Below are 222,775 nucleotides of genomic sequence, written 5' to 3'. Positions count from 1 at the left end.
TCCCGTTTTTATTTTAAAATATATGTTCCTATGTGATACACAACCAATCGGCAAAGTTTGACAAAAATCTTAGTGCAGGTTCTATTCTAGAGGAATGACCTTACATGGGGATTCCGTTTTTAGGCGAGGACGTAGTCTCGAGCCTTATGCTGTCGACCGAGTTTCGTGTGAGAATTACCCTCGACCCCAGGGCCTTCTCGGCGACGAGTTTTCGAGGGTGAGGATTGGCAACTAATCACATGCGACAGGTCACGCGAAGTATCTGTTTGTGCCGTCCGCCATCTTGGTCGTGCGATTGTGAACTTGTGAGGATTTTTTTCGAGAAGCCTTGAGTTGAGGATTGTATCTGTTATTTTCGCGCTCACCTACAAACACATAAAGAGCTCGTAGTGCACGCATACTAAATCGACATACTCGCACACGAGATAGGTCGAGGGTCTACATTTTAATGTTTAATCTGAACTACTGGCGACATTGTCAGCATTGTAACCTGAACTTTAACTGAAGACGAGAAGTGCAGAAGAATATATTGCCACAACTGCTGAGGTGAGCTATCTAAAGTTTATATTTGCTTGTACTTTATTGAATACCGTAATGATGAATAACATAATGGTCAAAGTATTTATGGAATCAAAATAACGATTTTAAAAGGTTAAATATCTGCTAGATGTTGTTATATTTAATTTGCTGGAATTTATAGATCACTAAGCATTGAGAGAGCTTCAAACGCGATCCCTTCTGTCAACAGAACGTTTCATATAATCAGATACTAGGTGATTTTAACATTGATTTTAAAAATAGTGTACAAAGCAGCAATAAATATTAACAAATGATTGTAAAATATGGATACAAACAAACTTATTCCAGGCTTTACCACTGATAACAGAACTACAATTGATCACATTTTATATACAAATCTAAATAAATTAAGTCTCCAAACTGGTGTTCTCGAGACACACTAAAGTGACCTTAAAGCTGTGTGGTTTAATATCAACCATAAAAGAGTATATACATTTTTGTAGGCTATAATAACTAGTAAATGATTTAAGAAGCATAGTGTACATGTAGAAAGATGTGTTAATCAGAAAAAAGAAAAATTTAAGTGAATTCAGTAACTACTTCAGTTGCATTTAATTGTTGTAGTTAATTAGTCTTGGTGTCTAAACAAATATGTGTAAAACAATTATTAAATTTTTAACAATTGATTCTTTCTTTTTTTATGTTTACAGAACAGAATTTAAAAAAACAACAACAGAAAACAACCAAGATACAGTACAGTTTTCAAAGAATCCACTGACAGCTGTGTTTTGTCCTAATTGCTTCAATCTGTTTAATCTGCACTTTGTCAAGAAGCAGCATGAATGTGTGAATGTGGCTATTGCATTGGAACTGGTTACTCTGGAACTGGTTATTGGCCTCTATTAAGCCTCTATGCAATATATAGAAAGCCCAATCCTCACTATGAATGGCAGATATATTTAAACAAAACACAGCGAAAACCATGTAGCAATAACAAGTTAAAACAAAAAACTGTGTAAAACATCTCTGGATTTGCTACTGAAAGACCCTTCAATTCAAATTCATCACTGGCAAACCACTGTATCAACTCTACTTCCTAGACTCCACATGTACTGTATCAAGAAGCTGGACTTATTGGACTTACTTGCATCACAAATTGTACAGATAGTGCAAACGTGCAAACAACTTTCAGCCCCATTTAAATCAAGATACTATATCAACTTTACTTCCTGGAAACTTGTACTTCCTTGCGCTGCATATTTTACCTTTAAATGATATTAAGATTTTGGACTTACTGGACAAAGCTTACATTACAGATTGTACAGTCAGTGCAGACAACTTTAAGCCACATTTAAACAAGAGGCAATCTAGATACATATTTCAAGACATTTTATTCATGCCGAAGTTGTGGAAGTTTCCTTGCTGTCTAGTAAAGTTACAAAATATGTTGCATTCCATTGTCAGAAGTTGTGATAAAAGACATCTTATTAGAATTGTATGAATTTAATTGCCAATTTTGTGATCAAAGCAGCTTATAATTTGCCTTTTATTAACTACAGTAACATTGGTTAGAAACTAACCATACCTTAGAATACACAACTTAAAAACCACCGGAAACAACGTACTACATTTTAACATTTTATTTACCTGACAAACCCATTTTCCCCCCTTTATAGCAAATGACTCAGTGTCTTAACTTTTGACTAACAGTGAGGAGCCCAAAATCGTGACCACTTTTTATGTATTCACATTCTTCCTTGCAGATTTTATCCAATCAGAAGCTTTTCACAGCTTCTGATTGGAAAACGACTGTGTGAAAGAATGTGAATTAATTAAAAGTGGTCACACATTTGGGCTCCTTGCTGTAAATCACACTGAAATCGACGATATCAATTTCGGCGTTCAATTACTTAGATATCTTTTGGACTCACATTTTCACACAATAGACATTTTTGGCTTTGTCAGTGTAAATTGCCCATTTCAAAATCACATGATGCTCCCCAGAGAACGTGTTTTTAACTATCTGAATACCAAGACAATTTTTCTGAATTTGAAAGAAGTAATTCTCAAGAGTGATGTCACAGTCTCAAAAACGAAGCCCGAAAGGTCTCTTCTCAGTTCTTTGTTTGGAATTTTTAGCATAATGACTTGCTTTACTGGAACGTCCTCGCCTTAGTATGCATTGCATACCGGTTATTCGATTTCCGACGATCACGAGAGAGGACTGTACATGTGTAAAACCTGTTTCTGATGGTGATAATGTTGATGATGACGATGATGATGATGATGTAGAAGAAGAAGAAGAAGAAGAAGAAGAAGAAGAAGAAGAAGAAGAAGAAGAAGAAGATGATGATGATGATGATGATGATAACGGCTTAATTAACAGATCCGCAATGTGGCTCTTCCCTGTTAAATTACAAAATATCAAAAAGTTAAAAATTAAAAATAGCTAGTTAATATTCTATTTACAAAATAAAACTGAATTAAAAATTAAAAAGTAGCAAGATATGTATGTGGTTGTTCACATTCATTGGCATCAGTATATTCTTCGATTTTCTTCTACAAGAATGGCAAACACGACAGTTTCCAAGGATCTCTAAGATATCGACAGGCACTATATACACCCACCTCAATCTCAATTTGTTTTTATCTGTGTGACCAGGTTAAGTTTGTTTTTGTTCTGTAAACAACAGCGGACAAATGTAATTCAAACACAAAACGATTTCAGTTTTTGAAGCAAGGACAAAGGGAGAAAGCAACAGGGTCCTATAGTTGACTCGGGCTTTGCCAAAAAGCAAGAGGGCTAATTATAACTCTTGAGTAGTGCTCTTCACAAGAGCTTTAATGCAGCTGACGTACTAATGGATATCTAGCGCCAGGAGGTGGTGGTGGGGCACCATATATATTTTTGGATGGGGGTGTGTCGCTGCAACTCTATACTAGTTTAGACACCGAAAATCCCTACCCTATCCCAGAATTGCTTCTATCAGTCTCGGCAAATAATACCCTATTATAGACTAAAACTGTCTGATTTCTTTACCCTATCCCAGACTAAACTGCTTGAAAATCATACTTTCATAGCGGCACATACCTTTATAGCTCATACATTCAAAGGCAAATTGAGGTTGTGACCTTACTGAAAGCAGCTATGAACTACACATAGTTACGCTTAAATTTTTATATAAAAAATATTACGCTCGGCATGTGACGTGTTCAGTTTAGTTAACGCCACATCAACAGCACGTTTTTATTTCGCGTCACGTCACCTCGTGTCACGTCATCCGTTTTTCATCTTTATGAGTCGAGCAGAGACACGAAGTGTTCGGGCGATCTTTTCTCTCAAATTTTATCCGCTTCTCAAAAATACAGTAGAAACCCGGTAACTCGAACTCTGAAGGGAAACGAGAAACCGTTCGAGTTAGCGGGGTTTCGAGTTATCGGGGTGGATTGAATATTTAATTTGCCAAGTTAATAATTGATAGCTTACTGTTTTTTCAGCACCTCAGTATACAGCACAGTGCAAATTAAACTTATCTCGTCAGAAACTCTAATACGATCATAAATTCTTAGGATAAGAGTGGAAAAAGGCTGTCAAATAGGTGATCTGTTTTGTTGCTCTAATCAATGGGCAACCGTGGCGAGTTGACGCAACTCACGTGGAAAAATAAAGCAAAGTGAGATTGCTTTACTTTATTGGACACTTCATTCATCGAATTACCATGAGGTTGCTCGAAGATCAAGAATCCGGATTTGGATTTTTCCCAATGAAACGCACCCTTAGAGACGCACGCACGTATTAATCGTACGTAAATAATTACGCGTCAGTGAAAATCCACTTTTAGACTACCCCATTCACTTCCCCCTATAATACGTGCTTTTAAGCACGCTAGGTGTGTTTTTTGTTGTACTTCTCATTCGTGCAATTTGTAAATTGATTATCGAAACCATGGGTAAAGTTGATTACTTTATGGTCGAATTCTATGGAGGGAAGAGGACATTTTATCCTGGAGAAGCAATAAATGGCACGCTTCGTCTGAAGGTGAACAAGGAGTTGAAATTGCGAGGCATTCGGTTAGAGTTTCATGGCAAAGCTTCCATACATTGGTCAGAATCGGAAGGATCTGGCGAACACAGGAGGACACGGCATTACAGTAACAGCGAAACTTATATCGATACCTTGGCGACATTGTTTGGCAAAGGTTAGTTTTCATGTTGTTTAATTACTGACATAGACTTGCCTACAAGTCGAGCTCACAGCAGCGCGAAGCGCGAAACCACCAAACCGGAAACGACAAGCGAACGATTTATTGAAAGTCTATTAGTATTACTGGCGATATGGTAGAGCAAGGTCTCTGGAAATTTCAAATTTTCTTTGCTGCCTAGGCATTTCATCTGCCGAATTGTCTTTATGCCTGGCAGCAATTGGTCTAGATCTAGTTCGACAAATTCTCGTTCGACAAATGGAAATTTGCTTTTTGAGTTTCATGAAAGTGCAGATTTTTTTTTCGGCCTGTACTGCTTCAATGACTATTGATCTGGAACAAATGGGTGCCTTGGCAACCTGATAAAATGGTGCAGGGGTGGGGAGGAGGGATTTGCGGTGAGGTGAAACGCTGGCAGCCTCCCCTCCCTTGAACTCCGCTCTACACTGTACTGGGAGTTTGTTACCCGGCGTTGCGTTACGCATCCCCGTGCAAGTAAAAGCGATGTATAAGACTTAAGTATTGATCGTAGAAAGCATGGGTAAAGTTGATTACTTTGTCGTCGAATTCTATGGAGGGAAGAGAACATTTTATCCTGGAGAAGCGATAAACGGCACGCTTCGTTTGAAGGTGAACAAGGAGCTGAAATTGCGAGGCATTCGGTTAGAGTTTCATGGCCTAGCTTCCATACATTGGTCAGAATCGGAAGGATCAGGCGAAAATAGTACGACAAGACATTACAGTAACAGCGAAACTTATATCGACACTTTGGCGACATTGTTTGGCAAAGGTTAGTTTTCATTCTGTTTAATTACTGACGTAGACTTGCCTACAAGTCGAGTTCACAGCAGCGCGAACTGTAAATTTTAAATTATCTTTGTTGCCTAGACATTTCATCTGCCGAATTCTTTTTGTGCCTAGCAGCGATTGGCCTAGTTCGACAAATTCTCGCTCGACAACTGGAAATTCGCTTTTGAGTTTCATGAAACAGCTCAGGATGAAAGTGCAGATTTTTTCGCATGCATCAATACTAATTGGTTGCCTAGGCAACTTGATAAAATTTTGCGGGGGCTGGGAGGGGGGTTGTGGTGGGGGTGGGAAACTTGTAATGGGCTGGCAGCCTCCCCTCCCTTGAAGTCCGTTCCACACTGAGAGTTTGTTAGCCGGCGCTTTTGTCGTGTTTCGCATCCGTGCAAGTAAGCGATGTATAAGACGTAAGTATTGATCATCAAAAGGATGGGTAAAGTTGATTACTTTGTCGTCGAATTCTATGGAGGGAAGAGAACATTTTATCCTGGAGAAGCGATAAACGGCACGCTTCGTTTGAAGGTGAATAAGGAGTTGAAATTGCGAGGCATTCGGTTAGAGTTTCATGGCAAAGCTTCCATTCATTGGTCAGAATCGACAGGATCAGGCGAAAATAGGAGAACACGGCATTACAGTAACAGCGAAACTTATATCGACACTTTGGCGACATTGTTTGGCAAAGGTTAGTTTTCATGCTGTTTAACGTCTGGCAAAATGTCGTATTCTGCAACATGCAGGTGCAAGAGTTCAAAACGCCATTATCTTCATAAGTGTACTGACAGATATTTAATAGCTAGAATTGTGTGTGATAATCTTCAATTATTTCTCTCATTCATGTTTTTAAGCTTTTTGCATATCTGTTATCTATTTCAGCTGTCGAACTCCGTGAATTTTAGACTAAATACATAAGCCTAATTCTTTATGCAGTACGTGTTTGCCGTGGAGCAGTTTCTACAGCCTCAGTATACGAATTTTAAAATATCTTTGTTGCCTAGACATGACATATGCTGTGTTTTTCTGTGCCTAGCAGATATTTATCTATTTCGACCTTTCAGTGGAACTTGTCTTTTGAGTTTACTAGTGCAGATTTTTGGCGTGCTTTTATGTTGTTTGGCGACTGCATTTTGATCAAACAACCTAAGCTGTTAATATAATGGTTCATGTTTTGTTTTGTTTTTTTGTTTTTTTTTTTGGGGGGGGGGGGGTGGGGTGGGGGAGGATGGGAGTGGTGTAGGGGAACTTTTAATGGGCTGACAACCTCTCTAGGGATAGCTTTAAGGAATGCACTCTTGGTCAATTTTTTTGCCAAAAAATGAACATTGCCAAAACAACTTAAAATTTTGCATGTAGGTTTGATAACATCCATGAAACCATGTCCTGGTTTTGTCGCTCGCTTTTGCATGATCTTTAGAAGTTTCTTTGTTGTACTGAAACAAAAAAACTCCATGTAAGACGCCAACGAGAAAAAACAATTTTTTTTGCACACGTTATTTCTTGGAAACAAAGCAAAAGGCCAGCAAAAATAAAAACAATACACCGTTTCACTTATCATGTAAACAAACCCGCATGTAAAATTGGAGTTTTTTTGGCAGAGTTCACAGAAAAATCAAAAATGCCCTTTTTCCACTGAGTCATTCAATTATTGTTTTATAACATAATTGCTGGTGGGTTCGTGCGAGAAAAAATTCTGGCGAAGCATTTGCTCACACTATCAGATCAGCGTGCACTAATGGATTATGGTGCACGCTTAGGACTATACTGAATTTGATTGCATGGCTTTGCTAGCTATGTTACATGAAATAATTCTTGTCTCCACCACAATGATAGGTCCTGGTCAGAGTGGCGATGATCCCGTTCTCCAACCCGGAGATTATTCTTATCCATTCCAGTTTCTTATCCCAAATCAAAATATGCCGACATCTGTTGAAGGAAGTCATGGCTACGTCCGCTACTGGTTGAAGGGCATTATTGATCGGCCATGGAGGTTTGACATCACTACTACAGCAGTGTTTACCATGTTAGAATATGTCGACATCAATACACTTCAGCTCTTGGTAAGTCTGTTATGAAAGTTGGGTCATGATATTGGTGTTGGATAATACTGTATTTTTTGGGTTATAAGGCACACTCGTTTATAAGGGCACCCCAAACTTGGCAACTTAATCATGCAATGTTCCCAAACTGAAAATTCTCTTAAAGGAGTAGGTGAAGAGTTTTAAGGAAGTTAAGGAAAGTTCTCCTTAAACGCAATTTACAAGCATATACTTTGTTTGTAATATATATACCAACTGGTCTGTTTTATTTATTTATTTAAAAAAAAGTAAAAAAAAGTAGCTTTGATCGATCCATGCCAGGCACCTCACATATTATAGTAGATAAATTACAGAATTTGCCTTCCAAGGGGTTTTGGCGACAGGCAACATTGCTCCAAAATAGCTAGAAAATATAGCAACAATCTTGTTCCAGAGCACCGTCACGGCCGACAGAAACTAGCACTGAAAGGGTGTATATGCCAATTAAAGAATGGTTGCGTGAAAGGGCAAAGAGAATCACTGCATTAGCATTATTTGTTTACATTCTTAAAGATGATTTCCAGTCCGTACTGCGCAATCTCCGCCTGCAATGTTTGTGAGTCTCACAAACAGAAGAATGTTTACTAGCAAAAATAAAAATTCCGGGACAAAACTTACCTTTTTCTTCATTATAAACGCCAGATATCCTTGCAAAACAATAATAACGAGTAAAAAGAAGCTCGACGGTATTTCAAACGGACGTTTTAGCTCATCGTGAATTCTTGAACGAAACGATCCGTAATGGCGAACTAAAAAACTTCATGTACGCTATCACCGAAGTGTAACGTTTCAACGAATTCAAAACAAAAATGAAAACAAACCCTGAGTCTGCGCAGTACGGACTGGAAATCATCTTTAATCATCTTAATTGTGCTGTGAAATCATCATGTGCGCAGGACTGCTGGTATATTGTTGGGGTGTCAGCAGCCACTGCTAAAAAGCATGACTTATGGACAATCCACCATGTGTACATGTATGTACATTAATTTGAAAAAAATAACTTTCTATAAGATTATTATGTACTGCAGACTACATTAATTGCAATAATTATAATTAACTTACAGACGAATCAAAGGCCATAATGCTTTTTGCAAGTGAATGGTGTATTAAATACAAATTATAATCAACACTTGACCACTGCATTTATTTACAAGTCATAAAATTTTATAATTATATTTAAACTGTATTCCACATTATACAAATGATTACGTGTTGTAGAATGTATGGTCGGGTTGCTCTAAACAGAAGACAAAATTAAAATTTATCAATAAAGGTACATAAATTTTATCTTGCTTGCATGCAGTTGACTTAAAAGGTCAGTAAGCTTGGGGTCTGACAGACTGCATTGGGAATAAGAAACATGTACACATGCTGTAAGAATTGTATTGAATAATTTTGAGTAAATTATAAGATAAGGTGGGTAGAAGATCCCACTATAATGAAAGGTCCGAGAAAGCTTTAGCCATTAGGGGAGTAATGCTGGCAGGAGGAACAGTCACGTGTCTTTACTTATGAAAACCATTTATGTGACGGTGTGACATATTTACTAAACATCATCTTGATTTGGAAAAATCTAATTTACATTTACTTTCTACACACTAATTTACATATGCGATTTCTAAAACCGGTTTCGTCTAAGACCTCGTCAGTTGTTCGCCATACAAAATTGTATGGCGAACAACTGACGAGGTCTTAGACGAAACCGGTTTTAGAAATCGCATATGTAAATTAGTGTGTAGAAAGTAAATGTAAATTAGATTTTTCCAAATCAAGATGATGTTTAGTAATACTTTCTTGGCTTCGACAAGCAAAATCGCTCAGAAATGACATATTTACTATATCGTAGTTTTCAAGAGAATGTCAATGCTAACAAATGAGATTTAGATTTTTCTAGAATGTGGCTTTCAGAAACAAATTTGTCAGAGTGATTCATTGCTCCCTTTTACATTTTTTAAAATAGGAAATGTTAATCTTTACTTGCCATTAGTTGAAGAAAAAAAAAACTTAGAAAATAAATATGGTAACTAATTAATATTTTTGCATTTGATTCCTGAGTAGCAACCCTGTCAGATGTCAGAGGATCGTGATGTTGGATGTCTTTGCTGTAAGTCTGGTCCACTCAGTGTCACTGTATATACTGACAGAGGTGGCTACTGTCCCGGCGAGGCAATCGGTGTCTCTGCAGTCATCAATAATCATTCAAAGAATGAAATTATTGGTCTGGAGATTCAACTTATTCAAGTTACCATATATATTGCCTCTTGTGGTAAGACTTCAACTTTATATAGCGGAGCATCATCATCATTAATATTATTTTTAATTTATTAATTATTATCCAAATATTATTGCGGTTTTCAGTGAATTGCGAACTCTGAAATTTAAAATCCAACTAACGATTGCGTTTTTCGCTGCCCTCAATCATAATTTTGATGAGTGACTGCCAACGAACAATGACAATCAGAAACAAACAAAATGGATCAAAATCTACCAATCACAACTGACAGGTGTGACCTTTTGACACGGGTGAAGTGAACTTTTGTTTCCCGAGAGGTCCGCTAAGATGATTGACGGCAGCAAAAAACGTAAACCAGTGGTCGAGGATTGAAGTGCAGAGTTCGCATTTCACTGAAAACCGCAATTTTTTAAATGCAAAATGTTTTATCTTTAGGAAAGCAGAAACATTGTGAGGACAGAGTGGCAACCATGCTTCAGGAAGGAGTGAAGCCTGGGGAAGAGAGTCGTATGCCAATGGTGGGATTTCCAGTCCCCTCTCTACCCCCCTCTATGTTGAGCTGCAGATGCATGAGGATGTCATACATGTTAAGGGTAATTCTTTTTTCGCTGATAATCAGGGCTGGCCAGGGTTTTGGGGTATATGGTATACAGGGGGATTTTAAAATGGGTATACAGCAATTTATGCTAAAATCAGGCCTTTAATGGGTATAAAGTATGCATGCTGGGTTTTTCCAAAATTTTGGTATTTTGCATGATTTTGAGGGGAAATTTTGGGTATTCTGTGTATGTGATTTTCAGGTCAGTATATTGGTATACCACTTACCCCCCAGTTGAACCTTGATAATTGCAATCAAGTAGCAGAAATGCTACTCCTAATTAGCGGCAAAAAGCATATACTGTATGGGAAAACTTTTAATTGTGTTGGGGGTAGTGCATTACCTAACACAAAGTGATTAAAACCAGAGTATAACAAATGTGTATTTGTTAAAAAAAGGGGGGGGGGGGTCACTTGTCTAAATTTAAAAATGCGCAGTGTTGCTGTTTTACCAAACAGTGCATCGCTGTCGGCAGTAAAATTGAAGGAAAACTACCTGTCCTTGTCAGAATTTAATTTTTTTCGTTTTTCGCGATTTTATGGCAGGGCAGTAGTAGTCCAGTCCTTGAACTTTTTCTTTCACACGTCCTTTATAGGGGTTGAATTCAAACCCAGACACAAGAAGGGAGAGGCCAGGGAGATGCCAGGGTTCAACCCCTATAAAGGGCATGTGGAAGAGAAAGTTCAGGGACTGGAATAGGGCAAAAGCAATTTGCTTTTATGATCTTACAGGTACATACAGAGCATGTGACTACAGCCAACTCTAACTATTTATCTATACTTTTTTCATTAGCTGAAAGTGCGTGTGAAGGGCGCATTTAATTCAAATTTAAACATCCCAATCACTATTGGTTCAGTGCCGTACAGGCCACCTATGCAGCCACAGTACCCCCAGCCAGCGGCAGCTTCTTTTACTGGTCCACCTCCACCCCTAGCAGGATTTAGCGGACCACCTGGCTATCCGGGACCTTCTGCACAGTACGGCACTGATGGGGCACAGGCCTATCCCAACATGGGTGAGTAATCTTTGCCTAATTAAATATTTTTTTTTCCTATGGAGAGGGAGTTGAAAGGGTAATGGAGTTCCCAGTGTTGTGGTCTGGTCTTGTTGTGAAATTATATTTGGGGTATCTGCAAAATTTCCTCATTCCTTGTAAACTACTTAATGCAGTCTGGTCGTCGTCCCCCACAAAGTGTTGTAAATTAAGTGCATGAAGCACTCACATTGCCCCACATGCATGGAAATGCGCTATATAAAAGCCGTTATTATTTATTATTAAAATAAAAACTGGAATTTGGGCAAACTTTCACTGGGAAAATGGGACTGGGAATCGTAAACAAGAAACAATGGAACTGGGAGTGGGAATGAGATTTGAGAAAATTTGGAAAACAATAGGCTGGGAAAATGTGATTGATACTCCCATCCATGGGGTAGTAGAAATACTCCTAGTAGCTTTATGCTATGAAAACTGGGATAATCTCAGTCTGTAGGGACACTTTTGGCCAGTCGTTCTTGTGTAACAGAGCTTGTTTGTCTATTTTTGTCTGTAGCTCCGCCATCTTATGCCGAGTGTGTTAGAGGAGGCGCCACCATAACTAATGAAGGTGATTCTGGAAAAGCCTTGGGCGACAGTTCATTTACACCAATGTACCCGTTTGTTAATAACTACCAGTTTCCTTCTGCTCCACCGGCCGCATTTCAACAGGATCCAGCATATAAATAAACTTTTAAGATGTACTTTGCTAAGTGCCCAGGAGTGACGCCTTTTGCACAGTAACGCGAGTCTACATCATAATAATAATATTAATAATAATAATAATAATAATAATAATAATAATAATAATAATAATAATAATAATAATAGTTAATTCAAACTCTTTTGCTGTTAAAAACATGTAGAAACAAATGTAGAAACAAATGCTGTACTTTATATAAGTGTGGTTTTAGATGTGGCTAGGCCATCTTATTTGTGATGAAACTTGGCCATCGTTTCACGCTCTCAACCTAATCCTGAAGAGAGACTCTCGCCCGGGTGTAATATTGTAGAACCTTCGAATGAGGTGTATTAATTAAGTTGTATATTTATCATCTAGCAGTCAGTCGTATTACCTTATTATAGGAATATAACGAAACATTTTAACAACGCGAACAAAATTCGACTCTCTCCCGGGTGTAATATTGTAGAACCTTCGAATGAGGTGTATTAATTAAGTTGTATATTTATCATCTAGCAGTCAGTCGTATTACCTTATTATAGGAATATAACGAAACATTTTAACAACGCGAACAAAATTCGACTCTCGCCCGGGTGTAATATTGTAGAACCTTCGAATGAGGTGTATTAATTAAGTTGTATATTTATCATCTAGCAGTCAGTCGTATTACCTTATTATAGGAATATAACGAAACATTTTAACAACGCGAACAAAATTTACGCGTAATAAAATTAACGCGAATTTAAGAAAAGTTCTGGTTAAATCCTTATAGTAAAAAAGTTAACGTCAATAAAATTACGCGAATTTTTGAAATTCGCGTTAATAACATGTATCGTTAATTTCCTATTATAAGGTAGATTGAGTATCTAATTACTAATAATACTAAAATTTATAAGTTATTGCATAGCGATAATATTATAGGCTGCTGGCCCTTAAGACTTGTTCCATTCGATCGTTTTTGATTCATTGGGACAAAACGCTACGGGTACGGGTCTAAATAGACACGAACTCGGCGAGACGAGAAGTAAAAAGATCCCAGATAGTGCTCGCTCCTCGCGGTCTGTTTATTTGTTTGTTTGTATGTTTGTTTTTACAAATCTATCGAACTAGAAAATGCCAAGTAGTTTAATAGAGAAGTCCCCGAGGGATTCCCATATAAATGAGACGGAGATGCTCGGGGGTTTTAGGTTGTCTCGATGATGACATTTTTAAACTCACATTGGTTTTTTACAAGAGCAATAATTTCAGGGTTTGAGAATCTAGTCTCTAGCGATCTCAAATTTTGCTGAAAACTGCAGTAGACTCCTTTTTTACCAAACGTTGGGCAAAGTCTTCGTGGATCTTAGCCGTCGAGTCTCCACAGTCAACAAATTAAATTCGGAAGGTCAACGTTAACGTACATCCCCTTTTATCAAGGACTCCGTGAGGATTTTGATTGGTATAAAGCAATCAGTCCGTTATTAAAAGAGTCTTCACCGACTATAATTGTAAAATGAACTTTATCGCTTATGTATATTAGTACTTTCATAATAGTTGTATTAGCGTTTTTAAAAATGTTTATTTAGTATTCTAGCAAGCGCAACGTGTTTGTTAAACGAGGGAAGTGCTATAATTTATTTAGTTCAGAAAATTTCCTCTCATTACGACAGCTGGGGAAAGTGTTAAAATATTTGAATGGACACTAACTGCATTTACTTAGTATTTATATGAATGGTTGTCCTTTATTTGACTACCTTTGGAGTTCATCTAATGGATAAACATAAAATAGTAAAATAAAATTATTGCGTAACTTGTTTTTAGTTGCGTTTATTGAATAAAAGCACAGGAATAGTGCGATGCTTTTTTTCGACAATATGCAATGTCATCTGCAGATGTGGGCCTTAAATATTTGTTTAATTGTTTTGTTTAATTTTCATTGATTATTACAACATTTCAAGTCTCCCTTCCATTTCTAACATCCCATAACTACAGTAGAACCCCGGTATCTCGAACTCTGAAGGGAAACGAAAAACAGTTCGAGTTAGCGGGGTTTCCATCCTCGGAGACCCAGGGGCAGTTAGTGGGGCGAAACGAAGGAATAAACCGGGCAGAAATCGTAGCGACGAAAGTTTTCAAGAACGGCACCGTTCTTGAAAACTTTCGTCGCTACAATTTCTGCCCGGTTTATTCCTTCGTTTCGCCCCACTAACTGCTGCTGGGTCTCCGAGGATGCGGGGTTTCGAGTTATCGGGGTCTATTGAATATTTTATTTGCCAAGTTAATAATTGATACTTAACTGATTTTTCAACACTTCAGTATACAGTACAGTGCAAATTAAACTCTTAAGAAATTCTAACAAGATCATAAATTCTTATGATAAGAGTGGTTAATAAATACGGGATGTGTTCGTTCGGCTCTAACGGGCACTAAGCTGTGGATCCGCCTTTTTCTCAAATTTGTTTACATCGACATAAATATCTTGCAAACAAATCTTCATAGTTACTCACTGTTAGTAGCAGGTAGTAGTAATATAACTAATGATTGGGGCCCTCCAACTATGTTTTCTTTGAACTGAGCTTTTTGTTTACGTATATGGCTGACAATACTAATTTTACTAATTAAGAGGAAGAATAATACAATTTAAATGCATTCAAAGAAGCTCTTTGTTATTCATTTGGCTACTGATTTCAAGTATTCTCGGCTAGGCTTGTATGGCCATCCCCTTTTTTTTCTCTGTTTAGCGTCGTCCGACCGACCCAGATTTTCGCGTTTTCAAAAAAAAAAAAAAAAAAAAATTATACAGAAGGTATAGAAGGCAATGACACATTATTTTAAATAATGTTTCATCCTTTTTACGCTGTTCTTGTTTGAGTTTAACCACGACGTCGATTTTTCCTTCCTCCATTGCCGCCATGTTGACTTTGTAACCATGTCTTCTTGTTTCCAGGCTCCACGGACATTATGCTGAGATACCGGGCCTCCTAGTTCCAGACTCCTTATCCACTTTTTTTTTTGAATTTTTTTTTTTAATTCCGACCGACCGACCCAAAATCAGAAAACACATACGACGATAAACGAAAAAAAAAGGGGATGGCCTATGTTAAAAAAAAAAAACCCGGCTTCCACAGATAGAGCGATTTTCAGTTTTCCTTGATATGATTACACATGGATAAAAGCAACACAGAAGACGGACTAGAAACTAGCAAATTGATTAACTTAGCGAACGGATGCGAATGTGCATGCACGGATTTTGTTGGTTTGGCGAACACGCAAACCGTACCGAAGCGTAAAGATTGCGTGTAGTCATTTTCGTTGAATTCACGTTGCTCCCTTTCAGCATTCTGATTCGGTAAATTGAACTAAACTCTCTCCTTAATTATAAGGGATATTTTAAACGGGAAAACACACAAAGCTTGGTTTGATTCTAACAAGGACGCATGAAACGAATCGTAAACACTCAGAATAAACAGTTTTTCAAGGTCATACAAAAATCGCCCTAATTTGATCACAATTAAAGTTCTCTACTAATGTTCTGGCTGAAAGCAATAGCCGCAGGATATTATTATAACGCCTTGGTATCTTATTTTATCGTCTGTTACTTTGGTGTCGACGATACCAACATATGATTAGATTGATTGAGGAAAGTGAATCTTGCAAAACGTGACGTAAATTAATGTTAGTATTGACTCGATTATACCGGGAAGCCATAACAGTACAGCTTTCCAAGAGTGTGCCATCCATGTTCATATATGCCCACTGTGTCACCAAACTTCAGCTGACTGACGGGTAATGATGACTTGTCTGTGAGATAACCGCTGTCCTCTCGTATTACATAGTCGTTCTTGTCGCAGTTGCACTTTAAAAGGGATGACGCGCACGAGTTGGTCATTCCGCATGCGCATTTGCCACTTCCAGGAGTTGCCCCTCCCCAATAGTTCATTCGTGTACCATTACGTGACACCCACCAACCACTTTTAAGCAGAGAGCGAAAACATTCATACTTAATGAACTGCTCGCACTGGCCTGACACAGCAGCGAGGTTTCCTAGTTGCAGGAGACTGGCGCCTTGATAACTGATATCACGTGAATAACACCCCGGAGGATCACAACCCGAGACATACGTCCTGTCTTCGCTGTCGTGACTAATGACTGTCACGCCAACTCCGTTCTTGGCTGTCATGTTGCAGTAGACAGTAAAGGGTGTCACGCCGGTTTGATAGACGGGAGAAATGACATAAAATCCGCTCGGAGCTGAAGAGTTCAAAGCTTTCCAATCACTACATGTTGCTAAGTAAACAAACAGCAACACAGTGAATTTTATGCGAAGTAAGTGGATTGTTTCCATATTCGGTACAAAACAAATTTATGACCGTCGCCGCTTTGATGGACTGCGAAACAGTCTACGTCACGAAATGTCAAATATAACATTAAGAAAATTTGGTGACACACTTAACATCTTACCTCCCCTACACCCTGCCCTACCCCTTTTACCCCAGTTCAAATAGAAAAAATGATGGTAAACTCACCTGTTAACTGATTACAAGTGGCACCTTTCCAATAGCCTACGCAGGCGCAGAGTGGCTCGTCACTGTTCAAGGTATAACATATCCCACCGTTCTGACAGTTAGAGGTCTGGCACTAGTAAAAAAATTTATATATGGCACATGAGTCGTGACGAGATTTTCACAGAATATCTATAAGCTGTTATCTCAGACGAATTGCTAAGACAAAGAAAATTAATTTTACATTTTTTACCTCATGGTAATGGGGTATTAAAAAGATTATCGACTTCACTCACTCGCTCACTTCATTCTGGTATTAAAGGAGAAGTTCACTCCAGAATGGCCATTTATTTTCTTTACGCTAATGAAAATTTTATTCAAAGATATGTTATTCACCAAAACTTCAGCCTCCAACGTGCGCTATAACCCTACGAAATCTTTCTCAAAACTCGACAACTGAACGCCGCCCTTTTGGAGCTAGTAATGTATACGTGACGTCAAGGAACTCAGCCTGAAGTTTGGCGGGAATATCAAAATACTCGAAACTCCTTGTTTCTTCGTAGTGGCTTTTGTTTGTCAAAATGCCTGTTTTTGCATCTCCATTTTGCTCAAACAGAGCTCCAAGAAATACAAAAAACAAGGAGTTTCGACTATTAAAATATTCCAGCCAAACTTCAGGCTGAGCTCTTTGACGTCACGCATACATTACCAGCTCCAAGATGGCAGCGTTCAGTTGTCAAGTTTTGGAAAAGATTTCGTAGGGTTATAGCGAACGTTGGAGGCTGAAATTTTCGTAAATAACATATCTTTGTGTAAACATTTTATTGGCGTAAAGAAAATAAATGGCCATTCTGGAGTGAACTTCTCCTTTAAACAATTAATTTATGCATTAAACAGTAAACGTGCTGACAGAAAGTTCCTTTAAACGTATTCAGCACATGTCAATCAGAAACAAATTATTCACCAACCTCATTCCCAGGGCCTCCCTCTTCCAGGGAACGAGGCTGGTTGTTTACAAAAGAAATTTCCTAAATACGAAAGAGGATCAAGGGTTATTACACTTTATAAAATCGTTCTACGAAGACTGAGAGCGCCAGCTATCAATGACCCATTCACGCAATTCTCATGAAAAAAGAAAACTTTCAAAGGCAAATGAAGTGAGATTGTAACTTATTGATAGCAAGTATGAAATACATGCAGTTACGCTTGCCATGTGACGTGATTTAGTAAACGTTTCAGCTCACTAGAGACACGAGATCCACGCAGCATGTTATTGTTTCGCGTCATGTCATCTCTTGTCACGGCATCCGTTTTTCATCTGTTTGAGCTGAGCAGAAACACGAAGGGCTTTGGCGCATCTTTCTCTCAAATTTCATCGGCTGATCACAAATAACGCTTGTCGCTGCCCGGTACGTATATACGTGCTGCCGGAAAAGTAATTTAAAACGCAATTCAGCGCATCTCAGACAGTAACAAACATATTCAAAGGTTACACTTTATTTTAGAGGGGGAAAAATAGAATTTGCGCTACGAAGGCAGAGAGTACAAATCATCAATGACCCATTGACGCAAATTCCATGAAAAAAAATTCAAGGGCAAACGAAGTGAGACCGTTACATTATTGAACTCTTATTTGGAAAAAAAGCGAAGGACGGTACTTCATTGAATTACCATGAGATGGCTCGAAGAGCCTTTGATTTTTTATTTGTTTGGAGCCCAAAATAGGGAAATATATAGTTTGTTTCTGTTTTTGTTTTTTGTTTTTTTCGAAAAAAAACTATGCATCTGCAACTGATCGTCTGTTGAAGTAAAGTCGTCCCTGGCAGTCTGATAGGAGGTTACCCAACCCCACGAGTCATCTTTTATCGGGCGTTTATAAGTCACTAATAACCGTGCCGTCAATGACAACCGTTTCAACCCAATATTCGTCTCCAGAGCTGCTTGTCCCTCTTAGCCGGCGAAGCCTGTGCACGAGAAACAAGTAGCTCTGGGGACACATGATTTGATTGGATAGATATTAGCAAAAGAAACAGCCAAACAAATGAATCGTTTTTAAAATCCCGTTGTTATACGAGATTTTAAAACGATTGATTTAATTAGCTAGATTTGAAACTCCCTTTGTTATAATTTCTTCAATCAAATCATGTGTCTCCAAAGCCACTTGTTTCTAGTGCACAGGCTTCGCATTAGAGGAACAAGCGGCTCTGTGGACGAGAATGGTTTCACCCATGCTTTGAACTCTGTATTTGTGTAAGAGTTCCATTTACAAGCTAAAATCTTTTATCAACGGTAAACTTACTAACCTTTCCTGCACGAAATTTCCATCCCTTTCTCTTTGTTTTCTTTCTCATTATTCTTCCATCCAGTACTTCGCAGGGGTAATGCTTGGAGTAGGTCTGAGGACCAAGATTAAAGCTGTCGCACAGTCTACTTAGGATGCATTTCATTTGACATTCCTGATCGCTTGCTACGTGAACAGATGATATGACACGCCCCTTAAGCACGTGATCAGGGACCAACTTGCTGAAACGGATTAACGGTGGATAGCCAGAACAGGTGTCGGCTGAAAGATAATGAGATGAAAAGGTTAAAGCAGTTAGACTTGATGTTAGGGCTTTCCACAAGTTGCTCGGCAAATTTTTGGCAACTTTTCATGTTTCGAGCAACTTTTTCCCCTTCGAGCAACTTGTTCCCTCTTGAGCAATTTCCAGACCGAAGATCTCCGAAGATTATCCGAATGTTGTTCAAAGGCCTTACGAACGTTTCCGAGATTTACGAAGTTTGGCGAAGATTTTCGAGAAACTCCTGAAAACGTACAAAAACTCCTCAGCAAACATGACGTCATTATTTTACAAATTTTCTCTTTGATATGTTATTTAGATACTTCTTTTGCTGTAAAATTGCATAAAACTGCTTTTATTTGTTTAGAAATCTAACCCTCAAAGGGAAATTAACATAATTATATTCAAAGAAATTATCTTGATTAGTAGCGCCGTTGTGGATTTTTGGAGCAACTTTCGAGCAACTTTTTGAGAAATCACGGGCAACTTTTTGGGAAACCTTTAGCAACTTTTGGAAAGCCCTACTTGTTGTAATGATAATAATAATAATAATAATAATAATAATAATAATAATAATAATAATAATTTTAAAAATTTTAAGCAATAACTTTATTTCACAATAATCATTAAAAAAAATGTACACACATCGATAAAAAGGTACAGAATTAAAAATCAGCTGTTAAAAAAGTCAATAAAATGTCTTTGCAATTATAATAATAATAATAATAATAATAATAATAATAATAAATAATAATAATAATGATAATAATAATAATAATAATAATAATAATAGTAATAATAATAATAATAATAATAATAATAATAATAATAAGTTTAAACGTTCCCGTCTTTGGCTACACCAGCAATGCGGAGGGAAACTTTGAGCGCAAATTTATATCAATGAATTATTTTAGGTTGTATTAACATCAAAATTGGTTGCCATGGTAACGTCAATAGAGGTCAAAATATATTTTTCAACCTATCAAGGCTAATTTAAAATACTGAGAAACTACTCGGTAAAAGTTTTTTTCTATTTCCGTGTAATTAGAATAAAGAGCTTTTCTAAAACTTTTGAAAGAAAATCTGTCGGTAGACTCCAGACTTATGTAATTTTGCAAAACTTTAAGGTGGCTCTGAACCCTACTGTCGACAGATTTGTTTTTAAGAATACATAAAACATATTCCGTTTGCCAATGAAGCAAAAATTTATCAATAGAAAAAGCTTTCACAGAGTAATTTTTAAGTTATTTGCCTCAAAAGGTCAAAATAGTGTATTTTACAATCTGTTCATGTTGCCATGGATTTGAATTTTGACGTCATTTGGATCCAGTTTTGTCTCCTGATAAAAGCTTCTCTGGTTTACAGTAAACGTTTTTCAGCCGCATCATCGGGCTAGCTGTAGTAGAATGCCAGATGGGAAATTCTAAAAAAGTAATAAGAAAATAACGCGGAAGATCTCGCAAGTTTATTGTTGTTATCCGAGTTACAATCTTTCCCGTAACCAGTCTGCTTCATTACAAGTATTCTAGTTTGGTTTATTTATTATTATCTCCCTGAGAAAATTCCTTAAAGGGACAGTGTCGTGAGAATTCTTCAAAGTTTTGTTTAAGCTATGCTATAACTATGGGAGGGTGCACTCACTGATCAAATAAACAACCTTTTTAAATTAAAAGAAAAGTTTTAATAAATCTAATCTCCAAGATGTGAATAAACCCTATTCAAAAACACATAAATAATTCGTTAAGAAAATACAATGGAAATTAATGTTTAATGAGTGTCTTTATATCTGATAAAGACACAGCTAACTTTCATGTCCAACTTTCTTGGCCAAAATAACCCCAAACTCTAAGCATCAGGACAAGAATGAAAAGATCTACATCACTAGTTTTTTAAGCCGTTAAATAAACTGGCTGTTCGTGTTTTATCAAGTCTAAAACACTCGGCTGTGCCTCGTGTTTCAAACTTGACGAAGCACTTCTGCTCGTTTATTAAACACTACGTCAATGATTTTATATGATTGTCTTTCAAGGAACACCGTTAACTTGAGAACGTCGGTTCGACTTTGTCAAGGTTAAATTACTTTCTTTTGACCCCATCCATAGCTACACCACTTTTTAACAATTTTCATGATTAGGCCAGGCTACTATTAATGGATTTCCGCGCAATATATTACATTGGATTTCAAGTAACACTATATCTCGGCGATTCTGCCCGGCATAAAGCTAGATATATTGGACGAAGAGAACACTTCCTTTTTTACCTGCGAACATACGACACACTTAATTCTACTTACCAGCTTCGAAAGATTGCGTTCTTGAAAGGACAAATAGTAAAGTTAACTTTACTCGGAAGACGGCTGTATTTCTATTCATGTTCGTAACTTTTTCACTTAGATCTAAATATATCAAATAAAACCTTCGGTGTGCGAAATTAATAAGTAGTTTACCTTTTGACCTTGGAAATTATATTATGTATGAGAGAACTAGGAAATAACAAGCATTGTATGAAAGAAAACAGGATTAAAGATTAACAACTTTTTAATTGCAATTTTCTGAACCTTTCTTTTAAATCTCTTTAGTTCAAAATGCCTCCTGGAAATAATCAAAAATAAAATGGAAGTTCGCCATGTTCGTTGTGCAACGAGAGGACCTTTAGTTGAAATAGAAAAACAAAACAACAAGAATGTATCATGTAGGCAGCAATCCGATGTAGGGTGAAAACAATGCAATGTTTCCCTGAATTAAGGCTTTAACCCTATTCAGACCGGGCTTTTTTGGATCTTTTCAGACCGAAAAAGTGTTGAAAACCAAGTCAACACATTTGCAGTACGTACCTTGCAAGCATGGCTTCAACAGAGCGATAAATATAACCGGATTTTTGGCTAAATTTGGGTACGGTAAATACCTAATCGTACCTTTTTGGTACGCTTCGGTTGCATATCAGACTCGTTTGGTATCGCCATGGGTATTTTGGCTCGACTGCGTCTCGCCTAAATACGAACCATGGCTCGACCAAACTCGCCTGATATGTCGCCGAAGCGTACCAAAAAAGGTACGATTAGGTATAAATATTCCCTACGGCTTGTAAGTGACGGCTCAAATTATAAAATTGGTCGTGCGTTATAGAAACTCAGGGACGGCGGAGCCGGGGGCTGGGGGGGGGCTTTAGCCCCCCCCCCCACTTTTACAGAAAAAATAAAGAATTAATAAGAGAAGAGTCTCTTAAGCCCCCCACTTCAAGTCACTAGTCAGCCCCCTCAGTTGGAAAAATGTTCCGCCGTCCATGAAACTTTATAGATAGAAACTTTATTAAGAATGTCATCAACCACCTAGTTGGGGAAAGACTCCCCTACTAATACGGGGACATAACAAAAAAGAGTTAAACTAAAAGAAAATGCTAAGAAACTATAGCTATTTACAATAATAAAATTTTGATCTAAGTTTAAATATGTTATGAGACTATGTACAGTGGATTATATAATACAATAATTCATACTTAAAAATTGTTATAATTTAGGAGAAGCAGAGCGGACAGCCTCTGCACCCATCATCTAATAATGCATCAAGATTGTTAATATTTCTGATGTTCGTCTTAAAAATGCTGAGAGATGTGGCCTCTCTTATGCTCTTTGGTAATTTTGACCACAATTTGGGTCCTAAATATCTGATCGAGTGCTTACCGTATTTCACCGAGTTAAACCTAGGCATTTTGTTAAATCTAGACATTCTGGGCATTCTGGCGTTCTGTTTCTAATCAGTAACAGTGAAGAACAATGCAACTTTGACAGGTGTTATTGCGAATTTTATAACCCCAGTACGCAGTCTCGCCGGGTAACCTGTAGTCCCTTTCATTATCGTTCATTATCTTATTCATTATCTTGGTATTTAGTAAACTATTCTATTGCTCATCCGTGTGGTCCAACAGCTCGGGAAAAAACATCTACAAGTTGCAATTGGTCCAGAACTTTGCCGCCCGCATCATCACAGGTACGAGGAAATTCGACCACATCACGCCAGCATTAAAAGATCTATGCTGGCTTCCTATTAAACAACACCTCTACCTTCGTGACGCTGTGTTAGCCTTTAAATGTATGACTGGATGCGCGCCTCGCTATCTTAGCGATCAGTTCACCACCCGCAACAAAATCACCAAACGTGCGACCCGGAACTGTCAGCTTTTAAATATTCCCCTTTTTAAATCTGCCTCTGGTCAAAGAACATTTCATTATAGAACAGTGAACATTTGGAATAACCTTACATCGAACTTAAAAACTATTAAAACTATTTCATCTTTTAAATTTCATTTAAAATCAAAATTAATGGAGGAGTTTTTATCATAGATTAATTAGGAGTAATTCATTTTATCCAAATTTTTATCATAGTAATTTTTTATCATTGTAATGTTTATCATTGTAATTTTTTATAATTTTAAAATTGTAATTTCTACTGTAATTTATTAATCGGGCGTGGCCGATTTAAGGTTTACCCTTTGGTCGTCCTAGAGCGTAGTCTCCTGGCGCGGCCAAAAAGACGGGGATAGCTCGGGGTTGCTACAAAACCGCTACGGGTGACGCATACCGCAATGGTTTTCATTTTAGTTTTGACAGGAAATCGTTGCAGGCACACTTGGTCGACTTTTGGGTTAATGTGTAATCAGGTTGTGTTTTTTTGCTTCGGCGGAAGGACAGAGAAAAAAGCTTACGGTGCAAAGTACAGTATGGGGCCCAGTTCTCGGCCACTTTTGACGTAAACTTGTATTTCTTACCTCAGAAGAACCGCAGGAACTTGAAATTTCTCCCAGAGCTAGCTACATTATTCAGCTTTTTGGTGTAAAGCTATCGACCGGTCAAAAATTAATTTGCCCGAGCAATAATAAAAATAAAAGCTCCATTTGTGGGCCCAGTTCTCGGCCACCTTGGCCCAGTTCTCGGCCACTTTTGACGTAAACTTGTATTTCTTACCTCAGAAGAACCGCAGGAACTTGAAATTTCTCTCAGAGCTAGCTACATTATTCAGCTTTTTGGTGTAAAGCTATCGACCGGTCAAAAATTAATTTGCCCGAGCAATAATAAAAATAAAAGCTCCATTTGTGGGCCCAGTTCTCGGCCACCTTGGCCCAGTTCTCAGCCACTAAAAAGCTTGTGCGTAATTATCTGTAAAAAAATGCTCAATTAATTTTCACAGTCATAAAATCACTCTGTAAACCTATTTATACTATATCGATCCCAAATTATTTTTATGATGCTTTGTTTTACTTTAGAAAAGAAGGATTTTAACGCGCCTAGTTGCCTATGTGCAGGTTCTGGCAAAACCGCATTGTGTGACCCGTGCATTTAGATGGTTTATTTTGCAGTGAAAAGGTCTTGAAATATTTAGGTGTTGTAGAAATAATAGACAAGACAAGAATCAGCTCAAAACTTAGAGATAAGATTGAACTTTATTTTTAAAACATTTATTTCTTTCATTCTGGCAGCAGCAGATGAAATTATATTAAAAACCAAGCGCTAAGCTGTGATAGCGAGCAGGGTGGCCGAGAACTGGCAAATACGCAAACGTCGCAAGAAAAAATTTCGAAGTAAATTAAGACCAAAAAATACAACGGTTCAACGAAAAGTTAACTAAAGCAGAAAGCTGAATTATTCTACGTTTCACATGCCAAAAATTAGCTCGTATGGTGGGGGCTTTTGGATAAAATACCAATTTAACTACATCCATGAATTTGGAGCCGTAAACAAACAACTACCTCCGCGTAAACTCGACGTGTGAGCTTTCTATATCGAATTGAACGATCAAACTCAAGATACTTAAAGCACATGAATCAGTCTATCGTTTGAAGGAAATACCTTTTCTTTTTGATTCAACTGGAGTGTGAAAAAACGCGTTAAACACAAAGTGGCCGAGAACTGGACCCGGCCGAGAACTGGGCCGATATATTCACCATTGTGAAATTGCACTTACTTTGACAAGTTAAAGTTATTTTTGTAAATGAAAAAGGTAACGTCATTGATGTCACGCAGTGTTTTTTTTAGCAAACTAGATGGTTTGCTGGTTTCTGACTATGAATGGGGGTGTGATCTTGCGGTATATTTTTTGAGCCTGACTCCGCCGTAAAACTTTTTTTTTATTTAGGAAGAACTGTGTCGATTTTCATTTCGAACAATTGGTCGTCAAGTCGTTTGTCACAAAGAGTAGAATGTTTGTACAGCATGTTTTGGAATTATTTTAGATTTGGTTAGTAAGACGCTTCTGAAGACCTGAGCAAAACATTGGGAATGTACAGTATTAATAGGAACTTGAATGGAATTTTTCACAAGTTGGATAAAGGTATCAACTGAAAAAAATGGAATTCAAAATGAGAACTTGGATTTTGTTGTAATTAAATTTTATCGCGGATTGGATGCATAATATCACGGCTTTGAAAGTCTTCAAATAATTAGAAAGGTTCCTTTCTTCCTTTTGATCTTATTGTTATTTTCATGTATTGATTATTCGAAAGTGGTTTTCGTTGATACGAAAAAAAAACGGGTTTTCACTGAATTGCTTGAAGTATTTTTAGACGTGATAATATTGGCTTAATCAAATTACATTGTGCACGAAATATTTGTTATTCTTTTGTCTTGAAACTTTGAGGAAATTGAAATTTTTGTTTGACAGTAGTGTATGAAAGGCATTTTATAGAACTGAATAAAAAATAAGAAACATTGATAAAGGTTATTTCAAAGATTTATTTTGCCTGATTTTGAAGGGTTTCAGGAGTTTTAAAGAGTGCTGGTAAACGGCTGTATGTTGTTTGTGATTACGGATCTTATTTAGTTTCGAACGCTCTAATTTTTGAAAGGTTAAAACAGGTTAAAACCGGGCGGTTTCATGAGTTTTTTGGGTAGAAAGGTACGGTGGTGGTAAAAAAAAAATGTTTAGAAAGGAATGACTGTAGTAGCACGTAAGTCGGAGGTTTGCGTGAGTCACGGGGTATAGTATGCGTGAGCTGGATTTCCGGCGTCATAACGGCATGTTTTGTTTACTGAAAGATACACTCGACGTTTAGTTAGCTTAGTCGGCTTGGGAAACTATTTTAAAAATGAATGTTGTAATAGTTAATTAATAGTAATCTAGAATTAACCCACGCTCGATTGGAGTCTGTTCTGGATTCGCGCTACCTTTTCGCCGCGAAGGAATTTTGTAAAATTTCGCTAGTGGAAAGAGGTACTGTAAGAACAGTATCAATAACTCAAAAGGAGGAACTTCTTTGTAGCTCTGAATTAAGACGTATGATAAAATTTTAGAATAAGAAACTTTCGATATATGGTTTTCATATTGTTTTTGTCAATTTCCTTTTGTGGCAGATTTTTTGAGAATCAGCTTTTCTTTCGTGTGATGACAGACACAGGACAGTACGAGAGGTGGATGAGAAAGATGCCGAAGATGAATAGGCACCGAAAAACGACAAGAACCGTCAAGGACTTATCTTTAGAGGGCGGGGAGTTTTGGCATACTGTATTTCGAGGACTGGACTGGACTAGTAAAACGCGGACTAGTAAAACGCAGACTTGTAAGACGCGGACTAGTATAACGCGGACTAGTAAAACGCGGACTTGTAAAAGGCGGACTAGTAAAACGCGGACTAGTAAAACGCGGACTTGTAAAACGAGGACTAGTAAAACGCGGACTTGTAAAACGCGGACTTGTAAAACGAGGGCTTGTTAAGCACGGACTTGTAGAACGCGGACACTAAACGGAAACTAAACGGTTTAGCGAGCGAAACAATTTGTGTTTGAAGCTCTTGTGTGTTTCTTCGACGGCATATTTCTAGCTTTTTTGAGCACTCTGTGGTCTGTTTTAGCGTGGAGATGTTTTTGCAGTATAGCACATGTTCGTTCTGCAAACCCCTACTAAAACAACGGGATTGATGCTATGAGTTGTGTGCATATGTTTCTTTCTTTCCACTACTTGACGTCTGTTGAGTGCAGTCGTTTGTATTGCTCGCACGAGGTAGAACGGGGCCCGTCCAGAAATCAACAGTCAATCGTAAATAAAGGTGACGGGCCTACACGACTCCTACGTTCGTGACATTGGAATATTTGCCGTTAAATGTTTAAGTTCGGTCTTTCGACCTTATTTGCTTCTGACTTCTTTCTGAGGGTACTGTTTTAATTTGGGGGCAGTATGTGGTAAATAAAGGTGACGGGCCTACACGACTCCTACGTTCGTGACATTAGAACATTTGCCGTTATATGTTCAAATTCGGTCTTTCGACCTTATTTGCTTCTGACTTCTTTCTGAGGTTACTGTTTTTTTGAGACATTATGTATTGAAGAGAGCCGTAAGATGATTGTGGCCAAGGAATTCGAAGTGTCTAGAGGCGTTTTACAAGTCCGCGTTTTACTAGTCCAGTCCAGTCTACAAGTTAAAGACACATCAAGACCACCCCACTGTGAATTGCCATAGCACAGACAAAATTATAGTCAATATCTTATGTGTTTTTAAGAGAATTACATAAGAACCAAGGCATGTCTTGTCTTGCCTTACATTGACATGCAATAATTTGGAAATACTAAGCTCGTAACAGTTTAAGACAGAATCCATCAGGAATTTGAGTAACATTAATTTTAGTTACGCAAAAATTGAGCACCAGAATAATTTAAATCCTTGTGTTCTTTCATACCTTGTTAAAGGCTTGACATGTGATAACACCAACATAACACCAACAACAGTTCTTTATCAGTGGGGATTGAAGAAAAAAATGGAAACATCATCACACAGTTGAACCCCATGCAAAAACACTCCAGGATGTCACGGGACTGTTTGGTGTCCGTCTGCCAATATTTCTTAGTTGTCTAAATTTTACTAATTCTTTTAAAAAAACTATCACCTGCCAAACATCCCCAAAAATCACTCAAAAAATTACAAAATACCGCAATACATAGATACATGGGATGAGTGAAGTTTCCTTGTATTCCTTGAAACACCAACAAGATATTTCCGTTTAAGGTGGCTGATAATGGGTTTCAGTATTTCCCAGTCCTTATACTTTGGTTCAGTACTAAAAGCCTTCATCAATTGCTATTACAGTAATGGTATGAAACAAATGTTCAATCATTCATCAACAAGTTGTGATCATTTTCTTGACAATAGTAGTTCCCCGGTAAACAGTTGTAGTACTGTCCCATCAAAATGCAATGCCTGGAAAATACCGAAAAGCACACGACCGTCAGGTGAAACCGCACCTTACAGTATTACCAATACACTGCACTTTGCTAAGTCAAACTTTACATTGTCTAGTCGTCTACTTCAATCGTTTATTTGTATTGTGTGAGATACATTTATAAATTGAAACCATCATGTCATTAAGTAATAATGCAATCTCGACAACGTTCTAGATATTATATTATGCACACTAATACAGCTCATGCAAGCCCTGTGACTTACACAAACACAGTCGGACTGAGTGCTACTTAAGTAACTGCTTCGTGGTTTCTGCTGTACTGAACCCTGCCTTTCAAGGCAAAGCGCCCGATTTTAAGCTTCTCAAGCTTCTCAATGTTCTTGTTGTCACTGAAAAGCCCCGTAAGGGGAGTGTCAAATTAAAGTATTGTATTGTATTTTATTGTATTGTATTGTGAAAAGTACAAAAACATTCAAAATGAAATCGTTTTATGTCTTACTGCCATTGAAAAGATGCTTTTTACAGTGAGAAATAGATTAGATTCTGGAATTGATCAAACGAGAGGAATAACAAAGTACATTAATGAGGAATAATTAAAAAAGCGTTTTCAAGTCGAAAAAATCAGAAAAAAAAATCACGCCTTAGCCCTTCAGCGCGAAAGGAACCTTCAGAAACCGGTTGAGGGCTCAATGGAAGGCAATGGGTTAGAGGTTGAAGATTTAGGCTTCTGCTTTGCAACTTCGTTGTGATTCGAGTTGCAATCTTTCAATATTCAGTTCTCAGGAGGGTTTATTAAAGGTCCCTATAGTGGACTGTGCGGACAGGCTCCTTGCAATGGGGATACCTTATTCAGGCTGTAGGTATATGAAAGGTTAGAGATTTCCACGAGTTAAAGTATACAAAGAAATTGGGAAAACTGTCATTTCGGTTCTTAAAAAGGCTTTCGAAATATCTCGAACAGACCCGCCTAACGCTCAATCCATTTAAGTATTTTAAGAGGTTATTTAAGCGAAAAATAATAAAAAAGAGCTGAAGTATCGCTTCTATAGGTATGTGAAAGGGGTACCAATTTCCTATTCAAAAGGTATATGAAAGGATACCTTTTTTTCTCGAAAATGGTATATGAAAAGGTGGGAGTGATTAAGACCTCGTAGCGAAACCTTCCAGTATAATTTTTTTCGAGTACCTTCCCCGGAATCAGTCAGCACCGTTTTAGTTAGGTTTCTCTATTAAAATCTCGCTGCGAAGATGGTTTAAGATAAAGCGCGACATATACACTCGGACGAAGAGAAAACTCCCTCTTTTTTTACTTGCGTGTTGCAAAAAACTTGCCACGGAGTTATTTCATATTTACCGAATGTGCGTGCCGGTGTAGCATTATTAATATCCCTTAGAATTACTGAAATACGACACACTACATTTTACTTACCAGATTCGACAGATTGCGTTCTTGAAAGGACAATTAGTAAAGTTAACTTTACTTGGAAGATGGCTCTATATCTAATCATGTCCGTAAGTTTTCACCAAGCCGCTTGGTTTAAACTGTAAAAATATTTTAAAAACATCAGCTTATGGACTTAATTAGTATTGTTTTACATTGTAAATTATATATGGGGAGCTCGGAAATAACTCACATGTAAAACTACATTTGTAAAATTCATAAACTATTTGTCATAATCTTGCTCAATAAAGTACTTTAAAAAGGCTAAAAACGGATATAAAAAGTTGTTAAAGTTCTTAAAAACAAAACGTTTTCGACTCTTAGGCATTTTACACTGATGATGACCTTAGAGTCGAAAACATTTTGTTTTTAAGAGCTTTAACAACTTTTTATCCGTTTTTAGCCTTTTTAAAAATAATTAAATCATTAACTATTTATTATGGTGCAAACCGATCCCAGCGCAGTATTCAGATCACATGTACACAACTGTAAACCCCAATACAAATCAAACAATAAAATTAACTTTTGATACAAACTCCTGCTCAGCTAATTAGTATTCATTAATTTTTTATACAGATCTCTACCGAATCGCATAACAATACTTTGCATTCAATTTATTGTTTTCATTTCACAAGTAGAATAAAATATTCGCGTCCAATCTATATAGGCGTTTACAATGGCGGGCCGGACAGATCTCCAGCTCATATTTTATCTACTACGAAAACATCATTAATCATTAATTTAAAACAACAAAGCAGTTCTCGCAATGTCCACAAGCAGTTCATGCTTGTACGTAAATTATTTTTCTTGAGTCAATTAACCACAACAGCCATTTACATTGAAGATTCCTTCCTTCAGTGGAACTTAACTCATTCTTTCTTGATTTTTGACATAACGGTAAGTCACTTAAGTTTCGGGTCATGTTATGTTCGCGACACTTATATTGTTCGCGTCACTTTAATTTCTCATTTTTTTTTTTGGAATTACGAAATTAACGTCTCGCGAAAATTTCATGAAAAATGTAGAAATAAAACAAAATGGTTGCGTAACTTGTTTTTAGTTGTGTTTAGTCAATAAAAGTACAGGAATAGTGCGATGCTGCTTTTTTTACAATATATTCATATTCATTTTTGCTTTGTTTTAATTTTCATTGATTATTACAACATTTCAAATTTTTTCTTCTTTCTGTCTTTTCTGACCTCCCGAAACTATTCTTAAAGAGCACGTTTTCAGTTGTTAATATTGCAAAGAATTAGTAGGCGCCTTGGCTGATCGTATCTGTGTCGCACAGGCATGGCGACATATGCTTTAGATTCTGGGGTCTGAAACATTGCAATTCAACGGATTTATCAGTTCTAATGAAAAGTTCAAAACTTTTTCCTCCTTATTTTTGCCACTGTAGCCTGCGACGTTGGCTAATCCACTTAAGTGGATCCACCTTTTTCTCACATTTGTTTAAATCGACATACCTACCGTACGGTCAGCCTTAATTCTCGGTGGGTTTTTTTAAGTAATACGATGAAAAGGAAAAAATTATAAAAGGTTCTTGTTATGGTTTAAACGCTTCCGTCTTTGGCTACACCAGTAATGCGGAGAGAAACTTTTAGCGCCAATTTGTATCAATGAATAATTTTAAGTTGTTTTGACATCAAATTAGTTACCATGGCAACGTCGTTAGAGGTTAAAAATACTCATTCTAAGGGGGGAGACCCTTAACTACATAATGGTTACTATGGATGACTTCTAACCGTCATATCTTGGCCTCCCTTATTATTCCCCGGGGGGGGGGTACTCAAAGAAATTTTATACGGGGAGGCTCCGCCCCGAGTTCTAACCCCTTACAGAAATTGTACCCCTTTCGTATACCTTTAACTGAAAAAAGGTACCCCTTTCATATACCTGAAAGACGTGGCGTGGACTTAAAACAAGACTTTTTCTTGTCATTTTCGTGTAGCGCTTAATAACTTAAAATAATACAGGCATAAATTGCGTCTGTTCGAAATATTTTAATAAAAGGCCGTTTTAAAAACCTAAATGACAGATTTCCATACCCTTTTATATACCTAAACTCGTGAAATCCCTACCCTTTTGTATACCTGAAGCCTGAAAAAGGTACCCCTTTCGGGCGGAGCCTCCCCGTATAGGCCATTATAGGGAGTACCCCCCCCCCCCGGGTAGTATTCTATGTTTAGATTTTGGCCGTATTTGTTTTATTGAAGGTTGCCTTCATTTTCAGCAGTCCTGACCATACTTCAGGAAAGAAACGAACAAACTGCACTTGGCCACGAAAAAAATCCTGCTAAGCAGGATCTATATAGAAGACCTGACTCGCGTTGGCTGTACATTTTGTTCTCTGTGGCATAATACTGTACTGACGAGGACTAAAGAGTCCGAAACAGCTGTCTACAGTTATGCATTCTTGACTCGCGGATTGGTCTCTATCATGTGTCTGCCGCATTAAGTTTTCTACGCAGTTCGATCAGCCTTGCAGTTTCACGTTTCATATTTGGAAAGTGACGTGACCAGAACGCAAAAACCCTTAAAACTCACACAGTTTACATTTTTCTCCATTTTAATCAACGCCAAGAGTAGAGTGCATTTAAAAGCAAATTCTGTAGCATGGATTTGCTGAGATTCGCGATATGACGTCATAAAGTGTTTGTGACGTCATAACTTTAAAAATAATGTAAAGTTCAGCAATTTCATGCTACAGATTTTGCTCCTAAATGTACTTTACCCGTGGTGTTGATTTAAATTTAAATTTGAAATTTTAGTTTTTTAAATCATTTTTTTTAGTTTTGTATCATGTGTGTGTGTCTCATGGGTGGCCATTTACAAGAGCTTTGATGGTTGTCTGTTTACAACCATTTTCAATATTTAGACAGAAAAGTGATCAGTGGGTGTCTCTCCCACACCTCTCCTACACGCCTTTGTATCTTTGTATCTTATTTTGGGTAGGGCGCTCTTTGATCTATTTAAAAGATCTGTAAACTTGACAGGTGCCTCCGCCAAAATTCAAACAGGACAACAAAAAACCGCTGGACAAAGGCCCAGCAGTCAGCTCATTTTATATTTCACCTAAATAAAGTAGCCACTGCTTGGACAAAAACATGTGCCTTCCTTGTGGTATCTGTCCTAGATAAGACAAATGGCGAAGAGTCGTGCAAATAACGAAAACGAGATGTTTAAATGGCTCTTTAAACAACCTGGCACTATCTTTTCTTAAACTAGATTCAACATTTTTAGCCGATTTACGCACTCTTTATAGCCATTTGTCTCGTCTGGGACTGATACCACAAGGTAGGCAGCGGTTCTTGTCTGATCACCGAAGTTAAGCCCTGTTCGGTGGGGTTGATACTTGGATGGGTGACCAACTGGAAAGGTAGTCCACTACCTTTGTATTTTATCTTATGGACAAGCAGATATGTAAAACAGTCGTTGCTCAATTTAGTTGTGTTTATTGAATAAAAGTACAAAAATGGTGTGATGCTGTTGTGATCCCTAACGGAAAACCGAAAAAAAAGAAAACCGAAAAAAACCAAAAAAAAAGCTAAAGGCTTGGAAGTTTATAAATTATCTGAAGTCTAGAGGGATACCAGTGTAATAATAGTTTTTTTTTTTAGAAAAGCCGATGGAAACAGCGTGTGAAAATAAAGCTATCATATATCATATCAGCAAATATACAGGTAAGTAAAATGAAAAGGTAGTTTTTAATCTTGACGTATTAGGCTCAAAACGAATTTAGAAGTAGCGCACGTGTTGTGATTTTAGCGATTTTAAATCTATGCCGTCGCAGCTTTAAAATTCCATGCTCGGTTTGTTTGGTTATTGAGTGTATCACTGAGCGCATTCTTGTTTGACGTCACGGCGCACAGTGGGGAGCTGGGTCTAGATCGGCCATGACGTCAAAAGCAGAATAGACCCAGCTCCCCAATGTGCGCGGTTTTGGACCCAACCGGAAGTGAAATTTCACTATTTTAGAGCGCGAAAACGCGGTGAAAAAAAGAGATTTCGAATTCCTTTTTTCGAATTTCCCATCAGCATTCCACGTACATTCGATCAGGCAAATAAAAAAAACTGTGTCATATACGCTTTAAAAATATTAAAATATATTAATTGTTTTATTAAAAACGCCCACCAAAGAATTACAATATTTGAGCTCCCCAGCTGTTTTCGTTGACACGTATTGGCTACCATATTTGTGGTTAATGGTATATGAGCTCATATACCATTGCCTGTTAACCAATCAAAACGCAGGAATTGCAATATTGCCATTGTCATTTTTAAATATTATTAAAAACTAGCAATGGTATATTGCAATTCCTGCGTTTTGATTGGTTAACACGCAATGGTATATGAGTTCATATACCATTGACCACAAATATGGTAGCCGATACGCGTGAACGAAAACAGCTGGGGAGCTCAAATATTGCAATTCTTTGGGCGTTTTTAATAGCTATCCACAATTATCCACTCGCGCTTGTTGGATATGAGATCGCTATCTACGATCTCATATCCAACGTGCGCTCGTGGAATAATTGTTAAGTATGCCACTCGAAAGCGTTGCATAACTAGTAAATATAAGCGAAAAACTGAAATGTTACAGTATACGTACTGACGTAAGCTAAATATAACTGAGCTAAAACATAAACAGCGAAGAAAAATCTGAATAAATTTATAACCTATAAACAGAGGCAGTGAAAAGGAATAAAAAACGTGACAAGTTGAACATTCAAACTATTACAAGCTACAGTAAAAAGTAAACTTATATTAATTAAGAAAACACTATACACTCCATATATACAAAAATAAGAAAAAACAACCTCGAGTAAACTGGTCGGCGTCAAGTGGTGTGATATTAATAATAATAATAATAATAATAATAATAATAATAATAATAATAATCATTTCTATAGCGCTATTTAGCTAATCTTTCATAGCGCTTTACAATCACTATGCTAAAATGTAAAAATAAAATATAAAAATACCTAACTAAATTAATCTATTGAGCTAAAATATCTATACATGCAGAGAGTGAAGTTTTAAAAGTTAAAAATTTAAAAACTGAAAATATCATGATTATTTAACTGGACTTAAAGTAAACGTGTATAAGAAATAAAAATTAAATGTCATAAATGTTATATTCACAAGGAGTGGTTTCTAAGGAGTTGAAAACCCCAATGAGAATAATTTGCAATACATGAAATACATTTCTTTGTCATTTTGCTCGTAATTGCTCAACAAACATTACACCATCAAAGGTTAAAAGTTCTTTACCATATTTCGACGAGCATCCCCACCCCTGTTACCCGGGGTTTTGTGTAGGGAGTTAATCGGTCACCGTTTAACGTTCGTAGCTCGGCTTTGCAGTTAGTATTTAGTTAGGGGCCAAAGTGATTATTCGACAATATGCAATGTCATCTACAGATATGTGCCTTTAATATTTGTTTCGATTTACATTGATTATTGCAACATTTAAGTTTTGACATCTCTCTGTCTTTTCTCACCTCCCAAAACTATTCTAAAAGAACACGTTTTCAGTTTCTAATATTGAAAAGAATTATTAGGCGCCATGGCTTATCGTTTTTTTTTTTGTTTTTTTTGCACAGGAATGGCGACATATGCTTTAGATTCGGGGGTCTGAAACATCACAATGTAACGGATTTATCGGAATGGAAAGTTAAGAAATTTTCCCTGTTAATTTGTGCTGAGAGAATCCACAGAAGTTGATCCGCCTTTTTACCAAATTTGTTCACGTCGACATATCTATAAATCTTCATATTTACTGCTAGTAGTAAGTATTACTAATGACGGGGACGGTCCAACTATGTTTCCTTTGAATTGAGCTTTTTGTGTAATTACATGCTGACAAAACTATCATGTTAAAAAAATTCAATTCAAATACAATTCAAATACATTCAAAGAAGCTCTTTGCCGTTCGATTGGCTACTGGTTTCAAGTGCTGTTATGAAGCTAGGCATGTATAAAACAAGCTGGTTCCTACTGGTAGAGAAATGTTCACCATATCCTTGAAATGAACAAAAACAACACAGAAAACGGACTACTGAGAGTAGCAAATTGATTGGCTTAGCGAACGGAGGCCAACGCGCATGCACGGAGTTGGTTGGTTTGGCGAACACGCAAACAATCTCGTTCCCAGAGTCCACGTTTCTCTTGACCCGCTGGTCATGGGGAACATGGATTCTGGGAACGAGATTGACACGCAAACCAAAGGTCATGGATTGCGCGTAGTCATTTTTAGTGCAGAATGCACTTTTGTGATGGTTTGGTGGGCTGTCATCTGCTAAATCCCTAACGCGCTAATGTGTAAACTTTTAATCACCAATTAATTAATTAATATCAATTAATTAATTATTCCTTGTGGAAGGGGTGGGGGTGGGGAGCACCTGACCGTACCCCTAGGTAAAACCTGGAGCACATCTACGTTACTATCATATGAAGATCTCAAACGTATATATTTGTTTCAGAAAACCCTTTGCTCTCCTTGTGGTACTACTCGACGTTCTAGGGCAACGTTCTTTACGCCAAACGCATGCGCAGTTTAGTCTACGTTTTATGCTGGAACTCTCATGAACATCACTTGTATTGCGTGTTTGTGGTAGGATTCCTGCAGACTTCGTGGTGCCAAGTGAAAACCGCAAATTAATTAAATTAGATTTTTAGTCTTTCATAGCGCTTTCGTAATTAGGAAGGCAAAAACTTGCACCGGGATTTTCGGCGTCAAACTCCTCATAACCAGGAAACAGATATCCTAGCTGTACTGCGTTTTAAAAACCCTTTCGAAAAAGATGTTTTTTGATTAGATTTGTTCTTTAGTTTTTGAGAATCGTCTTTCGTGCAGTTTAAACCGTAACTTAATTAAATTAAACAAATGTCATCGATGTCGCCGTAAAACAAACAAAAAACAAGAGTTTCATGTTACGGCATTTTTAAGGAAAACAAAAGTATTTTGTTACAAACGAACAAAAGTGTCGTGTTACGTTTGCAAAGATTAACGTAAGGAACACCTGGGAAAGAATACAAGTAGCCTGTGAACAGTTTTTCCGAAAGTAAAATAAAGCAAATAAACACGAACATATATAAAACATCATACTTTCAATTGTTCCATATTGCATTCTGCACTTACCAAATCATTGAGATTTTCTTTGAATTGTCGACACTCCAATTTCGGCATTCTGATTGGTCAATTGAACGAAGCTTTCGCCATATTAGAGAAATTTTTTAACGGGGAAATGCACAAAGTTTGTTTTGATCCTTCCAATTAATGGTGGATGAAACACAATAAAAAAAAAAACAGTTTCTCACGGTCACACGAAAATCATAATTGAAATTCACAACAAGTAGATGACAGGGCCATAAAATAACACTACTCAGTTCTTTCTACTGATTCCTATAAAACTACACAAGCACTGTAATATTATATATCATGATAAGCTGCGTTGCAACCATAACAATATCTTGCATTGCTAATAGGTCCAAATAGTCTGTCTGAAAATTAGCCTTAGGATAATTTTTAATAGGGATATTAGGGAACATTATAGATCGTTTTCACTTAAATAACAAAGATCGTTTGTTTTGCATTGAATATCAACAAACTCAAAGATTTAGAGTAGTTAAGAAGAAATACACTGCCCACATTTTTACTCTACAGTGTTCATTGCAATCAAGTTATGGTGAAAAAATATTCGGAAATTACGGAACTTAGTGTAGGTTCGCCCCGAATTGGTGTACGCAAGTGGTACATCAATATGGCGTCCAGAAAGGTCTGCAAGACGAAAGCCGGATTTCGCTAACAACGACACTTCGGAATGACTTAGTAATCGTTTAAACTCTGAATAGTATATACGGAAGTATTAAAATGGCAAAGATATTAGTTTCTGTAGCATTTCAGATCACTTTGAATAAGGCTGTCTCAAATTTCAAAACGCTTTATCTCCAAAAGAAAGCACTCTACCAAGACAAAATCTCCCCAGTAAACCAGTGACACTGATGTCAAGAACATGCTAAAAGGACAACATGGTAGGATCAATAGTTTTAAATTTAGAATTTTGATGGCATTACGTTAAAACGATCTATGAATCATCTTTGTATCTTATATATATTGGCTGCGGTCACATCTAGGCTACTAACGTAAATTTTCTAACTATAGTTAAAAAGCGGTCACATTACCGAAATAGCTAACTATAGATATCCCCGTCTTAACTATAGTTTTACATTTAACGAATCAACAACAAGGGTTGTCATGATTTAATTTTAATTCGAAATTATCCAAAGGCTAATCAGCACTAACCGTAGTTAACTGCATTGGTGTGACCGCAAAGTCGCCCGAAAGCACTAACTACAGTTAGGTATGGCGTTAACGTTAAACTTTAGTTACGTCGTAGATGTGACCGCAGCCTATATATCGGCTGTTATTTTGGTGTCGACGATACCAACATACGAGTAGTTTGATTAATGAAAACGTGCAAAACGTGCAAAACGTGACGTTAATTAATGTTAATTAGTATTGATTCGATTATACCGGGAAGCCATAACAGTACAGCTTTCCAAGAGTGTGCCATCCCTGTTCACCTGGTTCCCCTGCGTCACCAAACCTCAGCTGACTGACGGGTAATGATGACTTGTCTGTGAGATAACCGCTGTCCTCTCGTAACACAAAGTCGTTCTTGTCGCAGTTGCACCTCGTACCGGATAAAGCACATGAGTTGGTCATTCCGCATGCGCATTTGCCGCTTCCGGGTGTTGCCCCTCCCCAATAATTCATCGTTGTCCCATCACGTGACACCCACCAACCGTGCGCAGAACCTCCAAAGTAAATCACGGAACTTTTACATTCATACTTAATGAACTGCTCGCACTGGCCTGACACAGCAACGAGGCTTTCCAGTTGCAAGAGACTGGCACCTTGGTAATTGATGTCACGTGAATAACACCCCTGAGAATCACAACCTTTTACAGATGTCCTGTCTTCGCTGTCGTGACTGATGACTGACACGCCAACTCCATTCTTGTCAGTCATGTTGCAGTAGACAGTAAAAGGTGTCACGCCGGTTTGGTAGCCGGGAGAGATGACATAAAAGCCGCTCGGAGCTGAAGAGTTTATCACTCTCCAATCGCTACATGTTTCTAAGCAAACAAAAGGAAACCCAATAAATTTCATTTGCAGTTGAATGGATTGTTTCCAAATTTGGAACAAAACAAATTTATGACCGTCACCGCTTTGATAGACTGCGAAACAGTCTACGTCACGAAATATCAAATATAACATTAAGAAATTTGGTGACACACTTAACATCTTACCTCCCCTTTACCCTCCCCTACCTCTTGTACCCCAGTTCAAATTAGGCTTTGGTAGATTGTGCTCGAAAAAAAAGCATATTATGCTTTTAGCAGTGCTCATATTTTTGAGAAATTATGCCAAAATTATGCTACTTTCTAAAAATTATGCCCTCTGTCACTGAAATTATGCTACTTAGATTCAAAGGAAAATAAAGATTACCAGTAGCTTAACTCTACCAATTTTAACTTTAATGACCATTCATATAGTCCACCTTCCGGTCTTACAGTCTTTAGCATCGCAAATACGCATGTGCGCATCTCGAAAAGCCAAATGATTAACAAATGATATCCAAATCAACCGTTTCTGGGTTCTGAATCCGGGACATTCCGGGTCAGAAAGTTACTTGTATATACTTGTTTTAGATGCCATCCAGGCAAAGCCTTCAGTTCGGTATAAAGACAACTATGAAAATGACAACTATAAATGACAACTATGAAAAAAACTATAAATAAATAAAAATAAATTAAAAATTAAAAAAAATTAAGAATTAAAAAAAATAAAAATTAAGATATGCACAGGGTGACGTGGTGTCTGCCGGACCAAATTTGACCATGGACCTTAGCACAGACCTAAAATAAACTGAATTATTCTAGAACTATGATGGGTTTCTTTTGTTTTCAACGCATAAAAGCTCGGATTATGCTAGCAGTGCTAAACTAAAATAATGCTCGTTTTGCTAAATTATGCTTAAAATTATGTTAGCACAATCTACCAAAGCCTAGTTCAAATAGAAATTATGATGGCACGAGGCTCGGCAACTTACCTGCCAACTGATTACAAGTGGCACCTTCCCAATTGCCTGCGCAGGCGCAGAGTGGTTCATCACTGTTCACGGTATAACAGGTGCCACCGTTCAGACAAGGAGAGGCCTGGCACTAGAAAAAAATGAAAACATGGCGCATGAGTCGCGAGGAGATTTTCACAGAATATCTATTAGAGGGTCCTGAAGGGTGGGTATAAATCCCATTTCCCATCCTATTGCTTTCCCAAGTTTTCAAAATCCCAGTCCCAGTTCTATTGTTTTTCAGTCTGTGATTCCCACTCCTAGTGACCAAATCCCAGTCCCAGTGACCCAAATCTCATTTTCCCAATGCAAATTTGCCCATATCCTAGTTTCCATTTTACCCCTTCAGGACCCTCCTATAAGCTGTTATCTCAGACGAATTGCTAAGATAAAGAATTTTTTTCTATTTAACTCTTAGTTTGGAGCGCAAATAGGGAAATAGTTTGTTTCTGTTTCTGTTTTTTGTCTTTTTGGGAAAAATATGCATCTGCAACTGAAGGTCTGTTTATATGAAGTATAGTTGTCCCTGGCAGTTTGATAGGACCACGAGTCATCTTTTACCGGACGTTTATAAGTCCCTGCCAACCGAGCCAAAATTGGCCGTTGCGGTTTCACCCCATTCTCGTCGTAAGAGCCGCTTGTTCCTCTAAGCCAGCGAAGCCTGTGCAAGAGAAACAAGTGGTTCTGGGAAAACATGATTTGGTTGAATAGATTTTAGCAAAAGAAACAGCCAATCAAATGAATTGTTTTTAAAATCCTTTTGTGTACTTTGATTAGCTAGATTTGAAACTCCCTTTCTTAAAATCTCTAAAATTAAATCATGTGTCCCCAAAGCCACTTGTTTCTCGTGCACAGACTTCGTCGGCTTACAGGAACAAGCGGCTCTGGAGACGAGAATGGTTTCACCCATGCTTTGAACTCTGTATTTGTGTAGGAGTTCCACTTACAAGCTAAATCTTTTATCAACGGTAAACTACTTCTTACCTTTCCTGCTCGAAATTTCCATCCCTTTCTCTTTGTTTGCTTTCTGATTATCCTTCGATCCAGTACTTCACAAGGGTAATGCTTCGAGGAGGTCTGGGGCCCAAGATTAAAGCTGTCGCACAGTCTACTAAGGATGCATTTCATTTGACATTCCTGATCGCTTGCCACGTGAACAGATGATATGACACGCCCCTCAAGCACATGATCAGCAACCAGTTTACCGAAACGGATTAACGGAGGAAAGCTGGAACAGGTGTCGGCTGCACGATAATAAGATGAAAAGGAAAAAGCTATTAAGGTGGCTTGTATTGGTTAAAACGCTCCCGTCTTTGGCTACACCAGCAATGCGGAGGGAAACTTTTAGCGCAAATTTGTATCAATGATTAATTTTAGGTTGTTTTGACATCAAAATTAGTTACTATGGCAACGTCAATAGAGGTAAAAATACTTGAAATGTCTAGCTTGAAATGAGCGTGTCTCTTTTGTCTTGTGAATTTTGCATTAAAAGTCTAAAAACCTAAATACTTCTTAAATGAAACTGGTATCAATTGTAATCCCAGCTTTTAAGAAGGAAAACAATTTCAGCTTTTTACGGCGGCGCCAGGGCCGGCTGTGGGAAAAGTGGGCAAAATTTGCATATGCCATAAAAGTAACGTGAAACCTTTCGAATAACGCCATCAACTCATACATGTAGTAAAAGCACCGCCGCACGAAAGTATCCGATTTAGATTCTTCTTTTTACAGGCAACTGAGTTTTTGAGAAGAGAACTAAGTAAAGGAATGAACTTCAAAGTTTAATATTTGCGTTCTAAATCTTGTCACAAACGAACGTGACACAACATACGGCTTCCTTTTTGGCCAAATTTACATAATATCGGCGAGACCCGCATCAACTCGAACGCTGTTTTTTTTTTTTCAAATTCCCGTTACTTCAAGCTAAAACCTACATGTATTACCCTTGGATTTGCCGTTCATTCATTCCATTATCATCATCATCCGTCCTTGTTATTTACTATCGTTTATTTCAAACTTCAAAGTGTGCCGAACAGAGCGCACTTAGTACGCACCTCTCGTAAGATGCTCTGTGATTGGCTGATGAGTAAATGCTTATTTTTCTTTTTTGTTCTTGTTTGTACGAGATTTGAAGGTTTGTTATGGTTGTGAGGGTTGTGAGGGGTTGTGAGGGTTGTGGTGGTTGTGGGGGTTGTGGGGAATGTGGGGGTTGTGAGGGTTGTGGGGAATGTGGGGGTTGTGAGGGTTGTGGGGAATGTGGGGAATGTGGGGGTTGTGAGGGTTGTGAGGGTTGTGGGGGTTGTGAGGGTTGTGAGGGTTGTGGGGGTTGTGGGGGTTGTGAGGGTTGTGGGGGTTGTGAGGGTTGTGAGGGTTGTGAGGGTTGTGAGGGTTGTGAGGGGTTGTGAGGGTTGTGAGGGGTTGTGAGGGGTTGTGAGGGTTGTGAGGGTTGTGAGGGGTTGTGAGGGTTGTGAGGGTTGTGAGGGGTTGTGAGGGTTGTGAGGGGTTGTGAGGGGTTGTGAGGGTTGTGAGGGTTGTGAGGGGTTGTGAGGGTTGTGAGGGTTGTGAGGGGTTGTGAGGGTTGTGAGGGTTGTGAGGGGTTTTGAGGGTTGTGAGGGTTGTGAGGGGTTGTGGGGGTTGTGAGGGTTGTGGGGGTTGTGGGCGTTGTGAGGGTTGTAAGGGTTGTGAGGGTTGTGGGCGTTGTGAGGGTTGTGAGGGGTTGTGAGGGTTGTGATGGTTGTGAGGGTTGTGAGGGTTGTGAGGGTTGTAGGGGTTGTGAGGGTTGTGAGGGTTGTGAGGGTTGTGAGGGGTTGTGAGGGTTGTGAGGGTTGTGAGGGTTGTAGGGGTTGTGAGGGTTGTGAGGGTTGTGAGGGGTTGTGAGGGTTGTGAGGGGTTGTGAGGGTTGTGAGGGTTGTGAGGGTTGTGAGGGTTGTGAGGGTTGTGGGCGTTGTGAGGGTTGTGAGGGTTGTGAGGGTTGTGAGGCGTTGTGAGGGTTGTGAGGGTTGTGAGGGTTGTGAGGGGTTGTGGGGGTTATGAGGGTTGTGGGGGTTGTGAGGGGTTGTGAGGGTTGTGAGGGGTTGTGAGGGTTGTGGGGGTTGTGGGGGTTGTGGGGGTTGTGAGGGGTTGTGAGGGATGTGGTGGTTGTGGGGGTTGTGAGGGTTGTGAGGGGCTGTCAGGGGTTGTGAGGGTTGTGAGGGTTGTGAGGGTTGTGAGGGTTGTGAGGGTTGTGAGGGGTTGTGAGGGTTGTGGGGGTTGTGGGGGTTGTGGGGGTTGTGGGGGTTGTGAGGGTTGTGAAGGGTTGTGAGGGTTGTGGGGGTTGTGGGGGTTGTGAGGGTTGTGAGGGGCTGTGAGGGTTGTGAGGGTTGTGAGGGTTGTGAGGGTTGTGAGGGTTGTGAGGGGTTGTGAGGGTTGTGAGGGGTTGTGAGGGTTGTGGGGGTTGTGGGGGTTGTGAGGGTTGTGAGGGGCTGTGAGGGTTGTGAGGGTTGTGAGGGTTGTGAGGGTTGTGAGGGTTGTGAGGGGTTGTGAGGGTTGTGAGGGGTTGTGGGGGTTGTGAGGGTTGTGAGGGGTTGTGGGGGTTGTGAGGGTTGTGGGGGTTGTGAGGGTTGTGAGGGGTTGTGGGGGTTGTGAGGGTTGTGGGGGTTGTGAGGGGTTGTGAGGGTTGTGAGGGTTGTGAGGGTTGTGAGGGGTTGTGAGGGTTGTGGGGGTTGTGGGGGTTGTGGGGGTTGTGGGGGTTGTGAGGGTTGTGAGGGGTTGTGAGGGTTGTGGTGGTTGTGGGGGTTGTGAGGGTTGTGAGGGGCTGTCAGGGGTTGTGAGGGTTGTGGGGGTTGTGAGGGTTGTGAGGGTTGTGAGGATTGTGAGGGTTGTGAGGGGTTGTGAGGGTTGTGGGGGTTGTGGGGGTTGTGGGGGTTGTGGGGGTTGTGAGGGTTGTGAGGGGTTGTGAGGGTTGTGAGGGTTGTGAGGGTTGTGAGGGGTTGTGAGGGTTGTGAGGGTTGTGAGGGGTTGTGAGGGTTGTGAGGGGTTGTGAGGGGTTGTGAGGGTTGTGAGGGTTGTGAGGGGCTGTGAGGGGTTGTGAGGGTTGTGAGTGTTGTGGGGGTTGTGAGGGGTTGTGAGGGTTGTGAGGGTTGTGAGGGGTTGTGAGGGGTTGTGAGGGTTGTGAGGGTTGTGAGGGTTGTGAGGGGTTGTGAGGGTTGTGAGGGTTGTGAGGGTTGTGAGGGTTGTGAGGGTTGTGAGGGTTGTGAGGGTTGTGAGGGTTGTGAGGGTTGTGAGGGGTTTTGAGGGTTGTGAGGGTTGTGAGGGTTGTGAGGGGTTTTGAGGGTTGTGGGGGAATGTGGGGGTTGTGAGGGTTGTGGGGGTTGTGAGGGGTTGTGAGGGTTGTGAGGGTTGTGAGGGTTGTGAGGGGTTGTGAGGGTTGTGAGGGGTTTTGAGGGTTGTGAGGGTTGTGAGGGGTTTTGAGGGTTGTGAGGGTTGTGAGGGGTTGTGGGGGTTGTGAGGGTTGTGGGGGTTGTGAGGGTTGTGAGGGTTGTGAGGGTTGTGAGGGGTTGTGAGGGTTGTGAGGGGTTTTGAGGGTTGTGAGGGTTGTGAGGGGTTGTGAGGGGTTGTGAGGGTTGTGAGGGGTTGTGGGGGTTGTGAGGGTTGTGGGGGTTGTGAGGGGTTGTGGGCGTTGTGAGGGTTGTGAGGGTTGTGAGGGTTGTGAGGGGTTGTGAGGGTTGTGAGGGTTGTGAGGGTTGTGAGGGGTTGTGGGGGTTGTGAGGGTTGTGAGGGTTGTGAGGGGTTGTGGGCGTTGTGAGGGTTGTGAGGGTTGTGAGGGGTTGTGGGCGTTGTGAGGGTTGTGAGGGTTGTGGGGAATGTGGGGAATGTGGGGGTTGTGAGGGTTGTGAGGGTTGTGGGGGTTGTGAGGGTTGTGAGGGTTGTGAGGGTTGTGAGGGTTGTGGGGGTTGTGAGGGTTGTGAGGGTTGTGAGGGTTGTGAGGGGTTGTGAGGGTTGTGAGGGGTTTTGAGGGTTGTGGGGAATGTGGGGGTTGTGAGGGTTGTGGGGAATGTGGGGAATGTGGGGGTTGTGAGGGTTGTGAGGGTTGTGAGGGTTGTGAGGGTTGTGAGGGTTGTGGGGGTTGTGGGGGTTGTGAGGGTTGTGAGGGTTGTGGGGGTTGTGAGGGTTGTGGGGGTTGTGAGGGTTGTGGGGGTTGTGGGGGTTGTGAGGGTTGTGAGGGTTGTGAGGGTTGTGAGGGTTGTGGGGGTTGTGAGGGTTGTGAGGGTTGTGAGGGTTGTGAGGGGTTGTGAGGGTTGTGAGGGGTTTTGAGGGTTGTGAGGGTTGTGAGGGGTTTTGAGGGTTGTGAGGGTTGTAGGGGTTGTGAGGGGTTGTGGGGGTTGTGAGGGTTGTGGGGGTTGTGAGGGGTTGTGGGCGTTGTGAGGGTTGTGAGGGTTGTGAGGGTTGTGAGGGTTGTGAGGGGTTGTGGGGGTTGTGAGGGTTGTGAGGGTTGTGAGGGTTGTGAGGGTTGTGAGGGGTTGTGGGCGTTGTGAGGGTTGTGAGGGTTGTGAGGGGTTGTGGGCGTTGTGAGGGTTGTGAGGGTTGTGAGGGGTTGTGAGGGGCTGTGACGGTTGTGAGGGGTTGTGGGGGTTGTGGGGGTTGTGAGGGTTGTGGGGGTTGTGAGGGTTGTGAGGGGTTGTGAGGGTTGTGAGGGTTGTGAGGGGTTTTGAGGGTTGTGGGGAATGTGGGGGTTGTGAGGGTTGTGAGGGTTGTGGGGGTTGTGAGGGTTGTGAGGGTTGTGAGGGTTGTGGGGGTTGTGAGGGGTTGTGAGGGTTGTGAGGGGTTTTGAGGGTTGTGAGGGTTGTGAGGGGTTTTGAGGGTTGTGAGGGTTGTGAGGGTTGTAGGGGTTGTGAGGGGTTGTGAGGGTTGTGAGGGGTTTTGAGGGTTGTGAGGGTTGTGAGGGGTTTTGAGGGTTGTGAGGGTTGTGAGGGGTTTTGAGGGTTGTGAGGGTTGTAGGGGTTGTGAGGGGTTGTGGGGGTTGTGAGGGTTGTGGGGGTTGTGAGGGGTTGTGGGCGTTGTGAGGGTTGTGAGGGTTGTGAGGGTTGTGAGGGTTGTGAGGGTTGTGAGGGTTGTGAGGGGTTGTGGGGGTTGTGAGGGTTGTGAGGGTTGTGAGGGGTTGTGGGCGTTGTGAGGGTTGTGAGGGTTGTGAGGGGTTGTGGGCGTTGTGAGGGTTGTGAGGGGTTGTGAGGGGTTGTGGGGGTTGTGAGGGGTTGTGAGGGTTGTGAGGGTTGTGAGGGGTTGTGGGGGTTGTGAGGGTTGTGAGGGTTGTGAGGGGTTGTGGGGGTTGTGAGGGTTGTGAGGGTTGTGAGGGGTTGTGAGGGTTGTGGGGGTTGTGAGGGTTGTGAGGGGTTGTGGGGGTTGTGAGGGTTGTGAGGGTTGTGAGGGGTTGTGGGCGTTGTGAGGGTTGTGAGGGTTGTGAGGGTTGTGAGGGTTGTGAGGGTTGTGAGGGGTTGTGGGGGTTGTGAGGGTTGTGAGGGTTGTGAGGGGTTGTGGGCGTTGTGAGGGTTGTGAGGGTTGTGAGGGTTGTGAGGGGTTGTGAGGGTTGTGAGGGTTGTGAGGGTTGTGAGGGGTTGTGGGCGTTGTGAGGGTTGTGAGGGTTGTGAGGGGTTGTGGGCGTTGTGAGGGTTGTGAGGGTTGTGAGGGTTGTGAGGGGTTGTGAGGGTTGTGAGGGTTGTGAGGGTTGTGAGGGTTGTGAGGGTTGTGAGGGTTGTGAGGGTTGTGAGGGGTTGTGGGCGTTGTGAGGGTTGTGAGGGTTGTGAGGGGTTGTGGGCGTTGTGAGGGTAGTGAGGGGTTGTGGGGGTTGTGAGGGGTTGTGAGGGTTGTGAGGGTTGTGAGGGTTGTGAGGGGTTTTGGGGGTTGTGAGGGGTTGTGACGGTTGTGAGGGTTGTGAGGGTTGTGAGGGTTGTGAGGGTTGTGGGCGTTGTGAGGGTTGTGAGGGGTTGTGGGGGTTGTGAGGGGTTGTGAGGGGTTGTGACTGTTGTGGGGGTTGTGAGGGTTGTGAGGGTTGTGAGGGTTGTGGGCGTTGTGAGGGTTGTGAGGGGTTGTGGGGGTTGTGAGGGTTGTGGGGGTTGTGAGGGTTGTGGGGGTTGTGGGCGTTGTGAGGGTTGTGAGGGTTGTGAGGGTTGTGGGCGTTGTGAGGGTAGTGAGGGGTTGTGAGGGTTGTGAGGGTTGTGAGGGTTGTGAGGGTTGTGAGGGGTTGTGAGGGTTGTGGGGGCTGTGGGGGTTGTGAGGGTTGTGAGGGGGGTTGAGGGGTTGTGAGGGTTGTGAGGGGTTGTGAGGGTTGTGAGGGTTGTGAGGGTTGTGAGGGGTTTTGAGGGTGGTGAGGGTTGTGAGGGGTTTTGAGGGTTGTGAGGGTTGTAGGGGTTGTGAGGGGTTGTGGGGGTTGTGAGGGTTGTGGGGGTTGTGGGCGTTGTGAGGGTTGTGAGGGTTGTGAGGGGTTGTGAGGGTTGACATCTGTTCATGATGTAATGGATACGAATTTTGTCGTCATTTGGATCCATTTTAGTTTCTTGATAAAGGCTTCTCTGGTTTTGTGGGTTGTTTTCTCGTTGCGGTTCGCTTTCGGTTTGCCTGTTATTTATTTTGCGGCATTTTTCTGTTTTTCGCCCAAAAGCATAAATAAATCCATTCTCCAAGATGTAAATAAATCTTTATCGATGGTTTTTATAAGATCTTCCTCTAAATAACACTGCTAACATGAAAACGTCGGCCCGGCCGACTTTGTCAGGGTATAGGCCATTTTTCTTACTACTCATTCATAGCCACACCACTTTTTAAAAACTTTCATGAATAGAACAGTGCGTTAAGCAAGGCCAGGCCACTATAAGTTGATTTCCAATATATTAAATTACATTGGATTTCAAGTAGTAGAAGCATAAAGTAGCAGAAGTAGTATAAAGCGAGATACATTCAGACGAAGAGAACACTCCCTTTCGTTCACTTGCGAGTTGCGAAAAACTTGTATTCTGTAAACGTTCCGAAGACATGTGCTTATTTATGTATATAGTATCACAAACATCCCTTAGAAAGACTAAAATACAACACACTACATTTAACTTACCAGCTTCGACAGATTGTGTTCTTGAAAGGAGAAATAGTAAAGTTAACTTTACTTGGAAGATGGCTGTACTTCTAATCATGTTCGTTTCTTTTTCACTTAGCACTTGTCCGTGGTATAAACTCCATATATATATCAATAAAAACTTCGGTGGGCTGTTTTGAAAGAAGTTAAACTTTCGACCGTGTAAATTATGAATAAGGGAACTAGGAAATAACTAGCATTGTATGTCGATTGACAGGAAAACATGATTAAAGATTAATAACTAATTTGTTGTTTTTTTCTGAACCTTTGTTTGAATTTGTTAAGTTAAAAATGCCTCCTGGATTATCAGAAAAAAAAGGGAATTTCATCATGTTCGTAGTGCCATGAGAGGTCATTTAGTTGAAATAGAAAAAAAATCAACAAGAAAATGTCCCCACCCCAATGTTACTGTACCAGAGGAAAAAACAATTAAACAAATGAAACAAGTAGCGAGAACATTTCAAAAGCAGTATAATGCTAGGAAATAACAAGCATTTTATGAAAGGAAAAAATGATAATTACTCTTTGGTTGTTTGTTGTGAACCTTTGTTTGAATTTCTTTAGTTGAAAATACCTTCTGGATTATCAAAAATACAAGAGAATTTCGTCATGTTCGTTGTGCCACGAGAGGACTTTTAGTTGAAATAGAAAAAAACAACAACAAGAAAATGTTCCCTCCTCGATGTTACTTTATCATAGGAAAAAAAATAAGCAAATGAAACAAGAAGCGAGAACAATTCAAAAGCAGTGTAATGCTAGGAAATAACAGGCATTGTATGACAGGAAAACATGATTAAAGATTAATAACTATTTTGTTTTTTTTCTGAACCTTTGTTTGAATTTGTTAAGTTGAAAATGCCTCCTGGATTATCAAAAATACAAGGGAATTTCTTCATGTTCGTTGTGCCACGAGAGGACTTTTAGTTGAAATAGAAAAAAAAATGTCCCACCCCAATGTTAGTGTATCAGTAAATTGAGAAAAAAACAAACGAAAAATGAGCGAGAACATTTCAAAGGCAGTATAATGCTGTGAGCGATGAGGGGGCTAAAATACTATTCACGATTTCACAGAAAATAAATAAACTGGGTCAATTTTCAGGTGCGCTTCGGTTCAGAAATTAAGTTTTTGTTTTGAGGTGAAAATTTCTGATCCTGGGAAGCAGATCTCTTACGTGTTTAATGAAGGGTCCCACAAAACATGATAAAATGTGTATCTTATTTTTGGACTGAGAAAAATGACTTCACTGTGTTTGGCCGAGAGCAAGAAAATTCATCATTAAGTTCTAATTTGCATTACAGTGCAAATAAGTAATACGTGAGCGTTCGTAATTTTCTCAGTCATATTCATGAACTGAATGATTCTATCAAATTGCATTCGTCTTAAGGCTCGTGCAATGCTGAGTACATTTTCAAATATTATACGATTAATTTATACGACGACCAATGCAAATCATTCAAATCGTGCAACTCTGACGGCTAAAAATATCAGCCTGCTGTCCTGAAAACCCTAAATGAGACCACGAATCCAACATTTACATCCTTAAGTGAGACCTTGAGCATCCCCGTCACTTTCATATGCGAGTTCCACTCTACGGGGGTTTAAGGCTGTCCCAATTATTTTAAAACAACATTCGTTAAAGGGCTACTATTTTAGGGTTCATTTGGTAGTCTAGTCCTTAGCGATCCCAAATTTTACTGAAAACTGCAATAGACCCTTCATTGCCAAACGTAAGTTCACGCAGTCTTTCTGGATCTTAGCTATCGAGTCCCTGTTAAAAATTAAATTCGCGAGGAAAATGGAAAGGCATGAAAGCTTTCGATTTCGTGATGGACACGGGTATTTCCAGTTGGTCACCCATCCAAGCATCAACACCGCCGAACAGGCGTAACTTCGGCGATCGGAAGAGAACAGGTGCCTTCCTTGTGGTATCTGTCCAAGATGCAAATAGCGAAAAAAGCGAGTTTTAAATGGCTCTTTTAACAACCAGGCACTATCTTTGCTTAAACTGGACTTAACTTTATTAGACGATTTATGCACTCTTTATAGCCCTTTATCTCGTCTGGGACTGATACCACAAGGTAGGCAGCGGTTCTTGTCCGATCGCCGAAGTTAAGCCCTGTTCGGTGAGGTTGATACTTGGATGGGTGACCAACTGGAAAGGTAGTCCACTAACTATGTAGGTCATTTTATGGACATACAGATATGTAAAATACAGTCGTTGTTTAAATTACAGTCGACTCCCGATAACTCGAACCTTCAAGGGAAATTGAAAAAGGTTCGAGTTGTCGAGAGTTCGAGTTATCGAAAGTTGAGAACAAATGACAGAGAATTAGAAAAAACGGTGTTTCTTGTTTTTCGATTCATCAAGTGTACATTTTAATCAATTTTAATTATTGAGTATTGAGAGTCTTGAGCATTGAGAAGTCGAATGAAAATGGAACAATACATTTCTAAATTACTGTATGAATCATAATGTAACGTAATTTAAAACAACAAAGCAAAGCAGGAAGAGAAGTCCAGGTACTGCGAACTTTGCAGGTTTCAAAAGGAAGCAACGTCGGGCTACTGCTACAGTTTTCATGCGATTTACTTTCAATACGCTTCTTAACTAATCTCATACTATCGATTATCCTTGAAAGTTTTCTAAGCTTGGAAAGTTTTCTAAAGTTGGTGTCTTAGTACGCCTTAAAAAGATGATCCCTACAGAAGCCAAGCTCCAATTATACAAAGCGGCAATTCTACCTATAATCTCACGTATTGTCATACTGTGTGGCATTTCTGCAAAGCATCTGACACTAGAAAACTAGAAAGGGTACAAGAGCGGGCACTACGTGCAGTATATAATAGCAAGACGGCATCTTATGATGAATTATTAAGTAAGGCAAAGCTGCCTAGTTTAGTAAATAGACGACTACAAGACATACTGATATTAATGTACAAGGTTAAAAATTTACTGGCACCTAAACACATTTGTGACATATTTTACAAACAATCTAAGAATTATGATTTGCGTAGTAGCGATTTTCCAATACCTAGGTTCAACACTGTAAATTATGGTAATCATAGTATAAGATATTTAGGTCCCTATCTCTGGGGAAAAGTGGACAAAGACCTTCGCAATAAAACAAGCCTTTGTGAATTTAAAAAAGCAGTTCGGGCCAGTAACCTAACTGATGTGTTGGACGGACGATGCAGCTGCTATGCTTGCTCAACATAATAATAATATAACTAATTTAAGTAATCTTGAAATCATTTATAACTTATTAGAATTGTAAAACATATTTGTGTAATTTCAATAATCTATCTATATATCTATTTGTATAATATTAGTATTTTTATATTTGTATGTATTTGTATGTATGTATGTGAATCGGTATCAACCGCCACCAACAAAGTAAATGTCTGTAGCACGTCAATGGCATGGCACACTATTGATCAATAAACAAGCTCCGGAGTACTTACAAGACCTATTTAAACCATTCAGCACAGAATATAATCTTATAGACAAGGCAAATAAGTAAGCTCTACCTAAGCCCCGTACTGATTTTTTAAAACGAAGTTTCTATTACAGTGGGGCACAGTTGTGGAATAGCCTTCCCCACGATGCCAGAACTGCTAGATATCCTTGAGCCACTTTAAAGGACATCAATTGCCTGATGTCTCCCTCGTGCTCCCACACGGCAAACATGTAAATCAGTTTTTTTTTATTATTATTGTGCTTTGATCCATTCTTGTAGCTGATGTTTTTACCGTGTCTAAATAAAGAAGTATATGTTATGTTATGTTATGTTATGTTATGTTATGTTATGTTTGTTGCACAGTTCGTGTTTTGATGCCCCCCCCGGGGGGTACTCCCTATAATAGCCTATACGGGAAGGCTCCGCCCGAAAGGGGTACCTTTTCAAGCTTTAGGTATATTAAAGGGTAGGGATTTCACTAGTTTAGGTATATGAAAGGGTAGGGAAATTTGTCATTAAGATATTTTAAAAGGTCTTTAATTTAAATATTTTGAACAGACGCAACTTATAGCTGTATCTTCTTAATTAATTAAGCGCTACATAAAAATGACAAGAAAACTTCCTGTCTTAACCCTTAATATGCTAAGTCCGGATTATTCCGGGATTTGAAGGAATGGCCATTCAACCACTTATGACGTCACCAATTTACACGTCAGCAGATGTTTGTGACGTGCAACTTATAGAGTTTGGATAGATCTTTCCACAGGAGTGTCCATCTTGAACATTGACTGCATTCCGACAGAGCTAATCGAAAAAAACGTGATCAGTTTTTGGTGTAAAATTGGTGCTAAAACAGGCCAATTTACCTGTACTTGATCATGGTCTCCTTTCCAGGGTTTTCCATTGATTAAGATCAAAACTTTTCAGGCCAGTAGAAGGCGTGCACAGAGTAAAAGATAGAGAGAAGAAGAAAGCAGAGAAAAACGAAAAGGAAAGGAGCAAGGAAAAAAATCGGAACGGTTCAGCAAAAAAAAAAAAAAAAAAAATGCGCCAAAGTAAAAAGTTGTACATTTTTACATGGAATTGTCATCAAAAACTTAATGCAGTGTCAGAAAGTGCATTCTAGCAAAGTTTAGAGAAATTTAGGACCGTAGAGCCATGAAAATCGATTAACGGTTAAAAAAACGCGTTTTTTTGGAGTAATTTCAGCATATTAAGGGTTAAGTATATGTCATGTCGTGTAGGTATTTGAAGTGGTACCATATCTCCATTAAAGGTAACGAAAGGGGTACCTTTTCTGTCAAAATGGTATATTAAAAGGTAAGGGGTTGGACCTCGGGGCGGAGCTTTCCCGTATGAAACATTTTTGAGTAACCCCCCCCCCCCCCTTCCCCGGGTTTGAGGGGGTATTTCGGGGGCGACTCTGACTTTGGAACGTTTTTATTTCAAAATAAATTCAATGTTTTTGATTACAGTACACTGTTTGTTTTGACTAGTCGCGTATTGACAGGCATGATTCGAGTAATCGAGGATGAAATTATATAAATAACAGTGAAAGCCCTCTAAGAAGGCACGTGGTTACTGTCTGCAGTAAATAAATATAGAATTTATTACAATTTATCTAAGCTTCATGAATAATCTAATTTGCATAACTTAGCATATATTTTTCGGCCAAGTAGCGTCACAGAATTTCGAATATTTTTTTACCTCTGTTGTCCCAAAGGCCCTTTTCTGCAAAATATAACGATCTCCTTATACTCAGAGATAAATTCAGACATTCATTCTAAGCAACAAGCAAGGTTTAGAACGCATAAAGTAAATATAAATAACACGTCGTGTAGGCCACATTCAAATTTGCGGGGGGATTGGGTAATAACCTTGTCATGCATTCTACCAAAATTTGTAGGACGAAAAATATATTTTTGGTTATTTTTTTCGCCATCGTTCCTGAAGAAACGATATTTAAAGGGTAGTACGGGAAAGAGTTTTATGGCCAGAAGTTATTTGGTAAATCCTCGTGCCGTTTCAGGTACGCTTTCGTTCTTCCTTCGTGCTTAGGAAAGTGTTTCTTCGAAGCAATATCCGTGCGAAGCATCATGTTCCAACTACGTTCGGCCATATGCACGTGGCAATCATCATATTCCAACTACGTTCGCCCATACGCACGTGCCAAGCATCATGTTCCAACTACGTTCGGCCAGCGGTTCATCAAAGCAGTCGATTGTCGATCGTGGACAGTTCGAAAGCGCCGTAATGATTGTGAAGGTGGCTTTTTTCAATCGGAATCCTCATATTTAGCTAAATCCTAACAATTCATCACCGTAACTCATATATCCTTCTAAAGAATTGTATTGTAATCGTAAAAAGCTACCTGGAGAACTTGAGAAATCCTCGTGCCGTTTCGGTACGCTCTCGTTCTTACTTCGTGCTTCGGAAAGTCTTACTTACTTACCCAGACCGTAGCATTATGGTTACCTTGGTAACCACAAAAATGACCTGAAGGGAAACGAAAATTGGTTCGAGTTAGCGGGAGGTTCGAGATATCGAGGGTTCGAGTAACCGAGGGTAAAATTACAGTAAATGTATAACGGAAATCCAGGGGAAATCGATTTTGGTTCGAGTTAGCGAGGGTTTGAGTTATCGGGAGTCGACTGTAGTTCTGTTGATTGAATAGTAAAAGTAAACAAAAAATGGTGAAATGCTTTTGTGATCCCTAACTTTTAACGTTCGTTTCTATTCTCTTTCGCTTCGCTCAGCCAAATAGAAAACATTTCTGTTATAAGTAAAGACGCAAACAACACAACAAATTGTGGAGGGAGCTGCCAGCGATCGAGTTTATTACATCAGTATAATACAAAGATATATAGGCGAAAAACTGAAATGTTACAGTATACGTACTGACGTAAGCTAAATATAACTAAGCTACAACATAAGCAGTGAAGAAAAATGTGAGTAAAATTACAACCTATTAAACAGAGGCAGTAAAAAGGAATGAAAAACGTGACAGATACAAAATTTCAACTATTACAAGCTACAGTGAAAGCAAACTTATATTAGTTTAGGAAACGCTACACACTCTATATAAACAAAAAAAATAAGGAAAAACAACTTCGAGTAAATTGGTGGGCGTCAAGTGGTGTGATATTCACAAGGAGTGGTTTCTAAAGGAGTATGAAAACCCCAATGAGAATAATTTGCAATACATGCTTATTAAAAACTAAAAGAAATACATTTCTTTTTCACTTTTCTCGTAATTGCCCAACAAACATTACACTATCAAAAGTTAAAACACCCACACATACCCCTACTGCTCTTCTGGTCTGCTTTACTATATTCCCACGAGCATCCCCATCCCTGTTACATGGTAGCCACCCTGGCCCCGGGGTTTTGTGCAGGGAGGTAAACGGTCGCCGTTTAACGTTCGTAGCTCGACTTTGCAGTTAGTGAGGGCGAACGTGATTACTTGACAATATGTAATGTCATCTACAGATGTGTGCCTTTAGTATTTGTTTCGATTTACATTAATCATTAGAACATTTTAAGCTTGTCTTCTCTCTGTATTTTCTAACCTCCCGAAACTATTCTAAAAGAACACGTTTTCAGTTGCTAATATTGCAAAGAATCAGTAGGCGCCTAGGCTTATAATATCTGTTTTGCACAGGCATGGCGACATATTTTTTAGATTCTGAGTTTTAAAACATTGCAATACAACAGATTAATCGGCATAAAAAGTTCAGAAATTTTCCCTGTTAATTTTTGTCTCGAGAGAATTCTCAAAAGTGGATTTGTTTACGTCGACATATCTACAAATCCTCATAGTTACTGATGACGGGGGCGGTCCAACTGTTTCCTTTGAATTGAGCTTTTTGTGTAATTGCATGCTGACAAAACTATCATGTTTCTCAAAAAAAGAAGAATACAATTCAAATACATTCAAAGAAGCTCTTTGGCGTTCGATTGGCTACTGGTTTCAAGTGCTGTTATGAAGCTAGGCATGTATAAAACAAGCTGGTTTCTACTGGTAGAGAAATGTTCACCATATCCTTGAAATGAACAAAAACAACACAGAAAACGGACTAGAAAGTAGAAAATTGATTGGCTTAGCGAACGGAGGCGAACGCGCATGCACGGATTTGGTTGGTTTGGCGAACACGCAAACAATCTCGTTCCCAGAATCAACGTTTCTCTTGACCCGCTGGTCAATACCCGATTCCCTCTATAGCGCGCGCCTGCAGGGAATCACGGTAGTTGTATTCGTCAAACCATGCGCGAGACTCAGCAACGTGAGACTCGTTGCTGAGTCTCGCGCATGGTTTGATGAATACAACTACCGTGATTCCCTGCAGGCGCGCGCTATAGAGGGAATCGACCATTGAAACGTGAAGATTGTTTTGATCCTTTCAATTACTGGCGGATAAAACAAATCGAAAAACTAAAAAAGAAAACAGTTTCTCACGGTCATACGAAAATCATAATTGAAATTTACAACAAGTAGATGACAGAGCCATTAAATTACACCACTTAATTTTTTCTTTTGATTCCTTTAAAACTACACAAGCACTGTAATGTTATATATCATGATAAGCTGCAGTGCAACCATAACAATATCTTGCGTTGCTGTCTGAAAATTTGCCTTAGATAAAAAGGGATATTAGGGGATATCTTAAAATATAAAAATGTTAAACACAGATCTAAAAATATAAAAGGATACTCTAAATTTTCGATCGCCTTCTGCGGTCTTCTTCAGAGAAAATGATGGATTTTGCAAGGTTCGCAGAATTCTAATGAGTTGCATTGACGTTATTGTTCGTTGCCCCCCTGGGGAGCAACTAGCGATGCGTAAACCCTTGGGAAGGGCGCTCTTTCGTTTATAGTGTCTTTGTCGAGAAAAGAATGTAAAGACTCCAGAAACAGTCTTTTGTTCTTGCTGCTTACACCTGTTTCAAGAATTTCGGCGTAACTTGGATGTATGTCGTGGCCGATTTCTGCATGATGTTTAATCGCGGAGTTGATATTTCCGTTTGTTCCGGGCCTGTGTTCGGCCCCTCGCGATATCCAGATTCTTTTGCTTTCCCTAACGTACCGTATTTTCTCAATTAAACGCCCCCGGCGTTTATTTCAAACTTGGCTTCGTGGATCCGGCGTTTATTTGAATGGTGCAGTTTATTCTTGCAAAAAGTTTATTAAACAAGGGTTTTAAATCATTATTTGTGACATGAATGTATCTTGCCATCATACCTTAAGCATATTACACCTTGAACAAACGCCTGAAAGGCTTACTTACCACTCTACCTTGGAGACCCGGCGTTTATTCGGGGCCCGGCGTTTAATCGAGAAAATACGGTATGCAAATGAGCATGTCCTGCAAGTCACTTTGTATACGATTCCTTTCAACTGCTCTTTATTCGGTCGGTCCTTGGGCTTTTTGAAGATATTTCCTAACGTTAACGTTCGTACTGGTGTTTTCGCGGCTCAAAATCCGTCGAACGCGCTCCGACACTCCTTTCACATACGGGATGGACGTGTATGCCTTCGGATTCTCCTGGGCTCTTGGTTGCGTGTTTGTTTTGTTTGATTCATTGTTGCATTAGAAACGTCAATGCAACTCATTAGAATTCTGCGAAACTTGCAAAATCCATCATTCTCTGAAGAAGACCGCAGAAGGCGATCGACAATTTAGAGTATCCTTTCATATTTTTAGATCTGTTTTAAACATTTTTATATTTTAAGCTATGACCACAGATCGCTTCAGCAGTTTTATTAGGGGATATTATAGATCGTTTTCACCAAAATAACAAAAATCGTTTGTCTTGCATTGAACATCAACAAATTCAGAGATTTTAGAGTAGATTGAAAGAAAAGCACTGCCCACATTTCACCTCTGCAGTGTTCATTGCAATCAAGTTATGGTGAAAAAAAAAATATTCAGAAAATTACGGAACTTAGTGTAGGTTCGCCCCGAATTGGTGTACGCAAGTGGTACATCAATATGGCGTCCAGAAAAGTCTACTAGAAGAAAACCGGATTTCGCTAACAATGATACGAGTTTTCACTTCGGAATGACTTCGTTATCGTTTAGACTCTGAATAGTATATACGGAAGTATTAAAATGGCAAAAATATTGGTTTCTGTAGCATTTCAGATCACGTTAAATAAGGCTGTCTCAAATTTCAAAACGCTTTATCTCCAGAAGAAAGCACTCTACTGTGACAAAATCTTCCCCGTAACCAGTGACACTGATGCCAAGAACATGTTAAAAGAACAGTTTGGTAGGATTAATAGTTTTAAATTTAGAATTTTGATGACATTACGTGAAAACGATCTATTAACCATCTTTGTATTTATATATTATGACAGCTGTTATTTTAGTGTCAACGATACCAACATTCGAGTAGATTGATTAAAGAAAACGTGCAAAACTGTGACGTTAATTAATGGTAATTAGCATTGATTCGATTATACAGGGAAGCCATAACAATACAGTTTTCCAAGAGTATGCCATCCCTGTTCACCTGGTCCCCCTGCGTCACCAAACCTCAGCTGACTGACGGGTAATGATGACTTGTCTGTGAGATAACCACTGTCCTCTCGTATTACATCGTCGTTTATGTTGCAGTTGCAACCATAACCGAGAACATCGCACGAGTTGGTCATTCCGCATGCGCATTGGCTACTTCCACTTCCACTTCCTCCTCCCCAATAGCTCATTCGTATACCATCTCTTGACACCCACCAACCTCTAGTGAGTGAAGAGCCCAAACATTCATACTTAATAAATTGCTCGCAGTGGCCCGACACAGCAACGAGGTTTTCCAGTTGCAGGAGACTGGCACCTTGATAATTGATATCACGTGAATAACACCCATGAGGATCACAACCCTTGACAGATGTCCTGTCTTCGCTGTCGTGACTGATGACTGTCACGCCAACTCCGTTCTTGTAAGTCATGTTGCAGTAGACAGTAAACGGTGTCACGCCGGCTTGATAGCCGGGAGATATGACATTGAAGCCGCTCGGAGCTGAAGAGTTCAAAGCTTTCCAATCACTACATGTTGCTAAGTAAACGAAAAAAAAGCCCAGTAAACATCATGCGCAGTTGAATGGATTGTTACAAAATTGTTACAAAACAAATTTATCACCCTCGCCGCTTTGATAGACTGCGACACAGTCTACGTCACGAAATGAAGGTCACGAAGGGTCCAAAAGAATATTAATTAACAAATGGTAAACGTCACAGCGTGCACTATTGAGTTACAAATGCAAGTGGGAGGTTGCTAAGCACGAAAAAGCGTAAACCTCCCGAGTGCATCTGTAACTCAATAGTGCACGCTGCACGCAAGGGAAGAGCCGTCAGCACAAACTGCACAGCCCCTACCCACTTCTGCTCCACATGTGGGAGAGGCTTCCTTGCCCAGATTGGCCTTATCAGCCATCTCCGGACTCACCGAAGAATCTAGATGTCTTATGGTCATCTTCGAATACGAAGGACGAACAACACACACAGTGCACGCTGTGACGTTTACCATTTGTTTTATAGCACAACTTTTAGGCGATTTACAGTTGCTTTGAGGTAAAAGAGCGCGCACTTATTTATACAATTGCGTGTTGTGCTCGCGTAAACGCTGACAAAAACCTTAAATTAAGAAAAAAAAAACAAACAAACAAACTTTTGATTTATTTCAAACTTGCATTTTACCTCAAAGTCTTCGGCATTATGGAGAAATGGTTTTTCTTATGTTTAGCTTTTTAAATTCACAGGAATATCGAGAAAACATGGAAAAATTCGTGAAGTAGTGGCACTTTCTTGTGCCATGTCGCATCAGATTAGTGCGCGCTTAGGTTGAAGGCATACGTCAGCGTGCACCCATTGGTAAAAATTAGATGCTAAATCAACCAATCAGAACGCGCGCTTTACTTTAGTTGTGCTAATATATAGATTTAGGCAAGTCTAAAAGCGGAGCTCCCCGGTTATTTACCTTTTATACTTTTCTAGACCGATTTTTTTTATTTATGTTATTTCATTCATATATTATTTCACCAATAATATCATAGGTGACAAATTACTCCTTAATTTTGGCGCGAAATTTTAACGTTTATTTGTGAAATTATAACATTTCCATGGCAACGAAGTAAGCGGCAAGATGGCGTCCGTAATAAAAGATGATTTAAAGCTTAAACTTTGTACATTTTCGCTTGAATTTCATCTAATCCAGCTAGCCTTGGCCATGTAATAAAACTTTTGATGATATTGTATATTTCAAAACGTCAAAACAACTTCAAGGCATGCCGCTAGCCGTTAAAACCATGAAAACAAGAACAGATGGGTCTTTCTATTTCTATGTCATGTATGCATGCACGATCCTGTCTTTTCTTATGGTTATGGGGCTCCGCTCTCGGGCCGCTGTGGAGCTCCGCTATAAGAAAATGTGATGACACACTTAGCATTTTACCTTATATAAATGGACGGACATTTTTTTCCTGGAGGGGGAGGGGGAATGCAAAGTATTAAAAAATAGTTTGCATGTGGAAAAAATTGTTTGCAGAGGTGCATGAATAACAGAAAAAAGTTTTAGGTGGAAATTTTTTCGTACACCCTCTCCCCCCAACCCCCCGAGGAAAATAATGGACTTTCCCTAAGTTAGAACACCCCTGCCCCCTCTACCTTCCGTACCAATTCGATCACCTGTTCAAATAGAAATAATTATGGTACAAGGCTCGACATCTTACCTGTTAACCGATTACAAGTGTCACCTTTCCAAGTGCCTGCGCAGGCGCAGAGTGGCTCATCATTGTTCAAGGTATAACATGTCCCACCGTTCAGACAGGGAGAGGTCTGGCACTAGAAAAATTGAAAACATGGTGCATGAGTCGCGAGGAGATTTTCGCAGAGTAATTTATAAGCTGCTATCTCAGACGAATTGCTGTTTCAAAGAATTTTTTTTTCAAAATTGTTTCTTTTGCTTGTTTGTTTCTGTTCGGAAACAAAATATGCCTGTTCATATTAAAGTAAAGTTGTCCCTGGTAGTCTGGTGTATTGTTACCCTCTCCCACGAGTCATCTTTTTACCAACAACGTTTGCGGTTTCACGCATGCGTGATAGCAAGCCTCGTTTACGCGAATTATTCTCAACCCTTAGGGACGGACCATTATTTTTTTGGAGGTGGGGGGGGAGGGGGATGAAAAATATTGAAAAAATTGTTTGCAGGGCCTGGAAAGACAAAATAAATTGTTTGCAAACACGATATGTATAACAAAAAATAGTAAGAATTTCGAAAAAAAATATTTGCAGAGGTACATAAACTAAAAAAAAAGTTTGCAGAGGAAAATTTTTCATCCCCCCCCCCCTCCCCCTCCAAGAAAATAATGGTCCGTCCCTTAACCACCTTCATACAACGTGGGTATCCCTTTCATCTTTGATGCTTTGGGAATTTGCTCTTGATAAAATTTACGACTTTGCCCTTCGTATTAGGCTTCGTGAAGAATAGTCAGTCTGACGTAACATGCATAAGGGCCCCCTATTTATCTAAACAATTGCAAGATAAATAAACTTTTAACAACAAAGAGCTACTTACCTTTCCTGCTCTAAATTTCCATCCTTTCCTTTTCGTTTTCTTTCTGCTAAATCTTCGATCCAGTACTTCGCAGGGGTAATGCTTGGAGGAGGTCTGGGGACCAAGATTAAAGCTGTCGCACAGTCTACTTAGGATGCATTTCATTTGACATTCCTGATCGCTTGCCACGTGAACAGATGATATGACACGCCCCTCAAGCACGTGATCAGGGACCAATTTGCTGAAACGGATTAACGGTGGGAATTTGCAAGTTTCGGCTGCAAGATAATTAGATAAAAAAGAAAAAAAATAGCTTGAATTTCAATCTTGAAGGAAAAATTCATCCATACTACCTTTACATGTAAGTAATAAACAACAAATGTCGGTTAGTGCAATTGATTTGGACTCGTGATGAATCAAGTTTCTTTTCAATTAAATGCACTATGGATTAAAGATGATTTCCAGTCCGTACTGCGCAATCTCCGCCTGCAATGTTTGTGAGCCTCACAAACAGAAGAATGTCTACTAGCAAAAATAAAAATTCCGGGACAAAACTTACCTTTTTCTTGATTATTAACGCCAGATATCCTTGCAAAACAATAATAACAAGTAAAAGAAGCTCGACGGTATTTCAAACGGACGTTTTAGCTCATCGTGAATTCTTGAACGAAACGATCCGTAATGGCGAACTAAAAAACTTCATGTACGCTATCACCGAAGTGTAACGTTTCAACGAATTCAAAACAAAAATGAAAACAAACCCTGAGTCTGCGCAGTACGGACTGGAAATCATCTTTAAATGATAATCATCCTCATCAACGCTTAGCAATTTTCGCAAATGTTATTGTATTACATTCCCTACGGCTTGTAAGTGACAGCTCAAATTATAAAATTAGTCGTGCGTTCTGTTTCTAATATATCAGTAACAGTGAAGAACAATAGAACTTTGACAAGTGTTATTGCAAATTTTATAATTCCAGTGCGCAGTCTCACCGGGTAACCTTGAGCCCTGTTCGTTATTATTAGTGTAAATTATCTTGGTATTGTGAAAAGTACAAAAACATTCCAAATGATATTGTTTTATGTCTTACCGCCATTGAAAAGATGCTTTTATAGAGAAAAATAGATTAGATTCTGGAATTGATCAAACGAGAGGAATAACAAAGTACATTAATGAGGAATAATTAAAAAAGCGTTCTCAAGTCGAAAAAATCAGAAAAAAAAAATCACGCCTTAGCCCTTCAGCGCGAAAGGAACCTTCAGAAACCGGTTGAGGGCTCAATGGAAGGCAATGGGTTAGAGGTTCGTTGTGATTCGAGTTACAATCTTCCAATATTCAGTTCTCTGGAGGGTTTATTAAAGGTCCCTATAGTAGTAGTGTTTGGAGGCGCGGTGGCCTAATGGTTAGCGCGCTCGCCTCCGAGTCGAACGGCCCGGGTTCGAGGCCTGGCCGGGGCGCTGCGTTGTGTTCTTGGGCAAGACACTTTACTCTCACAGTGCCTCTCTCCACCCAGGTGTATAAATGGGTAACGGCGAATTTACTGCCGGGGGGTAATCCTGCGATGGACTAGCATCCCATCCAGGGGGGAGTAGCAATACTCTCAGTCGCTTAATGCTACGGAAACCGGGATAAGCTTCGGCCTGTATGGGCCACTAGGCTCGAAGCAGACTTTACCTTTATAGTAGACTGTGCGGACAGGCACCTTGCAAGGGGGATACCTTATTCAGGCTGTAGGTATATGAAAGGGTAGAGATTTCCACGAGTTAAAGTATTGGGAAAACTGTCATTTTGGTTTTTAAAAAGGCTTTCGAAATATCTCGAACAGACCCGCCTAACGCTCAACCATTACGAGGCTATTTGAGCGAAAAACAATAAAAAAAGAGCTGAAGTATCCCACCTGTAGATATGTGAAAGGGGTACCAATTTCCTATTCAAAAGGTATATGAAAGGATACCTTTTTTTCTTGAAAATGGTATATGAAAAGGTAGGAGTCAGATTAAGACCTCGCAGCGAAACCTTCCAGTATAATTTTTTTCGAGTATCTTCCGTGGAATCAGTCAGCACCGTTTTAGTTAGGTTTATATCTATTATAATCTCGCTGCGAAGATGGTTTAAGACAAAGCGTGACATATACATTCGGACGAAGAGAAAACTCCCTCTTTTTTACTTGCGTGTTGCAAAAAACTTGTCACGGAGTTATTTCATATTTACCGAATGTGCGTGCCGGTGTAGCATTATTAATATCCCTTAGAATTACTGAAATACGACACACTACATTTTACTTACCAGATTCGACCGATTGCGTTTTTGAAATGACAAATAGTAAAGTTAACTTTACTTGGAAGATGGCTGTATATCTAATCATGTCCGTAAGTTTTCACCAAGCCGCTTGGTTTAAACTGTAAAAATATTTTAAAAACATCAGCTTATGGACTTAACTAGTATTGTTTTACATTGTAAATTATATATGGGGAGTTCGGAAATAACTCACATGTAAAACTACATTTGTAAAATTCATAAGCTATTTGTCATAATCTTGCTCAATAACTGAAGTAATTTAAAAAGGCTAAAAACGGATATAAAAAGTTGTTAAAGTTCTTAAAAACAAAACGTTTTCGACTCTTAGGCATTTTACACTGTTGATGACCTTAGAGTCGAAAACATTTTGTTTTTAAGAGCTTTAACAACTTTTTATCCGTTTTTAGCCTTTTTTAAAAATAATTAAATCATTAACTATTTATTATGGTGCAAACCGATCCCAGCGCAGTATTCAGATCACATGTACACAACTGTAAACCCCAATACAAATCAAACAATAAAATTAACTCTTGATACAAACTCCTGCTCAGCTAATTAGTATTCATTAATTTTTTATACAGATCTCTACCGAATCGCATAACAATACTTTGCATTCAATTTATTGTTTTCATTTCACAAGTAGAATAAAATATTCGCGTCCAATCTGTATAGGCGTTTACAATGGCGGGCCGGACAGATCTCCAGTTCATATTTTATCTACTCCGAAAACATCATTAATCATTAATTAACAACAAAGCAGTTCTCGCAATGTCCACAAGCAGTTTATGCTTGTACGTAAATTATTTTTCTTGAGTCAATTAACCACAACAGCCATTTACATTGAAGATTCCTTCCTTCAGTGGAACTTAACTCATTCTTTCTTGATTTTTGACATAACGGTAAGTCACTTAAGTTTCGGGTCATGTTATGTTCGCGACACTTATATTGTTCGCGTCACTTTAATTTCTCATTTTTTTTTTTTGGAATTGCGAAATTAACGTGTCGCGAAAATTTCATGAAAAATGTAGAAATAAAACAAAATGGTTGCGTAACTTGTTTTTAGTTGTGTTTAGTCAATAAAAGTACAGGAATAGTGCGATGCTGCTTTTTTTTACAATATATTCATATTCATTTTTGCTTTGTTTTAATTTTCATTGATTATTACAACATTTCAAATTTTTTCTTCTCTCTGTCTTTTCTGACCTCCCGAAACTATTCTTAAAGAGCACGTTTTCAGTTGTTAATATTGCAAAGAATTAGTAGGCGCCTTGGCTGATCATATCTGTGTCGCACAGGCATGGCGACATATGCTTTAGATTCTGGGGTCTGAAACATTGCAATTCAACGGATTTATCAGAATGAAAAGTTCAAAACTTTTTCCTCCTTATTTTTGCCACTGTAGCCTGCGACGTTGGCTAATCCACTTAAGTGGATCCACCTTTTTCTCACATTTGTTTAAATCGACATACCTACCGTACGGTCAGCCTTAATTCTCGGTGGGTTTTTTTTTAAGATAATACGATGAAAAGGAAAAAATTATAAAAGGTTCTTGTTATGGTTTAAACGCTTCCGTCTTTGGCTACACCAGTAATGCGGAGAGAAACTTTTAGCGCCAATTTGTATCAATGAATAATTTTAAGTTGTTTTGACATCAAATTAGTTACCATGGCAACGTCGTTAGAGGTTAAAAATACTCATTCTAAGGGGGGAGACCCTTAACTACATAATGGTTACTATGGATGACTTCCAACCGTCATATCTTGGCCTCCCTTATTATTCCCCGGGGGGGGGGGGTACTCAAAAAAATTTTATACGGGGAGGCTCCGCCCCGAGTTCTAACCCCTTACCCTTTTATATACCATTTTGACAGAAATTGTACCCCTTTCGTATACCTTTAACTGAAAAAAGGTACCCCTTTCATATACCTGAAAGACGTGGCGTGGACTTAAAACAGGACTTTTTCTTGTCATTTTCGTGTAGCGCTTAATAACTTAAAATAATACAGGCATAAATTGCGTCTGTTCGAAATATTTTAATAAAAGGCCGTTTTAAAAACCTAAATGATAGATTTCCATACCCTTTTATATACCTAAACTCGTGAAATCCCTACCCTTTTGTATACCTGAAGCCTGAAAAAGGTACCCCTTTCGGGCGGAGCCTCCCCGTATAGGCCATTATAGGGAGTACCCCCCCCCCCCCGGGTAGTATTCTATGTTTAGATTTTGGCCGTATTTGTTTTATTGAAGGTTGCCTTCATTTTCAGCAGTCCTGACCATACTTGGAAAGAAACGAACAAACTGCACTTGGCCACGAACAAAATCCTGCTAAGCAGGATCTATATAGAAGACCTGACTCGCGTTGGCTGTACATTCTGTTCTCTGTGGCATAATACTGTACTGACGAGGACTAAAGAGTCCGAAACAGCTGTCTACAGTTATGCATTCTTGACTCTCGGATTTGTCTCTATCATGTGTCTGCCGCATTAAGTTTTCTACGCATTTCGATCAGCCTTGCAGTTTAACGTTTCATATTTGGAAAGTGACGTGACCAGAACGCAAAAACCCTGAAAACTCACACAGTTTACATTTTTCTCCATTTTAATCAACGCCAAGAGTAGAGTGCATTTAAAAGCAAATTCTGTAGCATGGATTTGCTAAGATTAGCGATATGACGTCATTAAGTGTTTGTGACGTCATAACTTAAAAATAATGTAAAGTTCAGCAATTTCATGCTACAGATTCTCCTCTTTTCATGTCTTTTGGTTATCATTAAATTTAAGGAGCAAAGTCATACCCTTAAATTGAATTTGAGTTGATTATAAACAGTGCTCGTTTTTATGGTAACTGTCAGAATTCTATCGCGCTTATTTTTAGGTCTGTTAATGATTACTGGCATTGGCGGATCCGTTAATAATGAATTTCAGGTCAGAAATATCTAGATAGCTACTTTACGACTCTAACGGAACATTTTTTTATCCCAACCCGATGCCTCTGTGCTAAAGGCTTGCCTAACACAGGAGACTTTTAAAAACACATTAACCCCTGCCTCGTGAATATGGAGGATGGGTGCCTGGGATACCTGGGAGGGCCTCCACTGAGGAAAAACTCGCAAAGCATCCCTGAAATCCCTCCATGGAAAAAAGACCTGACACCACGCTGTAATGTCCGAGAACACAAAGCACTGAGCCCGACAAGAGCTGTAACCGCTGACCACCAGGACAACTGCCTACTCACTCGTTGTGGTTAACTTGGTTAAATCGCATTTAACCTCATTATTACAGATACTCACTATCAAAGTTTTCTTTTAATTTGAGCAAATTGCTTCCTTTCACAGGGAATGTAATTTTAATCATAGGTACTCAGATTTAATATTTCAATTGATATCATTGCCATCTTACTGTAATATTGCAAAATTACAGTTCACAAAATACCGGTATTGCAGTTCACCATAAAATATTATTTAGAACATTAAAACACAAAAAAGTAACAATAATAATTGTGTTATTCATAAGAAGTGAGTTACAAATACTTTTCTTTGAAGGACAGCGCAGGATTTACCTTACTTATATATATATATTTTAATAAGAAATAATAACTGCTCACTTCAAAAAAAAAAAAGTGCGGTCCTTAACTACAAAGAAGTCCAACCCTAACCACAACTAGTTAAAACTCCCTAACCCTATTATATGGCTTACAATTGCAAATATTTTCCCATTCTTTGCCAACATTTTCTGCAGTAAACTTAGAATGCAAATTAGTTAAAACACAAAACTTGTATATTTTTATCGAAAATAGTAAATGGCAGTCTTCCTTTATTGATAGTCTTAAAAGTACCATAACTGTATGTTGATTTTATATGTTGAAAATCCCTATGATCACAGAATTTTTATACATAATTAAAAGTAAATGCACTCATTTATAATTTAAGCTACAGATATATTACTTATCCTCTTTGAAAAACCTATGATACATTCACACAGTCCTGTATTATAACTGTCTAAATACATTTTCAATAGTAAATAAGTGTACTCCCCCACTCTTAAGGTATTTACTAATTTACATGACTGTACATTAACAAACTATTTGTACTATGCCAAATTAAAATTAGCAAACTATACATCTGAGGAACCAAAGGTTTCTTGCGATGCATACACCATGTAGATAAATCCATCTTCGTCTTTCTCATCTTTGTAAACCTCTCCAACAGTTATGGATATGCTGACAAGGTTTTTTTCATTCACAAGAAGGAAGAATGCTTGGGTTGGACTCAATTGAAGCCTTTTCCTACATTTCCAAAGAATAAAAATCAATCAATCAATCAATCAACCAACCAATCAATCCTTCCTTCCTTCCTTCCTCCCTCTCCTCCCATCAATCAATCAATCAATCAATCAATCAATCAATCAATCAATCAATCAATCAATCAATCAATCAATCAATCAATCAATCAATCAATCAGTAGACAAACAACCACACAAATCAAGAAAAAAAAAGTTATTTCAATGTCACAATAATTATTAAGCTTGGGACAAAGAACAAATCTTAGTCCCTGACTGGAATCAAACCCATGACCTTGTGCTCATTATGCTCTAACCACTAAGCGACAGTCACGGTGAGCTACAAGTCTAGGCCATTTTCAACTTTGTTCCATGGGTCTCTCTCTTTGCCCCTTGGGATACAGGTTGGGCCATTTTTATACACAGATAAACATAACAAATTATTAAATAGATTTAGCCAAGCCTAAAAGCGGAGCTCCCCGATAATTTACTTTGCCCTTTACAGTGTATTTAAATTTGTGAATTTACTGACCATTGGACATAAAAAAAATAGGTCTTGAGCCTGCGATCCAATAGAAAAACATTTTGCGGTCAGCGGTCAACTTAAAAAAAACTCGTCACCTCGATGAGTTATACACCTGAGCCCACAATATAGTCATGTGATACTGGTCAGCGGACACCTTGTGTGACAGCTGTCAATTGACCATAACTTGGATGCCAAGTATCAAAGATGTTAGCGTTTATCTATTTCTGAAGTGGGCGACGTACGTACGGACGAGTCCGCCAGCCATGCTGCTAGCCATGATGCAGTGCTCGAAGCTAACGGTCGTTCACTCGTCAAAAACGAGTTAAATTTCCCAGCGGACGAGTGAAATTTCCACTTACTCTTGCTCGTGGACGAGTACACTGCTCCTTTCCTTCATTACTCTTTGATTTTGTATATCTTGAGTTAATAAAAATGACTATTAATTGCATGCTTTGTCTCTTGTTTACGATCGCTCATTTATCCTTCGACGCCATTTTGAAATTCGTTAGAAACTGGGTCGAGAAATCCAGAGGCATGCGCCGTAGGCATCAACATTGCAGGGGGTTGTGATCGCGCGGTAAACTTGTGTAATCCAGCTGTTTGGTTCCGTATTGTGAGTTCTTCTTTGCATATTTGGCGGTTAAAACCTGAACAACAACGATGGCAGCTCGCCAAGCTTTTTCGTTACAGAACTACTTCAAAAGGACAGGTCAAACAGAGTCCGTTAATGAGAAGAATGTTCAAGAAAGTTGCGAAGGCTGCGAGAATTCCGAACCAGGCTGTTTACTAAAAGAATGAACACTCCTAACTATGTTGATTTTCTGATAACTTTATTTGAAAAGTTGTTAATATTATAGACACATTTTAGAAGAGAAACATCTAAGTTGTTCTTTATTTTCCTGATCCAAGGCTGCCCCATATAATAACTTGCTTTTATAAAGAACACAGTAAGGACCGTACTTACTGTGTTCTTTGTAAAAGCAAGTTATTAATATGGGACCAGTTAAGTTTCCTCTAGGACCAGTAAAAACTTCACTTCACTTGTCCATGGAAGACCACTCGCAAAAGTTAGTTTCGAGCACTGCATGATGACCACGTAAACTCAAGTTCATGGTTTTCCTATTTCTGTTGATTTTCTATGGGTATGGGGCTCCACTCTGTGGCCCCCAGGGCCGCTGTGGAGCTCCGCTGTTATTTTTTTGAACCAAATGCTTGGGGGTGGGATTACTTGACAGAGCACTGTGCAAAGAATCCCAGCGTAACCAATTAAACATTCCATAATCAAACCCAATTGAACATGATTGGGTTCAGTAATCGAACATAATCCGTTTGATTGGGTTCAGTAATCGAACATAATCCAAGTCACAATAAAATTTGGTCAATCAAACCAAATCAAACGTTCAATTACCGAACAGTCGACAATCATACTGATCAGTCGAACGTTCGATTACCGAACTACTGTTTGTTTATATTGCGGACATTTTGTACGGTGCACCGACCCCCTGATTAGTCCTGCGTAATTTACTTATAAAGAGACGGATTCTGAACAAAATTGAATCGGATTGAGTCAATTGTGTTTGATCGATTGAACATCATTGTGATTTTGTTCGATTGGATACGCTGGGAAAGAATGGAGGTTAGTGTCTGTTAACCTGGGGCTAGTAGATTTTGCAGTCAGGATAGACTTAAGGATTGATTCTTAAGGATTGAGTCCACTGGACTCAATCCTTTCGAATCATGCTTATGAAGATTTTTTAGGGGCTAGTAAAAATGACTTTCAGTTTAGTACATCTTGGCTACAGCTTTCCCAATAAGCAAGCTGGAAAAGTCAATTTCTTTGCACCCTAGCTGTGGAGTTTTCCCTTTGCAGAAGACTGGAAATGAAAGCAATTAAAATGGCACAGAATTTTTTCTAAAAGCGATGAAAAAACTACCTAGTCCACAATTTCCAATACCTTCCATTTTTGCTTCCAAGCAATCAAATTTTCCGGAAATTGCTGTTCCATTTGTTTCCAACCGGAATTTATTTTTGCCCTGAAAGGCAATATACTATATTTGTTTATTTTCTAAGCAACCGTTGTAAACTGCCGCTGATGTTCATCTCACCTTATGATGCTCGACAAACTGCTCATAGTCAGATCCGACGGAACTAAATACTTGATTTTGTCGAGTACAGGCAACGACTTCTCTGTTCTTAATCTTTCCACAATAACCTGTACAGACATGAGAACACAAGCTTAAACATTACGGTATAAAAACAAAAGTTTGATAGCTAGAACTCGATATATTATGAATACATTCCACTTGATTTCGACAATAACACTGGCCTAATTAACATGCATAATTTTTTTGACTTTCTCAGTGTGTTTATAAGCCTAAATTTTTGTCTTACCGGAACTTTATCAGGATACTGTCGGACGATTGCCTCTGAATCTCTTTTCCTTGCAGCTGTATATTGTCCGGAAAGAGAAAACATCAGTAAAACAAAGTGAAAGCCACAAAAACCGCGCTGAATGTAAAAAAGAAGGAATGGCAGCAAATTCTCATCGATGACGAGGCATTCGCTATTTTCCCACGAAAAATGCGAGCCACGCAACTTACAGAAGCTTTTCCTTTGTTTAAACGGCTTGCTTATTTGTCCATTCATGTCGAAAAGTCGTTTAAACGCGTTTTGAAGGCAATTAACAAAGCAAAACAGTGAAAAATATCGAAACCGAAATTTTCAGCCTTGCTTTGTTTTGTTTTGCTTTTTCAATCATTCTGATTGCGTCATGAAAAATAATGGCGGCTAGAACATTTACAATTTCCACTATGGAGGGGTAAAAGACCTTAGTTTCCCTTTGCTTTTAAATCGTACAAAAACTGTTAAAATCGATTTTAAAACAAAGTTTTTTGATTAACTATTTATTAGGTGTCTTTTAAGGAAAAAATGGTTTAAAATTTAAAGAAATAAAAATGTTACAACAAAGTTTTGACAGCGTACTCGTTAGCCTCTCCTCCCATAAAATTTTAGACGTTTTACCCAGAGAGACTGGGAATAGTTGAGTCCAGGCTTCTCTGCTGGAGGCGCGCCTTGTAAACTGAAGACCGCAGTAATCACACATAGCAAAGGCGACTATGGGCGAAAAAATCGATGGATTTTCATCAAATTTATGGCGAACACACTGAGCTTTGTGTAGGATCCTTGTAACCAACGAAAACTCTAATGGCTGAGAAGTAAGTTTTACATAATCAATCACCCGTTTTCGTTCTATATTTCAAGTTTTAGTAGCTTGTTTGTACGCGGTGAAGTTCGCATCGCTAGGGGGTTATAGCCCTAGCGAGAGCATTTTCAAAATAAATACGCTAGTCCACAAATTGCGACACTATAAACGTTTTTTTCCTCGGCCGACTGCTCTGTAACTGAGATTGTAAGGTATAAAACGGTGTGATTTATCTGGATCGCATTCAATCAAGTGTTTTTAGTCATAAAAGTCTTGATGGGTAGCTGAACAATCGACAGCGAGATTATGAAATTGTGATTTGCGAAGAGGCATTGTTTAAAATATATTGTTTATTTTGGGATCCACCTTTTATTGAACGCAGGATTTCCCAGTACTCTACTCTCTTGCGAAAAGCTCTAATTCGGTTTTATTTAGTGGTTAGATCGTTTCTTTCGATGTTATTCACTGAAGTGTAAAAACAGTTGTTAACGTACTCAATCGAATACACAAAACGCAATTATCACTGTTTGGCACATTTCGCAGATCGACAAGATTTAAGAACTTTGTATTAATTCTCGCGTGCATCATTCGATCCAAATCCTTTTATTGCTAAAATATGGCTTATTTTATTGAATATTTGATGGTGTAAATTAAACAAAATTGATGCTCGATCGAACTATTAAAATAGACTACAAAGCCCACCCGTTCTAGAATCAACTTTGTTCGCCAAAAATGTGAGCTTAATTCGTTTTGAACAAATTAGCGAGATCAAATTCGGCTTCTTTCAGCTCATTAATCCCGTTTTTGGCTCGCAAAATTATTTAGGTTTATACACAAATTGGTGTGTCGGAAGTACCTGTAAGTTTATTTGTTCAAGGACAATTAATTACAATTTTGAATTTTTATTTCCTAGCGACGTGTCACGAAAACGTACATTATTGTCAGCCATTTAATATTGCTGAATCTTATCGTTAAACTGCTCTAAACCCTACATGTGCAGCTAGTTTAAGTTACAGTTGTTGTGTTTACACTATGCCTATCATTTAAATTATCCATCATTGGGCTGGCGGGTTGTTAATTTTCAATGAGTAACCGGTAATAACATGTAAATCATATACTCAAGTACAAAAATACAACAAAATATTGTTTGAGGAACAAGTACAGTCAATGTACTGTAAGCTAACATTGTTATCGCTATGTGCTGGCTGAACAGGAAACAGGAAACAGTTCTTGATCTTTAGGTTTCTTTTCAAGTTTTTGTTGCAAATTCAGGAACTTTGAATAAATTTATACCAGAGCAAGTTCAAACTTGATGTTTGGTGATATTGTGTTAATTGAATTGTTTTTAATGTTTTTCATCTTAATTCGAGGTAGTTTTAATTGTTTTGTGCCATTTTAATGTGAATTCTAATGTTTTTGTGGTAGCAAGATGTAATGGATTATCAAGGCTAGCCTTCTATCTTCTGTTCAGAGTTATTTAACCTATAAATTAATCCTTCGATTTCATTTGTAGACAGGCTATTGTACGTACATCTAGGTACTGTTTAGTAGGCCTTTTAATATTTCTAAATCAGCTGTTAAAGTCAGGACCATACCTTTAATTGGATTTTTCATACATACATGTACATGAAAACTGTGAATATGTTGTCATGTTTTTGCTATCTGTTATCATCAATGCATATGTGAAGCGTACAATTATATTCATTTGGCACATAAGTCGAGTGATTTTATTGATTAATCCCAAGAAAACTTTTCTAGGGTAGGTCTTTTGTTGACCAGTGGGAAACTACAATCCCAGGGGGGTACTCCGGCTTGTAAATGACGGGGATGATCGAATGGAGGCAAAACTCAGGACCCAAAAAAATCCCTAAGTCTTCCGACATTACCCAAAAAAATCCCTGGACCAAAAATAACCCCCAAATAAATCCCTTGTCAAATTACCCCTAAATTGCCGGGAGGGGCAATAACATAACACAAAGAACGCTCGCTTTGTTTATTCATCATACCATAAAAACGCCAAGGCCGCGCCAAGGCACTTTAGTTCGTTTTAAGGTAATACCCAAAAAATCCCCTATCTAAATCAAGTCACCCAAAAAAATACTTGCCAAATTTTCCAACCCAAGAAAATCCCGGAATTGAAAATTTCAAACCCAAAAAAATCCTTCGATCATCCCCGTAATTAACAAGCCGGAGTACCCCCCCTGGGACTACAATCTATATTTAGTTAACACAATGATAACATGAGTGCCGTGAGATTCAGGGATTAAAAATCCTTGTCCCTTTCCAAATTAATATGTCAGCCGCTAGTTGTATCCTTGAATGTACTCAGGCTACACTTGTACACAAATACATTTCCCTTTATGATAAATTTAAAAGTGTTGCTTACAGTGACATATTGCCAAATGACAAATACCTTATTACATGAAATTTTGGCAACACTTTAATTTAGTGAATTTAGTGATTTTTCAAAAAATCGCTAATTAAAATGAAAATATCGCTAAATACAGATTTTCATGTAATTTTGGAAAGAGTTATGTTCCAAAATTTACAAAAAATTGCAAAATTAAAGCTGCTAAATACAGATTTTTCAAAATTGCTAATGTTAATGTGTTGCCAAAATTTCATATAATAAGGTAAAAAATCTGAAATCTGACATGCTCACTCAAGAAGGCAATGTACTGGCCTCAAATTTATAAATGTTAACAGGGATATCTCAGTGATTTTTAATGCATTTATTATCTACAAATTACCTTTTTAGGGCAGACTGGGTTGAGATAATTGAGCCCCGAACTGGGGAACCAATGTATGCCAATCTTAAAAGTGGCCAATGTTTATGGGAACCGCCAGCTGGGGTCAGAGTGTAAGTGAATTTTACGTAAACTATAATTAATTTTTTCTCTTTTTATGACTGTAAAAAGTGTCGTTCATTTTACTATAGAGTACCATGTGTAAATTATTGTTGTGGGATTTGTTTATCCTGTTGTTCCAGAAATTGTCACCCCCACAGAAGGGATGAGAAATTCCTGAGGGTGGGAGGGGTCTCAAAGGCCAAAAACGTTAAGGAAATGTGTGAAGCTTAATTGGAATTTCCAGAGGGGTACGTGTAGGGTCTTAAGAATAATCCCTTCTGTGGGGGAGGTATGGACAATTTATGGAACTATGTACACGTAAAATTTTGAGGTGGTAAAAAAATAATTTGTGGGAGGCATAGTGGCCTAATGCATATGGTCAGCACATTAAACTCGGGTTGTGGGTCTGAGCCCTTTGAGTGTTGTATTCTTGGGTAGTAAACAGTTTGCTCTCACAGTGCCTCTTTCCACCCAGGTGTATTTAAATGGGGGGTAACCCTGCAATGGACTAGCATCCCATCCATGATTGAAGGAGTAGAAAGTACCCCTAGTCGCATCATCAGTGCTATAAAAACCAGGTTTGGATCCGGCCTGATGGGCCACTAGGCTGGAATACAGTCTTTACCTAGTATAGTATTTTTGATGTGATAAATGCTTGGTTAAAAGCTCACTTAACCCCCCCCCCTCCCCCCCAAAAAGGTTTCCTTTGGATCCATGGTTATTTAATAATAGTGTACCATGTTTACAAACATTTATTTTTCAACTAAAAAAGTAGTCCACAAACTGAGAGAGATCTGCTGGATAGCGCAGTATGTTTTCTTAACACTAGTACTTATCCAGTGGATAGTGATTTATCCCTGATAGCGTTATCCACCCTTTAAACAACTGGGCCCTGGGTGGAGAGAGGCACTATGGAACCGTTTGGTTCAATCTCTTTTCTTCTAATTTTAACAGTTTAGTAACAGCAGACACTGTGGGAGTGTGTTATGTTGTGAATTAATCTTTTTGAACAACACTTTTAATAATAAAAACAATTTTTTGTATAAAATACTATTGCAGTCGGAAAGCAAATGACAGCCAGTGGTGGGAACTGTACGACCAGAAGACTCGACGTTACTATTACTACTGTGCTGGAACGCAGACCACAGTTTGGCATAAACCAAAGGATTCAGAGATCATCCCTCTTGCCAGACTACAGGTTAGATTTCAATCAGTTAAATTGCTCCTTCTGACAAAAGTTGGATCTTGAGAAAGTGCAAGCCAGCTAGTCATGTGAGCCATTTCGGTTAGCCTAAAAAGCAAATTGGTTAGCCTCTAGCTAAATAGCACTCCGGTTAGCCTAATTAGTAGCACTGGGGTTAGCCTACAGTTAGTTTGGAACTTAAGGTAACTTGCGGTTAGCTACCAGTAGTCTTTAATTGGGATAAGGGATTTCTGGCTCGCATGGCTCATGGGTCATGCGAGTCATTTCAGTTAGCCTAAATAAAACACCGGTTAGCCTCAATAGCACTCTGGTTAGCCCAAATAACACTCTGGTTAGGCTGCAAATAGTTTAGGTAGCTTGCGGTCAGCCATTTATTGGGATTCGGGATTTCTGGCACAGATGATTTGTTGTTGTGGCTCCAATTCAAAAAATACACACTCATAAGAGTTGTTCTCTTACCAAATTTCTTTACAATGATGAATCAGATCCTGTTTTCTTGGGTTAAAGACAGGTGGTGAGTGGTGTGATTTTGATTTTTTCATTTAAGACACTGAAGGCAAGAGAAAAGCGCAGAGCAGCCAAAGCCAAAGAATTGGAGAGAAGGGAGGGTTCTTCAAGGCGTGAAGGTTCTGACAGAAGAAAAAGGGATGGAAGCCATAGGAAAGATGGTGCAAGCAGTCACGGTGATGGGTCCTTACTGAGAAGAGAGAGCAGCGGAAGGAAGGACGGAGTCACAAGAGAAGGCTCTTCATCACGCCGGCATGGAAGTAGAGAGAAAAGAGAAAGAACCAGCTCAAGAGAACACAGGAAACATGATACAGATTCCAGTGCTCAGGTATGTTTCCAATTGTACCTTTGCTTAGTTTTGTAGTACAGTCAACTATCTCTTAATGGACACCTGGTGTTGGCCCCTGTCATTTTTCAGACATTCTAAGTGTAATTAAACTCCCTATAAGATGGCCACCTCTAAAACAGACAGCTGGAGCAGGTCCCAACAGTCTCAGTTTAAGAGAGAGTTGTCTGACTGTACTAGATTAAATGTTGCATGTGATGTATTATTAATGTTGCAACTAACAGCCTTCCTAACAGCCTTACTCCCCACTCCCCCATCCAAGCCAATAGGAGGTTATAGGGCCATCACAATTTATGGCTAAGTAAAAAACAAAAACAAAAGGTTGAAATGCAAAAGAGTCAAGACCCCATATTAAAGCAGATCACCTAAGGTACTAAGATAAAAATACAAATGAAAATGAAATTATATTACAATATTTGGAGAGAGCAGACAAAACCATGTCCGACTCTCATGCTGACCTCTGACCTGCATTTAGGCTGACAGAAGTGCTATTTAGGCTTACTGGAATGGATTTTGTGCATTGCTGCTTCGCACCTTGTGACGACCCTCAATCTGTGCATTCATAATATTGTGTCAAGTAACATTTGTAACCATATTTTGTTTACCAACAGCCAACTCCTGTTAATGGACCTACCCAGGATGCTGCCCCAGTAGAAAATGGAACAGACAGTAAGCCTTCTGAGGACAATGCAATTGAAAAGATTGACAACAGAAATTCCAAGGAAGCAGGCGAGGACAGCGCAAAATATGCTGCTGGGGATGACTTGGATAAACGGAAGTCACCTGAGCTTCCTTTCCCGGAACTGACTGGCTTGCCAGACTTACCCTCACCTAATGATGAAGATAAAAGAGAGAATGGAACAGATGACGAGGGGCAGTTTACACCGTCAGGGACTTTATCACGGCATGGCAACCTGGATGAGTAAGTGGAGAGATGTATGCTATAAATAGAGAAGAATGAGGGTTAGGAATGTCCAAACCTATCCTGGGGTGCATTTAGACTAGGCAAGTGCACAATATTGAATAAGCATGTAGCTCACCATACCATACTGACATGATTTTTCAGTGTGTGACATTTCAGTCAGGGTTGTACCAGTCTGATTGCATGCTGTAGACGGTAGTGTTATCTAAGTTTTGACTCACATTGTGCTGTCCACTTGTTGAGGAAGGCATCATGGTGATCTCAAATGGGTGGGGATCTGTGAAAATTTTCATTTTCAACATGGTTATTAAATACCCGCTCATTTCCATGAGAATCTCCAACCCAACTCCATGGTGAAAGTACACAGCTTTGTAAGGCTGATTTTTGTGATGATCCCAGTAACTGAAACTTAATTGTAAGGAGGGGGCATAAGGGGGGGGGGGGTCTGAAAACTGCAAAACCGCACAGAAATACGGCACTACAAAACTGCAAACCATGTCAAATTTTACTTTTACCTCAGTTTCAAAACACTTGATCTGAGATGAAGATCCAGCCTGGAATGTCATCAAGTCGCCGTTTCATTCGATAAAACGATTCATCACATCAAGTATTAATTTTACACAAATTATTGACTGCAATTACAAACCACAGGGCTAGTTTGCATAATGATGACTCTTGATTGTGTAGCCTGATACACTGTAAAACAAAACACTCCCGGCTCGAGCTTGTTTAACTGAAGAAAAACAACCAGATGTGAAAAGATCCAGTGGAAACCTAACAGAGTCATATCACTGCAGACAATTTTTCACCGACTACCGCGACCTAACCCACACACCCCTTAGTCTTGTAAAACCCCAATACCGCAGGTTTAAATAAAAATTACCGCAAAACTCCACCAAAAATTAATGCAAAACCGCACTCCCAGCAAACTCTTACGCCTGCCTCTCTAAGTAAGTGCTTATATGACAATGTTATTATACATGTACATGACTATCTCCAAACAGTCGTTTACATTAATTAAGGGGTAAAGATTTTTATAAATTATTACGAATTTTTGTGAAGTCATAATTTGCTTAATTTAGGTGTCAGTATATTACTGTTTACCTTACATTCTTTCTATCAAGCACCTGTGAGGACCACCTCAGCCCCTCAGGGACCATTGAGAGAGCAAGACAAGCAGTGGAGAGTGCCTCCAGGAGCATTTTAGCCAACAGAGCTGCTGCTCAGAACAGAGAAGATGACTCGGTCTTTGTTGAAAGTGGAAAATCAATTGCAAGTAACAAAGGTATAGCATGCATACACGCACAGATTTTGTTTAAACTCAAATTTACAGTGAGCTATAAGGAGTACAATGTAGTTGATAACTTTAAGGAATGTTTCTAGAGGTTCAAACAAAAGAAAATGAGCAAAAAAAGGGAAATTATCACATTTAACCTAATGTTATAATTTCAGTTGCTGCTCCCTTGTAGGACTAAGTATTAAGGGCGTTCGTGCAATAATTTTCTAGTTGTTAGATTTTTTTAAATTTTTATGGGATCAGGTAATGAGTTATTTGTGTCAGAAAGGCATAACTGTCAGTGTGGATCACCCACTTCGTTTCAAAGATAAAGCGCATGGAAAACTACCCTGATTAAAAAAAAAAAAAAAAATGGCACATGTAATTCAATCAGCATGGTTAAAAATGTCAAAGATTAGTACTAAAACGAAGGCAGACGATCTTGGTCACACTTTGTAGAAGTGCGTCTGTTGCGTAAATCAATAGTTCCTAGAGTGTTGCCATCCTTTTATTAAGATTTAACCCTGAAAGAGGCATTTGAAACCATCGTATGGCAAAACAAAAAAGCTCAAATTAAAGCCGAGTTCGAACTTGCGTAGGACAAGAAAAAAATCAAACTTTTAGTCGATATATATGTTTTTCATTTTCTCGCAAAATGTACGGCATTATCCTTAACAATGTGATCCCGTTAAAAAAGTAGGGGTCACCGACCCATTTAGGAAAGTACAAGCCAAGTTAATGTAACGGCTACCCACTCTACCCTATATGTGTTCAGAAAAATTCCTCAGCACGCGCGTTGGATGCATGACGTGGCGTGACGTTGCAACATGCATAAATTATGTTAGAAAGTTAGAAAGCGCAGAAACACTTATTTTTAGCCCTAAGACAGATGCTAAGAATAACTAAAATCATCGTTTTGTTGTTATTAACTTTGGTTGGTGATTTTTATATTAACGCTTTGGGAAATTACTTCCACATGCACAGGACACCAAGATAGTGTGGATGATTCTCTGAGTATAAAGCTCAGAGCAGGAGGCATGCCGGCTACCACAGCACGTTTAGTGGAAGCATGTGCCCCACCCTCCCTTAACGAGAGCCAGCTGAGTATTCGATCATTGAGGCATCAGCGGCAAGTGAGTGACAGTGTGCTGAAGGACCTGAGACATGACGATGATGACGATGATGATGAAGACGAGGACGAGACCAAGTCAGTGGGGACACCCAGTACTTTGCCGCGGCTCAGTCGACCATCATCCATTGCATCACCAGCAACAGGCCCCTCAAAACATAGTACCTTGGTAAGCTTATCTTCAGCTTTTTTTTTATTAACCAAGCTCAGTTAAAATATCACTCAGTTAAAATATCTCCTTACTAAATGCCACACTGTCCTAAATTATTCAATAAATTGTCATGTTCACGGCCCGTATTTGATCAGGAAGTCCTCTGTCGTCTGAACGTAACATACAGGCGGATATTTGCCAGGATTCTTACCAGCCTGCATTCTTGCAAATCACTGCATAACCACAATTCTAGCAATAAAATTCGTTACGTTTACAAGCTGTTGAAAAATAAAAGAATTATCCTGATTTACATGTATCTTGCATAATATCGTCTGATATCAGGCAACTCGGCCTACAGCCTCGTCGGCTAAGAAGGTGATATTCATAAGCTCCTAGCATGAACCATGCGCCAAGTTATTAATGTTGTAACTCTATTTTGCAGGAACGTTCGCATTCCATCCCTGGTTCCAAACCTCCATTGATGCGAGCTCTTGGCGCATATGAAGAATATTTCAGCCATCACAAGAAAGGTGTCTTCAGGCGCAAGAGGATTTCTTTAGCAAGCATGCTGTCATGGTCAAAGGTATAACAATGTCACTAGTGGCATTTGCACCAGTGGTGAATGTTGTTAGCGTTTGAGTTGTTATTCTACCAGTTATAAAAGCTAAACAACCTTTTATAGTCTTAATTCCTGATGAAAAATGCTTAAGGGTGAAAATGGACACATACGAATTGAGAAGGATTCTGTGTTGTTACAAGAAATCAATTGAAAGCAAAAAAACAACAAAAAAAACAAAGGCGAACAAACTAGGTTAACCAACATTTTTTTTGTAATCACCAATCAGAATGTCCTATTCGTTTAACTGACAGGTGCCGATCAAGAAGCCCCTTATCCTGATACAGGACAGGCAGTTAAAGAAGGATGCAATCGATACCTTTAAGCTCATTCTTGGTTACATGGGCGATCGAGCTATCAAAGGAAAATCTCCCGAGAAGTTGGCTCTGGAACTCACAACCAAGGGCTGGAACACGCCAGTTCTGAGAGACGAGATCTACCTTCAGCTGTGCAAGCAGACAACGGACAATTTTAGACCGTAAGTAACGTATATTACGTAAATCTATAAGAAAAGTTAAGTGACTAATCGCTTCTCGCCGTAAGGTTGGTTAAAAAGTATGAGAGAGAGTTTTATTAACTACATCATCTTATCACATGTCATTAAACACGGGGTTTTGACCTTCGTACACTTCGTACACAGCTAATATGCCGTGAAAAAAAATGCAAATAAACAAATTAAGTGCAAAAAGAAGGTGAAATTAGAGAAATTGGTGCTGTAATTTGACTACCTTATTGTTACTTATTTTGCGGGACTTAATTTTCGCAATTTTCGCGATTCTCAAAAAATCGCGAAATTAAGACCCACGAAATATTTCCATTCCATTTTCGCGAAATTAAGTTCCCGCGAAAATAAGTAACAATAAAGTACGTGCTTGTTTCAGGACGTAACAAGGACGGATGATAATGTTTCAGTGAACAAAAGAATTTGATTTGAAGCATTAATTTGATCTTTTTCAGGGAGAGTTTGCGATGTGGCTGGGAGCTCATGGCGATATGCCTGGCTTTGTTTCCTCCTTCGACCAAGTTCTACTCTTACTTGGATGGTTATATCAACAAACACATGGAAGATGCCGACTGGAAAGAGGTTAGCTTCCTTGTTATATTTAGTTTATTAATTACCAACACTTATGATCTATGTTGTCTGCCACTAGCAGTAGGAGTAGCCGGGTGCTTTTAAAATAGATTACATTATAAAGCTGTGAAGAAACTACCTGCAAAATAAAATTTGACCGATATTTCTTAAGAATAAGCTGCCATTCCTGCTGTTTTTTGCCGCACTTTCGTAACGCTTTCCGATTCCATTCATTGATTAGTCAAGTAAATTTTTGGTCCACAGCACTGTTTCTCTGCCAGAGCATCAACACTCTAAGCTATGGGTTATCACGTGAAAAAAGTCTGTTAGCTAAGCCTTTTCCGCAAAACATTACTGCCTCCGTTGAAGCTAGCTACTACTTTGCGAGGAAATACTGAAATCATCGCTTGAAATGCTGTCAGAACACTCCGAAAAAAATTCCTCGCATGTATTCGCTATGTAAACTTCCCAGGTGGATTTATCAACAGTCTATTGCAAAATCCCTTGTGATTGGCTGTCTGAAACCAATGTGCTGGAAAATCGTATTTAAAAATAACTTTACTTGTGATAACGCTGTTTCACAGACGCAGTATGGGAGTTGCACGCTACGGGTAATAGGATCCTGTTATCTTATATTACTTTTAGTGAGGAAAGATCGAAGTTGCCACAAAATGAGAGTTCCCAGAAACCGAAATTTGTATCCAAAATGTGATACTTCAATTCAGTAATTTTATTTTCTCGTGATTAATTCTAGATTCCCGTGACTCAGTACGCCAGACATTGCTCCGTGAGGCTCAAAAGAATCGCTAGAACAGGTGCTAAGAGAGGTCTGAGAAAGCCAAGTATTGATGAAATACAACAGGCTAAGGTGAGTTCGTGAAACAGTTTGCCACATGAGAAGACAAAGAACGTATTCTTGGTTTTTGATCAGTTTTTCTGGTAAGGATGGGCATTTTTTAGCGGCAGCACTTATTTCTCCTTCCAACTGAAAATATAGCCCCCCTGAATATAGTTTATAACGTCTTAGACGTTACGTTCCTTAGCAACCACAACGCACTGACCAACAATTGTTACTAAGTAACGTTACTGACCTTAAAGGGGGCATCGTGGGCTCAGTGCTGTATGCAGTACGTTTTCTTATTAAATCTCTCACATTAGTACGCGCATTGTGATTGGTCATTTTTTGTACTATATAGTACGGCTTGCTTCTTCATTTTTTACAGAAAACAAACCCGATTTATAAGAGCTATAAACTAACCCTGTGGTATTTCTATCCCCAGTCCTCTGTTTTTCACCCGTCCATGTTTGGTGCTACTTTGGATGACATCATGGAGGCACAAGCCAAGCGATTCCCTTCACTTAAGCTACCATGGATTTTACCCACCCTTGCTGAGTCGGTTCTGCAACATCAAGGTGCTTCAACAGAAGGTATCTTCAGGTGAGAAAACAAATTGAAATGAGGCCTTATTCAATATTAAGACAACCCGCGGTAAAGGCTAGCAGTCCTTGAAATTACTTTATATTTTGCTTCCTGTACTATGTCAGCGCTGGGCTTTCACGCAAATGCTATTCTCTTTTAAATCATTGGCACTTTCAACGGTCTCTTCTCTGCTTGTGTACATTTCAGCGCTACGGGTAACAGGGTAATTATCGCTACGCCAAAGTCCATGGCCCTCTTGCCTTCATGAAATCAGCATCTCTGCGTCTATCACGGAGATGTTTTTTCGCCGTTTCCCAGTATGCATCCCAAGGATTTTATCATGTTTTCCCAACAACCCATTAATAAACCAAGGTTGGTGACGTGTAGAGTCTGGAAGTCGTAAAAACGTATTGAAATCTTTAAGCAAGTATTCTAGACAAGGAAAAAAGTATGGAAAATAAATTAAAGAGAAAGTCTGAAAACCTGACAAAAGGTCTGGATTTCTTTTCCAAGCTGCAAACAGTAAAATCTTTGCTCGCTACTCTAATTTCATGTAGATTTTACCAAACCCAAAATGTCATATTTCAGAAGCTCGAAAACTCTCTCCACCCTACCCCCTGACATTACTATTGTGTGGCCGCGTTGCATCGCGGTTACTTTGTATTCCCATCATGGTTACATTTCGGATTCCGCGTTCCTGGATTGTGATCTGACTAATAACCTGGAGTGTCAGTGTCTGGATGTCGAGACAATAGACTGAAGGGTGTCTTGTACTTATTTTTGGAAAAGCTAACACGAAGTGGTCTCTTTTTTTGTCCATTTCAGAGTCCCTGGGGATATCGACGAAGTGAATTCTCAAAAGGTCAAACTAGACAGATGGGAAGTCCCCACGGATATCACTGACCCCCATGTGCCGGCGTCACTACTCAAGCTTTGGTTCAGGGAACTTCACGAACCTCTTATACCGGAACAACATTAATATCCTTTAAAATAAACTAGAATTAGTTTTGGGAGGTTGGTTTTTGATGAATTAGTTATTGCTGTCTAGGGACTTAACGGAGTTATGTAGGGTTTTTTAGAGCTCACAGTTTTATTGTTAACTATGTTTAACAAATTGTCACTAAGCCCTTGTTATTTGTTATCCGTTCAAAACAGGTACATTTATTCTACGATATAAGTAGTATTATAACTTGACTGTGACCCCTAGCGGGTTTTCTAGTCAACGGGGCAGCTATCGCTCAAAGAAAACGAGGGCAGGTTTAATAGACACTAAAAGACAGCTGTCCGAAACCTACAAATGAATGTAAATTTTAGGCGAAAAACAATAATTAGTTTCCCTTTCAAGGGCAACGTGCACGTGATTGTGTTCTATCACCGAATTGATAATATGAGAACCAATCAGATTCACGGATTTCCAATGGAACGGGCTGAGTGTCTACTAATATGTATTATGGGCCCACTACTACTGCACTACTGCAGAAATCTATTCTTCTTACTAGTGCCTGTACATTACGCCATGTTCCCTTAACTCCTTCCTACTGACAAATGCGTAAACAACTGTGACGATCCTACAGTTGCAGTGGCGCTTGCAATGGCTCTTCCTGAAGTCAACAGACTCGTCCTCTCTTACCTTATAAGGTTTTTACAGGTATGACGCACACGTCTGTTTTCGCGCGCGCAGTTCTCGTGTTCGAGAGAAGCCTGGTGTCAACCCTATGAATTCCTTACTGATGACGTAGCTCTACCGATATCCGTTCAGTGTTTCTGATTGGTTGCTCCTTGCTTTTGAATTTTCGCGGTCACGTAATCACATATCTAACAGATCTACGTCATTTGTATGGAATATTCTGAGGTTTTTTTTTTTTTTGCTAAAATGCAAGAAAAAAAAAGAAAATTTCCCACTAAAACCGTGGTCGTTTTCTAAAATAGAACTTCCACCATTTTGAACATTTTGTCCTGCTGGCATGGAAAATCGCACTTGCGCAATGACGTCACAACATGGCGGCTGGTATTTCTTTTTTGGAAGTTACCGGAAGGAAAGATGTTCAAAATGGCGGACGTTCAAAATGATCGTGGTTTAAAAATTACTTCGCCAATTTTTGTAGGAAACATTACTATTTCTTAGCTTTACTATAATTTCAGTAATATTTATAATTTTCAGTGTTTGTAAAAATGACATTTTGCGTTCAAACTTCTCTGAAGTTTAAACGCGCTAAAAGTCAAATTTTCCTTGGTACGAATCGCGCTCTTGGTCATTCCTCTTTTTCTGTTCGTTATTTGCAGATATTTTCCCTTCCCGATCTGTGCGCAGTAACAAAGATGGATGTTAATAACTTGTCGATGGTTTGGGCGCCGAACTGCCTCCGCTGTCCCTCGGATGATCCTAAGGAAATATTTGAGAACACACGAAAGGAAATGACTTTTATGAGAACTCTGCTACGAAGCCTTGATGCATCGTTCATGGAAGGAGTGCGCTGACAAAATATAACGACATCACAACGACAGCAGTAACCCCGCTACGAGACGTAATCGTAATTCCAACAAGAATGATTACATTGAGAGAGAAACAACCAATTTCTTCAGCCCGGCCCGATTAAATGCAAATAATTGCAAAGCACTAATTACCACCACCAACGTTGCATTCCGTTCGCTGCATTAAGGCGTACAAATCGTGAACGGACTGCAAGTGTCTGATTTGAAGAGGCAGAAGCACGCATGTGTGCGGAAAAAGGCGAACCAAACATTGTAAATATGAATAAAGTTCTAAAATGTTGTAGAAACTGTGGATGGTTGTTATGTTAAATTTTGGAGATTTCTCGAGTGTCTGTGCCAAATACCCTATGCCGGGTGAAGGAGACACCTATATGAAATTTTCTCGTCGAATTTTCTAATACCCCCTTAAGAACACTAATCTGGGTTTGGCTCAGCTTATTTTTTGCCCCTATAACATACCAAAATGATAACTAGGATTTATATTTTATATTTTTCTTCGCGTGCAAGTCTAAACAAGATCCTTTGTCGGCTAAATATATCGGCGTTTTGCCCTGGAACGCCCTAAGCGAGACCAAAATCCGAAATTTACACTCCTAAGCGAGACGACGAGCATCCCCGTCTCTTCCGGAAGGGGTCCCCCCCCCTCCCGCGGGGCCATTTGATGTGTACACTGAAAAATCGTCACTCGAAAACATTGCATAACGAGAGGCTACTGGTAACTTACACTCGTGCCAGTCCCCTGTTGTTTGTCGATGAAGTTGCCATGACAGTGACCGTATGCATGATATACGTGAATTGAGGGCAAATCCTACGTAAAACAGAATGTACGCTAAAACCCCCAAATAATGTTCGCTTTCAATTCTCCTTGCAAAGGCCGTTTGACAACGGCTATGGGCAACGATGCAATATACAGCTCGTGTGTAGTCGCTGTTGTCAATTGTGCTTCACATTGAACAAGTGATTTATTGTCTACCGTCATCAGTGTATCGGCGAGGAGTGCCCTGGAATGCATATAATATTACGATTGTGACGCTAGGAAATCACATAACCTTTTTGCAAGCGAAAAGCATTTAATGATTTATTTTTATTAGCAAAATTTCACTTAAGTTTCAACAGCGCGGTTTTAAGCTCTGCTAGCTTTTTGCTAAATATGTAACCGAGCTATTTTATTGTTCAGTTAAATATTTTTATTTAATTTTTATTTAATTTTTTAGTTTTGTTTTATTTTTTATTTATTAAGTTTTAAGTTACTAAGTCTTTCTTGACGAATATGAAACGAAACTTACGTTTGCCAATGATCTCAAAAACATGCTGCAAAAAAAGGAGTTACATATAGAAAGTCAAAAAATTGACTCTGATTCAGTTCTTGCTCTGTCCTCAAACATCAATGAAAAAAACTTAGAATATAAACTTGTTTAAGTAGAGCAGTTATTCCCCGGGTATGGCTTCTTTTTAGCAAATGGGCTATGATGATTTAGAATACGCACAAATATTTTTTCTATAAACGTACTAACCGTACAATAGCAGATGGCGTTATAGCGCAATGACAATAATATATTCCAACATTGTCGGTTGAAATTTTAATTAAACAAGCGATAAGTAGAAAATAAAATTAAGTTATTTAATTGCTTATCGTTCCATAACATTTCAGTTTTCCCAGAGTGTGATAGCCAAGCTCCTTAGGAGGAGTGGTGTCTCCAAACCTCAGCTGCATCACGGGAAGGTGGGATTTTTCTGTCAGCCAACCGCTGTCCTCGCGCCACTTAGCATCATTTGTGTCGCAGTTACATCCATAGCTAGTGCTACAGTTACGAGTTACTCCGCATGCGCACTTGTAAGGAAAGCTCGAGTTACTTCCTCCCCAGTGCGTCATATTGTCTCCATCACGTGACACCCACCAGCCATACACGTCACCGTTGTAAAAGAGTATTGCGTGATGACATTCGTACTTGATAAACTGCTCACAGTGTGTAGATATGGCCGTCAGGTTTCCCAGCTGCAGAAGATTTGCCCCAATGTAATGAATGTCACGCTTGTAGCTGCCTGGTTCTTCGTATCCTAGCACCAGTGTTCTTTCCTCACTGTCGTGACTGATGACTGTCACGCCAACTTTATTCTCGTTAGTCATGTCACAGTAAACAGTGAAAGGTTTCACGCCTCCTTTACCATCAGGGTCAATGACGTAAGAACCACTTGGAGCTTTGGGATTGTGTGACTTGATGTCACTACAACTTTTACTTTCTACAAGGAAATGTTAAAACAAATCCAAAGTTATGTTTGACATTGACAGATAGAAGAAGTCAAAATTTTAATAGCTAATGTTTTTAATTAAAAAAAGCGTTTCTCTCCACTCCCACCCCCCCCCCCCCCCATCACAATTCCCTTTCGGTTTTAATCACCATTCCTGAACTATGTTATTACATAACCGTTTTTTAAAAACATCTTTACTTTATACCTCCTTTGACTTCCACTTTGCAATGAGTTCCAAAGAATCCCAGCTTGCAGTGACAGCGATAGGAGTTCAGTTCATATTCAGGAACACAGTCGGCACCGTTCTTGCAAGGTTCGCTTTCACATGGAGACTGAAAATAAAGTTACTGTCAATTATAATATACAATATGCATTGATAGGTACAGCAAAAAATGTTATAACTTTATATATCAATCTTACCCAAGGACTGTAATGATGGAAGGTAGCATTGGCGTGAAACTTTTTAGTTGCTCTGTGCTTGTCAGTGGCCAACAACTCACACAGACAGAAGCCTTTCGAGTCAGGATACGCCGCCATGTTAAACGAAAAACACTTTGGTTCACCAACACAAAGGAAAGTGCAATCTAACTGATCTGCCACCATGGACGATGTTATTTTCTTTACCCATAAGTAGTGGAAGGGATATCGCTTAAAGTCGCCAACAGAGAAGTCGCCTGTTGGATTTCGATAAAGAGCACTGTCTTCCATAGTGTACATCATCATTAACTGAGAGAACAGAAACAACAGGAGTGGCAGGAGTAGCATGGCTCGGCCACTAGCGACAACAATGTGTCGTTTGAAGGAAATTAGCGAATGCTCTCTTTAAATTGAATAGAAATATGTTAACCACGTCGATTGATTGATTGGCTTGTTCGTTAATATGGTAATTAACTGTGACAACTAAAACGTGCAACAACTCAGCTATCTCCACTGTTTTGGATATTACACGTCCTTTATTTGAAACTAAATTAAAATTAATTCACTACTGACTTGCTAGAAAAACTTCAACATAATTACAAAAATCGTAGAACTTCGTTGTTTTTTTAAAATTTGCGATATTTACTTACTAATATTTTTTATTTAGAAAACGCTTAAGACAGAAAGAAATTGTCATTGAATAAAAGTAATAAAGTCAATATTATTTAAATGAGTCGAGTACAAGCAATAGCTATGTCCTAGTAAAACTATTAGCATAATTATGGGTAATAACTTTGGCGAGCAATGCCGGTTGGAATCAAATTAAAAGCCAATTTAACAGTGCATAAGGAGGGTGTGATTATATAACGATAACACTAGAAAAAGAGTTGAAAAGATTCATGAAAATATTGGGAAATTCAAGAAAACTTATAATTCTTTTCGAGCTCATTAAATGTGGCGGTATGCCAATGTGAAAATCTCCTTTCCTTTAAAGAAACCAATTAATTATATTGCGTTTTTGTTTTGTTTTAGCCCAAAGCTATGGAAGGTAAACATATTTCAAGTTAATTAAATAATTTTGGGCTGCACGTTTAGTTTGGCACGCTTGCTTTTGGATGATTGAAGCGCTCCCTTTTTCGTAAAAGTAAAAAAAATAAATTTATAAGGATAGTACTTACTTTGATGTCGTTAAGAAGTTTTAGTTTGCTGACAAATTAAAATAATATTGTTGACAAGGAGCGCTTGTAAAGCTTTTGTCACATTTTGGCTGTTACGAAAACAAGGTTATTAGTATTGCTCCTATAACTGTTAACAAAAATGGACGCCTATTTCGGCACGTTTGCTGTTTTTAGAGCACTTCCTTCGTAAAATAAAACCGTATATAAGAGAAAGTGCTTACTTTGAAGTCGTCTATGACAGGGTTGTTCAAAAGCCAATTAACAATATATTCAGGATTAAGAGCTGATCAAGGTTTTAATTTCGCTGATATAAAAGAGTTTTTCATTGCTAATAACACACTTGAAAACATCACTGACTTTACTGAGTTCTGCAATATTCAGGAAACACAGGGCTGGACTGAATAAAGGTAATTCAGAGGAGAAAAATTCAAAGCATTTCCGAAGATATAGTGCGAAGAAACTCTAGGTGTTGCGAAGATGGCCGAAGTTGACCTAATGCTTTCGGAAGATAGCCGGAGATCATTAAAAGAGTTGCGAAGATTGTGCTTCTAATTCCAATTGTTTTTCGCCCTGACTATGTTGTGTGTAGAACGACGTAGTTTTACTCCGTTCATGTTAGGTGTTGCATATACATACAATACACTGTTACAATGCGATTGCCTCCCTCAACCGTGGCCACTTAGGCAGCGAAAGCTAAACCGTTTTGTAGACTGAAAACAAATAATTACAACTTCGGTTACATGAACATCGGTTTTCAGTGCAATATAGCATTTGAAATTGTTTTCCTCCTTTTCAATGTGTAACTCATTTTAAGTCTGCAATGCAAAAGCTTGACTCATTATCTGGAAGACATGAAAAACCGAGGAGAAGATCTTTCGGCAATCGTTTACTTTTCTGTCACCTTTCCCCTGCAGTAAGACATTAATTTGCTGGAAACTATATTTCACTCGTCCATTACGAACACTACTTGTGTTGTTTTCTAGGGCTAGAGACATTGTTGTCACCTGCTAGCTATTGTCGTAAGAACCTCACCCTGGCAGTGAGGTGGCCCGCGGGTATTTATGAGGCTAACAGTTCCCTTTTTTAAGCGCGTTTTAAAACGGGAAAACGAGAAGCGATTGCTTAGATTTTTGAGAATCTGAAAGTAACATAACATGAACTTTATTTCAACTCAAATTGTAGAGTAGCCTGAAAAAGGCTAATATCTTCGAGAAACAAAAATTGTAAAAATGAAAATTTACATTTAAAATCTATTTACATCTATTTACATGAGTAAAAAAAAAAAAAAAAAAAAGTTAAAATATACCATTACGCCTGAAAGGAGATTCCTTTTAGGAGTCTTTTAAAACCAGTTAAAGTAGGTTCAGATCTTACATTATTAGGTAAGGAGTTCCAGGCCTTAGATGCAAAATAACGAAAAGAGTTGAGGCCATAAGTAGTTGTAACAGGTTTACATAGTGATAAAATATTAGTTCCTCTTAAAGAGTATTCAGACTGACGCAAAGTAAGCATGTCTTTAAGATACTTAGGAAAACTGTCATAGTTCAAACATTTGTAGATAGTGATTAACATATTCTTTTTCCTTTGGTTGTACAGAGTTGTTCCTTCTGATTGTTGTAGTAGCTGTTGGTAGGACGAAACTTTATCATTAAAGACAATACGTAGGGCACGCTTATTAAGAGATTCTAATTTCTCACAGATCCTAGTACTACAAAAATGCCAGACCATAGAACAAAATTGAAAATGAGGCAAAATGAAAGCATTGTATAACTTTAACTTGGTGGCGGTACAGATGAGATTACGAAATCTTATAAGTTTTATAGCGATCAAACGCGATTTGTCTAAGTTATGAGCGATTTTCAGAAGCCTTCGTTTTTAATAAAATGCGATTATTTTTTAAAATGCCACGATGAATTTTTTTGTAATTACCCCAAAACGCTGTCAAACAGTTGACGTTTACTCACAACAACTTACAGGAAAATCCACTCCGTAGATTTCCTGAACGAGCGACATCTTTATTTTGCCTTTAAAAACTGTTGTGTTATGGGTCTGACTTGACCGTCACATAAATGTGATAACAAGAATGATTACACTGAGAGAGAAACAACCAATTTCTTCAGCCCGGCGCGATTGAATGCAAATAATTGCCAAGCACTCACTACCACCACTAACTTTGTATTCCGTTCTCTGCACTAGGGCGTACAAAACGTGTCAGACTGCAGGTGTCTGATTTGAAGAGGCAGAAGCACGCATGTGTGCAGAAAAAGGCGAACCAAACTTTGTTAATATGAATAAAATTCTAAATGTTGTAGAAACTGTGGTTGGTTGGAGATTTCTCGAGTGTCCGTGCCAAATACCCGAGGGTGGAGGAGACTCCTATCCTATATTCGTCGGAATTTTTGAATTATCCCCCGTTCGAACACTAATCTGGGTTTGACTCAACCTTTTTTTTGGCCCCTAAAATGATAAAATAGGATTTATATTTTTATATTTCTTTGCGTGCAAGCCTAAACGAGACCTTGGCGGCTAAATATATTGGCGTTTTGCCCAGAACTCAATCTTGCTCAATCTTGCGGAATATCGTCTGATTTTAGCCAACTCGATCTACGGCCTCGTCGGCTAAGTATCAGGCGATATTCCGCGCGATTTCGCAGGATAATTGTTAAATATACGCTAAAACCCCCAAAAATGTTCGCTTTCAATTCTCCTTGCAAAGACCGTTTCACAAAGGCTATGAGCAACGGTGCAATAATGCAGCTCGTGTGTAGTGGCTGTTGTCAATTGTGCTTCACATTGAACAAGTGATTTGCAGTCAACTCTCTTTAAGACGGACACCGTTGGGACCGGCTCCATTACAACTGTCCGTCTTAGAGAGGTGTCCGTCTTATAGAGAGTTTAGTTACAGTAAAATGACTGAAAAACGGCAGGGACCATTACCAGGTGTCCGTCTTACAGAGGTGTCCGTCTTTTAGAGGTGTCCGTTTAGAGAGAGGACTGTATTGTCTACCGTCATTAGTGCATCAACGAGGACTGCCCTGGGATGCATATAATATTACGATTGTGACGCTAGGAAATCACACAACCTTTTTGTTAGCGAAAAGAATTTAATGATTTATTTTTATTAGCAAAAATTCACTTTTAAAGTTTCAACAGCGCAGTTTTAAGCTCTGCTAGCTTTTTGTTAAAAATGTAACCGAGCAATTTTATTAGTCTAAGTCTTTCTTGACGAATATGAAACGAAACTTATGTTTGGCAATGATATCAAAAACTTGCTGCAAAAAATAGGAATTACATATAGAAAATCAAAAAATTGACTCTGATTCAGTTCTTGCTCTGTCCTCGAAAATCAATGAAAAAAAACTTAGAATATAAACGTGTTTAATATATGCTATTTACAAGGCTAAAAGGTTAAAAATTTTAACATTAAAATTTAAATGTTAAAACCAAACGTTTTTGGCTGTTCAAGTGCAATCATCACCCTGATGATGGCAATTTAAATTTTTTTTAAAACCTGTTTAAGTAGCACTTCTTCCTCGGGAAGGGCTTCTTTTTAGCAAATTGGCTATGATCATTAAGAATAAAAATATTATATATTTTTTCTATTAACGTACTAACCGTACAATAGCAGATGGCTTTAATCACAATGACAAGAATATATTCGCATAAAATTTTAAGTTACAAGTGATAAGTAAAAACTATATTTATTCATTTGCTTGCAATCCCATAACACTTCAGTTTTCCCAGAGTGTGGTGACCGTACTCGTCCGGTCCCCCAGTGTCTCCAAACCGCAGCTGCATCACGGGAAGGTGGGATTTTTCTGTCAGCAAACCGCTGTCCTCACGAAACACAGCATCATTATTTTGACAGTTACAGCTGGCAACGTTGTTTGCACACGTGCCAGTTACTCCGCATGCGCACTTGTAAGGAAAGCTGTAGTTACTTCCTCCCCAATACGTCATTTTGTATCCATCACGTGACACCCACCAGCCGTACAAAACATTTTCAAGAATGTGTTGTGAATCGTAACATTCGTACTTGATAAACTGCTCACAGTGTACAGATATGGCCGTCAGGTTTCCCAGCTGCAGAAGATTTGCCCCAATGTAATGAATGTCACGCTTGTAGCTGCCTGGATCTTCATATCCTAGCACCAGTGTTCTTTCCTCACTGTCGTGACTGATGACTGTCACGCCAACTTTGTTCTTGTCAGTCATGTCACAGTAAACAGTGAAAGGTGTCACGCCTCCTTTACCATCAGGGTCAATGACGTAAGAACCACTTGGAGCTTTGGGATTGTGTGACTTGATGTCACTACAACTTTTACTTTCTACAAGGCAATGTTATAACAAATCCTAAGTTATGTTTGGCATTGACAGATGGGCTAGAAAGTTAATAGCTAATTTGAGAGGAGGGAGGGGAAAATTGTGTTCGCTCGTTGAAGACATCCAGTGAAAGAGAATTGAACACGCTTGCCTCGATTCTATGTAAGGAAACATGAAGAATATCCCGTATGAACGGAAGTACCATCTATACGTGAAGCTAAGAGATGCATACGTCTCAAGCTGCATAAAGTTATTTATTTTGGGAAATAAATAGCCTGTATTTAATTAAGTGTTTCTGTCAACACTCCAACCCCCCCTAACGCCCCTCCCCCCTTATCACAATTCCCTTTGGGTTTCAATCACCTATCCCCCCCCCCCCCGAACGTTCAAAAACATATTTATTTTATACCTCCTATGACTATCGATTTGCAATGAGTTCCAAAGAATCCCAGTTTGCAGTGACAGCGATAGGAGTTCAGTTCATATTCAGGAACACAGCCGGCACCGTTCTTGCAAGGATCGCTTTCACATGGAGACTGAAAAACATAATAACTTTGGTTATAATATACTATTCATTGATGAGTAAAAGCTTGTAACAAATGGCCTTATATACCAATCTTACCCAAGGGCTAAAATGATGGAAGGTAGCATTGGCGTGAAACTTTTTAGTTGCTCTGTACTTGTCAGTGGCCAACAACTCACACAGATAAAGACCTTTCGAGTCAGGATACGCCGCCATGTTAAACGAAAAACACTTTGGTTCACCAACACAAAGGAAAGTGCAATCTAACTGATCTGCCACCATGGACGATGTTATTTTCTTTGCTCGTAAGTAGTGGAAGGGATTTCGCTTAAAGTCGCCAACAGAAAAGTCGCCTGTTGGATTTCGATAAAGAGCACTGTCTTCCATAGTGTACATCATCATTAACTGAGAGAACAGAAACAACATGAATGGTAGGAGTACCATGACGCGGCCACTAGCGACAACAATGTGTCGTTTGAAGGAAATAATCGAATGCTCTCTTTAAATTGAATAGGAATACTGACTAATTAATTGATTGGCTTGTTCGTTATTATGCTAATTTACTGCGACAACTAAAACGTGCAACAACTCAATTATCTCCGGTTTTGGATATGCTGTGTTACACGCCCTTTATTTGAAACTAAATTAAAATTAATTCACTACTACCTTGCTGGGAAAATTTCAACATAATTACAGAAATCGCAGAACTTCGTTGTGTTTAAAATTTGCGATATTTACTTACCACCCTGACTTACTGATATTTTTTATTTAGAAAACGCCTAAAACAGAAAAAATTGTCACTGAATAATAGTAATAAAGTCGATATCATAGCGTATAGGTAATAACTTTGGCAAACAATGCCGGTTGGAATCAAATTAAAAGCTAATTTAACAGCGCGTAAATTGTCCAAGGAGGGTGTGATTAGCCTGTGATAACACTGGAAAAAGACTAGAAACGATTCATGAAAACTGTATTAGGAAATTCAAGCAAACTTATAATTCTTTTCAAGATAATTTAATGTGGTAGTATGTCAATGTGAAAATCTTCTTCCTTTTAAAGAAACAAAATAATAATATTGTGTTAAATTGTTTTGTTTTAACCCAAACTTATTTATGTTGCTATGGTAGGTAAACATATTTCATATTAATAAAATAATTGTCGCTGCACGTTTAGTTTGGCACGCTTATTTTTTGCATGTTTAAAGTATAAAAGTTAATTTATAAGGATAGTACTTACAAGAAGTCGTTTAGGAGTTTTAGTTCGCTGACAAATTTAAATGATATAGTTGACAAGAAGCGCTTGAAGGGCTTTTGTCGCATTTTAGCTGTTACAAAAACAAAGTAATTAGTATTGCTCCTATAACTTGTAACATAACTGCACGCTTATTTCGGAACGTTTGCTGTTTTTAGAACACTTCCCTCGTAAAAAAAATACCGTATATAAGGGATAGTACTTACATCAAGTCGTCCATGACCGGGTTGTTCGAAAGCCGATCAACAATATATTCCAGAATTAAAAGTTGATCAAGGTTTTAATTTTGCTGGCCATGGTATACTGAAAAGAGTTTTTCATTGCTAATAACACACTTAAAAACATCACTGACTTTACTGAGTTCTGACTGCGTAAGAGAAATTCAAAATTCAGGAAACACAAGGTTGGAAAAAAAGGTAATTCAGAGCAGAAAAATTCAGTGCATTTCCGAAGATATAGTGCGATGAAACTCTAAGACAAGCCGACGGTCATACGAGGTGTTGCGAATATGGCCGAAGTTCATCTGATGTCTTCCGAAGTTGGCCAAAGATCATTATAAACACTAATTAAAAGAGTTGCGAAGATTTCGCTTCTAGCTAATTCCTCTTTTTTTTCGCCCTCACTACGTTGTGTGTAAAAAGACATCCGTTCATGTTAGGTGTTGCATTTAAAATACAATGCGACTCCCTTTCTCAACTGTAGCCAGTTAGACAGCGAAAGCTAAATCGTCTTGCAGACTGAAAAAAAAAAATACAACTTGAGTTGTTTGAGCATCAGTTTTCAGTGCAATACAGCATTTGGAATTATTTTCCTGCTTTTCAATGTGTGATTGATTTTAAGTCTGCAATGCAAAAGCTTGTCTCATTATCTGAAAGACACAAAAAAACCGGGAAGAAGTTCTTTACAACTGTTCTCTTTCTGTCACCTTCACCTTGCAGTAAGACACTAATTTGCTGGAAACTCCATTTCACTCGTCCATTACGAACACTACTTGTATTGTTTTCTAGGGCTAGAGACATTGTTGTCACCTGTTAGCTATTGTCGTAAGAACCTCACCCTGACCTTACCACTTCGTGCCCAGTGACACATAAGGCCTCATTTCTGTAGTCAATATTGATGGGTTTCGTTCCAAGAAATACGATATGTTACAATACCTGCAGAATTCTTAACATAAATATGTCGTTCATGATAAGAGTGTGAAAATATATTTTAATATAAAAATGCTTGACTTATTTTCTGATTAAGAAAGTAGGGAGAAGGGAATGAGATGAGTGCGATTATGGTTTTCTTTCTCCTTCATCTTTGCCTTGCATCTTTGTGCCGTGTAATGTCGCACGTATAGAACATGTTAGGTGTGGGCATGTGGATTTGAATCATTATATTTGTAAGGCAAGAGAAAGCGAGAGAGATCTATATTCCGTTATTTTCTTTCCTATAATCCATAAAAGTGATTTTATTGGAAGTAATAGAATACGTTGCATACCTAAAGAAGTGTTTTGTTAAAGGAACTGGACGAAATTTGAAAAAGAGAGAGATAAATGTCTTCGTGGTATTGATGAAATTTTCAAGATTTTATTAAAATCGTCAGGTTTGCGCGCTTTTAAAAAAGTTGGGAAAGATCATGTTATTTCTCTTAATTATATCTTGTGACAAGCGCGGACAAAGAAAAGCGCGGACAAAGAAAAAATCTGAGTCCCTGACAGGAAAAGAACACAGTTCCATCCATTAGCCTGTTCCAAGCGTTCTCTTAGTTCGGGAAGCAGCGCGAAGAACGGCGAGTGAAAAACAAGCCTAAGGTAGGTCGGAGAGGCGCGTCGAAAGAACGCTTCACTTACCCTGAATACTTTGCCTTTTTGGCGCTACTACCAAACTAACCGAATGCCTAGAACAGGCTTAAGTGTGGTATGCAAGAAAAAAGAAAGCATTCGGCAATTATAGGAATCAAAAACACAGCCCCGCGCAGTCCGTACGTTAAACGCGTGTTTGTAATGCCGACTGTTGCTTTTAAAAACTTTAAGATCGTACTTAAATGCGGTAGATATTTTGGGTCATTATAAGCATATCTCTGAAGCGTGAACGACATTCTTTGTCGACCCCAGATTGCCGCAAAATTGTGTTATGGTCTGGGACGAGAGTAGGTGTGTGAGCGATCTTGGAATCTTTTAATGGGACACGGTAATTCGGTAATTATAAATGGCAAACAGCCCGGACATCGCGAATTAGGACCGGAGGCGAGTGCTGTTTAACTGCAACAAGTATGTGATTTTTGAGCACTCTGAGGTAACCTTCCGACAACTAGCCTTGGCTTCTATTTCTTTTTGTCCCGCCTTCCGAGTGCTCCGGGAAGACGGTTCGCACTCTTAACACAACCCTCAGACAACCTGAAGAAATAAAGCTTACACAAGGTAAAATCGCTCTCGGAGCATTACCTTCTGTTTATTTGCTCGCAACACTGCAAGTGTGGGATGCCTCGTACAGTTGTAAATGATCCTAAAATATGAACCAATGAATGCCTATTACCTTGTTTTCTTGGCCAAAACGACTAAACGGAGGGATTCGAATGATTTTCCGTCTGTAGGTCTAAAGAAAGAACAAGGCAGGAAAACGAATTTAGAACATGTACAGTTCCAGTACCGAGGCGATTTCGTTCAGAAAATCTCATTGACCAGTTAGCCCACTTTTTGTTTCATGGTGTTTTTGTTATGACTTGGAAAATGATCGCAAGGGCGAATAGCTTTTGCCAAAATAATGCATTTCAGAAACAAACAGACCACAGACTACGGACGAGATCTGAGCCCGCAGATTCACTGTCCAGGTTGCTAGGTAACTAACTCAATTGAAGTGATCATTCCCAGACGGCGTACCCGGTTATTGGAGTGTATTCTTAAGGATGAAGGTGAATAGGGGTACGCAAAACCGCCGAACCGTGACGTGCTATTTTTTTTTTGGCCAAGTCCCTGAATCCGCCACTATTTTAAGTTCAAAACCGATTCCGCATTACTTCATGTGGTATACTGAGTTTCACTGCAACTCGGCAGCAGATGTTGTTTTGTTATGCCAACTTTTAAAAAGTTGTTTCACAGTTTGTTATGACGACAATTCCGCCAACATAAGCTTACCGACGAAGACGAATTGATCCGATCGTCGTTTAGTATCCACGACTTTGTTTATTATCCACGCTCTGTCCCCTTGGTGTCTATATATTGGGTATACGTAAAGATTCCGGAATCGGGGCCAAAATTTTTAGCTTTAATCCGCGATCCACTGTATTTTTTAAATCCGCAAATCCGCTCATGTTTGCGCAAAAATCCACGATCCGTGCGCTTTTCAGGCGTCGATCCGCCAACCTATTTCCTCCCCCCCCCCCCCCTTGAGTGTCCGCGCTACTTACTAAGAGTCAAAAGAGTGTAAAAGCTTTTCCAAATGTTAAGTCAGACAACCTCAACAAATGGAATTTGTTGTCATCTTTTTATTTTTTGGCATTTAATTCTATAGTTATTAATTTAGTATGTAACCAATTTCTCGACGTATACAACATAAATTTCGATTGTAAACGAATATTTTACATGCCACTAAAACTTCCATTTATAAAACAACCAAAAAACTTTCATTAATGATACACATAACAAAAGAATGAAAATTGTGATCCTATATATATCCTCAAACAACAGTAACGAAAAGAAGCTAAGTTCATTACGTAGTGCAGCTTTTTATAAATCAACAGACCAAGCTGACGTGAAATTCGCATTTATTTCTTACTTTCTATTTATAACTATTAACGTAATGATGATAAATGCAGATTGCATAGCTACCTGACAAAAATGTTTACAAATATATGCAGTATTATCAAAGCGTGTCTTGATTTATTTGCTTGTCATTCCATAACATTTCAATTTTCCCAGAGTGTGATAGCCAAGCTGACGAGAACCGGTGTCTCCAAACCTGAGCTGCATCACGGGAAGGTGGGATTTGTCTGTCAACAAACCGCTGTCCTCGCGCCACACATAATCATTTTTGTCGCAGTTACAACCGCGACTGTTGTCTGCACAGGTTCCAGTTACTCCGCATGCGCATTTGTAAGGGAACCTGGAATTGCTTCCTCCCCAATACGTCATCTTGTCTCCATCACGTGACACCCACCAGCCATACATTCCACCGTTGAATAAGAGCACTGAGTGACAACATTCATACTTGATAAACTGCTCACAGTGTGTAGATATGGCCGTTAGGTTTCCCAGCTGGTAACGATTTGCCCCAATGTACTGAATGTCACGACTGTAACAGCCACGAGGGCCACATCCACTGACCAGCGTTCTGTCTTCACTGTCGTGACTGATGACTGTCACGCCGACTTTGCTCTTGTCAGTCATGTCACAGTCAACAGTGAAAGGTGTCACGCCTCCGTCTCCATCAGGGTCGATGACGTAAGAACCACTTGGAGCTTTGGGATTGCACAACTTAATCTCACTACAGCTTTTATTTTCTGCAAAGAAAAAAAATCTTTGTTTGGTACATTGGGTGTAATATTTAAGAAACACATCAAAATTTGGCGTGAAACATAGAGGCAGAAAAGTACGTTTCAGTTGAATTTCTAAGTTTGTTTCCTTTTCATTTCACTGGGGTAAAGGTGGTCGTTTATTTGAAGCAATGCTATCAAGTGACACCGAGATAACGTCACAGGTACAACGATATGATATTTAAAAATAGTGTCAAACCTACGAGTCTTTTAAATTTTACAGCTTAATTAATATATTGTAGCTGAATTAATCGGATTCCTCTAATTTTTGTCTTGAACGAGAGCAATAATACCCTACAGCCGAAAAAATTTGAGAGAAGCCTGATAATTTTGACACTGCTTAAGGCGTATCCTAACTTACATTTAGGTGTGACTGTGCCAGAGGGCAGCTTATAAGCTTAAGTCAGCATCCAAGGTCCTAGGGGGAATGTTTATTAAAACACATTTTACTTTTTACCTCCTATAACTTTCACTTCGCAATGAGTTCCACAGAATCCCAGCTTGCAGTGACAGCGATAGGAGTTCAGTTCATATTCAGGAACACAGTCGGCACCGTTCTTGCAAGGATCGCTTTCACATGGAGACTGAAAATAACGTACGAAAAGATTAGCAATAAACACTGTCTTAATTTGTAATTATAGCAACTGGCAAGACTTCAAAAGACTTTAATAAACTATGTCTTACCAAAGGACTGTAATGATGGAAGGTAGCATTGGTGTGAAACTTTTTAGTTGCTCTGTACTTGTCAGTGGCCAACAACTCACACAGATAAAGACCTTTCGAGTCAGGATACGCCGCCATGTTAAACGAATAACACTTTGGTTCACCAACACAAAGGAAAGTGCAATCTAACTGATCTGCCACCATGGACGATGTTATTTTCTTTACCCATAAGTAGTGGAAGGTGTTTCGCTGAAAGTCGCCAACGGAAAAGTCGCCTGTTGGATTTCGATAAAGAGCACTGTCTTCCATAGTGTACATCATCATTAACTGAGAGAACAGAAACAACAGGAGTGGCAGGAGTAGCATGGCGAGGCCACTAGCGACAACAATGTGTCGTTTGAAGAAAGAGAGAGCGAAAGTTCTCTTTTAAGAAGAAAAGGACAGCCATTGATTGATTGATTGATTGATTAATTGACTGGCTGGTTGTTTGATTAGTCTTCCTAAGTAGGAGTTTTGTTTCACGTTTTACTTTTGCTGTTAAAGCAATTCCTATAAATTATTTTTCTTTTTTGTATTTGCAAGTTGAAATTAACAGCGTTCTTTTCGAAAAATTTCATCGTAAGCGTATGAACGGGTTTCTATGTCCATGATAAAGCTAGTTGATCATGACTTGTTAATGAGAGCAAGACTTCCCTCTTTAAAAATTAACAATCTTGAGTCAATTAGTGTATCAATCATTCGACGCAAACAATACATATTTTAAAACCTGTCGAACTGAGTGCGTAATGGAGGATGAAAGTATTCGAAAGAGGAAACTGAAAAATTGAAACAGATCTTTTATTTTCAGTATTTTCTTTATCTTTTGCATATCTGTCTTTCGGTAATTGTATCGTGTGCGTACTAACTAGTTAATGCTAATTTAGAGCCAAAATTTCCCACTCCTTAACAGTTAAACTTTCTTCAGTCAGTCAAAATCATTATATTTTCAACACCTGTCCAAGCGCTAATGGAAACTCAAAATTTCCCTCAAATTTGTAGATTTTACTTGTTTTCTTTTTCGTAAAATATTAGTCTGTCTCTTTTACTTAAATTTTCAAGATTTGTGATCTAAAAAGGCCTATTTCTGTTCAAATGGTTTACCAATTGGTCCTGGTGAGACTCGGCGTAACATGTTTAATAATTTAAAACCACCCTTTCTCATAAAGGTGCCATCATATAACAAACAGCAAACAATGTCTGCAATGACCTGAAACGAAGCCAAAAATCCATTATCTCCAGTTTTGGCTCTGTCGTATTGCAAGCTTTTTATTTGGTACCTATAATGAAAATGTTTCACTACCGAGTAACTTTGTGAATTTGAGCAGAAGTAATTATAACGAAAATGTTCCGCGGAAGGGTAAACTATAAAACAAAATTTAAAGTGCCCGAAAATTTCACCTTTCGAACATTTTGGAACGTATGTATATTAAGTAAATAAACATATTACGGCAAAATTGAGCATTTTTAAAACAAGCAAAGCTGCCTATGAAAACGCAACAGGAAAAAAGGTTAAAGACATTTAAAAATATAACTTTCGCCTTGAAACTGACTGTGAGCTTGTTTCGTTGCCGTGTTCATAATGATATCAAGTCAAAAAGATGTCCGAAAATTGTGCTGAAATTTTCGTCGGAAAGTGTTTTTCTTTATTTGTTTTCGGGGTTATCACCTGTAAATTTTAAGTCCCCACATTTTCGTTGTGTAAACTTTTATTTATAAATTTGTGTGTTATTGCATTCAAATGGCGTAATTAGTTCTGGTGAAACCTTTTAAACATTTAATAATTGATAGTCTCCTTCCTTCTAGAAGGTATCCATTCCGGTTACTGCTAATTAACTAAAACAGACCGGCTGAAATGTTGTAAAAAGTCGAATTTCCCGTCCGTTCTGGTCATGCATGCTTTAATTTTTGCATGTCTTTTCGAACCTATGATAATGTTCAAAATGAGTCACAACTGACTAGATAGGAGAATCTGAGTATATGAACAATAATCGTTGAAATTCGTCGTATTTCAATATTCTTTACTGCTAGCTAAACAACCTAAACTTAATGGTTAAAATTTTCTTCCTCTCGTATCTTTTTTGTTCGCAATTTTTCAGAGAAAAAAATTGATTGAGTATTGAATAAAGTTGATGTTCATTACGGTTGATATCTATATGTGAGCAAAATAGCTATATGCGAGCGGAATTATGAGCATAATAGGTAATAATTTTGATTAGCAAATTTTGGTGAGAAATAATTTTTAATTTGTCCAAGGACGATGTGATTTAGTAATAACACCGGTAAACTTTAAAAAGTTCACGAAAGTTGTCAGGATAAAAATGTAATTATTTTCAAGCTCTGCTCATTTTGGGTGGTGCTAAGATGTCGACGAGAAAATCTACTTTCCGTTAAAAGAAAATAAATATTGCGTTTTACAAAACCAAATAGATATTTTAACCACCTGCTGAAGTGCGTAATGGAAGAGGAACGCATACTAAAGAGGAAACTGAAAAATGAAAACAGGCCATTTAATGTCTTCATTTTTGCACATTTGTCTTTCGGGAACTGAATCTTGTGCGTACGAACTTAACAACTTTTTGTGTTCTAGGTTAAAGGGGCTACGTCGCAAGTTTTAGCAGATTTTGCTCTAAACTGCTCTAAAATTAGTGGTAGCCAGATGAAACCATGGAAATCATTATCTTTCAGCATCTAACGGAAGATATGACCGTAATTTGCTGAGAGAAATCAAACCACGGCTATAAATATCGATTTTTTGGAGACGCGCTGAAACCATTTGAAAAATTAAGCCTAATCTTCAGTTCAAATTGCAATCCATTTCCATCCGAGTCATCCGTAGCCATTGAATGACGCCTTATTTTTTGTTTACAGTTTCAATGCTCACAAATATAGAGATTATTAATAAAAATGGACCATTATATATTATAATTAGTTTTTCTTACGACACAAACATTTGGTAAAATCCGTGACAAAGCCCTTTTAACGCTAATTTATAGAGTCAAAATTTTCTGCCCTTTTACGGTTTAACATTCAGTCAGTCACCATCGTTATTTTCAACCTGTCGAAGTGCTAATGGAAACTCATTATTTCCGTCGGATTTGCGGATGTTTTCTTGTTTTCTTGTCCGTAGAATATTAACTCTGTCTCTTTTACTTAAGTTTTTAAGATTTGTGAGCTAAATAGGCATATTTCTGTTCAAATGGTTTACCAATTGTTCCTCAGTTGTGAAACTCGTAACATGTTTTATTATTTAAAACCACCGTTTCTCATGGAAGGTATCATCATATATCGAACTGCAAACAATGTCTTCAATGACCTGAAACGAAGCCAAAAATCCATTATCTCCAGTTCTGGCTCTGCTGTATTGCACACTTTTTATTTGGTACCTATAATGAAAATGTTTCACTACTGACTAGTTTTGTGAATTTAAGCAAACAAAAAATGAAAGTGTTCCAATAAAAAATTTAAAGTCAGGTCCGAAAATTTCACCGTTTGAACATTTTGGAGCGTGTGTATATTAGGTAAATAAACAATTTACGGCGAAATTGAGCATATTTAAAACAAGCAAAGCTTGCTAATGAAAACACAACAGGCAAAACAAATTAGACATTTAACTTTCGCTTTCAAACTCGGGCTGTGAGATTGTTTAGTTGCCGTGTTCATATTTAATCAGTTTCCTGATCAGTTTCCGCACATTTTCGTTGTGTAAGCCTTTAAGAAAGAAAATATTCTCTGGCTGAATTTTAAAAGTTAATATTCATACGAGTAGAATACGACTAAAATAGGCAATTCATTAGTTGATATTAGGAGCAATGCCGGCAGGCACAAAACTGAAAGCAGATTTACCAGCATAATTTTTACCAGGTAAAGAACGATTTATAAAACAGCTTATGAGATAATATTAGGAAACCATTTTTTTTTAGTTATTTTCAAGGTCTGCTTAATTTTGTTTTTTTAATAAACAAGCAGAGCACTTAAAAGTGGTTTTATGATGCCAGTATAAAAAATAATTAAAATAATTTATGTTAATGTCACGTAATCATTCCACTTCAATTAACTGATTACTGCGGCTACAACACGCTTTTCTCGGGATACTTGTCTTCTCGAAGCACTGTCGTTTTCGTAGAAGTAAGGAAATACGATATCTAAGAGATAGCATTCACTTTAAAAACGTAAAGCTAGCATTCTCTTGCTGTTCAGTTTGATATTCGCGTCTCGACTCATCAATTATTCATTTCTTCCTTTCTCACATCCACGGAGTTGCTTTTCACAAATTTTCTCTATTAAAATTTGGTGTGTTTAAATTCAGCCAAAAAATTCCTACATTTTCTTTTCTGTGGTTTTGAATTAAATGATCTCTCTGTTAAAGGGGTTTTGGGGTTCCTACCAGTGTGAAGGGTTCTTTCTGGGGATTAGCTCAGAGCTCGGTACTCCAGCTGGAACCAGCAAGCGACAAGTCTCACGAAGAATAAAGTAGATATATATTTATTGGTTTGAAATAGTATGTTACTCACAGCTTCTTTTCCTTCTACTAAGTTGTTGCTTCTAGGGTGGTACTTTCTTCTACTCTTGACTTTCAGTCATCATTAACTTAATTCTTCCTATAAGATTTACAGTTTGCAGCCAGTACTTTTTTATACTTACTGTGAAAATAACTATACTTAGTTTCACAGCGTTGCTTATATCACCGTTTGGTTGCTTATGTTGCACATATTGTAAAGACTTTTAAGTTATCTTTCCTTAGTTTGAGTTTAAGATCCATAAACAAATTTAATAATAAAGTTCATTCACCTCGGTAACGGATTTCGGTGGTAATAGAAGAAGTAGTTCTGACAGGGTAATGTCAAGATGAAGACACGATGTCCCACGGTTGACAGATTTAAATATATTAGTTCCATCATCGGTAAATTCAACTCACGTTCACAATCACGGAAATTCCTAAACTTTGTTCGACTTAAGACATGAAAAACACCAAACAAGAACTTAAATATATATATACAACAAAACACTCGGGGACTCAGAATTTTTCTTTGTCCCATGCTCGAGTCATGTTGAACACTTCATCTTCATTATTTATTACCGAGCTTAAAATTTACCATCTTTATTATTTACTACAAACTTGATGATTTCGACATTGCTGATCCTAGCAGTATGCAGGACGCGTGTCACTTATCAACCTAGTAAAATGGCCCAGCTCACAGCGAGTCTCTCGTAGCTCAGTTGGTTAGAGCGCCCAACCGGTATCTGGGAGGCCATGGGTTCGATTCCCGTCGGGGACTCAGAATTTTTCTTTGTCCCATGCTCGAGTCATGTTGAACACTTCATCTTCATTATTTATTACCGAGCTTAAAATTTACCATCTTTATTATTTACAACAAAACACTTTGTTGCGCAGTAATGGGCGCTGGCCGTGCCTCACTAAAGTGACTACAAAAACTGTGATCTTAAGTTCACGTCCTTAATCCATTAACACTATCTTTTATTCATAGTTAATTTCTATATTATTGTAGATTCTCTGGAAGCTTCGGCATTAATTGCCTTAACCTTAAAAGCCACTAAATCAAGTTTAATGTAGCTTTTTATTTTGCAAAGTTGATGGTTGAGATGTCACAGGATGTTTTGCAGCGCAGCTAATTGCAAATGAAAAGCTACAATATATCGAAATTAACTATGAATAAAAGATAGTGTTTATTCACGACTCAAACCCATAATTTTAAAAGAGATTGCTGTAAAACACAATTTCATCGTTGCTGATTGCATTTGATAAGTTTGAGCGAACTGGGAGTAAAAACGAATGCAAAACCACATTTCAAAATATAACACTATAGGGCCACATCATATGTGATTACCCTATGGAGCCACCTTAAATAAACATCGAGGAAAGTATAATATGCTTTTGTCACAAGCGTAAAACAAAGAAAGAAAAATGAGCCCCCGACGAGAATTGACAGTGAATTTTCTTACACGCACAAATTGTATTACCGTTAACTCCTAGTAAGGAAGTGTTAAGCAAACGTAGTGAAATGCTATTGAGTGGAGTAGCCACAACTGACTAACAACTAGTGGTTTGGATAGAAATCGAGGCTGAATTAATTCAGTTGTATTTTACAATGCACTAAGCTGTTCCAAACAAGATTATATCCTCGAGCTTGCTTGCCAATTCCACGTAGATACAGTCACTTTATTTAAACGGCTATTAAGAAAAGCTTTATAAGATTCCCGTAAACAATATAGTTTCTTATAAAAGCTATAATTTGCACGGTTTCTTTGATGTCATGACTACGCTGTGTGTATACAAGAATCGTCGTCCTTTTATTTCCTTCATGTAAGGGCCTTTTTACATGATTCCGGAATGAAGTTTGTTCTGCATTCATATGACAGAGTCGACCTGCTCTACATAAGGCCCGTTTACACTGGCGATTTTTGTCGCGCCAAAGTTGCATCGAGTTTCGACCAGGTTCGAAACTCCTGCGACTCGCGGCGATTTTATCGCCGCTAGTTTTGACGCATGCAAACTCGCGGCGATTTTATGGCGATTTTATCGCCGCGATATCGCGACGACTTCTTGCAACTTCGGCGCGACAAAAATTGCATTGAGTTGCGCGACAAAAATCGCCAGTGTAAACGGGCCTTAAGGCGTTTTCACGTGCATGGCTTTAGCGCGAGATCAACAACAAAGATGGCGCAAGTTTCGCGCAAACATGTTATTGTGCCCATTAATGGCCACATTTGAAATTTTAATGAAAATTAAATTTGACCATAGGCCTGCTTCTTTGGGCTAAACAGTAAATGCTATAACGTTTTTTTCGCTTTGAGTTCAAACTGTGGCCTCCGTAGGTGGTTTCATGAGATGCGGTTTCATCTCGAAACGAAATTCATTTTGTGTTTACATGATACCAGAACGAAATGTCATTCCAAAACGAAAATGTCATTCCAGAATGAAAACCGGGATGAACTAATTCCAGAATGACTTAACTTTTGTCTCAGTATCATGTAAACAGATACGGAGAAATATATGGGGGTGGAATAAACTCCTTCCAGAATAAAATCCTGTAAACAGGCCCTCAGGTGCAGTGGGAAAAAACAACACTCTTACGTTTATTTTATTTCTGTCACCTTCATCTTCATCACTTTGCTACTTCGTGCCAAGAAGCACGTTGGGCTTAATTTATTTAATTAAATTTTATTCCATCTTGGATATATTACTTTTGTTTGGGGTTGTCTTGCGGTAAACGACTGGCGGATAACAATTAAGAGTTCTCGCAGGCATCTACAGAAGTGATTATGTCCTTAAACATAACTGACAAAAAGTCTTGATTAGCATTTTTTTTCTACTTATTATTCAACTCACTGTGCTTTGTAAACCATTCAACTGAAGATGGCAGATGCTCTGTCGAAACATGTCTTTGAAACTTAAAAAAAATTGTCGTTTTTCTTAAAAACTGACAAAAAGCTAAGAAGCTAAAATGTAAACTTTGATACATATTTAGTCCACTTTTATTGTCTATAAATCAACAGGACGAGGTGTTATAAAATGCTCATGTAGTTAACGTTCTTACAATTATATGTAACTGTATATTAACATACTGAGTTGCAGTTGCAAAGACGCTGTTAATTTAGTAAGTCATCAGTCAAAAAATGTGGTTTAGTTGCTTGCCATTCCATAACACTTCAGTTTTCCCAGAGTGTGATAGCCAAACTCAGCATTTCCTCCAGTGTCTCCAAACCTCAACTGCATTACGGGAAGGTGAGATTTGTTTGTCAACAAACCGCTGTCCTCGCGCCACACAGCATCATTTTTGTCGCAGTTGCATCCATCGCTGGTGTCTGCGCATGTTCCAGTTTTCCCGCATGCGCACTTGTAAGGAAAGGCGAAGTTGCTTCCTCCCCAATACTTCATCTTGTCTCCACCACGTGATACCCACCAGCCATGCATGTTACCATTGAATAACAGCACTGCGTTAATACATTCGTACTTGATGAACTGCTCACAGTTTGCAGATATGGCCGTTAAGTTCCCCAGCTGGAGACGATTTGTCCCAGTGTACTGAATGTCACGACTGTAGGAGCCACGAGGGTCAAATCCGTGCACCAGCGTCCTGTGTTCACTGTCGTGACTGATGACTGTCACGCCAACTTTGTTCTTGTCAGTCATGTCACAGTGAACAGTGAAAGGTGTCACGCCTCCTTTACTATCAGGGTCGATGACGTAAGAACCACTTGGAGCTTTGGGATTGTGCAACTTGATGTCACTACAGCTTTTGCTTTCTACAAGGTAATGTTATAACAAATTCAAAGTTATGTTTTACATTAACAATTAAACTACAATTGCGCCAGAAACTTCCCAATACCGGGCTATTTGAGTAAAATAAAGAAATAATAGCTACTTTATTTCGATTTACTTTATACCTCCAATGACTTCCACTTTGCAATGAGATCCAAAGAATCCCAGCTTGCAGTGACAGCGATAGGAGTTCAGTTCATAATCAGGAACACAGTCAGCACCGTTCTTGCAAGGATCGCTTTCACATGGAGACTAGAAATAAAGCTAAGTTTAGTTATTATATACAATATGTATTGATGAGTCAGCAAATTTTGTAACAGCCTGAACTACAAAATCTTACCCAAAGGCTGTAGTGATGGAAGGTAGCATTGGCGTGAAACTTTTTAGTTGCTCTGTACTTGTCAGCGGCCAACAACTCACACAGATAAAGACCTTTCGAGTCAGGATACGCCGCCATGTTTAACGAATAACACTTTGGTTCACCAACACAAAGAAAAGGGCAACCTAACTGATCTGCCACCATGGACGATGTTATTTTCTTTTCTTGTAAGTAGTGGAAGCGATCTCGCTTAAAGTTACCAAAAGAAAGGTCATCCATAGGCGTACGGGCCGGGGGGGCTGGGGGGGCTGCAGCCCCCCCAAATTTTGGGCAACTCAGATTTTTTGGGCAGCAAGAGAAATTTGGGCAAAGCCAGTTTTTAAAGTAGTTTTCTTTTTTTTTTCGAAAAGAGAGATATTTTCTATTTTAACCTGAAGCCGGCGTGGTTATTATTTTCTTGACAATGTGAGACCAGATTCACTAACAAGATTTACCCAAGATTCCTTATTTCGAGAGGCGCTGATATCTTCGTAACTGTAGGACGTAAATTTCTGGCGGCCACCATTTCAAGTAGAGACGTCAGTGAGAATCGATACATCCAGAAAGAACGTGGAATCTAGTGAGATGTTAAATTTAAAGAACCAGTGAATGGACAGTTTGATGAATGCACCAAAAAAGCGTTGCTTGTACGTGGAAGCAAGCAGTTATTATGAACTTCCTTTTCTAAACGTTATAACAAATAAATTTATATTTCCTTTAATAATGGACACAATGATGGTCACATAATTTGGGAAATTTATGTCACGGTAAAACACGACCCTGATAAAGAAAGCTTCTCCCGCGTTGCTAAATTTTACAAAATCGACGGGCGAGATTCTGAAAGCCGAGCAGAAAATGTACGCGAGTTTTCGTCGTTTGCGCGGATTAGGCTACATGACTGTTTTAGAGAATGTTCTATTTGATATGTCTCCAAAGTTTTCTTATGTGGTACATATCCTCGCAGTGCATGATACTTGCTACATCGTGTTCTGCAGAAAGATCATTGTGTGCATTGCGCAGATTGAAAACTTACCTCAACAGCACCATGGGGCAACGTGTCAGTAACATCGCATTTATTAACATTGAAAGGGCATATGCCAAATATGTAGTCAACAATGAAAAGATCGTATCATTGAAATCTTCGGCCGTCGAAATGGCAGATAGCTATTTCTTTTAAGGTGATTTATGAGCTCATATGATAAATTCATATGCAAGAACTGCACGAGAATATTTTCTCTTCATTTGTAGGCCTATGGTAGCTTATATTAGTGCATCGCAGGACCCTCGTTTCTTCTCGACTTTTTCGTAAAAATTTGGGCAACTTGCGATATTTTTTTGGGCAAATGGTTCACCGCCCCCCCTGGCAAGAAATTGCCCGTACGCCTATGAGGTCATCTGTTGGATTTCGAAAAAGAGCACTGTCTTCCATAGTGTACATCATCATTAACTGGGAGAACAGAAACAACAGGAGCGGCAGGAGTACCATGGCGCGGCTACTAGCGACAACAATGTGTCGTTTGAAGTAAGAGAGAGAGCGAGAGAGTGAAAACTCTCCTTTAGGAGGGAAATGACAGCCATTGATTGATTGATTGACTGGCTGTTTGTTTGGTTAGCCGTCCTAAGTAGCAGTTATGTATTTAACAATTATTCGCCTAAGTGGAGGTAAATATCCACCACGTTCACCGACACTGAGGTGAATAATTGTTTTAGTATATACCACAAAAGTTGAATAACTAGCGGACCAAAACATCAGTTTTCAGTATTCATGACTGCGGCTAGTACTAAAAGCCGGAACGCCGGAACGCCTGGATACTAAAACCCGGAACGCCAGAATACTAAAACCCGGTACGCATAAAATATATCGTGTTACCCTTACAAATATAAAGAGCTAACCGTAAACAGGCTAACAGAAGTACATAGTAGGCTAACCGAGGTGAATAGTAGGCTAACCGGAGTGAAAAGTAGGCTAACTGGAGTGAATAGTAAGCGTACGTTCCGGCGGCGTTCCGGCGTTCCGGCATTTAGTACTAGCCCATGACTGCTGGCTAAACCTAAACTTAATAGCTGAAATTAACCTCCTCTCGTATCTTTTTTTCGCAATTTTTCAGAGAAAAAAAAAAGCTTATAGCATACAGTTGATATTTATATTCGAGCAAAATAGCCATATCCGAGCGGAATCATGAGAATAATAAGTGCGCAATGCTGGTAAATGCAGTGGTGGCCATTTTGATGAGCAATCCTGGTGGTACATTGTCCAAGGACAATGTGCTCTTAGTAAAAACACTTGAAAAGGCTTAAAATATTCACAAAAGTTGGCAAGAAAAAAATGTAATCCTTTTGAAGCTCTGATCATTTGGGGTAGTGCTAAGATGTCAACGAGAAGATCTTCTTTCCGTTTTAAAAAAACTAGTATGCGTTTTAAACCAAATTACTTATGCTGCTGAAAGGTAGCTATATTTAACAATTATTCCACGAGCGCGCGTTGGATATGAGATGGGCCCCGAGTTGGCTATAACGATCTCATATCCAACAGGCGCGAGTCGCTTATATCGTCGGGCCGGGAGGGGCAAAATATTTAATGGCTACTAACGCGGCCAGAAAATCATTTTAAATCAAACCGAATCTGTTTTAGCTCTAGCCTCGGTAAAGTCTTTCAGTTGCCAGAGTTTCAGGCAAAATTATTTTTTGGCGCGAATTTGAGTGGGTGTTTTTCAGAAAGACGGCCTCTTAACAACCTCTGTAAAAAAAAAAACACGAAAGTTAGTTATATTATATTATGTCTTTAATTTATCAAAGCGACAAAGTTAATTTCGAATTAGGCTGGAAGAAAGACATCAGCCATATCTCATAGCTTAATTGATCAAAAGAGTGAAAACGGAGTTTTAATATGCTTTACAAAAGTCTGATTGTTTTCACTGTCTGAGTATCCCCAGCTGCAACAGTCACACTGTGAAAGCTTAACATGTTATCTGCAAGGCACGAGAAAGGAAAAGTCTGCGGTTTTTTTCTTCCGTCGCCTTTACCTTCACTTTGCTACTCCAGGCCTAGTGGCATCAATATTTCTGAACTTTTATTTAAAGAAATAATTATAAGCTACGTTGCAATACCTGCAGAATTTTTAACATATAGCACGTATATGTTGGCTGTGGGTATTATATGAGAAGACATGAGATAGGGGCTTTGTCGTGGGTTTTACCAGATTTTTTAACAGCTAAAAATTATATTTGTGTAGTAGGAAAGCTGAAAATTATGATCCAGTATATTATATTAGAGCACTGAAACTGTTTAGCTGCGTCTTTGGCTGTGGATGGCTCGGATGGAAATGGATTGCACTTTGAAAAATTGAGGCTTTACTTTTCAAATTGTTTCCGCGTGTCTTAAAAAATCGATATTTTTAGCCGTAGCTTGATGTCTAACCGCAAATTAAAGTTATTTCCTCCTTTAGAAGTTCAAAGATAATTTTTTTCATGAGTTAAGTTGCCTACCACTAATTTTAGAACAGTTTACACCAAAAATCTGCGAAATCCCCGTGACGTTACCCCTTTAACGAAAGAGGTCAGTATTTGAAGAAATAAGATAGTTGTATCGGATCTGCTAAATTGTTTTATAGCTATTTCAATTAAAGCTGTCGGAAGAAGGCGTCAAGTCTACGCAACAAGACCGAATAGTGGTCTGAGTATTAATACTGGAATTTTGCACATCGGTGAAGAAGAAATCTACGGCTGATGTTATTGATAGATTTTTCAGTGTATCCAATTTTATTTTTCCAACAATTTACAAAAGTGCGTGGAGATTGCTGTTTTCAAATTTGGAATCGACAGTAAGTGAAGAATTCGAAGTGAAGAGAATTTATGAGCTTATCAGTGTCGCATTCTACTTCTTGTAGAAAACAGAATTATTTATTTTAAGACATGATTAAATTTGGGGATGGACCACACATCAGTAAATGCCATAGCAATTGTCAGATGCGACTGCGAAACTGGATAGAAAATACATGACCTGCAGACCAGAATTCGAAAATAATGTACTGATCGGTAAATATATCTAAGAAGGGCTTATTAATATTTTAGATTTTAAGCAAAAGCAAATGTCAATGAAATACACTCCTTCTCGTCTAGGAAACTAAAAAGTCCTTCCCAATGTCATATAAAAGACCTGATGTAGTATTTGTATTATATGTACCTAATTCAAACCATGTTGGAGGCGCGGTGGCCTAATGGTTACCGCGCTGGACTCCGGATCGAGCGGCCCGACTTCGAGCCCTGGCCGGGGCCATTAAGATGTGTTTTTGGGCAAGACACTACACTCTCACAGTGCCTCTCTCCACCCTGGTGTAACAATAGGTAACAGCGAAATAATACTGGGGTGAAACCCTGCGATGGACAAGCATCCCATCCAAGGAGAAGTAGAAATGCTCCTAGCCCCTACAGAAACTGGGATAAGCTTCGGCAGTATGGGACACTTGGCTCGACACAGCATTTACCTAATTCAAGCCATCCTTACAGTCTGAAAGTTCTTCAGCTACTCATAAGAACAACAAACTACTACTCACTTCAATATTAAGAATGCTTTTACTATATTACGTTTTTTTATATGCGAATGTTGGTAAAGCGGACTTTACAAAAGAAATAACAAATCGCAATAATAGAGATTACTTATATCTGTCTTAATAATAATAATAATAATATTTAATACTTATATTGCGCTTTTTCTATAAAAATATTTAAAAGCGCATTACAATAATTATTATTAAACTAAATTAAAAAAGTTACACAATAAAAATGAATTTAAAATTACAATATTTACATATTAAAATTTCCAGAGTAATAGTGAAAGGTAGTAAAAAGTAAAATTTAAGAATCACAATATTAAATCAAATGAATAACAAATCTAACTAAAAGCCTTTAAAAACTTAAAACATCAATAACTATATGAAAGAACTAAATCAACTTATTGTAAGTGAACATTCAATAATTTATTTCGTCCCCTAAATTTAGTAGCGATTTTATTATCAATTAACAAGCTAGCTTAACTGAGATCAAAATGGTGTTTTACTACATTTACAATACTTTATTTACAAGTCAAAATGCGATGTTAAGTCAATGTGTCACGTGGTTCAGTTGCTTGTCATTCCATAACACCTCAGTTTTCCCAGAGTGTGGTTTCCATGCTCACCAGGTTCGATATCTCCAAACCTCAGCTGCATCACGGGAAGGTGGGACTTATCTGTCAACATACCGCTGTCCTCACGAAACACAGCATCATTTATGTCGCAGTTACACCCGTAACTGTTGTCTGCACAGGTACCTGTTACTCCGCATGCGCACTTGTAAGGAAAGCTTGAGTTGCTTCCTCCCCAATACGTCATCTTGTCTTCATCACGTGACACCCACCACCCATATATGTTACCGTTGAGTAAGAGCATTGAGTGATAACATTCGTACTTGATAAACTGCTCACAGTGTGTAGAGACGGCTGTTAGGTTTCCCAGCTGGATAAGATTTGCCCCAATGTACTGTATGTCACGCATGTAGCAGCCTGAATCTTCACATCCACTTACCAACGTTCTTTCTTCACTGTCGTGACTGATGACTGTCACGCCAACGTTGTTCTTGTCAGTCATGTCACAGTCAACAGTGAAAGGTGTCACGCCTCCTTCTCCATCAGGGTCGATGACGTAAGAACCACTTGGAGCTTTGGGATTGTGCAACTTGATGTCACTACAGCTTTTACTTTCTACAAGGTAATGTTAAAACAAATTCCAAGTTATGTTTGACAATTACAGGTGGACAGGAAAGTTTCGAACACCAGACTTTGCTCTATGACCCTCTTCCCCCTCCCAGCCCCTCAAACAGACCCGCTTCCCTTTAAATCGGCAATAATGCACCAGGCACTCCCCAGGGTGCTGGGGAGATCTTTTACGGTTTATCCATGTCACTTCAAATTCGCAGTGAGTTCCAAAGAACCTAGCCTCAGCTTACCTTGGCAGCGATAGGAGTTCAATTCATATTCAGGAACACAGTCGGCACCGTTCTTGCAAGGATCGCTTTCACAGGGAGACTGAAAATAAAGCTAACTTAAGTTATAATATACAGTATGTATTGATGTATCAGCAAAAACTTGCAACGGCCTGGGCCGGGTTGTTCGAAAGGCGATTAACGCTAACCCAGGATTAAAAGATGATCGAGGTTTTAATTTCTCTTGTCAAGAAGGGTTTTCCATAGCTAATGTTTTGTGAAGTTTGAGATTGGTCCACGTCAAAACTGTGGGAGAGATAATATAAACAGAAAGCCTCAAAGAAATGTTAAAAAATTGAAACCAAATTTCACGCTAATCCTGGATTAGCTTAATCGTGCTTTGAACAACCGGGCCCTGATCTACAAACTATTACCCAAAGGCTGTAATGATGGAAGGTAGCATTGGCGTGAAACTTTTTAGTTGCTCTGTACTTGTCAGTGGCCAACAACTCACACAGGTAAAGGCCTTTCGAGTCAGGATACGCCGCCATGTTAAACGAATAACACTTCGGTTCACCAACACAAAGGAAAGTGCAATCTAAATGATCTGCCACCATGGACGATGTTATTTTCTTCACCCATAAGTAGTGGAAGGGATTTCGCTTAAAGTCACCAACAGAGAAGTCGCCTGTTGGATTTCGATAAAGAGCACTGTCTTCCATAGTGTACATCATCATTAACTGAGAGAACAGAAACAACAGGAGTGGCAGGAGTACCATGGCGAGGCCACTAGCGACAACAATGTGTCGTTTGAAGAAAGAGAGACAGCGAGAATTTTCCTTTAATAGGGGAATGTCAGCGGTGGGTTGATTGATTGGCTGTTTGTTTGTTTGTTTGGTTTTCCTAAGTGGCAGTCATGCATCACCTATTACTCAACTCGTGCCATTCTTGAAAACTTGGATAATTTTGTTTTATTATTTGTGAAAGTTGAAATGAACATCGTTCTTTTCGAAAATTGCATCTCGTGCGTTTGAACTTAAGCAATGTGTTTTTATGTTCTTGTTCGACTTGTTAATTAAGAGAAAGACTTCCCCTTTTTAATAAAACATTCTTGAGCCAATCATTTGACGAAAACAATATATAAAATAGAACTCATCACCTGCCGAAGTTCGTAATGGAAAGGGGAAGTCAAACGAAAAAAAAAAAGAAAAAAAAAAAAAACTGAATACCAACCGTTGACTCTCTATTTTTTGCACATTGTTCTTTTGACAATTGTATCTTGTGCATATGAACTTTCTACCATTTTTATGTAAGTGTTATAATTTCAGTTGTTATTTAAGATCCAAGATTTCCCCTTTCAGTATACTAACATTCCTGAATTAATCATTAGTTTTAACATACTGTCGAAATATCAAATAGATAAGTAAACACGGTTCGTAAACAGAAAATAAAATCAAAAAAGCCCTTTGAATCCCCTTTTGTTTTCCGTGAAATATTTATTACTCAATCTCTTGCCATTTATTCAAGATTCGTGAGCTAAATAAGCTTATATTATCACTAGAAAAACATTTATTTAAAAATTTGTCTGCAATTTGCATTCAAATGGCGTAATTATTTCTGGTGAAATCTGTAACACATTAAATAATTGATAATCCTCCTTCCTTCTAGAAAGTATCTATTCTGCTTCAGGCTAATTAACTAAAACATACTGAAATGTTGCAAACAGTCGAATATTCCGTCCGTCATGGTAATGCTTTGTTGCATGTTTTTTGAGAACCTATGATAATGTTCAAAATGAGTCACAGTTGACTAGATAAGAGAATTTGAGTATATGAACAATAATCGTTGAAATTCGACGCATTTCAATATAGGGCTTTCCACAAGTTTCTCAATATTTCCCAAAAAGTTGCCCGTAATTTTGCAAAAAAGTTGCTTCTGATAATAAAATTGGCTCGAAAGTTGATCCAAAAAATCCATATCGCTGCTTCCAATCAAGAGAATTTCTCTAAATATCTGCTAATTTCCCTTTGAGGGTCAGAATTCTAAGCAGTTTTTATGCAATTTTACAGCACAAGAAGTATCTAAATAACATAATAAAGGGAAAATTTGTTAAATAACAAGGATTTCTTTACAACTAAGAAAAATCATGAAGATATCGATGACGCCATGTTTGATGGCGAGTTTTGTAAGTTGAATTGCCGAGCAACTTGATATATAGCTAACCACAAATTAAGGTTATATCCTCCTTTAGAAGTTCAAAGATAATTTTTTCATGAGTTAAGTTGCCTACCACTAATTTTAGAACAGTTTTAACCAAAAATCTGCGAAACCCCCGTGACGTAGCCCCTTTAACGAGAGAGGTCAGTATTTGAAGAAATAAGATAGCTGCATCGAATCTGCTAAATTGTTATATAGCTATTTCAATTAACGCTGTCGGAAGAAAGCGTCAAGCCTACGCAACAAGACCGAATAGTGGTCTGAGTATTAATACTGGAACTTTGCACATCGGTGAAGAAGAAATCTACGGCTGATATTATTGATAGATATTTCGGTGTATCCAATTTTATTTTTCTAGCAATTTACCAAAGTGCGTGGAGATTGCCGTTTTCAAATTTGGAATCGACAGTAAGAGAAGAATTCGAAGTGAAGGGAATTTATGAGCTTATCAGTGTCGCATTCTACTTCTTATACAAAAATTAATTATTTATTTTAAGACATGATTAAATTTGGGGATTGACCACACATCAGTGAATGTCATAGCAATTGTCAGATGCGACTGCGAAACTGGATAGAAAATACATGACCTGCAGACCAGAATTCGAAAATAACTGATCAGTAAATATATCTAAGAAGGGCTTATTAATATTTTAGATTTTAAGCAAAAGCAAATGTCAATGAAATACACTCCTTCTCGTCTAGGAAACTAAAAAGTCCTTCTCAATGTCATATAAAAGACCTGATGTAGTATTTGTATTATATGTACCTAATTCAAACCATGTTGGAGGCCCGGTAGCCTAATGGTTACCGCGCTGGACTCCGGATCGAGCGGCCTGACTTCGAGCCCTGGCCGGGGCCATTAAGCTGTGTTTTTGGGCAAGACACTACACTCTCACAGTGCCTCTCTCCACCCTGGTGTAACAATAGGTACCGGCGAAATAATACTGGGGTGAAACCCTGCGATGGACAAGCATCCCATCCAAGGAGAGGTAGAAATGCACCTAGCCCCTACAGCCCCTACAGCCCCCTACAGCCCCCCCTACAGCCCCCCCCTGGTATAAGCTTCGGCAGTATGGGACACTTGGCTCGACACAGCCTTTACCTAATTCAAGCCATCCTTACAGTCTGAAAGATCTTCAGCTACTCATAAGAACAACAAACTACTACTCACTTCAATATTAAGAATGGTTTTATTATATTACGTTTTTTATATGCGAATGTTGGTAAAATGGGCTTTACAAAAGAAATAACAAATCGCAACAATAGAAATAACTTATATCTGACTATTTGATATCACGTTTGAATGTGTCTTCAAACATCAATAACTATATATATGAGAGAACTAAATCAACTTATTGTAAGCTTATTGTAAGTGAACATTAAATAATTTAGTCCTTCCCTAAATTTACTAGCGATTTTATAATCAACAAGCTAGCTTAACTGAGATTAGCTCAGTGTCCCCAATTAGCTCTTTAGCTAAATACCATTGACACTTAAATAAAGTTTATGTATGTATGTATGTATCAAAATGGTGTTTTACTACATTTACAATACTTTATTTACAAGTCAAAATGCGACGTTAAGTCAATGAGTCACGTGTTTCATTTGCTTGTCATTCCATAACACTTCAGTTTTCCCAACATGTGGTTTCCATGCTCACCAGGATCGATAAGATCTCCAAACCTCAGCTGTATCACGGGAAGGTGGGACTTGTCTGTCAGCAAACCGCTGTCCTCACGCCACACAGCATCATTTTTGTCACAGTTACACCCGTAAATGTTGTCTGCACAGGTACCTGTTACTCCGCATGCGCATTTGTAAGGAAAGCTTGAGTTGCTTCCTCCCCAATACGTCATCTTGTCTCCATCACGTGACACCCACCAGCCATATATGTTACCGTTGAGTAAGAGCATTGAGTGATAACATTCGTACTTGATAAACTGCTCACAGTGTGTAGAGACGGCTGTTAGGTTTCCCAGCTGGAGAAGATTTGCCCCAATGTACTGAATGTCACGCACGTAACAGCCTGGATCTTCACATCCACTTACCAACGTCCTGTCTTCACTGTCGTGACTGATGACTGTCACGCCAACGTTGTTCTTGTCAGTCATGTCACAGTCAACAGTGAAAGGTGTCACGTCTCCTTCTCCATCAGGGTCGATGACGTAAGAACCACTTGGAGCTTCGGGATTGTGTGACTTGATGTCACTGCAGCTTTTACTTTCTACAAGGTAATGTTAAAACAAATTTCAAGTTATGTTTGACATTAACAATTGGGTCAGAAGCTTCCCAATACCGGGCTACATGCCACTGTATTTAAGTAAAATAATTAAATAAAAACTATTTTTTTTCGATTTACTTTATACCTCCAACGACTTCCACTTCGCAATGAGTTCCAAACGATCCCAGCTTGCAGTGACAACGATATGAGTTCAGTTCATATTCAGGAACACAGCCGGCACCGTTCCTGCAAGGATCGCTTTCACATGGAGACTGAAAATAAACGGCTAACTTTGGTTATTATATACAATATGGATCGATGAGTCAGCAAAAACTTGTAACGGCCTGATCTTCAAACTCTTACCCATAGGCTGTAATGATGAAAGGTAGCATTGGCGTGAAACTTTTTAGTTGCTCTGTACTTGTCAGTGGCCAACAACTCACACAGATAAAGACCTTTCGAGTCAGGATACGCCGCCATGTTAAACGAATAACACTTCGGTTCACCAACACAAAGGAAAGTGCAATCTAACTGATCTGCCACCATGGACGATGTTATTTTCTTTACCCATAAGTAGTGGAAGGAATTTCGCTTAAAGTCACCAACAGAGAAGTCGCCTGTTGGATTTCGATAAAGAGCACTGTCTTCCATAGTGTACATCATCATTAACTGAGAAAACAGAAACAACAGGAGTGGCAGGAGTACCATGGCGGGGCCACTAGCGACAACAATGTGTCATTTAAAGAAAGAGAGAGAAAGAGTTCTCCTTTAATGGGGAATGTCAGCCGTGGGTTGATTGATTGATTAATTGATTGGCTGTTTGTTTGTTCGGTTTTCCTAAGTGGCAGTCATGCATCACCTATTACTCAACTCATGCCAGTTCTTGAAAACCCCGCTTGGATAATTTTGTTTTATTATTTGTGAAAGTTGAAATGAACAGTCGTTCTTTTCGAAATTTGCATCTCGTGCGTTTGAACTTGACAATGTGTTTTTATGTTCTTGTCTGGCTTGTTAATTAAGAGAAAGACTTCCCCTTTTTAATAAAACATTCTTGAGCCAATCGTTTGACGAAAACAATATACAGTGTATATAATAGAACTCATCACCTGCCGAAGTTCGTAATGGAAAGGGGAAGTCAAACGAAAAAAAAAAAGAAAAAAAAAACCCTGAATACCAACCGTTGACTCTCTTTATTTTTTGCACATTGTTCTTTTGGCAATTGTATCTTGTGCATATGAACTTTCTACCATTTTTATGCAAGTGTTATAATTTCAGTTGTTATTTAAGATCCAAGATTTCCCCTTTCAGTATATTAACATTCTTGAATTAATCATTAGTTTTAACACCTGTCGAAATAACACTGAAATAGATAAGTAAACACGGTTCGTAAACGGAAACTAAAATCAAAAAGCCCTTTGAATCCCCTTTTGTTTTCCGTGAAATATTTATTAATCAATCTCTTGCCATTTATTCAAGATTCGTGAGCTAAATAAGCTTATATAATTACAAGGAAAACATTTATTTAAAAATTTGTCTGCAATTTGCATTCAAATGGCGTAATTATTTCTGGTGAAACCTGTATCACATTAAATAATTGATTAACCTCCTTCCTTCTAGAAAGTATCCATTCTGCTTCAGGCTAAATTAACTAAAACACGGCACTGAAATGTTGCAAACAGTCGAATATTCCGTCCGTCCTGTTAATGCTTTGTTCCATGTTTTTTTGGAAGACAATGTTCAAAATGAGTCACATGACTAGATAAGAGAATTTGAGTATATGAACAATAATCGTTGAAATTCGCCGTATTTCAATATTCATGACTGCTGGCTTAAGCCTAAACTTAATCGTTGAAATTTATTTCCTCTCGTACCTTTTTTTTAAAGAAAAAATTGCTTATTGAATTATAAGAGTTGATATTTATATGCGGGCAAAATAGCTATATCCGAGCAGAATTAAGAGCATAATTAACAGATAAACATTTTGGTGAGCAATGCTGGTTTAATTTGTCAAAGGACGATGTGATTATTTAGTAATAACACCCGTTTTTGTAGACTTGAAAAGGCTCACGAAAGTTTTCAGGAAGAAAAAATCTGAAGTTCTTTTCAAGCTCTGCCCATTTTGGCCTGGTGTTAAGATGTCGAACCGTCTATTTTCCGTTTAGAGAGAATAATTAATACTTCGTTTTAAGCCAAATTATTTATACTACTGTTAACAAAAGGCTATTTTATTTTGGCAGGATTGTTTCCAACTTAAGCGCTGCCTTCTTTGAAAAAGTAATAGTAGACGTTTTGTTGTTTTAAGTTGTTGACGAAACTAATACGGATGACAAGAAGCGCTCGCTTTTATCCAATTTCAGCTGTCACAAAAACACGGTAACTATACTGCTTCTCAGTTTATAATAATGTTAAGACACAGTCTATGGTCCGGTGGATTTGCCTTGGAAACATATATCTTGTTTATTTCCTGTTCTTTTCGCTCGATCGGATAATTTTCTCTTTCTGTGTTCAAGCGGTTTCATAGTAATCGCATCAAAGGGCAAAGTTTGACATGAACGAGTGCGTCCGGAATAACTCCGGAGCCACCTGAACTTGTTATTTGGAAGACGACAAGAAGGTCTGTACGGAAACAAGCATTGCGAACGGTAGCAGACCTTCGATCAGTTTTCAATTTTATAACGTTTGAATTTCAGTACTTATCTCAACAAGTCCATAATTTACTCCACAGTGAAGTTGTGTCCTTGCACGCACCGGACGCTTCGAGTTTTATTTTTGCAACGTCAACTGCGCGCCAGCTTTACCGGAATGGATGAGAAAAGTGGGTTTCTTATCGTTAGTAATTTGGTAACAGAAGGCTTTTATCGGAGTCGTGACACTCTAATTTGGACAGCGACGTTTTCGGTCGAGAAAATACCACATTCTCGCACCTGCCTGCCTTTAATTCAAAATTAAAGACGACGCCCCCCCCCCCCGGGGGGGTACTCCCATATGTGGCCTATATAGGTATGTGCCGCCCGATAGGGTATGGTTTTTGAGGTTCGCGGTCCTTAAATAGGGTATCATTACCGAATGGTAATGAGGTTATGTTATGGGCCGCATTTTCTCACTCGAACACTCACTCACTCACTCACTCACTCGATTCTGATATCAAACCGCAATTAATTTAGCATTAAAACGAGAAACGTGCTGACAGAAAGGTCCTTTAAACGCATTCAGCACATGTCAATCAAATCTCAACCTCGTTCCAGGGTCTCTCTCTTTCAGGGAACTAAATTGAATTTCACAAAACAAATCGAAAGAGGATCACTTCCACTTATCCTCTGGTGATAAAAGAGAAAAGAATTCGCTCAACGAAGCCTCAGAGCATAGGCTATCAATTACCCATACACGTAAGAAAACATTCAAAGACGCGTTTTAGTAAACACAACATTCATGCACGTTTTTTTTTTCGCGTCACATCATCTTCGTGTCACGTCATCCGTTCTTCATCTTTTTGAGTCGTGCAGAAACGCGCATCTTTCTCTCAAATTTTAATGGCTGCTTAAAATAACGCTATACGTGCTGGCAGAATAGTAAACATATTCACAAAACAAATTTACTTAATGCTAAAAAGGATCAAAGGTTACACTTAAATATTTTTTGTGATAAAATAGAATTCGCGCTACGAAGCCTGAGAGCACGAACCATCAATGACGCAATTCCCATGGAAATTCACAGGGAAATAAAGTGAGATTGTGTTACATTATTGAACGCTTATTTGAAGAAAAAAACTATCAATGACCCATTCACGCAAGAAAACATTCGAAGGCAAATTAAGTGAGATTGTGACATTACTGATAGCACCAATGAACTACATATAGTTACGCTTAAAAACTGTTAAAATTATTACGCTCGCCTTGTGACGTGTTTTAGTCAACACAACATCCACGGCACGTTTTTGTTTCGCGTCACGTCACCTCGTGTCACGTCATCCGTTTTTCATCTTTTTGACTCGAGCAGATACACGAAGTGCTCGGGCGTATCTTTTCTCTCAATTTTTTTTCGCTGCTCAAAAATAACGCTATACGTGCTGACAGAAAAGTAAACATATTCACAAAACAAATTTACTTAATGCTTAAAAGGATCAAAGGTAATACACTAACCGGTAAATATTTTGGTTGTGAAAACTGAATAGCGCTACGACCCCTGAAAGCACGAGCCATCAATGTCGCAACTCACGTGGAAAAATAAAGCAAAGTGAGATTGCTTTACTTTATTGGACACTTATTTAGAAAAAATGCGGAGGTCGGCACTTCATCCATCGAATTACCATGAGGTTGCTCGAAGAGCCTTTGATTTTTACTCCGCTGTGATCCTTAGATAGGGTACCTAAATTCTATTACCTAAAATAAACGCCCAGCTGAACGAGAAAAAGATATCTGAAAACTGAATTTTCAGTTCAGTTATTAGAAAAGCGATTTTATAAAGATTTGTGTCTTGCCGTGCGCGGTTAGCCGTTATTTGGGTCGTCACGGAACGTTTCTCCTCCCCTTAAATAGGGTGTCATTTTTCGGTTTTGGGCCTTAAAAAGGGTATCAATCTTCGCTTTCTTTATCCTTAAATAGGGTAGAGTTTAAGAACCTTGGCGGCACACCCCTATCCGAAATTTATGGGAGTACCCCCCCCCCCCCCGGGACGACGCCACAGCAGACGGGCGTCTGGTGAGAGCATGAACAATTTTTTTCGCTTTCTTTCTGCAATCAATATTCATGAATTTTAGGTTAAACGAACTACTGGTGTATTTTTGCTTAGTTCTTGTTAGGAGAAAGAGAGATTTATCAGTTGCAACAGCCACAGAAGCCTTTGGCAAAATGATGATGATGATGATGATGATGATGATGATGATTTTTTTTTATTTTTTTTTTATTTTTTTTTTTATTTTTATTGCAATTACAAAAAAGAACATTAATTACACAGTAAAGTTACATACAATTTAGGAATAGGAAAAAAAGAGAAAAAAAATTATAATGAAAAAAAAAATAATAATAAAGTTAATTAATAAATATGATATAATTACAATTCACTATTACAATTCTCAAGTTATTACACACACAAAGATAGCCTTAAGGATAGTAACATTTGAAATAATAACAATAATACATTTTTATTATATAGGTTTAATTAACCATTTTTTATTAAAATATTCTTTTTTTGTGATTTTACTTTCTATTTCATACTTAATTTTAATTTTAGCTTTAAACCCCTCAATTTTAGGAAGGGTTTGACTTCTTCTGCAGTCCCACAAGAACAATTTTCCAATAATTATGAAGTAATTTAATAGATCAAGTAAAGGGCATTTTCCCGTAAATATTCCAAATAAAACATCTTTTAGGGAGAGGTGGATTTTCTGTTTTGATAGTAGGTGCCAGTATGATGCAAAATCTGTCCAGAATTGTCTAGTGTGGGAACAGTTATAAAAGAAATGATTTGAGGTTTCTGACTCAGTTTTACAAAACGTACACAAATCATCGCTTCTGTAACCAATTTTAAGTAATTTAGTATTCGTATAAAAAATAGAGTTTATAACTTTATATTGGAAAGCTTTAACATAAGATTCAAGTGCAACAGAATGTGGTAATAAGAAGATTTGATTGATTTGGTCGATTGTGAAATCAAAATCCCTCTGCAATTTGAAGGTGATATTGGGAGGTTGAGCCTTTCTGGAAACAAGTAGAGAATAGTAATCTTTTGATCTTTTTTGTTTAATATCGAATATGTTATTCTCAAATGTAAAAGAGGGAGATAGGGTTGATAATGGTACATTCGCAATCCTTAGCTGTGAGGGTATACAGTGTCGGAGGCCTGCCCACTGAAGAAAATTGGTTTTGTTAATCTTGTTCGAGAAGTGAGTGAAGGCAGCGTTAATATCCCGGTCAAAAAGAAGATCATGCGTGTACGTGATTCCTGCCTCGCGATAATTTTTGAAATAAACTGGTTTTTTATCGATTTTTATGTCTTTATTATTCCAAATAATGTTTTGATAATCCTTTTCTTCAGCAAAGGTATCGCGAAATTCTGACCACCATTGCAGAAGTTCGTAGTAAAATTGAGAGGATAAATTGAAATCTTTCACATCATAGTTACAACTGAGAAAGAAGATCCCCCCAACGTGCTATAACAGATAAAGAAAATATCTCTTCCATGTAGCAGTTGAATCATTAAATACTCTCTGTAGCCATCCTAACCTCAAAGATCTAATCATGCAATCAACATCTATCATTTTTAAACCGCCCTTCTCATATTCGTTTATTACAGACACACGAGTTACTTTATCTACACCTTTCCACAGAAACTTGAAAAGCAATCGATTCAGTTCACTTACTACTTCTGTTGGTGTTGGTAATATCGAGCAAACATAAACAAACTTCGAGATCAAGAAGGATTTGATTATTGTTATTTTACCATAAAGAGATAGGCCTCTCGAGGACCAGATATTAATAAGCTTTTTGATGCTGTCAAGTCTTTCGATAAAATTCTTCTCCTTTAGAAGTTTCGGATCGTATGTGAAATAAACTCCTAAAGCTTTGATCGAGGTTTTAGGCCACTTAATGCCGAATGGTTCTTCCATTTTTCCTCTAAATGAACCAATCCACATACCTTCCGTTTTTGAGGAATTGATATTGAGGCCAGAAATGTTTTGAAAAAGCTCCATCAGTTTAAAGAGTGATTTTGCTGAATCGACATTGGCTAATGTTGCAGTTGTATCATCAGCATATTGCAGGACTTTTGTTTCCTCTTGTCCAATAACAATACCTTTGATATCAGGGTTCTGTCGAATGGCGATTGCCAGCGTTTCTACCGCAATTACAAAAAGGTATGGAGATAGAGGATCTCCCTGTCGAACGCCACGTTCAAGTGGGAAGAAGTTTGAAGTTGATCCGTTGTTTATGATACAGCTTTTTATGTCTTTGTAGAAAACTCTAACCCAGCGAATGAAGTCTGGACCGAAATTGAATTCTTCAAGACATTTTAAGAGAAATTCCCATTCAACACTATCAAAGGCCTTCTGAAAATCGATAAAAACCATTAAACCGGGAATATTTTCCTTTGCAGTGATATCCATAATATCGTAGATAGATCGTATTGTTTCGCCTATAAAACGATCTTTTACATATCCAGTCTGATTTTGATGAATTATATCAGGAAGAACATTTTTTATCCTCCATGCAATTGCTTTAGTCATAATTTTTGTATCTACATTTACAAGAGAGATAGGGCGCCAATTTTCTAGAAGCGAACGATCTTTCCCTTTTTTTCAATAAGAGTGATGACAGCTTGTTTTTGAGAGTTAGACATCTCACCTTTTTCAAAACATTCATTGACACATCTAATAAAGCTATCCTTAAGTACCGCCCAGAAGGTTTTATAGAATTCGATGGGGATACCATCATTTCCTGGGGTTTTATTAAGATCAAAGCTGTTTAGAAGACGAAAACATTCCTCTGATGAAATGGACCCTTCGCATTGCTTTTGCTGTTCTTCAGATAATTTTGGAATAGTTAGATCGTTTAAGAACGCAGAGATTTTTTGTGTAATTTCTGGATCGATGTTTTTACTCTTATAGAGGTCTCGATAAAAGCGTTCCTGCTCCTTTAATATACAAAACGGATCTGTCTTAATTACGCCACTAATAAAAAGTTTTCGTATATGTTTCTTTACGTGATTTCTTTTCTCCAGATTTAGAAAATATTTCGTGCTTTTTTCCCCGTATTCATGCCAGCGGGCACGCGCTCGTAAAATAATTCCTTTGGTTTTTTCTTCGTAGAAGGTTTCCAATTTTTCCTGAACAGCCTGATATCGTGATGCGTTTGAGTCACTTGGTGTCGTTTCAAGTTCTTTCTTTGCCTTACTTAATTCTTCTTGTAGAGTTTTTTCCTTCTCATTCCTTTCCTTTGATTTTCTCTTGGAGAAATTTATTGCGTGAGCCCTTATATTGTATTTAATCCAATCCCAGACACTCCGATGGTCTGAAAGTTCCTTTCTTCCCTCTGCAGCCCATACTGGCAGCAGTTCTGTTACACTGTTTACATACGCATCATCCGCTAACAACGAGCAGTTTAATTTCCAATATCCAGGACCCTTTAGCTCATTTTCTAGCTTTCCAATTTCTAGCGAAATTGCGTCATGGTCTGTCCTAATAGCGGGAATTATCTCAGTCGATCTCACCATGTCAAATAAATTGTTAGATATCAGATAATAATCAAGTCGACAAAATATTCTTGGAGATTTTTGACTCCAGGTGAAACTCTTTGTATCTGGTTTTTTGATTCGCCATATGTCTACCAAATCAAGTTGACTTTGTAAGCATTCAATACAATTAGTAACTGATTTTCTTTGGAGCAGCACGCCCCCTTTTTTGTCAAGTTCAGGATTTAATGGACAGTTGAAATCGCCTCCTATGATGATATTTTCTTCTGATTCTAGGTTTTCTTTTTGTAAGATTGCAAATAGATTTTTGAAGAAGGTTATAAGATCTTTATCTTTGTTTGGAGCGTATATGTTAATTAACACATACGTTCTATCTTTGATGACAGCTTTTACAATGATATAGCGCCCCATAGGGTCAAGAATCTGCTGATGAATAGAACAATCAAATCCAGCTTTAATCATGATTGCGACTCCACGTGCGTTAGAGCTTCCGTGGGATGTTATGATCTCTGCACCCCATTCATTCTTCCATTGTGTTTCTGTTTTAACTGTGGAGTGTGTTTCTTGCAAAAATATTATGTCTGCTTTGCGTTTTCTGCACCAAGTGAACATTGTTCTTCTTTTTTGAAAATTGCTAATGCCCTTTACATTGAGCGATACTAATTTAAAAACATCCGCCATTTAGCATATCTGATTTGATCTGAAGTTGGAAACTGCAGAAGAAGCCAAAAAGAGAGAGAGAAAAAAAACCTATGGTGACGAAAAAACATCTCAAGAGTAAGAGAATAAATTATCTTCGAAATCAAAGTAATATAAAGAAAAACTGTTAAAGAATGTGCGCATTGAAAATAACTGAGATTTGCAGGCGTTGATTGGTGCCTATCAGTGGTAAAATCGAATTTATAATTAATTACAGCGTCGCCGTATACAAGAAAATAATTTATACAAACTACAAATAACGTAAATACACAAAATGTTTCTCTAACGTGCATTTGAGCTCATCAGCCCTCAGTCTGCCTAAACTGTGCTATTCATAATAAGTCCATAGTAAGGAAGATTATCGGTCTCCGCGCCCCTATATACTTGTCCATTAATAATTAGCTTGTCAACTTTGAAAAAAGCTGACTGTTTCCCTTGTTTGGCTTTCTTTAGTACTGGGTACAGTTTCTGATGAATTGCATCAATCTCTTTGGGATAGTCGTGAGAAATTCCTATTCCGGTACCCTTCAATTTTTTAACCTTTGACATTACGTACTCTTTATCCTGATAGAAACTAAATTTGGCGATTATCGGCCTAGGCTTAGTACGTGTTTGCGAGTTTCGCCGAGTTGGTAGGCGATGCACCCGCTCAAAGCGAATTTCATTCATATCTTCTCTTATTATTCCCAGTTTCTCTTCCATCATATTTCTCACTAAATCTTCAGTTTCTCGCGGTGTCTCACCTTCTGTTTCGTCGAGATTAAATATCTTTACGCTTTCCCTTCTCGTATAGGCCTCTAGTTTGATGTTTCGGCACTTTATCTGCTCCATCTCCTTTCTAAGTTTTCGCACCTCTTCGCTGTCTTGTGCTTGTTGCGTGCATAAACTCGCCACGCTGGGTTTTAGTTCTTGTAGTTCTTTTTTCGTGTTTTCTGCCGCCTTCTTTAATTCTTTGTTTTCATCTTCAATGGTTTTTAGACGATCCTTCAGAGTAGCAATTTCGGAAAACAAGTCCAGCAGTTTATCCATCTTGGCCTCCAAATTAGCCAGCCTTCCAGAAGCTTCGCACCAATGGTCGCCATCCCACTCTTCATCCGTTTGAGAACCGGTAGTTTGTCGCAGTCGCTTGCGTGAGGTAGTCTTCGAATCGGTTGGGACCTCTTCCGTTTCAAGTTTTTCCTTTTTTTGCAGACAGAGCGCTGATTAAATTGAGATTCACATACTTTTTTAAAGATTTCTTCAGGAGAGACCAAATACACGTCTGTCTTCTACCTGTGCTACCGCGCCTGAAAAAAAAAAAAAAAAAAAAAAAAAGATGATGATGATGATGATGATGACGATGATGATGATGATGAATGATGTCAAGTGAAAGTGACAATGATAATGATGATAATGATTATAAAAAATGATAATAATAAAAAATAATAAATATATAGTGTCCTCCTGTTGTAACAGCCACAGAAGCTTTTGGTACAATAATGATAATAATGATGACGACGATGATTATGAATGATAAAAATGATGAAGATGACAGTGATCAAGTGATAGTGATAATGAAAATGATAAGAATAAAAATAATAAATAAATGAATAAACTAAAATGTGCAACTATAAAAAGTCATCATTGAGTCACCCCCCCCCCCTTCCATAGATTCTATGGAAGAAGGGGGGGACTCAAAAGAGTGGGGTGACTTAATTAATAGAGCTTTTATGGTACATAAAAAAAAAAAACGAACGACTTGGTTGTTTGACTCAGTTATACATCTAACTCAGACTAAGCGGTGACTCATTCACACTGTTGTTCATCTTTAAATCTCCCAAGAAAAAGATATGACTCTCCTAGAAGTTGTTTTTTATTTACTACAAAGTCACTTGCGGAAATGTCACTGTCTCTTTCTTAACAGTCAAATGCTCACCAATTCCAAGTGTCTCACCCATGCTATGGATGCTGTTTATCCACCTACTGACCGTTGACTCATAATGAGATTCAAGTGCCACAGGGGCAGTAAATGAAAACACTGTGTGAACACCACAGCTTTCCACTCTTTCACTTCCAGCTTGAATAAGACTACCAGTACAATTTAACATATGAGAATGAAAGATCAAGGAAGATTCTTTAAAACTGACCATGTAGCGATTAAGAGGAACCATATTTAGGCAGTTGTACTCGCTGGCTTGATCGCACCAGTAAATTACAGGGTAGCCAAGAAGAAAACCAAACACACTTGGTATACACAAGTCCTCTTCAACGTCACTGCCATTGTTTAAATCTACAACCTCTGAGTTTCGAGCTGTTTTATTCCTTTGCGTCAAGGTCAAAGTCGCATCATATAATTTCTGATCTAAGTTTTCAACAATCCTGGCGAACTGCTTCATAACACGCTTCGAGACCTCCGTTTCTAAAACGCGCGGTTCTTGCAATATTCCCGAAATGTCGATCAAAGTCAGCTCTTCAGAGTCTACAGTTTTCTTAAGATGACTCACCAAATTTTCCAAATCGGCGAAGAAAATGTCCTCGCCAACTTTGAGTACATCCAAGGAGTAAGGAACTAAACCTTTTGCCGCTAAGGTATCGATTAAAATGCTAGCCTTTGTTGTATCCACAACGGCATAATCGAACAGTAACGATGGCTTAATGCCGAGATAAATTGCTGCTAGATCAAGAAGAAAAGATCTGCAATATTTGTCTGATAATTTCCCCAGATATTTCTGAAATATATCCTTCCATTGACGAAGGCTCCAGCCTCCAGTATCCGCCATATTGTAAGCAAAGAACCAGGCGTTGCTAACGGCGCCGATCCAGGCTCCTCGCGATATTTCCCTTTCCAGGATCCTCTCTATCTTCTTCCTGGGAACGAGGTAAGCTTATTTGACCCCAAGCCACTCTCAAACGGTTGCTCGCAACGCGGCCACAAGAACTCTGTTCAAATAATAGGCCCTTCCCGATTATGCTAGCATTTTTTCCGGCATAATTCGGCTGAACGAGCACTTCTTTCTCAAAAAAAGAAATTGCTAGCATAATTGAGTATGATGCCTTATTTTGTTTGTATTTCCTTCAAAATAAAACAAGGCATTTTCAAAGCCCAAGGAGCATATTGGATTTCAGCATTTTTTGGACAAAAAAATAGCATTGCTAGGAGCATAAAATGCCAGTGGGGAGGGGCCTAACCCTGGGAGCAAGAAGTTCCGTATCTCTGAATTCTCATCGCGGTTTTTCGGTTTCGATGCAAAAACAAATAAAAAAAACCCCTTTGGCACCCAGAATGGTGAAAGAAAGGCGTACCCCACTTTTTCTCTGGGTTGCTATACCTCCCCCAAACCAAGCCTAGAAAATAACACCAAATCCAGTGCAGTTTCTTTTGGTTTTATTCACTCAAACATTACTAAACTACTTCAATTAATGCATGTTTTTTCTTCACAGGAAACAAAATATAAATGCGAACTAAGCTGGCAAATAAAGATCACAGTATAAACGACTATGAACTAGAGTAAGCTAGTCAAGATTTATTTACTGCTATAGTCTATTGCTATAGCCTATTGTGACATCATGTTACAACAACTGATCAAAAAGCAGAAACAACAAGCTTGAACGACTATTGGAGAAGAGCATGTCTTATGGTCACCTTTTTCTCACACTATGTACTCGTAATCACCTAATATTATTTTTTTAAGCGCAGTTACTGACCAGTCATCAATTATTATCCTTTAGTGCAAGAATAAGTTTCTGACCCGCAGAAAGTTTATTCACTTTATGCACCAACTTCCATACTTTTTTTTTTCTAGACCAAACCTAAAGTAAGGGATTTAGGTAGCACCACTAGACATTGGACGCACTTGTTAATTAAATGAGATACAATAGTTCTGTTTTCTCGTAAAATTCAAACTCTTATTCCCAAATCTCCAAATAATCATAACCTCACAACATCTAGACTTGTGAGCAGGCTGAGATTCTACAAAGCGTTGCATCTTTTTGCTTCTATTGTTAGCAATTAAACCTGACCTGTTAAGCTTGAAAGCTTCTACAGTATCAATAAATAAATTGGGGATTTTTACTACTTATTAAACTCGGCAGTATGAGAATAAACAGGCATTTAGTCAAACATAGGCAAAAAAATTAATTTTCACAAAGGAAACTTTTTCAAAAATAGTCGTGATGCACTTAAACATATACATTTACGTGTCCTCAAAGTGAATAATTCAGGTAATGTTGCCTTAATTGAATGATGAAATTCTTATGGCATATAAACCTATAACTTTTCATACAATTACCAAGTAATAGGTATAAAAAGACTGCCTAAAATGTGTCAATAGTAATTCTTCTAAATCTTATGTCTATTACAAGGAAAATTCATGTTATTGAAAAAAACAAAAAAAAGCTAAAAATATGTTGTATAGCCAACAAAACATCTTATCAAAGAAACCCTTTGCTGCTTTTGCTGTAAATCCACCATAAATGAGGTTATACCCATTAACATACAAAGGTATACACTATACTGCAGACTCTAGCAAGAGGCAGTATAGCAATGCTACTAAGAAAAAACTATCAGTAAGGCACATGGTAATACATCATACCTTTGAGCATGTGCAATTCCTCAAGAACAATTTAACTCAGCATTTCACTTGGTCAAAAGGGGTTTCTCTGGCTTTTATCTACAGTTAATTGTTATTATATAACTTATTTAACCTTTGATGTCTTTTTAGTTAAAGATTATGGTTTTTGCTTTGTGAATTACATATTTAAGTTTACTGAATTTCCACTACAGAAGCTAAATTCAAACAGCTAAAAGTTAAATTTTCAGCATTCAACTGAGAAGAACACCGTAGAATCAGGTGGACATTTCATGCAAGCTTTTCACATACTGTAGAACATGAAAAGATAGTAAGGTATAAATTCACAACAGAAACTATGTTGAAAAAATTCATCTTATTGCAGTGTATAACAAAATCATAAGATGATACACTTTCTCTTCTTCTTCACTTTTGGAATTGGCTTCTTTCCCTTCTGTACAACAAAGACAAAAAGAAAAACAATTCTTAAATACATATGTACACCTTCTCTTTACTTTGCTACATTACAATAAGCACTGTACTTGTAAAGTTCAAAACACTGACAGACATGAACTGTTACTGCAGAATAATGCGTGACTGTGTATTTCATGACATTGTCTGCCCAGTTACCAGGGTGGTCTGGGCTGAGCGTGATATCCCGGATGACCACGCTAGTTTTGTACACTGTGAACACTTTCCCACGAAAATTGGACAGTCATAGTTCTAAGGTTTACGGTATTGTTTATGGATATTTCACGGATATTACGGTTCAAGGACTCAAAGGTGATTAGCTTTACCGAAAGGACACCGATGTATGTTTTTTTGTTTGCTTCATAATGATTTGTTTTTGTTTATTGTACATTTTACTTCGTTAGTTTGACACTCTACCTGCCATTGTAATTCTAGGGTTTTTTGTTTTCGTTACAAGAGATGGGCTGCCTGTGGGGGTTTCTACAGTATTCATGCTTGGACTCTTAATTTTCTGATTTCCAGTCCAAGGTGCTAATAACATTTTAACAACTAAACCTCAGCTCCTCAATTAAAACTTTCAATTAAAACCCTGACAAAACTCACATACCTCCCGTCTGATTTCTCTCACAAGGGTGTAAAATGCATCCTCAACTCCTTGTCTTGTTTTTGCTGATGTGTCTACGTACGGGATTCCATAACTTGTCGCTAACTCAAGAGCCTCTGTTGTCTCGACTACCCTGTTACCAGTAGTTTGAAGATCACATTTGTTTCCAGCCACTAGAAAGAAAAAAATATTAACAAGGATTTTGTAAGCTGTATCAGACAGTGACTCAACAAATATGGAAAATTTTAATGTGCATGTGTTTATAATCTAACAGTGCTATTGCCTTTAAGTATGCATCCCTCACTTTTTTATTATTTCACTAGTACTTTGTATTCTTTTATTTCAAATAAGCCTTAAGAAATTTCAGGGCTCAAAATTAAAAAAATCCTTGAGTCGCCATTAATTTTGGTGACTAAGTGGTAAAAAATGGTCATTAAATGCAAATTTCTAACAGCAAGTTTTCGGATGTTTTACGGCAAAGGAAAAGGATGGATTGACTTTCTCTATTTGGATGTTTTAGAAGCAAAGATCTTCCAATTTAATTTTCTGGAAGGACCAAATGTTTGAGAAAATTAAGTTACCGTTATTAATTGTCAACACAGAGAAATGTAGTCACCATTTTGGTGACTAAACCAGAATTTTTAGCCGCATTGCCGATCAGTGAGTTGCAATTTCGAGCCCTGAATAAATTATGGAATTTATATGAAAAATAAAATTGCGGTAATGCTGGTCAGTGCCTCTTTGGGGCAGTCATGCAGAGTAGGTAAAAAAAAAAAAAAAAACAGTAAGTATACAGTGTATGAATTTGGGCCTGGTAATTATTTCCACTGAGTCTCTTTGAGTGAGAATGCCCAGTTGTTGCTTCTCTCAGGGTTGCAATGGATATCACCATGCTTTGCTTGTATCATGTGTGGCTCCAACAAATCTAAAGGCACCTTCTCCAAGGCTCATCTATTGTGATGAGTTTGAGGGAAGGTAAATAACATGTTTGGGCTTTCACAGGGACTGTAACACTGTGTAACAGGAAACTGTTAACAATACTTACAAACCATAGGGACTTCATCAGCGTCTTTCACTCGTTTAATCTACCAAGCAAACAAATAATTTAAGTATGGCTAAATGTCATTTTGCCTAAGCTACGTGTAAACTCAAGTCACCGCTGCTGGCCAGCAGAATGTCCCCGGATATAACTAATGAGGATATTATGGCAACTGATTTGAATAATTATTACTAGCAGTATACCATAAAAAGACAACAACAACAACAACTTAAATCAACAGACTCTTTGGAGCATGGGTCTTTCAAGGTTTTACTTTTGACTTTGCCATTGAGGTAAAAAAAAAAAAAAACATGAAAGCTAAAGGGGATTTATTTTATTTATTTTTTGTACCTGCTGTCTGAATGCATGGATTTCCTCAAATGATCTCCTGTTATTGACAGCAAAAACACACAGAAAGCCTTCTCCTGTTCTCATATACTGATCTCTCATAGCACTAAAATGATAAAGCAATGACAATGTTAGGAAACTATTACTCCCACACGTCTGTAGCTCAAAATCTAAATTCTCTTTACTAAGTGACACACATTTCTTTTAATTTTAGTTCTGAGAATTTGGTGATAGTAGATTGATCAATACACTGTACATGTACATGTGTATATATACGCCAATTTATTGCAAATCTCATACACAAGATTTACATGTTAATTACTCTTGACTAGGGGTGTCTGCCCCTGGGCACAGGCCGGTTCATACTCTTTTAAGCTTTTGAGATTTTAATACTTTCCGTGACTTTTTCCATGACTTTTCAAAGTTATCCATGACTTAAATTTGAGCATTTTTCTTGGAAATTTTCAAAAATTATCTCTATTTCAGGTACCTTTTTACCCTTTTTTTCACAAAAATAACAGTCATGCCTAATTTATTTTGTACAATCAATACCATTTTCCATGACTTTCCATGACCCACACTTAAATCACATGACTTTCCAGGCCTAGATAATGAAATTCTAAAAATTCCATGACTTTCCAGGTTTTCCATGACCTGTACCAACCCTGTCGGCAGAGGCATCGGCTGCGGAGGACAGGACAGCCTAAAGGCAGAGGGCCTACATGTACAGCCCAATTCTCCATCAGGAGAATGGTTAAATTAATGATGAAGATGACTAGGAGTGTCAGGACTTCCGAAGTTAACGTGATGTTTAAGACATCTCAATATTTTGAAGACTGTTGAAAATGTCTTCAGGATTTCCGAAGAACGTAATTTGTGTATTTCATTAAACAAATTTTAACCAGAAGTGGAAACACCCCTGCATATTTTCTAGTCTCTGTTTATCAAAGTTCATGTTTATCAAGTTACTTCTTAAGCTCAAATCTACTACAAGACGTGAGAAAAAGGTCTGTATGCACAAGATTTATGCTGGAGTTGGCACATGTAGACCTGTACAAATTGTACATGTATACCGAATACGAGAGTACAGAACTACAGTTGTATTAACCTGTATTCCTCTTGACCTGCAGTATCCAGAATATCCTACAAAAGAACACATGGAAAAGTAGTCTTAGTATATACAGTACCATTCAGAAACAAGCGTCCATTGCATATGCACATACGCAGATGCATTTACGCACATACACACATGCGCATATGTGTATAAGCATACACGCATACACAGTTGTTTGTTATTCATTTCTCTAAGTTTTCTTTGTGTGTATTATTGGGAAAAACAAAAGAAATTAATATCTTTGTGAGAAAAACTTAAACAGGCTCATAAACAAGACCAGCTGGCTTTTCTGGCCATAGCAGCTCTAAAAGTTTACCTAAATCTTTATTTTCATGTGAAATTTCAGCCAGATTTGAGTTCCATTTCAGCCGGTTAAATTGCCAAGCAGCCGACCCTTAGCGAAATTCCTGGGATTGGTTCAGTTCTTTTTGCTCAAAAATAAGTTAGGCTCATGTTTAATGCTGTATGTAAGTCCTAGGTCTACTGGCATGCCCTTATTGGACCATCCCAAGGGAAAGATGCTGTCAACATTGGGAGCTAGATCATTTTCAGTAGCAGCTCCAAAACTCTGGAATGGCCTACCTGTGGAGCTTTGTCAAGCAACATCACTTGACTGTTTTAAATCTCGACTTAAAACGTATCTTTTTAAGAAGTATTTTTATAATTAATAACTTTATTTTATTTTCATGGTGATGTAATTTTTAATTTTCTCTTAAAAATGTAAAGCGCTATTGATCAGAATATGGAAAGTGCGCTATATAAATTAGCAAATTATTATTATTATTATTATTATTATTATTATTATTATTATTATTATTATTAAGGTTGTCAACTTTTCATTGAAGTAGTGGTGCAAGCGTCATACAAGTACATGTAAATGTGTATTGTGTATTTGCAAGTTTGCACAGCAGCATTTGAAATCTTTTGAAAACTTAAGTTGAACTCAGGGAGAAGAAAGATACTTTTAAGTGAATTGTATAAGTGTGCCTGGGTGAGCGAAAAATTTATTTCTCAATGTATTATTAAAGCATGGCAATTTAATGCCTATGTACAGTGTATGTGCAACACCAATGAAAGACGTACTTACCAGTAAACACGTTTCTCCATCGATTACAACTTGTTTTCTATATGAATCCTCTGAAAAGTAGAACCAAGAATTATTCTTTTTTTAGTTTTGGCATGCAGTTCTGTAAATGTACATGAAATACTCAATATCTGTTTCGATAGTGTTACAAAATATTAATACATAAAGATCAAGTATTCAGTCTTTGCAATTAAATAAATAAATTTTATAACAAGTACAAATATATAGTATAAAGTATAAATTTTCATGTTGAGTACAAAATGTACAATACATTATTTTTTTTCCTTTTACTGTAATACTTAATATTTATTTATGCCTGAATTTTAACTTTAACCAGTTAGGAAATAAAGCTAAATAACTTCAGTTGTTATATTTTTGTTTTTTTTTTTAGGCAGAGACATGCAAGTAATCGCATTCATAATTCCTCTTTACATGTACATTTGTACATGTGCATGCCTGTTTATGGTAACAACTTTATGGTTAAATCATTAACTCTACTTTTTTATGAGCAAGTGAATAAACTTAAAATCAAAGTGATTTTCTTCTACGATGAAGATTATTGATGTTCGCGATATAATTTTGCTGTAGTGAGTATCACGACAATCGAGGTGTAGGCAAAGAGATATAACTTGTCACGTGAATTAAACAAATGATCAATACTCACCTATTGTAGGATCATATTCGTCTACAAAACTGTTAAAAGTAAAAAAAAAATGGACTTTGTTCAATACACTTGATAATCAATGTTTTCCACTGTAGGTTGATATAAAAAAAAATAATGAAAGATTCACTGTACATGAATGACAGTGTTTTTTCCTATACTGTACATGTTTGTATGAATGTTTATAAAAACAACATCAGTGTCTTTTCCTGTCTCTCCCCAGTTTGGAAACAAACAAACGAAAAATCAAAGGGCTCCTGAGCCAGCTCATTCATGTTTTCTTGGGTTTTTAAATAAACTGAATGTAAACCGTGCTAAAGGGAGGCAAGTAACAGTTCGAAATAGCAAGGGCCAAGTTACCCTGGGTGCCAGAGGGTTTTTTTGCGGCGACATAGCAATCCTGCAAAAAGAAAAAGCCCTCTGGCACCCAGGGTAGGGCCAAGCTGGAATAGCCAATCAGTAATCACTGAAGAAAATCTTTAAAAGGTAATTGATTGGATTGCATGCCTTCTTGAATTAGTTTTAATTGGATTAGTTTTATTTAGTCCGGTATTTAGTTTGCCATGGCCTGACACACAAACCCCTAAAATCCAACAGTTGGGCAAAAAGGATGGTGAGACCACCACTATTGCTAATATTTTATCTTTGGGGTTTCAAGGCATCTCTTATCTTACTTAAGATACATTGTAAATGAATGTCTGCAACTCAGTCATGATGAAGATCGGCGAGAAGAGTCGTCTCTGCTGCAAGAAGACGTTTAGCAGCAGGTGGGGTGCCTGTGAAGATGAAGGGGCTATGGGAGGAGCACTGCTACCTCTTCCACTACCCTGATCTGGTGCCATAATTATTTTTCCCCTTTCCTGATAGATGTTGTTCTGGTCGTTTTGCATTATCATAAAAACCAGGGTTCATTCCTCTTCACTAGAATTACCCCCAGAATGTAACATCCTTCACATAATCTGGGTGACTGTAAAATAAGACATTTACCATTTCAGCTTTCATTACCTATTCCCATAAAGCATGACGAAGTAATAACAAAATCTGCAAATAAACCATTTGTTGGTGCACAAGCTATAGGAGGATTGTGTAAAAAATGTACTGAAGACACTCCTGTCATGTATCTGTGATACTGATCAAATGTTATGATCATGATCACGCGGAAATTGTACAATTGCGACATAATTACGAAATACACTAAAATTGCTAACAGTTGATTTAATTTGCACTGAAGCAGCTAAAACATTGGTAAGTAATAATTCAAAAACGCGAATGAAGAGTAAAAGAAATGGTGCGTAGGTGATTTTCTTGGGAAAGTCAAACAAAGTAAGAACACGATACGAGGCCAAGTGGAACGTGACTACCTGAGGTACGCGTTGTTGTGTTACACTAGTAGGTGGTTTAGAATTAAGACGAAATCCACTAGGAAGTCGAGTAATATTTATTAAAGTTGGACAAAAATCAATTTCCAGAATAATTTAAATCCTATTGCGTTATTTCCTACCCTTAATAAAAGGTAAAGATGAAAGTAATTATCCGTGTTAACACCAATAACAATTTCTTATCAGAGTCCGAGAAAATGAATTTCAAAGTTTACAAGGTATGGGCAAAATCTCACGTGTAGCCATTTTGTAAATTCGTCTTAAGCGATTCAGTGGAATTCAGCGGAACTTCAAAATGTGTTTTCGATGTGTGGTGTTGTTAGAAAAGATTTCTTTTGATAAGATATTTGAAGCAGTAACAAAAACGTTTGCAATAAGGTGGAAATAATTCTGGTACAACAATTTCTTATCAGAGTCTGAGAAAATGATATTTAAAGTTCACAAGCTATGGGCAAAAGCTTACATCTTTTAAGCGATTCAGTGGAATTTAGCGGAACTTCAAAATGTGTTTTCGATGTGTGGTGTTGTTAGAAAAGATTTCTTTCGATAAGATATTTGAAGCAGAAACACAAAAGCTTGCAATCAGGTGTAAATAGTTTTGGTACATAATTTTGTCCAATAACTACTCGAAGTCCTGGCGGATTTCCTCTTAAGCGCTCCAAAGACATCATGATTGTATGGAGATAAAAATAACGCGTAACAAAATAAAATTTTACCTTCTGTTCAAAAATAAAGAAAATGTACTCAACTGCTCCGTTTGGGTTATTTGGTCGTTTTAGGGGGTTGGAAGGTTTTTGTCGAACCCTTATTTTATGCCCACGGAGTTCGACACGGTCTACAACTTCCGTCCAGGTTTGGTTGATTTTAATTATCTCGTTTATTACGTGCTCCGCAGCATGAACGAGCTAAAGGAATGTTTTACCATTTTACGGGCTTAAACAGACCGTATTTTGGCTCGTGACGTTTTCAGTTGGCGAACACGCCGACGTGTATGTTTACACGTACCATGAACCGAAAATAAACATACGTCAACAATGTTTATAAATACAGTATGTCTTTTTTCATCTAACTTACGGATCACATTGTGTGACCGGAAAAACACACTCACCAGCCGGCAAGTCGTTAATTTTCGATCGTGTCTTAGGGGAAATGTCACTAACAAGGGAATGAAGAATAAATTACTATGGTTTTGAAAATGAAAACCTATTCCTCCTTTGAAATAGCTGCTTTTTTAATTACTTCCGTCTGCCACGAGGGAGTTTAATAATTGCGTGTGTCAGCGCATGTTTAAACAAACCCGTTATGGGTCTTCCAAGGTGACAACATTGATTCACGTTGCACTTTTTAGAAGTTCCGAAATTGTGATTTCATGTAAATTTATTTATTACACTATATAAGGATTTCATTTCTTTTCACATTTGCATCTGAGCTTCATTGAAGTTATTTTGGACATTACTAAGGGGGGAGGGGTAGCATGTAAAATTACTTCCGGTCTACAACTTCCGTCCACACAATTTTTGTACACGCACACGCGTGCAAAACAACTTCCGTCAACATCTGTATCACTCTAATATCCTCATTCATGAATGAGCATAATGAAAAAAAAACATTAACAGTAGTCGTATTTAGACTCCAAAATTTGTACATACATGTATGTACATGTTCAAATATTATTCCTCTAGATGTTTAACCTTATCATTTAGAAACTGAGAATAATAAACTTCCACTTAAATAAAATAAATGTAAAATTCAAGTCAAACTTAACCTATAGCAGCCTCCATGCACATTTACCCCAAACCCCACCCCACCCAAATTATTGTCCACACCCCTATCACTCTCCCCACCCTAAAACATGCACTTCGTACATCAACAACTCCCTTTCCTAAACAGTTTTACGTGTTGAAATGGCCATAGTTTATCACAATCAAAACCTATAAAGCTTGTCTTAGAACATGTTTACGCAAGTATATTTAAGAAAACCATCTACAAGCTAGTGGCCAAAGCCCTGCGCATAAAGATAGTAAATATTTCTGTTTCAGCGAGACCGTGCCGTCTCATGGAGCACACAATTATTAAATACACCGAGATAGACTTGCGTTAATGTGGATTACCCAGGCTTGGGAAAAAGCAATCAGGCATCATGTTATAAACTTCGTTTGACATGAAATTCAGGCTAACCTTACATTATGGACGATCGAAGACAAGTTTAGTAGGAAAGTACAACTTTGTAAAGAACGCTTCTTCGGTCGAATTGAATAAGCTTGCAGTTGTATGTACCGAATTTTGGAAGCTTGAATGCAGATTAACAGAGAAAACACTCAGCTTATGACAGATGAGAACTAGGCGAAAGACATGAATATAACTGAACAGTAAGCAGTGCTAACATCGCCAAAGTTCAGCGACATGTTGTGAGGTTTAAGCTTACAGAATTACACAACGATCGTTGCTCGTCGATCGATACACAACGTCTGTCCAAATAAAAGCACATGCTAAATTCTGTATGAACTGGTTTTTACATTAAAGGCACTTACTGGTTCTGAATGAGCTGAATGGTCAAGGCACTCTTGCCAACGCCACCGGCTGAAAAAGCAAAGTAAACCTGCAGTCAGTTTGGCAAGATCAAATGTTTATGGCGATCAGTTGAAAACTTCACTCAAAAATCAAACGTTCTATCGAAGGACAGCAAAGCTACACTAAAGTCTGTCAGTTACCTCCAACCACCACCAGTTTATACTCAGTCATGGCTTACAAAGGCCAAATTACCCGTGATTTTCCTATCCACACTCGTGAAATCTGCTGCTTTTTAGAGGAAATGCCAGGTTTTTGTTGTAACAAGGTCGTGGCCGGCGACACATCCCGCGCATGGTAGGTGAGTCACAGGACGCCTTATATATCGGAACTAAATTTATCAGCCAATCAGCATAACTGAAATTCTTTGATTGTTCTATTTGACCAATCATATGTAGTATATCTTCAGCAGCCACATGACACTGTATATAAGAACCAACCGTTTGTACCGCGGTAAATGGTGAGCTGTGCATATGCATGCGCATGTAGTCGAGTTTTGGTCGATGTTGATTTGACTGCTTTTCTACAAAAGTGGTCAGGTTCGGACATTGACGGCTCCGTAGCCAAATTTTTCTTGGAGGGGGGAGGTACAGAATAGGGAGGAGGGAGAAATTACCAAAAAAATTAGAGAGGAGGAGGAAATTTTGGCAAAAAATAGGGAGGAGGGAGATATTTTGGCTAAAAAAATTTGTGAGGAGGGAGAAATTGGAACAAAAAAAGTAGGGAGGCGGGAGAAATGGTGCAAAAAAGTAGGGAGGAGGGAGATTTACTATCCTGCCCCTCCCCCCTCTGTCGAGTAAACGCGCCTTCAGATTTCAGTTTTTTTTTTTGTTATCAGCAGTTTTCTTACTTTCTAAAGTACTACCTTGCAAAATTTCGTAAAAATCTAATGACTGGTTCGTTAGAAATCCTACCCTGTCTCTATCGAAGACAGAGAAACGCGCGATCGCAACTGTTTGACCTACTGCGCACGCGCAACATTCCGATCTCCAAACATTCCCGACCGTTGGTCCAGGGGGACGCGGGCTCTGGGAACGAGAATGATCTCCAAAATCATTCATTCCGATCTCCAAAAAATTAATTTCATATTGCAGTGCAGTCTATGTGTAAGTGTAATCCATGTGATATAATGGATACCGTAGAATTCCGGTTATAAGCCCTGGGCTTATACAAAGTTTACTTCGTAAGGGGTTTTGGGTGGGCTTATAAGTGGAGGGGCTTATATTATATCCGGGAGGGCTTCCAAGCGGACTAAAAAAAACGTTTCGAAATGATCTACGGGTGTGTTTATCAAAAACGTTTTTAACTTAAAAACGCATAATAACGCAACATTTAGCCCTGTTCAGTACTGTCATCCAGCAGAGGGGGGCTTATATCCGGAGGGGCTTATAATCGGATGTATTTTTTTTGTTTCCAGGTTGATGGGCCTATACCCGGGGGGGGCTTATAAGCGGGGGAGCTTATAACCTGAATTTTACGCTACGTATGTCATTGGCCTTAAGCTCTACAGGTATGAGGGGTTCGAAGTTGGTAGGTATCGCTAGAAAAATTCTGGGTCGAGCCACCTTAACAAGCATGTTTGAGTATGAATCCTTGCGATAACGATAAACCACTGTCATGTACATTACAGGACATTATTTTGTAAGAACCAATAAAGAAGACGTACTCAGGGAAGGGGTCCGAGGAATTCGAAAATTATACTTATTAGGACCATCGGCAGTTTAGCTCAACGAAAGCTAGAAAGATAAACGTAAACAAAGACCGTCGATTGCTCATAGTATAAGAAAGGACGAGTTGAGAGCCTCGTGTTTACTCCTGCTTTGCGCATTATGCAAGAGTTTCCCATTTAACTACAGATTTTCATCGAAGATCAGTTAATCGTATTGATTAGGACAATTCATCAATTCAATTACCCCACCCCTTTTGGCTTATTAGTTGTTCATTATTTTCAGGGTTTCGATACAGCATGTAAAAATCGATCTACAATCATTGTAACAAAACAAACGATAACAGTAATATCAAATGAAAATTTAGGTTTCAATACACTTGTAAAAATCTTATGTTTACAATGAAAACATGACAATTTCTACAATTCGGCTTTGAATTTACTTATAATATTCAATATCTCTACAATAAAATCAATGTTACATAGTTGTCACACTTCAGAAATTAAACTAATCCTAAAACTAAGAATTCTTTACACCTATTAAGACTGAATTCTTGTAGTTAAAACAAAGTTATACATAAATTTCACTCTACTGATTTAGACAACCCCCGAAACTAGGGTTGCAATACAATTGTAAAGATTTCTTCCTACAATAGAAACAAAACCGAATAGTTTTATAAAATAATCAGAGCGCGCTATTTGATCAAAACGTTTTAAATTAGTTTCTTAAAATCAATATACTGTATATAACATGCCGTATCAATCTATCCTGTTTCATCGCTTTACAGATTGAAAGTGGCAATCACAGCACAAAGCATTCCAAAGAACAATGCGACATGCGAGTGGCGTTCGTTCGCAGCATTGTTAGTTGGCCCAGACGCAGTTGTTTGAGGACAGTTTGACTTTTCCGGCGGTAGAGGCTCAGTGATTTCCGGTATCGGCACAGTAAAATCGGGATTCTTTGTGTCCTGTTAAAATAAAAGACAAAAGATAAAAGAATGCACTTATGAATAGAATTAGGGTGAGGTCATTTTTCTTTTTTAAATATATATTTTATTTTTCAGCGTAGACTGCCCGTAATGCAATTTTCTCAACAAAAAAAAAAAAATTAGGCCCTCTTTTCAGCGCAAGATGAACAAGTTCGCAAAAGTTAGCAACCGGCAATCGTTATGAATTCGTACTTCTTTTGTTTTGTTTTGTTTTTGCTTTTTTGCTGCATAAAATGAAATATTTTACACGTTCTAGGACCTCATGTCATTGGCATCTTAGTTGCGCCTTAGATGTTTTCCGGGTTTCTTAAACATTTCGCTGATTAATTACAGTGAAAGGTACTTTTCTGATACTAATATTGGTGCAAAAGTACTTTATACTAAAGCCGGAGGGGAGGGGGGTGCGGGTAGGGCTTTCCACAAGTTGCTCGGCAACTTTTTGGCAACTTTTCATGTTTCGAGCAACTTTTCCCCCTTCGAGCAACTTTTTCTCTCTCGAGCAACTTTTTGCATTTTACGCAATTTCCAGACCGAAGATCTCCGAATCTAATCCGAGTGTTGTTCAAAGGCAATACGAACGTTTCCGAAGATTAACGAAGTTTGTCGAAGATTTTCGAGGAACATCTAAAGACGTTACACCTTTCGGCTCATTCTGCATATTAAAAACATTACAAAACTTGTCACAAACATGACGTCATCGATATCATCACGATTTTTCTCAGTTAAAAAATTCCTTGTTATTTAACAAATTTTCCCCCTAATATGTTGTTTACATACTTATTTTGCTGTAAAAGTGCATAAAACTGCTTAGAAATCTTACTCTCAAAGGGAAATTAGCATACATTTAAAAGAAATTCTCTTGATAGGAAGCAGCATTTTGGATTTTTTGGAGCAACTTTCGAGCAACTTTTATTATTAGAAGCAACTTTTTTGTATTTTCGGAGCAACTTTTGAGCAACTTTTTGAAAAATAACGGGCAACTTTTTTGGAAATCTCGAGCAACTTGTGGAAAGCCCTAGGTGCGGGAGGGGGTTCACGGAGGTCAAAATCTCCCACTTCCCGTACCTTTTACTCCCGTTTCTCGCCCTTTCGTTACTGGTGCTCACCTAATTGTACTATTTCTATGGCAAAATCAGGGCTCGAAATAATTTCCAAACAGTCTCCGGACACGATGACCGGCCAAATTCATTTTAGCTCGGTCATCGGTCATACCTCGTTTCAGCTCGGACAAGATTGCGACCAATTTTCCAATAATTATTAAATATATGCAAAAATATAACACCCCCTACCTTAAGAAATAACATTCCCTAAGTAAATTCCTTTTTACAACAAGTAACGACACTGATTTTGTTTGCCGTCTGAACTCTATTTTTTGCTGATTGAATGATTAGAATTGTTTGTTATATATAGACGATGTTGCTTACTTCGGTTTGGAACCGTATGGTCTACGTTCTTGAAAAAAGATTAAAGCTTTAACCCTTTAAGTCCTAACAACGCATATGTGCGTGGAAAATACCAGCAGTGATTGAAAAAACTCTAGCTTTTACATATCTGGGCACATGATAGTAATGACTGCTTTTTATGGCAAAGTGATAATTTTCATAGCTTTAAAAGCCAACTAACTGACTAAAACTCTTGATTTCTGTTGCATATGGTTGTTTGTTCAGCAGCAAATCTGAAAATGCCCGTTTTCTACGTAACAGGACAACAACAAAAAACACACATCTTTGCCTCCATTTTTTTTAATGAAAAAATAATTCTGACTTAAAAAATATACATTTGCAGCAAACTTCAACCCTATTCCCTTCCGTTCACCAAGGAAATTTCCCATCAATCATTCAGCAGACTCAGCAATTACTATTCGATTAGAGCTATGCTTGCAAACCTGTAATTTTCTCGTTGCTGACCGAAAGGGATGCTTGGGAAAAACAGTCATGGCGGCGGCATGAAAGGCTTCCTACCTGGCTTCCTACCTTTATTCCATATATTTTTTATAAGTGTCGAGCCACCCATTCCTTCCTGCAAAATGTTGCACCGATTGCATTCTTTGAAAGTCACAACTCGTCCAAAATGCCTTGGCAGGTCTTGCAATCCACCCACAGAACGGCCAGAGAGACAACTTTACCAATGAACCGCCATCTTTCGATTCGAATATTTCTGGCGGTCCAATCAAGACAAAATCATCTCTCACCTCTGGTTTCTTTCAGATGCTGGCCTCTACCCACCATTCTAGCTTAATGATGCCAGCCTGGGGGCTTCTGCAGTGGAAAATGACTCGAAAAAAACACTTATAAACGAAATATTCGCCAGATTTGAGCCCGTATGCTCGCTCACCAAGAAAGAAACGGTTGAATACTGACGTCACAATGAAACTTGGAGCCCTCAGTATTTTGAAACAGCACACATTTTTACTTGAGCTTCTTATATGCAATCACGAAATTCGACAGATTAGTTTAAGCCCAGAAAACTGCTTAAAAAATACCAGAACCTTAGGATTCTAAGGGTTAAATTAAATTTCCTCTGTGATTTCGACTTGTGACCGGACAACATGACCGGCAAGTCGAACGTTTGACCGGTCAAGTCCTTAATCAGTCCAGACATTGTCCGTTGACCGGCCGTTATTTCGAGCCGTGAAAATATTACGTAATGTTGCAAAACATTTTCTTTTTTCCCCAGTTCCCGCCACCTTAGGAATCCCGCTTCCTGCCCTCTCTTCTACCACCTCCCGTACCCCTCCTGCCCCCTAATTCACGGGACTCCCACCTCCCTGATCCCCCACCCCCCGATAAAGGCGTCTTGATACTCACAGCAACGGTAGTCACGTTGTAGAGGCCACATACGGGCAACACGGCTTTAACATCGGCTTCGTATTTCTTGAAGTCGCTGACCATCTGATCCGTCCACTCAATGTTCATATTGACGAGTGGATTGCGATACCGAGAAGTCACGTTGACATCATCACTTAGAAAAGAAATAAAACAAACCATTTATTCCATACCACGGATAGATAAGATAAGATAAAAGAGTGAGAGTGGAGGTGTGTGATAGATTGGATCGAGAAGACGATCGAGAACTCATCCAGTACACTAGTTCTAAAGCTAAGGCACACACTTAGGGACTAGTCGCAGGGACTTATCCCTTAGTGCGTACACACCAAGGGATAATAATTTTAATGCAAAATACGAGTATACACTAGTGGACTAGTCCCCCAAGCAAGTCCCTGCGAAAAGTCCCCTAGTCCCCTAGTGCGTGCCGACCTTAAAGCCCCGCGAGAGCACTCGGCGAGCCGAAAAAGCCGTCTGCTCTGGCTACGAACAAATGGTCATGATAGCTGTCGATAGTTCGGTGATCCAAACTATCATGTACTATCATTCGCCGAAAAACACAAAGGTGCATACTAGTATTCAGCACGTGCAGTAGCTATCTACTTCTAACCATCATACATTTCGGCCGAAATCCAAACCAAGCCACATCGCCGAGGGCGATGCACTTACAGGCAAATGCGTCGTCCCTGCTGCCAATATTCTTGCCCCTCCCCTTTTACCTTTTTCAACGATTGTAACCACTATGAAAGATTGAACGAGTTTGTTACTTTCACTAATAGGGAACTGGTATTTGAGCAAGTTTTCACTAGAAAAATAAGATTTGGATTACTAGGACTGGGAAAAGGAAAAAAAAATTGAACTGGGACTGGGATTTGGAAAGCTTTGGGAAAACATGATAGGCTGGGAAATGGGATTTGGGCACAATTTGAGCTGGAAAATGAGAGTTCAACCCCTCTTTAGTAGCCTCTTAAGTACACGTTTGTTTATTTATTTTTTGAATTATATATATATTCAGAAACATTTCTTTTCACAAGCATTTTTGCTAATTCCAATAAACTATTTCTCTGTTCCGGTCTTATTTAACATATTGACACGTTTAAGTCTTTAATACTCACAAGTACTTGTCGATTAGTTTGTAAGTTGGTTCGAATGCCATACTTTGGCAAAGCCTGACTTTGGGTATGCGAGGATAATAGAACATAAAATCCAGACACATCTCATCCCTCGTGGAAATACCTCCCTAAATATACAAAGGAATAAGAACAAAGACTGATTAGAGAGTGATTTACTTTCCTGCATCTTTTGCAGGGGCGCGCCCTTGGGGAGGTTTCAAGGGGATTCCAGACTCCTCCCCACCCCATCCTTTTCGAGTTTCAGATATTGAGGCAAATGACAAGAATTAAGAACAGAATCCTCAAGAGGAAGTCAAGAAGAGAGCAGGGAGTTAAAATGAGAACCGCGAGGTTCTTCAAGAAACTTCTCCTTCTGACATACCCGTTGTGAACGTGACACATCCGTTCTGAACATGACATATCTGTTCTGAACGTGACATATCTGTTCTGAACGTGACATATCCGTTCTGAACGTGACATATCCGTTCTGGACGTGACATATCTGTTATGAACGTGGCATATCTGTTCTGCCTGAATGTGACATATCTGTTCTGAACGTGATATATCCGTTCTGCCACACTTATCTTCAACGTGACTTATCTGTTCTGTACGTAACATATCCGTCATTAACGTTACACATCCGTTTTGAACGGCTTCATAACGACCTTTCTTGAGTGACTGGTGATCCCCCCCCCCCCCCTGTCAAAAGGCTGGGGACACAATTCCTTGTTTTCAGTCATGAAACTATTTATCCCTTTGTTTCCAAAAGGTGGCAAGTTCAATTAAATTGTTAAAAAACCCTCAATTTAATTGAAAAACACTGTTGCATCATTTTCAGGCATAATGCAAACGAATTTTCCCCTTGACGTTCATTCAGTGAAGATCATTTCATTCATTTCACATCTCAAACGCAGTTCATATAACACCGTAATTAAAGTTTCTAAAGTAACCCCTGCAAAACTGCAGAAGTTTATATATGAAGCGATAAAATTTAACGGCTGCTAGCAAATCACGAAAGACACAAACCTCCGAATGTAACGAACGACGCATATCAAACGTAAATACTCCATAACACTACAACAATTAAGGTTGCTGGTTAACTTTGACATAAACGCAAACTAGCGCTAATATTTATAAGAGCTAATTGGTACCTTGATCAGTTTGGTCCTGTCCATGGAATTGTACTTACAGTAGTGGATCAGCTGGTCTCCCTAGGAGAAACAGAAAATAAAACATTACCAGTCGTATATGGTGCATGGGTCTACACTGGACCACATCGAGAATGAAAGGTAAGTTTAGGTAACTAATGTTATAGCTACAATAAATGTATAAACTATCACACGAACTATTGTCACACACACTAACTTGACTAAGTACTTATAAGTTTCTAAAGACGGAATATTGCGGCCTAAACGCAGTGACTTTCTTGTGTCTGTTTTATTTTAGATGCCTATCAGCAAAACTAAAAACAACTTGCCCAAGCTTCTTATTCAGTTTTCACTCTCTTTAAATTACAAATGATTATGACAAGTGTTATGTGCAGTGGAAATATACATCTTCACCGTTTAAAACGACTGATCTCGACTACTGTTTTCCCTCTCCCGAACGAACATTTTGGTAAAGTATTCCTTCGAGGCTAGTGGCCCATCAGGCAGGCGCTAACAGTATTTCAACTAACCCCGGATGGGATGCTAGCCCATCATTGGGTTATCTCCAGCTTTTAATTTGCTAGTACCTGTTTATACCCCTGGGTGGAGAGAGGCACTGTGAAAGAATCGTCTTGTCAAAGAACTCAACACGACGACCACGACCAGTGCTGGAACCCGAACCACTCCGGCGATCTGGAGTTTAGCACACTCACTCGGCTTTAGGACAACGGAACCTGCCTCTCCAAAACGAATGAATAACCTTTTTGTAACAGGATATCAACCGGCTTTAAATACTGCCTCTGTGGCAAAAGCTATGCAAGGGAATCGTTTTCGGTGTCTGACATTTGCAGAATGAAGAATGCAGACTGCAGAAGCAGAATGCAGACTGGAATATACTGTGTTACCTTTACCACTATTGAAAGCTAACCGTAAAGGCACCCATTTTTAGGCTAACCGGAGTGAATGTGGCTACCGGAGTGCGTAGTGGCTCCCGAGTGAGTTTACTCCGGTTAGCCTACTATTCCTCCGGTTAGCCTACTAAACACTCCGGTTAGCCTGTTTACGGTTAGCTTTCAATAATGGTAAAGGTAACACAATATATTCTCTTAGTCTGCATTCTGCGTTCTGCATTCTGCAGTCTGCAGTCTGCAGTCTGCAGTCTGCATTCTGCATTCTGCATTCTGCATTCTGCAAATGTCAGACACCGGTTCGTTTTCAACTTTTCCGAAAAGTAATGTAATTATAATTATTACTCACTGGCTGTATGTTGATTTCTTTCCTGAGAACTTGATTGTCCTGTCAAATATAATAAAACGATTGGAAATTAACGCGGGTGTGTAAGTGGTTGCATTGGTAAATAACTTAATTTGAGGAAAACTGTTTGGGAGCATTGGTCTTTTTTCTTCCAACGAACTTTTCGTTAGGGAGTCCGGAATCCGTACTTTTCATGTCACCCCTTCAGTTAACTCTGAACAAAAAATCTCCACAACTATATAATAACCATGATGTAGTCTTTGGCAAATACGGGAGAAGCGAAAAATGACAACCGGTTTCTGTTAGCCCAGTCAATGAATAGAGTTTGTCCTTATAGGCTTTCAAGCGTCTTCGTTGTTCACAAACACTGAAGGACCATACCTGGAAGTTGAAGTCGTAGTTGTTATCGCGAGCAATTTCTGGAACTTCTTTCCCATTACGGACATGTTTAGTCCAGATAGCACGACCTACGAAAGAAAGAAAGAAGGAAAAGAACAAGAAGTCGTTTAGATCAACTGAAAGAATACTGACAACAGCAACGTTGCCAGCATTTTGCTTGGGGGTGGTGGTGGTGGGGGGGGGGGGGGGCATGAGTTCCTAGGCGCGAAATCTGGAACGCCGCAGTTGCGATAATGTAGGGGGGTCTAGGGTATCCTCTCCCAGGAAATTAAAAAAAAAATAGGTTACCTGAGACAGTATTTCGTGCGTTTTGAAGACAGTTTGTTAGGAAACAAGGCAGGTAAAAGTGGCAACGAGCACGAGCTCGAAAAGGTAGCAACGACAATAATTCTGGTACATTTTTAAATTCAAAACGTATGTTTAGAAACAGAACCTTGTAAACGTAATTTACAATTTATTTAGCTAACAATGACGGCAGTACATAAAAGGAAGACACAGCGAAATCACTTTCTTCCATGCGTGGCATTTTACGGACAAAATTGTCCATGTATTGACATGATCTGCCTGCCGCCTTTCTCTTTATCTCGTTTTTGTTCTCTTCAGCCCATTTTATTACGGATTCTTCAAGGAACTACATTTGAATACTGAGTGCCGTGTTCCGAGCCCAACAGGTACCCAGTCTTCTCTCTTTTTGGCAGCGCCTGGAAATATTAATGGCACTTCGAACGGTTCGACAATGAAGGACACTAGGTAGAATATATTGTTAAAATTAACCTAGAATAACACAAATTGGTCCAAAATATACCACACAAATCTACAAATGGTGGAAATTTAACCCAAAGGACCATATTGAATGTAAATAGTCGAAGTACAGAAATACCAATACCATTTCCCTTTATTTATTTCGATATTTTTGTTCACAATGTGACCGCACTCGTCGCACCCCCCTTGCTATCGGTCTGGAAAACAAGCTAACGCTTCCGCAACCGCGCACTGATTGTTTAAAGAAAGGCTTTCTCATCATCATCTTATGCATGGTCCTTTCCGAGTACAAAAGTTCGACACTGTCCTTAACTGACTTACCGGCCAAGTGAGTATGAAGTAGAGCAGCAAATACGTTGATACCTCCTCCAGGCAAAGGCGTGGATTTCATAATGGACTGAAACAACAATAATATGCCAGTCAACAGGGCTTACATCGCGCACCTTTTGTATTGCAAGATAATACTCGCATGGCAGAAGTTTGCTCGTATACTTTACTTTAAATTATTGCTATAATTGCGGACTGTTTGTCCTCAATCATGTAGCAAAATTCATCTCCCAAAGAAAAACAAAAGAAACTTATTCCAAACCAAAAACACATTTTATTATTAGTCTTCTGACATCTTTGGCATTCTTCGGACTTCATCGGTAGTCTCAGGACATTTTCGGCAGTCTTAAGGAATCTTCGGTAGCCTTCTGAAATCTTCCAAAATGATCGGAAATTATTGGAAAATAGCCAAAAACTTTTTAATGTACTAAACAAAATAATGTTGGCCTTTTTGAGGCTGTTATGGTTTCTTTCTGGATAAAATGTACTGTTACAGTGAAATTTTTACTGCTAGTGTTAAAATACCTAAAATTTAACTGTTTCACGTTATGGAGCAAACAAATTAAGTGTTCAATGTTATTAAGATACCCCCATTCAGACCCTCCTATAGAGCAAAATGGAGCACTTTGTTGATGAACTCGCCTCCACATTTACCTCTGTACATTTTGCCGTGCAGTAGCCAACAGACATCCAGTCTTTCTGTTTAGGAGGAATAATGTGCCATGGACCTACTTTAACTCCCACTGATATAACTCCGGTGTCATACTTTCGAAGCTTGTCGGTGTAGTAAATGCGGATACCTGAGCTGTCATTTCGGCCTAAGCAATAAGCAGTATAAAAAGTTTCTCAAACTTATAATAATTCATCAAGCGAAAACAAAGGAAATTACGATTATCTGAATATCTGATGTTATACTTTAAATGAGACAGATTTTTTTTCTTGCGTGTTACTTCGTTAAGTTTTCCTTAATTAGTCGTATTTTGAACTTTCTTTTCCGTGTTTGGAATGGGACTTATTTTACTTCCAGTATTCTTTATAAGAATTTCTTAACTTGGACATGAGTCAAGAAATTTAAAAGGTATTCAGTACGATTGTACTGGGTATGTTCTATACCGTGACATGCCGGTTACAGCCCCCCCCCCCCCCCCACACACACACCATGCTTATACCCCTCCAACCTCCTTCCATGTAGGCCCATTCCCTATTAATGCAGTAAAAGATAATATTTAGAACATTAGCCCTTCCTTTCTAACGCGCTAACGGCACATTTTACTTTAAATAGAAATAGCAGTTTACATTACCAGCAGTCAAGAGTAAAAGCTATTATTTGACAGCTCACAGGGATGTTTTCATGCCGCTTAATTAACACGTCCCAGATATAAGCTACCCCAGTTGTTAACAAACCACAGCCCCACACGGAGTTGCGTTAGCCCAAAGCTGAGAACCAGTACTTAATTGCATATCTCTGCATGTGACTACCTTATGAACTTCTCTTGCTTTAATTTGAAGCCAGTTACAGAAAAATTAGTCTTCTTGAAGCGGATTCTCACGTTAGATCTAAAATATGTACTTGGTATTTATGAACAACTATTATGGGAAGATACCAGAGTATTTTCGGGGTTTGTGTGGGTGGGTTTGATAAACTTTTCTAAAACTCATTAATAATTCATCAAGTTAAAACAAGGTAAAATCATAACTGTGAAGGAGATTTGGATACCCGCTCTAAATTAGCATAGATTTTTACGATTTTATCTCTCCGTTTACTCCGTAGTTCTTGTTTCGATTGAGAAGATATATCAAACACTCGAGACAGTGTTTAATCGGCCATCCAAACCCCGAGTTTTGTCAAAAATTTTCAACTCACTTCTCGGTGTTTGGATATCCCGATGGCAGATGAAACACTGTCGCCCGTATTTGATAAATTGCTCCACAGGCATTTCTATTTACCTGCGACGTTTTCCGGATTATCGTAATGCATTTCTAGCAGAAAATTCTTGGCTGTGTCGCTTGTTCCGAGTGGAAATCCAGCATGGGACGGATAATAAAACGCCTTCGAAAAAAGTAAATAGAAAATAGCCAGCCATAAATAAGTAAAACAATCAAAGTCTATCAATCAGTATGACGGGAAATCCAAATGAAAATAATAATAAGTTCACAGCAAATAGCTGATAAGATACGATCGCTTTAGCCAATCAGGTTACAGCATTTGCAAATATAGTATACTTGTAGAATTCTACTAAAGTTGCATTAGAACAAATGTTGGAAATGTTCTAAATTACTCCTTACCTCTCCTCCTACAGCCCAGGAAGCTACTATACTAGCATCCTTACACTTAGCATACGGCATGTTGGCGACGTCTTTACAGTCGACGCCCTGATCGAAGTCTTTTTCAGTAAAGTTGCCTTCGCACTCGTATACGAGTAAGTGATGGACGAAACCTTCATTTCCTTTCTGTACGTACGGCTCAAACTGAAAAAGGAGTAAAGACAAGTGAATGTATCAAATATAGCTGAAGAAGAAATGCAAGTGGACAAGAAACATCTCAGCTGAAGGGCTTCCCAAGGTTTATAGATTTTTTATATCCTTGAAATTGGTCGAGGATGTGGTTACCCAGCTTTAGTGCAGTGAAAATGATTTTATAAGTAAATAAAAGTGGCCCAAGATAGTCTCTGCGTTGTAACAAGGGTTCCTCTCCCCAAGTCATTACCCTTTACTGGACTAATTATAAGCCAACTTTCTTTTTCTATATATAAAACTACCACCTATTACCCCTCCAGGCTTTCTTGATAGGTTATGAACAATGACAATTTTTGATCAAAAGACAGGTTTTAGGCAACCATATGTCATTTACTTTTTTTACTTTTTTTTTTTTTGTGGAGACGTACACAGACATGAACACTTATTTATAGTCTTTGACGTCTTTCACATCTGAGCTAGCAATTATCTCGGTTAATCCCATTGCCCCTCTATTTAAACTAGGACAATTCCATTTTCTTCATTGCCTCATTCTTGCTTCGTACATCCACACGACAAATTTTTAATCTTTTTGTATTGAAACTGATTTTTTAACCACGTGTTAAGAAAACCAAGCTCTCCTAAGCGTTCTCCCATGAAGGTCTTCAATGGAGCTTTCACGGTATGTACAATTAAAAAAAAAACAATCTAGCCATAAAAACAACTAATAGAGAAGAATTTCTAATACCATTGTCATGTGATGTTTTTTCGTTAACTCAGGACCTTTGATCAAAGAACACCAGTAGGTTGTCTCTTTTGTAGGGATTGGTACCTAAAAGGCAAAGAATCATGGGTAAGAACTAGAAGGATGTCAAATGCCGGGATACCTTGCTAGAAACTATCAACTCCACGTTGCTAAAGTCAACTTTGGTCCAGATTTATAAGTGGTGCCAACTGATGAGTTGAGAGGTAACAACTTCCAAAAGGCGCCCAAAGAGAAAACTACGCGAAATGGAACGCCCCATAACCCGGGTATAAAACGTTCAGAAACAATATAACTGGCATTGTTTTTGGTAGTCTTTTACAATTATAATTCTGTATGTTAATGTTCTTACTCAGTTTCCTGGAAGATGGCGAAGAATGTAAAGCTTGTTTTGCTTTTCATGTTGTTTTGTTATGTCCAGTTAAAATTTCATTTGACGACAGCAGTGTTCATTTTGTGTTACAAATCGTTATGTTCAGGACAAAGAGAATGTTAATTATTGTTCTTACATTCTTTCCAGTCACAAGAAACTCAGTCCATCCAGTCTCGTTAATGTCTCTTTTATCCATGCTGTTAAGCAACAGGATGGTCCGTTGGCCTCTGAACGAGTGATGTTTTATCTCCGTTTCCGAGACGGGGTCCTCGGGGTGAAAGGCAAATACGACTTTTGTAGCTCCCGCCTGCAATTAAAGAACAGACATAAAAAAGGCGAATTCAGGGGGGGATAATTCTTTACCCCATCTCCCTCCCCCCCCCCCAAAAAAAAAGACCCGGATTCCTCTCCTACATCAGAAACGGAAAATTAGTCCATAAACCACTGCTATCAGGTTCAGGTTCTATTGATCCCCGGATTGTGAAATCAGTTTTTGCATACAAATTGTTGTGCCTTGTTGCAGTGTGGATTTGGCTGTTCATTAGGCTCTTCGCTAGAAGAATCAGTAGATATGGGAAATGGTAAGACTCCCCACGGGTGTCGCCCTCTAGTTTTTACCCTGATCGTAGCGCCTGTCCACAGACTAATGAGTTTACTGTCTTATAATGCATAAAATTCATCACTGCGTCTCTAATAGCTTCCAGGCGTTCGGTTATAGTGGCGAACGGCGCGAAAAGTAATTATAAACGCTTTTCTTCGCGCCGTTCCCCACCAAACACCTGGATCAGGCTACATCTCTAAAAGCTTTAGTACTTTATAGAAATGCTTACCTCAAGTTTTATGTCACGTGGGTCGCACGTGTCAAACTTTCTTTTAAACTTCAGCACAGTTTTCCCGCCACTTTCTTGAAATCCTGTCAGCTCGTAGTCCTGTTGTTCGTCGATTGGCGGAAGTGCTTTCTTGTCTGCGAAACGATCCTGCAACAACAAAAGAAACATATATCGATGCATTTGGGATGTAATCCTTCGGTCTAAGAATAGTGTATCATTTGCCGGAAAACTGATCAGTGGTATTAAGAATTAAGTTCAGCATAGGAAAAGACTCTCGAGAGAGAAAGAGAAGGATGCTTTCCTGAACGTAAATAAAATCATAGGCGTACGGGCAAATTTTTGGCAGGGGGGGGGGGGGTGCCAGGGGGGGGGGGGCGTGAACCATTTGCCCAAAAAATTCTCGCAAAGTTCTCAATTTTTTTACGAAACAGTCGAAAAGAAACGAGGGTCATACGATGCACTAACATAGGCCTAGTCTCTGCTATTTCGACGACCGAAGATAACAATAATACGGTCCATGTCATTGTTGAATACAGAGTTGGCATACGCCATTTCAATGTTTTTAAGTTACTGTTTAATAATGACACGTTGTTGCCCCATCAGGTGCTTCGAAGGTACGATTTCAATCTGTGCAACGCAGTGAATGATCATTCTGCAGAACACGATGTAGTTTCGATGTAGCAGGGATCACAGCAAAGATATGTACCACAGTAGAAAACTCTGGAAACATGTCAAATAGATCATTCTCGTGCATTGTCTCCAGCATTTCTGAAACGATCATGTAGCTTTTAAAATCCGCGCACACGACGAAAACTCGCATAAATTTTATGCTCGGTTCCAGAATCTCGCCGTAAATTTTGTAAAATTTTGCAACGCGAGAGAAGCTTTCTTTCTTTCGGTGACAGATATTCGCAGTACAGTGCCCAACAATACAAAAATAGCAAATTTGTATATCAACATATGATCCCCTTCACCAATGGCCAGAAACTCATCACTTGCTAGGCAGCCACTGTCTTGTGTGAATTAAACTGTGTTAATGTGTGAAGTCAGAATTTCGAGGTTTAGTAAACGTGAAATTATTGTTTGATTTACCTAATCAGCGTTAACGGAGTGCGCGATCGCGAAAAGGCCGCGCGAGGAAAAATCACCACACTGACCGTAAGTCCGGGGGGGGGGGGGGAGGAGGACTCCTATATAAAACGGACGGAAATAACGCACTAACCGCGCGCGTTTTGACTTCTTCTCATTTTACTAGTCTTACTACAATAGGATATCACATTACAACATTGCAGACTTAAAATATCAACGCTCTTCTGTATCCAAGGGTCAAAACTGCGACAAGAACTGCTCTGAAAGCACATTTGAAAGCCGTACGAAAGAAAGAAAATTACCGGAAGCAAAAGCAAATTTTTCTGGTAGAGCCCAGTACTAAATCGTCCCTGGATACTAGTTACCAGTCGATCACGGTAAGTGGCGGCCATCTTGAAGTGGGCGTAAAAAAAAATTGCCCTCCCCGGGCCGTAAGTAATCCTCAAATTTTTATTGAAAAGACAGCAGAAAGTTTGATTCTTATTCCTTTTTCTGCCGCATTTCTACGGCTTCGAAACCATAGCTCGACCGCTCCGTAGCGAAATTGGCGCTACGTTGGTTTCATTTCGCGAAATGCGGTCGTTTTAGGCTCATTCATGAAGCAAATGGGGACGAAACTTAACGTTTTTGTGAAGAAAACACAAAAGCGAAAAATAGTAAAGCTGTTGGGAGTGAACCGAAGAATTGGATGATGGGAGATATGGCGCTCACGTGATGTTTGGCAGTTAATTAAATAAGCGATGACAGAAACTTGTCCACGCTCAGTTGGCGGTACTTATGGACCATTATGAATTCAAAATCTTATCTTACGTTAATCTCGAGAACCGAAAAAGCTTTTCTCTTCGATTTTTTTGTAAAAGAAAGACCACAAAATTTCCTAACACGAGCTAAATTAAGACAATTCGCGTTTTTGAGAGAAGTTGGGTTATGTTGATACCTTAATTACGCTATTTTTTTTTATTTAGAACAGCTCGCGTGACTTAAATACTTTTTACATTTCTGCGTTTCAAATTCCGATAACAATGAAACAAAGCCTACTTGTGAAATTACAAGCAATGATGGCATAAATAACCATTTTGTAACCTTAAAAACAATGTTTTTAAATAACCTTAAAAACAATGTTTTTATAACATTACTGCGCCCTTTTATAAGGGTCAAGTCAGGCTAACTTTTACTTTTTGAACTTTTTTGTAAGGTCGCTGTTAGGTTAACTGCATAAAGGCCGCAAAATTAAGGCTTCTTTCAGGTCTTTCAGGTCTAAATAACCTTTTCGCGAGGGATGACTTTTACATATTATTCTAAAACGTCCATACCTTAAGATATCCCTCGTTATCTTTGACCCAGCCTATCACAACATCACTGCCGATCATTTGTCCAGAGCCGGTGGAGAATCCAAATCCTACCCATCCAGTAGTCTCCGCCTCTACAGCGAAAGAAACGGTTTCTGCGTCCCAATCAACAGTCCAAAACAATTTCATCTTCTCTTCTGGATCCAGAACAGCATGGTGAGCGTACTCCGAGGAAAGATCCGCGGAGACAGTCGATTAGAAAACTGAGAGGCACAAGAGAAAAACCAACGAAACCGCCATCTTCGTTGATGCAGCTTGCACTGTTCTCATATCTTGGGGCAAATAGTTACTTGATACCGTATCTGTTGCATAACCCGAAAGGAGGAGGAGGAGGGGGGGGGGGGGGGAGAGGGGTGGTGGGCAGTGAAGTCCTGATAAAAATGAGGAAGGTTGTTAGGGTCTACAGTTCATGGTTTGGTAATACGAACCGCCGTTAGATTAACCTTTTTAAAACGCATTTAATAAGTCGAAAAAATGTATGAAAGCAACTACTGGCTAGAGCATGAACGTACCCAATTACGGGTGGTGGGGTGCCTTAATTAAAGCTAGAAACACCCTTCCCTCCCCCGGTAAAGCTCAGAACACTCAGAAGGACACCAGGACAGGAAGCACTAAGCCATCAAAGTTCGGGTTTCGATTCTTAAGATTCCAATATGTACATAATACAATAACAAGCTTTATTTGCATGACTATAAGTAAATACAGTATTGCAAAAGCGTACAACTAAACTAAAAGCGAAACTTATAACAATAATAATCATGTAATAGGAATGAAAAAAGAAATTATGTATGTGTAACATTACTTTCATTCGATAGAAGATTATTTCGTAAAGATAAGCATCTCCCCCGCATGCCTGTATACTTTCAACATTCTTTTCTTTTTGGCGGCCGGCTCTCGAAAGGAATCAGATCTTATCCACCTCTACCAATCTTGATGAGCTGTGACGCTTTCTGGCCCGGGGGGGGGGGGGGATACTCCCATATGTGGCCTATATAGGTATGTGCCGCCCGATAGGGTATGGTTTTTGAGGTTCTCGGTCCTTAAATAGGGTATCATTTTTGCTCCTTTTGGCAATGTGTTCCCGGTGTGATCCTTAGATAGAGTACCTAAATTCTATTAGCTAAAATAAACGCCCAGCTAAACGATAAAAAGATATCTTAAAACTGAATTTTCTGTTCAGGTATTAGAAAAGCGATTTTATAAAGATTTGTGTCTTGCCGTGCGCGGTTAGCCGTTATTTGGCTCGTCACGGAACGCTTCTGTTCCCCTCGAATAGGGTGTCCTTTTTCGGTTTTGGGCCCTTAAAAGGGTATCAATTTTCGCTTTCTTTATCCTTAAATAGGGTCAGGGTTTAAGAACCTTGGCGGCACACCCCTATCCGAAATTTATGGGAGTACCCCCCGGGCTTTCTGGTCCTGCTTTACAGCACAGGCAGACTACCCTATGTGCTCGTGGTTAATAATTGTTCACGTAAGACAAACAAAAGAAATATTTTGAAATCTATGAGCGTTATGAATAAAGCTCTGAAAATTACATTTCTAAATAATGAATTTTCTTCTAATTATTTCAGTAAAGATGAATCAAATGTTAATCGACTCGTGTGTGGTGATTTTTTTCGCGTTCCTGGACCGTCAGTTCGAGGGACGGGCCATTATTTTCCGGAAGGGGGGGGGGGGGATGAAAAAATTCCTCCGCAAACATTTTTCTTTAATTTATGCACCTCTGCAAACATATTTTTCCAAACGCAAACTATTTTTATATACATTTCGATTCGTGTTTGCAAGCAATTTATTTTGTCTTTTTAGGCCATACAATCAATTTTTTCAATATTTTTTTATACCCCCCTCCAAAAGAATAATGGTCCGTCCCTTTGTCATAAGTTTGTCCGAAGTTGTTTTGTATTTTTTTTTTTACATTTCTGACACGAGTTATTTTTATAGAAACAGTGTAAGATAAAAATAAAAAATAAATAAATAATAAATGGGAATTTACAGTGGGATCTTCCACTAGGTGGCTCTTCTTGATCCCACTGCTAAAATCTAACAAAGAATTGTAATAAAATTGACGAGGATATTAATAAAACTAACGAGGATGAGGAAAGGGTACCTTTTTTTTCGTGGGGAGGGGACTACTTTTCATTATCAACCTCTGCGAATTTTTTGTATATTTTTGGGCTTCCTGTTTGTGATTTCGGAGGTTGTTTTTCTCTCTTTCGAATTTAAATTTTTGCCCTGCATTATTTTGGATGGAGATAGTGACCTTTTATATTATAAATGCCCTATTGATCTAGACTACGAGCAGTCCCTATTTTTTCGCGCTCGCCCCCACCTTTCACAGCCCCCAGAGGATCAAAATGAATAGCGAAGCGCGCGCGGTCTAAAAATAGAATGCCAATGAATCAGTAGCCCCCACGAGGCTCAGAAAACATCAGCGTGTTCTGATGGAAAAGAAGAAATTTAGGCGAAGTTTTTGTTTCATGAAAGTGTTTTAGGAACACCGGCTGTTTTAGAAAGTGTTTTAAGAAAATCGTCCACACTTTCGGTTTGTTTGTCTGAGTCTTGTCTGAGTCGTGACGTCACTCACGCGCTTCGCTGTTATTATGCAATAGCTATCAAATAACTGTTTGCTCAAAGTACCTGGTACAGTCTGGACAAATAGCACGTGTTTGCAGTCCAGTCTGCAAAGGACATCGAAGATGGCGGTCTCGTTAGTTCTTCTCTTGTGCCTCTCAGCCTTCTATTCGACTGTCTCCGCTGATCATCACGATCTTTCCTCGGAGTACGCCCACCATGCTGTTCTGGATCCAGAAGAGAAGATGAAGTTGTTTTGGACTGTTGATTGGGACGCAGAAACCGTTTCTTTCGCTGTAGTGGCGGAGACCACTGGATGGGTAGGATTTGGATTTTCCACCGGCTCTGGACAAATGATCGGTAGCGATGTTGTGATAGGCTGGGTCAAAGATAACAAGGGATATCTTAAGGTAAGAAGGATCTAGCACACCGTTCTGATTAAGAAATCGTATTTAAAAATAGCTTGGTAGAATAGGCGTTCCACCTCATTGTTTAATCATCCTCGTGGCGTTCAAAGCGACATAGGTATTTATTGTATTTGTACAGCATCCAAATTGTTTTCCATCTATTTCACCATTTGAACGATCTTAAATTGCGACATTAACAACAACGTTGAACCAAATTTAAGATTTCCACAGAAGGATACATGTACCAGTTTAGAAAAATCTAGGCGAATATGTCTTGATGTAAACCAGAGATTCAACACATTTGCGGTATTGTTCTTCACTTTGCTGAAGAACAATAGCTTGTCATTTTGCTGTTGTAAGTTTGGTAAGACTTTTCTTTAGGACGTTATTTCTATGGCTGTTTCATGATCCTCAGGAATTTATTGCTTTTTTTCTTTTAAATTCGTCGAACTAGTTGTTAAATTCTGTAATTGCGGCTTAATTTTACCAGCCCCATTACCCAGGGAGCTTTTCACGACGTTTCGTAGACTTTCATATCCCGGGTCGCAGCTTTTCTGGAATGTACTTTTTCTGGAGAATTTTCCGTGGCATTTTGAATATCAGTTTGTACGGCTGTAGGAAACATAACGAAGTCTTTAATTTAGACGCATTTCAATAAACACGGCTGAGGAAAAAATTGAACGCAAGGTTTTTCTCTGGAACCGAGTTTAATTAGTCTCAAAATTGATCGATATAGCGGAAACAAAGATCACACCTTTGCTAATCCAAAAATTCATTTATTCGGGTCTGAGTACTTTTTGTAGTTTAGAGAGTATGAGCAAAATTTAGTTTAGCAGGCGCATGAATAGAAAACATGAATAGAGCATGGCCTATAAAACAGGATAGAAACAATATTTATAAATAATTTCTCCGTTTTGAAGAAAGTAGGTAGGGTGCGCGCACCACAGGAGAAAATAGGGCAGTCACATACTTCGTAACGTTAATGACATGTGAGTAACATACGTGTTATCCGCTGGCATGTAAAATCCTAATTCTTATGTACCCATATGTTACTCATAGGTTCATACAAATGCTTTTTTTTATAAGAGAAACTGGGATAAATAACGTTTACTTTCTTCATTTTAAATTTGTATTTTTTTACTGACAACTTTTGTCACGCTGTCACGCTGTCTCATTTATTCAAGGGCCAGGAAAATTTTCCAATTTATTCTTATGTCTAGACCGAATAGGACGGTTTAGATTAGCACACGATATTTTACAAAAGAAAGTTCTAAAAAAATTATTATGCGTTAGTCTGAGTAATCTTCGCTCAGCTTCTTTTAGTAATATGAAGACTGCCACAAATTAAAATGCGAAACACTTCGGCGAAACACTTTCTGTCAGAATTGCCTTTCCACAATGAGCTAGCCTGCGTAGCAGGCGTCTGTGTACGTTTTTTAACGCTTTTAAAAGAGTGCGCGATCGCGAGAAGGCCGTGCATGGCCCCCTCGCGCCTTTAGCGTTTCCCATACGCGCGCTCGAAACTACGGCGCTCTGCTACGCAGGCTAAAGATGAGCTATCGCAGGTTGCTTTCACAAAAAAGACTTTCAAAATTTGCACTTACATCGAGATGAATATTACCAGGCATAACTAATCGATGATCAATGACATCAATTGGTAATCAATGAGTAATCGATGGGTAATCAGTTGATTAGTCATTGATTATTGGCGATGATCAATGAGTAATCGATGAGCAATCGAAGCCCAAAAATTTTGTGGCCTATCGATTACTCATCGATGACATCGATTACTCATTGATGTAATTGATTACCTATTGATGTTATTGATTACTCATCGATGACCCATCAATTACTTATCAACTATCATACTGCACACAAAAGAGACACTTTCCTTTCTTTCTTGTACCATTTTTTGTGTTTTTTTTTTTTTCTCTATGTTAGTCATATTTTGCTTTATAACTGGCATTCTTGTTGACGAAATTACGCCCTCACAAAAGGTCAAATAACCTTCTGGCATATCAAGACGCGAAGGGCTAAGTACAAATACAGATGATATTTCAATATTTCACTTTACCCAACTCTTTATCTAATAACAAAACAATTGAACAGGAAAACCAACCAGTCTGGAAATGAAACTAACAAGTACGAAGACAATAATCGACTACGTGGGTTATAGATTTTGGTCGGTGGATGTTTGTCAGCAAAGTAAAACTGCTTCGGCTTAGGGAGACAGCCATCATAAGCACTTACATTACGCACCGGAACAGCTGCAAGCACTTTTACTTTCTGTACTTTTTTCACGTGTTACCATGATATTGTTAGATTGTTATAGCGTGTTATACTTTTACAAGTTCCGGTATTCAACCACGAGACTATATCGATGAGTAATCAATGCAATCAATGACTAATCGATGGAATCGATGACTGATCGATGCAATCGATGACTAATCGATGACCAAAAATTTTGTGGCCTATCGATTAGTCATCGATTACTCATTGATCATCGGCAATAATCAATGACTAATCAACTGATTACCCATCGATTACTCATTGATTACTCATTGATTTCATTGATGTCATTGATGTCATCGATTAGTTATGCCTGGATATTACTGCGGACGCAGCGCGCGTCTCGCGCCCGTGTAGAGCCCCACCCCCCATTCAAACTTTCTTTGAGCTCGTCACGCGTTCCACCAAGAACAACGAGCGCTAAAATATTTGTGCAATATGTCTTAACGTGGGGCGGGCGAATGAGAGGGGAGGGGGGAATTAGTACCACGAGTAACATACGGGTAACATACGAGTAACACACGGAACATACGGGTGCATACGGTTACATTCAGGTAACATACGAGTAACATACGGATACATACGAGTAACATACGGATACATACGGGTGCATACCAGTTCCTATTTCATTTCACTTCATTTTATTTTATTTTATTTTTCATTTTTATTTTATGCAACACAAGTCAACAAAACATACGGGCAATAACGGGTACATACAGGTAACATACGAGTATAATAATCGAAAAAATCAATTATTGGTCATTAGATGTAACGTGTTTCCTCCATCGCTCTCCCCTCCAAAAAAGATTGCGCGACGAACCTAAAGGACAAGGAGCAAAAAAATGAAAAATAAAAAAACAAAATAAAATAAAGTGAAATGAAATAGGAACTGGTATGAACCCGTATGTGTCCTTATGTTAAGATCGTATGTAAGTGAATTCAAGAAGATGAGCTATTGATCTTATAATATTTCAAATTCTTTATACCTGTTTATACGTCTTCAATACGTTTTGTCCTTTGGGCTCGTCACGCAACCTTTTTGACGGGAGGGGGGGGGGGGGGGTTGGGGGAGCATAAAATAAAAATGAAAAATAAAATAAAGTGAAATGAAAAGGAACTGGTATGTTACTCGTATGCATCCGTATGTTACTCGTATGTATCCGTATGTTACTCGTATGTTACCTGTATGTACCCGTATGTGCCCGTATGTTTCGTGTGTTACTCGTATGTTACCCGTATGTTACTCGTAGTACTCGTGTGGTGTATTAGTCATGATCGGGAATTTATAACTGCCACTGTAGGTCACTAAAGGTCCCGGCAAAATGTACGTTACAGACCTGCTCTAATTATCGGAAAAAAATGCTGTAAACTAAAAGAGACCATAAATTCAAAGGTTGACACTCCAGGTAACCTTACGCTCTGGCTTGATTGTCTCATTTTCAAAACTATTCATTGTGTCGCGTTCAGGAGAAGACAATTCATATAGTTTGCTACTTACATTTTTCTATTTGCTCTTTACTACTTTTTTTCTCTCTTGTTGCAGGATCGTTTCGCAGACAAGAAAGCACTTCCACCAATCGACGAACAACAAGACTACGAACTGACAGGATTCCAAGAAAGTGGCGGGAAAACTGTGCTGAAGTTTAAAAGAAAGTTTGACACGTGCGACCCACGTGACATAAAACTTGAGGTGAGAAATTATATTAAGTATCGCTATGTTCCAGGGTTTTCGCAGTTTTTTGGTCTAAGCTGTTCTGAAATTCGATTAAGCGCCCACCCTGTAGGAAGTAAAAGTTAATAAGCGCCCGGCGTCGAATAAGCGCCCACCCCACCCCCTGAAAAACTGAAGTGCACGAAAAGTGAAATTGAGTAAATACAACTAAAAAACTACCCCGAAGAAACTTTCAATGAACAGTTAAAGGACATCTTCACGTTTTGTTGTTATTTATTGTTTTCTGGCAAAATAAGCGTACTTCTTGCTAAAAATAGTGAAAATTTAATAAGCGCCCACCTCGAATAAGCGCCCACTCTCAAGGTCCAAGAATTTAATAAGCGCCCAGGGCGCTTAATCAAATAAATACGTTTAGGTGGTAGGTATTGTGTTTGAACATTTAACGGAATATTATATTTGGGGATAGAAATCAAACTTCAGCTATAAATATCGATTTTATTTAAGGCGCGGAAACGACTTGAAAACGTTGCCTAACGTTTTCAAATTGCAATCCATTTCCATTCGAGCCATCATTTCATGATTTCATAATTTCTACATACAAACTATCATTTCTACATATAAACTGTTTCCACCATACAGGAGATCGGTAGAACCTGATAGCAAAGGCTATGTGAACCAATATTTTCTTTGTAATGAAGGGGTGGATTCCGGGCAATGGTTTGTCTTTCTTGGTTGGGAGTTGTGGGGGGTGGGCATGGTGGGGAAATCAAACTCCACTTTTTGTCCTATCGTTTTTTTTTTTGCAAGAACTTATATGTCTTGTCAGTTGTTTGAACCTGTCAGTGATCAACTTGAAGTCTTAAGGGGGGGGGGGGGGGGGGGGCTCCACGTAAATTTGAGTGAAATTTATAGTAATTTATAAAAGGAAGAAAATTATTTTTGGAACACCAACAGACAGTTGACTCTCACGCAAGAGCACTCCAGGTTGTCAGGGGGACTAACTGGTGTCCGTTCTTTAATTACAGGTAGGAGCTACAAAAGTCGTATTCGCCTATCATCCTGAAGACCCCGCATCAGAAACGGAGATAAAACATCACGCGTTCAGAGGCCAACGGACCATCCTATTGCTCAACAGCATGGATAAAAGAGACATTAACGAGACTGGCTGGACTGAGTACGCTATGACTACAAAGAACGTAAGAAATAACACAATTACTAGATACAGATCGTGTTCTATTATGTACAAAAACTCATGTGTGAATGCTTCAGTATAGACTTTCTCAAAGTCCTTTTAATTTTTTTTTCTCGCTTCGCGACCATGCTCGCTATCGATCGCTTTTGGCTCTCATCCATTTATACGAGGTCAACTTAGAGCAAGTCTAGCTTCAGTACTGGTCATTGATAATGCTTATTGATATATCAGGAACACGCGCGCAACCCTTAAAATAGATACCGTTCTTGATTTTGGCTTTGGAATAATTTTCTTAACACCATCCTTAACGTGACTCGATTGAAATAAAAGGCTCGATTCTTCTGGCTCGATTTCTTCTGGCTCGATTTCCGTTAGCCTGCGAGAGCAGACGGCTTTTTCGGCTTGAGTTCCAAGAGGGATCAAATGACTCACGACCCGTTTTTTCGACTATGTTGCTTGTTTACAAGCAGAAGTAGGAGATTAGGAGTGATGTGGGCAAAATTTGGAACATTCTTGTCTACTCTCAAGGGACTTTTTTAATTTCTCAAGGGAGTTCTTTCCGCTTAGTGGGCGATGAAAGGGTCTCTTATTATTATTGCGTCAACACTTCCGATCTCGTGTTAAAGACGTGACTTGTCACATATTCCGCTGTAGGTGATGAAAGGGTCTCTCATTAGTATTGCGTCAACAATTGCGATCTCGTGTTAAAAACGTGACTTGTCACATGTATAAACGTTATATAACAGTTATTTTTATGCGTGAGTACCTCAAATGAGATATGACACAACTAATCGAGAATGTGAGTGGTTCAGTGTTTCACAGTCTAAAGCGTTGTACTAGTACAAGCGTCTCACTCACTGAAGCCGGGCGCTAATATTTAACCTAAAATGATTAAGAACGAAATTATCTTTTCTTTCACAAACTATTCGTCGAATACACTCCCTTTGTTCGTCTTTAAATGTTTTGTGAACAAAACTCTTGAGAGATTTTCTAAAACCTAGAAGAACTCGCTTTCTACTTCATTCCGCTCAACCTGCGCTCAACACCCGCCATGATAACAATTGTTTTTGTCTACGTGCGATATTTTTGGACCGGAAATAGCGTCGCGCACAAATGACGTCACCAAAATTGAGACCCCCCACTTGACTCAGACAAACTACAAGAGCGATATGAAGAAATTATGTCGCTCGCGAGCACTTCGCTTCGGTCTTTAGCCGTTCTCACGCAAGATGATGGCGTTCCTGGCTCGAAATTTGAAAGTGAAGCAGAGAACTATACTGTGGATCAGTTAAAACGATGGCTGAAGTGCAGAGGGCTAAAATTAAGCAGAAAACGACAACCCTTCGTGACGACCTTAATTGTGAAACGTGTTACGGAATGTATAAAGGCTGGACTACTTAGTACTATCGAGCCGTAAAAATCGTATTACTAAACACTAATCACGAACCTAGCGTCAAATTTAGAATTGACCTAAAATAGCTATTTTGATCGGCTCGAAATAATTCTTATCGGCAAAAATGTAGCTGAACGGTATAGCAGTCATTTGCATAATCACAGTTGTCGGCGTTTGTCGCCCGAAAGATAACACATTCCCCGCAAATAAATGCCATAAATTCATGAATCTCTGTGAAACTTTTATTCGTCGTTTTCATGACTACACATAACAAGAAAGCATGACAAACGTGACCATCGCGACCTTTATTTACAAACTGGCGCGCCGGGCGGCGTACATTCATGCACTATAATAAAGATAAGAAATCCTTGGCAGCAGAAAGATTTCGCTTCCTTCATTTTCGGATGACTAAAGTGAGAGTAGTGCTTTTACAGGCGTCTTTATTCCTGATTTTTGATGTTACTTTCATTCACCCTGATTCACGTTTTGCATTTTTGATTCATGTTCAAAAATAAAAGCAGGCATCACATTTATCCTTCACGCAAACCTGGGTCGACTTATCATGACTTATACCTGTTTTGCAATCAATGTTTATTTGCCCCATTCAATATTTTTGCACTATTTTTACCTCAGTACCGTTTCGCTAAGTACCATTTCGTAAAGTACCGTTTCGTTTCGCAATTCGTACCGTAAGCCGAATGGAATGAAGACTTTCTTCCCCGATTCCTCCAGCTCTAAGAGCGATTTTGGCCAATGTTCAGGATACCTTGAGTCGGTTTTGCACTCACCATGACAGCAGTGCTTTGTACTAACCATTCTTCACCCTTTGAGAAAGCATACACTCCGATTTACCTATCTTTTCACATGTTTTCTTCACGTATTGACGTAGACTGTCCACAGCCCTCTATTTTTTCGTGTTTTTTCGATCGATGAGCGCGCGGTGAGAACGGCGAGAGAACTGGACGTCAGCGCAAAACGGAAGAAGCAAGGGGGTGGGGGGCGGGGAGCGAAAAAAATAGAGGGGCTGTAGACATCTTTGGAAATATTGAATTTCCCGTTTCTCCAGAAACGGAAAATTCCCATTGGTTGAAGGGCGGCAAAAGTGTCATCGCCTTGACAACGTCCGATCATGATTGCTTGCAGGCGGCGTCTTGCGGTTTGCTCGAGTTTATCATCATTGTTGACATGCTGTGATTTGCGATGGATCGATTATTGGAATGCTCGTTGGAGAAATTTTCAAACGTTTCGTCGCTCAAAGACGAGCAGAAAGAGGCTGTTCGCCACCTTCTTTGTTCGAAGGACGTAGCTGGAATTTTACCGACTGGCTTCGGGAAAAGCCTTAACTACCAGCTGTATGCTACGGCGAAACAACTGCAAGAAGATGGGAATGTTGTTGTTCTTGTTGTTTCGCCGCTAAAAAGCATTATGATGAATGATCAAATTAAATTATTTGGCCGGCATTACTTTTGCGGCATAACTTTTGGCGAATCACTTGGCCGGCATAACTTGTGCCTCGCCGAAGACGTGTGAGGCGAACGTGACATTCTTTTGAATCGCTCGTCACGATCAACTTGCCTTGTTGTAGGAGATTCTACGCGCTAGAGATTTCTTTATAAATTCAACATTGCTTGCTGCAAGTCAAGCTTAGCTTCAGATGCACAAGATGAACACACTCTACTAGAACGAAATTCGTCTTCTTGCACTGCAATTCCAAAATCGACCAAGACGTCTGCCAACTTTCGCCGTAAAACACTTTCGCGTTTTGGCTCGACAAATAAATTTTCCGTAGAGATGTACGATGTCTTGCCGAAGTTCCCCAAGCGAATCGGGAATGAGCACCCGCGTATTCTGCAAAAATCGGAGGGACCGCTTGATTTCGGCTTTCTGCCTCTTTCTGCAGGTTTTTGGGGGGTTGAAAAGGTCGTCTCAGACGACATCCTCAACACCGAAATAAAAACTCACGTGTTGTTGTCACCACACGTGTAGTTGTATTGTAAAATGACACTTTACCACTCAAATTTAATTGGCCCGATTTAATTGAAAGGTCAAGAGGTGGAGTTGTAAATTACAAGGCGATGACAAGGGGAGGAGTCTAATACTTCCACTTTTATTCAAAGATGTCTACAGCCTCTCTATTTTTTCTTTTGCTCGCTTCCCGCCCCCCTCCCCCCCCGCGCGCTCGCTTTGTTTGCTTTTTTGCGTTGAAAAATCGAGAGGCTGTGGACAGTCTAGTATTGACGCTCTCTTGCATACATTCGCTTATGGCCGACTGCAATGTTTGTCTGAGTCACGCGGGGGGTCTCATGAGACCAAATCTATTTTTAGAATTTGTGCGCGACGCTATTAGACTTGAACTCCATTAGCCGCTGTGGGTGATGAAAGGGTATCTCATTAGTATTGCGTCAACACTTGCTATCTCGTGTTAAAAACGTGACTTGTCACATGTATAAACGTTATATAACAATTATTTTTATGCGTGAGTATCTCAAATCCGATATGACACAACTAAGGATTTGTTTTCGCGACAATCGATTGCGTTAGTCACGCTTAACACGAGTGAATAATCATTTATTCGCGTTCTCAATTCAAGGGATTTCTTTTCGGTGTGGGTGAACAATGCGTCAGTCAACACTTGAAGGCAACGTATAAGTCGCGCTAATATTTAACCTAAAGGATTTGTTTTCGCGACAATCGATTGCGTTAGTCACGCTAAACACGAGTAAATAATCATTCGCGTTCTCAATTCAAGGGAGTTCTTTTCGGTGTGGGTGAACAAAGCGTCAGCCAACACTTGAAGGCAATGTATAAGTCGTTCACAGACTAAAGCGACGCTAATATGTAACCAAGAACGTAAGAACGCAAGTTTGGACTGGTACAAGCGTCTAACACACTAAAGGAGCGCTAATATTTAACCTAAAACGATTAAGAATGCAAATTTGTACTTTTACAAGTCTTTCACATTCGCGACAATCGATTGCGTTAGTCTCGCTAAACACGAGTAAATAATCATTTATTCGCGTTCTTCTTACACCGAGGATGAGGCAACATGCTTGTCCCAACTTTCAAGAAACCCTTTTCAGCGATAATATTTATTTATTTTAAAATTCCGCCGTAGCACGGAAAAATGAATGTTTCGCACATTTTATCGGGCAAAAGACGAGAAAAATACGCATAAGACTCACATTACGAGCTGATCGGATGGTTTTTAAAATTTGATTTCTGCAAAGGCTGATTTTGTGTAAGGCTCAGGTCAGTCATTTAAAGGTCGTAGTTTTCGTCACTGGCACGATCGTCTGGCGTCTTTGGTGGTGTGATGTAATACTCTTCGACACCACTGGTGATAGATCACGCTCTTACCGAATCCCATCGGAAGCACCGCCAAATCATCTTTTCTTTCACAAACTATTCGTCGAATACACTCCCTTTGTTCGTCTTTAAATGTTTTGTGAACAAAACTCTTGAGAGATTTTCTAAAACCTAGAAGAACTCGCTTTCTACTTCATTCCGCTCAACCTGCGCTCAACACCCGCCATGATAACAATTGTTTTTGTCTACGTGCGATATTTTTGGACCGGAAATTAGACTTGAACTCCATTAGCCGCTGTGGGTGATGAAAGGGTATCTCATTAGTATTGCGTCAACACTTGCTATCTCGTGTTAAAAACGTGACTTGTCACATGTATAAACGTTATATAACAATTATTTTTATGCGTGAGTATCTCAAATCAGATATTTTCGCGACAATCGATTGCGTTAGTCACGCTTAACACGAGTGAATAATCATTTATTCGCGTTCTCAATTCAAGGGATTTCTTTTCGGTGTGGGTGAACAATGCGTCAGTCAACACTTGAAGGCAACGTATAAGTCGCGCTAATATTTAACCTAAAGGATTTGTTTTCGCGACAATCGATTGCGTTAGTCACGCTAAACACGAGTAAATAATCATTCGCGTTCTCAATTCAAGGGAGTTCTTTTCTGTGTGGGTGAACAAAGCGTCAGCCAACACTTGAAGGCAATGTATAAGTCGTTCACAGACTAAAGCGACGCTAATATGTAACCAAGAACGTAAGAACGCAAGTTTGGACTGGTACAAGCGTCTAACACACTAAAGGAGCGCTAATATTTAACCTAAAACGATTAAGAACGCAAATTTGTACTTTTACAAGTCTTTCACATTCGCGACAATCGATTGCGTTAGTCTCGCTAAACACGAGTAAATAATCATTTATTCGCGTTCTCAATTCTAGGGATTTCTTTTCGGTGTGGGTATATATGAAGAATGTATTGAACCGCTGAACTGTTTGTTTGCTTTAGTAGGCCGGAATAAGCGTATACGCGACACGAGTACTACAGTATATTCAATGTGTTTTCGATTGGGTTTTCTTTGGCTCCTTAATTTGCGGTTGAGTTTTGTAAACAGCGCGTTGTTGACTTCTAGGTTTCAGTTTTAATTTAGAATGTGATGTGGAAGTGTAAAGTATTCAGGTAAGCTAAGTTATTTTCAAGACTTCCACTCCTAAACAACATGAAAAGCGTCTTTCACCCTTTAGCAAAACACTACTCCATACCACAATTGACAGCCAACAGATAGACCATAGCAAAATAGTCGTAGTCTCATAGAGACCTTTGATTTAGTGTAGTGTTTGTACACTACACTAATGCAGTTAGTTTAGTGGGGAAGCGAATTCCGCTACGCCAGACGTAAACAGTTAATTGCGCGGTCAAGTGGAACAAGCACGTAGACATACATATGCAAATTAGACTGGAACTGGCTTGTTATTGTCCACGAATGTTCTAAAGCAATGGGTTAAAAAATTCGCGACAAGGCTCGAACGCGCTCCGGGAAATTAATTGAGGGAAAAAAGGTACTCGCAACATAAGATAAATGTACTTCACCAAAATAAACTGATAAAAAACTAACAGCCAGTGTACAACTCCGTGAGATGGTAACAGATTCATGCGAGTAATAACGCAAACAAAATACTTGATGTAAGACTTCTAAGTGGATTCCGGAGATACCGGCAGTAAAATGAGAGGACATGTAAAACTTATAAAGGATACACGTCACGCAAGCTAGCAGTAAGAGATTAATATTTGAGCTCTGGGCAGTTAATAGGGAAAAAGGTCATCGCAACATAAGATAAATGTACTGCACCAAAATAAACTGTTAAAAAACTTATAGTTAGTGCCCAACTCAGTGAGATGGCAACAGATTCACGTGAGTAATCGCGCAAGCAGATTGAATTCCGGAGATACCGGAAGTAAAATGAGAGGACATTTAAAACTTATAAAGGATTAACGTCACACTAGCTAGCCTCTCTCCTCCGCAGAGGCCTCTTTCGTGTTTCGTACGGGCTGGGAAATGGGGAGAGGTGAAAAGTAAGCGCGCGGAGCCTGGAGAGAAACGAAACGAAAGCGCGCGGGGGACACTGTGTTTTTCCCCTTCTTTCCCCCGTGTTTTTCGCCTTCGCTCACTAAAGAAGCCTCTGCGGAGGAGAGAGCTAGCTAGCAGTGAGTGATTAAAATTTGAGCTTGCTGAGACGTCAGCCTGGTAGCAAGTTCATACGGACATCATTATTGAAGAATGTCACGAGGCTGACTCTAATTATTTTCCGTACAAAAGCTACCTTCTTTAGTCACTGAGGTGATGTGCTTAAGTTTTTTTTTAACAAAATTTATAGTTTGCTAAATGATGCCATTTAACTAGCTACCTCCCTAAGTCACTGCAAGATCTGATAAACCGTTTTCAATGTGTTGGGGGAAATTCTTCTTTAGACAGATCACGTTATTAAAGAACGTGGCAGGATGACTCGAATTATTTTCAGTAAGTAAGCTACCTTCTTTAGTCACTGAGGTGATGTGCTTAAGTTTTTTTTTAAAAAAATCAATAGTCTGATAAGTGATGCCATTAACTACCTCCCTTATTTACTGCAAGATATGAAAAACCGCTGTTAACGTGTTGGGTGAAATTCTTCTTTAGACAGATCATGTTCTCAAATAACATGACAGACGTGTCTCGTCTGACAATTGCCAGACATACAAGCTCGACTGGTGACGAGTCACGTGACAACTCTCTCAAACACTACACTGTCCGTTCGGACCGCTCGTTTAAGTTTCCTTAATGGTTGCGTTTTTGTGGTTAATACCTTATTGTTGGTATGCTTACATGCATGCAGTACCCTGCTTCTATTTACCTAGATTTCTTGCTTCGTAGGTAACAATCCCTTCAAAAGAGACAACCTACTGGTGTTCTCTGATCAAAGGTCCTGAGCTAACGAAAAAACATCACATAACAAAGGTAAAAGAAATTACAATCATAGCGCTGTTTCCACAGTGCCCAATAGCGCTTCTTTATTATCTATCAGTTATTTTTGTATGACGTAGTATGAATACAATTGTATCCTTTGTCTTGACCAGTACAGTCAACTCTCTCTAAAACGGACACCTTCGGGACCGGCTCCAACTGTCCGTCTTAGAGAAGTGTCCGTTTTATAGGGAGTTAAGTTAAAGTAAATGACTGAAAAACGGCAAAGACGGGACCATCACCAGGTGTCCGTCTAAAAGAGGTGTCCGTTAAGAGAGAGTTGACTGTATACATACCAAGCTCTATTCAAGAGACATTTGTGGACAGGGCGAGAGGAAAGGAGGGGGGGGGGGGGTGGGAATGGATACGCCCTGAGAGACAGGGCGAGGGGGTAAGGGTGGCGGAGATTAATTTAGTTATTCAATCAGCTTGTGTAGATGTAGGAGACTGTGTAATTTTATTTCTGTTTAATTATTCATATCCAAAAAAACTGTAACAGTGATTAACCTTAAGCAGTACATTTAAGGGGAGTGGGGGGGGGGGGGTGCCTGAGTTGCAGACGTAATCTTACCCGGGTTAGTAAGGGTTTTAGTTTACGGCGCGGGCTAGTAGGGGTGGGGGAGGTAACGCAGATAAGACCTGATACAGTTTTGTAGGACACGGTAAAAGGAAATGATTGTTAAAACGCAGTTCCTAAGCCATTTTAGGAGGTAAAGTAGACCCATTTTACTTTTTAAATACGTTTCTATTTAATTCAAGATGTACTATTTCAAAAACGAGTGCGAGGGTTTCATCAGGTTTCCAAATGCGAGAAAACTTTTGAAACCACGAGGCCGCAGGCCGAGTGTTTTTATTGTTTTCGAGCGTTTGGAAACCTGGTGAAACCCGAAGCACGAGTTTTTGAAACTACTTTTCCAACAAAGAAAATTAGATATTTTTTCTATGTTATTAGCAGTGCCTATTCGGACAGGTTTGTTTTCGTTTGTTATATTTTTACAATGGAACTCGATCATGTCACATACTAATGTCACATACTTGCTAGGTTATCCAATTGTTGGCTTTGTCAAGGCTATCTGACACCCACTTGTTAGATTTTCACAACTTTCTGTAATAATTATTGATTGTATATCTCCCGCTTCGTTGGTTGTTTGATCGAAACGAACGCTCTGCTTAGAACTTTGCTTTGCCGTGGCAAATAGATTTAGACAAGGAGAGTTTTGCACAGAAAGGGCCCGGTTCCAAAGTGTAGCCTCTGCAAATGGGCGGCTTTTTTTGGAACGGTATAGAGTGGTGGACGTTGAAAGTGCTAACGTTGGAACCACGTGGCTTCTTCAAAGAAAGTAAACCTAAAGAAGAGATAGCATCGAACGAGAAAGCAGTCAATTCTCAGTAAGCCCTTTTTATTTTGTGGACTTGAATGACTGTTCGATTCACTAACAAATAAGAAATGTGTGTAAGTTTCGTAATGAAATGTTTGATGGTGAAATTTATTGTCTGCATCGGAAAAGCGATTTTTTAAACGTTGTTGTTGTGTTGCTTTATGAATATGCAGATTAAGAAACATTTTGCACACGGGTTTAAAATCATTTCCAAACACGTGTGGTTTTCAACTCGTTTTTCATTGGGTTTCTAAACTCAGATCATCCACCTGACCAGAATGGGGCGTTCTGGTAGGCTAATAATAATATGAATAATTAATGAGTTTGAGAAGTAAAAAAAAAACCTTTTCAAGCTCCGGAAAATGAAGCTTCACTTATTTTAATTTACACGTACATTGTCTCCTCACCCATCTTTTCTGTATCATTTGATTACCGATTGCCTTTATTACTATTTCAGTTCGAGCCTATCATACAAAAAGGAAACGAAGGTTTCGTTCATCACTTTCTACTATACGAATGTGAGGGCAACTTTGTCGAAAGCGACTACGATCAGGGGACCGACTGTAAAGATATGGCCAACATGCCGTATGCAAAGTGTCGAGATGCAAGTTTAGTCGCTGCTTGGGCTGTAGGAGGAGAGGTAAGAAGTATTATTATGCCTTATTGCGGGCCCAAGAGAGGCCCGCAACCCTTATCTTGACAGTGACCAGCGGATTGCATTTTACGCGTGCGCGCCACGTTAATAAAGAGCGAACAGAAAGCGGAAGTTGAAAATTTTGCTCTTCCACTAAGAACGATCGGAATGCGAAAAATGTGTCAATCACGACAGTTTGTCGTAAGACCGGAAGAGAAAGATCTGTTCTCCAAGAACGATAAGAATGCGAAAAATGAGTCAATCTCTCAACAGTTTGTCACATAAGATCTAGGCTTCTGTCACATGGAAGACGTTGTTTTATAGTTGTTGCTTTTGAGAAAATTTGCTGTGATTGTATCACAGATAAACCACGGCAAAGCAAATGATTCCAACAACGGTTATTATCGAGAAATTCGTTATAACACTGACAACATAGCGAGTTTACCGAATGAGAAAAATTACATCTCAATTCACACCGCGTGCTCGATTACACTTCCCAAAACCGTCAATCAAAAAAAAACTTTGGTCGGTTCGTGGCAATAGGAAAGGATAAAAACTTGCATCCTTGCGTGACGCGTTACTCGGAATAATTGTCTTTTGTCCATTTTATCATTTATTTATCGACACTGCCTACCAGTACTAAGTGCGTCAAGGCCCGCACTTTCTAACCTGTGGTTACCACTAGTTACTATGCCTTATTTTAATTTACTGCTATAGCTTTACCTTCCAGATTTTTTTTTCTAGCTTTTTGCAAGTTAAATAGGTCCGTGTTGGAGCGCAGACCGGAATCGTTGTCTTCTATTACTGGGCAAGACACTCAACTCTTTAAAGATGGGCTAGGTGTATTGTTAGGGAACCATATCAAGAGTGTTGGCGGCTAACTGTCAAGGAATAGCATTCCATATAGGGAAGAAGTATACTGTGGCAGGCTGCCTTCTGGGTTTCAGCGCGAAATAATAATAAAAACAAACAAACGTGTTCTACCCAGGCGGTGCTCGGCTTACTCCGCCTGTAATTTTTTTTCGATCTATACTCCTGTTTGCAGGCTAAAGAAGTAGCAATTCTTCATACTATAGATTATCGCCGGCCTAGTACGCTTCATTTGAGGCTGTGTTCACACTTGGTGCCTGGGCACGGTGCCCGAGCACGATTCTCGCTGGGCACTAATGTGAACATACTATTTTTCTTTTTAAGTACCCACGCCATAATTCGCGCACGGTACAAGGTCGAGTTCGGACAGTTAATGGAACTTGGTTACTTTGGTTTTCTGTGTGTCAACAGTATACACGATGCTATATATTTCTTGCCGGTGCTCATGTACCAGTGCTCGGGAACTAAGTGCATGTGAACACGACCTAAGGAGAAGCCACGAGCCAAGCGGCCCACACTGCCGGAGCTAGAAGTAAAAAGAAAGTTTCTGGGTATAGAATAAGGAACTCATGCTAGAAACGCAATTTTAGGTCTTCATGTTGATACAAATCCTTCCGTTCCATAATATCCGTCCGAAATCACAACAAGAAGCAAAGAGAAGTTAATTTTCGTGTTCTTCTCTTCCTACTTATTTGATATCTATATACAACGGAAACCCAAACATAGCCATACCCAGTAGAGTTTCTCTCTCGCGCTTGCATGTGTGATTGTTCATGGTTTTCAAATGTGCAGCAAAACTTTTCAAGGCAAGGGGAAGAGCTCGCAGTTTGTATAACAATTAGTTGAAGCCTTTTTGTCTGACTATATTTTATCTAATATTCTACTTTATCCCCAGGCGTTTTATTATCCACCCCATGCTGGATTCCCACTCGGAACAAGCGATACACCCAGGAATTTTCTGCTAGAAATGCATTATGATAATCCAGAAAATGTTGCAGGTAATTATAACCCACGTGCTAGAGCTAACTTGCAAATTTCAAGGAAACAGGTTTTAACTGGTTGCCCCGGCTTACCGAGCTACCCTGGGCAAGCCAACTTTTCATACGTTTTTTTTAGAAAAGGCATCGAAGCGTTTACATGTAAGACGGGAAACCCGTCTTGCCGGGGCACTCGGTCTAGGGGCACCCTTCTAGGTGGGATAGCTTTTTGCCATGTAAACGGTTATGCCCGGGCTATCCCGGCTTGCCGGGATAAGTCTTCGCTCATGTTCTTAAATTATATTTGAGGTTTATGGCATAAAATGTAGAAATTCTGGACTCAAATAGTGCTCTTTGACCAAAATTAGATCAAATTAGTTTTATTTGTAGGCTGGAAAGTTTTTCTTTGAGCAACAGCTAATTAATTTTAAATTTTCTTAGGAACGATTATCCTAACTCACGAAACAACAAATTTAATTTCAAATTGGCGGACAAAGACTGTTGACTTTTGATTGATCATGAATTCCCCCATAAATGGACGTGTTAAACTTCTAAGAGCTTGTAAATCAAAATAAAATAGGCTTGAAGACGGCTAGCCTTAATTATTTTGTAATAAGTCATATTTTTCTTCAATTATTTGGAGCTACATGGTTTTCCCACGCTGTGACAAGCTTCAATGACGTTGTCTCAACTCGGGAAGAAGGGCTGTGAATTCTGCATGTAAAGGCGGGCTATGTTTCATCCCTTCTAGCCGGGTAACTCGGTTAGCCGGGGCACCCTCTCCTCCATGTAAACAGGCCCTAAAAATGCACTTAGCTTTTGTTTTCGTACATATCTACATATGGAAAATGTTCAGTTTCTGCTTTATTTACAGAATCCGTTTAAAAAGGGTTTAAACAGTAGGAATTCAATTCGTATAGTCCGTTTGTTCGAGGCCTGCGTTTTTGGCGCGAAAAAAAAAACGCAGGCCTCGAACAGTCCTTTGAGATCTCCCCCATTTTTTTCAAGTTTTTGTCGGTAATCCGACAAAATCCTCTCAGTCCTGAGCATCATTGGTTATTTTCAGTTTATTATAACATCTTTTGTTTTTTTCCTACCTTATTTTAAGAGATACAGTACTTGAATTTGAAAGAAACTTTGAACATCGGAAAACTGGCTTAAATTATCTCGAACTCGGTTATCTCTTATTTTCCTTGGAATTGTTTTTGTGTTTGTTAGTTTGTTTGTTATTCAGTTGTATACTACAAGCTAGTTCGAACTTTCAGCTTTCTCGTATTTTTTTTTATTAATTTCCCTTGAAAGACGGAGATAGCAGGATTCAACTGTTTAAGAAAAATATTGTTCTTTAATTGTCTATTATTTTGCTCAATTAGGCCAAGTTGACAGCTCTGGCGTCCGCATTTACTACACCGACAAGCTTCGAAAGTATGACAGTGGCTGTTTAGCAGCGGGAGTTAAGACAGATGAATGGCACATTATTCCTCCTAAACAGAAAGACTGGATGTCTGTTGGCTACTGCACCGAAAAATGTACAAACGTAAGTGTTGAAGCAAGTTTTCAACAGAGCGCTTCATCTACAATCTTGGACAAAACTGTCAAGACACTTGGCCAAATCTCCTCCAATACGGGTACCGCAGCACATTTCGTTTTCTCCCTCCCTTTTCAATGTTGTCAATGTTGTCGTGTTTTAAATTGCAGTTGGGGGATGATATCTTATTTTTACGCGCTGGTAAGCCGCAAAAAGTGTGTGCTATTCGTTTGCCTCGACTAGCTCGGCCCAATTTAAAATGTTTCGTAGGTCACGCCATGTCATATAATATTATGATGTAGGTTTAGTGAACTTTCTCTGGTTGTTTTTGTTTCGTTGTACTGTTTTCTTAAACTGACAATTGTCAAACACCAACAGGTACTTTAATCTTTGTAAAGTCCGAGGGCATGTAGTCACCGGTGCATATTTTTGCGTTAAAAGTGGGACCCACTCTCAGGTTATAGCTTGCATTGAGAGGCCACCTTTATACACTGAATCCTGGAATGAAAAAAAACTGGTGTCAACCAGTTCGAACAAATTTCTATCATGGGATTCTCGATACGATACTTTAGGTGCGTTATATTTAGACTTTTATCACGAGTATATGCTTAATAATTTGCATCTTATTATTTTTAGTCCATTTTGAAATCAACGTCTTTGCCTGGTGGAGGAATCAATGTATTTGCTGCTTTACTTCATACTCACTTGGCTGGTAAGTCAATTTAAAAATTCAGTTTAACAACAAGAGACAAAAAAGTAAAAACTGTAAAGAATGCCAAGTAGCGATCATAATATCTTCGATAATATCTTCGATTTACCGCAGCAACGTAAAATTCTGATACTCAGACCCTACCCCTAAAAATGAGCCCCACTCAATCCCAGTCGTAAGCTTCCCTTCGACAGTAACCCACCCCCCGCAGTGTAAGCTCGTGCTCCTTCAATTCAAGAAGATGGTATCTTCTTTCGTTCATAAGCACCCCCTCCACCCCACCCCAATTGTAGAACTTGTCTTAAAACCCAATTATTTTTAAAACGCGAAATTCCTTCCGAATCCACCTCCACTTACGATAGTGTGCCAACCGAAACAGTACTTTGAACAAATCATTTGTTCAAAGGACTGTTTAGGTTTAAAATATAAACCCAGGACTCATCTAATCGGGTTACTTAGACTTGACGTTGCTATCAATTACTTAGGTGTTCCTTTTTTATTTCTATTTCTTCCTTAGGTCGTGCTATCTGGACTAAACATGTCCGTAATGGGAAAGAACTTCCAGAAATTGGTCGCGATAACAACTACGACTTCAACTTCCAGGTATGGTCGTTTAGTATTTCTGAATAACGAAAACGTATGCATTGAAAGCTTACGAAGAAAAGATCTCTCAAATGCATTATATTAGAAAAAAATTATTGTGCCCTCCACTGTTGATTTTTTTCCTGGCTAGTCCATGCTTAGAACATTACTGCGGATGGTTGAAACTATAGGTCTCGTAATCTAAATGGGAATTTTATTAACTTTAATTTAGCCCGAGTAAATGCAAGAGAGATAACGTAGCTTTTTAAAGTCTCTCCATCGCAGGGTACCCGCAGCATTATTTCGCTGGTACCCAATTATACACCTGGGCGGAGAGATGCACTATGAAAGAAAAGTGTCTTGCCCAAGAACACAACACAGAGACCCCGGCCAGAGCTAACCTGCGATCAGGCTTGACTACACCACCGCGAGAAAAATAACGCCTGATCGCAGGTTAGGCCAGAGCTCGAACCCGCAACGTCTGCTCCGAAGTCCGGCGCGCTAACCATTAGGCCACTGCGCCTCCCACGTAGATTTTTAGAGATCCCTAAAATGCCTCTTATTGGTTGTTGTTTGGTTTTGAATTTTTGCGCGCAATTCACAACCAATCGGACACACTACGCAACTCTATAGAGTTACGTCATCAGTGTAGGATTTAACAGCTGTCTCTCGAGCAATGAAAAGATTTGAATGAGCATGGAAACGGAGAGTCGGGGTAATTTGTGTCTACTCTTTCTCTGATTGGCTCGGTCTGTGATAGAAAAAAGCAAGTCGTTGAAAAGGCAATTTTTCCCGAACTCAATATTTTCCAGTCCAACCACACACACACGCCCACCCTCAATCTTTGTTTAGTCAACGATACTATAATCACTTTTTTTAGGACATTCAAGTTCTCAGGAAAGAAATCAATATTCAGCCGGTGAGTATAACCAATTGTAATGTTACTTGTAATGTAATGTTTTACTGCGCCTTTCAGAAACAGGCGAACACTGAAGTTCAAACATAACTACTATTATTCACTACAAACTTGATGAATTCGACATTGCTGATCCTAGCAGTATGCAGGACGCGTATCACTTATCAACCTAGTAAAATGGCCCAGCTCACAACGAGTCTCTCGTAGCTCAGTTGGTTAGAGCGCCCAACCGGTATCTGGGAGGCCATGGGTTCGATCCCCGTCGGGGACTCAGAATTTTTCTTTGTCCCATGCTCGTGTCATGTTGAATACTTCATCTTCATTATTTATTACCGAGCTTAAAATTTACCATCTTTATTATTTATAACTAAAGATTGCGTTTTTCACTACCGTCAATGATAATTTCCGGTACTAATTACTAAGACTATGACTAAGGCAATCAGCAAACTTTGATAGAAAGAAACAAACAAAATGGGTTGAAATCTAGCTACATCACAACCCACAGAAGTGAGCTGAATTTTGAATCCGTTAATCCGGCCGTTGAAGTACTTAGAACTGTTTCCTGAGACGAGAGGTCCTCTAGCATGATTGACGGCAGCGAAAATAACTGTTGATTGAGCAGAGTTTGGATGTAATTCAGGGGCGCAGTAAAAGGCTGAAGACCTCTTGCTCAGTGCTTTGACATAAAAAAAAACAGTTAAGACTAATAAGTCGGTTAATTCGTGTTCGTTCGTTCGTTCCTCGCATCCTGGATTTTGTCCTGTGTAGATCCATACACATAACAATTGATTATGTTATTCTTGTTTAGAGAGACGAACTGATCCACTACTGCAAGTACGATACCATGGATAGGACCAAGTTGGTCAAGGTAAAAAAACGATTTAAAAAAAACGCACGATGATTAAGCTCAATCTTCGTTCGTTTGTGTTTATGTCAAAGTTCACTTACTCATCTATTCTTAATATGAATTAAACAAGCTTTTAGTTGCATTGATTTTAATAATTTGGGACAATTGAATAGACCAAGTTCGTATTCACGATATTGAACTGTAACTAGCTTGCAATGGAGGCTAAAGCGGGGAATCTTTTCACGCTTGTTTGAGCAAGCAAGTTCCAGTCCGATATCGAGAATACAAATATATGGTCCATTTAAATCGCGCTATTTTCAAATTGGGGTTTGTTTTCTTTCATTTTTAACTTTGCTATTCCGAGACGTGAAAATTACTTTTGTGCCGAGTTACACACGGTAGTTTTGAAAGTAATAAACGATTTAAAAAAAACGATTTAAAAAAAACGATTTAAAAAAAACGCACGATGATTAAGCTCAATCTTCGTTCGTTTGTGTTTATGTCAAAGTTCACTTACTCATCTATTCTTAATATGAATTAAACAAGCTTTTAGTTGCATTGATTTTAATAATTTGGGACAATTGAATAGACCAAGTTCGTATTCACGATATTGAACTGTAACTAGCTTGCAATGGAGGCTAAAGCGGGGAATCTTTTCACGCTTGTTTGAGCAAGCAAGTTCCAGTCCGATATCGAGAATACAAATATATGGTCCATTTAAATCGCGCTATTTTCAAATTGGGGTTTGTTTTCTTTCATTTTTAACTTTGCTATTCCGAGACGTGAAAATTACTTTTGTGCCGAGTTACACACGGTAGTTTTGAAAGTAATATGTAACTTAAAATAGCAGTTAAACATACCTGCACTAATCAATACATTTCCTATGCACATTTAGGGTGGTATTTCCTCAAGAGACGAGATGTGTTTGAACTTCATGTTCTATTATCCTCGCATACTAAATGTCAGGCGATGCCAAAGTCAAGCATTCGAACCAACTTACAAACTCATCGAGAAATACTTGTGAGTATTATATAAATGCCATATTACACCAACTAAGACCATAAAATATAGATTTTAATGATATCCAGGCTCGAGGGATAATGTTTCTGAATAATTTACTGAGAGTATCGATAACTTTTCCTCTCTAAGTGATAGTTCATCTGCACGATTTAAACGGAGTCAGTGGTTTTTGTTTTGCCATGTGCTTTATTCAGACTTTGACATGAAATTTGATAGGAACATATGACAACAAGTACAACAAGTAAGGTACCAAACGATTCACTGAAAATGGTGCAACCTTTGCTAAGGAGGTCTTGATATTAGCAGCCACTTCCAGTCGCCACTTTCAAAGGTCGAAAACTATCGGGGAGTCGCTACTGAGCGAAATGGCAATATTTTTAACTGTCATGTTTTCGTTTAGGGTTGCACACGAAGAAATGTACAAATATAAATTCTATTGAGCCACGCCCAGATTTGTCTCTTTAAGAACGAGCATCCCCGCCCCTCCCGGGAGTCGCTACTTGCGGGCAGCTAAATCATATATCAAAAATCGTCTAGGAAGGTTTTCTTTATAGAGGATGAAAAGGATACATCTTGTTAGAAATTGCATAGTTTCGCATAACAAGTAACATTTCGAGGTCTTCACTATCGGAAAGTGTCACTACTCTCAGGTTCGCTTCTGCTTTTCTTAGGGGGGAGGTTACTACTTTGGGAGCTTTACGGGATTCTTTCCTTGGGTTTTTACCAGTACAGTTAAATCCCTTATTACGTCTACCTGGCTTTTACGGCCAATTTCCTTTAACCTTGACAAAAAAGCTCTGAGTCAGTAATTTTTCTTTTTCCACTCCGAGTTCCCTTAACACGAGCAAATTTAAGTCATCCGTTAGTGGTAGTCTACTGATTCTCGATCTCATTTAGTAATCTCGTTTTTTTTTTTATAGTGATGATGTAAACGTAACTAACCCCAACCACAATCCACTTGTCGGTATGGAGATCGACTGGACGGATAAGATGGCCAAAGACTTCATGAAATACAAAGATGACGTTAAAGACGTGTTTCCCGTATGTGGCCTCCTCAACTTGACGACCGTTGCTGTGAGTATTAGAAATACTAAAGTAAAAAATCATCTGGGCTTCTTATAAACACATTCCAGTTGTTGATTTTTGGTTGATAGTTACTTACCTAGTAATTAACTTTGTTAATAATTAACTTACGAACAAAAACAAGAAAGATAATCTTGATAATGGAGTCACGGTGACTCCGAAACGTCGAGCAGCATTAAATCTTTCTTGTTTTTTCTTCTGCATTTGCTTTAGCAAATCCCTGCTGATTTACTTTACTTTACTTTATTTGTCTACCTAGGCTAAATGCAACTATATTGCACTTTGGAAGCGTATTATGTCTATTGACATGACAAACTAATATGATTGAAATCTTTAAAGACGCTCTCTAGTTGGTTAAAAATGTAAGAAACAAAAACGTTTTCGAATTTCCGATGTACAGAATTGAAAGGCAAATAGCGAACTAACAGATTGATTTAATTTATAGGATTAAAGGATTTTCAACTTTGTTGTCTTTTTTGTTGATCTGTTTCGCATTCAACTTCACTCGATTGTTGACATTTTTTCGTTAAAATTGTTATACCGGGGCTCGTTTTATAGGGTTCGTCCAATGCGATTTTTTTATAGCTAGGTGCTGTTGTCAGCGATTTTTTTGCATTGTTAAGGCCAAACCGGTGAACAGAAACTTGTAGCTGTCGCTTGTTAAAAAAAAACAGCGATGAAGTGGGGACTACAACATTTTGCTTTTGATGAGATAATTGAGATTATGTCGCTCTTCGAATGTTCCTTTTTTGCCAAACGTAACATTGTACTAACGTTTCGACGTATTAAAATAGTATTTTTTTCTTCATTTTAACAGGACACAAAGAACACTAATTTGACTGTGCCGATACCGGAAATCACTGAGCCCCTGCCGCCTAAAAAGGACTGTTCTGATACAACCGCCCCTGTGCCAACTGTCAATGCCGCAAGTGAACGCCACTCGCGTGTCGCTTTTGCACTGCTCTTTGGGATGTTGTTTGCTGCGATTGGAATTTTCGCCCAGTAAAGCCATCGAACAGGACATGTCATATAATTTGATTTGAAGACAATTTACTGAGATATGAAAAAAGACGATCACGAACAATTAATACAATCATCAGATTCTGTAATCATGTTGAAAAGAAAATACTGTACACACAATCTTCGTTCGTTAATAAACCAAATATGTTTTCATAATTAATGTGGTTAATGTTATGCTAGTTCTCATATATCTGGCCCCTTTATCAGCTCGACTTCTATATTCTAGAGCATCCTACTCTCCTTGATTCGTACCTTAGCAGAACTACTCGTGAGCTCCCTCATAAGTGATTTCATTATCATTATTTTTACTGTCGGTAAAACTTCAAACATTTGTAACTTTACAGGTTCACCTTCAATTACCTACGAATACACCAATAAAACGAAAGCTTGAAAAAAGCTGAACTAAAAACGAGCGACAATGAATAAACTCATGGAAGAAAAACTTCGAAATGACATTTTTGCAAACCTAAATAGCCAGCTATTGTAGCTTGCCTCGCGATTTCTCCGCTCGCTCGCGCTCGTGCAGCCCTATAAAATATGTAATGCCCTTCTTCATCGGAAATTTTTTACCCACCCCCACCCCCCCTGGAAATACATTTTTTCGACCCCCCCCCCCCACAAGAAAAAAAAAACATAATCAAGTGAAATTAAAAATTTATCTGGCCTTGTGCCCATAGAATGTATCAGTGTACAAAAACCACATCACCTAAATAGCTGACATTGCCTCAACTGTTTGTTGTGGATGCCGTCTGTTGGTAAGGGTTGACTGCAGCCTCGTCCCCAGTCGTCCCCGGCGAATTTGGATGTGACGTCACCCGCCAAGCTTGTCGGGAAAGTTCGCCTAGGACGCCTGGCAATAAACGGCAAATCCAATATGGCGGAGCCTGTGCAACGATTGAACTTCAGTCAACTTCTTGAAGAACTTAAAAACGCGTCAGAATTAGGCTGGGATTCCTTCATCCATGTCTGCCAGCAAACTCGTGAAGTAATTGGAGATTTTTTATTTAAGGTAGAAAAATTAAATGTCGATTTTTATGCGCAGCAAATTGTACCATCTAAAGAGCTTAAAGAATATGTTCCACTAACTGTAACTGGCGATGGGAGCTGTCTCTATCGATCGATTTCTCTGTTGGTGTCTTGGTGAACGGAGATAGAATAGTGGTCGTTCGTGGAAAGTTGTATGATGAGTATTTTTGCTTCTCGCTAACACAACAACAACAGCGGTGAAAAGATAAAAGGCTCAAAGCTGATATCCATCAGTACTTTCAACTGTGCTTTCGTGTGTGCTTTGTTTGTACCTTTGCCTTAATTTCGCTTTTTTCGAATATTTTCGCAGTTTTATCCAAGGTAAGTGAAGCTGTAACTATTTATTCGAAGTATCAGTAGCGAAATATGACTAAAGCTACTTATCAGAAAATTAGAAAGCTGTGTAGTGGTTTGTTTTCTGGGAAACAAACGCTGCAATTCGCCTACTGTTGGTGACGATACCGAGTTGTAATGTGTCAACTCAGCTGCTTAACAGATTCAACTTCTCTCTTGTGAACTTCAGACTTGTGAGACTATAACATACCAAATTCCCTTCGGCCACTAAGCATTGACAAGATTATGATTGTAAGGAAACAAAAAACTGTTCCGAATGGACTGGTATCAAAATGTTTAGAATGGCTTCATTTCAGTTTAAAAGTCGTTTGTTACTGTTAGTTAATGTTATATTTATATTGTTGCTATTGTTACTATACAAACATTATCCAGAGTATCTTCTAGATATACAATGTACTCTATTTGGATTCATTAAAGACCTTTAGCCACTTAGCTTGGCACAAATTATCAATCAAAAGGCTTTATTCTTCTCTTATGCTTTAGAAAGATGGGTTGGTACAAGCAGATCAGGTTTCATCAGCTGGCAATGTCATACATTTTCTATGGGCAGACCTCAAATATCAAGAGAATATGAAAACATAATATAACACTTTCCACTGCCTCCAGCTTTCCCTGCCTCCTCCCCAAATCACCCCACCCTACCAAATGCACTCCCCCAAATTCCAATAACTACTAGTTTTAGTATATATTGCAAGAGTTGAATACATGTAAATACTTTTGTATACTGTACTGTGTTTATGTGTGTGTGTGTGTGTCAGTCAAGCTCAGTTTAATATCTCTGCAAGTAGGAGTTAAAAAGGTGGTAGTTTAAGGAATGGGAAAAATAGCCAGTGTACCCATGTGAGGAAAAATACAAATATTTTTGGGCTATCAAAAATGCAGAATGGGGCTCACAAATTAAAAGGAAACTGGTCCAAAAGCCCCAGTAACCAGCTTTTCTGGAGCGGTTCAAAAAATATTTAAACATTATATATTTTGATATTTTAATTTATTTGCAAATAAACATATAAACACAGTATATATATATATTGTGTTTATGTGTTTCTTTGCAAGTAAATGTCAGAGAGAATAGCAGAAGAATCATACTTTGTTAAACGAGCTATGTCTACAATGATGCAGTATGTACCTTGTCTAAAGGGGAAAGCAGTGCACTTCTGTTTCTTTTTGAACATCTCAGCAGGTAAATTTGTCAAAACTACACGAAAATTGGCAGCAAAATATATAAACTTCAGCTGAAATGCTAACTCTGCAACTGAGGGAAAATGAAATAAATTTCCACACCTTTTGGGCTGACAAGAACTGGCTATTTAGTGGTGCTACACAATGGAAATGTTATCAATTCACACTTGGAATCTGCAATAAGTCATGACCAGCTGTAATTTTTATTTAATAAGCTCATTGAATTGACGAAAATGATTGAAGCATACTTGTTATATATAACCTGAACATGGCCCAGGATTTGGATTAACATCTCCTGCTAATGAAATGAGCCAGAGTATACAAGAAAAAGACAGGCTACATCAAGATCAAATGAAGTTTTGGTTTACGAGAGTTAGATTATTTTTTTTCTTTCTCTAAAAAGCTAAATAAAAAATTACAGGTAATCAATGACAAGCTTTAATACATGCATCGGGGGATTAGCCCTCTTCTCTCAAGTAAGCTGAATTGTTTCTTTGTTTTCGCACATAAATTTGTAAACAACAAAGGTCGAAAATCCCGACCCTAGTTCTATAAACATTGAGATCGACGCCTTTCAGGTTTAAATAAAACTAACACAGTTACTAGTACCTGGCGAACGTAATTTGCTTACCACAAAGAACTTCTAGATACATGTAGACCCATGTATCACTACGAGTAGTGAACGAAAACAATGATAACAGAATAATTTTCTTAACTCTATTAAATACGACCAATACCATTCCGCAAGGCAGGAAAAAAACGGCATTACAGTTCGTCTCCGCCATCTAAAATAGTCCACAAATGTTCAAAAGGGATGCAGTTTCCTCATGAACCAGAAATATTTTCTTTTCCTCGCAGAAAAACGTATATTTTCGTCGAGCTATATCTGGGACTTTTTCTCGCTAAACTGGGACTTTTTTGCCATTTTGTGCCAGGCCTCGCGCTATCGCGCTCGGTTCCAGTCCTCCTCCGCTCACTCGCATAGCGCGGTATGGCCTGGGGACGAGGCTGGGTTGACTGCTTTTGTAACCAATAAGCTGCTGGGTTGAATTAATGACGTTTGGTACATTACAAAGTAGGGAGGTCCGAAGCATGCACCCCAATCACCTAAATTATCAGAACCTCAGAAATGATTTTTTGGACATTCTAGCAAGATTTATTACTACAGTGGAACCTCGATTTAACGAACCTCTAGATATAGTCCATGGGCCCGGGCAGATTTCGGTACCATTCAAAGGGACAAATTGTGAGTGGTATCGGTTTGAAGGTCTTATAAAGGAGTTTCAAAATTGACCTGATAGCAATCGCGAAAGAGTAGCTTTATATGATTTTTTAAGGGTATAAAATTCTCCTTCTGCATGAAATCGAGGCTAATTCTTTTGATGGACCAAAACATTCTTTTTTTCAGCGATTTTTGTTCAATTTGGTCTTATGATATTAAAAACGTTACTCTCAACTTCGTTACTCAATAACATGGTCAAAATTCGAGTTTTTCTACGAAAAAGAACGTGAAATAACTGTTTGAAGGTTGCGAAATGCATTCTGGGTAAATCCAAGATGGCGGCCGCTTTGCCTGGTAAGTGTTTGGTTCATTTGGTGTCCTTTTCTCAATTTAAACCCCCGAAAGAAAACTAAGAAACCCCTATAATAGATAAAGAACATATTAAAAACTTACAAAATTGATTTATGGCAATTTTAACCGCATCTAGGAGGGAATTATGCAACAAAACTTACAGAGTTTCGAGATGTGCTTGGGCTTTTCTGCTTCACGTAACAACACAGTAGAAAACGCTGTGTTAGTGAAACAGGAGGACCTTATTCGGGGAGATATTTCTCTACTGCGAGAAACAATTGCACTAAGAGGCCATGTTATACTTTATTTAAGTCTTTAAAACTCACGTTATACACGTATAATTTTTACTACATACATACTTTTACACATAGGACCCCATCACTAGTGAGGGAACAAGACCTTGAATAAAAAGAGAGGGGGGCTTTTTTGTGTGTAAACCCAAACAAAATATAGCGGTGGCATCATCAGGATGTCTTTTACCAAAATAAGGAGGGGGCCTGCGCATAACATGCAACCTTTCTAGGTTAACTTACACGCGGATTTGTAGCCACAACTAATACCTTAAAACCCTTTGTACATCAGAGAAACGCTATTCATCTGCAACGGATTCCGATGGCGTGATAAAGCGACCCTGTTTAGATGTCAAATGCATCATTCATTGCAGTAATGACGACAGCGACGATTTAAAAGCACCACAGGACTTGGAGTCTTGGAGATCATTATTGAGAGCAGCTGCCATTCGAAACTATAAAACAGTCCTAGATATTGCAAAGACTGTTAAGGAAGGGGAAGTTCCGTCCATATTTTATCACCGAAAATGTCGTTGTTTGTTTACCTTAAAGCGAGAATTAGAAAAGCTGTGTAAAGTCAATGAAGAGGAGAATAGAGAAGAATCGATTATATTCCCGGAGAGAAGATCTTCAAATCGACAGGCGCCTAGCGATAGCACAACCTTCGATCAAATATGTATTTTTTGTGATCGAAAAAGTAAATACCTAAAGGGTTCAAAAAATCGAGAGCCTTTAATTCTGTGCAGAGATCTGCGAGCAGACGAGACTATCCGGAAGACTGCCATTGCAACGTGTGACACCAAGATGATTGCAGTTGTATCGCGAGAGCTTGTAGCAGCCGAAGCTTGGTACCACTGATCGTGTTATCGACATTACACGCGCCCCACTGTGACCAAAGGTGTTGAAGAAGAGGAGGCAGCTGATAGCTACGCCCGTATCGAGTCCAAAGCTTATGAAATGTTATTTGATTATATCAGATTTGATTTACTAGAGAATCCAAGACTTGTTAAACTAACGGAATTAACAGATGTACTCTTGTCGGCCATGCGTTCATTTGGTGTCTCACAAATCAAAGACTCCATGAAAAAGCATTTAAAAAGGAGGTTGGAGCAAGAATTCTGCAGTGTACTGCACTTTGAGGACTTACTGGAGAACAATAAACAGTTCGTAATCCCTGATAATATATCAAGACTCCAACTGGCAAGAGACACAGCGCAAGTTCTTCAGAATCATCTATCACAACAAGGGATCAGCACTTCACGTAACAGGATCGAAGAAATAAAGAAAGTTGGTCTGTACATTCGTGATGCAATTATTTCACAAGACACAAAAATGTCATGGCCACCCCAGCCTTCAGAACTGACCGAAAATGCAGTGAATATTCCAGAGGAACTTGAGGTGTTCTTACACACTGTCCTAACTGGAAGTGTAAACCGTCCAAAGAAGGCTATTCAGCAAGAGTACAGCGTCTGATAAACTCTTTCTCACAAGACATTGTTTTTGGAGTTAGTGGTGGACGTCAGAAGCCACCTAAGCAAATTCTTTTGCCGTACGCTGTCAAGTCTTTAACAAATAACGTCGAACTTATTCAAATTCTCAATCGTTTTGGACACGGAGTCGCTTATTCGCAGATCGAGGAAATAAATACGGCACTTTGTCTCCACAAAATGGCCCTGACCCAAGAAAATGAAATTCCACTACCACAGAATATTCAACCTTTCATAAACACCACTCTCGCCTGGGACAACATTGATAGATTAGAAGAAACACTTTCTGGATCAGGAACGTCCCACAGGGTCAATGGTATCGCTGTGCAGGCGAGACACTTTGGACCCCAACTTCCCCCACTGGCAGTGCCTGAAGTAGCAAGAACGAGACAGAGGAGCGTTGATTCTTCGACTATCACAGAAATCCCTGCATACAATGCTGGTGAGCGCTGTAATCCTCGCGCGCGAAGTTACGTGGAAGTAACCTCTGAACAAGTGATAGAGCACGCACGGAAAAAGAACTTGCTTTGGATTTTAGTGCGCCTTCATGCAAACGCAAAGCAGAAAGCAAGCAGTTGGACTGGGTTCAATATATCAGTCCGTGAACAGCCGGTGTCCAAAGACAACGTAGGATACTTGCCAACCGTCGATGCTCCCGCCACTGATATGGCCACAGTTCATGAAGTTCTCGTACGATCTCTTAAAATCAAGGATTCTCTCAGGCTTCAGAGTATCGTTGTCGTCTTCGACCAGGCGTTGTACGCAAAAGCGACGGAGATACAGTGGAAACATAGTGAGAGGTTTAAGGATCTAGTGCTGAGGATGGGTGTTTTTCATACAGCCTGCACTCTGCTGTCTATCGTAGGAAAACGCTTTCAGAACGCTGGATTGAGAGACCTTTGTGTCGAGTCAGGTGTCATTGCAGAGGGATCCGTGTCAGGCGTGCTCGATGGTCGCAGATATAACCGAGCAGTGAGGTGTCACAAGCTTATGTATGAAGCTCTTATGAGACTCGCTTGGAAAGGGTTGAAGACAATCATCCGGATAAGAGAAGAACGGTTGATGTATTCTTTGACAGTCTTAATGAACTTTACGAAAACACCTGCGCAAATGAGTTTGAGGAGAAAATGACCAGTCCTGGTTTCACCAAATTTGTCGAACTTTTTGACAACTACTTGAAGTATCTGCGGCTAGAAAAAGGGAAACTCTCACAATTCTGGATGTCGTACCTTGATCTTGTGGAAATCCTCTTGGGGCTGTTGCGAGCATCTAGGGAGGGAAACTGGGAGTTGCACTTATCGTCTGTTCGGCAAATGATCCCCTGGTGTTTTGCATATGACAATCTTAACTATGCGAGATACTTATCTGCCTATGTATCTGAAATGTCCCATCTTGAGAAAGAGCACCCAGAAATTTCAGAGTATTTCAAATCTGGTGGATTTTCCGTACAAGTTGGAGACCAAAATCCGTTCGGAAAAATACCGGTCGACCAAGCATGCGAGGAGACCGTGAACAAAGATACTCAGACGGCTGGGGGGACGAAGGGTTTTAGCCTGAAACCAAGAGCACTAAGCAAGTACTACCTAACAGCAGAATATCGCAGTATATTCATGCGGCAGCTCAAAGAGATGATTCATCTTACCCATTCCAAAGCAAAACACACAGATCTGCAATCAAGCAGAATTGAAAGAGATGAGGCAGACGTGGGATCGTTGTTGTTGATGCTTGAACGTTGTTGTTGTTGCACCTGAATCAACCCATTTAACAATGAACAGCAAGAGCTTGTTTGCCTTTCAACTGGCAAGGCGGCCACAAACGAAATAGAGAATGACTTACTGCAGGCCAAAGACATCGGAGAGAAGGCTTACAAGTCGTTCAGTGCGGAAAGACTCGAATGCCACCCACCGAAGGTCAAGTTCCACGACACTTTGACCAAAGCTAAACTGAAGACTTTCAGCGATCTTAACAAGAAGATGAAGGTTCAAAAAGGAACAGCCAATGAAGTAATTCTTAAGGCCGATCGCGCACTTTTCGCCAAAATGATCGTTATTGCTGAGAAAAGAGAACTAAAGATGAGAGACGTACTGTGCCATCCACTCGGGCCCCTTCCTTGGGCGTTAGCTAGCGCTGACGGTTCTATGAGGAAAACTAACAAGTCTTCGCTTGGAAATTAAAAGAGCTAAAGAAAAATGCACCTGCAGTAGAGAGCTTCCCACAACCATGCGCTTGTGTGATCGATGGAATGGCACTGGTTCAGCGCATGAAGGGTGACCACAAGACATTTTCCGAGGCTGCAGATTATTTGTTGCGTATGGTTTTAAATGAAGGAGGCAACAGCAAGCGGATTGACGTGGTGTTTGACGTGTACAGAGATGACTCCATAAAGAATGCTGAGAGAGAAAGGAGAGGCGCCGAGACTGGAAATGAATTCAGAAACATCAGACCAGAGCATAAGCTTGAACAGTGGCGGAAGTTTCTACTTAGTCCCAAGAACAAGTCCCAGTTTATCAAGTTCATCGCTGAGGAATGGCAAAAAGAACGATACAGAGTAAAACTCGCTGAAAAAATACTCATGGTGACCTCTGAAGACCAATGCTTTGAAATCACGTCAGAGAGGGCAGTGACACGGGATGACCTCAGTTCTACACAGGAGGAGGCCGATACAAGAGTACTGCTTCATGCAGCCGAAGCAGCCAGGGCTGGATACAAAGGTATCATTGTATCAGCTGAAGATACAGATGTCTTAGTTCTTTGTCTAGCATTCAAGAGCTTCATCCCTAGTTCATTGTTCTTGAAATGTGGCACCAAGAACCGAACAATCTACATTGACATTTCAACTGTGGTTCAGCGTTTCGGATCTGGTCTTTGCAAGTCCCTTCTTGGCCTGCATGCATTTACAGTTTGTGACAGTGTAAGCGCCTTCGCTGGAAAAGGCAAGACAGCAGGACTTCAGATTATCAAGCGAAGCAGGGATTTCCAACATGTATTTCTACAACTTGGAATGGAATGGGAACTGTCGAATGATCCGTTTTCAAGGTTACAGGAATTCACCTGTATGCTTTACTCGACTAAGGTCGAAACCAGTGACGTCAACGAGCTTTGTTATCGGCTGTTTTGTGCAAAGAAGGGCGAGCTCGAGTCACACCAGCTACCGCCTTGTGCCGACAGCCTCCGGAAGCACTCTGCACGCGCAAACTACCAGGCAGCCATTTGGAAAAGAAGCCTGCAAAGCTGCCCTCAGGTGCCTTCCCCTGTCGGTTACGGCTGGGTTCACGAGAATGGAATGCTGGCTATAGATTGGATGGGTGGTGAGCCTGCTCCTAGGGCTGTCCTAGAGCTGCTTTCCTGTCAGTGCACCAGGGCTTGCAACCTACCAAGATGTACCTGTCTTGCCAGTGGTCTCAAGTGTACCGACATGTGCAGGCTACAGGACTGCAGCAACCAAGCAGAAGACGATGAAGCCGCAGATGAAATTCTGAGTGACGATGAGGATGAAGAAGAGTCTTGAGACAGTAAAGATAATGCTAACCAGAAAGATTTATCTAGACATGATCGACCGTTAGTTATAGCAACGAGATAACAACTAAAATTTAAACCCTAAAACTTTGCATTGTTTGCATTATGTTATATCTTTGTTTTATGATGTCTCACAGTACGCGCGCTGTGATTGGTCATTTTTTACGGCCGTCTTAGTCGAAATTTTAAAAAAGTTTTGTTTATCGAAATGTTTTAAGAAGAAAATTTTGAGAGCCGCTAAAAACATTTCTATTTAGATAAAATTTTCAGAAAACAAAGGCGATCTTCCACGCTTGTATAAAACCAGATTTTTCATAACTTATAGAAACCGGAAACGACCCCAATGTAGTATGTGTAAAGTCAGGAACTTTACAATTTTTTCTTTCGATATGTCAGTCTTTACAAGTACTGTGAATAAGTCGAAATCTGGTTGGAAAGGATTTTGAGGATTCTGTAAAGAGAAGACGAATAAAACATTAAAAATGAAAAGATACGAATCCTGCACTGTAAGATACGAATCCTCGTTTCTTCCTGTCTATTAATTTAAAAACTCGGTTCGTTTTTAACAGGACGGACCTCGAACTCGTCTTAGAGGAGGTATATTTCACAAATCACTTTGGTTGTCATGGCAACCATACGGAGAGAAAGGCACAAGCTATCTTAGCTAACATCAGCTGCCCCTCATGAACATTTTTTACCCCATTTTTATAGCAAAAACGCCCTTTAAATTTCAAAAACGTGATTATTTATGACCCTCTGAGCAATAAAAGGCAGCATTGACTTTCCAAAGATGACGTCGGTAATCACGTGATTTCAGCAAGAAAGCTACTCTTTTGGGATTGCTATCACATACCAAAATGAACTAGAATGTTCAAGGATTCTAAAAATATATGATAGCATTTGTCCCTCCGAATGGTACCAAACACCTATTTTTGGGGTCTGGGCCCATGGACTAATAGCGAAGTCCTCGATATAACGAACGATATTCTTCGCGCCAGTACTAGTAAACTAGAATAAGATGGAAAAGAACCTCGATTTAACGAAACTTCGTTATAGCGAACATATTTTGCTAGTCCCTTGGCCCTTCGTTATATTGAGGTTCCTCTGTATAACAGAAGCCCTTCATAACAACACTAAAAATAAAATTATTTTCAGTGACCCCCCTTACAGACCATATTTTTTGGCTGACCCCCTCCCTTTGAAGCCATATTTTTCTTTATTCCCCCCCCCCTCAAATCAAACTACCCACTCATCCCCTACCTCATAAAAATGAACGGTCCCTAAAATGAATAAATGAATTCGAGCAGTTATTATTTGCGAACTAACAATGTCCGATTTTACGTGTGACGTAAAATTCTTTGTGCTTCACTTACGATGAGCTTTCGTTTCTTAAAAAACCCAAGTGGTTTTCCTCTTATTTTCGGAATGCCTCTAGTCTATTCAATTTGTCTGTTCCGATTTTTGACTATATTACATCTTTTTTCTTTTCTAGTTAGAAAATTGACTTCGATTTTCTTTCCAATTACCTTTCATTTTGCGAGGAAATGTATTTACTTCAAGCACGTTAAGGTGACTCGTAATGGTTTATATATCTGAGAGAAAGGGGGGCCGGGAGAAAACAAAAAAAAAAAAAAAAGGGGCCCAAAAAAAAAAGGGAAAAAAGGAAAAAAAAATCGCACTGTGAAGAAAAAAAAAAAAAAAGAAGGAGAAAAAAAGCATAAAACAAAAAAAAAATATATTGCCTTGATTAAGAATAAAAGGAAATTAATAAGCTAAAGTGCTGTCTACCCAAATACCATTCGGTCTTATCGTTCATGGTTTGAGCTTTCTATGGGTCAACGTTTCTTCAATCAGGTATATTCCCATCTTTGGCATTCTATTACAGCTACTGAGTAGCTACACCAATAATGTTAAAGTTAAACTTTTAGTACAACTTTGGAAAAGTTTTACCAATGAACAAATTTATGTCACCGTGACGTCAAAAATCATTGCCATAGCAACGTCCAAAGTGGCCAAAGATATCTTATATTTGTCTTTTTGAGGCTAAAATCTTAAAAAAATAGACGGTGAAAAGTTTTGTTTTTCATATATTTATGTCTAATGGACAAAACAAACTATCTAACAATTTTTTAAAAAATTCTGTAGGTGGGGGATCAGAGCCACCTTAAATTTATGAAAAAAATAACGTAGCTCCAAATCCGGCCTAAAATTGGCAAAAAGATTTACCTTTTGTCGGTTAGATAAGAATATATCAAATACACGATTTTTCACCGAGTAGTTTTTCAGTTATTAGCCTCAAAAGGTCCAAAATAGGGTATATTTGACCTCAAAAGACGTTACCATGGCAACGAATTTACTGAGTGTAATTTCATGGCATGCAAGGTTGTTCTAATTGATGTGCAATAGAAATCAGGTTGCGGGTTCGATTTGAATTTTTCATAATACTGAACCTTGAAGAGGTCTTCAAGTTAAGATCAGTTAATTATCGTTTATAAATAACAAATCGATCATTCCAGCATTTATTGTTTTCACACGCGCTTAATCCGAACTATTAAACATTTAGACGGCTTGCTTACATTCGTTGGAGGTGATTTCCGCTATGCAGGGAACAAGCAAACAATATCGTAATTATAACTTTTGTTGAAGTTTCTCTTCTTTTAGTACACTAGTATTAATTTAAATATACCGTTAAAAATTTCGAAAGTTTAGATAACGACCCATAGGTGCAAGATGAATCAAAACGCTCACGGTTAAACTGAATATCTTACGTGTGGCACAACAAGATATGCTAATAAAACCACCAATTATCTTAGGCAGACGCAACTAAGCTTACGGCAATATATAAAAATAAACTCACAACAATACATTATTTCAAGCTTAATGAAAAAAAAAAACTCCCATAGGAATATCAACTAAAAAGTAAGTTAATTTCTCGTTAATGCTTTGCGCAGAATGTGACTGGCAAACGACCCGCTACAATTGAAATTTTAAAACTGTTGAGCTGTCGATACAACTTGGAATAAATATTGCAGATAAATGTAGGGCTTAGCTCGCGTACGCGCAGTGCGAGTGCCGTACGAGCGTAAAAAAGTACGGACGGACAATCGTGTGACAACCATTTTTTCAGCTCCTTGTATTTACTAAATTTCTTAGGCATGGGGCTCTCCTCGGGCAACAAACGACATGTCGGGACTTTCTTCGCTCCTGTGTAAGAATTCATCGAATTGCATGTACCAATGCAAGATTGCTGTTTAAAGATTCTTTGAATTCCTAATGTAACTTTCTCCTCCAATGTCTAATGTAAGATTCCTGTGTATGGAATCATCAAATGCCTAAATAAAAAGTGGCTTTAAAATTCCTTGGTAGCCTTATCATTGTTCTCGAGAGTAGCATCGCGTAGGAAAATTATGAAGAAACGGGGCTTGCAATCTAGCGGTAACACCATGAATTGAAGTTTTCAACAGTATACGTACAATGTACCTGAGTCCAACCTCAGGGCATTTCCCTTGGTAATTTAAGGGAAAAGCCCTGGGAACGAGGTTGTACTGAGTCACATCAGAGATGTCGATTTATTAACAAATTAGCCTTCAACGATACATGTTACATGTTTGATTTTATGTAGCTCTGCGAACCAAACGTGAAGTCCAATTCACGTCGATTTAAAAAAAATAAGAATCTTATCGGCTAGGTTCTACAAAAACCTGGAAGCGCACCGTTTTTTTTAATTTCCTTAAAAACGTTTCCAGTTCGCAAGTAGCGTGGTATTCAATTAAATTACAGAAGTATAAAAACATTTGCGCCTTTCTTCGATTCAACTATAAACTAACCGAAGAAACCGTTGTTAGAATAACGTAACTCTAATTTAAAATCTTAGTCTAATCACAGTTTATGTCGCCTTTAAGATCATCAAAGTTAATGTGACCCCATCCGCCAGAGCTGGCGTCAACTAGTTTAACGCATGCACGTTGACCAATAAACTCTTGGACATCCCAGGCCTCTCGCGCCATAGTCTCTCGGCATTTACCGGTTGCTCGTCTGACAACCTAAAAAATGGGAAGAAAAAAGAATGTAGAGGTGAATTGAGAAGGCAATATGCAGCGACTATCAATATACAGAGACATTAGACACTTACAAGTCACCTGACAAGTAAGTCTTGAAATTGAATACTTGTTGTTTTTGTTGTAATTAAACCCAAGTCCACCTTTTGCTCCTATGAAAGGCTAACTCTCTAAGCGTCAGCTTTCCAAGCTCATTGCGGCAGTAGTTCTTTATTAAACCTATAGGCCTAAAATATGTTTATTATTCAACAAAAAGTCGGAAGCTTCAGTGATGAAAGGTATTAAATCATGTATAAACCAGAAAAAAACAACGGGGGTAGTGTGCCAGCTACATATGTACCTGACTGTTGATTATCAACTCTGCGCGAATCAAGTTTATGTCGCATCCGCCGCCAATCAAGAAGGTGATGTTTTTGCCATTGATACTAAAATACGGGGAAGTAAGAGTTCCCTGGGGACTGTCTCCTTGTACTCCAACTGGTGCTGCTTTTGACGGTCGGTTTTCGTATCCTCCGATCCACCAGTCTCCCTGTTGATTGGCAGCCTCGCCTCGGCCGCGAGCTGTTGGGTTGTCGCCATAAGTTGGCTGATTGTCAAACGCTGTACCAGTCCTTGTCCAGCTGCCGATTCCATCTTCGAAGTCCAATATGCAAGCTTGGGGAAACAAAAAAACAAAAAAAAAAAAAAAAAACAAAGAAACAAAACAAAGCGTTAATCCTGCCGCTAATTGACATGACCATGAATAATTTCAATCAATTTTTTGTCTGTATCCAGCATTGTAAACTGCGCATCACAAACAAAATTTTTTTAATTATTACGCTTATTTTATTATCTTTGTTACTTTGTTAACAGACTGATTTTTAAAAGTTCCGTTTGTTCCACAGTTGAAATTTCCTAGCTGTTTAGTTCACTGTCATTATCATTGGTTTTCTTTCTGTATGGTGTTATTTCTGTTTTAGAAAATCATTGTTTGAGTATTCAGTGTGTATAGCGTTATCTCAAACTTTCTTTTTTCACAATGTGGGTCATTAGTACCTTCACACTTTTAGTTAATTTTAAAGTTACTCGTATGGCATCATTATGCGTTTTCTATCTTTGACTGGCATTCGCGAATTTTTTTTTAATTAGGAAGTGATTTTGCTCTATTAGTACGTGCGCTATAGAAATGTATATGCAATTTCCATTATCCAGTAGTAGTAAACCCGGCATGATATATGCCAAAAACAGACGGAAAAGGGTGGCTGTAGTTAAATAAACCATAAACAGCAAGAAATATCAGTATAAAATATTACAAGAGGTCGAGCAGACGTTACTTGGGGTACCGGAGCATTTTAAATTTTGTTTTACTTTTTTATATTTGATATAATCAGTTTCATCTACAGCAGACCGAAATGAGGACCCAAAGTTTGTTACCAGAACGAAAGTGCATCTTTTTACGAGTACAAAAAAACTAACTGGGAATAAAATAAACTGGATATTAGTTCGACGCACAAAAAGTTCGATGTTGCGCCCGACTGTGTTCAATTGGTGTCTAAGTTGTGTTATTGACCAATAATATATGTTTACCAACGAATCCATGGGACTGCCGTGATTGCGAAAGATTTTTTGTAGCTCAATTCACCAAAAGAACCGCGATCGAGGCCACTGTAATTCTGAAAACGTCGTTGAATAAAATACACATGTCAGGATATTTTCACGTACTCCGTTTTAGGTTAGCTCAGTTGGTGAGCGACGGACTACAGTGCGGGAGGTCTCGGGTTCGAGTCCCGCCGGACCAACACTCAGGGTCTTTACTGGGGTTGCTGCCTTTGCATACATCTGCATGGTTGATTTCTGTCTTCTCGGTAGGACGATACCGTGGCCCCGTCTCCTGCATCTTCAGTGTTATGGTCGCGGGGACGTACCCACACGCTTATCGTGAGTAGGGCATGGAGTTCCCGGTGTTGTGGTCTGGTCTTTGCCCGTTGCATTGTGCTTACGTGAATGCTCGGAGATATTAGCTGTATGCTACTCTTCAAATCCGAGGGTAAACAAAGTGATGATGATGATGATTCTCCGCGATTCCAATTGCTTCATGATTTGCATAGATCAGTCTAATTTATAATAAAATTCATATGATGATGTAAGTAAGCGTGGTAATTCTAACACAATACAAACTCGCATACATAATGCTAGGAGTCAAGAATGGTCCCTCAAAATGTCGCAGTGCTCGCAATGCTCGCAAAATTTTAGTGGGTGCTCGTTTGCTCGTGCTCGCACATTTTTACAAGTACTCGCATGCTCGGTTTTTAGTGGAGGTAGGTTTTTGAAAAGTGCTCGTTGCTCGCAAGGCTAAGTTTAGTCAATGCTCGTGCTCGCAAAGAAAAACGCTGTGCTCGCATGCTCGCAAATGCTCGCAAAGACCATTTGATACCCCTAATGCTGGTATTTTAAAAGACAAATAAAAAAATGGATGTACCTTGTTGCCCACAGTGAATTCCGTGATATTCTGGCTTGCATTGACAGCGATAGGAGTTCAGTTCATATTCAGGAACACAGTCGGCACCGTTCTTCAGGATCGCTATACATAAGAGTTGTCGGTGCAAATTTACATTAAATATTGCACGTGTGAAAAACACCTAACCATCGTTAACAATCACTCTGGGTGTAAACACATATTAATTATTTCTGGAGTACATGTTAATTGTGGGTGCGCGGCTGTGGCGGCGCGCGTCGGCCCTGTCTCGGTCCGCCGCCTTGCTATTTACAGAAAAAGTCCTGAACCATTAATACGGGTTGGAGCTTTTTCCAAACTAAAAACCGTCTTAACTAAACCCTGAATGATTTCAGTTATTACTTATTTCCGACTAATTTACTATCGTGAATTTTGTTCTTCGTAAAGTAAAGATAAAAAATAATGTGAGAAACTCACTTATGGCACATGCCCATATACACATTAACAGGGAATTAAAACATATACAGTGTTCTCAGCTCATTAATGTTACACTTGCACTGCCGTGTTAATGAATATGAGTAATCTAGCAGTTTTAGAGCATAAAGAATGAAATGTCATGTCGTAATTAAAGCTGTCAAAGTCGTCGAATTTTCACTTTCAATGAATTTGGCTACAGTGCGCACAAACAATATCCGCAATGTTTTCCTTTAACCACAAACACGTTTAGTGCGCGCATTTAAAATGGTGCTTGCTGATCTGTAACAATTTCTCCTCGCATATGTATATTTTTTAAAAAAAAAAAAAAAAAAAAAAAAAAAAATCAAAAATTTTTAAAAAGAGATAAAAATTGGGCTCACTTACCCCCTCAAAACTGTATTAACCACCTTAAGACAGCTTTATTTTTTATTCTTTTTTGCCGATAAAAGTGCACTTCTATTGGCTTCCAACTTGCGTCTTATTAATAACGAAATTAGAAGACGTTTTTATAAGGTTCGTAAACACTCAGATACCGTAAAATGTCGAAAATAATAGCTAAAAATAATAGCCTTCCAAACCATGTGGTAGATGCCAGTTTAAAATATTTGTTTCCAAATTTAACTGAATGTTAAAACAACCTGTTCCTACATGTCCTAAGGTAATCAATTATTAATGCACAGAATTATGTTTATCATGGAATAAGGTTATGTTCCGGCCAAACTGCGGGTGGGACTGAATAGACCTCTTAGCTTCGTTTGTCTGATGTCCCATTTCAGGTCACGTGATGTAACCCTTGAGAATTATCTCTTTCAAAAAAATACAAATTCACGTGAAAATAACTAATAATTTCCAGATAGAAAAAGGTGCAATTCTCTTGAGAAAATCACATGATCTGGATTGGGCAATTTACATGCGTAGCTAAAGAGGTCTATTGAACCGAATCCACTCTATATCAAGACTTATGTAAATTTTCCTTCTGTGAGTACTATAATACTGTATATATAAAATTAACTTTTTAGGTTTAAGTAGTTTCCAATATTACTTTCAATAAAGTCAGAAAGGTAGGAAAATGCAAGGCACGCACTGCCGTACCACTTGTGTCCTGAAGCGCTTTCCTGTTGTACGGAGGAACCAGTTGTTCCACTACAAAATCAACAGTCCCACTAGAACAGTCCTTCAAATGGAATACCTACAGAGGAATTCCTCATCTCTCGTTTTTACCAGAATGCTCGAAAATAACTGTACCATTTTGCTTTTCCGCACTATTACCATGCCCCTCTTTCTGTGGAGGCAGCGTGGCCGAGTGGTTAGAGCGCCGGACTTGAAATCTGGAGGTCCCGGGTTCAAGTCCCGTTCTGACCACTATCTGAATTTGTTCTCGGTCGTCCCGAGTTCAAATCCTCGGTCATGCTTGTAAATAGCCAACTGGTCTGCCTCCTGCCATTTGGGATTTTTAATCATGTTACGTTTATTTAATATATTATATTTGTTCAGTATTTGTTTCATATACACGGCCCCACAAGCTTCTAGCTTTAAACATGCACAAACCGTGTATAAATAAAGTTGCTTGACCTTTACCTTTTTTACCTCTCCACCCAGGTGTATAAATGGCTACCGGTGAATTAAATGCTAAGGGGGTAACCCTGCGATGGACTAACATCCGTGATCCAGGGGGGAGTAGAAATACTCCTAGTCAATTCATGCTAACGAAACCGGCATAAGGTCCGGCTTAGACTGTTCAGTCGGTCCCTTATTTTTCCGTGAAGTCGTAGAGATCGATCGTTCAGTCCGACGGGCCTCCATCTTGGTTAACGAATAAGAGCGAAAACTGGGGAGAGTGCAAAAACCCCGTGGGTGGTGGGCTGGATGCTCATCTGCCCCCCCCCCCCCACCCACGGGGTTTTTGCACTCTCCCCAGTATTCGCTTGCATTCGTAAACCAAGATGGCGGCCCGTCGGACTGAACGGTCCATCTCTAGGACTTCACGGAAAAATAGGAGACTGTGAACAGTCTAGGTCTTGGCCTGATGGGCCACTAGGCTCTAACGCAGACTTTACCTATACATACCTACTAAACGACGGACATGCGCAGTGTCTATTTTTTGAGAAATGTACTTTTGGTAGCAATGGCAGCACCAGCTGTAGCTGCTTAAACTCCATGTTGCGTCGTATTCTACTGTGACATCGTTTTTTGTATTACGTATACGGAAAACACAGTACGTTGCTCCAACTGAGATAACGGTCGGTGATAAAGCCAGAGACGTTTCTGGTGTTTCGGTGCAATTTGTGTGGAAATGCGGATCACCTGGAAAAACCCAAACGTCTAAACGAATTTTGTTTAAAGGAATTTTTGATAATGTCTGATCGAGCACTGTCAACAGGCTCGACTTTGAGGGAGTTTCGAGATATTGAGTATCCAACAGTAAATTACAGTGAGCGAGTGAGGCAAATCCGACTGTTGTTATAGTCATAGTGAGGGTTCGAGATATCCAATGTAATGGTTTAGCTCTCTAAGCGTGGACAAACTGTTAATTCCAGACGGATCGACTATAATTATTTATAAACTGACCTCGACATTATTCTTCAGAATATTAAAAAAAATATTCAAATTGGCGTTCTGATTTTTACCTCACAGCTTGCCATGCGGAATTATACTCGGTGAGATTGTACAAAATAGTAATTAATGCCGGTGCGCCCTAAGGGAGGCGTGAGTAAATATTTTTAATGCATCGAAAATATTTCGGTGTTCATTGATGCTAACTGTGTTTTTAAAAACGCAAATCGAAAAGAGATGTTTTCTTTCACGTTTTCTATAATTGATTTTTACATTTTGTATCACGCAGAGTGAATGTAAATACTAAAAAAACTATTGAAAATCAGTATCCAAACTTGTTCTACTCGAACTAGTTGGTAACCGAACGGCCAAGTTGAAGACGTACGCTATACTCTGATGATGCAGATAGTAAAAAAAAAGTTCGTGAAAGCTGGGTAACTATGAACGTATTGGGGAAGTTTCTACAATTTATTTTGCAGAAGAGAAACCCTGATTTCCTGTTCTTCTTAGGGGTATGTCATACCTGAAATAATTTATAATTTGTTAAAGTTTCGTTTTAAAAAATGTAAGCACCATAAACGTTTAAAATAACTTTGTTTAGTCGTCTGATGTATTTAAACGACTATATTATGTAACGGATATCATGGTATCAGGTAGTTTGTAAAAATTACTGCACATAATGTGCTGCTAATCGAAATAGTTTGAGACATTTTACCAGTGTGCGTATAGTGGTTTGTTTACTCAAACGGGGACATAGTTCTTGGTTCTTTGTTTATAAGAGGTGCAGATAAAATGCGTCAAAACCTTTTAGTATCATTTATTATTTATATCATTGAAAATTAATTTTCAAGAACACTAGTTAAATCGTAGTTAAATAGATCTCAACTCACTAAGAATAATCTTACTTGGCAGATTTTAAAAGATTTTATTCTTTACAATTTTAAAATTGTAAAAGTTTCTAATCGTATTTTTCGTGCTTTTCACTGTCGAAATTGACATATCAGTAATTATACTGGGTCACATGCATGCCAGACGAATTTACTTCTTATTAATAAGTAGTGTCTGCCAAATGGTAGTCTTGTCTTTCATCATCCCAGGAAACAGAGCTTCGCCAAAGCAACACATACATACTTGTTTATATGCATAGCATTTTATCTAGTAGGAACAGGATACATAAAATATTTTATTCTTTACAATTTTAAAAATGCTAAAGTTTCCAATCGTATTTTTTGTGCTTTTCACTGCCGAAATTAACATATCAGTAATTACACTGGAGAATCATGCATGCCAGACGAATTTACTTCTTATTAATAAGTAGTGTCTGACAAAGGTTCTTTCGGCTGTGAACTTTGCAGTTTTTCAGTGAAAATGAGTAAGGTTTTTACAGTTGCGTTATTATTTTTTCTAAAACAGGTGCTGGTATTAATAGTAAACGATGCAACAGCTTTTCTTCAACTTAAGACGTCAAAAGTGCCAGGGGAGCCGATCTATCCAGGGTATGTACTTTGTAATCACTCTAGAACGCTGGATTCGTAGCTGACATTCCCGTTCAGCGTTATTAGAGGGGTATGACAGGTCTTGAAAATTCAGCCTAAATGTTTCAAGATCGGTTTTCGCAATCTGTCCATTTCCCCAGCTCTTGTTTCTTTTAGGGTTACTAGTACCTGTAGTTAGCATTTGTCTACCTTAGCATTGTGGTCGTGACGGTTCAGGGTTAATAATGACAATAATAAAGGCGCATTAACTTCGATCAAACGGCGACCGCCAGCAAGTAAAGAGTGCGAGAGCGGTGTGAACGCTTGGGGCGCAAGATGGAACAAAAAAAATGAGAGGAAGGGGATTTTATGGGAACGCATGTCAGCAATGCTAAGGGTTTTTACCGGAACTTCGTCAGTTCGTCCGCCCAAGAAGAGGCGGAAATAGAACATTTTGATAAACATGAAAACGTATACGCGTTGTGTACCGTTATGTCTTGTTAAGACTATGACCGAGGGTGCGATCTTCTCGAGGTGGTGAAAGTTTGGGCGTAAAACCGGTTTTACGAGCCTTTCGCATTAACGTTGAAACTTCAAGTAGGCAGGCTTCGAACACCTAATCTCTTGTTCCTCCCCCTGGGGGGGATAAGGCCGGAAGAAACATAATAGTCGAACACCTAATAGTCATTGTTTTAATTTGTTTTCATTGTTTTAGAAAAACGGCATTTGTCCATTCCACTGTCTCACACAAAACTCCAGCACATTACAACGCATCAGAACTGGTTTTAGACTTAAAAATACCAATTTACATCATTTACGAACACTACAGTTCCAACGGATCCCATTCTCCTGATGACGTCACTGAGTCACAAGATGGAAACTTTCGTTTCGTTACTTTTAAGGTAAGTAGGGGAAAATAATAAAATAAATTTTAAGACTTTTTTTTAACTAGCCTAAACAAAACAAAAAAAAATACAAGTTGAAAGGTACCATTCAACGCTTTTGACAAGACGACTTGCAAGAACTCTTCCGTATGTTGTGTTTGCTATTTTTTTAGATAGCTGTCTTTGTGGAAGATCTCAGTTGAGTAAAAATGCTAATATCGTCGCAAATCAATTAGGTTAAGATAACTTTTCGAAGTTACAACGATTTTAAACCGGCTTCATAAGAACTGCATACCTATCCGTGAAAGATATTGATGTGGACCATTATAACATAGTTCCATTTCTCACTTTCAACAGTTTAATAGACTGCTGACCTCTGAGCATGTGGGCCTGCAATTTGCAGTTCATGTTCATCAAGACGATGGTTTTGATGACGGTTCATTCCATCACGCGCCATGCGTGGTGAGCCTGCGCTACAAAATTGAAAATCCATGCGGATCAGGGTCTCTGGAAGAGACTAGAATGGCTATGACACAAATCGCATTCTTCAGTCCAGGTAAAATATGTTGAACACTGAATGAACCTATAAATTCAAATGGCTATAAATTTACCCTCTTGAAACACCCGTTTTGTCCACTATCACGGATGATTAACTGGCCTTATTATATAGTAAAAAACCCATATAAATTTTATGTATGTAGGATGTTTGCCATCGTTGTACAATGTACGTAAATAGAAACTAGCCGTGGTGTATCAACTCCATAAACTTGATAGGCAAGGCAGCATTGTTGATTATGACTAATGCTAACAGCCAACGCTTTAAAATAGATATTCTTTTTTGTTTATGAAAGAGGTCACATAAAAAAATATTCCCGTCATCTGTCAAAAAAGGCAAATTTTCTACTGAACAGCAGGACCAGTTTCGGCCTCGTTTTCAAGTCAACTCGATTGTTCTTTATTAGCTACTCGCTCGTAGAAAACGTATTAAAGCTCGAAGTCCAATTCTGAAATAAAAAATAAATCACTGTGAAAATATTATTTGTTAAAGTGTTCCTCCGTAATTATGGGTCAGCTTAAAATAGTTAATTTGTAGATGTATTTCACATTGGTTATTTTTTTATTATGAATAAAGGTAACTCGTAAAACAGACAGCCTTTTTTTGGATTGGATGTTGTCCTGTTGCTCTTTCTTTTGTAGACTGTAATGGTTTTGGACCAATAAGTCAGTTATCCGGAGGATTAAAGGATAGTCAGATTACAGCATCCTCCAGTCAAAACGAAACCTTTCTGCCCTATAGCGCAAAATTGGAGGACGCTCTCGGTGGTTGGATCCCGCTCAGGGCCTCTGGAGAAGAATTACACGATGTCCATTTTATTCAAGTTGATCTGAGATATGCTATTCAAACTAAATTTGTGGTGAGCTTTGTCTAGACTTTACCAACCAATCTTATTTGAAGGCCTGGTTCAAAGGCTCTAGTTCATGTCGAAATCATAGGTAGTAGCCGCTTTTGTGGCAAATGGTTTTTAAGTAGCGGAGAAGTTGCCCTTCTGGCTTCCGTGTGACACTTCCAGCTTATTGTTGGATTGGGAATTTGTTGTTTGATTGTAACGCCATGCTTATTAACCCAAAATCTCGAGATTGTACACAAAATTATTTTGTTTACACCAAGTGGGCCGAAACCAGGTTTTTAAATCGATACTTCACCGATACGATTTCCTTTATTATTTCTGCAATTTGGATATTATGACGCATCAGCAATGAATAGGAAACAAGTCAAAGAAGTCAAAGATTTGAATTTATTGAAATTAACAATATCAAATTTACAAACATCAGGTACTAACCAGTAGACTGCAGGCTCAGGTCATGTGCAGTATCGAAAGCTCGAAAGCATTGAGGTTTTCTAAGAAAAAAAAATAAACAAATCAATCAATCAATCAATCAATCAATCAATCAATCAATCAATCAATCAATCAATCAATCAATTATTAATTCAATCAATAATGGACACTAAGGAGCATTGAAGTTCGATTAAAATTGTTTAATTTTTACTACCAGTTAACTTTGCTGTCATATAGCTAGCCAGACGTGTACCATTCAAGATGTGATTCAGTTTGTATGTAACAAAATGAGTTATAAAGACGTAAATTTTAATACACGATATTTACCTTTCCAGGCTGCAGTTCAAGGTGTATCGCCAAAGATTCCAACAAACAAGATATTTTTAGTACTCAGTGAGGATGGATTGGAGTGGAAAGAAAAGAAAAATGGAATCATCACAGCGGTAAGGAACGTTAAACCCAAAAAAGTAGAGAACAAAGTACAAATAAAACAAATCTATGACACACGAAAATACACAATCTTTGCCAGAAATGTATTTAGCTTTAACTTTTAAAAGTTATGAGGACACAAAAAAGTTCCATAAAGTGACGAATTAGTTAACTTCGCGACAAAATTCCCGAGGAGACAACCTCAAACCCAGGGTCTTGCAATAGGGATCCCAGAAAGGTTACCTAAGAGGTTCTCATTAGATCAGAATCTCTTCTGGTCCTTTCTCTTTGTTGGTGTTAGCATTTTAGCACTAAAAGCCGCCATCTGATCCACGCGCCATAAAAGACCTTAGAAAATGATCTGGGTTACTTGCAATCTTCCCAGCGTCTTTCGAATTTTTAACTTGTTTCCTCCACTGCTGTCTTTCCAAGGTTGATCGAAGCGCTGACAGCACCATAACAATAATGAAAAGTTTAAAGTTCACAGCCACTGCCCGTTTCGTTCGCTTTGTTCTTCCTCCATTTCAAAAGCCTGGAGGAGAACAACCTACTTACAAGGTAGGGTTGTTTGGCTGCCCAGACGATGGAAAAACAAAAGGCAAGGCCAAAAAAGGTAACTGTCACTGTCGTTACATTACAAATTAAAGCAATAATAGATCAATCTCATTCCGAGTGTTCGCGATCGTCGCCTCTGCGTACGCTTACGTTCTTGATCACACATATTAAAACAAGCCGTTTTCGTGTTCTTTTTGCAGATCATTGTTTGATAAATGTGTGATTGAAGTAAAGTTTCTATGAGCATAAGTAAGCGCTAAAACGAATCAATAATAAGACACTATAATACTGAAGCATTAAACAACGTTAGATTTTCAAAACAAAACTGGGTCGGTTTCAGTCGTGAATTTAAAACATTTTAAAACACATCTTCTTCTTCTTCTTCTTCTTCTTCTTCTTTTATAGTAATCTTTTGTGATTTCTTGTATTGAATAGCTACGCCAAGTGTGATTTTTTTCGCCAAATTTCGGTGTAAATATAAATTATATTAGCTACTCGTGAATCGGACAGGTGGTTTAATTATAAAATTGGCTGACACAGACCCTTGCGGTTTTTGACCTTTGTCTGAAAGATTTAAAAAAAAAAAAATGACATTGTTCGCACCCGTTTTTTTTTAAAGTAGATGTAACAACTACCAAACAATGCCTCATTGATATAAACTGTATGCCCTAGAGATAAATTGTCAGTGAAACTAAAAAACCAATACAGTACTTCACAAATAAGTTTCTTTGCTTCCACTTTAGTTCCCGTGCCCGTGGGAGTAGGAATGGAATCCGGAGTCATAACTGATAACCAGCTCACCTCGTCCTCAGAACAAGGTCTTGAATATGGAGCCCAGTACTCCAGGCTTAACTCGCGGTCAGGTGCAGGAGCGTGGTGCGCTGCGTCATGTGACTCATCCGAGTATTTACAAATTGACCTCGGTCAAGTCTACCTAATATTTGAGGTAAATTGTAACAAGTATTGGTAAAAAGCTCTTAATTGTTTTAAGATGGTGTTCTTTGAATTTTTTAGATATAATAAGGCAAATAGGGCATACTCAGGGCTCCTGGCATACTGCAAATTTTCTGACTGAACAGTTTAGAAGTGAGAACTGGGAGAAAAATTTAAAAAGTTTAACCCCTTCAAGTAATTAACAGTGCCATTTGCGATCTTTACATTAAGCTGGAAGTGCAAAGCAAGCATGACAATTCAGAAAGTACAAGCTCTGTGATGTCATTCTTCTTTGAGTACAGCGCCGATGGAGCATCATGGGAATACTACACAGCCAATGGAGCACCTAAGGTACCCAATTGAACATGTGTTTGTATGTGTATACATCTGTCATAGGGCATCTGCCTTTTGCGATGACTACCCATTACAACTAGCCAACCACTACATGCCATCATCTAGTTACCTCTTTACAGCTGATATTTTGGCCAGAGAAATAATATTTCCCATTTTTTTGTCTAAATAGTGCTCCTATTTTCCCTCGATATAATTCCACACTTTCAGCACTTTCAATTTCTCTAGCCAGAGGCGAGTACGAGAATTGCAAACTCCTTCCTTTTATTGCTCCTTCCTTGGTTGCTTAAGATTCGAATTGAATTATGATGCTAGTACTCTAAGATGACTCTACTAATATAGGATTTAAAAAAAAAATCGCCGTCTGGAGATATATAATTTAAAAATGATTTCTTTTAAATAAAACAATCACGTCTTCTGCTTCCTTGGCATTTTTCAGCTTTTCTTAGGGAGTCCTCTTACAAACCTGGCAATTCGTCACAAGCTGTTGTTCCCAGTTTACGCGGAGTCTGTCCGGTTTCGACCCCAGACTGACGCGTGCATCAATATGGCGTGTATGAGAGTAGAAATATATTGGTACCCAGACTCCGGTAAATATGAAAGTTATTAAATCGAGCATGCCATCCAAAGAAAGAAATAATTTATTTAAATGAAAAATAAAAAGTTTAAGCCTTATTTTTAACCCTATTCAGATCGGGCTTTTTTGGATCTTTTCAGACCAACGGGGTGGGGGGGGGGGGGATTCCGCCCCCCTCCTCCGTAACTTCCAGATTATTTAAGTAATCACAATGGAACTTAGAGGATATGTAGCACGTCCAAAAATCTATCTTTTCGTATACGTCACGTGGGATAATGACATCACATCATCGTGACAATTACATCGTGATGTCAAAACAGCCGCCATCTTGGATAAAAAAAGTACTCAAAATCTATAAAACAGTGCAATTAATCTCTAAAAACGTGAAAATAAATGCATTACGGTAAACTTTTCATCAATAAGAACACAAAAAAATATATTTGGGAAAACATGCCTGTCAAAATGCCGTTGCCGTGGTAACGTCTAGTTCCCGAACCAACAACCTATCCTACATTATTATTTCAAGATAAATTTAAGATAAACTCACAAAGTTTGGCAGCGTTCAGTTTAATCGTAAAAAAGTTATAAACGTTCAAAATCAGCGCGGGCACTTTTCGCCCCCCACCCCGCGGTCTGGATAGGGTAACAGTACACGAGATTAAAACTTGTTTTGAACTTGGCTTGACGTCACACGGCGTAATTAGAGCCGCCATCTTAGATCCGCATCTTCGATTTTACCATGTTCTTAGAAATTCAAAATAACGGATATTGATGGAATAATAAACCAGAATGTTTATGGAATGTAAAACTAATAAATCGTACAATTCTGGTTCAAAATGAATTATGAAAACATGAATGAACAACTACTAAGAGTTTCAGTATTGTAGAGTAAATCCTCTTTTCAAAATTTCGAAAAATCTTATCATTTATTTATTTATTAATGCATTGAACTGTTTCAGATCTTGACAAGCCAGTTATTTTTGGTCGTAGTTTTCTGTTAGTGGAATCTACCAACACAATATTTGTTTGTAACACAGAGGTTACGAGGTAAGATATTATTGTACTAAACTGCAACAAGTCCTGTACATGTCTGGTGTTTTTAAATGAGTATTGATGTACTAGTAAGGAATCAAGTGCAGCATCTGCTGTTTACTTGCTCTTGATTGTCTTAAATCCAATCAAGGAATACTTTAACCAAATAATCAGAGCATGTAATTAAAAAACGTCACATTTAAAAGCGCAAAGCCTGTGCATATGCCTTCTATATGTAATAGCTTTTCGCCCTTTTACCCAAATAAGGAAACCTGTTCACTACATCGAGGTTCTGGGAAGGGGAAGGGGGAGGGGGATGAATGATAACGAAATATTCCTACAGTGTATTTATTGTCAGCAAACAAATCTCTCTTCACCTTTCTGACCTATCCGTATATTCCTTAACCAATCGTTGAGAATGAAGAAAAAGCACTAGCTTATAACTTAATGGTATTCCTTTATTCAGGTCTGAAAGTCCATGCAAAGGAAGTACAGACGGCGGCGAAACGTGGAAAGGTAAACACTACATAAAAATGGCAATATGTAACTTATCAGTGAAGATTTGCTTGAATTTATCGATCCCTGCTTGGCAGTGGGCACCAAAAGTTCAGGCACAAATCAGTCCTTACTCTATCAGTTGCAGACTATCTTATCTAATTTATATTTGATGTGTCTCAATGATGTCATGTCGGCAAGTCAGCTTTCTAGGCACCCTAGAAGGTTGATAGCTAAAACCTAAAACTCCGTGTTTTTTTGTTTGTTTGTTTTGTCTTGTTTTGTTTGTCTCTAAAGAGACAAACTGCACTGGTTCTGCAATTGAATTTCCACCTTAACAAACGTTAATTGTTCGTTAACCTGCTAAACAAAAGTTAATCAGTAAAACAACTTGGGAAGTATTGTGCCTGTCCGCGGGGGAGGAAATTGCATTAAGCTATTGCTAAAGTTGCGTAAATGTGTTGTCATGAAACTTTAAAGGAGAAGTTCACTCCAGAATAGCCATTTATTTTCTTTACGCCAATAAAAAGTTTACACAAAGATATGTCATTCACCAAAATTTCAGCTTCCAACGTTCGCTATAACCCTACAAAGTCTTTCCCAAAACTCGACAACTGAACGCCGCCATCTTGGAGCTGGTAATGTATGCGTGACGTCAAAGAGCTCAGACTGAAGGAAGTTTGACGGGGAAAGTTTAATAGTCGAAACTCCTTGTTTTTGGTATTTCTTGGAGCTCTGTTTGAGCAAAATGGAGCTGCACAAAGAGGCATTTTGTCAAACAAAAGCCACTACGAAGAAACAAGGAGTTTCGAGTTTTTTAAATTTTCCCGCCAAACTTCAGACTGAGCTCTTTGACGTCACGCATACATTACCAGCTCCAAGATGGCGGCGTCCAGTTGTCGAGTTTTGGATAAGATTTCGTAAAATTATAGCGCACGTTGGGGGGCTAAAATTTTGGTGAATAACATATCTTTGTATAAACTTTTTATTGGGGTAAAGAAAATAAATGACCATTCTGGAGTGAACTTCTCCTTTAAAACTTAACCTGTTTGACGTGTTTTTGTTTTACCTTAGATCTGCAACACAACATTTTGAATGTCCTTGGCTATGACCCGATTAAAGACGTTTACTATGGGATGTCCACTAACAAAAAGACATATAAGCGAAGCAAGTTTTCCCCGTTCTTGGTATGGACTGGAATTACCAACAGGATGTGGTTCGAAATGAGGGATTCTCCTTTACTAATTACAGCCACTGAAGTGCCATTCATTCCTGTGTTGCTACGAAATCTAGAGGAACCGTATGAAGCTTTAACGGTGCCGAGTTCCGCCATTTTATTGAAGCGAAGAAGACGATCAGTTGCAAGTGTTGATATGTGGGGATGTAATTATCTTATTGCACTTAATTTTTGCTCTTTATTTGCCACGATATTTGTAAAGTAATGTGTGTAACAAAAAGCCCCCCTTTTTATGTTGTGTTTACTTTTCTCAGCTTCGTCCAAAGGACTTCTTTTCAAACCAACTGGTGCGATTACTTGGAAGATGGTTTTTTCCTGGATCATTTATCCTTACGGTATGACTTTATGGTATGGTAAAATAAAGTGTTGGCAAAAACGTCCAAAAACCTGTTTTGTGGCAGCGCTTGCATGCAACTCATGTTCTCTAAAAGTAGTCACATTGTGTTTTGGTAAGCGGTGCTTTCAGAAGCCTTCTTCTTGTGCTTGAAATTGGACAGTGGGACTGTCACCTCGAGCGTAGAACAGGCTTTTAATATACTAATAATATACACTTGCAGCACAACGGTAGACTTTCTCAAAGTCCTTCGACGCGCGATTAGAGGGCGACTAGGTGCAAGTCTACACAACAAGGGAAACGCCTTGTAAGGGCATGATCGTAAAAGAAATGCAAATTTTATTTATTTATTTATTTATTTATTTATTTATTTATTATTTCCAATTCATGATAAAAATCTCGCAAATCAGTACATCCATTCAATTACCGCCCCCCCTTCCCCCCCAAAAATTAGTCATCTCATATCCCGTGTCAGCGGTCAGCTATGAAATGTACCAAAATTTATAACGTGCCTACAACGGTGTTGTGCACTTTACTTTAAAATATTTTTTTAAGAAAATTTGGTTTTTGGTCATTAAATGCAGGTTTAATCTCGCAATTGAGATTTGATTGCGGATTATGATCATTAAGCTGTACGTTTGTGTATAGGGAACACTCATCCCAAGTACTTCTAAAGTACATGTAGTATGCATTCACAGTGCTCTTAACGCCAAAAAAAAAAAAAAAAAATCCTTACCAACCTTAAAGGACACGAAATAAATATCCTCGTTACTCTACATTTTTTTCTGCGATAGATACGAAGGTTGACTGTCTGGCAATGCCGTGTGACAATGGCGTATGCACAGAAACACCAGATGGTGGCTACAAGTGCAACTGTTTTACTGGATTCACGGGAAAGAATTGTAGAAAAGGTGCACTGTAGATTTGAGTGTCATTTGATGATTACTTTTGTTGTTCGTGTTCCTATGAAGGTTCGAGGTGGTTTAACTTTACCTTGGCCGGGGCATGGGTTTTTTAAATGGAAACTTTAGACTGAAGATAGCCTAACATTCGATTTTTCAAAGCTACACAGACGAATTTACCAAAATTTAGTCATAAACTTTGTATCCTCTGTAAACCATTTTAGATATTTCAGAGTATAAAATACATAGACTGCGACATGGTTTCGGGAGAATAACAAGTCTGGGATAAGGTAGCCATTTTTGGCGTCAAATCTAAAATAGGGTTGCAAAGTGTAGCTGGTGGCCGGTTCTAGAAAAGGGGAAGTGTTTCAGAGGCCCAGCGGCACATCCCCACCAAAAAGTTTCCAGAGTATCCCCCCAGGGCTAATTTTCAATGAATCGCATTTCTGTGATTAGTTAGACTCAGGTTAAACAGCGCTTTCAAAGACGTCCGATGAGTCTTGATGGGCAAATATGGCAGCTTACGTATATCGTACGGGGGGTATTGCCTGATACCTGTCCTTCGATTTTGTACCACGTGATGGGTTTTGTCCAATGAGCACGCACTGACATTAATGGGTGGGTTATAACTTAGATTAATATACAATCCTCGTTCACTGTCCAAAATCCACGCGCGCAATTGGTTAAAATAGATCACGTGATTTTGCTTTACCTGTCGTCAGCAAACTCCGACAGTGCAGTATTGACAATAATGCACACAAATCGTGCATTATTGAAATGTCTTCAGCTTCAAGGCTTGTAGAAGTGGAAGAAAAATATATTCTTCAAATTATCAACGATTCAATACCAAACAAAATCGAAGAGGATAACAACTTGAAGCGCTTTTATGTTCAAAGGTAAACTGCAGCTCAATAAATAGATTTTTGTGTGCGATTGACTTGCTTGTAGTTGCTTGATTGTGAAAGCCATCGACTTGCTGACTGTTTCACTGCTGTTTTTATGAACGACCACAGCTGATGGACGACTTTACGAACCATTTTAAGCTTTATTTCTGTACGGGTTATTTGTGAATTTTATACTATTGATGTTATCCCGTGTAATTATGTACTACTAGACTTCTTTAATACTTTTAAACACAAAGCGTATTGTTTGAAGGTTGTTAAGTCGATGATCGCTTGTAGTGTACTCAGATTGTATATTAAAAGGGTTAGAGTCTGTCCGTTCGTGTTTTGTTGACAAATACACGCACTTGCTGGCCTCACAATGAACTCGAAATTTTCAATACTGCACTCGGCTACGCCTCGTGCAGTATTGAACATTTCTCGTTCATTGTGCGGCCAGCGCGTGCGTGTATTTGTGAACAAAACACTCACAACAGTCTCTAACCCATAAATATCTGTCTTGCACGGATGAGAGATAACAAGGGCTTCCTGACAATATGTGGGCATCGCAACAGTTTCTTGTCGGTGAATAACAATATGTGCTAGGCAAATTAGTACTGGAAAACCCAAACTGTGCGCCGAAGGTGCAATGTTTTCTTTTTTTGTGCTTTGCTGTATGTTTGTATACAAAAGGTTCATTACAGCTTATTTTTTTTAGGCAACAATACATCGCCTAGGCCTCTAGCTACCTGCAGTGCGGTAAAATCCTCCAGCCCAGAAGCTGTTAGTGCTGATTACGTCATCGATCCTGATGGAGAAGGAGGGTATGAGCCTTTTACTGTGTACTGTGACATGACAGACAAGAATGAAGTTGGCGTGACAGTTGTCAGTCACGACAGTGAGGCTAGAACGCTGGTTAATGGATACGAGAAAAAGGGCACTTACGTGCGTAACATTAGCTACACCGGAGCTGGCTTGACTAGTATTGCCCAATTGGCCGGCCTGGCCGATGTATCCGTCCACTGCGAGCAGTTTATCAAGTACGAATGTTATGATTCGGAGTTGCTTTTAAATGGTAAATCAAAGGGTTGGTGGGTGTCACGTGATAACGTCGCCATGACGTACTGGGGCGGAGCCACGCCAGCAGATTTGTACAAGTGCGCATGTGGATTGAACAACACATGCGCAAATCCCGATCGCGGATGTAATTGTGACAAAAATAAACCTGTATGGCTGGAGGATAGCGGCTTCCTCACCGAGAAATCTGACCTTCCTGTGTCGCAGTTGAGATTTGGAGATACAGGAGGCGATAGTGAGTCAGGTTACCACACACTCGGAAAATTCAAATGTTATGGCCTTGCTTGAATAGATAACCACTCCATTTAGTACGTTTAATACAGGTGATATACATTTTGTTTAGTTTTTGCGGTTCTTGGAAAAATTGCAACGATGTCGATATTAGACTTTTACTATCATACTTTTCTCTCGTAGTTGCAAAGTGTTTTCTCGTCAGTTTAAAAAAAAAATTATTCACATGTGGTTGTGAGTATTTTTTCCTGTATATCGCCTTTGTTTACTTCGGTGAGGCAGTGCTTCTAGGCTGTTTGAGTTTAATAAGTAAACTAGTTTTACACGGTGAATATAATAGTTTAGGTTAAATAATGGAAACATAATGGTATAGGGATGACTTGTTTTTAATAAAGATGACTTTGATCACTGTTAGATGCAGGTCTGTTGTATTCATTTAAAAATATTCTTGTCAGTTTCGCCGCACTATGACATCATCAGCTGCGTATACGTAACATCAAGTCGCCCATGCATAAATAAGGGATTTGATGTTCTAGTTAGCAGTTAACAGGAGACAATAGTTTGTATTAATAATTTGTGATTCTCATACGTCACTAATTATACTTCTTTTCAACTCCCGAGCCTTAGACGTATGACAAAGGTCATTAGCTACAATAGTCACTTGAAGAAAAATATTGTGATCACAAAATAGGCCACAATTAAAAGGAGTGTATATTAAGAAAATTAAAGAATTAATTTAACCACAGGTTTCGCTTGCGTTTCTAATCGTCTCCCGCCAAAAGACGTTTTCCACATTCAGATGTTATGACGTTTAGTTGCTCGCAAAGCTAATGAATATCTGATGCTAAAAAAGAAAGCCAGATCGGAACTATGCCTACACCACCAAAGCTTATGCTTCACATCCCATGTAATCCTGATTCCTGTAGCATGAAGCGACTAGGAGTTCGAGGCAGAACTTAATTGTTATTACACAAAGCAGTTTTGGCGACGGAATTGCAAAAGACCTTTCTTGCATTCCACTTTAGTGCGTACGAACAATAGCACCAGAACGAGGTTGGGGTGGACATTTTCATCCATTTTTTGTATTTTTGACCACCCTTACTTCGACTCGGCGCCATTGTTCGTTGGAATGCAGGGAAGCTCTATTATTGATCTTTCAAAACTATTTGAAAAAAATGTTTCCATATGGAGAGAACGGGCCGGCTGGTGACAGTTTCGATTTCTGTAGAGATCTAGATGATCTTTTGAATGAAGTATTTTACAGGAAAAAACATGGGCAGGTATCAATGCTGCTACAGACAAAAACATGTAATTCAGACCAAAAATGAAGCACAAATATCCAAAAATGCAAAGAAGTCAAAGTTCCAGCCGTGTACGAGTTTGTGATCATTGGCGAAAGAGCACGATCGTTTACCAATAAATAATAGTCGGATTGTCTTTCTGGCTGAGCAAGTGTGAAGGAAAGATATAAGGGCACCGGAATATCCGCCAGATTTATTGTATTTACTGTGTACAAACATTGCCCTTGTTCCTTATCCCCGCTCTTCCTTCAAAAATCAAAGGCTTTTTATATAATTGTATATAAGAATGGAAAACATTTATAAAATTAAAAGGTGATGAAAATACTTTTCAGTTGATTGCGAAGTTATGTGATAGATTTCCCTTTAAAAGAACAAAGGAATCGGAGCTTCTTGTTTTATACTGCCACAAAAACAAAGTTTTACTAACGAATTTTTGCAAGCGAATGTTACCTTTTCTTAGCTCATTCATGCCGCGAAGGACAAGAAATGAGATATTATGGTGGAGCAGATGCGAGCGGTGATTGTAGACCGTGAACGGAAGTTGTTGACCGTTGAACGAAATCTAGCTTTGGTCCAAGCCAAGCGAAAATTAACTTCACTTCATTATTGTGCCTTTCCTTTGGAGCTCTTAAACATACACAGCCCACTCATTAATCATAGCGGGCAAGATAGTCTCACTAACCATTTCTTTTTTTAATTTCGCTGAGTTGAGACAAGCTACGTACACGTTAATTTTTTGACAAAAGAACTTGCATTACAAAGCACAAAGAAGGATTAATTTATGTAATACTAGAAAACATTACTCTACTTGGACTTTTAAATTATAATATTAATTTTCTAATCACTAGCAGAAAAAAATATATAAAGCGACGAAAATCTTGTGAGTTGTTATTATTAGTACCGTTCTTCTTCTTCTTCTTCTTCTTCTTCTTCTTCTTCTTCTTCTTCTTCTTCTTCTTCTTCTTCTTCTTCTTCTTCTTCTTCTTCTTCTTCTTCTTCTTCTTCTTCTTCTGTCTGGACTAGTCGTTGTCGTCGTTATCGTAGTTGTTGTTGTTGTTGTTGTTGTTGTTTGTACTTCACTAACATAGTTTACCATTTAGGAGTCCGTCAACCCTACGAACGCAGACGGATTTGAGTCTGTTGTTCATTCGGCCTGTTGCTAAAAATCCGTTAGTTTGACGGTTGGTAATTCCGTTAACGAGTCTGTTGGTCGGTCGGTCGGTCGATGTTTTAAGGTCCTCTCTAGTCAATTGTCTGATTTCTGTGGACGTCCACAGCCAAGCTTTTAGTACAAAACGATAGCAACAGCCAACAGCAAACCAACGAAGAAACCGCTTATCATAGGTGAGTCTGCAATGCTTGTTGACACGGTTGTTTTTAGGTTCACGTCTGTAAAGAATTCATAAACGATCATTGTTTAGTTTATATTCGCCTTTAGGTAGAGACAACAACGACGACAAGAAGCTTTATTCCCAACTTAAAATCAATAACGTAAAAGCGTCATTAACATGACTTTTCTCTGTTTCTGTTCGCGTGACACGAACAATTACAGTAAATTACAGTAAAGTACACAAACTACACTGGCGAGATCGATTTCACCGCAAACACCAGACTTTCAGATTAAAATGCAACAGAATCCAAACTTCCCGACAAAAATTTCCGAGCTTTTATTCCAAAAACCAACAAATTATCAAAAGTTTTCTAGACTATCAAAAACAGTCGAAGATCTGAAAAAAAGATCTGAAGTGAGAGAGTGGGCCTGAGGAGAAAGGGATCAATTTAGGTTTCTGGAAAACTGCTCACCTACCCCTCCCCAAACCTAACATTTTGCCCAAAGCGATAAGTAAGGGTTAATGTTAGGTTTGGGGAGGGGTAGGTGAGCAGTTTCCCAGAAACCTAAATTGAGAACGCCTAAGGTCGCTTGCTTTTTCTTCAACGGGGTTACACAATAAAGGTTGTAACTAGAGCAGCTGTTCGCTAACTAGATCGAAGGAGAGCTTCTAATGTATTTCAATTGCGATATGAAAAATAAGGTAATCCTTCTGGATCTTTTAGTTGTTTGGATCGCGCCCCAGACTTTTTCAGTTACTCGAAGTTTTGATTTACCGATAGTTAAAGCTACACCGGCACCACACATGCCGTATTAGTGGGAAACGTACCATAAACAGTGTAAAGTGTCTCCATTCCACCGATCATGTGATCATTCACGTGACAATGAAGCAGCCACACTCCCACACTGTCTGGAATCATCTCCACGGTTGCAAAGACTCCTGGGAAGAGATCGTACACGTCTTCCCTGTGGTAGGCAACAGATTTCTGCGAAAAGTGTTTGAATATG

General features: G+C 38.8%; 17 protein-coding genes and 1 pseudogene across 22 annotated transcripts in view; 4 read left to right on the top strand and 14 right to left on the bottom strand.

Moving 5' to 3' along the window:
- The first annotated feature begins 4,450 nt into the window (after positions 1-4,450).
- LOC144647774 (arrestin domain-containing protein 3-like) lies at positions 4,451-13,998 on the top strand. Of its 3 annotated transcripts, none has more exons than XM_078507463.1 (7): positions 4,451-4,718; positions 7,356-7,582; positions 9,659-9,866; positions 10,269-10,426; positions 11,224-11,446; positions 11,982-12,213; positions 12,331-13,998. In XM_078507463.1, exons 1-6 carry the CDS (start codon positions 4,466-4,468, stop codon positions 12,152-12,154), a joined length of 1,242 nt encoding a protein of 413 aa, XP_078363589.1. In that variant the 5' UTR covers positions 4,451-4,465; the 3' UTR covers positions 12,155-12,213; positions 12,331-13,998. The 3 variants fall into 3 exon arrangements, with proteins under 3 accessions (XP_078363589.1, XP_078363590.1, XP_078363588.1); XM_078507464.1 differs by lacking the exon at positions 4,451-4,718 and adding an exon at positions 5,168-5,511; XM_078507462.1 differs by lacking the exon at positions 4,451-4,718 and adding an exon at positions 5,882-6,210.
- Positions 13,999-15,233: 1,235 nt separating this feature from the next.
- LOC144648635 (contactin-associated protein-like 2) lies at positions 15,234-21,560 on the bottom strand. The gene is made up of 5 exons (XM_078508143.1): positions 21,482-21,560; positions 18,931-19,190; positions 16,660-16,763; positions 16,515-16,525; positions 15,234-16,412 (listed from the first exon to the last, which is right to left on the bottom strand). The coding sequence occupies exons 1-5, from the start codon at positions 21,558-21,560 to the stop codon at positions 15,817-15,819; spliced, it is 1,050 nt and encodes a 349-aa protein (XP_078364269.1). The 3' UTR covers positions 15,234-15,816.
- A 16,767-nt stretch (positions 21,561-38,327) lies between these two features.
- Positions 38,328-48,645, bottom strand: LOC144648026 (neurexin-4-like). The gene is made up of 4 exons (XM_078507677.1): positions 48,609-48,645; positions 40,921-41,180; positions 39,916-40,027; positions 38,328-38,938 (listed from the first exon to the last, which is right to left on the bottom strand). Exons 1-4 carry the CDS (start codon positions 48,643-48,645, stop codon positions 38,328-38,330), a joined length of 1,020 nt encoding a protein of 339 aa, XP_078363803.1.
- A 9,243-nt stretch (positions 48,646-57,888) lies between these two features.
- On the bottom strand, positions 57,889-63,419 carry LOC144647791 (contactin-associated protein-like 5). The gene is made up of 4 exons (XM_078507490.1): positions 63,332-63,419; positions 61,066-61,322; positions 60,221-60,332; positions 57,889-58,548 (listed from the first exon to the last, which is right to left on the bottom strand). The coding sequence occupies exons 1-4, from the start codon at positions 63,408-63,410 to the stop codon at positions 57,950-57,952; spliced, it is 1,047 nt and encodes a 348-aa protein (XP_078363616.1). The 5' UTR covers positions 63,411-63,419; the 3' UTR covers positions 57,889-57,949.
- A 3,208-nt stretch (positions 63,420-66,627) lies between these two features.
- LOC144650959 (microtubule-associated protein 1 light chain 3 alpha-like) lies at positions 66,628-70,907 on the bottom strand. The gene is made up of 4 exons (XM_078510803.1): positions 70,747-70,907; positions 70,538-70,593; positions 70,252-70,358; positions 66,628-67,626 (listed from the first exon to the last, which is right to left on the bottom strand). Exons 1-4 carry the CDS (start codon positions 70,790-70,792, stop codon positions 67,455-67,457), a joined length of 381 nt encoding a protein of 126 aa, XP_078366929.1. The 5' UTR covers positions 70,793-70,907; the 3' UTR covers positions 66,628-67,454.
- A 318-nt stretch (positions 70,908-71,225) lies between these two features.
- LOC144650985 (uncharacterized) lies at positions 71,226-85,625 on the top strand. The gene is made up of 15 exons (XM_078510834.1): positions 71,226-71,361; positions 74,107-74,208; positions 75,257-75,395; positions 75,949-76,236; positions 76,866-77,176; positions 78,301-78,461; positions 79,437-79,750; positions 80,175-80,315; positions 80,603-80,826; positions 81,306-81,432; positions 82,175-82,288; positions 82,701-82,858; positions 83,666-83,818; positions 84,380-84,488; positions 85,124-85,625. The coding sequence occupies exons 1-15, from the start codon at positions 71,351-71,353 to the stop codon at positions 85,316-85,318; spliced, it is 2,547 nt and encodes an 848-aa protein (XP_078366960.1). The 5' UTR covers positions 71,226-71,350; the 3' UTR covers positions 85,319-85,625.
- Positions 85,626-86,954: 1,329 nt separating this feature from the next.
- On the bottom strand, positions 86,955-88,363 carry LOC144648634 (contactin-associated protein-like 2). Its single transcript, XM_078508142.1, has 3 exons — positions 88,004-88,363; positions 87,789-87,915; positions 86,955-87,574 (listed from the first exon to the last, which is right to left on the bottom strand). The coding sequence occupies exons 1-3, from the start codon at positions 88,346-88,348 to the stop codon at positions 86,955-86,957; spliced, it is 1,092 nt and encodes a 363-aa protein (XP_078364268.1). The 5' UTR covers positions 88,349-88,363.
- A 4,520-nt stretch (positions 88,364-92,883) lies between these two features.
- Positions 92,884-94,485, bottom strand: LOC144648025 (contactin-associated protein-like 2). The gene is made up of 3 exons (XM_078507676.1): positions 94,124-94,485; positions 93,911-94,037; positions 92,884-93,506 (listed from the first exon to the last, which is right to left on the bottom strand). Exons 1-3 carry the CDS (start codon positions 94,466-94,468, stop codon positions 92,884-92,886), a joined length of 1,095 nt encoding a protein of 364 aa, XP_078363802.1. The 5' UTR covers positions 94,469-94,485.
- A 4,311-nt stretch (positions 94,486-98,796) lies between these two features.
- Positions 98,797-100,859, bottom strand: LOC144648919 (contactin-associated protein 1-like). Its single transcript, XM_078508365.1, has 3 exons — positions 100,476-100,859; positions 100,249-100,375; positions 98,797-99,758 (listed from the first exon to the last, which is right to left on the bottom strand). The coding sequence occupies exons 1-3, from the start codon at positions 100,818-100,820 to the stop codon at positions 99,139-99,141; spliced, it is 1,092 nt and encodes a 363-aa protein (XP_078364491.1). The 5' UTR covers positions 100,821-100,859; the 3' UTR covers positions 98,797-99,138.
- Positions 100,860-107,936: 7,077 nt separating this feature from the next.
- On the bottom strand, positions 107,937-116,308 carry LOC144650958 (contactin-associated protein 1-like). 3 transcript variants are annotated; one of them, XM_078510800.1, is made up of 4 exons: positions 110,523-110,760; positions 109,115-109,363; positions 108,900-109,026; positions 107,937-108,758 (listed from the first exon to the last, which is right to left on the bottom strand). In XM_078510800.1, exons 1-4 carry the CDS (start codon positions 110,616-110,618, stop codon positions 108,136-108,138), a joined length of 1,095 nt encoding a protein of 364 aa, XP_078366926.1. In that variant the 5' UTR covers positions 110,619-110,760; the 3' UTR covers positions 107,937-108,135. The 3 variants fall into 3 exon arrangements, with proteins under 3 accessions (XP_078366926.1, XP_078366927.1, XP_078366928.1); XM_078510801.1 differs by lacking the exons at positions 109,115-109,363; positions 110,523-110,760 and adding an exon at positions 115,524-116,274; XM_078510802.1 differs by lacking the exons at positions 107,937-108,758; positions 108,900-109,026; positions 109,115-109,363; positions 110,523-110,760 and adding exons at positions 113,957-114,868; positions 115,114-115,192; positions 115,524-116,308.
- A 2,526-nt stretch (positions 116,309-118,834) lies between these two features.
- Positions 118,835-120,395, bottom strand: LOC144648918 (contactin-associated protein 1-like). Its single transcript, XM_078508364.1, has 3 exons — positions 119,891-120,395; positions 119,673-119,799; positions 118,835-119,530 (listed from the first exon to the last, which is right to left on the bottom strand). The coding sequence occupies exons 1-3, from the start codon at positions 120,233-120,235 to the stop codon at positions 118,908-118,910; spliced, it is 1,095 nt and encodes a 364-aa protein (XP_078364490.1). The 5' UTR covers positions 120,236-120,395; the 3' UTR covers positions 118,835-118,907.
- A 9,851-nt stretch (positions 120,396-130,246) lies between these two features.
- LOC144648916 (UPF0739 protein C1orf74 homolog) lies at positions 130,247-131,169 on the bottom strand. The gene has a single exon (XM_078508363.1). The coding sequence runs from the start codon at positions 131,167-131,169 to the stop codon at positions 130,270-130,272; it is 900 nt and encodes a 299-aa protein (XP_078364489.1). The 3' UTR covers positions 130,247-130,269.
- Positions 131,170-131,752: 583 nt separating this feature from the next.
- On the bottom strand, positions 131,753-142,515 carry LOC144647821 (GTPase HRas-like). The gene is made up of 9 exons (XM_078507533.1): positions 142,369-142,515; positions 142,189-142,237; positions 138,282-138,310; positions 137,621-137,670; positions 136,528-136,562; positions 135,423-135,525; positions 135,078-135,117; positions 134,036-134,205; positions 131,753-133,411 (listed from the first exon to the last, which is right to left on the bottom strand). The coding sequence occupies exons 1-9, from the start codon at positions 142,397-142,399 to the stop codon at positions 133,355-133,357; spliced, it is 564 nt and encodes a 187-aa protein (XP_078363659.1). The 5' UTR covers positions 142,400-142,515; the 3' UTR covers positions 131,753-133,354.
- Positions 142,516-144,243: 1,728 nt separating this feature from the next.
- Positions 144,244-159,830, bottom strand: LOC144647749 (DBH-like monooxygenase protein 1). Its single transcript, XM_078507428.1, has 14 exons — positions 159,530-159,830; positions 157,128-157,274; positions 156,434-156,604; positions 155,910-155,993; positions 154,994-155,176; positions 154,655-154,757; positions 153,362-153,525; positions 152,702-152,777; positions 151,601-151,686; positions 151,223-151,261; positions 149,969-150,028; positions 148,821-148,945; positions 147,688-147,841; positions 144,244-144,859 (listed from the first exon to the last, which is right to left on the bottom strand). Exons 1-14 carry the CDS (start codon positions 159,692-159,694, stop codon positions 144,674-144,676), a joined length of 1,743 nt encoding a protein of 580 aa, XP_078363554.1. The 5' UTR covers positions 159,695-159,830; the 3' UTR covers positions 144,244-144,673.
- A 2,428-nt stretch (positions 159,831-162,258) lies between these two features.
- On the top strand, positions 162,259-186,944 carry LOC144648023 (DBH-like monooxygenase protein 1 homolog). Its single transcript, XM_078507675.1, has 14 exons — positions 162,259-162,545; positions 166,375-166,521; positions 167,529-167,699; positions 175,304-175,387; positions 177,230-177,412; positions 179,172-179,274; positions 180,627-180,790; positions 181,418-181,493; positions 182,008-182,093; positions 182,953-182,991; positions 183,797-183,856; positions 184,731-184,855; positions 185,776-185,929; positions 186,756-186,944. The coding sequence occupies exons 1-14, from the start codon at positions 162,261-162,263 to the stop codon at positions 186,942-186,944; spliced, it is 1,866 nt and encodes a 621-aa protein (XP_078363801.1). The 5' UTR covers positions 162,259-162,260.
- Positions 186,945-200,186: 13,242 nt separating this feature from the next.
- On the bottom strand, positions 200,187-204,560 carry LOC144648022 (uncharacterized). The gene is made up of 4 exons (XM_078507674.1): positions 204,542-204,560; positions 202,900-203,001; positions 200,782-201,095; positions 200,187-200,426 (listed from the first exon to the last, which is right to left on the bottom strand). The coding sequence occupies exons 1-4, from the start codon at positions 204,558-204,560 to the stop codon at positions 200,259-200,261; spliced, it is 603 nt and encodes a 200-aa protein (XP_078363800.1). The 3' UTR covers positions 200,187-200,258.
- Positions 204,561-206,292: 1,732 nt separating this feature from the next.
- LOC144650980 (uncharacterized) lies at positions 206,293-219,487 on the top strand. The gene is made up of 16 exons (XM_078510830.1): positions 206,293-206,417; positions 207,319-207,401; positions 208,096-208,282; positions 208,622-208,820; positions 209,462-209,679; positions 210,438-210,545; positions 210,964-211,144; positions 211,830-212,032; positions 212,251-212,370; positions 212,810-212,960; positions 213,907-213,994; positions 214,446-214,495; positions 215,549-215,857; positions 215,966-216,046; positions 216,840-216,956; positions 218,547-219,487. Exons 1-16 carry the CDS (start codon positions 206,346-206,348, stop codon positions 219,191-219,193), a joined length of 2,814 nt encoding a protein of 937 aa, XP_078366956.1. The 5' UTR covers positions 206,293-206,345; the 3' UTR covers positions 219,194-219,487.
- Positions 219,488-221,204: 1,717 nt separating this feature from the next.
- LOC144648021 (hephaestin-like protein) overlaps positions 221,205-222,775 on the bottom strand; it is a 21,761-nt pseudogene continuing 20,190 nt past the window's right edge. Inside the window, exons 14-15 of the transcript XR_013569658.1 lie at positions 222,597-222,753; positions 221,205-221,826 (exon numbers count right to left, since the gene is read on the bottom strand). The product of XR_013569658.1 is annotated as a hephaestin-like protein (transcript). The remainder of the gene's footprint in view (positions 221,827-222,596; positions 222,754-222,775) is intronic.

The sequence above is a fragment of the Oculina patagonica genome, chromosome 4 (assembly GCF_052425735.1).
Source record: "Oculina patagonica isolate OP01 chromosome 4, crgOcupat, whole genome shotgun sequence".
Taxonomy (NCBI): domain Eukaryota; kingdom Metazoa; phylum Cnidaria; class Anthozoa; order Scleractinia; family Oculinidae; genus Oculina; species Oculina patagonica.
The sequence above is the reverse complement of the archived record's forward strand: the minus strand, read 5'-3'. Positions and strand labels throughout refer to the sequence as shown.

Excerpts from the sequence above, each read along its gene's own strand:
- LOC144648025 (XM_078507676.1), bottom strand. The coding sequence starts at position 94,468 with ATGGTACTCCTACCATTCATGTTGTTTCTGTTCTCTCAGTTAATGATG. Across the intron at positions 94,038-94,123 it reads TCCATCATTTTAGCCCTTGG|TCTCCATGTGAAAGCGATCC; the intron begins GTAAGATTGGTA and ends TATGTTTTTCAG. Across the intron at positions 93,507-93,910 it reads CAAATCGATAGTCATAGGAG|AAAGTAAAAGTTGTAGTGAC; the intron begins GTATAAAATAAA and ends ATTGCCTTGTAG.
- LOC144648919 (XM_078508365.1), bottom strand. The coding sequence starts at position 100,820 with ATGCTACTCCTGCCACTCCTGTTGTTTCTGTTCTCTCAGTTAATGATG. Across the intron at positions 100,376-100,475 it reads TCCATCATTACAGTCCTTTG|TCTCCATGTGAAAGCGATCC; the intron begins GTAAGACATAGT and ends CGTTATTTTCAG. Across the intron at positions 99,759-100,248 it reads CGAAGTGAAAGTTATAGGAG|AAAATAAAAGCTGTAGTGAG; the intron begins GTAAAAAGTAAA and ends TTTTCTTTGCAG.
- LOC144647821 (XM_078507533.1), bottom strand. The coding sequence starts at position 142,399 with ATGACTGAGTATAAACTGGTGGTGGTTGGAG. Across the intron at positions 137,671-138,281 it reads CGAATATGATCCTACAATAG|AGGATTCATATAGAAAACAA; the intron begins GTGAGTATTGAT and ends TCTACTTTTCAG. Across the intron at positions 133,412-134,035 it reads TGAGAGAAATCAGACGGGAG|AAGGGAAAGAAGCCAATTCC; the intron begins GTATGTGAGTTT and ends TTTGTTGTACAG.
- LOC144648026 (XM_078507677.1), bottom strand. The coding sequence starts at position 48,645 with ATGACGAAATTCTCTTGTATTTTTGATAATCCAGAAG. Across the intron at positions 41,181-48,608 it reads TATTTTTGATAATCCAGAAG|CCGACACCTGTTCCAGCTTT; the intron begins GTATTTTCAACT and ends ATTATCGTGCAG. Across the intron at positions 38,939-39,915 it reads CACTTGTAATCAGTTGGCAG|AAACATGTAGCGATTGGAGA; the intron begins GTAAGTTGCCGA and ends TTGTTTGCTTAG.
- LOC144650958 (XM_078510801.1), bottom strand. The coding sequence starts at position 115,868 with ATGGTACTCCTGCCACTCCTGTTGTTTCTGTTCTCTCAGTTAATGATG. Across the intron at positions 109,027-115,523 it reads TCCATCATTACAGCCTTTGG|TCTCCATGTGAAAGCGATCC; the intron begins GTAATAGTTTGT and ends CTTTATTTCTAG. Across the intron at positions 108,759-108,899 it reads CAAAGTGGAAGTCATTGGAG|AAAGCAAAAGCTGTAGTGAC; the intron begins GTATAAAGTAAA and ends ATTACCTTGTAG.
- LOC144650980 (XM_078510830.1), top strand. The coding sequence starts at position 206,346 with ATGAACGTATTGGGGAAGTTTCTACAATTTATTTTGCAGAAGAGAAAC. Across the intron at positions 215,858-215,965 it reads AAGTGTTGATATGTGGGGAT|CTTCGTCCAAAGGACTTCTT; the intron begins GTAATTATCTTA and ends TACTTTTCTCAG. Across the intron at positions 216,957-218,546 it reads GGGAAAGAATTGTAGAAAAG|GCAACAATACATCGCCTAGG; the intron begins GTGCACTGTAGA and ends TATTTTTTTTAG.
- LOC144647791 (XM_078507490.1), bottom strand. The coding sequence starts at position 63,410 with ATGATTAGATATACAGCCATCTTCCAAGTAAAGTTAACTTTACTATTT. Across the intron at positions 60,333-61,065 it reads GGAAATTTAGAGCAGGAAAG|TGCCAGACCTCTCCCTGTCT; the intron begins GTAAGTAGCTCT and ends CAATTTTTCTAG. Across the intron at positions 58,549-60,220 it reads CACTTGTAATCGGTTAACAG|CAACATGTAGTGATTGGAAA; the intron begins GTAAGATGTCGA and ends TCGTTTACTTAG.
- LOC144647749 (XM_078507428.1), bottom strand. The coding sequence starts at position 159,694 with ATGAAATTGTTTTGGACTGTTGATTGGGACGCAGAAACCGTTTCTTTC. Across the intron at positions 157,275-159,529 it reads ATAACGAGGGATATCTTAAG|GATCGTTTCGCAGACAAGAA; the intron begins GTATGGACGTTT and ends TTGTTGTTGCAG. Across the intron at positions 153,526-154,654 it reads TAATCCGGAAAACGTCGCAG|GCCGAAATGACAGCTCAGGT; the intron begins GTAAATAGAAAT and ends CTTATTGCTTAG.
- LOC144648022 (XM_078507674.1), bottom strand. Across the intron at positions 201,096-202,899 it reads AATTCACTGTGGGCAACAAG|CTTGCATATTGGACTTCGAA; the intron begins GTACATCCATTT and ends TGTTTCCCCAAG. Across the intron at positions 200,427-200,781 it reads AGTTGATAATCAACAGTCAG|GTTGTCAGACGAGCAACCGG; the intron begins GTACATATGTAG and ends CCCATTTTTTAG.
- LOC144648023 (XM_078507675.1), top strand. The coding sequence starts at position 162,261 with ATGGCGGTCTCGTTAGTTCTTCTCTTGTGCCTCTCAGCCTTCTATTCG. Across the intron at positions 182,094-182,952 it reads ACTACGACTTCAACTTCCAG|GACATTCAAGTTCTCAGGAA; the intron begins GTATGGTCGTTT and ends CACTTTTTTTAG. Across the intron at positions 182,992-183,796 it reads AAGAAATCAATATTCAGCCG|AGAGACGAACTGATCCACTA; the intron begins GTGAGTATAACC and ends ATTCTTGTTTAG.
- LOC144648918 (XM_078508364.1), bottom strand. The coding sequence starts at position 120,235 with ATGGTACTCCTGCCACTCCTGTTGTTTCTGTTTTCTCAGTTAATGATG. Across the intron at positions 119,800-119,890 it reads TTCATCATTACAGCCTATGG|TCTCCATGTGAAAGCGATCC; the intron begins GTAAGAGTTTGA and ends GTTTATTTTCAG. Across the intron at positions 119,531-119,672 it reads CGAAGTGGAAGTCGTTGGAG|AAAGTAAAAGCTGCAGTGAC; the intron begins GTATAAAGTAAA and ends ATTACCTTGTAG.
- LOC144647774 (XM_078507463.1), top strand. The coding sequence starts at position 4,466 with ATGGGTAAAGTTGATTACTTTATGGTCGAATTCTATGGAGGGAAGAGG. Across the intron at positions 10,427-11,223 it reads GGATGTCATACATGTTAAGG|CTGAAAGTGCGTGTGAAGGG; the intron begins GTAATTCTTTTT and ends TTTTTTCATTAG. Across the intron at positions 11,447-11,981 it reads ACAGGCCTATCCCAACATGG|CTCCGCCATCTTATGCCGAG; the intron begins GTGAGTAATCTT and ends TTTTGTCTGTAG.
- LOC144650985 (XM_078510834.1), top strand. Across the intron at positions 80,316-80,602 it reads GCATGCTGTCATGGTCAAAG|GTGCCGATCAAGAAGCCCCT; the intron begins GTATAACAATGT and ends TTTAACTGACAG. Across the intron at positions 81,433-82,174 it reads AAGATGCCGACTGGAAAGAG|ATTCCCGTGACTCAGTACGC; the intron begins GTTAGCTTCCTT and ends GATTAATTCTAG.
- LOC144650959 (XM_078510803.1), bottom strand. The coding sequence starts at position 70,792 with ATGAATGGACAAATAAGCAAGCCGTTTAAACAAAGGAAAAGCTTCT. Across the intron at positions 70,359-70,537 it reads AGTATCCTGATAAAGTTCCG|GTTATTGTGGAAAGATTAAG; the intron begins GTAAGACAAAAA and ends ATGTCTGTACAG. Across the intron at positions 67,627-70,251 it reads AGTTTGTCGAGCATCATAAG|GAAAAGGCTTCAATTGAGTC; the intron begins GTGAGATGAACA and ends TTGGAAATGTAG.
- LOC144648916 (XM_078508363.1), bottom strand. The coding sequence starts at position 131,169 with ATGGCGGATACTGGAGGCTGGAGCCTTCGTCAATGGAAGGATATATTT.
- LOC144648634 (XM_078508142.1), bottom strand. The coding sequence starts at position 88,348 with ATGCTACTCCTGCCACTCCTGTTGTTTCTGTTCTCTCAGTTAATGATG. Across the intron at positions 87,916-88,003 it reads TCCATCATTACAGTCCTTGG|TCTCCATGTGAAAGCGAACC; the intron begins GTAAGATTGATA and ends CTTTATTTTCAG. Across the intron at positions 87,575-87,788 it reads CAAAGTGGAAGTCAAAGGAG|AAAGTAAAAGTTGTAGTGAC; the intron begins GTATAAAGTAAA and ends ATTTCCTTGTAG.
- LOC144648635 (XM_078508143.1), bottom strand. The coding sequence starts at position 21,560 with ATGAATAGAAATACAGCCGTCTTCCGAGTAAAGTTAACTTTACTATTT. Across the intron at positions 19,191-21,481 it reads AACGCAATCTTTCGAAGCTG|CCGACACCTGTTCTGGCTAT; the intron begins GTAAGTAGAATT and ends ATTATCTTTCAG. Across the intron at positions 16,764-18,930 it reads GGAAATTTCGTGCAGGAAAG|TGCCAGACCTCTAACTGTCA; the intron begins GTTAGTAAGTTT and ends TTTTTTTACTAG.